Genomic DNA, 288358 nt, shown 5'->3' on the forward strand with positions numbered 1-288358 from the left:
CTCCTTCTCTACCTCCCGGGGAAGTTTCCCTTCTCCCCAGGGAAGAAGCGCGGCGAACAGGCGAGACCAAGCGGCTGGGAAACCTCCCTGCGGCCCCTCCCTCCACCGCTCTGCGAGGAATCCCGCCGGAGCGGCGAATTTGTAGGGCGCCAGGTCCCGCCCCGGCGGGATGAGGGGCCGCGAGGGAGGAGTCGCCGGCAAGGGCGGAGGGAGGAGTGCGGGCTTGGAGGGGGCGCGGCGGGGGCGCTGGGGTGCACCCTTCTCTGCCTTCCCTTTTTCTCCCTTATGTGGAGCCGGACGGGAGCCATGGGAGCTCAGGGTGATTCACCGAGATGGGGAGGTGGGGGTTCACCTCAGACGCAACTGCACTTTTATGATTCAGTTCTTCTCTTTTTTTTTTCCTTTTTTGCTTAATTTTTGTTGTCGGTTTGGGGGTTTTTGTGATCGCCCGCCCACTCGTCCTGTCCAGCTAGGGAGCTGAACTACCTGCTGCTAGCATCTTCATCAGATGGGGTTGGAAGAGGTAGAGACTCCGGTCTGCATGGGAACTCCACATTTGTAAGTAGAACATACCTTTTTTGTTTTGGGAAAAAAAAAAACACAACACTTTGCACTTGCTTTTAGTTGGGAGGTTTTATTTAATTTTCAAAAATTGGTTGGACTTAAGCATTGCCATTGCCTTTTGTGTGACTTACCAAAATTCTACCTAATGCATCTCCCCAGAAGAGATAAAAATGCTGAACTTGGCATAAGCATGTATAAATTTACCTCGGGTAATGCTCTCCTCAAGATAGGTAGTGGCTTAGTAGCTTCCATCCACCCTGCAGTAGGACTTTAAATCCTAAGTGTGTACTGTGGTTGTACAGTGTGTTGTCAGTTCTCAGTGTACATTTTGTAATGATTATACTCCTGCCTCATGGCTGCAATGGCTTCCACATTAAATATACCTTCTGTTACCACCTTATTCTAGCAAGGAGACACCCATGTCAGAAACTCTGGACTAGCAAAGAGAAGAGTAACATTCCTCAGAAGTTTGAAACATTTCCAGCTGTTCGGCATGTTTTGATTCAAGGAACGAAGAATCACTTTCAAGTGTCAGATTTCTCTCTGTTCATTCAGGTATTACTGGATCTGTAATTTGGTTTGTGCATAATGTAGCATGTATTTGATGTCAGCTAGAGCAGGTCTTCAGGCATATGTGTACTTCAGAGATGTCAAACTCCCTAAGGCCCAGCTGTGCATCACAGAGGGAAGGAATAAAAGGATTATATATGCCCACCAAATCCCTTTTAGATGCAGTGTCTTTACAAGTAAAAAATCAGAAATTTTCTCTAGAATTTATGGAAAATGCCACTGTGGAAGAGATGGAAACTTCAGCCTCCGGTGCTGTCAGTAGATGATGAAATGTGGACCAAAGGTGTGATGTGAACCAGTGCCGGTTTGATGACTGCTCTTGCACTCTCTCTTGAAAGGCTGGGACTTGTAAATCTGCAAGGAAAGTGATCTGTTCAGTTCTTGCTAATGACCTCTGCTTTCTCTCCAGTACTGGATGAGGTACAGTATCACCTGTTAAATCATCATCTCTGCAGCAGCAACTAAGCCCCACACAGCCATTTGCTCACTCCCCTGAGGTGGGATGGGGGAGAGAATGACAGGAGTAAGAGTGATAAAACTCATGGGTTGAGATAAAGACAGTTTAATAAGTAAAGCAAAAGCCACACATGCAAGTGAAGCAAAACAAGGAATTCAGGCAGGTGTTCAGCCATCCCCAGGACAGCAGGGCTCCATCACACGTACCAGTTACTTGGGAAGATGAACGTCATCACTTCAAATGTCTCTCCTTCCTTTTCCCCCCATCTTTATACGCTGAGCACAGCATCATATCATATGGAATATCTCTTTGGCCAGTTATCCAGCCTGTGTCTCCTCCCAGTTCCTTGTGTACCCACAGCCTGGTTGCTAGTGGCATTAGGGTGAAAAGCAGAAAAGGCCTTGCTTGACTCTGTAAGCGCTGCTTCAGCAATAATGAAAACATCCCTGTGTTATCAGCTCCGTTTATAGCACAAATTCAACACAGCCCCATACAAGTTACTATGAAGAAAATTAACTACCCCAGCCAAAACCAGCGCACTTCTCTATTCATATTTTCATGCCTTCTCAGATAAATTTTATCCTTTTGTAAGTGCTGGCTTTTAAAATAAATCCTCAGATGATTTATGCTCTCAAACAGCCACCCTCAAAAAAGATCCTAGGCAGGTGACGGGAAGAGCCAGTGTGATTTTGGGGACAGAGTGAGTAAGTTGCAGGACCAATTTCAGTAGCGCTTCAGGGTGAGAAGCATCTCTAGGATAGAATTACCCTTGCATTTGCTGTGTGTGCAAAACCCATATTGCCACTGAACAGCAGGATTTTTGTTTTTACATGTGGCCCATAAATTCTATGTAGGAAAATGTGACAAAAAATTTAAATGACTGTGGGCAACACAATTATACGGGAGATTGCTGTGGATTATGGTACAACAAGAGGGTCTTCCTGTGGGACAGACATCTGGGAGACGTGTCTTTCAAGCAGATGATTTTCAGCTTTGCTTGTTAGTTGTGTTGCCTGGATTCTTCTAAAATTCTATCAGTGAATTTTTAGAGAGGGGTAGTGCCTGTTCCTTTTCCTACTTACAACAGTTTTATACTGATCTTAAGACCATTGATTTAAGGAATTTACTCCTCATCTGCAGTAGAAAAGATGACAGCACTCTTAACTCTTCAGATCTGAGTTGTCTGCACATCTCTGGAGAGTCAGCCAATGTCAAGACCAATATTTCAGGCTTTTAAAGTCAAAACTGATATTGCTAATGCCCATTAAAACAAATATTATAATGCATTAATTATGAAGGTGGTTGCTTTTGAGATTATAGCAAGAATCATTAATAAGCCTCATGAGTGAGATCCTCCCTTTTAATTTATTTAAAAGCATGGAGTACTTTTATTTGCAAGTTGGGATGTTAGTAGTGTTATACTAGTTTCCCTTCCAACCCACACCTTTCTGCTCATAGTATGAAAAGTCATTCATTTGCTGTATAAGCAAGGCTGTGGGAGGATTAAAGTGTAAGCCTATCTTCTGTAAATTTAATGCAATTAAAGAGAAGGCTGGCATTTTCTTTAGTTCTTGCCTTTGGACAGGAACTTCTTCTAAGATCTAGACTCCTTGCTACTTTGACTTTGGCCAGAATTTGACTAGAAATTATGACACTTAACTATCCTGTGTGATAAGGAGGTAAGTGTGAAATGTTCTTAATTTGGAACACAAATGAAATTGAAGGTTGGAAGGATCCCCACTAGAGATGAAGAGGTCTGTCAAGTCTGGACTATTACTGTTTTTATTTTTGCTAAGACTTAATGTGAATAGTACTGAGGATCAGTTATCTTATGCAGCTTACTTTCCACATCATATTAAACTTTTAAAAATACCCTAAAGCTGTTATCTCTTTAATTCTAATTAAGATGTAAAATGAATCTTCAATCCTTCATTTGTTCATACCTAATTTTTTACAGTTTAATCAGTTAGAATTTGAGCTCTCTAAGCAGTGAATATGAGTACCAAATGTTCCTTGTTGTTAATAAATGACATGTTAGTCAATAAATAATAAACATGTAACTGCAAAATATGCCTAGGTCTTTGGTTTAATGGCTGGTTCCTTCTCCTAAACATACAAAATCTTAAGATCTTTGATCTGTACATGAGAAAATGCTTAAGCAATCAAAGCTCTAAATAGTGTCTAAATATTAAATCACAAGCGTATTATGTGTTATCAGGAAGTACAATCTAGTAAGCAAAATTCAGTCATAAAATACCTAAATCACTCCAATGTTTTCCATCAGGAAATGGGGTTAACAGTTAGGTTTTTCTGTAATATACTTCTAGAGCACACAAAATGGCATTGTATTCCTTGCTGTATTTTTCCCTTGAACTAAGTGAAATTATTATTAGAGAGGAATGATGCCACAAAGGCTGTTGTTTTAACTTGTGATGCTGTCACTGCCTCCCACTATCTGTCTCTTTGAAAATAAACCACCTTTCCTCTCCATCAGAGGTCTAGAAGCTGTGTCTTTCTTATCCTGTGTCCTTTTCTTATCCTATGCTGTACTGATAGGTTAGCTCCTGGCCAACTGCTAAGGTGTATAACAAGCAATTAGCTCTTTATTCTACGGTGCTCCTGCCTATCAGGAGCTCATGGTAAGTGTTATTAGAGCTACTTCACTGGGTGTCCTTGTAACACTGGTGTGGAAGTCATTTCTATATTGCCCTAAAAAATCTTGAAAGTGGCTAAGCTGCTGCAATGTCGAAACCACCGACTCTCAGGCTGATGAGTTAATTTCCTGATACTAATGGTACATGCCTTCTTTACTCAGCCAGATACTTTTCATGGCAGATAGCATCTTTGGTTTGCATGTGTACCCCACTGTGAGAAATCAGTGAGGTCCCATTCAGCAGAATTATGGTGCAAATGTTTGGTAACAGCAATGTAAGCCGAGAAACATGGGGCCAGGAAAATGTCAGAATCCTCTAAAATGATCCTGGCATGTGTCACTATCTTTATAATAGTTAAGCAGCATGGAATACTGTGTAATTTACCATTTACTGAATTGAGCTTTACCTTGAACACTTTCTGAAGCTAGTGAGAATACAGATAGAAATGGCTGCTTCCAATGATTTGTGGGGTGTCAACAATATTTACAATGCTGGTTTAACTTAATCTTTTCCTGCTTTCCTACAGTCTTAACTTTTTAAAAAAGAATAGACGCTCTGCTCTCCAAGTGTGTAAAAAATGTTTATGTATAAAAATAATCCTTTGAAACTGTGTTACTAGTTTCTGTAAATAGAAAGTCAAATTTTTATCTGCTCAGCATTGAGAATATGTAGGGCTTTTTGTATATAAGGAATTTTCTGGAATATCTGTTCTCTTGTGAACAAGTGAAGTATGAACCAAGAGTTTGAGTTTAGTAGGTTTTAATCTGTCTTGAAGTGGTTTAAGAAATCAGGCTTTCTTAAACATGTTCCAACTCTGTAATAAAAGTTTATTGTGACTTTATTTGAAATGTTTGTCTGAAGAAAGTGTTGTTATATTCTGAATAACTGTATATGTTGGATACATATGTATAATGTTGGTATCTGATAAAACCACACAGAAATCTTACCTAGAAATAGAACCATTATTTTTTATATCCACATGTAGGTGAAGAGACTCTGAATAATACACTGAATAAAGGAAAGAAAGTTAAATGCATATGTCATGGTTTAAGCCCAGCTGGCAACCCAGAAGACCATGCAGCCGTTCGCTCACTCCCTCCCCCTTTCTCCCTCTGCTCCTGGAGAGATGGGGAGGAGAATCAAAAGAATGTAACTCCCACAGGTTGAGATAAGAACAGTCCAGTAACTAAGGTATAACACAAACCACTACTGCTACCACCAATAATAATAATGATAAGGGAAGAGAATACAACCACTCACCACCCGCTGACCAATACCCAGCCCGACTGAGCAGTGATCTACCCCTTCTGGGTAACTGCCCCCAGTTCTACATCCTGGGCATGACGTCCTGTGGTATGGAATACCTCTTTGGCTAGTTTGAGTCAGGTGTCCTGTCTCTGCTTCCTCCCAGGTTCCCCTCCTCCCTGGCAGAGCATGAGACTCAGAAAGTCCTTGGTCAGACTAGACATTACTGAGCAGCAACTAAAAACATCGGTGTTATCAGTGCTGTTCCCAGGCTGAAAGTCAAAACCATAGCACTGCACCAGCTACTAAGAAGGGGAAAAAAGACTACTACTGCTGAACCCAGGACAGCATATGAACTAGAACTCGTTTAAGGCATAGGATGGTGAAGAAAACAATTCTTCCAGAAAGGTGTATCTTTTATTTTCATCATTGCAATCTAAGCTTTGGTCTATGTCTAGGAGACTTTCTTGAGTTTGCATCTTTAAATAGCAGCACCATCTTGAAAGGAAGATGGAGAGTAATATGTAGCTCTTATATCCATTATAGCAGAAGCCCTCAATAAATAAATAAAGTACTAGTGGAATTTTTATTATTTTTTTTTAATTAACAAATATATAGAAAATGTAATCTTTTCTCAGATTACTGAATTGTTTGCAGCAGGCACTTTTTCTTCCCTGCATTAAAGTTTCCTGATACTCCATCATGAATCAAAACACACAGGTCTTCTCTTCGGGCTGTTTCAAGACAGGTAAGTGGGATGCTGCGACCACAGGTAGTATCTTTCCTTCTTTGCATAAGGACTTGTCTTTTTTTTTTAAATGCTAACAGTAGTGCCAGCAAAAGAGAAGATGGCTTACAGAACTGCTGTCTTTTCATTGTGCATTTCTGGGAAGATAACAAAAAGCAATATTCTGTGTGATTTAAAATGCTAGTTTTGTAACAAGCTTCCCATGCAAGTGCTGTCATGAGCAGCAGTCATACTATCTCCATGTAAGATTCCACTGGGGACATTTGGAAATTGGAAGCAAGTGAAGCAGAACTATCTTTGAGAAAAGCATTGTTGCTCTTTTGAATGTAAATCTAAAAAAACTGGTAAAATAGAATTTCTTCATAATTTTGAATGATGCCACTGAAGTATTTTATATGTCACATTGTATTTATCTGTGGTCATTTCAGTTGTGAGGTCAGACTTCATGCCATTCCATACCATCTCAAATTCTTCTCACTATCATTGTGGGTAAAAAGGTATGGAGCACTAGGAAAAGTGAACAGATGAGTCCCATTTGAATAAATATATCCCTATTAAAATGCATCATTAAGGAAAATATCAATTATTCCTCCTGTTGCCTACTTATGCAGGAAAAAAAAAAAAAAGATCGTGTTATGTAATACAAGTAATTAATTACCTACAGGTGCTACCAATGAGGTTCCTAAATATTACTGTTTCTTGAAAAAGAAACTAGAACTGAACTACAGCTTCCTTCATCAAGAAAACATGAGGGTGTTAAAAGCCTCCTGAGACATGACCAGATATGCTAGCTTTGCTAAAGCAGGAATTTTACAAAGTGACAGGTACCTCAAAGAAGGTGCTCCTCTCCCATAGTCATTAGCATTTTATTCCACATAACACATGCGATTACTGTCTATCCTTGATTAAAGAGCTAGATCTTAATGCTTAAATTACAGGAAATATTTTAGAAAAATATTTATGTTCTGAGGAAAATAGCTAAAACATCTTCAGCAGAGAAAACTGTCACAAAATCATCTTTATAGATTCCCATTATGCTTAAAGATTGTTAGGATGGGTTTTAGGATTCCAAATAATAGTGGAGTGCTGGAACATATTCTAATGGGGAGAAGTATGTTTGTGCTAAATCTAGACTGATGTCATGAGGATCTCCCTGTCTGACATGATTATGCAAGTCTTCCAAATAATCGAGTCCTGCTGACAGTCTAGACAGGAGTTGTGTTTTATTCAAACAGTTTAAGATGGTGCACAAAATCCTAAGCATCAGGTCTTCATAAAATATACTGTAAAATGTAATTCAACAATTCCAAGCTTTATGAAAAAGAGATTGTGATTTGTTGTTCTGTTACTCTTTATGCCTCTTTCTGAAAGGCGAATGCTGTCTGTAACAAAGACTACCAAATGTGGCAATTAAAAAAAACTCATTGATGGCACCAGGAAATTTACATTTACTATGAGAATAGTTATGAAAACGGTATTTATGCCAACATTTTGAGTGTAATCCAACATTTTATTTCCAACACAATACAAATCTATAGTCTATGTTACCTGGTATTTCAAGGACTTAACCCCATATAAAAGATCAGTCCTTGTAGATTTTTGTCTCAATAGTCTTCTCGTTGACCAGTTTTAGCCACCGTGCTCCCTGTTTTTTAATTCCAGTGAAGATTTAAGAAGGGACTGCCAGTTTACTGACAAATTTTTGCCTTAGTTTACTGAGGCAAATTTTTGAAGAAGCTCTGGTTTTGGTTTTTACATTTGAGTGGTGCTAGCAGCTAGAGTATGGAGCCAGAGAGCAATGGTCTTTGATTAAAACTGAAGGAAGAGAGTAAAACTAAGAATAAATGCAGTAGAATGAAGTGAATGATCCCATTTCTGTTGAAATCAACAGCAATGTTCCCTTTACATTTAGTACCCCAAATATTTCTTTTACTGAAGTGTTGCATGAGCCTCCTGAAGGTGCAGAGTATTCAGCCACTATGCAGTAAAACATTTCAAGACATATTTAACTTTAAACATGAATAACGCAACTGAAAAAAATACCAAACCCTATTGCTGTTGGACAGTGTTCTCAGTGTCCTGCTAAACTGACTCAGTTTAAGCCTACAAAGCTATAAATATAATAAGAAACATGATAAGAGTCATGCTATAAAAAAGATTGGAGTCTTACTTTATATTAGAAATTTACTAGAATATGGGTGCTAGATAAAAACTACTATTTTGTAGTTTTCAGAGTTCAGTTTAGCTCAGCAGTAAGGTTCATGACATAATCTGCTTGTTCTCCTCAGAAGGTATTCTGAAACAGTGGAGAAATATCCTGAACCACGAGTTAAAGAAGACAGGATGACTTCATGCATTTTTCATTTGGATCTCTATGGGAGATACTGCCCCAAAGACAGATGCATGGTAACATGTTGTAATAACGTACTTTTTTTCCCAGCTCCTTAGAAAATGTTTTGGTTTTTTTTCTGGTATGGAATTTGTACTTGTAAATAGTGGATTTTTATTACATAGATACATGCATATATACATATATTTATATATTATAATTACTGGTTGGAAAACATGCATTATATTCAGGTTTCCCTCCTTTCAGAGAAATTTTGCAATGCTTAGGGATTTGAGTTTTCCCACTAGAATCAAGGAAAATATACTGGGAGGTGCAGTACCTTTAGAGGATTGTATACTAAAGCAAATCAATCTGAAAGATATGTCCTACCTCACAAAATTAAATGGAAAGACACCCGTGACATTTTTGGCCCATTTTAATGTGCATTCCACTGTCTTATCATTTTTGTAGTCATGAGTGAGAAGTCTGTAAACAATACTTTCATTTCTGAACACTGCAGATTCTCAGAATAGTTTATATCAGGAAAATATTTTAGATGAGACCGTGGAGGAAGCTACTATGCTAAAATGTAAAAAGAAAAATTAAGAGATAGGGCAGACCTCTATACAAACCTCTATACATCAAGGGATTTTCCTTATGTTTTTAAAGGTCGCTGTTCTGCTTAAAGAATTGTAAATGCCTGTTAGTGATGATCTAGATATGAACATGAAATCTGCTGCGTATTTCCAGTAAATTACTGGCATAAGATGCTTAAGAGGACAAGAAAAATAACAGTGGAGCCATTCATTAACGTCTAAAAATTTCTGTTATTAATAATTATGTAACAATCATATCAATCTACCACTCAGCATATTTTATCACAGCATTGCGTCAAATCTCATTTATGAATGGGATTCAGTTATAACTGAATAGTTAGTTATGAATATTTGATTTGCTTAAATGGTAATTAACATAGAAGCTTGATAAAGGGGAGCCTGTTATTCATTATTTCCATATGTCTCCCAGGATTTATTATATCAAAATCCTGAGTACAGCAGAATTACTTTCAGAGAAGTATTGCTAACTTGTGATAATGATGGAAAGGGATCGTGTCAAAATGTATTAACCTGATACTAGGAGAAGAATGCTTTAGAAGAACTTTCTTTTAAAGGTATTTGTAAACAATTTTCCAAACATTTAAGTTAAAGGAGATACTCTGTAACAAAATGCTCAGCAGGATGAGCTTGACTATCTTACCATATTGCTAATTGCTTCATCACATCTGCAGATGAGCACACAGCAGGCTGACTGGAGCCTCTGTTGATGAAGTTTGCCAAAATATCAATTTGTTCGTTGTGTTGAAATGAAGCACAAGGATCTTTGTCAGTTTCACTTTGATTGTTTTACTGTCTGTTCTGAAAATATCTTTTTTCTTCACAGCTTGACCAGAGCTGGATAACATCTTCCTCAGGAGAGCAGTTCTGTTATGGTTATTTATACCTAACTAGACAGTTTGTTATGTACCCATCTGCTCCAATTCTCATTGACTTCAGTGTGAATTTATGGCAGAGGAGGTACTGCTTAGTGCTTACTTTCATTTTACCTGTCAACAAAAGCCATCATGTTTATGCACAGGGTAATGACATTCTCTTTGTGGTATTTTTTCCATCTGAAAAAATCTACTGATGTTAACCTTGGTCTCCCAGTTACATTCCAGCACACATATTTAACCTTTTTTTTATTATTATTATTATTCCCTCTAAAATTTCCAGTTGTCACAGTACTCCTGTTTTTGCCAGAGCTGTTAAATGGCATGGCTGTACACTGCTGACTGAAACATGAGAGCCTCCTTTTTTCATTTAGTCATCAGCTATGTTTCAGCTCTACGGTTTACTTACCATGGGGTCTGAAGCATCTTACTATTCTCATAGAGTTTCTTCCATCGATGGAAGCTTAAATCCATATATTTAGGGAAAAAAAAATGCTTCTGAGTTGCAATAAATTTTAAAATCTATTCTGTTACTTTGTTGGTAAACAGTTTAATTCAACTAAAATCCCCTTATCTGTGATGTGATTCTTTAAAAGCACTTGACTACACTGAGACCAATGTCAGGCATGCTGACCAGGCATGTTTCATAGTGTTTCCTAATTCGGTCTCTTTCACTGTGAGGTTAGACTGTGGTCCTCTGGAGTCACAGACTGTCATGGATAGAATAACATGGCAGAGTATGATTTCTATGAGTATGCTTTATCTTCATTGCCAGGGCCTTTGTCTTCGTACCTTAAGACATGCAGTCTTGTGACATAAGAAGTGTTCAAGTATGCTGGCTTAGGACCATGTGGAGTAATGAACTTTCATTATAAAAATGTTGGACTTTGTTAGTCCAAGTTTTTCACATATAGTATTAATTAGAGGGGTTTGGGTTGAAATGAGCACTCTGGAATAAAAGACAATGAAAAGGCAATACTCGAAAATGCAAGTACCAAACATAAAAGCATTACAATAGCAGTGGCATCAGGTGCAGCAAATGTTTGTCCTCCGTTGTTCAGAGAAGCCATCTGTTGCACAATAGGAAAGAAGGGGTGTTAGAAATCTGCTGGTATAGGAAACATCCCAATTTTATGAAGTGCTTTGAAACTGCATCAAAGTAAAAATGACTATGTAAATATAGGCACTAATTTATTTAAGGGCAATGAGTCTCCCGTGTCATTCTAAGTGCACATTTTAGATAAGAAATGGCTGTGCAGCTGAGTCTGCAACACCTGTGCCAATCTGATTTGAACCTGCTCTTGGAACCAATGTTTCTGACAAAAAAAGGTTTGAAAAATAACAAAGCTATTCTTTACAGATGTCTTTTTCAGGCCTATGGTGTGTTGAAAAGGGATGTTAGAAGTACTAGCAAAGTAGCTACCTTTTGTCCTGTAATGATGCATATGAACTCTACAGATTTGTGAATTCTGGAAATAGGAAAGCCTTTTGCTCCCTGAAATGCCTGTACACCAATGCACGCAGCATGGGGAATAAACAGGAGGAGTTAGAAGTCTGTGTGCGGTCTAAAGGTTATGATTTGCTGGCAATTACAGAGACATGGTGGGACAGCTCACATGACTGGAATGTGGTTATGGATGGCTATGTCCTTTTTAGGAAAGATAGATCAGCAAAGCGAGGTTGCTCTTTATGTGAGAGAAAGACTAGAATGTATTGAGTTCTGTCCAGGGGCAGATGAGGACCAAGTGGAAAGTCTGTGGGTACGAATTAAGGGACAGGCTGGTATGGGTGATACAGTTGTGGGGGTCTATTATAGACCACCTGATCAGGATGAAGGAGTTGATGAGGCTTTCTACAGGCAACTGAAAGCAGCCTCACGACTACATGCCTTGGTCCTTATGGGGGATTTTAACTACCCCGATATTTGCTGGAAGAGTTACACAGCCAATCATTCACAGCCTAGGAGGTTCCTCCAGTGCATTGATGATAACTTCTTAATGCAAATGGTGGACAAACCAACTAGGCGAGGAGCGCTGCTGGATCTGGTACTCACCAACAAGGAGGGTCTGGTTGAAGTGGTGATGGTCAATGGCAACCTGGGCTGCAGTGACCATGAGATGGTGGAGTTTAGGATCCTGTGTGGGAGGAATAGAATACCTAGCAAGGCCACAATTCTGGATTTCCGAAGGGCCAACTTTGGCCTCTTCGATCAATTGCTAAGGAAAGTCTCATGGGAGAGGGTACTAGGTGGTAAAGGGGCTCAAGATAGTTGGTCAGCATTCAAGGACCACTTCTTCCAAGCTCAGAATCAGAGTGTCCCAATGGGTAGGAAGTCAAGTAGGGGAGCCAGGAGACCAGCATGGTTAAACAAGGAACTGCTGGGCAAACTCATGCAGAAAAAGAGAATCTATGGATTATGGAAGGAGGGGCTGGCCACTTGGGAGGAATATAGGACAGTTGTTAGAGGATGTAGGGAGGCAATTAGGACAGCTAAGGCCTCCTTGGAACTTAATCTGGCAAGTCGGGTCAAGGACAATAGAAAGGGCTTCTTCAAATACATAGCGGATAAAACTAACACAAGAGGCAATATAGGCCCACTGCTGAACGAGGTGGGTGGCCTGGAGACAGAGGACATAAAGAAGGCAGAGATGCTGAATGCCTTCTTTGCCTCTGTCTTTACTCCTGCAGACTCTTCCCAGCGGACCCAGATTCCTATAGCCCCGAAAGGAGTCAGGATAAAGGAGGAGTTTGCTTTGGTGGATGAGGATTGGGTTAGGGATCAGTTAAGCAATCTGGACATCTATAAATCGATGGGTCCGGATGGAATACACCCACGGGTGCTGAGGGAGCTGGCAGAGGTCGTTGCTGGGCCACTCTCCATCATCTTTGGTAAGTTTTGGGAAACAGGAGAGGTGCCTGAGGATTGGAGGATGGCAAATGTCACGCCAGTCTATAAGAAGGGCAAGAAGGAGGACCCGGGTAATTATAGACCGGTCAGCCTTACCTCCATCCCTGGAAAGGTGATGGAACAACTTATTCTTGACACCATCTCTAGACATATCAAGGATGAGGGGGTCATTAAGAGCAGCCAACATGGCTTTACCAAGGGGAAGTAATATTTGACCAACCTTATAGCCTTCTATGAGGAAGTAACTAGGTGGCTGGATGATGGTAGAGCGGTAGATGTGGTTTTTCTTGATTTCAGTAAGGCATTTGATACAGTCTCCCACAGCATCCCCATAGATAAGCTAAGGAAGTGTGGGCTTGATGATCAGGTAGTGAGGTGGATCAAGAACTGGTTGAAAGGAAGAAGGCAGAGAGTTGTGGTTAATGGGGCAGAATCTAGCTGGAGGTCTGTGACTAGTGGAGTCCCTCAGGGGTTGGTGCTGGGACTAGTGCTGTTTAATATTTTCATCAACGACCTGGATGAGGGAACTGAGTGTACCCACAGCAAGTTCGCTGATGACACTAAACTGGGAGGAGTGGCTGACACACCAGAGGGCTGTGTTGCCATTCAGTGAGACCTGGACAGGCTGGAGAGTTGGGCGGAGAGGAACTTGATGAAATTCAACAAGGGCAAGTGTAGAGTCTTGCATCTGGGGAAGAACAACCCCATGTACCAGTACAGCTTGGGGGCTGACCTGCTGGACAGTAGTGAAGGGGAAAGGGACCTGGGGGTCCTGGTGGATAGAAGGATGTCCATGAGCCAGCAATGTGCCCTTGGGGCCAAGAAGGCCAATGGCATCCTGGGGTGCATTAGAAAGGCTGTGGTTAGTAGGTCAAGAGAGGTTCTCCTCCCCCTCTACTCAGCCTTGGTGAGGCCGCATCTGGATTATTGTGTCCAGTTCTGGGCCCCACAGTTCAAGAAGGACAGGGAATTGCTTGAAAGACTCCAGCACAGAGCTACAAAGATGATTAAGGGAGTGGAACATCTCCCTTATGAGGAGAGGCTGAGGGAGCTGGGTCTCTTTAGCTTGGAGAAGAAGAGACTGAGGGGTGACCTCATCAATGTTTACAAATACGTAAAGGGTGAGTGTCAGGATGATGGAGCTAGGGTTTTTTCAGTGATGTCCAGTGATAGGACAAGGGACAATGGGTGTAAACTGGAGCACAGGGGGTTCCATGTGAACATCAGGAAAAATTTCTTTACTGTGAGAGTGACAGAGCACTGGAACACGTTGCCCAGGGGGGTTGTAGAGTCTCCTACATTGGAGATATTCAAGGCCTGCCTGGACAAGTTCCTGTGTGATGTACTCTAGGTTACCCTGCTCTTGCAGGAGGGTTGGACTAGATGATCTTTTGAGGTCCCTTCCAACCCTTGGGATTCTGTGATTCTGTATGAGACATTCTGAAAAACATTTGAAACACTGGACTTCTTGAAACAGCTCTGGTTTTTTTACCTGTGGAGAAATTTGAAGTCTTATCTCCATAACATGAAAATAATACAAGGTAAGCATGAATTTAAACTTCATTTGCTGTTTTACAGTCTCCACATAGATAAATTTATTTGGATTTAGGACCTCTATAGGATTCAGCTTAAGCCTCTTCTACGGGATAGATATTCTGCCTTCACTGTAGTGTGTCAACATGGATAGCTACTGCAAAACATATATTGATTGCAGTGTCCCTTTTCAGTGGTCCTCAGTGACAGGACCAGAACTGATGGTCACAATGCGAAATGCAAGAGGGTCCCTCTGAACATGGGGAAGCACCTTCTTACTGCAAGGGTCATTGGAGCACTAGCAGAGGTTGGCCAGGGAGGCTGTGGAGTCTCCATCCTTGGGCAAATGGCTCTATGTGTCCCTGCTTGAGCAGGGGGAGTTGAACCAGATGACCTCCGGATGTCCCTTACAACCTCAATCACTCTTTGATTTACTCATTGCAGGGGGATTTATCAGATGAGGAGAGGGTAGAATTATTTTTTGTCCACATTACAGAAAAAAGGCTGATGATTTTCTTAACTTACATACTAGTAAATGCTTTTTATCTCAAGTTAGCAAGCTGGAATTTATCCTTTGCAAAAGCTAAGGAAAAACACTGAAGGTAAGTTGAACCTAATGTGTTTCCAACAGGCTGGCATTACATATTTTCATATCAATTAAAGTTAATTGCAAGTGCTCAGCATAGATGCACCAAGTTCCCTAGGTGAACTTTATCAATATATAATGTATTTATAACAATACAGCTGCAGCCACCTTACTGATACACCCATTTGGCTTTCCACTGGTTTCTAAACTTAAATATTATATTTCTCTTATTTTCTAATATCTCTGTCCTCACTGTTGTCTCAGGTTCCTTTAAAACCTGTACACCACTTTCACTGTGTATATAAATTAAATGAAATTATTTTAAAATATTAATAAATAATAAATATTAGTAATAAGGGATAAATAAGAATAGATAATAAACAGTGAATAATGGTAATAAATAATACATAGTAATTACATTATAAATAAATAGTAAATAAAAATAAGTAAATAAATAATTATTGACAATTATTAAATACTGTCCAGCACTTTCCACAGCACTGATGATTTTACAGGAGCTTCAACAGGAAAATTCTACATTTCATTAAATATACTTTACCTTACAAAGGTTTAAGTACAGCTTCCAAACTCGATGGCTTTGCAAGTAACAATACAGAACCTAACACGTGATCAAGCACTTTCATTTATACAAAAATACCCCTTAACTTCAGAAACATTACTTGAATTGGAACGCGTTGCCAGGGCCATAGCCTTACGTTTGAAGTACATATCAAATATTAACATGTGTTTATACTGTTCAATGCCTCACTGATTTCCTACCCTGTCCACTCCCCTCTGAACAAACACCTGGTAGTTTTCTTGTGTGAATGTTTGAATTGATTAGTCTTTTTCCTAGTCTTTGGGACTTCTAAATTACAGATTGATTCAAATCAAGCTTTAAATAGTTTACCTATAACTGGATATCTCATAAAATCAAATCTCACTTCAAATACTCTTGTCCAGTGGACTGTTTTTCATTGGTCTCTAAATCATGGAAGTTTTTTAAACAACGATTTGTCTTTAACTTTTTGAGTTTGATTGCTTTCAAATTGAAGTCTCTTATATTTAATAGTAAAGCAAAATAATACATTTCCAGCTCTCAATACTTAGTAGCAAATTGTTGTTTTTCTGTTTTTTTGTATTATAAATTTAGGCAATTTTATGTAGGATTATTTTAAAAACCTTCATCTTATAGGCCAAGGAAAGAAGGCAAAGAAGGGAATAACTTAATATTGTCATTTATGGCTATTGTGCAGTGGTAATCAGTGATATATATTTCAACTAATAGGAAGATAAATGGGTAAAGGAGATAAGAAAGATAATAGCAGAAAAATAATTTTATCATTTCCTAACAGATGTTTACTGAAAGAAAAATACCTTCTTTTCTTCAAACAGATGACATTTTACAGAGCTACAGATTCAGAGCTTGAAAGCAGGTGTGTGTTTAATGTTTCTTAATCTAAATTGTTTATACAGTTTTAGAGCTATACCTTTTGGCAAGAGCCTTTTACAAGGTGGACGGCATGCAGCTATTCTGCTTTCACAACACAGGAATCATATTTCCATGTTTCTCCCTTCTACAAGGCAAAAAAACTCAGTGAGTTTCCTAATTAGTTGTCAGTGGACTCTGGGTTTCTGCTGAAGCACGCTTAGATTTGACACCTGGCATGATAGAGAGTGGGCCAAGTACACCACTAGCCTGGCCCTGATCCGTTACCCTTACTGGAAAGGAAGCATCAGTTCCTTAGCTAAAATACTGGCATCTCAGAATATTGACTTGTGAGATGCAGAAGGCAAGGTAGTATCTAAGTCCTGATGAACTGTTACTGAAAGGAGACTCAAAGAAGCAAGAGAACCTTTCATGCTAGTTTGGTAGCAGCAGCAACACTTTCATGCACTTCAGTCAGAGTATCATCAAGACTTGAAATTTTGACAGCTGATCTTCCAGTCCATGCTTAGGAAGAAAGGTTGATGATAGAATCAATTTTCCTCAAGAAAATGGATCTGAACAAATTAATCAATGTTTATATATCACACACCAGTTTATATAGTTTCTAAAAATAAATACACATATTTAGGTGTTATATTTTATCTTTGTTCTACTGGACTTCACTAATTATGGTTACTATTTAAGCTGTGTTATGCTTAATTTGAATTAAAGTCACTACAGTTTCTCTGAATACACTATTTTCTATCCCCTGAAATATATACAAGCTCTCTAAAAATACAAAATCCATTTCATTACAAACAGCAACATCTGCAACACACTACACATAATTTATGAGCTGTAGGTCCTCTGCTTGCCAAAAGTCTCAAAGCATACGTAAATCCTGATTGAATGAAACTGTAATTTCATCAGGGGATGATGCTGAGATCCTAAATCTCACATGCACAGCTCAAGCAGTTTGTGAACAGTAGTCAATCCCTGTGATTAAATTCCAAGACTGGAATTTAGCTCAGGACTGTGTTACTGTCACCCACCATCCTTGTTCCTTTCCGAGGTGAAAGAAAGGCACAAGAAGTAACTGTGAACGACACTGCAAAATTACCTTACAGAAACTGTTAAGAAAAAATGCTCATCTCGGCAGGGCAGGGATTAGCCCTAAAGACTGGAATATAAAGTAACCGATCTTGCAGTCATTAATGCAATTAATTACAGAGGAAATTAGAAAGTCAAATAAAAGGTTGCCTGTACAACTGGCTTCCCCATGTGCCAGCAGTGGCATTGCAAAAAAACCTCAAGTGTAACTGACTGACAGCAGCATGGCAGAACAGAGATTATTGGATAATGATGTTGATTCATACCAGCAAAGATCTTGCTTGCAAAATATTTTAGTAAGTCGTCATTATCCATTCTGAATTTATGATTGTTGATTGTAAGATATGTACAGAGGAGAGAAAGGCCAATCAGTGCATCTGAGTCTTTAAAGTTGAACGGACTGAATTATTTCAGTCCATTTACTGATGTATTTTCATATCCATTTTCCCTGCTGAGAAGGTTTTAACCTAGTTTTTCCTCTAAAGACAAGGAAAAAGAAACCAAAAAAAAACCCAAACTGTAATTTACAGTAAAACCATGAAATCAGAGAGGATCTTGCAATCAGATGAGATCCATTTTCAGTCTCATACCCAACAAGACAAGGTAATGTCAGTTGTAAGTTCTCAACATAGCTCAGAAAATGGTCAGGCATGGAGGTAAGCTTCCTTCTCTGCTCTCTTGGTTCTGTCTGGCACAATATCACACATATATGTGATTTATCTCAGATACAAAACATAGCCTTAAATTAATACAAGTTCTGAAAGAATCATGTATTACATTTTTTTTCACTATGTTATAAATATTAACTCACTTAGAGGCTGTTTTTTTCTCTGTTTCATGTCCAGCTTGGCCAAAAAATGCCTAAAACATTAATGGAATATGAAGTAGATTTTTTCAGAAAATTACTAACTGTGCTGCCACCTAGTGAGCCTGTGCTGTCTCTGATAATATTTTTGTTCATAAAGCGATTCAACTCCCATTTGGGGGGCAGAAGAAGCTTTATTTTAAGAACTGTTTCAATAAAATAAGAAAATAGAAATTTATAAAATTAATTACAATTTTCTTTAAAATTTGGTTTAAAATAACCAGATACAACTAATCCAAAATGCCAATGCGTTGAGCGTGGGCACTGTTGTTATTCATTAAAGATCCTTTTCTTGTAGGATCATTCCACAGAATTCCAAAAAATCTTAATCCTGAAGTCAAAGGCCACTCTCTAATGTTTAAAATGTCACCATTTTAGCAACCATCCTGGGTTTATTCCTACACAACTAAACTCAATGTGCTTGCCATTTACTTTATTTGAACTTCATTCTTCTGTAGCTGCAATACTTAATCCATATGTTTGCCAAACTTATTAATAGAAATTATCTGCTCAACAATTATACCAGCCTGTTTGCAAACACCTTTTTAAGGAAGAAAGACTGCTTGGATTCATCTAAGGAAATCACACATTCAGATGGTTTGGATGGGTTTTTTTTTGGCTGCTATGCATCTTACTGCAGGAAAATGCTGAGTAAAATGATTATTACTGGGAAACAACAGCAGCTGATCCACAGCAAAATCAATTCTTGCTAACAGTAATTAGCATTCCATAAGGAAATTCATGGCATAGCCACTTATTATCTAACATTTAGAGTCTTTCCCATGTAACTGAATGGGAATCTGTGCAATCTTAATGCCCTATTCAAAATCTAGAAATACATCCTGAAACTTCTCATCCTATACACTTATTCTCCTGCCCTGGGTTCAGCAGTAGCAGTCATTTTTCTCCTCCTTGGTAGCTGGTGCACTGCTGTGTTTTTGACTTTTGGCCTGGGAACAGAGCTGATAACACTGATGTTTTGGTCTGGTCAAGGACTTTTCTGAGCCTCATGCTCTACCAGGGAGGACGAGAAACTGGGAGGAAGCAGAGACAGGACACCTGACCCAAACTGACCAAAGAAGTATTCCATACCACAGCACGTCATGCCCAGGATGTAACTGAGAGTTACCCGGAAGGGCTAGAGGGACTGGACGGTTGGACGAGGTATCGATTGGTGCTTGGTTGGGCTGGGGGGGGTGAGTTATTGGTCGGCGGGTGGTGAGGTGCTGTACTCTCTTCCCTTGTTATTTCCTTTACCATTGTTATTATTGGTGGTAGCAGCAGTGATTTGTGTTATACCTTAGTTACTAAACTGTTCTTATCTCAACCCATGGGAGTTGCATTCTTTTCAGTTCTCCTCTCCATCCCTCCAGGAGTAGGGGGAGGGCAAGAAGGGGGGGAGTGAGTGAACGAGCTGTCTGGCTGGGTTTAAACCATGACATCTCCCTATTCTGTACCAAAATAAGCCTAGAAAAACAAAGACAGTTGATCAAGGACTGTATAATACACATTTGTTTCAAGGCCAATTTTCTTGTTGCCAACCTGCAGTTAGGGATGCGCCTTGTTTGCTCTTTGTTTTCATAAAACTGTGTTCCGCTTTGGCAAAGGGAAGTACTCTCTGGCCTCTGGTGCTGGAGCTGACATGTCCTGGAGAGTCTTACACCAGGCTGTTCCACAGCCTGCTAGTCCTACTGCCCTCAGATTGAAGATGGTCTAAATCCAGGTCATCCATTTCCTAGATGACTTACTGCACACTGTTTTTCACTTATAAAGGACAAACAGAAATGAATAAGGAATAGTCTGAGCAGGTCTAAAATGCTGGGAGGTTAATCCAAATTTGGATGTCATCAACTACCTCATAATCCTAATAGCGTTCAGATGTGTAGCTCCCCAGACCAAGTTTCATCAAAACATATATGAGCATGCACACAACGATGGCTCACAATAAAATCATTTCATATTGAAGATACATCTCTCATAAGTATTTTGAGGCTGATGTTAAGACGTCTACAGCACAGTCATGAACAGGGGAGCATGAGCCAGCATTAGATTTAAGTCGGAATACTGCATAAGATTGGAATTTACATGAAATATAGGTTGACAGAAGCTGCTTCAATACTTTTCAACCCCTGTGTTTTATTTCCTAAATATATTATCACCACACTAATTAAGTATGTCTGTATAGTTCAGGCTGCTCTAATGAAGCGCAGGGCATGGACAGACAATGCACTTTTAGCTCACAAAGCCTGAAGTGCATTTGATTTTACAGATCAGATGTAAAATGGAGTTCTTGAGAACTTATAGTCTTTAAAGGACTTTGCAATCCATTTTTATAAAAGTTGTTACTGATCATTATATCCTAAAATTTATCCTAACAAAGGTATCAACTGGTAAAGTTATTTTTCATCCTGTGTCTGTTAAAAAGTATCTATCTGTGGTATTAAAAAATATTGAAGAAACACTCCTGTGAACAAAGGCTGCACTTTTCTATTCAAGGTAGCTAAAAAAAAATGAATAGGAGAATGAGAAATTATCATGTAGTTAGTCAAACATTGGGAACCTTCAGTACATAATGTAAGCTGTTCTAGGCATACCACTTTCCAATAGGCAATTATCTGCTTTTATTTCTGGTAAATCAGTAGCAGAATGCAGCATGTAATCCTAAATGCAGAATTATATGACGTCCTGAGAACCAAAAGGCATGGTTTATAATAGTTCCATACAGTATGACATATATTTCCTGCTTTAGAGAGACTTTAGAACTATTTCTGTACTTAAAAAAAAAGCTATCAACTGCACAAATTAGCAGCAATAGCCAAGCAGAAAGCCTTAACTATGCCACATTAAATGATGTCTCAATTGACTATAACTTATTTCAGAATGCATCCGTAGTAATGTTATTTATTAACAGTAATGTCTTACACATATATTTCTCTTGAGATGCAGTTCTGCAGGTGCATAACTCCTAAGGATAGTGTGCACTTAGCCACATTATCACTGTTTCTTTCAGAAATATATATTGATGCATATACTGATCTTGCTTTAACAGTTAAGTCACATTACTGCATAAAGCTAGTGTCTTATTTAGTCTTCAAAAAATATCATTAAAAGCACCTCCAGAATCAAATTTGGCAGCAGAAGCAGGCGACTACTGGAGGTACTGCAAGTGTAAAGTCCTGGCCATGGCAAAGTTTCAGTGTGGATTTGATGCACGGTATAGTACAGCGATATGCTTGTCACCTGGAAGTGCCAGTCATATAATTACCTAATGATATAACTTTGGTGATACTTTGCAGATTCCTCTAAAGGAATGAAAAGGGAGAAAGGTCAATCACGTGAGAACACAAAGTTAGTCAGACCTCACAGAAACCTTTCTACGCTGAAAACACACAGAAGAGGCTGAAAGGCAGGTAAACTGAGGCAGAAGGAAAGCTACTCCCTCACTGGTAAAAGCATGTAATCTGAATCCAAACCATATTACCATTTCTGAATAGTCCTGTCAGGGTCCCTAAAAGCAATCTTTGTCTGGGATGCCTGGTAATGTAGGTTCAGTGCTACTGTTCTGAGTGAGAGGGAAAAGGTCTTTGGGCCATACAGCTCAGGGAAATATTATTCCAAGTTGTCTCCTGGTTATACTCAAGACAGGGAAAGGCACGGCAGAAATTTGTATTGACATAGCAGCTCAGATGTGGCATTATCTAAGTGAAATTTCTGGGTAGGAGGATCTGTGGTTAGCAAAACTTACATGAGTAAGAGGTATTCAGTGCCATATCAGATGGAGCCATGTAAGGTAGGAGAGCTTCTTTCGGAGGAAAAAATGGGGTAGTATTGCATGTGTTCCAGAAGGCTTTTAGACTATTCACACTTTCCACAAATCACATTTCTTCATTGCCTAGCCATGAACCTTTCTGTCCAGTCTCCTTGGATATTGCATACTGCCAGCACCATGGTCACAGAGCCTCTCTTCTCATTCTCAGCTTAAGAGTCCTCAGCCACTAAAAGACTAGCCAGTCTTTTAGTAGCTCACCAAATATTCCTCTTTTTACACTCTGCTGTTACGATTTGCAGGTGCTGGATAAGGGTCATGTTACCACCCCAAAGGAAGGGCAGTGAGGTGGGAGGGAGGAGCATCTAGCAGCCACATTTTTTATACTGCTGCAGGAGTCATTAATGAAGAACCAGGACAAATGCCTATTTTCAAAGGCCTAAAGGGAGCGCAGTGAGGAACACACTGACATCATCTACCAGCATTGTCCCACCTGACATCCTTTGGGTTTGAAAGGCCGGAGCTACCTATTCTGAAGTGAAAAACATAGACTTTCTGATGCTGGAGCTACAACAGAGTACTTTTATGCACAAAAGTTGCACTTTTTTACCCCCTGTAGACATGCAGAAAGTTTGTAGTGACATGAAAGGAGTTACAATTTTTGAAACTGTTAGAAGGTGCAGTGACCTGTGCCTGTCACCTTACCAGTGCCTTATTATTTGTGCCTGCTTAGGCATTCAATAAGCAGAACACCAGAACTGCCAAGTTTTGAGTGAGACACCACCACTCCCTACATGCACACAAAGCCATGCAGTTGTCCTGCTGAAACGCTGTGCTTTTGTGCTAAGAAACGTGAAAAGACTCACTGTACTATTCCACTGAGCTTTACAAATTTCTTTATAACTTTCTATGCAGTCTTAAAAGAGCACTGATTAAGTTTTGAGATAAATACAATTATTACCATAATTCAAAGTCTGCACTGTACATAGGGCAAGCAAGATCCAGCTTGCACACTGCATACATAAATGCATGCATGCATGAAGCATCCAGCTCCTCATAAGCAAGAATAAGTGTAACACAAGAAAGAAATTATTTCTGTCTGGAGACCAGGTTAGGTACAGAAAATCTTTTAATGCACAGGGAAGAACTTTTAGGTTACCCAGTATGGAGTCAGGATTTGGACTTGATGATCCCTGTGGGTTTCTTCTAATTCAGGACACTCTGTTATTCTATGATTCAAGTTTATTTTCTGAAGTAGCCATGAGGCTTTTACAAAGGGTTTCCTGTGGGGGTTTTGTTTCATTTCGATTTATGTTTTTACTTGAAATGAATGCAAACACACATTTGCTTTTAACATAAGTAATATTTGAGAGTAGACATTATATGTATATATTTTTATTCACATATAAAATTACTGGAAAAGGTTTGTGAAATGTTCGTTAAATATGCTGTCCTTGGGCTGAAGGTAAATCACAGTTTCTGATAAACTAGTCAGTCAAAGCTGTAAACACCCAGGAGCACTAAGAAGCCTGAGCTAGCTAGTAACAAATTGTTTTGACTACAGTTGATGTCTTAGTATGCATAAATAACTTAATAATAGCAACCCACTGAGATTATAGCAAAAACAGTTAATGCGTAACTTTGCATGGAATTAGAAAAATATCAGTCATAGGAAGGATAACTGACCAGGGTCCTGCATCAAAGCTTTAACAAGTTGACAGATGGCTTACTTAACATATTCTTTTACCAGTCTACTGGACCAGTTTCCATGTCTCCATGTATGTTAGGAATAAGTGTAACTAAATCTATTGCTTCACATATAGCTTGAACTATAGATACTGACACAGCTATTGAATTGATCTCCATTCTTTCAAGCAGCTGCTTGTATCCCTTTTACTGGAGGAGCATAACTTAAAATAAAGCTCTGTTCTGAGACTATTTAAAGCATCTGTATTTTTTAAAGTTTGATCTCTTTCTCTCTCCTTACCCAGTAATGCAGTCATCAGGGTACTAGATACAGTATATGCTACTGGAAGATTAGATTATTTTAGTGTGGCTCAAACTTTTCAAAAAACATAAGGGAGAAAATCTATTGCCAACCAAATATGATTATCAACTGCTATGATTTCACACCAAGGTGAATCAATCACCACCATTTCAAGGTGTCACATACTTAATTCCTGGACAAACTATTGTGGCATAAAATCCTTCGTTCTGAGACATGCAGGTTGCCTATACAAGTGAGCAAACCACGTGGGGTATCAAATGAGGGGGTCTGCATAGAATGCTGTCAGCAAACTAAAAGCAGCAGCTTCATAGTGCTCCTGGCCAAACTGGGTTAGCCTGACCACAATGTTCCCTCAAGCAGTTTATCTGTTCCTGGCCCCCAGGATTTTTTTGCTTGGAAGTCAGTCGAGCCCAGCAGTTTATTATTGCTGTCACTTGCAAAAGACATAAAGATGTCTTTCAGTCATACAATATCAGAACTGGAGAAAAAATAGCTAGCAATAATTCGCTGTCAATAAAAACAGAAATAAACCCGTTTTTATTTCCTGCTTATGTTGAATAAGGCTGGTAGCTCTGAAAGTGTTCTATGATGCTTTTTACTATGCTGAAATGCTATAAAGTTTGATCACTGTTTGGTCAAAACCAACGATACATGTGAGACGTGCTTGGCACAAAGGAGCACATTAATATTTTTGGCTATAAACTTTTAAACCCAGTTTTGTTCTGCTTTGTTCTTGTAGCTTTTGAATAGTTGGAGTTGTTCTGCTTGTTCCTGTTGTTTCCAGCCACAAGCATTTTGTTTGTACTATTTCAGCTCCTCTACTAGGGTCAAAATTCACACTCTCAGCCACCAAAATTTCCTTTGACTTCAATTCTTTTACTTTATCCTTCCAAAAAAGCCTACTGTAACAATATTACATACATTACATACACACACAAACACAGGCTGCAGGGAGGACTTTCCAGGATTTCTTTTCTGAAATTTCCTGTCTGTATAGAAATGAAGGTTGAGGTGGTTGTGAAATAGTTCTTAAACTAACCTATTTAATAGCCTGGTATTTTAAAGTAATGCAGAATTAGCTGTGGCTTGCTTTTATCATTCACTACCCTAGCAGTGACACGCATTATAGAAATACTGATGAAAAGCTGTTTATCTCTTTGGAGGAGTTTGGTGTAATTATTTAACATCAAAAGATCCTAACAGTCAAAACTGGGAATGCAGCTAATTATTTCCTCTCGGTAAAACAGGTTTTGCAGACAGCTTTGTAAAACAAAATTGATAATATACCTTGTACCTTTACAAGCATTTATAAAAATTATAGAATAAGTATGAGAAATAGTTATTCTATACTTTGACCCAGGGAATTACAGAGCAGTCAGTCTCACCCCTGTGCCTGGCAAAATTTTGGAGCAGATTCTCCTGGAAAGCATGCTAAGCACATGAAAATCAACAAGGTGCTTGGTGACAGCCAGCATGGCTTCACTAAGGGGAAATCCTGCCTGACCAATTTGGTGGAATTCTATGATGGGGCTACGGAACTGATGGACAGGGGTAGAGCAGTTGATGTCATCTACCTGGACTTGTGCAAAGCGTTCGACACTGTCCCACATGACATCCTTGTCTCTAAATTGGAGAGACATCAATTGATGGATGGACCACTCGGTGGATAAAGAACTGGCTGGATGGCCGCACGCAAAGAGTTGTGGTCAATGGCTCCATGTCCGGCTGGAGACCAGTAACGAGTGGTGTCCCTCAGGGATCGGTGTTGGGACCGGTCTTGTTCAACATCTTCGTTGCTGACATGGACAGTGGGATTGACTGTGCCCTCAGCAAGTTTGCCGATGACACCAAGCTGTGTGGTTCGGTTAATACCCTGGAGGGAAGGAATGCCATCCAGAGGGACCTTGACACACTTGTGAGGTGGGCTGATGTCAACCTTATGAGGTTTAACCATGACAAGTGCAAGGTCCTGCAGCTGGGTCGGGGCAATCCCAGGCACAGCTACAGGTTGGGCAGAGAAGAGATTCAGAGCACCCCTGCAGAGAAGGACTTGGGGGTGCTGGTCGAAGAGAAAATGAACATGAGCAGGCTTCAGTGTGTGCTGGCAGCCCAGAAAGCCAACCATATCCTGGGCTGCATCAAAAGGAGCGTGACCAGCAGGTCGAAGGAGGTGATCCTGCCCCTCTACTCTGCTCTTGTGAGACCTCACTTGGAGTATTGTACAGCTCTGGTGTCCTCAACATAGAAAGGACATGAAACTGTTGGAGCAAGTCCAGAGGAGGGCCACGAGGATGATCAGGGGCTGGAGCACCTCCTGTATGAAGACAGGCTGAGAAAGTTGAGGCTGTTCAGCCTGGAGAAGAGAAGGCTGCGTGGAGACCTCATAGCAGCCTTCCAGTATCTGAAGGGGGCCTATAGGGATGCTGGGGATGGACTCTTCATTAGGGACTGTAGTGATAGGACAAGTGGTAAAGGGTTAAAACTTAAACAGGGGAAGTTTAGTTTGGATGTAAGGAAGAAATTCTTTCTTGTTAGGGTGGTGAGTCAATGGAATGGGTTGCCCAGGGAGGTTGTGAATGCTCCATCCCTGGCAGTGTTCAAGGCCAGGTTGGACAAAGCCTTGGGTGGCATGGTTTAGTGTGAGGTGTCCCTGCCCATGGCAGGGGGGCTGTAACTAAATGATCTTAAGGTCCTTTCCAACCCAAACTATTCTGTGATTCTATGAAATGCCTTACTGTATGGTAGCATTTGAAACTTCATTAGGAGTCACTGTGCTACCCTTTGATTGCCTTAATTACATAAGAAACAACAGTCAGCACTGGTTATTTTTAGCCCTTTAAGGTATAGCTGAGTTTCAGATACCTCATAAACTTTAAAGATGCAAAGATACATTCAACCATCTAATCTTAACATCCTCATATGACTGGCAATTAAGAACATGGACAAACCTTAGCTGACACAGGACAAGGCAATATGAAGGGCAAAGCAATCCTGAAACTGTTAGGGTTTTTAAATTAAAAAAAAAAGAGAGAACACAAACAATTGCCAGGACCAGTTTTGAGGCTGCTTGTGCAGCTTTGCTTTCCCCACTATATCCCCTTCTCTGCACCAGGCAGGCAGACGAAAGTGCTGCTAAGCTCTCTCCCCAGGTTTACCCAGGACCCCGCAGCATGGACTGGAGGGATAACCACAGTGTCTGTAGGTCATACTGGATGAAATCAACCCTCCTCCATATTATGAAGAGATAAGTACACCCTTTTTTGCAGGCACGCAGAACCTGTCCTATGCTACACTCTAGACACAGCCTTGCACAGTGCTGGACTTGCCTGAGCTATGACAGGACATCTGAGCTCCAGCTATGACAGGACATCTGAGCTCCAGCACTACAGCAAAGACCTCATGCTGTGGCAGGAAGACTCAAGGGTTTGTGGGTTTTTTTAAAAATCCTAAACTCCCAACTGTACTTAGACAAGAAGATATGAAGAAAAAAAACACATCTGTCTGCACTTGTAAGGAACACAAGATTTGCAAGTGTAATGTGAGAAATTCCAAATACAGCAGTCTTAAATAATTCAAGTTGCCTAGTAATGCTGATTTCCCTGTTCACCCTTCATCTATTGCTAAACGTTACCTCATCTACATCAAAATGGTAGTGAAACCTGTCTGCCCATCAGAGTCAAACAAGTTAAACTAACAAAGAGTATTTGACTTTATACTAAAGTGGCCATGAATACATCCTCTTCTACTGACTGTTTGAGACCAGCGAATAATGAATGAGCTGTCAAGCAGCAGTAAGGTGCAGCCAAATCACTGACTTCCTAAGTGACTGTCCCATCCATTTCTGCTGCAAACATGTAAATGGAGCTCCATGGACCCACATCAAACCTAAAGACTGAATCTATTCTGCACTGAATTTGGGTCGATGAACACTCAGTTTCAGAAGACTGAGCCTGGGCTAACACCAGCAGCAGCATCACCTTCAGAAAAACAGAGAAACCACTGTACCAGCCACTAAAAAGGCTCACCCACTTGGTATCTGATGTTTCAGTCAGACTCATTGTGGAAAACAGCTGTAGTGATTTAAGGTATCATGCCTACTGTATCAGTGATTACCTACTGCATGGCTAACCTATGGAATACAGGAATACCCAAACAGCTCAGTTTTAACAGCTTTCCAGCCAAGAAACAATAAGCAGCTGGATGCAACACTTCACATCAGGGCAGCTCTTTCCAAAATGAGTGTTTGTAAACATTATTATTTAAATCAGGCACCAGTTCAACAGATATTTTAAGCCAACACAGTTGCCAAAACAAAGAAGTCTTAATCCATAAACCCATGGTAGCTCATGGCCACCTTTGTGCCACCAGCTCATTTTCATCAGCTCAAGTATTCATACAACTTTACAATGAACTGGATGAGGGACCAGATGTGACAGAAAACTCACAATCTTCTCAGTTTTCAGTGGTGCTGGTCCTCTGATGTGGCTTATATGCCAGAGAGCACTTGTGCTGGCAGGGAGTGTGGAGGCAGTGTGGGCAGGAAAGTGAAGAGGTGGAAGAGTGGAGAGGGACAGCTTCTTTCAGTGTACTCCCAGTGTTCATACGAGCTGAGCAACAGAGCATCCAGAAGGGAGTTGCCAGGCAAAAGGACTGTGTAGGGCTTTTTATTTAATCAAACAATGAGAAAAGGGAAGAAGATAATGTTATTCTTTTTTTTTTTAATAACTTGAATTAGCATGAAACATGTTAATCTCCAAAAATTTTTTTATTCTATACTAAGCACTGTTTTCACATCACAGTGACTCTCGTAAATGCCCTGTTTCAAGTATTCAGCTAGGCTGCATGTGGCAGCTGAATTAGTAACATCTTAGTTCCTGAATAGTAATATACCTAGTAACATATACATACCATATACAGTGAAACACAGGAGCAGCAAAAATCCCAAGCAGTTTACTTACTTACATACTTACATTAAATTAATATAGTATTTTTAATTAGATCTTGGGTGTTTGGGGAAATTATTATTCTGCCCCTTCATTCAAAAATTAATTTTAATAGATCTTTTTGCATTCTCATCACAAATGCTATAATTCTATTGTGTCCATAAATACTATCTTTATATTACTGCATCCATAAAATCTTACTAGTATATCTGTGTGTGACTGTATATATACTGGCTGTGTGACAGTAAGCTGTGCTATCTTTTGGACAGATCCCAAAGATGCAAATGAGAGAAAAATGACTGGAAATATCAATATGACAATGTTGTTATGGAAAGAAAAAAGTATTACAAAATAAAATATTCCTGGTATTTGTCAAAGAAAGACAAAATACAGAACATGGCAACATTGACTGTCTGTCACAGAAGCACCCCCGTACCATTTGCTGGGTAGAAATGTGCCTTCATTCCTGGTTTTATTAAAGCTAGACAATGTGACTTTGTGGTGTGTGTGTCAGGAAGATCTTGGCATACTTCTTATCCTTGACTGCTGAACTATGTATACCAAAATATGTTTTATTGTACTTGACCAGTGTACATAACTAAATACAAATAACTAGCAATGTGTGTAGCTGTTTAGGATACACATTTGCTTAAAATTATTAGCATTTTAGCAGTGAAATGATATTTTGACATTAGCACTCTAATGACACACATGCAGAAGAATTTCACACCTCTTTTGGTGTTCTACTACTTCAGTCTGACTGTCTGCAGTGCAAACAAGACCTACAGTCAGAAAATATTTATTTATACAACACATAGGTTTAGGAGCTACAGAATGAGCAAAACAAACCTAAATCAGTGAACCCATACATTTTCCCACTTATACTGTAACTACCTAAGATTGAATCACAAAGCTGATTTCTTTTAGCTAGTTTGGGAAACAAGTTTAACTTCATTAATTCACCATACAAGTATAACACAAACATTATATGGATGTTTTGAATGCACAATATCTACCTATCTTAAGCCTGGAGCAAGGTGTTTTCTTCCCCCTGAGATCCTCACTCTAGGCCTTTCTCCTGCAGAAGAAAAGGTCTATTAACTAAGCTTGTGAATTCTTTTACTTATGTCATTACTACAGTATCACAACATAACAGGAGTGCATAGGTGTTCAAACTTTACAGTTCCCTATCTCCATCACTCAGGTAGAGATTATTGATTTTCTTTCCACTGGTGGCTTGAACTAGCGTTCTTCTACCAGATGAAGAAGTCATGTAAACACTCCACATCTGGATATGACAAGGAGACAGTAACACAGAAGCATTGGGCAGAAATACCAGTTTTGTATTGTAATACAGTAAGAAATGGACTGTGTGTGTCCTAAACAGCAATGAATTAAATAAATGCAATCACTCTGTCCCTAATCCAAAACAGATGTGCAAACATCTATTTTGGATTAATACTGTTACTTAGGTCATCCTTTAGAACACCTTGTACATAAAGAGCTTGCACCAATGGATGCCAAATTAGTTAAGCTACTGCTTTTAGTGTATAAAATAGGTCTATGAGACAACCTGTTGTTTTTTTTTTTTACCATCTAGCTCAACAATACCCAGCTCACCTGGCTACATATGCCAACTCTATTCCTTAACACAAAAATGGATCTGTCATTATGAATTAATACTACAAAACCAAAAACATACATCATGTGTTAGAACTTAGTTATTCATCATTGCTTACATAGTCATATGATGGATAAGCTGGAGGAGGAGTACTGTCAGTGGTTAGTAACCATATAATTTAGGATTCCTCAATCATGCTGAAATAGAAATCCAAAAGTGGTAGGTGGCGGCTTGCACTGCTTACCAGTGGTGCTCCACTCTTTGACTCAGTGATTCCTAAAGGCTCTCAGTATTTCTTACCAAGGAGGTCCTGCCCAAGGGTGTCCTGCCCAGCTCTCTGGGGAAGGAAGGAAAGGCTAGTGCAGGAGGGACATACTGCGCCCCCAGCCTCCCCACCTCTGTCTAACTTCAGCATGAGCCAAACAAACCCCAGAGTTGTCTTTGCCTGAGCTAGGCAGACCTGGGACCTTTGCTTCAAACACATTCACTTGCTTTATTCTTTCAAAGTGCTGATGAGCTGTGAGCGTCCTACTAACTACTCATAAGGCGTAGCAAGCTCTAGTTTTCCTAGCAGTACAGTGAACACCTGAAAAGGGACCTCTGCACAGATTCTCATTGGCTGAACAAAACTGATAGTGGGCAGTCACCTGTCTTTACCCATGAGCGTAGTTTGCTCCATTTCAGGGTTTCCTCCTATGTCTCTTCCCAGTAACTGTCACTCTTCTACCCAGCAGATTCATCCAGCTGATCAAATGCCAGCAGAATTCAAAAGCCTTTGCTAAGATTCTTGTTTCTTTGCTGTCTTGTAAACAGTTCTTGATCTAGCTAGTAGCTCTCTTTGAGGTTGAGCTATCTCAGACATGTGGCAGAGGGTAGTGACGATATATTTCATAGAGACTAGTAAAGACCCTTCTCAGTGAGAGGTCAGATCCTGACTTTGGGCACGATTGAGTCGTTGCTTGGCAAAATCTTGTGTTGATGCAAGACTTGTTTTAAAGATGTGCACTTGTTTGTTGCGGTCCCTGTGAATCTGGAAAGACAGTGCAAGTACAGAGTTCTGAGGGACAAATCCTCAAAAATATTTTTTTCCTCTTTAAAATTTATTCCAGCTGCGCTGGTAGGTTGTTTCACTGTTCAAACGTGGCCAAAAAATTCTTACTTTGAGTGCAGGTTGTATTACAGACTAAAACCAATTAAAGCAAATGTACAAAATTTAGGTGATAAGTTTCGTAACACCTCCTAGGTAACGAAGGTGTAAGTGTTCTGTAGATCTGGGAAAACCATGTCAATGCCATATATCCATGTGATTCCACATAGGAGACCAAATTTATGTCATAGCTCAGCTATGCAGACTCACTTAGGGATATGTATCTCTTTCTAGATGTCACCCAGGCTAAAAAGGTTTCTGTATTCATCCCTTAGGAGCAACAGAGTGGCTTTGTCAAACATTAGCAGCTTTGAGGTGCCAACTGAAGCACTTACAAATTGCCACCAACCCTTTTTTATCAGAATAGGTTGGGTAAGCTGTTATTTTTGGCTAACCTTAACCATTTTTTGTAAGGTCATGAAGACTGACTACTAGTTCAGCTCTCTGAACTGATTAATGATTCTAAATCAAGAATGGAGCAAACAAATAATAGAAACTTACACCCATCCTTCTCAGTAATTAATGGATTAGCTCCACCACTATGAGTATTCCACATGTTATTCACCAGGAAAGCTTGAATGGGCTTCAAATGGGAATGAGAGTAATCCTGCAAGAAGCAGGGCCAGTATAATCCAAGAAAAATTATTTGAGGGAAAGGAGATGAGGATGTTTCCCAATTGTTTTTGGAAGTGGAATAGTTGCTACTTACAGTTTGGGTTTCTGGCCTAACTTTACAAGTCAGTGCTCCATTAAGACAGAAATCTTTGTTGTTATAATTGATACAGGGTTAACCAATGTACGGGGGGTTGTACAGGGGTGTTGTACAAGGGGGTTAGATGAATTTTCTTGCTTAAACAAAAGTATTGTCTGTACCTATCATGCCTACTAAGCAGAACAAAGGCACTAACCATTGGTAAGGAAAAGCAGACACCTGGTTCTATTGACAAGGAAAAGCAGAGGCCTGATTCTACTGATAAGCAGCTATTGATAAGGAAAAGCAGATGCCTGAAGGGGGAGATGCAGACGGTTGGTTTATGGCTGGGACACCGACCAAACCCGAAGGCCATACCTGAAGACTAAAAGGTGAAAAGTTCAAGAAGAGGAAGACTCATTTACTTCATCTTGAAGACCCCTACCCACAGGAGGAAGACTGTTACTTTGTCTTGAGACCCCTGCCCATGACCAGAGGGGGCACTGCACAGGCGCAAAGGACCTTCTAACTCATAATACGAAGCGGGGATAGGACATGACTATGTATAGGAGTATTGTGCAACCTTATGAATATATATAACTTTAGAGAATAAATGTAGAGGGGAACAACACTGAGGCACGCATGACTTTGAGGAATTATCCCCGCGTCTCAGCGCTGAATAAAAAGCATACCTACTTTACAACTTTAAAGAGTTGTGGAGTCAATCCGCACATCATAATGCACTGTAACAATGATCAGCCTGCACCTTGATGACTCTAGGGATATAGTTCCACCACCTATTTTCACTCAGTTGGCCAGGGAGTTGTTTAAAGGCACTGATCCATTCAAAACCCACCCTATCAAAATAATTATGTTTTCAGCTTAGCCTGCACTGCTGACTGCATGATCACAGAGATGGCTGCAAAGAAGAGAGCTGGATTGTGACTGCTGTGATTTAGGCTGCTGTGGAATCACACTACAGGGCTTAACTATCAAATATCTCGGCATCTCTCAGTGACAGGAGCTGGAGTCCCTTGCTAAACCAACTTTGAGACCTGGCCCTTTACAATACGCACCACACAGCTGTGATGTATCGATATGCACATATCACATTCCTCAGTCTTGTATTAAAATGTACTAAAATTAACCTTAATTCCAACCTCAGTGACATTGACATGGAGGCCTGTTAAAGGCTGTGGTATTTGTAACCTGTGATGGCATAGAGTCCCTCACATATCAACACATATACTAGATATAATAATTCACTTTTCTTGTCTAAAATGTTTTGATGTATAGGCTTATTCATTTAGAAGTGTCACTTCAAGTTGATGGTAGCTCATCATATCTTCTCATAAAACAGCTGCACAGTAAATTAGTGCATGCATAATATGCCTTTGACAGCACAGGTGTGCTGGTCAGGAACCTCATCTCTTGCTATTGTGTAGAAATCTGTAGCATAGACGGTCTTTAGCTTGATCTGATTAAAACCACCAAGATTTTCACATAATCATAGAATTAACCAGGCTGGAAAATCAACTACTGGATTTTACAGTAAAAACAAGTGTTATCTTGACTCATCATAGGGAAAATTAATTTTTATTAATTTCACTACTTAATTTCATAAACCACAGCTGGTTAAATCCTAATGATAAGCATTTACCTTAGGTGTTTGAAGAAATGGTTCACAATATTTACTATGGGCTGTAATAATGGGCTGTATTTATTAACAGACAGGGATCACTTATATGTAGAACTATTCTGAATTTTACTTTGAAGTTATGCTGTAAATACTGTGTCTTTAAAATGTTGCCATTGACTTTTAACATATTCGGACTTTTAAAAGTTAATTGAAGAATATAAATAATCATGTGTTTTACCACACCAAGCTCAGGGAACACTTCACCGGGTAGTCTTTTGTTGTTACTGTAATAAATAGAATCATTAATGAATACAAATCTCAGTATCCATGCTCAGTTTTTCTCGTTGCCTCCATAATGCTGATAGTAGTCTGATGTGCCCTTTTATTATCTCCTTTATCCATAGGATATGCAAGTAAGTGAAATAACTTTTGAGAAACATTTCAAAGTATTTGTGGGTACTGACCCTTAACTCAATGATGAGTTGTAAATTGGGACCACCCTGTTGAGAGCAAGATGTTAGGTAGTAAATTGGGACAACTTTGTTGAGAGTAAGATGGGCCGGTGTGACCTTGGGGTATGTATAAAACAAGAGTATCCTGTTAAGGTAAGAAAGGAATGAGGGAGACAGACTGGGTTCTTCAAGGAACAAATCAGAACAAACTAACCTAAAACACAGACACAATTGTTAAGTACTACACAAGAGTCTTTTCACATGCATAAGCACAGAGATCAGTCAGCAGAAGAGTATTGACGACCATCAGAGACCCCTCGAGACTACCACTCGGCAAGAAAAACGCATGAATAATTAAAATGCAAATATTACAATTAGTTCCAGGAAATCTAATGAATATGTAAGACATTTTCCGGAAAGGTTGTAAATATGCATAAGTTTGTTGGGTATGGATGCTGCTTGTAGACTCCAGGGGTGCTCACCTTCGCGAAATGATTCGCACGTGCACCCAGGGCTACAAAAAAGAATGCCTACTGTCTAAAACTCCAAATCGAGTCTTAGAGAGTTTCTTCTTGCAGGATGAAGCAGGACATTCTCCATCATTTCAATGTATCTTGCTACTTTCACGCTGCTTGGTTGATAAGGCAAGTATCTTTCTGCTTTGCATTTGGTTTTATCTTTAAAGTTTTGGGAGCCTTTTCCTTTCCTTTTTTTTTACCTTACTCTTTGCAAGGAAGTAAGAAGTGTGACAGGAAGGTGTGACTTTTAATTTACACCAGACTTCTCAACAAATAATGACTTTTCACACCCTGTTATTGCTGTTTAGCCTGGGGGAGGACTTGTATGGCTACTGTTGTCACATCAAATTAAATCCACTCATGTAATTCAGAAAGACATTCCTCTTAAGCTTAACCCTTCTAAAGTTGCTGAAGTCTAGTGGCACAAGAGCATAAGCTGAAGTGAATGTGTTTTGGGGGTCTCTCTTGCTGAAGGATGAAAACGAGGATGTTTTTATTCAAGAACGGTGCACGGGGCTTTTTCGGAGATTAGTTTTGGGTTTTCGTAGTGCAGTGAGCCAGATCTTGGTGAGGTTTGTGTGGATAAACCCTCATGTTAGAGCCCACTGCAGGCTCAGAGGTTGTGCATGGGTACATTTCAGGAAAAGAAAGGTTTGGCCAATGATGCCAGACACTCGTGTTTTCATCTGAAAAAAAAAAACAACAAACCCAAAAACAACAAACAAAAAACCAACAAACCCCAAAACCAAACAAGCCCTTGCCTGAATAAGTTCCTCTAATATTGTTTGCGGTAAATTGCAAGTATAGTCATAGAGCATTGGATGCTCCTTTATGTACTAGGGCTAAATCACCCTCAGAGAGAGTTTTCTACTGTCAAGGAGTTGGCAGAGTAGGACAAGCTTTGGCTTTGTAAATCATCTCCTGAGGTTGCAGCTCGTTTTGGTAGGCGATGTGCCCCCCTCACCTCTATTGAAGCAAACCCCTCGGGGAGGTTCACACGAGACGGGCTAAATAGACTTACCGGGTATAGGAATCGGGATCTAGGTCCCGTCTCTGCGCCCTCTTCCTTCTCGGGGCTCCCAGAGCATTTTCCTAAGAAGCGCTGGAGCCTCAAAGACAGGACTAACAGGAGGAGCTGCCCCCTCCCCTACATTTTCCAGGAGCTTTATTGCTCCTAATTGCTGGTAATTGAGGGATATGTATTTGCCTGAGTACCTGCTTGGTGGTACTGAAAGGGTTAAGGTGCTTGATTGACTCTAAACATATGTGTGATAGAATCTTATCTGATGGTGGGGTGGTTTGGTTTTTTTTTCTCTCCGTAAAATGTCAGCCGTTTCCTGAGGAGCGTGGTGGTGGTGAATTTCACACCTTTACTCTCCTCTGTGTGGAAACCTGGGTGTTAATGGTACTGGAGCAGGTCGTATTTTACAAGAAATGAGACTGTCTTTTAAAACAGAGGGAAAGCAAGGAAGGGAGAGGAGGTGAAGAAAAGGATCCAGGGAGACTGCCACTTGTAGCAGGCATTAGTTGGATTATTTTGTGCTGGTTTTATTCAGAGCATGTAAGTGTAACATTATTTGCTAAGTACATTTTTTTTCCGTATGAAATGTTGGAGCTTGGCATAAAAATAATCCTTTCTTTTCATTTCATAGTGAAATTTTGCATTGCAACACCTGAAGATGGAAAATTGGTCGGTTGATCAAGTCTGCACCTGGTTGAGACAAAGAAATTTAGGTGAACTAGTTCCTAAGTTTCGGGGTAAGAATTTTTGTTGTTTGTGTGGGGTTTGTTTAGTATTTCTTTCTGTGCCTTTAAATTGGTACTGCCTACTTTTTTTTTTTTTCGGGGGGGGGGGGGGGGGGGGCGGCATGTGTATGTATGTATTAGCTTCAGACTTACAGAAGTTAATTATGACTAACATAGATATGATAAATCAAAATAAGTGTGCAAACTCTCTGAGAAATCCTGGGGGATGAGATTAAGCCTGAATGTAAATAGGTACACCTCAAATCAAGCTGCCAGCTTAAAAAGGCCTATTTTATATCGTATTTATCTTTTGAGATAATGCAACTGTACTGTGTAAATGTTTTATGTCTGAGTATATAAGCGATCTACAAAAGAGTGCATGACTGTCTGTTATGTCAACAGGCTATTTTTTATGTGTTTTCTTCAAAGAAAATTTGCTTTTCTTCCTTAATCAAGTAACAGTCTGCTGTGGTCTAAGCAAGGCCTGATTTAAAGCATTAAAATAGCACTCTGTTTTTTGGCTTTTTGTCAGGGGAAAGCATCTGGCCAGTGATTGGGACTCCTGGTGCTGCTAGGAAAAGGACAGTATCTAAACCAGCTTTTTAACAATTGAAGACCATCAGGAGTAGAAAGCAGCCTTGCCTCTGACCTGTCATGATGTTTTTAGGCATATCGAAGTTACTGTAACTGTAAAGTTATTTTTCAGAAATTCTTTAATTCCCTTTGCAGAAGAAGAAGTAAGTGGAGCAGCTCTTCTGGCTCTTAATGATCGTATGGTGCAGCAGCTGGTGAAGAAGATTGGGCACCAGGCAGTGCTGATGGACATGATCAATAAATATCAGCAACAAAAAAGTGGTCTAAAATCCCTTACATATGATTCTGAAACAGCTTCTCAAAAATTTCCAGAAGTAATTAGTGGGTAAGTTCATATATGGCACAGAAAGTATCAGTTTGGGTATAGCTGTATTCTTTCTGTAACACTTTAAAACTCACATTTACTAGCTCTTCAGCTCTAATATGTAGCTGATTTTTGTACTTTGAATATCTCTAACAACATGTGAAATGCAAAAAAAGGTTGTCACTTTGTGGTTTTAAACAGGGCAGCAGCATTCCTGAACAACACCATTAATTAAAGCTGCTCTTCATTTCCAGTTCTAGGACCTAGTTTGCATTTGGATGAAGCATCGTCAAGCTTCAACTATAGCTAAAACTTTCTGTATTTGTGATATTAAGGTTGTGAAGCAGTTCTAAATATTTGCAAGTCTGGGGGTAAAATCGCGATTTAGCCAGAGATGGTATTTGTGTCACGGGTATTTAAACACAGTCTCTCCAAAAAAGCTCTGAATTTGCTCTAGGTGTAAGCATTTAATGATCCCACCGTGTGGAACTAGATAGATTTTTAGAAATAAAATTCCACAGAGATTGTCTTAACTGGGCATGTTCTGGCTTTTTTTTTTTTTTTTTTAATTTCTTTCTTGTCTGTGGTTTCTTTCGTGGGGGCAGAGGTTGGTGGTTTTGTGGTTGGGTTTTGAGGGGTTTTTTGGTTATGTGTTTTGGTGTGGGTTGGTTGGGGGTTTTGGGGTAGGTGGGTTGACTGGTTTCTCCCCTATCCCACCCCTTCATTCTGATCTATTGTAAATCTTGCAGGATTATTTTTTTTCTGATGTATTGGCTGAAGAGAGACATGCTGAGCTCTGAGTGCTCTCTTCTAAGCCAAAGAATTCTGACAGCAGAGAATGTCTTGTCATGGATGCAAAATGCCCTTTTTTGAGGGAAGGACTCTAGCTCTAAGCCTGTATTAGTACACAGTTGTAGCCAAGTAGGAATAGATCTGTAGAGCATTCTTTGTTGCATTTGGCTTGATCCTAAAGGAGTCCAGTTTGTGCATTCTGAGATGACTCTGTGGTGCAAACCAAAGCATGGTAAAGGATAACTGGGTTATTTCCAGGCAAATTGCACTCGTGAGCATAACTTAACTTGCTCACATGATACATCCTCTTGTCCTTATATTTACGAAACCCCTTGGGTAAATTGTCCTGCATCATTAGAGGGAAAGAGGGTACAGGAAGAATATGATGTTACCGCATGTATGATTTATCAGAGACCTGAAGTATGCAATCACAGCCAGTCTTGTTTCCCTGCTCCAGGGTCTTGCCTCACTTGATTTACAGGAAGCCTCCTCTTTGGAGGTAGAGCAAGTGTCTGTTGTGAAGACTGCTGTATGTGGGCCCTGTACTTCATGAGAAGGGTGGTAGATGCATAGTGATTTCAGCAGTGAGAGTCAGAAGAAAACCTGTCCTTCTGTTTAAGGCAGTGCGAATGCTGCTCTGAATATTTAGATTTTATTCTTGACTGTCAGAAAAATTTGACTAGACTGTATCTCAGATGTGACTGTTTCCTGTGTACTTCTCAGCTCCTCTAAATCAGGCCTTACTGTCTCACAAAGGGCGTAGAGCTGCAGCAGTGTGAAGGCACACCTTTTCTGTGAAGTTCTGCAGACTCCAAAAAATAAAATGCTGAAATTCTCAACTATTGGTGAATATAATAGAATATACCTTAAAATCTGTCTTACCTAGAGGTCTTGCCTGGAAAAGAAGTTGCTGGTATTCTTCTGTTTATTGGGAAGTAAAGTAAATAAGCTGCTGTTTCTGAAATATTTTCTGTGTCAGAGTCAAGAACAGTAGAATAAAACTCAAGCAAGTTTAAGAAATGCATTGAGTCATGTATTTTTGGATGAATAAAAAATCATGATATTCTATGCAGCTTGCAGTATAGAGTGATGCAAAAGCTCCTGTGGTAAACCCAGTATTTTTTTATAGGCTGTATCCTCATACGCAGATGGCTCTAACTCTCATTTCTTAACTCGGGAGTGCTTGTGTTTGTGATGTAGTTAGAAATTATTTTGTCTGGTACATCTTGTACAAACTCTCGTAAGAATAATTCATTTTGACCTAATTCAAGGACTCATGACTAGAAGAAAGTGTATGAGGCACTGTTTTAAAGTAGCTTTTATTTTTTTTCTTGGTATGCTGCTTTGACACAGAGGAACAGAATATACAACAAAACACAAAATTAATGGATCCACAATATATGAGATGTGAACTCACATTTCCTTTGTTGCCCAGTTATGTTAGGCTGAATTGCAGTCTTGGTCCCTGTCACATTTCTTACATGGATGCTATCTCCAGTACTTGTTGGTGCACCCCGGGCTAGTCACTTCTTTATCCTGCTGTCCTTAACATGTCTTCTAACTGCATGCGAATTGTGCTCACCTCACCTTTCTTCTAGAAACAGAAGTCATTGGCTGGCATGGAGTTTTGAGTATGGTAGGTGAACACTTTCTGTGTGGAAGTAGCAGACTTGTGAAAGGACACCAAATGTGACTTGCCTCTCCAGCAGTTTGGATTAGGGCATAGAAGAAACATCTGTCTTGTGTCTCTCTAGTAAGTGGAAGTGTTCTGGGTCATGCAATAGAAACTGTGTTTATGTGCATATGAGGAGCTTGCCCGTAGATGTTACCAGGTAATAGCAAGATCTTTTCCAATTCAAGATTGATTGTTTCTAAAACCAACATAGAGAACATACTGGATTTTTTTTTTTAACTAGAAAGCTGAAAAATATTGATTTGTGAAAAGCCTGTGGCTTCCAATAGTAATCTTTCATGTGTGAGAGCAGCTGAGGCTGGAACAGTTTATAAAGCATCTTTGAAGTTGGGAGGTTCTGAGGAGATGAGGTTCAGAAAGAAAGCTATATCATCCCCCCCTCCCCAGATGGCTGATGACAGCTATGAATTCTTGGCAGCATAACAATAGCCCCTATCTTAGCTCTGCCTTTCCCCCAGTGCAGGGTAAAAATGCTGATGTTTGCTTCTACCAACAAAAGGAGAAGAAATAGATGGAAAAATGAGGCTGACTTGAAGGTTTAATATGGACTTACTTAAACTCCGGAAGAAACAACACTTCAAAGTTCTAGTTGAATAGAAACTGCCTTATAATACCATGTAAATCACTCTTTCACCCCTCTCCTTGCATATTGTAATGTTTAGTTATTCCCAGAGATGCCAGGTTATGAAGATGGCAGTTATCCTGCAGCTCTGAGAAGGTTTATTTTCTTGGGTTTTGTATCAGTGTAGTGATTACTACACTACAGAATATTATTAACAATTTTCCTTTTAACTTCTCAGAGTCTGATAATTGAACTGAAAGGCTGATTAAGAGATATCTGCATCACATAAAATCATAACTGTTCAATAAGTATGTTAATTTCTCTCCTTTTCTATTTCTGCCACTAGTATTTTAGAAACCTAAAATATCTTCTTCTATAAGTTGCTCAAAATGTGGCAATGAAAATATTTATTTATTAAATAAATTAATAATAATTAATATTAAATATGTATTTATTTAAATAATTTATTTATTCATTCTTTCAGGGTTACTGACAGACAAATGTTAAATTCTTCTGGTCCTGTAGAGCAGAAAAAACATCTGTGCTCAACTGAAAGGGAAGAAGGACTAATTGATCACAGAGTGCTAAAGCAAAAGTGAGTCATTTATAATGCATTTACTAAATCTTTGTTACCTTTCAAAACCCACATAAGCACTTCTTTCTTTGTTAAGACTAAAGAGATAATTTTTCATAAAAATTATCCTAATTATTGGAGGAGAGTTTCAAGTATATCCAGGTATATTTAGAAAACAGCAGAAGCAGGAATTTATTAAGATCTTACTGAATTAAATAGTCTAATAGTATTTTTTCTGCCCCCCCCCCCCCCAGCCCTTGCTCACTGTCTCATATGTTACCTTATGCAGAGGGTAATTTATAGGTTTGTTTTTGTCTAGTTTTTAAAAAGCCTTTTTTGCAGATGTGTCTTCAACAGCAATCTGGTAAATTAATCATTACAGAGTGGAATATGGCTATAAAAATATTCACACTTGAGTCATCTTAAATATAGCACTTGGGAAGATAAGCAAGGCAATTGCACTTGTATGCTCATTTTCCTTGGGTATCAAAATGAGGCTCCCTAAAAACTGGAGGTGAGATGAAGTGCTGGGGGTGGTTTCTTTCCCCCCTTTTTTTTCCTACATGCTCTTTTCTCCTTTGAGATGGGCACTTAGTATTGGAAGAGCCCCATTCCTCTTTCAAGGCAATCGTTTTCTTGTTTGTGAAGCTTAGTTATTCCCCCATGTTCCCACCTTCTATAATTTCCACTCCTGCTATCATCATTTCCCCCCCCCCCCCCCCCGGTTTGACTGATATGTTCACTATACTGATATAAGGGAAGGTCTTCTTGCAAAAAAGAAGTCTATTTTTATAACTTTAAAAAAGTAACAAGGAGTTGGGGATAAGGCTGTCTGGGAACAGAGTAGAGAGCTTAGTGAATCATAGTTAATGGTTTTAAAATGAAGTCGTGCGACGAGCTTCAAAAGAACAAAACAAAAACCTCAAAACCTAAAGATCCTGCCAGCATTGTTATAAAAGAAGCAAACCCGAATCACTAAAACCGTTGGAATAAACCATTAATATGATCTTGTAATGATGGATTTCAGCCTGTGCTACTAAAGGATACTTATTTTTAATTAATGATGTGTAATTGGCTTTGTGCTGTATAAAGAGTTTTAAATGAGTTATATGAATCAGTGAAACCCAGAATAGAATGGCTTTAGGAAATGTTCTCAGCAAATGTTGTCAGTACAGAACTTTCAAAGGCCTATAATGGCCCCTTAAGGGAAAGGGACTGCAGAAGAGCAGTGCCATTTCACTTTGGGGTATGGAAGCAGAGGAGGAGGGAAGTCTGCTGCTGTAAATGAAGTGCCCCTTCTCGGTGAAGTAGTAGATGCCCTGAAAGTCAGTGGAGCTGTGATGATCTGTAGTCTTGGAGACCTGAGTAAATTTTATGAGGGCTTATCTTTAAAGGTCAGATGAGAAGCTGGCAAATGTCTTTCTCAGAAGCAGCTCTTTAACTGACTAAGACTGAGGATGGAATTGAAGAGCCCTTGCATCATTAACTGCTGAACTAGGTTCATCCCAAGCTAAATACTGGTTTTAGATGTGAATGCTGTTTTATCTATGTTTGTGACTTGACCCACACTGACAAACACAATTTTATAGAGTTTAGGTTTGATTTTTCGCACACACCTCCCCCCTCCTTCCTGCTTGCCTTTCCCTAAAGTACCCACTCACGGCATTTTCAACAACTAATGGAAAACGTAATGTTTTATATGCTTGAGGGGATTATGCCATGTATAAGCAGGTTGTGAAGGGCTGAAGAAGATGTTTTAGAAATTTGGTCATGGGAGCAGAAAAAGTTGCTTCGACTAGAATATAATGATAGATTCTTAGTCTGGAGTATAAAAGTAACCTTGCTGTCTGCTCTGCTAATATACTTTGAAAGCTAGGTTGGTTGGTTTGTTTTTTCACTCAAGTTCCAGTTTATGGATTTATGTGCGGTGGTGAAGAGTGATTTTTCACATCACATTAAGGGTGTCTATTTATTGCATTTTGATATAATGTTAATTGATATTTCTGTTAAATCAGATAATGGATTTCTTCCCTTACTTTAAATTTGTAATGTTTAAATGTCTGTGCTTTTGCTTCTTTCCCCTAGTCTCTCATCTTAACTTATGGGGAAAGGGAAAATGTAGTAATATGGGGAGGTGGTTGTACAAAGAAAACACTCTGGACTGTCATTCCAAGTAAGAAAGAGGGTAGGTACTTGGCCTCACTGTTGAGAAACAGATTTGGAAGAGCAGCTAAGAACAATGATGGCTCCCACTCTTCCTTAGTGAGTGTTTGTTCCCCCTGGCTATATGGCAGTAGAGCAGTTCATATAAGCTCTTCTAGAGTGAGTTCTGTCAGGGGTTAGTTTCATTCAGTAGGGATGGTTTAAATGTACAGTTCAAATGATCGATATCCAGACAGTGTTACATTAGTAGCTTCTGTTTTCTCATTCATTTCATCTATAAAAGAGCTTAGAAGTTGGGATGGGTTTTTGTTTGGGTTTTTTCCCCAGAAAGCACCCATGCAACTATAGCTTCAGTAAGTGTCACAGTTTTTGCTTGAAATGACTTCATGGGTGCTTTTCTAGATTATTAGCACTGTGAACTGGCTAAAAGTGTCTCTGTGTTTCCTGTGGAGGTAGTCCTAACAGCTGTGTTAAATACACTCTTTATTACTAAATATTACAAAAATCAAGGAAGATTGATAAAACACAAAAATAGAGTGCCAGTCGAAGCAGCAATTTTATAATTTCATTTCTTTTGCATTGAAATTGTGCATATGTGGAAGCAGATGAGGTTTGCAGGTTACTTCTGTGAGATAACTGCTAGCAATTACGGAAGTAAAAATAGTCTGTCTTTTTGTCAGTCTCCCAGGAAGATTAATCTTGAAGCAGTGCTTTTCTGTGAAGATAATAAAATAGCTACAGAGGATGATTCAATAAATATGCTTCCCCTATACCTGCTTTTCTGTATCAGAGCATCAGCAGTTTGATGTCTCCTGGCAGCCTGGTGTTTATCTTGTTGCTAAGACAGAGGCTGTCATTACTTGTAAATACCTGATAGTTCTGTGAAAAACTAACCTTTTATTGGTTGGTTTATGCATTCTGTCTGCCTTTCCTCAAGATGTTTATCAAATGACATCCCTAATGTATCCTCTTTTCACTGTTTCCAATATAACAGTCTGACTGTTTCCTTCAAGAGTGATGTCCTGATACAGCTTTATTTGTACATATATTCTGTCTGTAAAAATGTGTTCTGTAACTCTTGAGTGTTGTGTAACAGATTTACTGTTTGAATGCCTTGCAGTAATTTGCTCAGAGAAGGCTGATGTGCACAAGCAGGATAACAGGTGTTTTAGCCAGCCCTGACAGCCTTGAGTTTTTCTGTTTGCTGTGAGTTTGGGAGATATAGTCAGTGCCCAGCTAAACCTGGGCCTACTAAGTGTTCATATACCAATAAAGCCATTAGCAGCATTAACAGTATATTGGCGCTGATGTCTGCCTAAATTTGAGCTGATAGCAAGGATGATGAATTGGAAGATGTAGTTGAAAACAGACTTATGTCCAAGACAGCCATGTATGTATGCTTGCCAGCTGTTGTTCATCCATTTCCTCTATGCAGGTGGCTTTCCTGCTACAATGAAAAACCCACTGGTAGGGACTGGAGGTGGGCACAGCATGGAGCCACAGTGACAATGCCGTATGACTCCTTAGCTAGGGCAGTCTTGCTTCTAGTTTGGTCTAATTAAAGGCCACTGCAGAGACTACTGTGTAGGTGCATCTGAAGTGTGCTTTAAAAAGAAGAAAGGAAAAATAAATAAATAAAAAAGAGCAGCTAGCTTGAGAAATTGTCACTTGGTTCACTATTTCTGATGATTTTGTTTCCCTTACAGAAAAGAACAATTATTGCTTTTATATGTATGTATACAAAAAAAAAAAATAATCTCAGCTTCACCATGCCTTTGTACATATATATTTAACTGCAGAGTTTCCTAGCTTCTATATAGAAATTTTATTGCTGATCTAACAGAATTATTTCTAGTAGATGTGATGATTTTTATTCAATTAGTTCACATTGACATGAAAAGAAGCCAGAACCCCACCCCTATGTTTAGTCTTTGACAATGTTTGTTTTTTGTGGGGTGTTTCGCTTTTGGGTTTTTTTTCCACACCAGTCTTACAGATGACTTTCAGGAAATACTAATTGTATTGTGCTGTTTAGGTTTAGCAAAATCATTAAAACAAACAAACAAAAAGAAGTTATTTGGATGCAGTATAACGCATCTTACATGGGTGAATGCAAATAAACCCTGTTTCTTTAAAATAGCCTGATTTAGCTGGCAGTTCTGTCAATCAGATTCCCCAAGGAGTGTTTTATCTCCCCCTGTCTGTAACCTACAGCTGCTGCCCTTGCATGAGATGGAAGTGCAGAGCCTTCACTTATATGACGCAGCTCCTCAGAATGGAAACTGTCAAAAAATCTTGACTCCCTCTAGAAGAAGGTTGTGTCTGCATCTCTCCAACTGTGTTTTTTAAGCTGATTAATTTTGTCTGGAACTTTGTGCTTGTCCTGAATGTGACGGTTTCTATTGCAAGAGTACTGCAGGACAAACTGAAACGGGAGCTGCTCTGAGAAATAGGCAGCTATGGTGTGTCTCTTTGCTCCTGCATCCTAGCTTACCTGGAGCTAACACTGCTGCAGATAACTCCTTGTTCAGTCTAAAAGATACCTGGCCACACGTTTGGTGGGAACTGGAAAATTAAAAGACCTCATCAAGCACTAGTAGACTACTAGTCCCAAGCTCTAGGGAGTAACTGGGAAACTGTGCGTTTGTCCTGGAAAGTAGGGATGGCAATGAAGCACATGAAGAAAAAGGCGTAAGAAACTTTCAGACACTGATCTCAGAAGTGTGAATAGAAAAAGGGAACACTATTTTATCCCGCTATTAAGAGGGGGAAAAGAGGGGTTTTTTTTTGATATTTCATTGTCATAATCTTTTCCTTTTGATGAAATAACATTTACAGCCTTAAACATTGTCATAAAGTTGAAAACATATTATATATGAGTTGGGGAAATGGAACATTTTCTACAGCTGCAGACTTCTTTCCTTCACATCTGCAAGTTCCATGTTTTCTCTTCTGTTTTTTCTTGACTTTGTAGACATAGGCTTTTTTCTATCCGATAAATATTCAGACAGGAGTCTCTTGCTGCTGTGTGGTGTAGACACATGAAAGGTTAGGCCTTAACCTGCGAAGCCCATTGAGGCTTCACTCATGTGCTGAGTTTTATCTGGATGAACTGAACATGGGAACCTGCTGATGTCAGCAAAGTTCTGCTCAGCTGTGATGTCTTCTGATTAACTGGGGCCTGAGCTGATGTGAGTGTAGTAATGGGTGCTTTAGACTCATGAACTTCATAAAGCAGGTAATATAAAAGCTAGTTGCGCACAGCACGTGTATGCATGTGCTCAGTTAGCTTTTAAGTCACTTTTATTCCTAAATGAACTGAAAAGATACAGCAAACTGATCCTTCTTACCAGTATGCTCAAGTAGCTTAAAATTGACAAAGTCTAATTATGATCTTGTTTCTAGGACCCTACTACACTTTGCACTGCTATCGCTGTCTATACTGACACCAAGATTATTTTTACTGCCTTGTTACAGCTAGGACAGTCCTTGTTGCACAGGACAGTGAGCTTGGAGACCATGGTGATGTGTCCACTCACTGCTCTCCAGTGAAGTCTGAAACCTTGGGACTGGGGATGCCAGGGATTATACAATTCAAATAGGTAGGGACTTTGGGGGGTGGTTGTTTTGGGTTTTTTGGTGGTTTTTTTTTTTGTTGTTGTTGTTTTGGGTTTTTTGTTTGGTTGGTTTTTTTTTTTCCCAGCTGAGGGAGCCAAATGGCTCCTCTCAAAATGATGTTACTTTACACTTTTTTGTCTTGGTAAATATGTTGTGCATGAGCAATGTAATGGAGCCAGAGGAAGAAACAGTTGTGTGAAACAGTGATGTGACCTAGCACAGTAAGTAAAATGGTCATCTACAAAAGCTGAGGGGTCAACAGCTCTGTGACTAGTTGTGGCCTTGCTGAGGAGATGATTCTTAGCATGCAGTTCCATATTGCAGTTAAACATAAATCTTGCTTTGTTTGCTTTCTCTTGCCTCATGGGGAGACATTTTGGGAACCTAAACTGTAAGAAAACTAAACTGAGAGGAAAAATTAAGAGCTCTTTCACTTGTAGCTTCTTGAAGTAACTTGCCACAAGGTTAGAGGCTTCCCAGTACCAATAAGAAAAGGGTAGAGACATATGGCAGTGAGAGAGAGGGGGCTGACATTCGGCAGGAGCTAGCCATCAGATTTAGTTACAGCATCAAAAGTCTCCAGAACTGAGAGGTAAATAAAAAAAAAAAGTGGTAATTTGCATTTGGGGATTTGGATCTTATGTCTGTCTCAGGTCAGCTGAAAGACCAGGAAGGGTTGGTTAGAAACAGGCTATGTATGCTTGTACCTAAATCTCCAACTGTTGTAATCTGTTCTTCACAATCACAGAAGGTCTTGGCTATGTTCGTAAATCCCAGTGCATGTACAGTTTAACTGAACTCTTCTTTTAGTTAAACAAATTTGCATGCAAGCTTTTCTGGGGATGTAGTGTAGAGTGGTGTCTCTTTTCAAATAAACTTCTATTTCACTGTAAAATATTACTGCACATATTTAACATGCCTCCCAAGCAGCAATGATTCCAGCAAACCTAGAAAAATATTTAATCTCTTGCACTGTGGAGACTAAAGGAATTTTTGGATTTTATTTGGACAGAAATGAAGTCTTTTGTATTGGGTAAAGCTGAAGTGAAATGGAATTTGGAGCATATTTATTGTTCTGGTAAATGTGAAGGGTCTGGCAGAGGGGAGAGTTCACATGCTTCCCTGGCTGTTAGCTATCCCAACTGCAAGAAACCTTTATTTCTTCAAGTAACTGGGTATAGTTCAGTTTGCCTGAACTGAACCTGCTAAAATATGAACTGCCTTCTCAAAAAGGGGCAGCTTCACTGATGTTAGCAACAAAAGGAATTTCAGTGCTGCTCAGATACAAATTACCAAATACTTAAACTTCTGTTCATCTTTGAACTAAATGATATATCATGTTGAAGAGCATGTAGTAATTTGCAGCCTGTCTGCTACATCACTTTCATCGGTAAAGTTGGTGAAAATACAGGATTCAAACTTATAGGCTACATTGCTCCTCGATGCTACACTGAACATCTGCACTTTATTTGCATAGGAGGGATTTCCAAGTGACTTCAGAATCTGGGCTGGGTTATAATTTCCCATTTGTGTATTAGTTTATCACCAAATAAGGACATGAATGTGTCTGTGTGGATACGTTGTCACTCTTGCACAGCTTTTCCTTCTTTTGAGGCTGCAAAGTACTATTAGAAGTTCACTGCAGTTTGCATCTACTGTTAATCATCTGTGTCCCATACAATCTGGAGAGCTTGCAGAGACAGCAGCCCTGACTATTTTGTACCTGTTTTACATGGGGAAGTGGTAGTGCTGTGAGTACTGCTACTACTGTGAATGTAACTGTGAGGATTAGATGAGGTTTCTTTTGGGTTGACTTTTTTTTTTAACTGTCTGCACTGCATAGCAATTTGCCATAGTGCTGGGTTTGGTGCAGTTGTGTCACATCTGCAGAGCTTTTGCTAACCTGCAAGTTACATTAAAAGATGCCAAGTTGTTGTGGCAGCATAACCAGGTCAACGAGGTTGAAAGTCACAGTCTAATCCACTCAAGAAGATACTAAGGTTGTAACTGGCCCAAAATGAGTTGCCTCCCAGCTATATAGTAGTTTTTCAAACTTGTAAAAAAATCTATTGCAAATGCTCATTCATTGGTATTGCAGTTCATTTTGCCAGCTTAAAGATATTGGCTTCCACGGTTTTTGTTGCTTTTCTTGTTGGATGTTGGTTGTTGTTTGTTTTTAACATCCTTACCCGAAAGAGTCTGGATAGCAAAACCTTTCAGTGAAGGCCTTGCTAAAAAACTGTTCACAGCTCTTATTTATATACCTAGCTCTCACTTACAGGCTACAATAGAGGCCTTCATTTATTTATTTAAGGAATGAAAACTTATGTATGTTGACTGGGTGAAATTTAGCAGTGTTTCCCTCCATAACTTTCATAGACTCAAAATCTAGTATAGCTTGGAAGGGACACCAGAGCACACCTAGTCCAGCCACAAGTGTTTGTGTGGAAGGTTTCCCTTATATCCCCCAAGTGGGTAATTCTTAACTTGAGGCATATACCACACATATTTCAACAACTTTAGTACCTATCTTAATTTCCTTCATCATTAGCAGAGGGGAATATATAAGAGAGAACATCTGGTCTGATTTAGATGTCTTTGGTTGTTCTGCCATCCTTCAGTGGTGTTTGTTTCCTTAGTGAATAGAAAGGGACTACAAATGATTAATTTAGATAGACCATGTAAGCATCTACATTTTTCATCTGTAATGATACTATTTTATTTTTAAAATTCTTTAAAAAAATCGACTATTTTTTCCAAATTGCTTTCTGCGTTTTAATTAAACATAAAATGTAGTGATGCTACCTACGTAACAGGACTTTTTAGTTGTCTTTGGTACTTCTCATGTGAGATTTCTTTGTTGTCTGGACCATTATGACTGGAAAGCCGTTTAAGGCTGCCAGGACCATTCTATCTTGATTCAAGGTGGCTCTTGATTGACTTCCACCTCAATTTATCTTTATTTTTCCCTCTGTTCCTTCAGAATTAGGGTTTGGCAGGCTTTCTGGAGGTGGGAAGCGTTTGGGTAACCAGTGGTGATATCCTGCCTAAGGCTCACCCCAGCTGGGGTGCGACATCTGTAGACAGTGTTGATGGTGGTCTTGGGAGAGGAGCTGCAGGTACTTAAGGGTCTAGCCTGCTTTATTTCCAGCCATGTGCTGATGGTAATTGCTTTCATTCCTCCCTTGCTTTCCCCTTCGGGAGGACAGTCTTAGCTAATGACATGGATAATATTTTATTCAATTAAGCTATTCATCTTACTCTTGCTAGTAAGTTAGCAGAACTGGTAGAAAACTTATAAATGAGGACAGATAGATAAAGTAATTTGCAACAGTAGCAAGTCCCCAGTGGCTTCCTCTGCTCTGCCTTTTGCTTTCAGATAGTGGCAACCTTCTAGTATCTGCTGATTATAACATTTCACATTTGACATCTGGTTTTAATCCCATATTGATTGCAGCTTCTGTAGATATTCTTTATGTAGAAACCAAGAGAGGAAGATCTGAATTTCTATAGCAACAACTTTCCTTTGTGTTGAGTTTTTGCTTGTATTTTATTTGCCTGTCTGCATTCCCATAGGAGAAGGATGTGATCATGATGATATAATCTTTTTCCTTTACAGAAAGAATCTGAAATCATTTTTTACAAGATACAAGACGTTGCAGTGGACAAGTTCTTATGCTTTGCCAGACTTCCCTTATGATGTTAAGTGCATATTAGCAGAAAAAAAATGCCCTGATCACAGTATGAGAATAAGAATCATTGAATTTTTACAAGCAGACATGACAAAATACCTAGACGGATCACTGTGAGTAAACATTGTTAGATTTATTTGGGGGTATTACCTATTGGCTGCAGAAACAAATTTTTTCAAATGGATGTAAAACCATTCTTTTTAATAAGCTTGCTTAAATAGAGGAGACTAAGGGCCTGAAACTTGTTGAAGCCAACAGGAAGATTTCATGCAGAACTTAAGGCTATTCCCCTTGTTATTTGGAGGGGAATCAACAGTCTGAGAAATAGTCAATTTAATGTAGCTCAGTATAGACTCTAGACAGTGTCTGGTACTGTCTAGAATACCAACTATTCCTTTTACGTCTCTGTCTTGTTTGCACAGGTATCCAACCAGTCAGCAATATAACATAGTTGTCAATGCTCTGCTGCAGGCATATCCCTTCCTTGATGAAGATGGGAATGGCTTTGTAAGTATTGTAAAGAGTATTACATCTTGAAAAGTACAGGCTTTGTTTGGGTTTTTCTATTTATTTGTTTGGGGTTTTTTTCCACATAATCACAAGAAAATAACCTACATCAGAGGAAATCAATATTGAGTTCTTATGTACTGGCTCTATTCAGAGCTGTAAGCTTTACTTTAAGATGTTTGGCATATTACATTCTTCTTTCATGATTTTAATTAAAAATTAATCCAGGTATATCCATTCCTCAAGGCCACTGTGAGATCATGCAGACCTGTACATGAAACCCCTGGTTGCTTGTTGGGTACCATTTTTTTGCTGGATTGATTTTTCCAAAAAGATAAATTTAAGTAAATGCGACTTATTTTTGTTCATAAACAAAGAAGCTGAGTCTTTAGGAAATTGCATGAGGACTAATATGACTGAGGCTCTTGCAATTTACTATGATCGCTTGTGTGTTAGATATCTAGCTACAGTGTGTAGTAATACCAGAGGTTTAAGTATGTCTGGAATCTAGGCCTAATTTAAAAGAAAAATAATTATTTGAAAACACTGGTTGTGAGCTCAGTGGGGACAGAAAATAAAGCAGTGGAAGGAGATGACTTAAATTTGAACTACTTTTTTTCACTCTTGTTAACTCTGGTACATATCTGTGGTCTCAGAGGACAGTATTCACCTTTTGACTTCACGTCATTGCTTTGCCATGTGATTCTTTTATAGCATCTTGTAAAAGCTTGTGAGACTCAGTGGAGACTGTTAGCTTTAAATGTATATAAATATATCTCTTGTGTGCAGTTACTGCAGAAAGCCGAATAAATAATTTTGAAAATAAAACAAAAAAAAAAAGGGAGGATTAAGGGGTGGCTATTCTAGTTCTCCCCTGAGTACAGGCAGTGGAGGAGGGAAGGGACTAAAGAAAACAAGCACATCTTAGCGAGGAGGAAGGGAACAGAAGGATGAGAGCACAACAGTCCACCCTTATTTTTGATCAGGATGCCAGTCTGAATACACCAGTGGGGGTCCTTGGCCACGGTCCTGGGTCATGCTAAGGCTTCATCTGTCTCCCTTTGTGAAGGGGAGCTGCAATGACATTCGGGTCAGGTCCAAAGACCTTTTTACAGCCTTTAACTTTTAAAAAATATTTTTAAGCCAGGCTTTCAAAGGGCTTTATTTGCAGCAGGACCATAGAGGGGGTGAAACTACTTATAATTCCCTTGTTATAAGGGCTCACCATTTTCCAGATTGATCCCAGAGCTGGTGCTGGCAGGGACTTCCAAGTTGTTGTTCTTTATATTTTGATATTTCTCTCATGCTTACTAGAAAGCATATCTGGAAGGAACCACCGTAAGTAAGCAAGGAAGCTGGAATTAGCAATTCTCAATATTGCTAGTCTAATGCTTCTAAGTTGGCCCCTCTCTGTTGCCTTGGTTGAGGTACGAAAAAAGGTGTATGGTGTCTGTATACTTAAGTTTAGAGGAGGGGGTGAGAATGAATTGCTATTTTTATTTGCCATACTGTTAGACATTTTGTTCTTCCTTCATGATCATAAAGGCTATAAATACTTCTTTTTTCTTGATCAGAGATAGTTGTGTGTGACAAGAAAAATAGCTTAAAACAAACCCTACAACGTTTCCAGAGCTACTTACCATGAGGCTTGCAGTAAAACTGAATTCGTATGCTTTTAAGAAACAAATGAACAACAGCAGCCAAATTGGCTAACCACCATTTCTTCATCTTTTCTCAGAAAAGAGTTTTCAACAGCTGAAAAAAGCAAAGTTTTTGTAGGCTTTTCTTTCAAAATTGCCCCAGGCTTGCACGGGACTCTTAAGACCCACGGCTTTCTGGTCCTGATAACAGTATTGATTCACAGGTCTTGTAAGATGTAAAATATTGCTTATTGAGAGGTTTTGAGTGCCTTAAACTTGTTTATTTATAATAATTAGATATTATAACAATTTTTTAATAGTACATTGAAAGTATATAAGAAAAATAAAATAATAATAAAATATAATAATTGACCACCCTCAAGATACTATTTTATTTGTATTTATCCTTTTTACGTGGGTTACAACCAACCATTTGGAAAGAGTCACTGCCCTTATTTCATTTCATTTCAGACAACGTGTTGAAAATTGTGCGGTTTAAAGAATTTATGTTGCATGAGGAAGAAAAGAGAGGGCTCTCCCACCCACACAGCTTGCCAGTGGGCTTTGCGTAAGCAGCTCCCTTGAGCTTGGGGCTGCCAAGGGGTGCCGTGACACCGGTGAAGCCCAGGATGCCTGTGCTGACTGACATGCCTTATTTATGTAACTGCTGCACGCAAAAAGATTATTCACTCGTAAATTACTGCTTTTAATCTGCGTGTAATCCTTTCCCTCCTATGTCAGATAGACACAGACTAATCCTTCTGCTCCCTTACAAGCATTGTAAACCTTCCTGGGGAGCTTTGGGTGGGTTGTTTGGGGTTTTTTGAGTGTGTGTGTGTGTGTGTGTAATTCACAGAAAATAAAGGTATCAGCTAAAATATGATTACAAAGGCATCTCTTTTAGAAGACACGTTACCCACTAGTATAACCCCATAAACGTATGTGCTCACAGTCTCATTCATGACATAGGTATGTGAGAAGGGACTTGTCTAATCTTATGAGAATCCTAGTACAGAAATAGATTTAGTTAGAACTCTTATTTTATCTGAGGGTGAGAGGATGAAACAGATGAATGTTTTGAACTTTTAGGGATATTTAAAGCTCTGCATAGGTGTCAGCATATTCTGTCTTGTGGAAGAATAAGCAAAAATGTCTTCTAGCCAAACAAAAGTTTTCAAAGGAAAAAAACTATGTAAAACTCAACTAAGGGGACATTTATATTGTCAGCTGCTAATATATTCTGGGATGATCATGTTTTAAAATAATTTAACACCTGTTGAACACTTCAGAGAAGCATTAATCTAAGGTTTTTGTTTGCCTGCTTTTTAACAGCTTTAAAATAACAATTTTCTAAATAAAGGTTGCTAGGCATGTCATTTTGGGGTATTTACATCAAGATGCAAAGGCATAGGACAGAACTGTAAACATATTTAGGAATCTTAATGGTTCAGGCAGATAGCAAGCAGGATTTTCAAGGCGTGTTGTCACCTTACTGTTTTTGGAAACAGTGGCTCTTTTTCCTTGTATTCAGGATGGTGACTTCATGACTCCTGTTCTGGCAGAATCCAAAGTCTGGAATTTACGTACTAGAAATGCAGATGGATTTATTTCCAGTTCTTGTATGTTCAGGTGTGACTGGCAGTGAGAGGATACTTCTATAAGGGCTCATTGGTGGGTGGTAGAAAGCATCCCCCCAGGAAGGGCCCTGGTTGGCCCAGGTCTGCTCAAGAAGAGCCAAGTTAGATGCTACAGGAGTTTTGTCCTTGGAGCTTTTCCACTGTCATTTTTCACCATTAATAGAGGTCTTGCTTTTAGGATTGAGGGCCTGTAAGTCATCTAGTGCCCTAGGGAGGTGGGCACAGTGTGTTCAGCAGGAGAAAGACATGGTCATGCTGCCTTCACCACTGTCTGTTAAGAAACCCTCCTAACCATATCCTGTGGGTAAGAAAGGCAGGCATGTCAGACTCGCTGCAAAGAGACATTATTTCTTAGTCTTCTTTTACTAAATTCTGGTTTACACCTAAGTTAACCCTTGAAACAGTGTGACGTTTATTAGTAAAGGTCACGATATTGGCAAGAAGTTTGGGGTAATCCTTCTTCTCTTTAGTTTCAGTTATGTCAGTCTGTACAGGCTTGAGTGTAGTGTTAAGTGAGCATAGTATTGGAGCTGATTTTAGAAAATGAGGTAACAGATGTTTGAATATCTCTTGCCATGTCCTGTCATTTGAAGTCACTTCTCTGACTAATTTTTGTTCACTCTGACTGTTGAAAACCCCTCAGTGACTGGAATAAGCAGCTGCTTTTGAGGAACCGATGAAACATTTCCGATATTCACAATTGCGGTTTTGCATGCAGACATGTGTAACAGTCGTTGCTTTGTAATTTCTTCTCCGTGTGTTGGTAGTTAGCGCAGCTGGGCCCCACCACAGGATGCCTAGCCAGGGACTGCAGGTAAACAGGTGTCTGTCCATAAGGATGCACAAGGAAGTTGCTGTCCATCCAGTTTTCAGAAATGAATTTTCAGTACCCAAGTAAAAAAGGAAACGAGTGTGATTGATAGGAGCAGTGGGACCACATAAACTCCATCTTTAGCTGCCAGGGAGTGCTGAATGGCTCCATTAAACAGGGTCTGCATCTACTTGCAGTGCAGAACTGCTTTTAAATTGCAATTTATATGTCTTGAGGAGTCTCACAAACACTAGGACCTACTTAAATGATCCTTTTAATTCAGAAATTTTGAGTTCTGTTTAATAATACACTTGATCCAGTGCAACTGTAGGCTCTCTGCAAACAGGAGCATCCCCCTGTGTCTTTCCTGCTCCCTTGTGTTATATATAATAATTGTACAACTGCACAACCAGGCAGATGCTGTCAGAGGAGGAGAAAAAATAATCCACTCAAAAAAAACCCATTAGTTTTCTGTGGCATCAGTGAGCTGATCCGATTCACTGTGTAGTTTCATGACCTAATGTCATGAATGGAGCATCCCAAAGAAAGAGCTGAGAAAAAGAAAGCAAACTGCAGTTTCACGGACAGACCTGATTATATTAAATCTAGCCCTTAGGTTCAATTACCATTATCCTTAACCAACTAGGGTGGTGCCGGTAGCCTGTTTAGTTGCCATAGTCATATACCGCAGGTGCTTGTATTTCCTTCAGTCCTGAAGCCACAATATGCTGATGCCACCCTATAGAGTCTTTTTCCTCTTAGTGGCAAATGCTTTTTTATAAAGTAGAATTGGATAAACCACAGTAACCTGCTTTAGGAATGGGACAAATGTTAGAAAGATACTGGTAATGACATAATATTTTTTTCCCATGCAGTTGCTGTGGAAACGGGCCCTTAAGGATCGTTTCAAGTATGTGCGGAGACCCATTGAAGATGATGAGCAAGTCCTGAGGAACAAATGCAAATTTGGCCACAGGAGAGGACAGACCAGGAAATGTTCATTTGCTGAAAACAAACCTGACAATGTCCAGGTGCAGGTAGAGGTAAGGTTTTTAGTTTTGGTGCTTAACTGAGTTGTGTGTCTTCCAGCTCTTCTGCTTACAGTAAGGCCATGTGCCATTAAAGGGGAGAACAAAGTGATCTCATCATATTTAAACACATTTTGTAGGGAGTTTGTCCTATAGCCAGACCCTTGACAATTCTTTCCATTTCTGAAGAGCCAAGTATGAACAGTGGAGCTAACCCAGGATGGAATGCCTTGCAGAGTTGTTGTCATTTAGAGTTGTTTCCAATTGGACAGAAAATTCTGGGGCTTTTTAAATGCAGTACTACCAGTCTGCTTTAGGTTACACACACTCCAATTAGTGAAAAACAATAGAGGCCCATGTCTAAGAGCTGAAACCACTGTATAAAAAAGAATGCAAAGTGATATTTGAGCTGGTAGCAAGTGGCCATATACTACACATTGCACTGTTATATAAAAACTGTGTTGGTGTGTGATATACATAGGGATGCTTATATGTGCAGTTGCTGTATTTCCCCTTAGTTAGAGAATTTGGAGAATTATCACTGTCCAGTAAGTGCATGAAGCATTCGAACAAATCTGTACACTTTCATAAATACATTATGGTTCTAGTTATCCTTTACCAGTCCTCCCCACACTTCCTTGTGCTGCAGTTAAGATGTGGTAAAACTAAAGCAGTTGTAAGAATGGGATAAAGATGATAGGTAAGCAGATATTTGACTTTACTTGTCCACCTTGCTCTTTAAGCAGATACATGATATTTAGGGGAGCAAGAGTGGTTTACTGGATGCATTTCTCCATATGTTGCCCTTGTGTTTGAAAGCAATTGTAATTTTCTATCCAAAATGCACATATATGTTTGGGTTTGGTTTCTCATTGTATTTTTTGCGGGGGGTGGTGGGGTTTTTGGTGGTGGGTTGTTTTTCTTTTTCTTTAGGTTTTGTTGGGTTTTGCTGTGGGTTTGTTTTTTGGTTTTGTTTTGTTTTGTTTTTTTTGTGTGTGTTTTGTTTTGTATCTTTGTTTTGTTGTTTTTAAGCTTCAGTATTTTCTGTTTATCCCCTTTTGGTTAATGTGTGCAGGAATAAACACTTCCCTCTTTTTGCCTGCTTTAATTGAATGGCTTGCAGAATGTGTGAAGTAAGAAACCTTTAATTTGGGTGCAACACAATAAACAGCCTTGCATGCAGTAAAGGAGAAATGATAATTTCCTGAGTTTCTGTATGCATCAAGAGTTGACCATCCTTTATTCACTAATGCTCGGAAAGGGGTGGGTCTCTTTTGTCACATCGGGTAGTTGAGAAGAGCTTTGCAGTGATCTTGTAGGGACTATATGCTCAACTTCATTTTTCTATGGAGAGGGTGTAACTGCATTGCACTGTATCTGGAATCATCACTCTTTTTAACTGCACTGTCCAAGGCCACCACTGATCATTCCTTGTTTGCTTTAGAAGTTGAAGAAGAAAGTATGATCAATTTCTTCTAAAGTCTAGGCATTTTCTGCTAGTGTTGATGTTGTAATCAAGTAAGGGTTAAACTGGAAGGGGGCAAGAGGATACTGAGTACCCCTAATCATAGAATCATAGGACCATAGAACAGTTAGGGTTGGAAAGGACCTTAAGATCAAGTTCCAACCCGTCCCGCCATGGGCAGGGGCACCTCACACTAAACCATGTCGCCCAAGTCTTTGTCAACTCTTCCTTTCTCTCTTGTATCACGATTTTTCCTGTATCATGACTATAAATAAAAAAACAGTATAAATGCAAGAATTAACATTTATGAAAACCTATTAATGCTTAAGAATGAATCCCACAAAATTGGGGGAGTCATGACTTTCTTAGTTCCAAATGTGTTTCTACTTTGAAAGCAGGTGTGTCTGACTCTAAGGTCCTGAATTATGTCATTACAAATGCATACAGCTGAATAAGATGTCTGTTTAATATTTGTCTAAACAAATGCAGTGTTGGTGTTTTCATTCTGTATGTTCAGGGGCACACATAAAAGCACCTTTCTGCCACTCTTGGCACTAACTGCTTTGTGGTAAATTTAAACTGCTAAACAGAGTCTTAGCTTCAAAAAACAAATGCTTGGTCTAGAAGCACATACCACAGACAGAACCAAATGATTCTCAGATTATCATTAGACAGAATCCCTTGCCTTCATTCCTTTTCCAAGTCTGGAAGAGCAGATCAGCCTTCTGTGGACTAGAAGTCAATACATCAGGATTATTTATGATGAAAGTGTGGGAAATGAATTCCAGCTTAAGGAAACCTTTGGAGAATCATCAGTGAAGGATTCCTAACCCCTTTGTGTCATCACACTCTCTCTTAGCTAGCAGAGTAGAGCATTTAGGGCATTACAGGCTGAAGTCAACTGGCAAGCAGTGCAGATGAAAGAGCACATCTGTTCCCAACAGATGACCTACTTACCAGCCACACAGCTGACTTCTATATTGAGCTTTAGTTTCTGAACAGTCATAAGATGTAACTGTCAAATGTGTTTTGTGTCAGTATAATCTTGGATCGTTAATGTTATCAAACTGATAAAAAGATTATTTACTAGTAAGAAATGCCTCACTGGTATACCTGGCATTTGGTTTCATATAAAAAGAGTAGTAAAGTTCTTACCACTAATGAAATCCTTAACCATTCTTTCTATTTTATCATGCAAAAAAACAGTTGCTTGCCAAGACATGCTTCCTATGGTGTTCTGGGATATGCTCAGAGCCACAGATGATGTCTGCCCCTTGGCCTGACCAAGCCCCATTACCAGCCAGCAGGCATTCCTGCTCCAAACACAGCATGAGTGTTACTTTGCTTCCCATGTAGGGCATTTCTTCCACATGTAGCATCTGGCATTTTTCCCAGTTTCTTTAAAACATCTGCTGATGTGTTCCTTGTTACAGAGCATTATACTCAAGCAAGATTGAAGAGTATACTCATTTTAGAGTGCTAGCATCACAGCAAAGGTCTTGAGCACGTGCAGGGCTATAAAATAATGGTAAGCACATAAACCTGTGCTGGAGGTGTCTGTCACTGAAGGATGCTTTGCTTAAAATGATGCTCCCTAGTTGAGCCACCACTGGAAAAATTTGCACGTTAATATGACCCTCCCTGTCTGAGGGATATTTAGAACTTGAAAATAAGGAAAGCCTTCTTAATTAACGAACTTTCTGGCTATGAGGTGAGAATCCTTCTCATTCATTTTCCAGTCAGACAAATATCCTGGAGCTGCAGTAATCCAGGGCAGGGTGCTTTGTAATCTTAATGACATTCATCTGCAAATGGAAGGTACTTTCCACGAGAGGGGTGATCAAACCACAAAAATGAATAAGGCAAGCCAGTCTCCCCTCCACAGCCAGTGGGGTTACTTCAAAGTCAGCCATCCAGCGGCTTGTTCTGAATGACCTTATTCTCTTTTTTTTTAACATCGAAATGGCATCTTTATGAAATTACTGGGCTTTTGGTCCTTTAGGCTATGAGAGAAACCACTTCTTGACAGTTGTAACAGGAGGAGCCCTAGACTTGGGGGAGCCAAGAAAGCAGATAGCAAAGGAAGATAGCACACTTTTGCTGTGCACCTTTGGCCAGAGGATTATCAAAAGGCAAAAGGTGACGGAGAGGGAAGAGTGGTTAGAGCTGGTGATTGGCTTCCATATGATGAAAGCATGTGGTTCAAATGCTAGCTTGCTCATCACAAGGGTGGTGGTCAAAGAGCAAATTGTCCCTTTCAGAACTACAAGTTTTGTAATTTTGTTAGTCTCGAAAAGTGAAATACTAGTTGTCCCTTGGTAGAGGAAACAAGATTTCACCCATTTTGCTTACATTGTGTATTTGTTAGCTTACAAATCAGAAGGTAAATGTGATCAGATATAAACTGACTTACGTGGCCTTGAAAGTTTGCAGTTAGCATTAGCACGTAATCTAGCTCTGAGAGTCTGCCTGGCGCAAAAGGGTAAGTATATGTAGCTAAAGCACAGCCTGCTTTAATTAAACATCTGATTTGAGTACAAGACAGTATGGATCCTGCAGAAGGTTACATGGTCAATTTTGCATGAAAGCAGTCTGCGCATGTCGCTTCACCTCTCTGTGTCCAGTGTTTGGATATGAGAGGTGGCACAGTTGCAATGCCTTCTCAGTTCTCTGCTACCCTATGGGACTGAGATGGGTCCTGAGCAGTATCCAGCTTACTGCCTGCTTTTCAGATTCAGACTTGCTCCAGATCAATCTGCAGCATTTTGTTTGGTTTTAGGGTTTGGTTTTTTTTAGCAAATCATACCTGGTTCAAGCATTTATCCTGATCTAAAATGCTTCAGTGTTCAGAAAACTAAATGTCAATATGATGAACCTGAAAGTCACCATGCAAAAAAAGTCTGTCCCTTACAATAGCAGTAATAAAAGCTGTTCTGTACACTGTGTTTTTAAGATACCTTGTGTCTCTATGTATTCCAGACAAAACAGTAAAACACACTTTTCAGTATTCAAAAATCAAGATGCAAGATTTGCATTATTCTTACTTAACTACCTGTGAAAGCTGTTTCTCATCCTGAAGTAGTTAGAAAACCCAATTAATGGAAAAGATTATTCCGAACAAGAAAACAAGGGTCCCACTATAGTCTCAGTGGGAGTATTCAAGCATCATGTTCTTTGTTTAGGCAGATAGAAGACCCCGAAACTGCTACTGTCAGGTTTTCTTGCATAAGTACCTTTAACATTGATGCTAACTCTGATGCAGGTATAGACTCAGAAATCAAGGAGTGTTAGCAGCAGCAATAACAGAACTTGGCTTATACATTGGCATCTAGCAAGAAAAACCTGAAACGTTTTTTCAAATGAAATATATTTAGCTGCTGCTGAAAGCTGACAAGAGCAGTAATAACGACAGTCAATACAACAGCTGTACCACCACTGCTACCTATCAGCAACCCAGTCCCAAAGTATAGTGTAAAAGGAGCTCCCACTCAGTGCCAGCACCACTGAGCCTGTCTATGTGGCTCTGCTGTTGCATGAGATGGTTCTTGCTACCATCGCGTGGCTTCTGCCCTTTCCAGCAAGTAGATTAGTCTCCATCCAAAGGAATTTTGTCAAAGAAACAGTCCCAAAGCATCCCAGGTGAGGAACCTGAATCCATGGTTGGCGTGAAGAGACTAACAGCATGCAGTGCAGTGTCCTTATATCCATCCCTTTAACTCTGCTGGTCCTATCTGAATTCAGTCTCCCAAGCTGAGGAACCAGTAGGTTCTGCTGGTATTCTTCAAAAAAAGAGACCTTGATCTTTGTTGGTAGCAAAGGGTAGGCTACATTTACCATTCAGGAACTGCTGTAAACCCTCGTAAAGCAAAGACGTTCCTGCTGTCCTCACGAGAAGAGCTTCCATCACTGTGATTAGGCAATCATGTTACTGTGTTACTGACACTAATGACTTTAAGGATTTATGATGCTGGCTTTAAACAGTAACTGAAAGCTTAGACCTTGGAGATACACATCATTCGTAAGAATTGCTCCATTTCTCCCCACAAAGACATGTAGCAGTTTCACTTCCTTGGTTGCAGCACTGACTCATAAAAATGTCCCTCTATCTTGGGCTTTTTACAAGAGTATGATAATGTAATCTCATATCATATGTGAAAAATCAAGATCCGTCAAAAAGATATTAAGGAATTTGGCATTTATTTAAAAACCTGTCTCTGACCAAATGACTAATGAGCCTATTGCTTCTGGAAATGGGAGGCATGAGGGATTTGGAGGGCTTTTTTTTGAGTTTTTGGTGAAAAGAAATTATGTTTTTTGTATGTATGCATTCTTGTTTAATGTGAGCGTCTTAACACAACCTATTTGTATATGGTTCCAAGTAGAACTGGGAGTATCAATTGCGGGTCACTAGGGAAAGGCAGCTGGAGTGTGGGCAAAGAGCCCTACAACCCATGTGGCTTCTAGATCCAGTGTCTTTAGTCACAGATATCTGAGACGCCAAAAGATTTAGGGAGCTTGTGGGCGTGAGCACTCTGGGATGGGCTCCCTGTTGCTGTCACCTGTTGTGTGTGAATCCAACAGAAGGGCTAAGAGTCTTTCCAGGACCATCCCTCAGGCAAGGTCTAGCTTACACTGCCATGCAAGTACTGGATCCTCTGCTTACCTCATTTACTCCCTTTCTGCTTCCTTTTGACCTTTTTCTCTATTCTCTATTTCTCATGAGCGTGTGACATAAAGGCAGCATGTTTTTTAAAGGCATTGAGGTAAATACTCATTTGTTCCAGAAGGATATTTTTAAAATAAGTAGAACTTTTATGGTTTAAGAAGAAAGGAAATTCTTTACATTGAAAATGAGGTTAGCATGTTGCTAAATAAGATAAAAATCTATATACAAAAATAATTAGAGATCACCAGTTAACACTGGAGGTTGGTGACCTGAAGAATGAATGATTCCTCATTTAAAGCGGCTATTTTTTAAGTTGTGTCCTGCTTTGGCTTCTTTTCTTCAGACCTGGAGACAGGAGCTCCTGACTTTGGTCTAGATAGGCTTGCTTTTCTGACTACAGAAATAATTGAGCTAATAATTGAGCTTTAACCTTACTGTCAAAATTCTGATATATTGCTGTGCTCTAATTGGCTTTTTCACTTTGATGGTTAAAGTGAAGAGGATCTAGAGTCCTCCCTAAATTAGCGTGTGATAGGCTGATATAATGGTTCAGTAACCAGCTTTCCAAACCCAGATTCTTTGCAAAATGGCATCCCACTGAGATAACTTCTTTCCCCCAGAAGAAAGTCAACTTTTGGTTACCTTTCCATTTACCTTAAAAATTAACTTGTTCACAAATGAAAAACTAAAAGGAAAAAGTTAAAACATTTTAAGTGATTCCTGCATTTAGGTGTGGCTGAGTTAATATAATTTCACTGCACTTTACTAGAAAAAAAGGCAAATTTGCCAAATAGGAAGAAGGTCTGAATATAATGGGAATTGAGTCACAAAGCAAGTTACCAAACACATTCTGCTGCAAGCATATTATTTTGTAATTTTTCAATAAAAGCATAACTTTTTTTGATGTTAGAATCTAATAAATCCTGAGGTCAGAAATAGTTTGTGTAGAATTCAAGTGATGTCAAACTTTCTGCTCCATCAAAACCCTTCAGATTGTATTTCAATAAAACTATGCTTAGAAATAATGAAGAGCATAAATCAGAATGCTTTTGCCCTTTTCAGCTAGTTTGACTGAAAACGGCTACTCATCCATAAACATCTAAAGTCCCTGTTCTCCAATTCCACACTAAAGACAGCCACTGCCATTTGACTTGATGTACCAGTGAAGTCTTATTGCAGTGTTCTGTTCTTTACTGATAAACATGGATCACTTGCATTAAATCAGCTGGAATTAGAAATATGCAATGATGCAGTAAACCTATCTTCCCAATTATCAGCTGATCTATATTTGCATAGCAGTATGTTGTTTGTATTCCCCAGTAGGAATGAAACTGTCCAGGGACAAAATGAAGTGATTAGATATATAAGGCATGCTCTGTCACTGTATTAAAGCCATCATGTATAGTCAAGATCAGATCATAGCAACTTTGGTTGGTAATGCCAACCCTAGAATTGGGTTTTCACAGGCTCTTTCACTGCATGCAGCATTGTTTTACAACACCCCAAGTATTTTACATCATACTCATCATTGCCCATCCTCAAAGTACATTAACTTATTATGTTTCCTCTGCACTTTAATAAACAAGAAGTAATCTCTGAAACAGCAATACCTACTAAGGCCAGTAGAAAACTGTCATTAATTGATATCCAAACAATGCTACCAGGGATCTGGGACATTTCTGCAGTTCTATTACTTGCCTGAATTTTTAAGATACGTTTTATGGCTGGAAATATACACCCGTACACAGACTACTAGCTTAAACAAGCTATGTTAAAGAGCTTACACTTCAGAACTACCTTTCCTCAGCCTACAAATGGAGCTTAAAAAGGTGGAAAGGTTACAGATGGTCATTGCTCTAAGCAGGCTGAACACTGCAAGAAAACCAATTCTAATGCCGATTTCTACTTGTGTTACTCATATGTAATGGATGATTTACACAATGAAGTCTGGCCTTCCATCACATTATTTTTTTCCTAGTAGATAAGTTTGACAGCAATTCTTCCTTATACTACTGCTGTATTTCTATTGGTAGCTTGCCACTGATGCTTACAAAAATGTCAAATAGTCTCATTTAGATAATCAATAATATCACTAGCTAAACTAGCTCTCAAAGACAGAGCTGACTACATTGTGAGCTTGAGCTGTATTTGCCTTGACAAGGGGGATAGAAATTAGCTGGAGTAAAGGTCATAGCTTGTTCTCAGTGTTTGTTTCTAAGCAACCCAGTTGGTTTGTCTGTGGTTACAGCACACCAGATTGAGTTTGTTTTGCTTTCCTGCCTCTGTTAGTGAGGCGCTGAAGGTGATGGCCCCTCTGGAAATGAGCCACAGCAGGTGCCTGAAGAAGCTCCTGCTCTATGGGTAGGAGGCTTGGAAGCAGACCCAGAGCAGTAATAACAGCTCTTTGGAGTCAGAGACTTCAAACTAGCTTTTGCGTGGAGTAAAAAACACAACAGTAATTAAAAAAACCAACCATCTGTGTACATGTGTGAGAAAGCATGAGCATCTTGAGACTGACAGGAGTAAGCCAGCCCTTGGTTTTGTGCAGTGGTCATACTGAAGCAAGAGCCAGTCCATCCAACTTAGAGCAAGTTAGCAGTTGAAGGAACAGATGAACAGCCAACTTGGAGATGTGTGAATACTAGAATGGTATTCACAGTTGGTAGGGACCATATTGACCAAGAAAGCTACTGTCTTTACTGGCCAAATTGGCAAGAACTGTAATGCAGACCCAAGAGATGAACACATTGGGAAGGAATCAACAAAGTTCCAGTGAAAAGAAGTAATTCTTCATAAATTCATTCATTCTTTGAAGTATTCAACAACCCTGAGGACACAGGAAGTCCAACTGATAGAATTTACTTTAACTTCAGAGGAGTTTTCACCACCTGCCTTTCAAAGACTCTTAGAGGATATAATCTGAAGGATAAACAAAAAGGTAAGCAAGACGGGCCTTGCATGAATAAATTAGAACAAAGAAGGCTAGGCAGAAATAGCTGTTTTTTACAGCAGAAAAATTATTAATGCTTCGTTTAAGCAGTTTAATATGTTTCTAAATGGTGTGGGAAAAGGAGGATAGTTGGCTGACCACACTGGATGATGCTAAAGAGGGTAGTAACAACAAAAGACTGTCTGAAGAACTGCAGAACGACTCCATGCTACTGAGTGACAGGGCAAAAAAACAACAGATAAAATTTGAGTGTTAGATGAAAACTAAGGCATGAAGAGAAAACTCAGTCCTAACAACATTTACAGTGATGGGCTCTGAGCTTATTCTTACTATTCACAAATGATATTTTTATCTTATGCCAAAGAAAACTTGGCACAATGCTAAGTAGCAGTACAAAAATGTATATCGAATGCTCAGAATTATATAAGAAAGAAACAAAAGGGAGTATGTTATTCCACTGGATGCACCTGTGGTGTTTCAACATCTCAACTAGCTAAGGGCTGTAGTGAAATTACAGGATATGCAAAGATAGTAACAAGGATAATTGAAAGTTTGGACCGGGTTTTCTATGTGGAATGATTTGACAGCTTAGGACAGTCTCGGCTGGAAAAGAGGTGGCCAAGGACAGAATATAACATATCTATACTACAGTGGCAAGAAGATGGTGAATAGGTTTTGAATCCAGAATGATAATTAGAAGGCAGAAGCAGCAAGAGAAAAATAAAATATTTTCCAACAGTGCACAGTTAAACCACTGAATTTAATGCAGGATGTACCATTTTATGAGAGTTGGAAAAGTGACTGGGAAAAATAATGAAACAAAAAAAATCTACTGAAGGCTATTAAATATAAAGCCATAACCCTTGGGAGTCCACAGACTCCCGGTCAGTGGAGTCTTCACAGAACTCAGGGGAGATGCCACTACATACACAACCTTACTTTATATATCGTGGAGCAGACACTTCTGGAAACCATGCTAAAGCACAGGAAAAACAACAAGGTGGTTGGTGACAGCCAGCATGGCTTCACTAAGGGGAAATCCTGCCTGACCAATTTGGTGGCCTTCTATGATGGGGCTACAGAACTGATGGACAGGGGTAGAGCAGTTGATGTCATCTACCTGGACTTGTGTAAAGCGTTCAACACTGTCCCACAAGACATCCTTGTCTCTAAATTGGAGAGACATCAATTTGATAGGGGGAGCACTCAGCATAAAGAACTGGCTGGATGGCCGCACACAAAGGGTTGTGGTCAATGGCTCCATGTCCGGCTGGAGACCAGTAACGAGTGATGTCCCTCAGGGATCGGTGTTGGGACCGGTCTTGTTCAACATCTTCATCACTGACATGGACAGTGGGATTGAGTGTGCCCTCAGCAAGGTTGCCGATGACACCAAGCTGTGTGGTTCGGTTGATACGCTGGAGGGAAGGAATGCCATCCAGAGGGACCTTGACACACTTGTGAGGTGGGCTGATGCCAACCTCATGAAGTTTAACCATGCCAAGTTGTCCTGGGTTCAGCAGTAGCAGTCATGTTTTTTTTCCTTTGTGTTAACTGGTGCAGTGCTGTGTTTTGACTTCTAGCTTGAGAATAGTGTTGGTGAAGCCGATGTTGTCGGTTGTTGCTAAGTGATGTTTACCCTGACCAAGGACTCTGTGGGGCTCATGCTCTGCCAGGGAGGAGGGGAAGCTGTGAGGAGGCAGAGATGGGGCGCCTGACCCGGGCTAGCCGGGGAGGTATTCCATACCACAGCACGTCATGCCCGGGGTGGGGGGTAACTGGGAGTTACCCGGAAGGACAGGAGCTTCCGGGTGGAACTCGTTTTCTTGGCTGGTGGTATCGTATTCTCTTCCCTTGTTATTTTCCCTTATCATTGTTTTAGCTGATAGTAGCGGTGGTGATTTGTTGCTGGACTGTTCTTGTCTCAACCCGTGGGAGTTGCACTCTCTCGATCCTCCTCCCCGTTCCTCCGGGAGCGGGGAAGGGGAGAGCCCCGGTGCAGGGGGGGAGGAGACGGACACGGACCTTGATTGTTGTCAGCTCGGCACCACTCACTGGGAGTGAGTGAACAAGTTACCTGACTGGGTTTAAACCACGACACAAGTGCAAGGTCCTACACCTGGGTCTGAGCAATCCCAGGCACAGCTACAGGTTGGGCAGAGAAGAGATTCAGAGCAGCCCTGCAGAGAAGGACTTGGGGGTGTTGGTTGATGAGAAGATGAACATGAGCCGGCTTCAGTGTGCGCTTGCAGCCCAGAAAGCCAACCGTATCCTGGGCTGCATCAAAAGGAGCGTGACCAGCAGGTCGAAGGAGGTGATCCTGCCCCTCTACTCTGCTCTTGTGAGACCTCACCTGGAGTATTGTGTGCAGTTCTGGTGTCCTCAGCATAAAAAGGACATGGAACTGTTGGAACAAGTCCAGAGGAGGGCCACGAGGATGATCAGGGGGCTGGAGCACCTCCCGTATGAAGACAGGCTGAGAAAGTTGGGACTGTTCAGCCTGGAGAAGGGAAGGCTGTGTGGAGACCTCATAGCAGCCTTCCAGTATCTGAAGGGGCCTATAGGGATGCTGGGGAGGGACTCTTCATTAGGGACTGTAGTTACAGGACAAGGGGTAATGGGTTCAAACTTAAACAGGGAAAGTTCAGGTTAGATATAAGGAAGAAGTTCTTTACTGTGAGGGTGGTGAGGCACAGGATCAGGCTGCCCAAAGAAGTGGCAAATGCTCCATCGCTAGCAGTGTTCAAGGCCAGGCTGGACAGAGATGGGCAACCTGGTTTAGTGTGAGGCAGGGGGGCTGGAACTAGATGATCTTAAGGTCATTTCCAACCCTAACTGTTCTATGATTCTACAATTCTTTTTCCCAGCACTCAGACAGGTAGAGGAGGGTAGACTTAAATTGTCTGACCCATCACCTCTGTTCCTGTGCAGTGAGGAGGAGGGTAGGAATGCCTACTCAAGTTGGTCATGAACAAATATTACTCTTGTAATGCAATCCAGATTAAAGTCCTCTATTAGAAAGAGTGCAGACTGTGCTAATACAGCAGCCTAGCACAGGCCAAGGGAGTACCTGCGGGGTCACAGTAGGTACCTGTCTTGCATGTAAGGCTTATTTTCTTCTGTGACCCGTATGGTTATTGAAATCCACAGATATATACTGGGAGGGAGACAGGTATTTTAATTGTGTATGTTGTGCAACCATTCTTGGAATGCCATATGCACAATTTAAGAAAGGATGTTAATTAAACTGGAAAGTTTATTTGCACGTACAGAGCACCACGAAGCAGTTTTGGATGTTGTACGTTTTGTAGCTCTGTGTCTCAAATGTTCTGGGGAACAGGATGAAGTGTTTCATCTCCCACTGACATTGACCCACAGGCCACCAGTGACAGAGACAACAGCTGCATCAGTGATAATACATATGGGAAAAGCCAGGGTAAATGCAGCCTGGGAGCAGTAGCTGTACTAACAGTGTATCTGTACATCACCTCAGCTTGTGTCAACGAGCAAATTCACTGCATCCTTTGATAGAAACTTAACAGCTCCAGGCTACTGCCACTGATTTACTACTCCTTTGGATAGCCACTCCTGTTCTTATAAATTATTGGGTTTGGAATTAAAGCATGGACGATAATAGTAATTTTGAAGAACATTGTTAACAATCTTCAAGTACAAAATAACTTTCTCAATACACTAACAGTCAAACTGCTTGGTCATGTTTTCCATTAAGAGTTATCTGAGTTCAGCTGGTCTCCTTGGAGGTAAATACTTCAGTCGCATAAATGTGAAAGTTTGTTGTCCTGCTTTTAGGACCTGTGTGAGTAAGAAGAAAATACTATTTCTTCAATTAGACAAACCAGACACAGGCTTAGGAATTTCATTAATATCCTTAAATATGTAATTTAAGCTTGGGAGACTTGGCTGATATCTATAGTGTTATATGAAAACAGATCTTCATTTAACTATCAGAACATGAAGGCAAGTCCACAGAGCTGGTACTGAAATAATACCACAGGTACTTTCTGCTGAGGGTGTCTACACTATGACTACACTCAAATCACATAAGCTACATCAGATAAAAATTGTGATTTGTCACAATTCTGTCCTTCCTTTCTTAATAGGAAGAACCAGTTTATCTTGAAGACAGTGCAATGGATGTACACATTCAGTGGCTTAAGCAAGAATATCTGAAAACTCAGAGGAACTGGAAAGAAGTGGATAACAGAATGAATGTGACAATTGAAATGCGGAGAAAGATGATCGGTGATAAGGCACCCTTAAAAGACATTCTTAGACTATTTCCTTTCTTAAGATGCCCTTATCAGGTAATAGCTATTTTTAATAATGACGTTGCATTTCGTGTTATAGATGTGATACAACCATAGGTACATGTTTTACTGCGTGTTTCCAGTGAAGTATACAGCATTGTTCTCTTTAACCTAATTCACATTTTTGCTGTCAACACCACTTTGAAAGATTCACCAGTCCTGTGTTAAATATACCACACACAACACCAGTGCATTATTTGCAGTATTTTGGTGTTACTTGATGTATTTCTTCCTTGCTTTGAAAAGAAATTAAACCATCCCCTCTGATTTATAAACTTTTTTACTGAGCTAGTTTTATTGTGTCTTCAAAGTGGGCATGTTGTGCTGTTTTCAGATCCCAGGACTGCAATAACACCAAATATTTGTTTCTCTTTTAGCTCTTTAGGGAGTTCCAGCTTCTCACACACATGGACATTTATAAGAAAACAGTTGAGATTTTGGAGATTTATTCAGAAAACATATTATCTTTGTATGCGGTGAGGAACAATCCAATTAACGTTATGCTGCAAGAAAATCTGAAGCGTCACACAGAGCAAGACATTCTGAAATGTCAGTACAAATCTTCTATGCTCTGAATATCAGAGTTTTGTTGTAGCTAATGGTTCTTACTTATGTAACTAAACTAGCTCCAATTTTACTGCAAAAACATATTAAAAATGTCACATTTGCCTGAAAAAATACACAGTGATGAGGAAGCATTAAGAATAAAAGCTAATGAATTACTAGGAAAATTAAGTCAGGTATTGAATCTTCTAATTGAATGAAAGACTGCAGGATAAGTATAGCTAGATGAGCAGTTACGTATTTCTGGATCTGTAAAGGAGTGCTTATTATTTTCTAAAAATACACACAGAAAACAAATTTTCTGCTTTAGAAATAGTCTCATCAGAAGCGATCATTTCCTTTAGAAAGAGAGTTACTGTTTCTATGGGTGAACTCTTCATCCCGGTGAAAGAAAACTAGTAATTACCACTGTGTTTCAAGTGCCTCATGTCTGCAGACGTGTTGCGGGAATAAGTGCACAAACTGGTACCTCTGGTGAGCAGGTACCACAGCCACGCAAAGAGGTCCAGGAACTTCAAAGTGTTCAACTTCCTGGCTGTGAGGGAGTAAGCGCCCACTGCCGCTCAACTTCTTTCAGTCTGAGAAGTCTGAGGAGCACAGTTCTGCAAGGGCAAAACCTTTGAAGCAGTTACTCGAAATCGTTATTCTTCCCAAACTGCAGCTGCCAGTGCCTCTGCTTGAGCTTACCTCTGTGAGCTTACTTCTGTGAGAAGTGCTCCTCAGGCTGTCATTTTCTATCACACAGGCATAATGCCGGGATGTCAAATCAAAAGTGACACAGTACGAATACATGTGTTTCCTTTAGCAGTTTCACTCCTTTTATTACCAGGCCATTTCTTAAAGAAGCCAGCAGAGTAGGTTAAAATACTGGGGTTTTCTTTCTTTAAGCTTAAAGCCATGAGTACTCAGTAGCTCATGATAGATAAGAAAGTGTCAGCAGGCAGCCTAATCCAGAAAGCGTTTATGGACTTTCTACTCATACCTTTGGCCTTAGAAAGTTATGGATGTAAGTAATTTCCCCTTTTCTTATACAAAGTTTTAACTCAACATCTTAGTAAAGTCCCAAGGCCATTACTTTCCTGTTTTTCTATCACAAACAACTTGACCTGGCACCTAGGTAATAAATGCCTGACAAGACAGGTTCGGTGAAACACATGGCACCTGAAGCCTGACCTGCAAGAAAGATGTTAGAGTCAGTAACAGCTGAACCAGAGGGTAGCACATACCATGTCCCAGGAGGTCCTGCCGTGCCAGCTCATACCACAGCCTTCAAGGTGGAGTCCTCTGGCACCAGGACTCCCCAGAAATGCCTGATTTACTAGGGAGAGTGTGGGCACGGATGGGGGGTGCAGGAGGTCTACTCAGCTTGCAGACTCCAACAGAAGCAACCCAAAGGCCTACTTACTTATTGAGAGAGAAATTTAATTGTAATACTGAGTAGCAGTGCCATGAATTATTTGAATACCCTTTGCCAGCTGAGGTGCCCAAACCTTCACTGTGATACAAGCTACTCTTCAAAATGGACTGAACAGTTCCACTGCTGAGCTGTTAACTATTATGTAGGCTGCAATCTGCTTTTCCAGGGCCATACTGAGGTGCTAGAATGTTTGCATTTGTAATTTAGTAGAAATCCTTGCCTTTGACAGATATGAAAATGACTGCTGCATGTCTGCTCCTGCCAGATGTCTTTGGAGATGATTCCAGTCTGTTTGCTGCTGTGAATGAGGAGGTAGGAGACAGAGCATAGCAGGCTTGGTCTCTCTTCCTTGTATCAGCTGCCTGGGTGCATCACTTGGCCTTCTGGTTGCTCAGCTTAGTTCCTGGAAAAGGTTGACATTAGTCTGTCTTTCGGGTAGATGGCAAATATCCATAGAAATACTAGCTAAATTTAAAAGTTTCGTGTTAGTTAATTCTCTGACCTGTTCACCAAAGTGATGCTGTGGCATCATTTGAAATCTCCTTTTTTTTTAATTTAGGTAAAGGCAGTGACACCAGTATTGGAAGTAAAAAATCCTTTCCACGTGAATTCATGTGAGTTTGTGCTGTATGTAGAAAGAGAAGAGCTAGCCCAGCTCGATGACTGCACCATGGCCCTGGCAGCACTGGTGGCTGCATTTCATGTGTTCGATATCCCGTGCCCAAAGAGAATCCACAGGACACTGAACTTCCTGGAGTCCCTGGTCTTTGAAGTGAGGAGCCCAGCATCCCTGTTCACCCAGGTAAAGAGAGAACTGGAGGCACCCAACTATCCCAGTATCTGATGGTGTACACAACACCCCCCTCAGAAGCATTTGACAAATTGATTTCGTCAAAATAAATCCCTCTGTTGTGAAGACAAATCAGTGCCATTCTTTCCGGTGAAAATGTGTGTATAACAGTTACGTTTAATAATGCCTTTTTTTTTTTTTTAAGTTGTACTAGCTGCTTTTTACAACAATTTAAACCTAAGCATTTTCATTACTTTAAATAGAAATTCTAGAGCACTCTAGAGGCATTAGAGATAATAAAATTTTCTAGACTACTGCATGTGTCATGGATTATTTTTCCATACGGAGCATTTGACAAATTCAGATAATATTTTGACCCTCAGAATGTTAAAAACCACATTGTGAGCGAATGTGAGCACTTCACTGCTTCAGATGCTAATACAGTTAATGTTTTGAAGTGGCACAAATTAAAGATTTCCTTTTTACCACCATTTCATTATACTATCATCACTAAAAGCCTACTATAATAATTTTTGTATTTTAAAATGGTGGGCCTGATTTTTAGTTTGCAGGAAGATAAATTTCTAGTATTCTCCCCATGCATAACACCTTTTTATTTTTACATTACTCCTGAATTTGCTAAATAAGGTTTCTAAGATGAGTTCTCAAAGTAGCAAGAATGACTTATCTGGGATGCTGCCATGTGTGTTTGTAACCACAGCTTTGGTGCTGGGGAGAGAATGCCTCATTTTCCTGAATTTGTTCCCCAGAACAAATTGGCCTTCTCCACATGGCGACTATGTCTGCCCCCACAGAGCAGAGGCCCTCTCTTCTATTCTTCCACAGCCTCCTTTTCTCCCTAACACACTCCTCCTAACTCCTGCATGTCTGGAAATCCCAGGGGCTACTGCCTGACAGTGCATGGCTTTTGGACAAACACCTAGTGATGGACAGTAGCAACAGCCCAAACACAACTCATTGCATGGAATTAGAAATCAAAACGGATTTTTATTAAAACATTGCATTCTACCAGAGATCAATCTCCTACCCGTTCTAAAAACACCTGTGCGGGCAATGCAGTGTTTGTGGTCACCACCATTCTTTAAACACTCAAACACACAGCCTGGAAGACCACAGCTGTCTTGTTAAAGCTCAGCTGTGCAGCCGTGACTCCAATGCAGAGACTATGCTGGGAGATCCTCCAGGATAAGGGGAGCTCATTGCATCTGATGGCCAGGCTCTCTTACTGAAGTCTTAGTATTTTTCATGTGGCTCCATGGAATTAGGGGACAACTTTTACCTGTGTGACAGCTGGGCTACCTCCAACACAACATACAAACCAACAGCTGTTTTAAAAATTCAGTAGGTGTCCTGAGTGGTTTTAGTTTCTAAGTAAGTAAATTTGCTGGGTATAGTTTTTGTAAGAGAGGTGGTTACGCTCTGCTACTTCATCGCATTGGATACAAAAGTAAGGATTATGCATGTCCTCACTGTTGTGATAGCTGTATAAATAGGTTGGTCTCTGTACCATTTAAGTGAGGTTTATTCTAAATTTTGTGAACAGTACTAACTCAAACCCATTTCTTAAACCACAATACTTTGTAAGTAAATATATAAAAATTCAAGGAGCTGCTAACACCTCCAAATAATCTCTGTCAAGCAGCAAATCTCTTCACTGGTTCTCACTGCAGGCTACAGAGCTGGCTCACATGAGAGACACTGAGGGTGAAGGAAAATAAAACTATATGGAAAGACAGAAGAAAAGAAAACAGAAGAATGTGGCATTTGACTGATCTGCATGGGCAACTTCAGGTGCTGCCAGTGACTTTGTCCAGGTCCACAAACGGCCTGTTAGCCTTAGGAGTTAAGCGTTTAGGGGGAGGACAGACAGCAGTAGCCAAGTTCCTTTTTTAACTCATGGCCACATTGAGCTACAGTGAGGAATTACTTGGGTACAGCTGGGTTCATCTGAAAATCCTGGGCACACACACATATAACAGACAGCTCCAGTTCAGGTTTTATTTGTAATGTAGTACAATAAGAGTGCAATTTGAATGTACAAATATTGAACAAAATGTAAAAAACATTATGCAATGCTATGGAAGGAAATTAACAGAGCAATGCAACTTACTTCATACTGACCCTGTTTTACCTCCTATTATGGCAGGTACCAATCACTTACATGATCTGGAAAGGGCACAGAGTGTTCTTGAAATCTTAAGGAACTCCAGCCAAAGAACAGCCAGGCAAAATCTGTGGGAAGATGCAAAATTCTCCCAGCTCTGTGCAACGGAAATGCTGTTTGTTCTCAGCTCTAAAGGCTGAGCAACTGCCCACCACAGCACTAAGAGGGCTGCCAAAAATCCTGATCCAACTCTTCTCTTTCTTGCAAAAGTAGTATTCTGGAACAGTCTTCAGTATACACATAGCTAGGCTTTCTCCCATTTAAAGTGCATCTGGTTTACATCTTATATATACCAAGTGCAACAACTTTCCCTGACAAATCGTTACAATAATCCTCCAAGAAGGAAGGTTGCCTCACCTAAGTACTTGCTGACAGCATTTGCAGCCTGCTAATGACCCAGTAAAATGCATGCATTTTACACCTAGAATGTGCTGATGCACCATATGCGTTTAAGTATCCTTTTCCTCCACGCTTTATGTTTCCCCCTATGCCTTATTTGTTTATAATCAGACTTTCCAACTAGGAAGTAGTGGGTGAAATAGTTCTTCACCATTGGGAAAACAAACTTATGTTGAATATGAAGCCAGAGTAGCCATCCTACCTTTGGCACCCTGGTTTTCTCCACTGTTGTGGTTAACTACACTGGAGACTGGCACATGCATACATGAATGATTCTATCTTCTTTTTTGCTAATGTCCTTACCTCAATATACATGTATTTTCCTTGATGTGCTAAAGGACTGTAGTAAGTTTCCATGTGAAAGGCTGGGACTCTATTGTGCAGCATTAACAAAAAGTCTTCTATGAAGTCAAAGTTTATTTTTCAGTTGCAGCCTTCTCTATACTGATATTTTGGTAAAATACATTAAAGATGCTGGTGGAAAAACTCACATAACATTTTTGTAATCGTGCAAAAGTAAAAACATTCAGTTATCAAAAAAGTATTATAATTTCAACCTCAACAAGGTTTGTTTTGTTACAAGCAAACGGACATTTTTATAATCTGTAAAGTTATATGCTGTAGCATAAAGTGTCACATATGTAACATTGTGTTTCATTTTTAAATTATGGCACATAGGTATTAGCCATAACAGTCTCATCTGGCTACCTGTAGCCTAACTTTTGGCTATTCAGGTTTTATTTTATAGTATGAAGTAAAAGCTTCTGAAAAGCAAATGGGTACATGAAGTAAATTCAAGAATTCTTATAAAATATTAACATTCCCTTATATAATACAGCATAAATAATTCATGAAGGTTTTCTTGATGTCCAGAGAAACTTAGGGATCCTAACCATCATTGGAGAACTAGCGCCATCAGTTTGGTAAATAAGACTAGCTGACTCGGTTGTTAAACAGTACCTTCTCAAAAGCTTGAACAGTTCCCAGAAGGATTCAAATGTTTACTGGCTCCAGGAGAATATAAACAGTTCACCAGTGCTGAACATATGTTTCTTCCTTTCTGAGAGTCCTTAGTCGATAGTTCTAGCAAGTCTTTGTGCTTTGAATAAAACATGAACTCCAGTGGAGAAAGCTGACTCCGTACACATTTCCATTCTCTTCAAAGTTCATTGTGTGAGTTTTTCTCTGCAGCTTTGAACATCAGAATGGAATTAAAGATTTTTAGGGCTGGTCCCAGTTTAATGCTCATTATTTTGACTATGTCTGATTGGGTCATTAGCAGAAACGCTTCTCCATCAATTTGCTGGAAAAGAAAAAACACACAATGCTATCAATAGGTCTAACAGTGCAGCAGTATAGATGTTTCAGGAAACATGAAAATTCTTTAATTTCAGACAGCGTAAAGGAATGGCTAAATACAAACACTTTGAAATGCTTTCAGGATAGCTTTGATTTCAACCTTTTAGAGAGATCAGCTAGGCTAAAAGAACAGGATGATGATCATCTTTCTGCCTGAAAATAATTGTTTGGCTAAATTTTAGCTAACCTGTTCTTATTTTCATACTGACAGTATAAAGTAAGAGCTACTGACAAAATGGATAAATGAAATTATAAATTCAACTGTACGGCAGCATCCTAAGGCTTTTTAACATCTTAGCTGCTCCTTTTATGCAAGCCTTTGTAAGAGAGCTTCTGGATTTCACTCCCAGCTACAGAACTGGAACCCCCTTCAGGCCACCCCTTTCTGTTAATTAAATAGCAAAATAAAACAAATTTGGTCCCAGATGTAAACAAGGGCCAGGCTACGTATAACTGCTTCTTTGACACAAACACAGCTTGTCAAAACACTGAGTATTTTTATTTACAGCTTTGTAGCGTTACTATTTCAATAAATGTTGCAAGTGAATACTCTGTAAGCAAATTTCTCAGTCAGCAGGAGTGATAAATCTGAACATGAAGAGCCACAAGGCCCTCACATCCAAGGGCTTCAATGGGGCCAGCACATCTTGTGTCAACTTCAGGTCACTTCAGGTATCTATAGTAAGTTTTCAGTGTAACCTAAGCAGGATATCAACAGTGGTTATATCAGGAGCACTGCTTAGTCTTAGATACTAATCAGGAGCACTGCTCCTACTAATTTGAGATAAAACCAGTGTGTAACTAAGTTTCTGTAGGACTGAAAGACAAGCTTTCAGAATCAGGCATGATGCAAAGGGAAGCCTGCTAGGTACATCCCAGCACTGTAAGTCAAGGAGCACTGAAGTGAGAACAGCATCATGCAGTTACCACAGTTAGTTACTACTCATTTTGTGCACAAAGCCAGACTGGGTGGGCTCTGAACCAGAAGTGTGTGAATGTGGGAGTGCCCAGCTTTTTGCAGCAATTAATACAAGGAGGATAAGGCTTGATTTCCACAGCGAAGTTTGAACCAGCACCTTCTACCTATTGAAAGAACTACTGATGCCAGCTAGTCCACACCAGTTAGTCTCACTGGTAGAGGTTTAATCTACTACTCACAGACAAAGCACAAGAGGCTGAATCCTGAAGACGGGAAGTATTTTCTTACACCTCTGAGAATAAAAATGTTTAGGATTTATCCGTCTCTCTGGCACTTCCCACCATGTGACTTGATTAGCTATATGCCAGCTTTTATTGATCTTAAATTAATTGGTGAAACACCCTAAATGACACAGGGGACAATCTAGGCCTGCATACCTGCTGCAGCTGTAGAATGCCTAACATCAAAGCAAGTGCAAACAAAATGCCCAGAGATCACCTGTCAATCCTTTGATATGCGACTGTAAGAGTCATTCTGATTTACAGCACAGCCTGAAAATTTCTTGAAGGAGATTAGCAGGGCCATCTGTATGCATTTTCCTCAGGAGGTGCTGAGTACCAATTATTCTTCAGTTGAAAGGCTGGCTGACTTGGGATACTACAGTATCAGACTCTGCCCATTCAGGTGGTCTGGCTGGAATAAACACCTGAACTATTCACAACATAGAATCATAGAACAGTTAGGGCTGGAAAGGACCTTAAGATCATCTAGTTCCAACCCCCCTGCCACGGGCAGGGACAACTCACACTAAACCATACCACCCACGGCTTCTTCCAACCTGGCCTTGAACACCGACAGGGATGGAGCATTCACAACTTCCTTGGGCAACCCATTCCTGTGCCTCACCACCCTCACAGTAAAGAATTTCTTCTTTATTATTAACTTATTAACATCCTGCAGAACTAAAGTAACATAAAACTAGGTAAGTATCAGATAGGTCTCTTTCTGTTTTGAGAAAGTTTACCTTACTTCCTTCCCACTTCATGCAATCCAACCTAATCTTTCATCTATTTGCGTTTGACTTTAAACATGCAATTCATCCTACTACTTTATATCTGTTTTTAATGATGACATAAAATTAATCTTTTCACCAAGATCTGTACTCTGTGTCTTTTTGAAATAAAATTCACCCACCTCATCTTTGAACACCTTCCCATGTTCTTCACATCCCGGTAAACTCCGTATAAATTCAGAGACCTGCCATCAAAGTATACAATAAAAGATACAGTGAAACCGATGTTTTCTCAAAATAGTCTCCAAGGCTGACAATCATTAAAAGTTTTCAGCTGCTGTTTCACAGCCTCATGTTAGGTGCTCCACCTTCTTCTGTAAGTACATGGAGTCATGCAGCTGGTTGTTTAAGGACAGGATTCACAAAATCCACAAACTAGAAGAGCACATGCCACTTTTTTCCACAAGACATCTAAGAGTAGGATATGGCTGCTCCCTCAAAATTACTCATATTGTTCTATCCATGCAGATCCAGAACAATGGATCTTCTCTCAGTGAACCACTTCTGACAAAACGTTTGTTGCCTTCCTCTTTATTTTCCACTGCACAGAGATTAGTAAATCCTTTTTCAAACTTCACACTTATTTTTTCTCTGATTAGAGAAGGTCTGACTGTCCCAATGGAGAGAACTGCCTTAGTTACAGGTAATTCTGAAACTAAATCAGGGACTGGACCCTGTCTGTCCAAGCATTATTACATACTTGAACAGCAACAGAACTCTAAAATCTTGAAACCATGATTTTAAGATTTTAATGAGAGTCATGGCCTGACCATATCCATGCAGTTCCCCTCTGCCCTATATTCTCACCCTCCAAAACAGTGTGCCACATCAAAACTATGCACCAGGAATAGCTCCTTGGTCCATGCTGACACTTAAACTATATCTCCAGAATACCTGTGTGGGTACTAGATGTTTTTAGTGTAGACCTTGGGCACCTGATCTGCTGGGCCATACGTCGTTTAGCTTTTTCTCTTTTTTCTTTCTTTTCCTTTTCAACCCCAGTGAATGAATATATATATATATATATATACACACACACACACATATTTATCTCTGGCTATACAGAGATTAATAATTACTGATTCCAGGGCTGAATGGCAGCCACTGGGGATCTGTTGTATTAGGTCTGGCTGACTCTAATCCTCTGAAGTACTAATTCATTATTGCTAATCTAAACCTCTCAATCAACCAAGACTTCCCCAGGGCAGTAGTAGTGAGACAGAAGATACAGGCGAAACCTACCTCATCTGTACTCCACTTAGAAACTTTACTGGCTGGGATTCCAGCTACACTTGGAAGGAGTTTGCTCTGCTGTTCCCAGCGCAAAGGTAGCCCGGGGATTTGCAACTTGGAAGACACAATAACTGGTTGAGAAAGAAGCCTCTGTGTGCTGGGCTCTTCAACATCTTCAATAAGAGAAAGCAGCAACAAGCATTATATCACTCAGTGATGTGATCAGTTACAGTAAAAGCATGTTCATTTCTGTTGGTACATGTGGGCCTCCTTATACAGGCTGTGCAGTTTTGCTTACAGCAGAATTAGAGTAGCACCATGACTGTTCTTCCACTAGAATGACTGTGATTACATTGGCTCTATATAAACGTAACTACTCTTACATGGAAAAAGTCTCTTCCAACACAACACAATTCTATGCCAACACAACTGTTGGTATACCACACTATAGGTCAAATAATTTTAAATATTTTGATACATTAAATCACACCTACATTTAATAGCTGTACAGCAGTACAAGAACTAAGTTATTCCAGGGTTAAGCTTCTATAAATTCATCAAAAGCAGCACTGCACTGTTACAAAATTCCAAGTAAATCAGTTCTAGCCCACACAACATCTATGCCTCATCCACAATAACATGCTTTTCACTGCTCCTGAGAGAAAAGAAAAACAACACAAATGTCCGTAAATTCCCTGCTTCCACTTTAACTGTTTATTTGGAAAATAACATTTAACTCCTCCATGCTGCTCTGGGCTGGATTTTTTTTTACAAGGTCATTTCCCTTTTTATCTCACTTATCCATGGAAGGAATAAGCTCCCATCTCACTCGCCTCAAAGGTAATGTACTGGTGGGAGGGTGGCTTCAAACACATGCTGCTGTTGCTGTCTGGAGAGCAGCAGCAGTTGCAGATGTGTGTAGGAGGAAAGAGTGAAAAGGCATGTCTCCAATGATGTCAAACTGCGTAAGACATCTACAGTCATTTAGATCCATGGCAGATACAAAAGCAAGATGCCTGAATGTTTCCCAATTGCAAGTAAAATTGTGGAAAAACTGAAATTTATTTCTGAATGAAACAGCCAACAAAGAACCTATGCCTAATATTCTTTACTAACATGGCTTCATGCAATCACTCACAAATCCCTGCACTATTTTTGTTTGGATCGTTCATGTCTATTACAGCTCCATTCTATTTCCATTTTTGGGAAGTTTCTATAATTCACAGTTCTCCCTATCCTTACTGATCAAGTTTTCTTACATTTCTGTCCAACAAGTAGGGCACAAATTCCTATTACAGAGTTTTCCCAGCACAGTGGGACTGATCTAGAATATGTATCATGTGGCCAATATAGGATATGATTACATTCATTTGCGTTATTCTGCTCCTCCCGCTTAAATTTTTGTTACTTCCAGGATTTATCCTCATTACGTATGAAGGTTGATTATTCAGAAGTTGACCCTTAAGCCATTTAGTCAGTATTGTCAGCCAACTGATTAAACTTTTTTAGAAGACTCATTTTTTTTCCTAGCATCATACTCTTACCACTAATAATGTTCATTCCCTTCTGTGTGTTTTAGCTCCTTCCATGTATCAGGTTAAGCACAGGATTTGTGTCTGTAAAAAAAGCTAGTATGAAGCTATGATTTCAGTGGAGTTCTTCAGCTCCAAATAATTTTTCTTCAAAAAGGGTAGAGAGCAGTACACATTTTACAAAGTATCAACAGAGAATTGGTCAAGTAAGTACGGCAAAAGTAGTTTGAAGAATAATGCGACATGCAGAAAAAAAAAAAAGGGCAAAAAGCACAGGTACCAGCAGTCACAGTTCAAGAATGTCTGCACAACTGCAATTATTTTAGCTTGACCCTTCCACGACTATGGTAGCAAGAGCTCAATAATCCCCTTTCATCCTAAAGATTAAGTATTGTGGCACATTTAAACAAATAATGGCACAAAATTAAATGTATGAGAAGAGGTTAAAAGGATAACTTTGTTAAACAATAATGTACAAAAGTATTCTAGTTTTATAAATATAATTATGCAAGACTCTACACAGAAATGTATCCAGACCTTGTTGGTGAAACTTTAGCCAAATAGTCAATTTTGTCAAACTCAAAATGCTTCACAAAACCAGGCCAGTTTTCTTAGAATAAAGAAAAAATTGCAGACAATATGAAATGCTCCAAAGTATCTGATTTTAATTTTTCTTTATTGTGTTATATAACATAAAGTCAAGATCAAACCAGTATATTTCCATTCTGCTGAAACAAAATACTTCAAAAACCCCAAACTCTCTTTCCTTCATCTACTTTTGAGAGATTCCTCTTTCAATGCTTCATTTTCTCCAGAATTCTGAACTACATGTTTCAGAATACTGTAAAAACTCGGATTTTTTTACACCTTTTGCACAGCTCTTGTAATAGACAGTCTTTCATACTTCACATACTCTTCAAAGTGCCTCTTAGATCTATCTGAAAAGTACTCACAGACAAATGATGATTTAAGATAAAAAAGTATCAGAGTTAAATAATTAAAAATAAAATGCTACCCTAATTTCATCTTTATGCAAAGCTCTACTAGCCTTAAAGAATTTCCTAAGCTTTACAAGACTGAGCTCACTTAAAAGGTAAGAAATGCAGCCCTTTAAGAATCAGTGTTACTCAAATCTGCAGATTTTTCACAAAAGCCTTACAAATTTTATGTTGCACAACAAATTGCTGATGAAAACAATCTAATCATTTAAGGAATTAATTATGAAATTAACAAATTTAGCTTCTCGCTGAACTTGCATGAGTTAATAAAATTACTGCAGGAAAAACTGCACTGAAAAAACGCATTGACTCAGTCCAATAACTAGTCTGACATACAAAGTTTCACACATGCAAAGTAACTTAAGACTGTGATAATTGTTTAGACATGTATGACTGAGACGTTCTGGATTTGTGCTGTATTCTGTCTAAACAATGAGGATAGAAATGAATATGAACAGCTACCTCAATCTGTCCAACTGGATCACTGAACAGCCAAGACTTTGAACACAGCAGTCCACACAACCAGGCAGAATCACTGAACCAAAGAAAAGTCCATGTTGGAAGGGACCTTTGGAGACCATACAATGCAACCTTCTATTAAGAGCTGGGCATTAGGCTAAGTTACCCAGGGCCCTGCTGAGTAAAGTCCTAAATAGCTCCAGCAAGAGTGGCTCTCTCTTTTCACAGCAGCCTATTCCAATTGTTCTCATGTTGAGAAGTTTCTTCCTTAGATTCAGACAGAATTTTCCCTGATGAAACTTGTGTACATTTCCTTTTGTCCCACCACTGTGACTCCTAGAGGAGAGGGTACCTCCCATCTTCTCTATAACTACTTTTTAGTTACTGGAGGACTGTGACTAGATTCATCCAAGCCTTCCCTTCCCAAACTCCTTCAGCCTTTCTTCATATGTCAAGTCCTTCAACAACCTAATCATCCTGAGGGCCCTTCACTGGACTTTCTCCAGTGAAATAAAAATCTTAGCTATCCCTCTGTAACACATTAAAAAGAAAGGGCCCATTCTGCATATCGGCTGCTAGAAAGTATCAGACTGCACAACAGGCTGATGCTGGGTTGAGTAAGTCACCTTAATTTTGCATTATGCCTGTAATGTATAAATGCTTTAACTTTCAGTACACATCTGAAGCAGTAAGTGAACATTACACCTTTACAACTCATACTAGTTTAATTACCTATTTTTAAGTCAGTGGAAAGCTATTCTTGAAATTAAACTTTCTATATCAGTACTTATTTTGCACTTATCTTTACAAATGTGATAAAGTTTTTGGCAAAGCCTTTAATGATTACAAGATAAAGAAACATAGCATTAAAACTGTGGCTGTCAAGAAATTTTGGACACAAATAGTGAATGTGGAAAATAAGTTTCAATGCAGTTTTATAGAGACTTTCAAGAAATATCACACTTCTTTAGTTCTGAAAATTTTAATATGAAACAAAAGAAATACTGCCAATTTACCTTTAATTTCATTTGAAATGAGCAGCTTATTTTCTGTCTCCTCCTCTTCACATTCTTTGTTCTTTATGGAGTCCTTCATTTGTAGTACTCCACTGAGGAAAATATAATGTTCATTTTTTATTAATACATCATAAAAATCACTAAGCACGATGACATCTCTTGCTAATAATGCCATTTACAAAACAGGATTCCCACACAAAGAATGTTTTATCATCATAAAGTAAAAAAAAAAAAACAGAGAGGATCTAATTTCTGGTAAATGGCATGACTACTGACATGAAGTTTGCAGTGAAGGCTTGAGAACAGTATAGATTAAGATTATGTAAATCATAGCAACACAGAACTTCATAACTGAAACTGGAAAATATACAAATGAAGGCAGGGGATGTGTCCATAGCAGAAGATGAGAAGAGTGAAGAACACACATATAGATCCATCTCCTACAAAGCCTTACTGGCTATCTGGGCCATTTTCAGGAGATGCCTGAAACAACATTTACTCTTTTTCTCTGCCCAACCTTCGTCTCCACCCTACCCCAACTCCTGTACTATACTGACACTGTTGTGTAACTGCTAATGATACTGCTGACATTATCTGTATTCGTTACTGGTTTGGCATTACTTCTTACCCAGCTAAAACAATTGCTCTTACCCCTGGTGCCTGTTGCTGTTCCCTCAGCTTTGCCAACCTAAGCATTTCAACGAGGGAATGCCTTTCCCCTACTGAGAAAAATAAGGCAAGAGAGCTGGAAATAAGAGAATTTCTCAAAGGGGGTGTGGGTGTATTTGCATCTTAAAGTCAGTTCCTGGGAAGTTCCTCTTCAAACTCTGCCTTCAGAAGTTATTTCCAGCCTTGTTTCTTACAAAAATTAAGCTTACATGAACTTGCTGACATTATGTGTGTATTTCCTTCTGTTCTGAAGAACCTGATAACACTTTGGACAATTCTTACTAAACCATCACATATCCAAAGCTCTCAGAGATAGTAACTGCATAATGAACATTCTCTAAAACCAGGCACCAGACAAGAATGACGTTAAAGTGTAGACTGCAAGAAAGCCCACTACATGAGCCCCATGCTTTACCATCTACCAGAGAAGCGCTCAACAAAAACCCCTTCACACATGTCCCAAACACAGATAAAAAGCCAAACTAGAGCTAACACTTTGCTAGACATCAAGATTAGCAACCCTCAAAACACAAATCCACAGAAGAAACAGGCCTTTTTAATTCAATTGCTTACATCTATATTATTAAATACTATTTATACTATTAAATATAAGTAAATATTTGGGAATAAATCAGCAAGTTCACCAACATCAACAAAAATCTATTTAACACACTATTAATGGTGCAAACTGAACACAACAAATGGAAAAATACAGCCTTTGTAGTATGGTAGGATACAAATAATAAAGGTGTGACAAGCAACGCCAGTGGAATGCATACAGTGGCATGCCTTCTTGTGCTGCAAAGGACTTCTCCACCATCACTTCCTCAGAAGTAACACCTCATTTATTTACTCTGAAATTATTTCCCTAAACTCCACAGACACAGAAAACTTTTAAAGTAAGATGATACAAAGTAGTGCAATTAATTCCAAAGCCAAACAAAATGATTACTGTAATTCAACATAAAGAAGAGATATCACCAAAACCTGTGAGGAAACATGTATCCTCCAATTTTCTTTAGGACAATTTTCACAGCAACATATAACCAGAAATTTTATCTCACTAAATACAGGACAGTGTCATGAGCTGAAGGTTCTAGGGAAGGGGTTGGAAGATAAATGGTATTTTCTTTTAAGAGGTAGCACCATTTGATTATCAAGCCTAAGTGTTCACCTTCCTTTATTGTAAGCATTTCCACAGTGGAAATATTATAACAGTGAAATTCTTTTGCTACTCTGAAGCTAGCATAAAGATACTTTCAAATTAAAATTGAATATGCTGCAGGCATGTGATTTTTATCTTGAATTTTAATCTCAGGAACATGCCAGAGGGACAGACTGCAGTTTTTACACATGTATTTTTGTAAACCAAAACTTTCTGGTATAACTGCTTGTGAGTACAGATACCTCTGACTTGTTAAAAAAAAAAAAAAAGACAAGAGAGACAAGGAGTGAACTGGAACAGATTAGCTGAGTACCATTTAGATGTAACTCAAAAAAGTAAATCTCATGGTTGGGTTCATAAGTAGTTTGTTCCTCAAACAAGGACTTGTAAGAAATAAAAGATTACCTGGAATATGAAGGTATACACAACTGTAATGAAGTCAAACATAATTAAATCCACACTACAAGCTCAGCAGCTAAAGAGCACACAAGTTATCTATGTCTTCTATGATGCATGTGTACTTTGAATATACATCTAAAAAGATCCAGTTATCTATGTCTTCTATGATGCATGTGTACGTTGAATATACATCTAAAAAGATCCAGAGTATTGCAATAACTAGATGTTAAATATTTGTATATGTGAACTTTAGCAGTTCACATATACCTAATTTTGTGAACACTATTTTTCATGTCTTTTTCAAAGGAAGTTTATTCAACTGGAAGTCCTTTCTGACTATACTGGATACATAAGGAATGTGGAAAGCTAGATGATAAAATGCGTAGTCATCAGTGTATTCAAACAGTTCAAATAGTGACTGCAAAGCCTCTGGGGAGTTCAAAGTTGGCACAAGGTTGTTATTCTCTTAATGTAAACGACTCAATACAGTAAATGACTCAATACAGTGAACAGACAGCACAGATACTGCTTATTTTAGGTCTTCATAATGATACTACCCTCAAAAAAAATGAAACAGAAAAAGAATTGTTTTTCAATTAATTTTAAGAGATAGTCTGTGAAGTCAACTTTTATTTCTAAAAAAAGGTGAATTTACTACAACTGTTAATTTACTACAACCGGTTAAAGTGATGAACAACAACTGCTATTTAATACAGGTTTTCAAAACTGCACATGAAACTGTCTTTCCGCTGTTTAAATTCACTTGAATATGACAAGTGAATGCTGTTTATTTGACTTACGGAAATTATATCAACACTGCTTGATGTTCCTACTAGATCTTTTCCAATAGAATTTTCAATATGAACTCAAGTTTCTCAAGACACTACTACTGCTAAAAACTACAGTTCATATATTATGAATGCATGAAAACGTGGCCAACATAAATATGTAAGAAATGACACTTCTTGATCCAGTGTCTTCTATTTCTGCATAAAAAAAGCCAATAAAATAATACACTGATACTGTAACTAATTAAAAACATAGAGAATCCTAATGACTCACATATCCCCATGAAAACACTGAATTGCATCTTTCTAGTTTCAAAGATAGTCTTCTTATACCGTAAATATTATTTTTCAGTGAAAGCTTGGAAATTATCTCATGTCGTTTTCTGTCAAAAAGATACTCCAAATCCTGAGAGTTAAGGAATTACTTTTCATTTTTAAATATATGTACATATCTGTACATATACAATAACATTTCTAGAAAGGTAAGGAAGAAAAGGATCTCAATTTCCAATACTTTCTCTGTCTTGAAGTATTTTTTCTCTCCTCTCTGATATGCATTTCTTATTTCTTAAATACATTGTGACACTCCCTTCCCCCCTATTTCTAATATAAAGACAGCTGAAGAACATACATCTCCTTCCCCACGGCTTCCAAGAGTCCCATGGACAAATATCACTGTATTGTATTGCCTGGTAAGTTGCATTTTAAACTGACTGACTCAAAACAACCCATACTTTGAAAGGAACCAACAGTTACCCAGGTGCCTTCTTTTCTTTCACATCACATAGTAGGGACTTCTTGCAAGGAGATTTACTTTCTGCTTCTTCCTGCTTAGTTGTTTCTGGCATGGCTTTCCCAGATGATCGATTGTGAGCTGAAGATTTCAAACCTATGTGACCAGGGCTGGGGCATTTTCTATCACTGTTTAAAACAAATTAACAAAATGTTTAAAACTCCAGCAGTTGTTTTTCACCTTATTTTCTCTATGGGTAAAGTATCATTCATGTAATTGACATAAAAGAGTTTCGTTCATTTGTTTTAAGAAATACACAGAAGTTTTTCATCTGCCACCAACAGAAATCACAATACAGAACTTTCTTCTCCATGAAATCAAAGGTAATACATGTAGGCAATTCAACAGGAACAGAATTTGCCTAATGTCATTTCTGATAATAAGCTATCCACTTCAAATATTTGTAACACAACTCGAAAGTATCATTTTCGTCTATACATTCTCTCCCTTCCATGATATAGAAATGTGCAGCCACAACACATGTAGTCTCTTACTTGCGGCAATGAAAAAAATAGCACTTGACACAGTCCCTGCCACGCATAGCACTTCCCACTGTTACTGGCTTCACTGGGATGGTACCTGGGCTACCTGTCAGAGCACAATTAAGTCATTTCAGATTTCTACAACCCTACATTTGTAAGAACAATCAAACCAGGCAGCACTGTGACAGATGAATATTTTGGTTTTTAAAGCATGAAGCTGAACCTGTGTCCAAGAATGTAATTTAAATTACCATCTATTGAAAATATGTGGTCATTACAATAAGAACTGGAAATCTTCAGTATAAACATTCACATTTACATTAACGCAGCACTTTAAAAGAATGGAGAGACTCTCTTCTTTTCCTTTTCTTCTTAAATTCACTATGCATCCCCACAGTCCAAAATAAGCACAGGAGTCAGTGTCCGTAATTTCTGATAGAAAATGTTAATCTGAAAATCATTATCTTGATATCACATGCCTTTGTTTTTTTCCCAGTGTTCTTCCTAAAAGCTTCAGCTACAGAATTTAACACGGTTCTTGCAAAACTAACTCCCAGTAATTTGATTTCCCACTTCCACAATAATGACAAAATTTATAGTGGCTATTCTTCAAAGTGCAACATTAATTTACAGTCATGTCAATAAGTCCACCCCAGCAAGCAAAAGAAATTCAAATAATTTTCTTAAGTGAAACCAATTGGCAAACACTCCGTTTTAAATTCCAATCAACCACTTAGTAGTCCAGACAGTTATACTGAGGGTGAAACTGAATACTTGTTAAATCATACACAGTAAAATCAGTGCCAGTCTTTGACACCTTGGTGACCTTTTTGATAAGCACTGAGGAAATAAGCAGGCCTTTCTGAAACCATTTAGCCATTACAGAACCCAAATTACATTAAAGAACACTGAAATAAAGTACTGTGTTAGTCACAGACATCGCTTCAGTGGTAATTACTTGATTACAGGAGAAGTGGATCTTTCACTTGCTTCCACTTTTCTGTTTCTGGGGACAGGACTGGCTGCAGGCATCTCCCCGCTCAACCGATCAGGTAAGAGGCTTTCTTTGTTCAAGTTCATCTCTGAATACGGGCAGCTGACTGCACTAGAAGTTTAAGAAGAGAAACGCCTCCTTATTGTCAGTTCACTCAGTTCAAATGAAATAACATCAGAGACCAGTTTTCTATAAGCAGTTGCAATCAATTAATATAAAGAAGATGAGGGGGAAGAAAAGCAGTAAGTAGTCATACTTTAAAATGTTAATAAACCTCGACCTGAAAGTTTTTCACCTTTCCTTTCAACAGCAACTTATAAGTCAAACTGTATTAACTTGTATTACAGCATACAATCTGGAAAAGTGATGAATGTTTAGCCTGGTTTTTCATACCTTTAATAGCATTATATACATAAAATACAGGTTGCCTTTGACTATACCCACCTGTCTCCAAATAAAGTCATATTCCCATGGTTACTTTTGCTGTGAAGGAGGGTATTTCTATTCTGTATGTCCACAAAGCAGCTGTAGCACAAGGGCACAGCATGAGGAATGGTGCACATCCTCTTACTGCAGTGAATGCCCCATCTTTGCAAATGCCATTTTGTGATATTCCATCAAAAGACACTTATTTTCACAGTCTTTCCTATCATCCAGCACTCCCTATTTCACTGCACTCCAGCTAGGGAAAGAGAAAATTTGACACTGTGCATTGATGTAATGACTTGTAAATGTGGTGTACCTCCTAAAGTCAGAAAACCTGCATTTGCACAAAAGGTAGGAAAGGGGAGAACAGAAAAACAAAACACATGGGCTAAACTAGGATCTTTTCTTTAGAAGAATGGAGTGTTCAACTGATCAGTCGGGCTACCTACTCTCAATTCAAAGATAATAGCCTAAACTCTGAAAGGGGTATATGTGCCACAACAGTGAATAACAGCATGCTCAAATTTTCAGATCTCTGTTTAAGATACAGGAGAGGCTGTACTAAACATGATGCTCTGTTTAGTACCTGGCTCATGAGGTATGACAGGAGCTATAATGTAACATCATGCTTTCCTACTTACCTGTATTATTACAATGGTAAAACAAAAAAACAATCAAACAAAGAAAAAAAACAACAAAAGCATGTCCTAAGATATTGCTTATTTTCTACTTAAGAATGTAACTACTTGCCTTTCCACAAACAGCCATGTTTTATTTGTTTTACTGATTGTTACATGCATAATTTCCAAACAGAACTAATACAAACAAAGTCTACCTAGCCAGCCATATGCCCTGCCATCTCCAATTTACAAAAAACAAATAGAAAACCAACAGCTTTTATAATCATGTTTTATAAAGCACAGCATCTAAAAAAAAAAAAAAAGCCTATAAAAATATGTTGCACATTCTCAGTTTCCTTTACTGATGAAGCTTGGGATTCAGAGTATGAATCAACTCCTATCACAAGGTTGAACCAGTACTGGTGGTCTAATTTTGGTCTAACCACCATAAAAATGTTGGTGGAAATTTACATTTCTCTCACTACTAGCATAAAAGGAAAAAAATCCTTAAGGTTACTACAGGCGTTAGTCCCCAGCACCTCCTCTGAGATATAGGCACTGAAGAACCTTCATACTGAGACAAGGAGGCACAAAAGTACAAAATGAAATCAGTTCTAAGTGATGTTAAGTTTGATGGCTTTGTAATGGAAAATAACTGGGGTGCTTGGAGGTAGTTGACATAGTTTCAGGACCTCAGTACAAAAGGTGTGAGAAAAGCAGAATAGAATGACAGGACCTGGGGATGGGGAGTATCTGGGACTAGCAGATGCCCAGGGTGGGCACAGATAAACTAACTGATAAGTAAAAGGACAGGATGATTGCTATGCTTGGGGTGTTAATAAACACATTAAACTGGTGTAAGCATCTACTAGGGAGTATCCCGGACTAGCAGATGTCCGGGATGAGAGCAGTTAAACTAACTGATAAGTAGGAGGCCAGGATGATTGCTATGTCTGTAATGTTAATTAAGCTTGTTGGGAAAAGTAAACGACCCTTAAAGACCACCGCATTTTGTATGCATGCCGGAAACGTTTTGGAAAATGATGTAATATGCTCAGTGACCATATAAGAATGACCTGTATAGCAATTCGGGGACACACGTTAGGAGCTATCCCCGTGTCTCCCGGCGCCGAAATAAAGAATACCTGCTTGTCAACTTGAAACTCTGCTGGCAAGTTTGTTCCTGGAGTTTTCTCCGAATCAATACCAGGAGTTACATAGCCAAATAAGATATAGCTAAATGGGTAGCCGGACACCAAAGCACTGCACTTTACATTGAGTACTCTTTTGTTAATGAAATTGTTTTACAGACATGGAACAGAATATACAAATAGTAATAAAAAAAAAACAAACAAAACCCATCACCTCTGGGCATTACCTTTTACTTCTAATTTCTCTTAAGCAGCATTTGACATTTTATTTATATGCTTCTACTTGCATTTATTTTTCAGCCTACTGGTTTTGTCTTTCATAAGGCTAGACTCTGCCAGATGTCTTAAAAGAACAAAAAGAGCCCATTAACAGATATATGGGAAGAACACAGGAACAGCAGGAAAGAAGGGAAATTGTTTTATGTTTTCAATTCTTACTGCTGCATCTATCAAAATGATGTGTTTTTCCCTTTCAAATGAACTACAAGATGAAAGATACAGGCTTCTATTCAGAAAAAGGTTTTAAGGAGCAAAAGCTAGTGGCAAATTCTTGCTGTGTCAAACTCATAACACTGTGATGAAATACAGTTATCAGAAACTCAGGAATATATTGGTTAATCTCAGTTCTGCCACTGCTATGAGGCAAAACATGTAATCTTTTGGCTTCCTATGCTTACAGGGGTATTTTGAGGCTTAGTGTTTTTAAGCAGTTAGAGGGTTGTCTCAAAGAAACACTAAACACTACCACTGTGCTATTTAATTTCAGTTGCATAGCATTAAACAAGCCATGCACCACAATGAAATCTGACAATGCAATTTTGTCTCCATCAGGTCTTCTATTCACAAACACCACTAACATGTTTTAAATTAAAAAAAAAAAAAGCCTCAAAATTTAGTCCTTCATTAGTAGAACTTGCCTGCTTATACAGTTTTTCCTTTAGTGTTTTCTGGAAAAACAGAAACTGAATGACAATTTCAGTCAATAATAGTTATAATATTGCTTTGGAACACTATATTCTGATGAGGTTTTCCTTCTAATTAATCGTTTGAGTTGTTGTATGATCTATTTTTTTTTAAAAGAAAGAACCCTCATGGTTTCCACTGTTGGCTTTGTTTCAACAAAGCACAGCATGAATGAGCCTGTGTATGAGTTACATGGCTTTGGATCGATCAATAAATCCTCCTGAATCTCAATGCCTTCAGCCTTCAGTCCAGTTTAACTTGTCTACTACAAAGAATATAAGATGAATCTTGTTATTCCTACATAACGTAAGTATTTGATTTATACAGGACTGTAAGTTTAAGGACTTATCTCAAGGCTCAGGTTAATTAACACTGAATTAGGATTTTTAGCTCGTCTGTCAACTTAAACCTGCATTTCTGCTTATATTTTGCCTTAGCAAACTATCTGCAAAACAGCAGAAGTTCAGAAGGCAGTTTCCAAAATAATCATATGTCCTTGACTTGGCGGTACCAAGGTCTGCCAGAGGCACAGGGAGAATATCAAGCAGCAGAAACAGCAGCAGGTACTCAATTTGAAACCTCTGTTATACATCGACAAGGCTGTACATCCCCAGCACTGCTCCACAGCTTTGAAACCAGTCCAATACAATGATATCAATTATCATCTGAGCTGCTTCAGTAGGCTTCAGTAAACAAAACATCCACATTAATACCACCTGACCCCCCTGCACAGGAGAGTAATCAGCCACTTCAAAATGGTGAAGGATCAAGACTGCACAGCAATTAGCTGTCTGCAATACACTTTGCATCCTACTGAAATGGCATTAGAGTGTCTGGCAACACACGTCCATAACAGTTTTCTGACGAAAGGGAGCCACTGTTTCCAGAGTTCCACATAGGCTGGGTACAAACTGAGCATTAAAATAAGCTTTTGTTTTTATCAAATCATGATACCATTCGAAGAATTCTCAGGATCCCTTGTCTGGGTTTTTCCAGGCAACAGAGGTTTTATGTAATTATCCCTTTCCAGAACCTAAGCACTGAGGTAGCATACCACGTTTGTGGTCATTTTGCAACTGCTCTTCCATTACTCTCAAAATCTATCTCTAGGTAGGGTTACACACAGACCTTTTTTCACTAAATTTCAAGGCTTGTAGGATAAAATTGGGCTGCTGATGGATAGGCATGGACCTTAGCTTTCTACAGACATCTGGAAATGCTCCTATTTTCTAGTAGTATGCAAAGTTTCTGAAGCACAAGAGTCCAACTGAATTACTCAGCCTCAGGTACACATAACATCAAAAGGGAATACTAGCCAGGGTTCTCTCATAACCTGAAGAAGAACAGTGAGGTGGCGATTTCTTTGATAAAAGAATGTTAACATGAAAGTGTTTTTTTAATACAGATTTGTAGTCTTTATGACTGCTTGGAATATTTTGCAGCCTGTGTGAAGCCATGGACAGGTCTCCTGGTTTAGCTGTACTGGCTGGAAATGTTATCAACCCCAGGTCCGCATTACCATTCAGGTGCAGGTTTTTGCCAAGCACTGACAAGAGACGAGGTTGTATGGCAGTTGCAGGACAATTCACTCAGATTTGCTCAAACTGTCTTCCTTGAAGTGAGGTGAAACTCATACATTGGTTTAACTAATGAATTAGACTTTATCTAGAGCAGCGTATGTTGAAATGACCACATCCACTAGTAGTGGTAAGTGATTAGCAAGAAACCTCAAGCAAAAACGGTCCTGACAACATCTGGGGGATGTATTTTTTTTTTCCCTGTTGGATTTTTGTCAAGTGATCACTTCAGTTGACTTTATGAAAATATTTTTAACTAGTCTGGAAATAAGCAGTACAAATGTTTTCTTTCACAATTTACAACTTAATCAAAGCATTCTTTTTCAGATGAAAGCTGTTTCATTCAACAGTCTAAAGTTGACTCAAGAGTAGCTTGTAAGAGATTTCATTGTGGGCAAATGACTTTACATAAAAGATAAAATGAAATTTGAGACTGGCATCAAAATCAGACGAGTGATTTCAACAGTCACTGAATGAACAGATGTGACATCCTGCTGAGCTGAGGTTTCTCACATTTTTGCATTGTTCTTTTACAACACATCTGCCACCATGACACATTCAGTTCATCTCAACTTACACATAACACATGTCACATTTCTGGTAAAAATCTTCATTCATGGACAGCTTACCCAAAGCACTAAAGGGCTGTTTACAACTGACCACTTTGCATTACTGCTTGAACTTGAAAATTATCGCATACATTAAACATCAGAGAACATAAAATTCACAATGATAAACATGAGGATAATATGCATAATGCTACCAACCCACATATCAGTCTCAGTTTCAACTGTGCAGCATAAAACTCTAGATCAACTGGAGATAGATACCAAGTCCTTATTAATATAAATTTTTTTGAAAAAGTAAATGCTTTAACCCCTACATAATCACCAAGGCTTTCATCTGTTTCCTAAGTAGCAAGCTCTCAAAATTATTTCAGAACTACTTAACATTTTAAATTATCATCTTTTCTGACACACTGGCTTTTTTTTTTCTTTTTCTTTTTATTAAGTTTCAGCCTTGGACTAAGGATTGATATGCTCACCTGATTCTAAGTAACTGAGATAGTACACAGTAAGGAATTGGAATTTACTGCCTTACAGATCAGGTGTGTTAATAAATTAGATAAGACTTAGTCTACTGGAATATGAAACAAAATGGATTTCAGCTAAGCAGCCAGGAAATATTTTAGGCAAGTCATATTTTCAGTGGACTAAGAAATGAATGCAGTAGGTTACCATATGATAACTGAAGGATGGAAGTGTTCAAGGCCAAGTGGACAAGGCCTTGAGCAACCCGGTCTAACGGAAAGTGTCCCTGCACACGACAGGGGTTAAAACTAGATGATCTTTAAGGTCCCTTTCTACCCTAACCAGTCGATGATTCTGATTCAATGGTAATGTCTTAAGTACTAACTTGACTGTTTAAGGAGTTATCCTACTGATTGAGTGCAATAAACCTCCTCAAAAGGGAAGGTGGAAAAACTGCAAAAAATAAACCAAAGTAAAAAGAACATAGTCAGAAAAAGACAAAAGGAAAAGCATGAGAATAATCTAAAAGACAGCAATGCAGCATACTGTGTCATGACAATCCACCACAGTTCATGATGCAACAAGTTTTGTCGCTGGCGCTAACCTACACACATACCTTCCTGGAGATAAAGCTCATACTAGCATCAGGAGTTCTGCCTCCTAACAGCATAAGGACAATGCCTCTGCTGTAGACAGGAAAAACCTTTCTGCAAAAGATGCCTTTTTTACACTAAACATGCAATGACACTGAGTTTTGCTGGCAGGTACCTTTGTTAGGGATGAGTCAGGACTTCAACCAGTGCTGATACACCATCAAAACCTCATAGCATAATTCAAGTCCACAGGACATAATTCTCTCATCAAGAACATGAAGAGACTGCAGAGCTAATTCTTGGATCATGGCAGTTTAATAATATACTTAAAAACCATGAATAGACAAACTGCTGAAGAGCAATTCCCTAGCCATATATAAAAGCAGAAAGCACTAAGTGATGAGACATTGAAGAACTGTATGACTGTGTAATGCAAAAAAACTGAGAAAACTTCTGGAAGCCCTAATTTGCAAAAAGGTAATAGGATGACATTTCTGATAACTGATTCTCAACTTAACATGAGACTTAAACTGTACATCCCTTACTGAAATTCAGGATTCACCTCACACTGCAAATATTTTAAAAATAATAAAATTCTGACTCAGCAAATGTTTCCCATTTCTCTGACATTGTCTCTCTGTCCCTCACTCCATTCTCCTGTGCTACCTCTCTCTGTGTCAACTCTCCTCTAGGACAACTTAGGATATCCGCATTTCTGTATTATATTTTCAAAGGTTTGTAACAAAAGCATCCTTGGAAACATTATATGCAAACAGTAAATTGTTCAGCTTATCACTTGGGAGCACGTCAAACTGTATTTCCTTTCTAGCATCTTTCCAAGAGAACAAACAAATCCTTACATCGACCAACCAAGCAGAACAAAGACATCCAAGCTATATTAAAATTAGTGGCCTCATATTTTGAAAGAGTCAAGAGTTATTGCTTTATACATATCTGTTAATAACATTTTGCAATCTGAACAGCAAGCCGAGGAATCCTCATCAGAACAAAATAGAGACTAACTACAAATTGTGATAATGATGTTCAACAAATCTGATCTTGGCACACACTGGTGAAATGAAGTTACAGATTGCTAATGTTTATTTCAGCATGCTCCCCATGGCAACTGAAATCACTGTATCTTTAGGTTTACAATATTTCCTATTTTGTTCCAGCTTGTATCTGTTTTCTTGTGAACAAATAAAAAAAAATAAATGTGCAGACATCACTCAGTTGAAAGAATAAAATTACAGTTTCACAGCACATACCTATGATGGCCAATATGTCTTGCCCTTTTAATGTGTCCAACTCCTTTACATCCTGTTATGGGACACCCTCCATGCTCTAAAGCTTCCACCAATTCCAAGGGAGCTGCATGTCGGGGGAAATCACGTGAGAGATTAAAAAAAAGTATCTAAAAGTTATACAAATATGCAGGAATACCAGACTATCATAGTAAACATGATGAATAAGTAAGTAAACAATATCTAATTATAAAGTACTTTTAAAAAGCATTCTGCAAAAGCATGATGGACATTCAAACAACTTAATCCACTGCAGAAAATTTTTTTTTCTGTGTGAGTACATCTCTACAGGAGAGGAGGAACTATATGACTTCAAGTTTCTCTCCTATTAACTACACGTAGCTGCAACCTGGATGTTTTGCAAGAGCACTGACAAAGTTACCCTACTGTTCCCAAAGGCAGGGATCTGTTTGCAGTGGGTACTGACCTCCATTTTTAGTTCAAATTTTCCAGGGAACAAGACATGAAAACAAAAGCTGAAAATACTACTAAAAAGAAAAAGCCATCAGGAGATTTATTAATCTCATTATTACGTATCTGAATTTATGTGTTTATCTGATTTTCATCAACCTGAAATGATGCCTGAAGAAACTTTAAAGCGCACAGCTGTCAAAACAGGCTTTGACTTTCCAGCTAACATAGTATATAACCCATAGTTTCATAGCAAGTGAGACACAGACTTCAGTACATGAAACTGAGAACTCCTGCTGCAGATCTGCAAAGATGCACTGTCTCTCTAGTACTGGTTTTACTTGCAAATTCTATGAAATTGTATCTCCCCTTACAGTTACAATACTAAATAAAAAGGTCTATAAATTTTCCTAGATGAAAGATTCTTGCTCGCAGATGGATAATCAAAGACAGAGAATTAATATGTTAGGACAAAACTAGGACAGTCCAAAAGCATTTTTTAACAAATCTTCCAACTATGCTAATGTTACAACACTGTGACTACACTGAAGTCCAAAGAATTCTATAGGCTTTAAAATGGTGTAGTGCATGAGAGAACAGTGCCTCCTATGCTACCACCTAGAGGAGATGACATGTTTTATGTGATGGGCATCTGTATTTTGTTTCTTTTAATGTCTCCAGGAAAATGAAGACACCTAGGCTAAGAATCTTTTTTCTTTGCTATCTTAGGTAACAGAAATGTCACAACCTTATTCATCTCTTTTGCCATATGATAAGATTTTTATTTATGTGTCCACAGACCACCTCTCCCACTGGACTTTTCCTTCATTCAGTATGTAAGATGCACATCTCAGATTAAGAAGTAGATAGGCAGCATTCTATCTTCTCCTCATTATTCACTTCGTGCTTTGGCAGTCACATCACTCTATTCAAACTCTGCTTTGAAGGCAGAATGATTAACTTCCTAACATGCAATCATCACTGTACCACTGGAGTGCTCAGAAAACTCATGAATATACTCTGATCACGCTCTTGATAGGAAATATTTCTGCTTGACATTTTACAGATGCAGAATTGAGGTACTGAGACTTTCAGGTATCATGTTCACACAATCTGTGTGTGCCTTATCCCAGTTATTTTACATTTCATTTTTTCAGAGTACTTGGCATTGCTCAGCATTTCTTATTTTCCAAGTGCAGCTTTTTCTGATCTCGGTCACAGCTGTGAACACTCAGTAGTCTTGCATACCTCAGAGTCACAATATAAGCACTCAGTTAAAAATCATCCGCTACAAGTTTGACTAAGGTGATTTCACCACCATTATCCAGAAACACAGTGGCATAGACAGGTGCATACCACAAAAGTCCCTTCTCCCTGCAACCTTCAGTCTCACTTATAATAGACAGCACACTTCAACAAGTAAAGCAAAATTCCCAGAAAGGGCAAGCTGGTAAGTACAGTATTATTATTGACACCATGGTCCTGTTTAACTTATTTTCAATGTGGGCACCATTAACTCCTCTTTGCTCAGCTGCAGAAAAAGGAATTTAGCTGTTTTTAAGTATTTGCAACAGCATTTAAAAGGAGTGCCTTCTCAGTGAAGTCTGAACTATTCTGAGATAAAAGCACACTAACCTTCAAGAGGCTGTGGACAGAGGATTTTAAGAGTTAATCATCTCTACTGAGTGCCAGAGCAGTCTTATCAGTGGCTTCAAGAGATCTGTATCATTACTTCAGGTTTTGACCCTGGCTCTTATGCATACAGAGAAACACTGTATTTCCATTACAGTAAGGGTCAATAAAGCAATCTACTAAAAAGTGATTGATCACCGATGGTTGATTTTTGCACTAAATGTCACATTTACATTGTTTTGCATATCCTAGCTGCTCCTCTTTCTTGGATGGCACTGGCAGCGAAAAAGATAGCATAGTGCACATGCCTCTTAACATCATTGCATTATAATATGATTTCTCTTACTAAGCGGGGGCTGAAGAGGGTGTCCAGTTTTTGTACACCAGCCTGCAGGATGGATGTCAGGGCTATCTACATCAGTCCAATAATCATATATGCTATCCCAGCCATCAAAATGGACCTAAAATCAAAAGGAGAACAAGATTAGAAAAATTCTCTATAAAATCAGTTTCCCTAAGTAATTTCTAAAAATTACACGTCCATTAGAGAAGTCACTTAAAGAGAACTATCAAAGTTACACAGAAAATACATGTACATTGAATTATGCATACTCTATGAAAAGGCAAGAGGTGTCATTGACTGTTTACTAAGTCTTGAATCAGCAGTCTCAAAGCCCAGGAATAAAGCAGGACAAGTACAGCTATCCTGTTATTATTTCAGTTAAACGTGAGTTTCTGCCTCTTTTCTCTCTCAAAAACCCTGCAAAATCCAAACATTTTTTCAACTCCTGAACAGGACTTAAGAATAGCAGAACAGTAAACCCTAACACACACTAATGATTTACTACAATCAGACTATAAAGGGTAAGGACTTGAAACTGAAGAGAAAATGAAGTATGTGCCTTCCCATAAAACCACCAATACATGCTTTTTTTTCCAAGTGAAAACTAAATAACACCAAATTTTACTTGACCTTTGAACCAGTAACTAGCTCAGATCTCTCATGTGCACACGTATGGATGAACATACACACAGATACATACGAATAGAGCTTTATCAACATATGCTACAGTCAAATTACCACCCTAGAAGCTACAAATCCTGTAATTTTAATAAATAAAACTGAAGCATTTTTGGTGTTTGGTTGGGGTTTTTTTGTTGGTTTGTTTGTAGCTTTCTTTTTTTTTTTTTTCATTAACAACTAAAGTTTAGATAGAAAATGTGTAGGTATGAAGATACTAGTTCTGATGGCTCCCTACCACCAGGTAATTCAGATTCAAAATGAAATGTCAGGTGCATTTCCTGCTTGAAATACCAGGTATGCCTAATAAATCTTTACAAATCACGAACAAAAGTATCCTTCATATCCATCTAACTGGACATCCAGAATATTCTAGGCCTTTTAACAGTTAAGGGTTTCTGAGTGTAAACTGCTTTTGTACAATAAAAGAAAAAGAATTCAAATATACAACTTCTGTTAAACAGCCATTTCTTAAAAATACATTATCTGAGATTAATCCAATCTAAAGTCTATAATCAATATAAAATTCAGAATTGCAAAAGTCACTGACAAGGCACTAGAGATCAGGATTATTTTTTCGTATTTCACTTACATCTCTCTCCTACCTGGAAGTTTATAGAGACCGATTCAGTTAACCTAGGCCAAATATTTAATGGGCCTTAATAGAAATATCACAGCAGGCCTTCGACACTTGATGTTAAATCATATAATTTTTTGATAGAACAGACAACTGTCTTATATCAACTATTCCCAAAGCAATTTCCCAATATATTCAACTATGCTCTCTAACTACCTATGTCAGCAAATGTAACTAAAAGGACAATAAAACAATCCCTTCCAAAGGAATTATGCACATATAAATCAGTGAAAAGGATAAGCAAAACCTTATCAGGACACAGCAATGTGACTCATTTCTTCCTGTGCTTAGTTTTACAAGTATGGTATTTTGGTTTTAAAGAGTACCCATCAGTCTCTCAAGCAGGATATTACAGTAAGACAAAGAAACTTACTTTTATTCTATAGTCATCAGTATCTACAATGGTTGCTACTCTGATAAATACTGGATTTCTCTTGTCAACCACTTCAAGTTTCATGTTTTTCTGAAAGCCATGAGAAGGTTTCTAGGCAAGAAGAACAGTATTATGTGAAACAGAAAAAAACCTCAAAAATCTCACACAACTGTAAAGTATATAAAATCCATAGAAAACTTTCTGCCTTCATTTTCTGAACTCTGCCTTTCTCCTTGAACAAATCCAAACATAAAAGCACCATTCAAACCAGTGTTATTGAAGTAGAGAAATAAAGTAACTACTTTGAGATTCCAGGTTCTCCTGGAATGGGCTGGATTCAAGCCATGCAAAGAAGTGGGGATTTTTATTCTGAATCAGTTGGGGTTTTTCCTAAATTCTGTAAAATATTTTTTCTCAGAGATATTGGCCAACAGTTTCAAAGCAGTACTGAATTAATTATTACATACCAGCAGCCTGAAATGTCTATGAAACTGTCTACAGGAAACATACTCATGGTTTTTAATATGTGTTTTCACTTTGTGAATCAAACTTTCCTTTTCAGTCTCCTACTGAAAACATAACTAATACACGGTATGAGAGTAAATACTCAGAACAAACAGGACCAAATACCTCTTTCATAATACTATTTTGGCAAAAAAGTATCTTTGTTAGGAGTACTAAATTTTGTCTTTGCCACCTAGCTATGAAATCTAATAAAAAATTACTGCCATTTTAAAGGAACATATGAACAAGACAGTTATATTTTAGATTTCTAGGAAAATAGTATATCTGTCCCTCTAAGACTTCCTAGAACATTGGTGCTTTTTCCTCAGCAGCAGCTTAACTCTCTTTACTTCCATAATACAATATAAAACACTGTGACTGCCTCAGGGTGACTTCAATAAAACTCCAATACAATCAGCAATTTATTCCCATGAAACCTGATTTCTTACTGTTTAAAACAACTCATTAATATGCTTACCTTAATATTAGTATAGAAAGCAGGAAAGTTATTTTTTCCGGTTGTGAAACCAAAAGACAGAGCACAGCCAACCCCCCTTCAGTCATGCTCTTGTTCCCCTCCATCCTCAAAGCCAGATAGACTTGTCTAAGCTACCTTTTGGGATCTATACCATCTGCAGATGCTCTCTGCTCATATGCTTTCTGGAACAGTGCTGAGCCAGGCCAGCAAGCGTTCTCCTGGTTTAATGCTGTCAATGGCTGCATGCCTGTGGTATGTCCTGTTCAGCTCCCCAAAGCAGACACAGCCAGATGGATCTTGCTACCTGAAGGACCCTGTGGGTCACTAGTGGGGCATTCCCACTGCTGAACGCTGCAGGGTGGCTGGTCTCTCCCTGAACCCAGGGAGGGAGAAATTAAAACATGGATGCTCAAAGAGGAAAAGGAAACATTTGCTTTTAGCTTGATGTAGTCAAGGTCACAGCCCTTCACTGCTTTGCTTCTCAGATATAACCAAATACCTTCCTAATCCTTGCTCTGAGTATTCTTGCTGAGAATGCAAGATTGAGACATGTTATTAGCCAGATGCATTTTGAGGTGATAAACTGCAGGTCAGTAATAAACTCTAGTGATCTGCTGATCCCAGGAACTGCTATAAGGACTACATTTATTCTGCTTTTGTTAATACAGCTCTTAGCAAAGCATTATCCAGAATTAGCGACATTAATCTGTAAAGATGAGAAGGCAAACCAGCTTGAGTGAGCTGCGAGACAAGGGGCTGGCTCTTAACGGCAATTCTTTCTGCATTACTGACCAGTGCACTTTGCTCCCTGAAATCCTAGGAGCTCAAGAAAGATGAGTGTCACTGGAAGAAACTAGGAAGTACAAAGCTAAAAGAAAAGAATGTTGCCCACAGACACCATAGTTAAAATGGGGAGGTGCCTATGGATGCTGCCCATGTGCCCTAGTCACAAGCTCACAGATGAAAAAGTCCACTGAAGGGTATTAAATTCAAAAGCTCTCCTGGCTACAGCCAGAGACAGTGGACTAGACGGACAACTGGACTGATCTCCAACAATCAGTTTTACATTCTCTCTGCATTCATGGCATCATTTAAGATGTATGGATAGAAACACATATGTTCAAAGTATGTTATGATGAATCCATAGCTATCTCATTATTTCTAATAACTAGGCAGTAATTTCCCCATAGCAAATTATATTCATTAGTAATATTTTGTAGCATTTAATCCCATTTATAATGATTAAAATGAAGTGATAGTGATTTATAACAATTATTTGATTTCCAACAGTGAACAGCAAACTTGCATTAAAACAAACCAGCTATTATGCAACTGATTAACTGGTTACATTTGGAAACACAGGAACACCATATATATATTCTTTTACTTTTTTTTTATTTTAAACTAATTAATTATAAGCACTTAGGAACATGAAAAATATAGGTATTTTCTCACCACTTTAAAAGCCCTTGCAGGTGCAGGTAATGAACTGGTTTCTTCCAAATACTTCTCCCAAGAGAAATGCTTAGCATGTGGATAATCTGGCACAAAAGAAATATGAACAGAATTAAACACAGCAGTGCAAAAAGCAAAATTGATGGCTAATTTACAGAATGCAAACACTTTCATAATACTGTTCTGATTTATGCTTCGCATTTATAAAATAATTACAAGAAAGGGTATTCTAAATTGTCTCTGACACATTCACCATGTAGGTTAAAAACCCCAACAATCTTCTCATCCACAACATTGAGTAGCTAGCGGAAAAAAGTCACAATTGCTTTGGATATGAGAATATAAATAATGTGGACTGGAAAAATCTGTCCACTTAATTCATGAAATTTATTCAAGTATTATCAGCCTAATCCTGTCTTTTGTTAACAATGATTTATTGGTAACACAATCTAATGAGTAATAACTTTTTACCACAGTGGAACACACCTGACTATTTGTTACTCTTTTAGTGAATTTAAGTAAATTGAAAAAAAAAAAAAAAATAGCCTGGTCATTTACTGTAACAATTTACTGACATCATCAAATAAGATGTTGCCATTTTCCAAACACTTTACGCAAGAAACACAAAGACAGCTTTGCTCTTAAAGACAAGGCAGTGAGTGTCCTTCGCTTTTACTCTGCACTGGAAGCTTATCTTCCAAATTTAAATATCATGACTTATAATCCAGGGGACAACTAAACCAATTCTGACTTAGTATAGAAGGGATTTCACTGAATAATAGGCTGTAATTAACCTCCTGACAGATTGCTTACGACTTTTCAAGATCGCTGGCTATGAGAATTTCTGTCAAAGTTGGTTTTAATCAATTAAAATCTTCCAAGTTCTCAGACTACAAGTGGTAGTTTCTGCAATAGGACATTTAGATCATCCAGCTACACACAACAGCCCTGAAAAACAGCGCTAGCCTTGTAGTTCATACTAATGAATACACTGTCATTCTTCTGTATCGTCTTTCTCATTGTGTCTTCCTTCCAAAGAGCCCTTACAAGTTTGATTCCTTGATCACCTAAGACAATCTTATCATCATATGCATGTTATCTTGCATATTTAGTTCCCATGAAGATGTTTTTCTTATATAACAATCTCATACACAAGAAATTTGTTCTATCAGCATTTTCACAATGTGAGTCTTAAATAAGTGAATACATTCAGCTAAAAATACAACCTTGTTCAGATTCCAAGGGTTATCTTTAATGGATAGATGTCTCTACTAAAGCAGGACACATGTGCGTACTTATAACTTAATCCCTATTGTAATTCTAATTTCAATACATAGTGTCCTGTAAAAAAAATTTAAACTCCCCAAATACCAATATCTAATTACAGAAAGAAAAATTCAGGAGAGGTACAAAAAGCTTATTGCAAATTTTAATGCTGCTAGCTGACTATAACCTCCTTAAATCTTTCAGATGTATAGTAAGATACAAACCTGGCGGGGTGATGAGAGTTCTTTTATGCTCTTTACACCATCCAACAGGATGAATATGTGGGCTAGCTGCCTCACACCTGGAGAAAGGGAGAAAAAAGGGAATTGATAATGCAGTTCTTCAGATATCCTGTTATGCTTAGAAATCAAGACATACCAAAAAAGACTTAACAAAACCCAATTAACCTATTACACTTTCAACTTACACTTAAACTGCAAAAATAACCTGAAGAACACATTTAATACAGACTTGTTAACACTTAAGCAAGCATAAGGGGTTATTTTACTGGAAGATCAAAAAGCCAACTCCTTACTGGAAGATAAAAAGATCAACTCCTTTAATTCAGTGGTAGATCTTCACTGAGAAGCTATAACATTGGACATGAAAAAATCACATGTAGAGATTCATGGCAGAAGCCTGTTGGCTTGTTGCAAGAAGAGTAATTCCATAAAAAAAAAAAAACACATAAAAAAATAGGGTTTTGCAATGGCAGGACTGAAACTTTAAACCAAAAGCTTAGAGACCTTGATTCATGCTCCAAGTTGCACCTGGGACAGATTAGAAAATCATGCATAACTGCAATGCACTGCCAGTAAACGAGTAAAAATGCAAAAGCTTATTTTGAGTGCCTTGAATGAAGCTGTAAACATATTATAAGCCAGCAGCACATACGCAAAGTAGATCCGAGATACACTGTCACAAAAAAAAACAACAAAAAAAGGCATTTGAGTCCCCAGACTGCCTGAAAAAATATGGAACTGATCAGTGATCCAAGACAGCAAAGTGCTCTAAAAGAACTGATCAAATTCTCCTACTCAAGGGACCAACAATTTCCCGTAATTTCTGTCATCAAATTTTGCATGACTGCTGTTGTCTGTGGCATGCCACAAGAACCACAGAGGACTAACAGAGGCAGGGTGAGCTATACTTGACATGTGCTGGCATCTGTCTGAAGCAAGGAGAGATTGCTCTCACTTCTCTTATGGGTTCTGTTACATTGTGCTTAAATGAAACCAGCAGCAAGCACTGGCTATCAAGTTCCGTTAGCAATACAAAACAAAAAGACATACACTGCAAAAATATAATTGATATAAAAGCAGATGAGAGAAAAACTGTTTAAACATTCAGTATTATGAAATTATTATAAATAGAACTGTATAATTTTATTATACTGTATTATTTCATAGCATAATAAATTATGTGCAATATAATACATATTGTATAGAATATGTAATGCATCTACTATAAATATTATATTATTACTCAAGATTATTAGGGAAGGCAAAAAGTAAGACCGATCTACTGGAAAAGTAAAAAGCCATCACTCTGCTGTGAAACATGCACCATCTCTGCGCCTGCATTGATACTTAATGATTGTTTCTGAGTAGTCTGAACAACTAACAGTGTTTTTAAAGAAGCAGATAGTACTTATGTAGTTAGAGTGACTAAGGAACATCATACTGACGCAAAAAGCTAGCATTAGTCTACACAGCATTGCACTACACTGCAAACACATCGTTTACTTCTATTTAGCTAGAAACTTGCATCTCACCATGAAAATCCCCATGTACATCTGTCCTTATGGACTTCATTTCTCTTGGAGTCTGTCCCACCGTATTTCTTCTTTAGTTAGTTAAATTCAGTATTACAGTGCATTATCTCTCTCTTACACTACTTCCTAAGCCTAAGGGTGCTTCAGTAGCTGACATTAAATATTCTCAGCTATGTGCCCTCTCTCTTCCAGAGAATCCCATGAGCATTTCCGTCTCTCCAGGGGCCATGAGCCCAGTGCCACACTCACTCCAACGACCCACCAAGGCCAACAAACTGCTGTCTGAGTAAGCTGATGTAGCTAAGATCTTCATTCCCCAGGGATGATCAAGAAACCAAGCTTAAATAGCCAAGCAGCAGTTTAAATAGAAAGTCTCTCCCTCCTGCTGAATGCTGTTTTCCAAACACTTCTCAAATATATAATGAGAAAAGAAGAAAAAGCAGAGAGCATCAGAGCATCCATGCATAAAGATGCTTACTTCATATACAATAATCATTGCATAAAATACTGAAACCCTCATTCTGATCCAGTTTCTATTTAATCCCTTTCTGAAGTTAATGTGTCAGCCATTAGGCTGTAGAGTAATATGCATTCCCTTCCTTTCTCCTCAACAAGGCAAAATACTTGAACAGAGGGTCTGCTCTCTCTGATTGTTGTAACATAATCATTATCAGTATCTACCTAGAAAGTATTAGCATGATGGAAGTTCATATTAATTAAGTTGTTTTAATTAGCAGTGGTACTGTATATTTTTTAAAAAATACCATGTTGATAATCTGTAATACCTAAGAAGGTGCAATGAATTGTGCATTACAGAAAAGGAAGTCAAAAGCAAAACAGCAGGCGCACTAACATCTTAAGTCTGCAGATCTTGAACAGAAACATGTTTTAAGGACTGTAAAGGGAAACACAACACAAAAGACTAGACTGAATCCTGGGCTACTCCCACATTGCAGTTTTGAACCTCTGGTGCATAAAAGAAAACCAAAGGAAAACATCATATCTGGACTATACACAATAACACCAATAATTTCTAAAAAATCTGAAAAGCAATTTTACATAATGTCTAACATTCACCATGGAGTATGGGTATACCTCAATAACAGAAATGCAGGATGGGTGTCTCAGAAGCATTGACTCACACACAACAAGCACTCCTCTAGCCTTTTACCTGAAAAGAGTCAAGCACTAATGATGAAAAATATTGGCCAACCTACTATAATTATCTTGCAGCTTTATGTATGGAAGAGCTCTGCTAGTATTTCTTTCTAATGATGCTGAACAGATCAACTTCTAGCAGATAAAACCTACCTTTGACAGACTCTGTAATGGCTCAGACAGCAGCCAAGGATTCAACTCACTTCAAGAAAATGAACTTTTTGTCCTACTACAGTATATAAAGCTATAGAGTATGTAACTAGTATTTATAGTATCACAGCAATTACTCTCAAAATCACTGAAGTTGCCACTAATAAAAGCAAGCGAGAGGACTTCTGTGATAATTTTGCACGGTTAAAATTCAGCATCTGACTCCTAGAAATGCTTTGGCCCAAACAAATTAAAGAAAAGGTGAGTGCTTCACGCTCCCTTTGTCCTCCTCCTTTCACTTAACAGTAACTCTGAAGAGAAGCTAACAAGCAAGAGGGGCAGCATTTCTCTGTCCTATCCCGCTCAAGCTGGAGTTTTACATGGAAGAATTTTACATGGATAAGGTATCCTCTTACTTCCTGAAATGTTTCGGAGTAAAGTCCACCAATTATTTCAAAAGTCTCATGAGTTAAATTTGCGAACAAGACAGGACAAACCTTCTAAATGCATTTCTTCTGTTTTGCTTTTTCAAGCATAGTTTGAACATACATTTTTATAAAATTCGGAAAAGTAAATGCCACTGCACACACTTCTTGCCTTGAAGATTCAAGAAGCAAGTGACCAATGTATGTTGCAATGAAAGATGCACTCCTGGACGATGCTCTGACATTACAGCAATGGCAGTGAACATGGAACATGCAGTAACAAGTGCTACACATCACAGTACTGCAAAATAGCACTATAAAACATCCACAACATTCTGATTTGCTTTAAAAGAAAAACCCAGCCATTACAGCCTGTAAGAAACTCCTGTAACCATGGTGGCTTCAGGAAAAAAAAACAACATCCCTGTTCCAGCAAAACAAGGTCATACAGTCCATCTTTACCTACTGATTTCACACAGCCTTTTAGCTTCTAACAGTCCATTTAGCAATAAAAAGTAGAGATCGGTAGAAGTCATACACAGCTGAAAACAAAACTCTTATGTTTTAATGTGTGTTATTTCATGGATATATTATCTAGTTTGGAAGAACAATGGCCTACCGCAAGACATGTCAGCTGGAATGCTAAAGACCACTCTGACTTTTCACAATCAATTTGACACATCCCACAGCTTTTTTATCTCCTTTCTTCCAAAACAGAAGGCAGATCACCTGACTCACACGCTTCATAAAACACAATGATCCATGAATTATGAGGATGCATGCTAGACCAAAAAAAGATTACCACCACTAGCTGGAGCTGAAGAATTTTGTACCTCCAAACCAATCTACCCCTGGGCCTCAACAGAGCACCACCACCTTCTACCACACAGTGGAGACACACACATGCTCAACTAATCAACCAAGATTGTAATGTTCACAAAATTCATGCTGCTTGCTATCCACTCTTTTTGTAATGTCAGAACATCCAGAGAGAAAAACACATCTATTACCTATACTGGAAACTGAAAGCTAACTCAGGAAGCTGAAGTGGAGCCAAAAGCAGAAGAGTGTGCCAGCTGAACCCTTAAAAGAGCCACTCAGAGGGACAGAACAAGCCGCAGCTCCACTGAGTTACAGGCAGTTTAACTACATCTTAGAGAAGATATCAATGCAGGGAAGAGCTGCATGACATAAAAGCCCAGGAAGAAGTTCTGCAATAAGGAAAGCTGAGGGCAGCTGACAGCATGACCCCCCGGTACACGCACAACTCTGTATGAAAGGAACATATATGCAGTCCAACAACCCTTAAGTTACGGCACAAGAGCACATCCCAGTGGAAGACTTAGGTATGGAAGACAACTTAGCATTTTTTTATTGATTGCTTTCATCTGTCAATTTCTCCCCAAAATCTGTTTCATATATACAGTTCATTACATTCAGATCAAGAGAGATGGATAGTAATGCTCATTGCTAAAAAATGAATATTCAATTCTAGAAAAATATTTCCCCAAACAGGTCTCCACCTGAAGATCTGGACAGAAGTTTTATTTAGCAATCATCATTTTCTTTAAAATAAGCGGTATGTGTTATACTCATTTTCAGTTTTGACATAACATCTGATTTTCCCTTTTGGGGAAACAAACCTTCTGGTATTTTGCTTTTTACTTTATTAAATGCAGATATAACCTGCAATGAAAACGTTATCTATTAAAACCTGTTCATACACACATATATTTTACCCATAAATAACAGTATGCCCTCAAGAATGCTTATACAACTTCTTGATTGTGACATGTCAGTCATCTAACTGTATAAAGATTGAGTGCGCCCTCAGCAAGTTTGCCAATGACAGCAAGCTGTGTGGTTCGGTTGATATCCTGGAGGGAAGGAATGCCATCCAGAGGGACCTTGACACGCTTGTGAGGTGGGCTGATGCCAACCTCATGAAGTTTAACCATGCCAAGTGCAAGGTCCTACACCTGAGTCAGAGCAATCCCAGGCACAGCTACAGGCGGGGTGGAGAAGAGATTCAGAGCAGCCCTGCAGAGAAGGACTTGGGGGTGCTGGTCGAAGAGAAAATGAACATGAGCCGGCTTTAGTGTGCGCTTGCAGCCCAGAAAGCCAACCGTATCCTGGGCTGCATCAAAAGGAGAGTGACCTTTTGATGCAGGTCGAAGGAGGTGATCCTGCCCCTCTACTCTGCTCTTGTGAGACCTCACCTGGAGTATTGTGTGCAGTTCTGGTGTCCTCAACATAAAAACGACATGGAACTGTTGGAACAAGTCCAGAGAAGGGCCACGAGGATGATCAGGGGACTGGAGCACCTCCTGTATGAAGACAGGCTGAGGAAGTTGGGGCTGTTCAGCCTGGAGAAGAGAAGGCTGCGTGGAGACTTCATAGCAGCCTTCCAGTATCTGAAGGGGGCCTATAGGGACGTTAGGGAGGGACTCTTCATTAGGGACTGTAGTGACAGGACAAGGGGTAATGGGTTAAAACTTAAACAGGGGAAGTTTAGATTGGATATAAGGAAGAAATTCTTTCCTGTTAGGGTGGTGAGGCACTCTAATGGGTTGCTCAGGGAGGCTGTGAATGCTCCATCCCTGTCGGTGTTCAAGGCCAGGTTGGATGAAGCCTTGGGTGAGATGGTTTAGTGTGAGGTGTCCCTGCCCATGGCAGGGGGGTTGTAACTAGATGATCTTAAGGTCCTTTCCAACCCTAACTATTCTATGATTCTGATTCTATGATAAAACGAGTAAAACATAGAAACCATTCTGCAGCCCCATCTAGTGCATAACTGAGAATACTTCATCATTGACAAGTATAAAACTGGTATTATTTTAGGTCAGAACTTCCCAAAACATGGCCCATGAGATTATTCATCTAGAGGTGATACAGTAAGCCACATTAACATATTTTCCATTTAAAGTCTAATAAGACAGGAACATGGTGATTTGCATGAAATTTTAGACTTTAAGATCAGATAATAGTCCATTATCCATTTAAACAGTTAAAAGCATGCACTATTTCTCATGGATCTTCAAGACTGTTTTACCTTCTTTTTAACGAAATACAAGCACTCGAAAACCATTGTTCCTCTTAAATGAGAGAGTGGAACAAAGCTGACTACCTCAAAAAAGAAACAAGCTGAGCACGACTTTTTAGGACTTGGCTGCTAGCAAAGTAGCAAACGCTGGTGGAGAGTATAACTGGCCTCTTAGTCCCACACCAAAATCCAGCCTTGTTCCAAAACTCATACAGATTAGAAAATGGTTCAGAAAATCAAAAGCTGATTTCTCTTCACAACACATCTTAAAAATTTTTATGCAAGACAGACAGGAACAGAATGGTGAGTGAAGCACGAGACATCACGTTTTCTCACACTCCTGATAAGCTTATCCCAAAAGCTGACTAGCACCTTCCCTGCAGCGTAAGATCAGACCAAACCAAGGATGAGGGCAGCCAGAGCTCTCTGACCCAGCGAGTTTGGGCTGCACCACATCCAGCACAGGCATCTCTCCACCTCTCCTGGGGGCAAGCAGTGACAAGCCCAAAGATTCCCAAATGCTATTTCCAGACTCAGAGAACCGTAAGAAAAATTAGAAATTCCACTAAGAGGGAATGTCTTTGGCTCTCAAAAAAAGTATCGTTTCATCAAAAAAGATGGAACAGATGAAAAAGACCTGATAGCTTGTATCATGTAAGTAAAAAATCTCCTTCCTGAAGGAGTCTTAAATTTCACAATCTTGTTCACTTTTCTCCCTCTAAAAGCTACTGCCAAAGGACAATGTAATGGGATTTATAATGCCCAGAAAGTAATACCACCATGCATTAAAGTGTAGTAATGACTAATTCTAGACAGGGTACTTATTTTTAACCATTAATGTATTTTCCAGTACCCTGAGGAAAGTCAAGAAGAGTTATCTATCTTCAGGCTGAAAGCCTGACACCTAAAAAAAGCTTAGTTGATAACAATAATTTCTGCTGCTTGAAGTCCAGTAAAATCAGTCAACCGTCTTTCAGCTATCCAGAAAGAGGACAAAATATTTAACCTCAATGAAAAAATTCAATCTACTCAAACTAACTAAATCACAGAATGTATATGGAAAACAAAAGGTACTTGTTTGAAAATAACCGAATATGTAGACTACATCATTTCTCCTTCATTGTAATTCTGAAATTGAAACTTATATGCAGGCACAGGGAAACTGTGAGGCTTTGCTCTGAGTAATCCCAGAAGAACTTTTCATTTTTAGTTACAGACACCAGTTGGTATATGTGAAACTTATGCACCTAAGGTATTTTAAGGCCCCTACAAACCTGGCATCTAAAATTAAAAATGTGTGATACATTCAGGATGCATTTCCAGGCTTTCTTTTTGTTGGACATTCAACCATTATTTTCATTTGCCATTCAAAAGAACCCCATTTTATTTCCCTCTTCTATTCACTCCTGTTTTCAATCACAGCAACGCAAAGGTAGGTCATGCCACTCAGATTTTAATTTCAATGCACAGTATTTCCAGCAGCATTTTCTTGCTCCTTTGAGAAAGGTATTTTACAATTCCATCAAAAGAACAAATCTTCAGCTTGGCTTCAGTATAAATACAACTCCAGTAATGTCTCAAACACCTATACATTTTTCACTTCAATCTTCCCTCATCCTTCCAAAAGGTATTATTTCATGTGTTCTACAGACAAAATTCAGAAAACCCACTTCAGAATACTATGACTACAAAAACGTAAAGCCTGGTTATGTACTTAAAAAGTGCTTTCCCTTCTTCTGAGAGGATTGAAGGACAAAATTCCTGTTGACATGGGAATATTAACAAGCCTGAAATATAGTGTATATCTGCTATACAACAGCGCAATGTTTTAGAGATACCTATGGTACCATGGAACAAACTACAGGTTATATTGCATTATTGTTTCCCCTAAAAGCCTTGCCTAACTTTTGTCTTCATTGTTAACTACTGGCATAAACTGTTATTAGTGAACATTCAAATACCAGGAAATTCAGAATACCTTTTCCCAGTCCCCAGTTTCCTGCTGCTTTGTAGAGGAAATGTATGTTCTATGTTACTTCTTAATGGAAATAATCACTTATCTTTCTGGTCTCTGACTCAAATGACCAATTATCTTGATATTCAGTTCTTGACTTCAGAGAAATGCCTTTTCATCACTGCTTCAATAATTTAGCTCTCCTACAGCTTATTTGTCAAGTAGCTCATACAATTATTATTTCAAGAGATAGACTCACAAAGTTTTGAAGTTACATAACAGTTTCACGTCATTCTCATTGATGTAGTGCCTAAAGCAGTTACCAATTACAGATGAAGAAAACTTTCTTCATTTAATTGTATAGCCAAACCTGTAAAAATAAGTTGCCACTGCCAAACCCAAGACACAGACTTACAATACCCTACCTGTTCTGCAGTATCTTAATCTTTAAAGAATGTAAGTTATATTACTTTGCTCTAAATGATCTGTCAAAAGAAGAATCAAGTGCAAATATAAACTTGCACTGTGACAGCGAAAGCCTGAACTTCCTTCAGTATCTTTATGCTCACAGCATGTCCTGTTCCTTCCACTGACTTTTCTTTATAGATACACAAAGCCCTTCCACCATACAACATGCAGAAACATCATCTCTAACACAAATCAGGATAACTGGATCCCAGTTTTCACAGGAACGTAGAACACAAAAGAGAAACCAGATTTTGCAACTACAAAAGTCTACAGAATGCCTTCCTACTACAGATGCCATACAGAAGACAGTTACCTTTCAGTCTGAATAATGTCAGCAGATCAAGAAACTTAGGAAAAAAATGCAGCCTTTTTTTCAGTTTACAACAATATGTAAACCTAACTCCAAGTACGGTTAGTCACATTATCATGGTGTGTATTCTTCACTAAAGCTATCAATTTCAGATATACTAGCTAATTAAAAAAGATACTATGCAATTCATAAAAATTAATCCACAGCTCCAGATGTAACAGCACATGCAAATACTCATTTAGTCCAATCTTGGGTTTTTTTATGTGCGACCTGACATGGGAAATTTGATTCCTCTAGTTGGCCACGTACACTGGTGGCTATGATCCCACATCTAGCGAAGTTGGTATGGTAACTGTATCAACAGTCTGGAAAGTATCACAGAAAATAGTGCTTAAAGCTATCACATTTCTGATATGTCTCAGTAAGGTACAAAACAAAAACATCATACCAGTAGTCATAACTCTCATCCCAGTTGTCAAAATGAACCAGAAAACGATTGTCCACCATGTCTGTTACCGTAGCAACACAAATGAAAGTCGGGTTCTTCTTGTCTACGGCTTCCAGCTTCATCCCCACTCGAAATCCCGACGGAATCACTGTCTACATAGAGAAAGAGATTTAATTGAAAATAGATACTATAAATCCATAAATCACCCCCATGTCCACAATCAATATATTCATGTCACTTCTAAAGTTCACAATTAGCTGCCCCAACAGAGTTGCAGCAGCCTAATTAGCTGACGTGACAGATGCTTAAACACAGAGGCTCATGGTTTTTGAAATAAAAAAGCCCTAAACAATGCTGTTAAAATTAAATGTGTTGAGTTTAACTCTTAGATACTCTCTCTGGAAGACTGTGCTTGTTCCACAACATTCTGTTGCAAGACACAGTACTAACAACGTCTTAAATTTCATTTAATATACTATTTCTGCATGTGCCAGATCAGATTTTTAAACAGATTAGTAAAAACTTAATGGATCAGAACTGCAGAGGTGAATTGGAGGTTGTTATTGTATGTGTTGTAAACATTTTTATCTTAAATTTCAGGTTTCAAGTCTGCCACTACTAAAATGTGCTGCAAGTCTGTACCACACACATGAGCATACTAGCAATTTTCCATGCCATTAGTAACGAGTACTTACTGCATTCTGGTTTTCAAACAGTGATTTAGGAGCAGCTTGAGCTTTGCATGCCTTTAGGTATGAGGGCCAGCTGAATTCTTCTTCCTTATATCCTAAATGAGGATCATAAAAGAAGGGCAAAAAACGACAGGCGTGAAACAGAAGGTGCATGAAGGTGATTTGATCATAACTGAAGAAATTATTTTCCCCATCCAGTTCTGAACTGCTTCTTAAAATTTCAAAACAGAAAAGACTATGTAAAACTAACTATTTATTCTAATTTTATATGACTATGTTGGGGAAAGTTACTTTAAAACTACCTATTAATTCTGCCCCAATATAAACTCGATGAGTCTCTGAGGGAGAATCAATTTGGATTATTTGAAATTTTAGGAGGACACACTTTACAGGAACTTCTAGAGTTCAGAAGAAAGTTGACAAAGCTTTTCTATTTTTATTTGGTAAATAAAGATATTTTATTTACCAAAAATCTGGTATTACAAAAAGGAATCATATTCTTTAGGGTTGGCTGAGCTTCCTTACCAAAATGTCAAGCTTTCTTTAAACTAACTGAAACTAAACAAAACTGCGTCTTCTTGAGCTGAACATTACTAATTTCTTATAGTTGTCTAGGAGTTTCATTTGAACTGCTTAATTTTCATCTGGGAGGAAGACTAGTCATATAAACAAAACTCTAGGACAGAACTCAGGAGACTTCAGTTTGATTTTGATATCATGTTCAAAACAAGCCCCTTCTAGTTTCTTAAGGAAAAAATAAGATATTTGTAATATATTGAACTGCATAAAGTTCATTCAAGTTATACTGAACTGCATAAGGTAATTCACAAGGAACAGTTTGTATTTCTAATCTATAAAACAATCCTAAGAGTTGGAAGCAAACGGTCTTCCTCCTGTGTTCTCCTGTTAAATAATAGTTACAGAAACATCTACTTTAGTTCCTAAGTTACAACACAGTAAAACAAGACCAAAACCACAAGGAACTTCAGTGACTGACTGCTTTTTCTGAAATGTGTCAACCTCTTGATTATTTGAAGTGTTACTCAAACATGCCACAGACATATTTGTGGCATATTTGCTCTGTTTAACCTCCGGAGAACCTCATACTTTCCAAGGAACTGCAAGTAAAGAATCCTTCACCTTCTCTGCATCTGGCTTTCCCACTTATCATTTTAAATACTAGCCAATATACATTAACCTCTAAGTCCACACAACAGCACTTTTCTTTATACTTCAATTGCCTCGTCTTGATACACTATAGCTGTAGATCAACTGTAACCATTTTTAAAGGAATGTGGTATTGAGACTTTTAATTTTCCTTTGTAATTTTAGAGGATATTCAAATCTGACTCAAAGTTCACAGGCAACACCACAAAACTCTCACCTACTGCGTGTGTGATGAGATCAGGTACTCATACTGCGACAATGTCCATGGAAAAAAAAAATGGCTTCAGTAGACCATGAAACAGTTTCTGGACAAGGGGCTCTTTCTGTCACTAAGTGAGATAGGGAGATTTCTAGCTCTTAACCTCATCTCTCAAAAAGGGCCAAAGGTGAATTTGATTTAGTCACTGTAGAAACAGAACAGTCAATGCAATTTTTTACTTTGGGACCTTTGGTGACAGTTTTCAAGGCTCTTCCGCTCTCTGCTAACTGCAGAGCAGCTCCTCTAAAGTGGTTTCAGAAGACCATGCAGCCTCTGCTGCACCAAATTCTCCCTTTTGCATCCATGATTCTTGGCCAATTCAGGCAAAACCAGTATTATCACAGCAGAGCCCGTGATAATTCTAGGAACACACACACAGCCATTTCCTCTCTGCAGGTCTCACCCACATGAGACAGAAATGTGACCTGTGCACACAGAACAAACAGCATCTGAAACACCATCTTTTTTTCCTTCCCATAAAGCCCAGTTCAATTTTGCTGCTCCACTCCCTGTGCCTGCTGACAGCCCAGCAGCAGCCACCTGTTGCCTCTGCTGCCACAGAGGATGGCAGACATCCTGCTGCAAGGTACCAAGACTTACCCATCCTTTCCATTTTAATGATCAACAATAGAAATATCTATCAGAAAACATCTAGAATAATATTCTTCCATTCTCATATCCCTCTCACCACCCACAGTCCTTTCCCATGATAATAAAATAGCCTCAGAACACTCACCAGGGAAGACCAATTTATGCCTGTTTGGAAAGTTACCCAATTTCAACCCACTCAGAAAACAAGGAGTCAGTTAGTGAGCCCCCAAATGCCCCTGAGCATACACCCACCTTACAAACCACTCCTGTGAAGCAGGACACTGCTGTCCAAGCTTGCAGGAACGATTAACCAGGGCCACACTGCACAGAAATGCAATCAGGATTCTCTGCTCCTTTCTCAGGCCACTAGGTTCCAGACTGTTTGTGATTTATACCATGAAGGTCATAAATTTGAATTATATCTGGAAAATGAACGGCTACTAATGCAAATCTTTCAGTTCTTCTCTAAGTGGTATTTTATATAAGATATGGTGCCCTATGTCATAACAAGTATAGTTTTAGCGTCCATACGATTTGCACTGAGCACTAAAGAGAAATCATTAAAATGTTATACCACAGAGAAATCTAAGCAATCTGTCCAACCCAATAAAAACACACAAGAAGCCCCAACAACCTAAGATCAGCATGTTCTTCATCCCCTTGGAATAACAGAACTCCACAAATATCAGTAAAACTAGAAAAAGTATGTATAACTAGTGAACAGCTGTTTGCCCTCAGCCTCCTTCCAAAATATGACTCTTCAATACTGCTTGTTCTTTCATCCCACGTGCAAGATAAGCTTGCACTGGGCCAATTGAAGAAATCCCCTGAGTACAAAAGCAGGTTTTGCATTCAAACCATATCTCATCAATGATAAAACTGTTTACCACAGAGGTGAAGCAACAGCCAAACCATGCAAAGGGGACAGTATTTTGCAGGTCTTAGATAAAAATATCAACGAACAATCTTGCTATTCAGAGTCAAGAATATGACTTGGAGATAGTACATGGCTGTGCAGGATAACAACCAGATTCCTCACAATCACCTTCATATAACCCCCTAACTTGTCTTCCTTAACACCTCTGACAGGCTCCATGACTTTCCTAATTGAAAGACCCCAATCACTACTTCAGTATGCTGAAAAAAATAAACAGAAAAGAACAATCTTCCCACTAGATTAAAACTAGAAGAGAAACTAAAGAAACCTTTCATAAAAGTGACTCAGAGAAAGTCAGTAACTTTCCTACAGCAGCAGTAATTCATGGTTAACAAAAGATGAAGCTTTCTAAAACAGGCATTTAAGATGGAAAAGATTATATAGAACTTCCTAAGCATGCTATTAATAACGTCAGTACTCTACAACTGGGGACTACCCGTTTGCTACATATAGCTTACTACTTCAGTGGAGGCTAACCTTCTGAGAATTTCCAATTTATGCTCAAGAAACTGCTACTCCCACGCAGTTATGCAGAACTGTGCCTCAAGAAAAACTCCGGCATGGGGGTGGCAGCACTGAGCACTCCCTGCCCTGTAGCCAGAGCTGAGCTCACCGAGCGCTTATGAGCAGCACACACTCAGTCATATTTCTCCAAGGCTCAGCTGGAAAACGCCGTGTTCTGCCACAATGGCAGGCCCCATAACTCTACACTTCCAGTGGCTTTACCCTCGCTTTCCACACTTGAGTGCTTACATCCAGTTTTATAATCCTCCGTAACACATCCTCTTGACCCTGTACACTCATCATTTTGAAGCCCTTCTAAACCACATTATTCTACCTTCACTGTGTACATCAAAACACCACATTCATCTGCTTCTCACTCTCTTTAGGATTTGCTCCCTTCATCCCCACATATTCCCTTCCCTGTTTCAAAAGGGAGCCCATTCATCCCTTTTTCATGGTACAGTTCAGTGCAAATGCCCTCCATCTGCCAAAATTAATGTGTTAACATGAGTAAATGACATATTTCAACACCTGAGCACTGTTTACATAAGCTATGTACAAATTACACTTTCAGGCTTGTAGTCTTACCCTTTTTTCTCCATCCTTATCTGTTCATTCCTCTTTTCACCTCTATTTCAAGCTTACTCTTTTTGGAAAGAGCACAATCTTTATTAGTGTGTGCCAACACATGTACAATAATGACGATCGGTATCTAGTAATGCAAATGTCTTAAGACTTTCCACTAGAGGATTCTCAGATGCCTGTGAGATGTCAATTTAAGCATACATGTCACCAGAAAGCTGACATTCTACTTGCAATAAACCTTCATTTGGGGTCTAGGTTTACTGCTTAACTTTCTTTCGTAATGCCTTATGAGTGACTCTTACAGTTCATTTTCTTCTCTATGAATTTCCACCAAATACAAAAAGTAGGATTTCAAGCTTCAGATTTTAAACAAGACTTAAAGAGTTTAATTTGCCACATTCAAATACTCTGACTAAACTGAAAGATTTCTGCCAAAACCAAAAATTACAGTACTATGCAGACAGACTTAATCTCAGAACTATGAGAAACACACGCATTTCAATTAAACAATACCTTTCGGTGGATGAAGCTTGTGACCTGTTTTCTCACACCATCCAACAGGATGAATGTCTGAAGAATCAGCGTTCACCCAGAAATCATAACAATCTGGGTATCCATCAAAATGGAGCCGTATTCTGTAGCCACAAACCTAAAAGCAAGAATGTACAACATACAACGCTGTGTTTTAAAATGTTTGCCCTCCACACAACAGCTTCTGTTCAAGTATTATGTGTAACAATAGTGAGTTTTCAGTCAGCCTTTTACTTCTGCTAAAGCCAATACTGGATGAGTCAATTCATTTGATAAAAAAAAATAAAAACGCAAAGGTATTCTCAGTCCGAGTGCCTCCTCTTCTGGTAAAAAGAATTAACTAAAAGCTGGATGTTGCCATTACTGTCTAAAAACTTGAAAAACATTCAACCCAACATCAAAACAAAGCAGAAACCTGACAGAAAAACATGAATACATCCAATACAATCATGGACAAAGCACAGATAATGATGTTCTCAAGCTATCCCAATTAATATCCAAGGGAGCACTCAGCAATAGCTATGCTCAACAGGCTCTCCAGAGAAATAATGAGAACACTGAAGATGAGAAATGAGTGGAGGTATCACCCAGAACCTTACTGTTTCAAGAAGTAATGTTAACCACTGAGAGCAGGAGAAAAACAGGACAAAAATTCTCTGCACAAAAATTCTCCACATCTTCCTGAGTTATGAGAGTCACCAGTGAAAATCTCATGACATCAAAGTCATCCTGTTTTGTATTTCATTTATACTCTGACATAACTTTCAGTTTGCCATCTCAGAACTCTCTGGAATCCAGGTCACTCATCTACTGACATAACAGCTGCAAGAAAATGTAACAGACATCTGCAGAAATGGGATATGACTATGGGCCATGAAGAGATCCAGAAACGGGAACACAAAAGCCTAGGCTATTAGAATATGAACTGCAAAACTGCTGTTGCGTAGAATACAGTGACATAGTACCTATCTACTCCTGTTTTAATTCTAATTTTAATGTTTCCCTGTTTTAATTCACAAAACAAAACCAAAAAAGGATCCTCGGTTAAACTATTTAAAAACTAAAGTAAGGTATGTTTGACAGGCACTTAAAATGTAACTGAAAAACAGGTTCTCATTTATACTCCTAAAAGCAAAGAAGATAGCCCTGAGAAAAAATATTTCATAAAGTGTAGCAAAACCACAAACTGCATTTATATTGTATATATTGTATACTGTTTATATTGTATATTAACTTGTAGAAGTTGCCAATACAGGCAATTTTGGAGGCCATCAGCCTGGAAAGATGATCGCAACTGTAATACAAGAAAGTGCCTGGTATTTGCATCAGTGAATGCAGCAACTGTAAATACTATCAAACGTCTATAAAACTACTACATATCAGTTGTGAACTTATGTTTTTCCTGCTTATTTTGTCTTTTAAATATAGATCTAAACTACAAGATTACAGAAAAATCATACACCATCCAACTAGTGTAATGCTGTTTCTTCTGGCTGCTTACGTTAAATACATGTAGACAGTCACTGCTGTATGGCATTGGATAGTCTTTACATGCCTGTCAGATAAATTTAATACAGTGTTATTAAGTTAAAAAACATTTTCCCACATACAATTTCTGTCTGCTTGTGAGGGCTGAATGAGCTCTTTCAGCTACTGCTGGTTTGGTTCAGTCTCTCCTGTAATTGCACACCATGGTTGCTCGCAGCCTCTACTTACCTCAGCCACTGTGAGAACACAGTATATCGACTGGTGCTCAGGATCCACACCCTCCAGCTTCATCCCTACTTTAAATCCATTTTTGTTGTATGGGAAAGACTGATACTATAATGGAAAAGAACAGTTTCAATACTTCTGAAACTGTAAAAGAGAAGGAATATCTTTACAAGGAAAAGAACAATGATTCTTATTCATAAATCACTGTAAAGTAAGTTTGATATTTTTAAAAACACAGTGGAAAAGAGAGAATGATTGTTTAAAAACAACCTTGATACCAGAATGACTTAAAACTTGAGAGTATGTAAGAAAATTATAAAAAATTAGCAAAAAGGTTAATTAAGGGAAAGAAGATTACATGATTTACTCTCAACTTTTTTCACTAGTTGTCAATAAAACATTTTAACAATGTAATATTTAAACCTCATAGCAGCCTTCTAGTATCTGAATGGGGCCTATAGGGATGCTGGGGAGGGACTCTTCATTGGGGACTGTAGTGACAGGACAAGGGGTAACGGGTTAAAACTTAAACAGGGGAAGTTTAGATCGGATATAAGGAGGAAATTCTTTCCTGTGAGGTTGGTGAGGCACTGGAATAGGCTGCCCAGGGAGGTTGTGAATGCTCCATCCCTGGCAGTTTTCAAGACCAGGTTGGACAAAGCCTTGGGTAACATGGTTTAGTGTGAGGTGTCCCTGCCCATGGCAGGGGGAGTTGGAACTAGATGATCTTAAGGTCCTTTCCAACCCTAACTATTCTATGATTCTATGATTTTTCAGCCTGCTCAGTAACATTTTGACACCTTTCTGTCATCTTTCCCATTATAATAACAATGATGCTCTAGTTTGCCTTTCAATTTCTGCATCTCAGGATATGAAAAATGAGCTGTTTGGCAGAAATATGAGACTTGTTTGTATATAGGGATGGCCCCTTTGATGCCATTTTCCCCTTTATATGCCGAGTCCAGGTTAGCTAGTTTTTCAGGAATACATTTGCATCACAGGAACACGACTACCCTTGTAACCCATTACAACAAACCCAGAGGAATATCTTTCAAAGAAGATAAAGTGAAAACAAGGTTAAGCAGAACAGTTTTTTCAATTGGAAGGCATCACCATCCCATGTATCATGCTCCCTGCCCTCTGTTAAAGAAGGATATTAATGTTAAATTGGAGGGATTATCAGAAAAATAACTTAAACTGAAGAGAGAGTTTCTTTCCACAGGTTAACAAATTCACAGCTAGTTTTATGTCCCAAAAGGTTACAGGAAAATATGGGAGAAGCATCTTATGTGCCACTCCTTCCTTCTGTTCCTGTCTAAAAGCTATGCATGCTCCCTAGCCATCTGCAGTACCTCTGCAGTCAATGGAAACAGAATAGTACGAAGGGAGGTACTCAGAGAGGTCTCACCTACTCGGAAGGAAGCAAATCCTCTCTTTGGTAGCTTTGGCTGCAACTGCTATAACTGAATAATAAACCCAGAAGAAAAAAAAAGCAGTGCATGGCAGAAGAGCAGGAATACAGTCAAGAGGAACAGAAACGGAGAACCAGACTAGTTTAAATAAGCCTAAAGTGGCCAGCTAATAGATGTTTAACCACAGCTCTAAGTCCCTATCTAAAAATAGCTTAGATAGTTTTGTAGACCTCAGTTAAAGCATCAGAGTATCTGACTGCAGAACATGCATTTGAGAAGTTATTCCACCCAAACACCACCATACTTCATTATTATCAGTGAATGTTTAATGAAGTTACACTATGCATAATTCCAGACGCTTCCTCAAGAGGAAATGTGAAATGTGAAAGCACAGCATTTTTTTTTTATATTAATAAACTCAAATTTTTAAAGTTCACCTTGGTACACAGACTTGCAGTTAATGCCATCTGTATTGTAAATACTTCACAGATAAGAAAACTCTGGAAAACTAAAATCCTAGAAATACTGACACACTGCGGAACAATAGCAAAAAATGTAACCAACGTTTTGCAAAAGCAAGCACAAATAAAATGACAAAGGAAGGAAATGGTTAAGTCAAAAAGTTGTTTATCCTTGCATTATTATAATAAACATTACTGTACAAATACTACAAAAATCTACAAACAAAACACTAAAAATTAAGCCATTATCACACATGTATTTCCTAAAATTTAAGACATGAATTAATCACTATTCTTTTCATTATCAAATCTAAAACTTCTAAGGCAACACAATCTGTTTTTCTGTTACAGCAAAATAACAGGCAACTTTTAGAAGACTAGTAACTTTAACATTCTTCAAGAGATTTCAGTTTTGTGCATTACTCTCAGCACATCACCCAAGATAAAGCTATGGCAAACTTAGTAATCACACATTACCTTCACAAGAAACATTTAAAGACACTTTGTTAAGGAGAGATACAAGAACAAAATAAGAGTAAAGGTAATAAATGGCAGCCAGCAAATGAGGAGATGTCAAACTAAGGATCACAAATGCTTACGTATGGTGCGAGAACATACACAAACCCCAAAAGATTACACAAGGGGAGCTGGGGATTGAAATACCAAAATTCAGGGGTCGATAATTTTTTTACTGAAGCAGAAACAGCTTGTCAGTCACAGCCTAGAAATAACTCTAAGATTTAAGTACCAAGAAATGGCAAGGACTCCTACCCTGACCATTCCTAAATAAGGATATGAAAAAAGCACAATGAAAAATACTGCTTTCTAACTGGAAAAATAGAGAAAAAATAAGAATAATTCTCACAATCCAAATGGAAAACAATGATTCAAAATCAGTGGTGATGTTTGGGTTTCTTGTGTTGTTTTTGTTTGTTTGTTTTTTTTTGGGGGGGGGTGGGTTTCTTCTATTTTGCTTGGTTTTTTTTTAACTTTCCTTTTCCTGTGGCTTGTTTGTGCACCTGTAGAAAATTACTTGGACACTTCTGAGTGTTATTAAGAATTCTCTCTTCACTCCACACTTTAAATACTGCACACTACATAAAACCCTAGAGTTACCCAGGAGCTAACGAATTTAAAACAAAATATGAAATGATATGAACTGAATGAGAAAGGTACACTGTGGAGAAAAATAAAGGAAACAGTACATCATCTTGTAACTCCAGACTTTACTACTACAGTGCCCAGAAAGGCTGGTATATGCCTGTGTGCCATCAAGAGCATTTCATGGAACTTCAGAGAGGCAGAGCAAAGCTCTGTAAATCTGCCTTCCAGATAGAGGCACTACATATCCAGATTCTTTTTCTTGTTAAATTTTCAACCAGTAAATAGCACAGGGGTATATAACTAAGGATGGTAAGCTAAGTGTCCTTCTTGCACTACAAATCTATGGACTCTTTACACTGCTATCTCAGTTCTTTATTTTTGTATGTCAGTAATGTCTAATAGCACCAATTAAAGGTCAGCATCACATGCACATGTAAACTGAAAAGCTAATCTCTGCACAAAAGATTTAACAGTTGAAGCATAAAGCAAACTAAGAAATGGATACAAGAAACAGACTACAAGTTTGAACAGAACTATCAAAAAATAATACGGGATATAATAGCAGAAGTACAGCAGCTGAGACATGTTCACATGTTTTGCCAGGTTTTGCAAGACAGGAGAACAGAATGGAAGCTTTGAGAATTTGCGTACAGAATTCTCTTCCAAGCAAGAGAGGCAGCTCTAGAGAAAGCACTGAAATGACAAATGACAAAGACTACCACAGCAACCAAAGGACAAGCAAGAGATGATGATGTAACATCCAATCAGATGACAGACAAATGGGAACAAGCCAAACCAGTATCTAATGTAATAACGTATGTCAGCAGGAGCTGCAAAAAGACAGGTAATATAATCAAAGCAACAAGCCAAAAGATTACCTTTGTATCCCCTTTCTAAATATGTTTGAAGAGAATGATATGAAATTAAAAAATGACTATGTTATTAGATGCTTAGCTTCAGAGATTAGAAGGAAAGGCTAGAACTTGCAGATTTTGGAAAAGCATCTGCTTTCTGTAGTCTCAGTTGACAGCATTCATCTGCAACTACAGAATTCTCTGAAAAAGCAAAGAAAGGTAACTAATTTCACATGTTCCAACTATCTTGATAATTGCTGATGGATAGCATTATTTTAATCATGTAGGGTTTTCCCAAGGAATTTTAAAATCTCCAAGTTAGTTTTTTTTAATTATTTCCGAGAAATTTCATGATCTTAGGTAGCTGACTGACTTAAACTTTGAATGTCATACCTCTTTAAAAAGCTTAGTAGGTACTGCAATAGCTTTTTCTTCCTCCAGATAGGATGCCCAACACCATGCTTGCCTTCCTTTAGAGGATATAGCTGTAAAGAAGCACACAACAGCAAAGGAATGCTGTAACTGTTACTTCTGAAGAAAAACAAAAAAAAAACCTAAACAACACTTCAAAGTTTATAATATACCTATCTCAAATCTACATTTTATTAAATGCATTCATGGAGTTTCTCAGTACTTATTTCTAGGAAATAAGTATTTCTATGCAAACCAGGAACCTTCGTGTTCCAGGTGCTGCTAAACCTACAGAGCTACTTATTTCTTAGAAATACTTATTTCTTATTAGAAACACTAATTACTTATTTCTTATTAGAAATACTTATTTCTTATTTCTTATTAGAAATATTTATTTCTTAGAAAGAAGTAGCTCTGTAGGTTTAACAGCACCTGGAACACGAAGGTTCCTGGTTTGCATAGAAAGATTTCCGGCAACAGAAATTTGATTAGTAGTAAGAAAAAGGTCTTTCAGGTGACAAGAACAACTTACGAAGCCTTGCCCCCTGTCCTTTTTCCCTTATTGCTCATAAGAAGCATGAAGATATGAAATTTGCCAATGCGCCAAAAGACCAGTTAAACTCACAAAGTAGCTCAATATTTTACTTTTTTTTTTTTCCTGAGAATTTCTTTGCCAGGAAAGCATTTGTAAATGGATGGAACTTGTGACTTTTTTTTTTGGTTTTTTTTTGATCACAGTTGAAATACTTGATTCTTTAGCCCTATTCAGAATGCTTCTAACCTACTCCATCTTTGTAGTTTGATGGTTTTGGGTGGAGAGGCAATGATTTAACAGTAATTCCTCCAAGCCATCAAAACAGTCACCAGTGCTTTCTTCCCCCCATCATGTTATTACCACATGACAACAATCTCCAGTTTCAGGTTTGCTTGTATAGTATGAATACTCACATACACTTGCATGGAAATTGTAATATTGGTTACAGTCTACCTTAATATTGGCTACAGTCACATCAGCGAGTAACAGCTTTTAGGCCTTGAAAATAAGGAACTAAGTACACTAGCAAAAGCCAGGAACTTCAAAACTAGATGGTTTGTGAGACTAGCCATGTATGTATTTACTTTCATACACCTCTGCCTTGCTCTACTGATCTTTACCTAAGATGCTGCCTCTGCACATGCAGCTTAGCATTTCTGACCATAAGCTTATGCTGCCAGGAGGATTCCTCACAGTCAACATTATGATTTTGGATCGATCCTGACCATGGACTACTCAAAAGAGAAATAAGTCCCTTAAGTAACAGTCTGGCTAAGTACTTTTATAATTAAAACATGAACCATAACAATAACAATGTCAAACTCTCCTGAAGAAAGCTGATAATGTAACCAAAAGATAACAAAATTCAAAATGACAGTGATCGCTCAACACTATTAAAGCACATTCATCTTATTTTATCTGTGATTTACCCAGTTTTTATCTACACCATTTAAAAGATGTGTTGCTCAGCACAACACAGTTATGTGCTTGGTTCTGAATATAAATTGGTCTTTTACTCCAAATCTCTTGTGCTGAACTGACATTTTCCCAAATAAAAACAAACAGAAGAAATCTGTACAGATCATTGTCAGTGGACAGCAGTGATTTCCATAGAGCATCAGCTTTGTGCTTGCATCTCACAAGCTTCTTATCACACCTCAGCTCTAGAAACAACTGTAGAAATAATATTCTTATTTCAGGAGTAATTCTATCTCAGGGGGAGATCTTCCATAACTTTTATGTGCATCTTCAATCAGTATTTCATCTGCCTAGTGTGCAGAAGAGTTGTTTGGAGCTCTGTGATGATTAGTGGCCCAGCAACTTCTGGTAATGGCTCCCAGTCTACCATAAGAAACACTTTGCAGGGCAAGATGTAGGTTTGTGCTTGGTGTACCACTGAGGTATAATAGCTACTATTCTCTCATTCTTCCTAAAAGTATCTATCAGCTTGAAAAAACTGCACTCATTTAAAATATGTTTTATTATGCTGCCTGATGCAGTGTATGTCCCTTTGGACTGATTACAGCAATTATTCCTAAACAGTTCCACTAATGTGTCTCCTTCCAGCACATACGGTAGATACAAAATTGATCCCCAAGGAAACAAAAGTAAACTTTCACTTCTACTTTAATACATGTCTTTCAACATCTGGGAATTCAATGGGCCTGATTTCCTTTAATATTGACACTCTTTAGAAGGATGAAAAAAAACCCTAAAATGTGTATCAATTACACTTACACTCACTATATCCTCCTCCACGCTGCCAGAGGTATATAAACTGGTTCTTTGTAAAAGGTAATCAACCTCCAAGTGATGGGCTTTTTCCCTAGAATTCTCTCGGCTCTTGCAATTTTTCAGTCCTTAAAACTTAATTGCTATAAGTAACACTAATGCTCTCTTTTTACAGAACTGAACTGGAAAAAAAATGTATTCAATAGGGAATACAAATTCAGTCAAACAACGCTGGCAATTCACAATAAGAGATGGATACTACCTAAAGAATTGATAGCTGAGATTTTTATTTTGTAATCTAACTTACTTTGCTTCAAAACTGTTATTTCCCCTTTTCTTTTTCTCCTGGCTCTCTGTGAGACTCTCAAGATCCTTCCTTCAGGTTTGTCTTCCTAAATTAAAAAAAGAATATAGTAACATCATTAGTTCAGAAGTCTAGTACAGTAAAAGTGAAGACATCCAAGGTCTATGACTTCATTTAAATGGCTACTGACATAGCTCTCTGCTATTTCGAACCAACCTGCAGGGGCCCAATAAAAACAAAGCAAGCCATCAGTGACAAATCACAGCAAACACAATGAAAATGACAGAGGACTCTCAACTCCCAGCACTCAGCCAGCCAGCCTTGTCTAGACCAGGGACAGATCACAAAGCCTGCAGCAGGCCTTACTGCACCAGAGATAAATAGCAGTATCTTTGGTATGTTCATGCTGCCAAAATAATTTAAAAGAAAACCCCTTACAGCTTTAGTCTGTTCTTTTCAAATGTACAATTGCTTTACTAACTATAAAATGGCACTGATCCTTTTTATTTATTTCACTGCTTGTGTATTAACAGTTTTGTTAACTGCTGAATAGATGAAGAGAGTAAGTACCCATTTAGGAAGGCAGACACATGGAGGCAACAGAAGTATCCCCTGACTTTTGCCTAAGATACTGCTGTACAGACTGCTACAAATTCCCTTCCAACAACCCTACTGTCTTCAGCCTTTTGACAATTTGGCACTTCTAGAGCTCTCCTCTTCTCCCTCAAAACTGTGCTCCTCCCAGCAGTATCAGAGCTACTGGGAGGAAAACAAATATTGCAGGAAAACAAACATTATGGGAAGATACTGTGATAAGTTAATTCTAAAATGAAGAATAAATCCAAAAGGAAAAAACCAAAAGGTACCCCAGAAGACATTATACTAACATAAACCAGAATCAAATCTTTACCCACAATTTTCTAAGGCAAATTTCACTGAGAAAACCAAAACTATTCTCTTCTTAACTGCAATGTAGCTTTCTTTGTAAATAAATTATTGGTCTGTAATCATTTATTTATATGCAGAGTGACAAAGTGACAGGTGTTGGCAAATACGTACTCCTATTTTTCTATGCTGAACATATAACAAGTCTTAGGTTAGTATCATTTTTCCTTTAAATTCTTTTTGTTGTTTTCTTAAGAAAGGAAGGAAAAGAGTTCAAAACCAGCTCTTATCAGTTCATTGTCAATAATTACAATTTACAGATGAGGCATAACTAAATTGGTAAGTGAATCAACTAGTTATTGTGGTGCTGACAGAGTGATGCCCTCACTTCTCTTTGTAGACTGATGACATTACTGACATTGCAATATAAGGCAAAACTCCCATTGAAATACTTGCAGGAATGGGTTTATGACGCATACTAACAGTTTCATCAGGATTCTCTTTCTTCTCCCCATTATCCCTGGACTCTTCTCTGAGAGGCAACTTTGCTTTTCTTTTCCGAATGCCTTTGGAATCATCTTCCCCATTGCATTCCACACTGCGCTTTTCCTCCTTTGGTTCTCTATTACAAGAGTAACACAGTGACACAAAGCCAATATTATTTCACTTCTCATATTCATAAAACAAGTAAACAGCGAGTAAATGTGAAGGTCAAGTTGGTTCCAGAGTATTATACCAAATATATTTTTAGAAATGCTACCAGAAATTACATCTGTCAGATGAACTAATCTGAAAGACACATAATAGCAACTGGAAAAAGAAAGCTGTCAGGTTACACCGAACAAGTTCTGCATGTTTTAAACAGTGTGTCTTTTCCCATGTACCATAAAGTCTCAAGGAGAAGCAAACTGTGAAATGCTCAGGACTGCAGGGCAGCTTACAGACAGAAAAGCAAAGGTAATTGTTAAGACTGACAAATCCAATTGGAGAAATTTGGTATATGATGTACAAATTGCTAAACATGCAATCAGAACAGAAAACTTTTAAGCAATCAGTTTATTTTGAACACTTCAAAGCAATTTAGCAATTAGCTAAAAATGAAGGAAAATGCACAAAACAAATCATAGATGTTAAAAACTGCCATAATACAGTAATATATAATACAAAATGGACACACTAAGACAAGCCTTCTTTTATGACGAGATTAACAAGCTAAAAGGAATTGAGAAACTACAGTATGTCCATGTTTTCACTCACTGTCATCTATAACATAGCTCTTGCACTTAATTATAATTAAGTTACCACACCAACCATCTCATTACTGATTATCTTAATTCTCATGATTATGAAACAGGGTAGGAGTCTGACACTGATTCATGCATCCCATAGACTGTTTTACCGCTTACATCTGACAGTAGAACACAGCACACTGAGCAAAAAACACTGCCTTCAACATCACTGTTTGACAAAACCAAATACTGTTAAAGCATTTACATAAAAAACAGTGGAAGAACATTAGAAACCAAAGGAAATTCACCAAAATGTGCCTGCTTAATATCTCCCTTTGATTTCATGCTGCATTTATGTCAAATTCTTTGTTTCTATGCATTATAAAAGCACCTACTTGTTTTTTACTTGCTGGGCACATTTCTGGCTGCAAAACTTTCCTTCGGAAACAAATTCTTCTATGGTACCATAGTGGTAACAGTTTTCACAGAAAACAAGTCCATCCATTTTTGCAGTTTCCTTCAACCTTGCGGGGAACCCTGTCTTTTCTGAAAAGGCTGTACAACGAAAAAAAATAACTTCACTTAGGTAGAGGTGACACACTTCCAACCATTCTCAGCAGGTCTTGCCAAGCAAACAGGAAAACAGAAGTCACACCACTCCTAACGAATTAAGAACTGAGAGTTAGTGTCTGTATGAGATCCATATTCCTGACAAGCAAACTGGGTTTTCATATTGCAACACAAGAGAGAGGAATCCACCAATTTCATGCTTCTGCAATCAGTGAAACATTGACACTGCTTGATGTGACTGCTTGTGGAAGGAGTGAATTTTGTGACAGGCACTGCAGTGACTGTCCAGCCATCACTGCATGGAACCCATCATCTCACCCCCTGCTGACACACCTCATTTTTGACCTGTATAAAAGGTCATTTGGGAAGAAGATTTGGAGGGGAATTATCTTTCAATATGTGAACTTATTTCTGGAAGTAAATCACTGACTAAATCTACAGTCCCTCAGAGCAGTAGCTATTGCTCAACCTGCCTGACACCCACAAGAATTAAAAAAAATCACTGATTTGTAACAATATTTTTTTCAAATACAAAGTTACTCATCCTAAACTACAATTTCTCCACAAGAGGTGTGTAGACTGAGAATGCAGTTTCTTTCACTCAAAGGCAAGTATGAAGCGCTGTAAAATTCTCCAGCTTCCCTATCAGGTCATTGACTTTGCATTCCCCCAAAAGGCAAATTTCAAGTCATAAGTCTTTAATTTGCTTGAGCATCTCAAATGAACTCATCTGTGTAGACTATCTCCACTAGAAGAATGTATCATTTATTGCTTTATTTTCACTCCAGCATCATTAGCGGTTCAAAACAACTATTTCCTCACAATGGAAAATTTCAGCAATATTTTTACTTTTGGAGAGCATTAAATTCATCAAGAACAGTGTAAGGCAGGAGCAGGATGCTTACTTGGTGTATTTATGTGTCCATAAACATACTTTAATTCAGTATTAGCATTATTTGTTTGGGGTTTTTTAGGATTCCCAGACCAGAAGTGATAATAGTTGTGCACTTTACTGCAGTTAACTGTGACCTCTCAATCTAAGGAGAGAACCTGTTTTGTCCTGTTATCACACTGCTGCTACTCTCATCACAGATTTGAATCTTGAATAACTGTCACTGCCTTGGAGACAGACCTACAGAACAGAGTAGCTGTGGTCTGCAGCTGAAGACCTCACAGCTGAGGTCCAAACTACTTTCTCACTGGTGTAAATGTTTTGCCTATTCACAAAAGACAAGACTTAATGGTGGGAAAGTAGCAAAGGAAAACTATCACTGACTTTGCTTATCATGTTTATACTGATAATTATTAAATCAAAATTTTAAAGTCTGCTTTTCAAAGACCTTACAGAATGTGTATTTTAAAAGCAAATTGGTAAAATACAGTACCAACAAGGAAATAAACTAGGTAGTTGTAAGTAATCACAAAACCAGTTGTTATATTCTCTTTCTTACTACTTTTTCATTGCTGGAATCAGAGTATCAAGATTTTCAGAAGTTATGACCATGTAAAATCAGCTATCTTTGAATAAAAGAGGTGTTTCCTTAAATCAGAATTTTAAATCCAGGAAATACCTTATTTGGCAGACAGATACTACAACTATTAAAATTTTATTATTCAAGCTAAACATAAATGGTTACTACACACTAATTTTAATACTGTAAAAAAGCATAGTCAGCAGGAGCAAGGCAAGAGTGCAAACATACATTGACATCAGTGGTAGCAGCTGAGCAGCAGCCAGCATCATGTGAAGGAAGTTTACAGTGCACAGTATTTCAGTCACAAATAAACTGTAGGCAGTTAGTAAAGTCTGTGGGCAGACTGGTGAACTGGTTCAACAAAAATAACTTCTGAAAAATTCTCAGTAATTTAAAAGTAAGAAATTGACTATTTTGCAAATCTGAGAGAGGGGAAAAAACAATTCTAAACTTAGAAAAAGTTACTGTTAGAAAAAAATGTGACAGCAATTGAACTTCAGATGTTTAACAGTGGAATTACTTCCTTTAAACTTAAAATATACTTCTTTTCATACTTATTACCACCCCAAGAAACAAGCAAAATCAGAGATACCCTTTGCATTAGAGCAAATAAGGTTGGGCTTGTCCATTTGTTTGTTGGGTTTTTTTTTGCAGGGCAACCTTTCAAGAAAAACTGATATATTAAAATATAGTCTGGCACAGAAAATGTGTATCACCTCTTAACTGACCTTCTTGAGCAGTTGGAACCATCCAGGTAGTGGTAGCAGTTGCCTTTTTAACACTTTCCATCTCAGTTTCATCTGTAATCACTTCCAGGGCCCCAAATTCATTCACTCTAAACTGTAAGAAAAAACAAATGCCATAGAAAATAGTAAAAATTTACTAATACACTCTTTTGGCATCTTCTTCTATTCACCCAGATAATTTTTACAGAGTGTCCTCACCATATTACCTAATTTCTATGTGTATCTGCTTATCCCCAAGGAATTGGAAACAAGCCTTTCTTGTTTCTATCAAGCAAAATGCAAAATCATTTTGTTATCTAAAAATATTAATCTGCAATAAATAATGCTATAAATTGCCCCCACATGCATACACAATAATCCAAAAATCAGTAACAGAATTTCATGGGAAAATCTCCTAACTGTATGCTTTGCATTGCCAGCAAAACAACACACTCCACTGAGTACTTTTGTCGACGAAAAGGGAACTGAATGTCAAATACAAATGCTTCACAGAGTACAGAAATTTCATCATCATCTGAAAAGACAGTACTTCTCTGCTGTAAAGTGCGCGTAAATAAACATCTCAAGGCAGTTTATGAGCTGTTTAATTACATGCTGAACGTGGTATTACTGTCAGCCAGAAGCAAGGCTCAACAATACCCCACATGCTGCGCTGCTTACACAGGAGCACCAGGAGTTATAGCCATTCTGCTGCCAGCAGAAAACCATATTCCAAATGCTGTAATGATTACAGCACTACCAGATGAAAATAAACATCAGCTTTCCAGTCACTATGTTGTTTACAGGCCCAGCTGGTTACACATGTTGAACTCAAGGCAGCATTCTGCCCGATTGCCTGCTCTAAACATTGAAGGGGTTTGCCACAGAGGACAGGTCTCTAGAAGTGTGATGCTATCACTCTTCTCAAAGCTCCACAGCACCCATCTGTGAGAATATTCCTTAGGGGCAATAGTATGAAGCCCATTTCTATTTCTCTGGTCAGGCAACTTCACCTGGGGAAAATGAAAAGGGGAACAATTGCCTGGCATTATGCTGATCTTCTCTGTGCCTCTAGAGGCTGCAGGATGAATTGGACCCTGTTAACGTATAGTACTGAAAATAAGGCATTCTGACTGAAAGCAAAACTAAGCCCCATGTGTATATACCACAATAGCGTGCTTTCGTTAATACAGTCCTTCCAACTTCAGCATTTGCAAAGAACTGCTGGCTCCTAAGGAATGTGAACTGAGCTAAGGGAAGTGAGAGGAAGAAGAGGAGGACCTCACACAGTCATAAGACTTCTGCAGCCAAGATTTTTACTTCTGATGACAATGCTCAGAACAGGTATGCAAGTGTGGGTAAACTGTTGATACACCCATCTGGACTGAAAGTCCAGTTTAGCCTTGAACTGAAGGCAGCAACACCGTATGTTCATACTCCAGTTTGTGGAGAGACAATCATGCTGTTCCACCCAAAGAACAGCAGTTACCATTCAGAAGAGGATCTTTTTGTGTCTTACAGTTGACTTTCGTACCCAGCATAGTTCCTACTTTGGTTATGCTCATATTTGCTATTTGTTTACACTCATTTTTGTTATCGGTGCTTTGCTGCCTCTGGAATAAGTGGATGTCAGAAGGAAAACCTTCGTTGTTTCCAAAGGCTCTAACTCTGCAAGAGCTGGATAAGCAAATGGGCTGTGAGCACAGACTAAAACATGGCACTGCAGCCTACCAACTGACAGGACACAGGGAGATTACTAACTGGCTTCTGGAAACACTTGCCTGCACCTTCATACATAATCAGCCAGAACATGTGTGCACCAAAGGTATTTCTAAGCAGTCCAATTAATACCTATGATATTTCTGTATGATCTGATCGATGTTCAGCCCTGACACTAGACATATGTTCCTCCTTCACTGTGGTCCCCTGTGGTATGCAAGGATGTCACTCTGGCTACTGCAGTGACCTACCGGCCCTTCTCGCTTCAGATGACTGACTGACAGGCGTCAAACCTGATGAAAGGCTCATGACTGCAGGGAAGCCTGCTCCCAGCTACCCTTTCACTGGAGTGTGTTCATGGCAGCAAGAGCCAAACCATTAAGGAAGCAGCTCTTTAACAGCTGGGCTACCACACCAAGATGGGTGCAGCAATGGAGAATAACCAGTCAGCACTGCCTTAGCAAGCAGGAGAACATAACCACGCGGCAGCATGCTGCCTCATCTGACCTCTGTATCTCCTGCTTTTGCCCACAGCCTCAGTGTCAGAGGCCTCCAGCTCCTGTTTGGACACAGACTCGAAGGAGATATGCCTGCTTTCCTTCATTGCTTCCCTAATTAAAGCTTTAGCATTACTGTGCATGCTGAGCTCTCCATAGCTGAACAGAAAAATGCCTCAGACCTGGGGAATGGGACTCTGGCTTTAGCTGGTGAGGAAAAGCAATGAAAACCTTGTGACAGAGGTTAATTGCTTAAAACCAGGACAAATAGAGGTACAGAGCAGCATGCTGCACAAAGCTATCACATGGTAAGAGCTGCCAGAGCAATGTGCCAGCTAGTGTCTACTGTTGGAAATGTGACAAAAGGGAGCTACAGTAACGGTAGTTTATGTTTCTATGAAAAAAATTAGCGCTTTTGTAAGCCTCTTCTATTTAGAAAGTAAGGAAAAAAAAACCCCAAAATGTTTCTTCTATTTTTGGCGACCCAAGCCAAAACATATTAACAGCAGTGCTCCCATATATTTCCTTAGGTGTCTTGACAGTCTGGAAGTTTGCAGCAGGTGATACAGAGGAAAGAAAATAGTGACATTGAGCTTACTTCTGAGGATGGATCCATAGCTTTCTGAGAAGTAAAAATTTGGGTTTAAATCACAGAACTCCTTAAGTAAAAGTGTAAATTTGCACTGGATAAAGGGATTTTCTTTAAATCTGTCTTCATTAAGGCAAACAGTAAAATTTCCTTTGATGGAAACAAACTCAGGCCATTATCAAATACTTTTAAAATGATCTCACAAAAAAACCCTGATTTTTGTCACTTCAGTGTTTAAAAGACAGTAAATTATAAAGCTTATGGGGTATGAATTTAATCCACTTGACTTTTGTCAAATACTTGTTTGCAAATTTTAAGTAACCTCTTAAGAAGATAATTTTCTATGCCACCCAATTAAGCCAATGGTCTTTTAACACAAATATATCATAAACTGAGCTGGCAGGATGAATCCAACTGTGAGTTAAGTATACAACACAAACTTACTTAGCTGCCTTGTTTAAAAGTTTCCACAAGGACCAAAAGGGAATTAAACAGTAGTTTCCACCTAAACATCATTAGAGAGTCTTTCCACTCAAGAGCTGAGATACATTTTCACATTCTGAGGAAATGATGCCCTGATATACCAGGATTTCAGCTTATATGACAGTTAATTTCATCCCCAAGAACATTTTAATATTCATAGAACAAATATAGAACACACTGAGGGAAATGAAGGCTTAAATAAATAATAATCAAACATTATACTTTCTGAACAATTTCTTTCTACCCACATGGTAAGTTCTTCTACAGGGATCAAAATTGCTATGAATACAACCTTAGAAAAAACAATTAAAATCGTGTTAAAATTTACACAGGATAGGAACAAGTATCATAAGTCACTGAGATTAAGCCTTTGTTTACTGCAGGCAATAGTTCCACATAAAGTATTGCATAAATGTTTCAGTTGCAATGGAGGAACAGCCAGTTTTCTGTTACCAGTGCCTCTACTGAGTGTCCATTCCTGAATTTCTTTCTCAGAAAACCTTCTTCTAACTTTTTACATAGCTCTAGTACCCCAGCACTTACTATGGGTATATATTTGAAGCAAGGAATTATTACCCTGAAACTTAATTTTATTAGGCTGAGCACAAGCTCCTTCTGCTCTTCTTGTGGACTTCTGCCGTCCCTTTTCCTGTGGCTTTAGAACCTTTCCATTTCTAATGGAAATTCTTTGCCTCACCATGCAGGCTGGAAGGCACTCCATAGTTTTATGTAGAGGGAATTATATGTTAAAAGGGCTTTCAGTTCTCTTTCTCCACATTTCCAAAAATACGCTGTGCATTTGTCACTACGTGGGATAAAAATATATTTGCAAATAATGTGAAATGTCTATCATATTGCAGATTAATTCTTAGAAACTCAAACCTGTTGGGAAGAAATACATACAATCTAGTTTCAAATTGAGTCTCCGCTGCTGCATATCTCTGTTTGCTGTTACTTGTGCCCTTTTAACAGTATATAAGGCCTCATCAGTACCCACAGAGATCAAATCAGAATAAAGGCTGCTACTGTTTCATACAAGATGAAAATGCATTTTGGGAGAACAGGCAGTAAGGAAAAGGAATAAAAAAGAAGAACAATCAAAGTGCAAAGGACAAAAAGGAAGAGAAAAACCAACGCATCTTAATGCATTGCTTTAAAATAAATTAGATAAAACAGCCAACAGTACCATCTACTGGGCAAGTTAAGGACAAAGAGTGCATTGCAATGAAGACAATTGTTGCTGCATTCTGACAGTAACATTTAAGAACAAAACTCATCTTGACCCCCGCAACAGTTTGAGTGTGGACTAGCTCAGAAGGGCCCTGCAAAATTTGTATTACCCAAAACAAAAGTAAATTGAGTAAACACTTTTATGTCCACGAAGTAACTACACTTAAAGAAGCAGAGTTATATAACAGTCTGCCAAGAGGACCGATAACTAGGACTCCACAGTGATACAAGCCAAAGAACTACACTCAGATCTCTGGTTAGCAAGCAGTTACCATCACTCTTGATTTTAATCACCATACAGTGATTTCAGTAGGACTGCTCAGATAAATCAGAGCCTTTCAGGCACTTTACAGCTCCTCCTCTCTTTAAAGCAGAGGAATTGCCTATAGACATTGTATTGTCCAACCACATTCTGCTATAAGCCAAACTATTTTTTTTTTACATATTACTTAAGTTGAATAACTTAGTAAATGCCAGAACTTGTCCATTCAACCATTCTCATCTTCTGTGTATGTGTGATAAAGTCTTCAAAGGCTTCATTTACATGATCACATACTATTTTTTTCCAGAGAACCCCTGCCTCAGGCAGGGGCTGGATAGCATTGAGAAAATGAAGCAGCTGTTGGGTATTTCTGTGTTCTTTCTTCAAGCAGTAAGGCTAGTCTTTTTTACTCTACACAGTTTGAAAGTAGAATGACGATTTATTTTCTTTAAAAAAAAAACAAAACAAAACACTGAAATAACAAAGAGCATGTATCTAAAAAAGGATTTAGGAACTCTAGCAATTACTGTTACAATGCAGTGCAAAGTAATTCCTGGAACAAAATTTGTTCTCAGCCACTTACGAAAAAAAAAAGAAAAGTATCTCTTCCTAGCTCTTCACCCTTCTCAGTACTCTGCTCCCAGCTTATTTCAAAGCACGCAGCAAGCATGTGACCACTCATGCCTACCTGGTCACAAAATTTTGACTTTTTCAGGTATAAAGAAGGTTAGGGGGATGTGTCCCTGCACCTGACTATTCCTCTTCGCTAATGATGAGAAGGTATCCTGCAGCACACTCCTGCTCTGTAAGTATGGCTAAAAACAAACAACTTTAAGTAGGATCCCCGGCTATTTAGAGCTCCTTAAATCATAACTGGCAGAGATTAAAATCCACATCATGACCAAGGGGCAGGGCCAAACCTCCTCTCACTGGGTTGATGCTGAAAGAAACAATCTTTGATTAGTTTTAAGATGCTTCAGTTACACTGCAATAGGCTAATCCTGAAGTAACTGAGTAGAGAGAACAATTTGCATCCAAAAGAAAAGATTTCTTCCTATCTGGGCAGGCATAAGCAGGCAAGGATTATAATCATATTACAACCTTAAAAACAAACAAACAAACAAACAAACATTGTCTCATCACTTTTGAACTGAAAGCATAGGTACCATCAGGAAATATACACCGTTAGCAAGAGACTGATGTTTCCCTAGCAAATCGCTGATAGCTCAGCTGTCTTTGCAGTAATACTTGTCTACTTAGACACTCCTCAGGCTCCTTCAATCTCCGCCCTCCACCCCGAATGCTCAAGAATTATCTTAGTACTAGAGGGCTTCTCAATGATTTCTGTCCATTGCAAACTCAGTCTGCCTTATTATCTCCACTTGAGTGGGAAATTGCAGCGAAACAGACTTTCTTAAGGTGACATATATATCAGCGACAGAGCCAGAAGTCAAGGCCTGCCAAGATGACACTTACGGATCCAGAAATTGACCTACAAAGCAACCCTCTCTGAGTTAATTTGGGCAGAATATTTCAAAATACCAAACACTAATACCTCATGGGGAACCCAAGCAAGTTACAAATAAAAAATGAATGGCTACCTGCCAAAGTTTTGGTTTCAGAAAGTTGTTCAGCCCACACAGGAAAGCTGTAATAGAAGCAAGTGCAGCACTAAGCTTTCCTGTATGGGATTTACCTGCATTAATCATAAAATTATTCCTTTTCCTTCCTGAAATCCTCTGCCTAGTTATTTACACATCTAAAAGCATCCACAGCAAACGACACAGTACGTTTTGAAGTAAAATAGCAAGTGATCCCTTAACTGAAGACTCTACCATGACTACACATGAGGAAGCCCAACTAAAGATCCAAAGGTAAATCTAATTCTGGCATTTCTGGCTTTGAAGTTTTAGCAATTTTAATAGTGAAACTTCCTTTCTTTTATTTTTTAAAATAAGGCAAAATCATTTTATGACAGTACAAAGTTTTATCCAGAAACCTATGGCAATGAAATACCTTTGCACTAAAAAAGCACTATGCTTAGTTACTGCTTGAGAAACTACCGATATTTCTGACATATAATCCTGTGAGAAAAAAAAGTGTTTTCAAGATGTTAATTATCTCAAGCAAGCTTGAATGCAATTTCAGAATGGGCAGGTGGAAGAATGTATCTTACGCCCTTGAGTCGTTGCACGTATGCATCCAGAAACACTCTGAATCACCATTACCTTCTTTACAATGCAGCTGGAAATACCAAACACCAGCGATCATTATTCCACCATTCATGGTCCACTATCATAGTTAGTTTCCTATGGTATCAGCTGCCCAGCCTTATTTATTTCTTTAATTTGTTCATCATATTTTCTTTTTTCTTTTTTTTTTTTCTTCCCCTTCAAGCACAATTTGCAATCTGGAAATAATGACCAAAATTCTGTCCATGCAGTATATAATAGCTCACTTTCCAAACACAAGCACTAGAAAACTCATTACGAAGTATTTCATAAACTTCTGTCACTGCAGTAGGAAGTGACTGTAAATTATTACAGCTTTTCCAATTTAATGAGTACATTTAAATCTTGAAGTGATGGTGTTACTGTGTGCACTCAGCACAGAGATTTAAAAAAAAAAAAAAAAGAAAGAGAAAAGAGAAGTGTATTTCACATTTACATTCACACCATGCAGAGTAACTGGTAAGCACTGATGTTTTTCAGATGAGCATACATTACTTAGCCTGCCACATGAAGGCATTCTGTAATTTGTAAACTATTTTAAACTCTACTGGAATTCAAGTTTTCTGTTTATTTAAACATCTTCGAAGAACTAATATACAATCCCAAAATTTTTGTTCTCAGTCTTTGGTGCATCACCCTGTACAATTTTTAATTCTTCCTGTCCCTCCTGTAATTAGAAATTCTAGTGTTTTCCACAACCTGTCACACAGCATGCTCACAGCAGCATTCAAAAAGTATTAACTATTTTATGACTATTTGTGCTAAAGAGTTTCAACAAAATCTGTGCGAGAATGTATTTCTACAGCCTTCCCCAACAACAGATGACAAAAATCTAACCATTAACACTGCCTAAATTAACAGGAAAAGAACATTTCCAGCATTTTATCAATGTGGAAACAGATGTAGGCACAAGAGAATATAGAATGGCTGAGAATGGAGGTTTGGTATCTGACTTGATTCCCTTGCTTTGATGAGACTGGGAAGCGAGTGCCCCCTGGTGCAGAAACGTCTGGTAGGCATGAAACCGCCCATCGGACTTTGTAACAAAAAGTAACTCATTTTCTTGTTTCTGATTTAGTTGTTCTTCTGTATCATAAGAAAAGCTAAATTTAAGCAATAAGAAAACACTGAGAAAAGTTATTTATGTTTCAAGCATTTTACTTGCTTTAAAATAGTTTTTCATTCACAGATGAAATAATATTCAAAAAAATGAAGTGGTTCTTAAAAAGAATGGTTGCTCAGATAGACCTCCCTGTAACCTGACAAGGCTGGATAGTGATACAGCACACAAGAAAGACATTTCCTTAAAAGTGCATTATGTAAAAAGAAGCACGAAGCTACATCATGCAAGCAGTAAAGACAACCAAACGCCATATGACTTACATGACTAAAGATAAAAAGTTCAAGTAGGTAAATCCCAAAATGTCAATATTAAAAAGTAGCATTTCAAATTATTGGCGTACGTTTAACTTAAAGCATGCTCACAAAATGCAGTTTAAAAGACAGTTTTCCCCAACATTCTGTGAAGAGACTAAATATGAGAATGTAAGCAAAACATTGTCTGCAATGAATAGTTCAGCTATTGCTTATTATTATAAAAAAAAAAAACAAGCACTCTAATCTATCACCAAGCTGTAATCTTTGGATTTGTGCATCTTGGTAGTAGTGTTTTCACTGGATTTTTCAATTGCATTTCAATGTAAATACATGGCAATGGTTTAATATCTTTACTGGAATAAGTCTGTTATAATTTTTGAAAGGCACATGCAAGCTTACAAGAACTAACTGCTATATAAGGCCATTTTCTTTAGGTTCAGGACACAGTATTAAAATACTCTTGTTATCAGGACAGTTCAGGTAAATCATCTGCACTAACTCTTCTGAGAATTCCACAAAGAGCAGAAAATATCTTCCACGATCACATTCACAGTTTCAAGAGATTAGTCACCCTTTCAACCATCAGTATTTCGGAGCAGCCCTGAAAAATGAGTTGTTACAATTATCTCAAAAGCTTAAAAATCCTTACTATTCTAACAGCTCAAATTATTTTGCTATCTATATAAATGCCTAGTCTTTCACCGAGTCTTGGTGCTCCCTGGTCCAGTGATATCTTCAGGCTAATTCTCCATTGTTAGAAAATATTTTTCCTTCAGTCAGTGTAGGAATGACTCAATTTCAATTTCATCCAATAAGCCCTTGCTTTAGAAGACCAGAATGAGCTGTCTGGCCAATTCTCTGTATCTTTCATCATTCTGGATAGATTACCATTGCACCTCTGACTGTGTCTTCCCTAATGGCTGGATCAAACAATCTCTGTCCAAACATACATTTTATTTCCAAATAAAAATGAAAAACCGAAAAACACCACAAACACCTCCCCAGCCTCCAAAAAACCCAACAAAACAAACAACAGAAGAGCAATCTTAAAATTAATCTCATGCTTTTCCTTGAACAGGACATTAGTAAGAACCTTCTTACACAATTTCTTGACGTTACCCTAAGCTACATCTCCTGGTCTCTTCCCTCACTTTGTATGGAAGCTTTCCCATTCCCAACCTAACTAATGACCTAAACTTTGCTTTGGTTTTGTTTCTTTTGACACAGAGTAACCAGAGCTGAATAAAGCAGGCACCAGTGATTTATATGTGATTGTTGTATCTTCCCACATTGTTCTGCTTTGTAATCCTTTCAATATTTGCCCTTCACACAGCGTTGCTTATTAAAACAAAGAAATTTTAAAAAGCTGGACTTTCAAAAAAAAAAAAAAGGCCAGAATTGGTCAGGGATGTGGAGGCTGGTAATAGCCTTGGCAGCAGTGACCAGGAGATGGTGAAGTCTGAAATCCTGAGAGAAGTGAACAAAATGAATACTGAAGCAGCACTGGACCTCAGGAGAGGCATATTTTGGCTTTTTCAGAGATCTGCTTGGCAGGATCATACTGAAGACTGCTTTAAAGGGTAAAGAGGCCCAGGAAATCTGGATATCTCTCCAGGGAGTTCAAACCAGCAGAATGATGCATGCCAATGTGCACAAATTTAAGTGAAGACGAGTTAAGCTAATATAGATGAAGGCCAACAGGAATTAACTAGGGACTCCTGACTTAGTTCAAATAGAAAAGGAAGCAAGCAGCTGGTGAAATGGGAAATGTTATGCAGAGCAGGTATATAGTGATATTGCTGCAGTGTACAATGATGAAATTAGGAAACCCAAAGCTCAGCTGGAGAAGAAACTGGCAAGGGCAACAACAAAGGCCTCTGTATGTGTACAGGCAGCAAAGCAAATCACCAAATTGGAGGGAGTTGCTGAAGGGCAGGTTTGTGATTCAGAAAGCCTTCGACACACTGAAGAAATGCACTTCAAGATCTCATGAAGGCCTGCAAATGCACACGCAAGGTCCTGCACCTGGGATAGCACAGCTCTAGTACAGTGCACTAGTATAGCCTGCGGGGCAACTATCTGAAAACAGCTTTGCAGAAGACAACCTAAGTGTTGAACATGAATCAGCAATGTGCCCTGGCAGCAAAGGTGGCCACAAGCACCAAAGGCTACTAGCAAGAGGGTAGCCAGCAGGTCAAGGGAACTGATAATTCCCCTCTGTTTAACATTGATGGGACCATACCACTGTGTCCAGTATATGAGAGACACTGACATACTGGAGCAAGTCCAGCAGATGTCCACCAAAACAAGCAGGGGCTACAACAGATAACATGCAAGGAGAAGCTAAGTGAACTTGTTTGCTTGGTCCTAAGAACAGGAGAGATTTTACTGCTGTCTTCCAGTAGTTAATGGGAGGATCGAGAAAGGATGGAGCCAGGTTCTTCTCAGATGAGCACAGGAAATAGAATTCACAGAATTCAGAATTCACAGAGAATTCAAATAAAGTATATAAAAAAAAAAATAAAAATCACTATGAGGGTAGTCAAATGCTGGAACAGGTTGCCCAGACAGACTATGGTATCCCCAACGCTGCAGATAACCAAATCTGTACTGGACAAGGCCCTGAGGTCCTTATGGTGTCCTGAGGTCCTTTCCAAAGAAAATTATTCTGACAACACAGTAAATAGTATCAGATAAATAAAAAATATTTTGAAAACAAAGCTGTTATTTCTTAAAAAAATAAAACCAGAGTGAAAAATGTAACTGAAAGTACTATTCCAATGTAATTCAAATTTCTAAACTATATCAAAATCAGAAGCATTCACTTTATTCATTTTTCTAGGCACCCACATGACAAAAGCACAGGAAAAAAAAACAAACTATTTTTAGAAATGAAAAGAACTAAGAATATGAGATGTTGAGAGTCAATAACAGTATAAAGATTCTTAGTGATATGGTAATACAATGCTCTAAGTGGACTGAATTTTCACACTTTTGAGATTTCTTCTGGATTTTGTGCACTTGATTACTTCTGTCTATATAGTGAGGCAGCGCTAATTTATGCCTTCCTACGGGGATGACGGCTGTCTGTGCCAGCACCAGAAACTGAATCAAGAAACTCCAGAGCTAAAAGCTAACAGGCTACAGGCTCTTAACTCGAACTGCAGATCCATATTTTATTCATAACACCAGGTACCTACACACCAGCTTGTGAAATACATTCTTTCAGCATTCAACATTTTTATTTCACTTACTAAAAAAATTACGTATCTTACCTTTAGGTCACTTCCTGGCAAAGTACCTATGCCATCCTTCCAGTCCATAGCACTAAATACATCAAACTCTTGACCATTTCCACTAGAGGCAGATTCGTTCATGATGCATGTACTAAAAGAAAAAAAAAAAAATTAAAAAAATGAAGATTTTTATCTGAAAATGCTGTAAGTGTCTTAATTCTTGTAACACCGGACATTCTTCAAACGCACTTCATAGTCTGGTATCAAATGTTTCTGTCAGCATGTTGGCAATGTGAACAACTGATGACAGTGGTGATAATACACATTAATGCAATAAAAGGAGAAATCTTTGAAAACCTTAAAAAATAATACCTGTTTAACACACTGGGAGGCTATTAGTGAGGCTATATTGAAAAGAAATGAGAACTTTCAAACTGCAGCTAAATTGACAACTAAACATACCTCAAGTAAACCTAAAAAACCCATTTGTTCCTGGGAAAGCAAGACCCAAGTGCATGCCTAAAATAAATATATTAAGCACTGACTAATAGACCTGCATTCCCTTATTATTTGGTAACATGCTGCTGTGAATGCTTCACCCAAGTTCAATCTGAAATTTCAAAATTAATTTGAGATTGTCTTTCATTTTCACCATCTGACTCAGGAGACTCAAACATTCCTTGTACATACAGTTTCACTAGATCTTGATTTGCATTTATAAGATTTATTTACATGGAGAGAAGCACATATACACCAGAGAAAACTACTACTTTGCAAGAGTTTATTTTACTAGATCCCTCTGTTTCAGACCAGTGAAAGGAGAGAATATTTATCTTCAGAAATACTGGATTTGAACATCCTTTTCTGTAGGCAGAGTTTAAACCAAAAAATTTGTACAAACAGAAGTATATAACACTTGCCACTGACCCCTGGCATTGGCCCACCACTTGACAGCATCAGCTGCACTGGATTGTAAATGTTTCTAGCAGCCAGTTTTGACTACCATCAACTTCTTCCTTTCCACTTCCTACAAACCCAGCAATCTTTGACTCCGTGGCCTAGCACCTAATTTACTGTCTGTTCAATGTGAAATCTGACTCATTCATTTTCCTCCTGAAGAACTTCTGTGCTACACCTAGAAGCCGAAATAATCTGCAGAAAATTAGCTCCATCTTTGGTTTGTGAACTATTAGCAAAAACTCACCCCTCCATAAATTTACACTTTCTGAACCTTTTCACAAATGCTTTCTAAGCCTCATACTCTGTCTGTAGACTGCAAACTTTTGCTGCAAGTATTGGTATTTGAAATTCAAATAGGTAGAGAGCTTCCTCAGTGCTTGACCTTGTTTTCTAAAATCTAATTTCTAACTTAGGTCCCAGTCCCAAAATCTGTAAATATCTATTAATATGCCCTGGAAATCTGGAATTTCCAAAAAAAAAAAAAAAAAAAAAAGACTTAGTGATATTTGTTCACTCACAGATAACAGAAAAAGATGCAAACTAAGCAGAAGTAAACTCAGGTCATCTAGAAGCCTTCTACTGAAAGTCTGAGGGGAAAAATGCTTAGCTAGTTAACCCCGTTGCATGAAAATATAATCCAATTTACATTATTTTAATCAGAAAAATTGTACCAAACGCAGTAACACCACCACAACAGATACTGCTCTAGTTTTGGGTCTACAATGTGGACTCCCTTGTCTTTCTCCTAGGTTTCCTCTATATTCCCAGCAGAATTCTTTAAAACCCTGACCACCACCTTACTCCAGGAATACTTTGGTTACACTAGAGCTGCTACACAGTATCAACCAGGTAACAGGAGCTGGATCCCAGTCAGTAACCACTGCCTAGGGTGAAAGCTTCTACATTCCCCTTATCATACAACAGTAAGGGTTCATAGAAGGCTCTTCGAGAAAACTTTGTGTATTTTACATGACAAGCTTGAAGTTAGAACCACATGACTGTGTCTTCTCCATCTCCAATTTCAGTAATCCTCTGTGAGAAAGTACTGAAAACCATACCATTGATGAACAAAAATTTATTTTAAAATATGTCAATAAATCTGAACAAACTCAGTGCAAACTGAGAAATTCCCAAAACCAACAGACCTTATTTTTTAAAAGCACTTCCAGGCAAGATCTGCCACCCTACCTCAGGGCAGCTCCTGCAATACAGCTTGGGCGATCTCTAATCCAAGAGCATGATACATTGCAGAGCTCAAGCCCACCAAGCATCCAGGCTTCCACACAGCAGCAGACCAGCTCAAGAAGGCTTCCACAAAACTGAACTGCAGCACAATGGAAGAGGCGCAGGCCTTCTCTCAAGAACGCAAAACCCAAGCTGCTAAGGAGTAGCTGAAAAATTGCATCTATCCAGAAACTTGTGAAATTTTGAGGACATCAGTAAACTAGTGCTTATCACGGGTAACAAGCTCCCCATGATTACCCTGGCTAAGGAAACACAAAGCTGTGTTCTGTATTAACTAAAGTTTCTAGGTAATCTTAAATTATCACCCTATTTAGAAGACACTTCACTCAATCCTCCTGTAGTTTATTCGTTAGAGAAAACATGTTCCAATGGTTTCTGCAGAAAGCAGGACAGAAGATGGAAAGAGACCCAGGAGGCTGTGGGAAAATACTTCCCAGCAGTGGCTGCTGTCCCATGCAGCAAGGAGCAGCAGACAGGCACTCCATCAAATGCTGGTGTCTCTCAATAGTGCCAATCTTGTTATAGACACACTCTGCAACAGAAAAACACCTACAAAAAAAATGACACGGGGGAAAAAAAGAAAATATAGAGCCCAGCGTACTTAGGCAGGATGCGAACTGTGAAAGTAAAAAAAAAAAAAAATTAAATTGAAAAAAGTTCAGGGCATACTTCTCTCAAGAAAATATACAGATTTTAACTTATTTACACCTAACAAAGGCTCCTCAGGTAACAATCAGCAATAATAATCTATTCCAGTGTTTGATAAGGTACTCATTAGTGTTTCCCTTTTAAAATTAATTCAACATCAAAGACACAATCTGTACTTTCACACACTGCAGCCTTCAGAAGTGTTCTTGGTGGAGATGAAAAGGTCATAGGGCAACACAGATAGAAATTAATTTACCAAAAGGAGTAATATTTAACAAAATATGTTTCCAGCTTTGTTGAGTTTAAACAGATAAAAGATAGGACTATTTCCCTCTGCTAATGATAATGTGGAGTGAGATAGAGACCAATTAAATTGTTACAGCAATAAGATACTAAAAAAGGATGAAATCATCGCAATATATACACCTAAATCACAGAACAAAGAAAACTACCGAATGTCTTACCTACTCTTTTTTTTTTCTTTTCAAGCTCTGATGTAGTTCTTTGAACCAGTGTAACTCTTTCCATAATGATTTCATTTGCTATCATTTCTGTTGCTACACTTCCAGAAAAGCAGTAAAAATATTCAAATAACTAGATAAATAATAATAATAGGTTAACAAGGCAAAGCAACTACAGTAATGTTCCTATGCCTATCACTGAATGCCACCTAACGTGAAGGAAAGGACATAAAAGTAAGAACTTGGAGCAGTCATCTTCCAAAAGCATCTCCAAAATCTATTAGGGATGTAGCTGTATCTCAGTCTTCACAGCCATAAGCTGTAAGATTTATAGAGGAGCTTGCTGCATGTTAATATTTCAACATCAACTTTGGTTTAGACATATGTAATAAATGAATTAAAATAAGCAAGCATGTAAAATAAAATTAGACACATCTCTTAGAAATAACTTTATTTTTGCCAACTGGTTCAACAGTAAATGAGTCCCTCACAGAGGACATAACAGCACTAAAAATTAGATACTTTCATCTGTTGAAAGACTCTCCAAAGATGTAAAGCGAAGAAATAGGAGAGAATATGCCAATTAAGCTTACAAGTGGTTTTTGAAAAAGCTACAGGGTCACGTACTGAATACATAAAAAAGTAATAGGATACTTTTTTTTTTCAGTCAGTGCTTTAAAAACTACCCGATACCTAGCCAAATTTTGAAAATCTAAGGTGCTACCTGTGAAATGTCTGTATGATTTCTAACCAGTGGGGCCAACCCAATACCAGGTCACTGGGCAGCAAAGAGAGGAGGTTTCAGCAGCAAAGCCACCAGTCAGCACTGCCAGACTGGCATAACCGGTCTGCAATGGCATGTCTTTTCTTTTCATGCATCTCTGTGTACTTTTATTTTTACTTTAGAGGATTTCTACAGCCACCATGACAGGACAGCCTAGCAGATTTCCTCCATGCTGGTCCTTTCCCCAGACAACAGCTCTTGAGAGAAGAGGCAAAACTGTCTGTGGAGCCAGAGGAGGTCTTGGTAAGTGGCACCAAGGGTGAGGTCCAAGGAATAAACAGAGGTCCTTATGGAGCCGAGACATGGTCCCTCTTCCCCACAAGGCTCAGTGACACCACCACTGATGGATGTTCAGGAACAAAGGCAACAGGTGAGTTTTATATCCTAACATCACAGATGGTTATTTTGGGCACCTCCAAGGAGGAGGCTGCTTGGTACAGCACCCATGGGCAGAAAAGCCACATTTTCCCTAAACAATAAATCAGGAAAACAAAACAGATCACAAGGGACAACTTGGTGTACCAGATCTGCAAATATACTTACTCTATACTTCTAGACACCAAGGGACAAGTGGATGCTCAGCTTCAGCTTTACTTGACATGTAAGAATGTGAATACTTACCAGGGCTCACTTGTTACACCGCCGAAGCCACACAAAGCAGTAGCTGCCTCTACTTCAGAGAGACTTTGTATTAAGCTAGCTTCATGATGACAGCAAAACCAAAGCCAACTCACTGTAAACCCAGAGGGGAGAGCTCTGTTTTTCTTCTCACAATCCCCTCTTTGGCCTGGGTGCACGCAACACTTGTTTTTTTTAATCACCCTTCATCTTTTTGCACCTTATTCTTCACTGAAAGAAAAACAACCACAACAGGAACAGTGCAGGAAACAGTAAAAAGCTTTGAGGCTATTCACCACATTTTAATATTCGCTTTGCTTTATACCTGTTCAATGATTCAACTATTTTTTTGTTTCATTAAAAATGATATCTGTAGATGATACATTTCCTCACAAGTCTCCTTTTTTTTGTTGTTTAGGAACTACATTACCAGTTCTGCCATTTTTCTGGTCTGTACGCTAAAGAGCTGTTTGAGTAAATTTTACTAATTTGCCAGTTGCTTATGATGTTTATTACCAGTAAGTTAATTTAAAGGTACATAGCTTCTATACACACTCACAAAGGGACGACAGCTTAAAAATCTTTGCCATTCTTAACACTTGTTACAGAAAACAGACCAGATTTCCAGTTGATGAGGTCCCTTCAGCATTATTTCTTCTTCTTTATCTGTTGCTACTCTTCTGCCTGCTAGATTCTTCAGGGGTATTGTGTCTGTTTGTTCCTGCTTCCCAATACTTTAGCTTAAAACCTTTTTCCTCACAGGATGAATCTGGACATAGATGCATTCAAAATGCTGTGAAGCCCGAGTCTGCACTAGTGCTAAAGGAGATTCATGCTGTTCTCACCTGAGTCTTACCTTTGTCAGCAAGCTAATACAGGTATTGCTGTAGCATCGCTAGAAAGAAACGGGGTAACACAGTTACATGTAGCTTCATCTACCACCTCATTTTCAAATATCCACAGAACTGTACAGTAACAAGTTACCCAATATCAAAGCTATCCCATCATCTAATGAAACAAACCACTAACAACTTTCATCTTGTTCATAAAGAACCTGCACTTCACACCAAAAATTATTTCCTCTGCAATGCTTTCATGACTTTTATTTCTGTTATTGTCTGTGCAGGCCTCGGTGGAGGTTTAACCTACTCAGATAGCAACACCTGAGTACAACAACTCTGAAAAGTCTTGGTTTCTCTTAACTCCTTGAACCAAGCACAGAAAGTTACAGAAAATTTCTGCCTTTGTGTATCTGTGACCCCTTTCCTGTGCAGACACTTCCTTGAGATGAACTGTGATGCACCAGATCTTCTCACAGAATATCTATCACCTGACCTATTTCATATTGTTATTTTTTACACAAAGTTAATTCAATGTATGTCTGAAGGCTCCTTTTGTCTGACTCATGACCTGCTCTTCCTCTTCTGCCAGTTCTCAGCAGCTTCCATGAGCTCTGCTGTCCTTTTAACAATTAATTCACCTTTTTCTAGCTCCTAAATATACTCAACAGGCTACTGCATTTAGAGACCTTCCCTTCTCCCTCATAAAGAGTTCAATTCTCCCATTGCAATGAGCAGTCTTACCATTGGACCACTAATAAGCTACAACTATGCACACACACTATCAAACTTCTCAGGAAGCCCCATGCCAGGTAATGACTGGGTCCTCACACCCACCACTCGCAATCCATCATCCTTACCAGCAGTATTTAAAAACCCAGACAGTAAATGGAATAGCCCACAAAAAGTCAACAGCCTCTCTTCACAGAATAGGTGATGCCCAATAAAACTGAACAAGTCAGAGGAAAAGGACTCATCACATAATCATTTTCTTAAGTTGCTAGAACTTTTGAAAGCAGCAGTAGAAAAACTCATTAAGCTGAAGGTGAAACATACACCACAACAACACACAAAACCAGAGTTCACTTCAATTGTCCAACTGTCAACAAAAAACATCCAAGATGATTGGTTTGGGCACCTTCATTAGAGCACCAGTTTAGGAGAAGACCAACTGTATCACAGTCAAAACTGCTGAAGTCACACCAGGAAAAAATGAATACCCGCACCACCCGATTTAAGCAGAGTGCTTTACTGCGTTCAGCTGCCGGTTTCAGGGAGTTTCTCTCTGACAGATATTCATCACACAAACTTCTGTGAACCTGATAACTTCCTTGGTAAAACGCACCAGTTTCCTGAACAGCTTTGAAATTTGCATTGAGAAAACTGTGCCACAATCCTGAATGCAGACTATTTCCGAAAACAGCACAAGCTGAAGTTTTTGTATCCCGAGTTTTATTTATGCTCACCACCTGATTTTTAGCACCCACGACTAAGCACCCATTCATGAGTAGAAACAAACAGCAAAAACGGTCAGTCCAACGCCACTCAACCACACGAGGGAAATTAAGAAGGAAAACAGAAAAAAGTGAAAATGGAACTAGTGGTACCCTTCACTGTAAAGCTTACACACACACCCATGCTATTAATTAAGTACAGGTAATTTAACACCATGGAAAAGGCTGTGACCCTCGGCACCCGGGGAGGCTGCCGCATCTCCAGGGGCCTCCTTCCCCAGCCGCGCTACCCGCTGCCGCTCGCACCGCGCTCTCCACTGGGACAAGCGACACGACCACGGGGCGCGCCCCGCGCAGCTCCCCACGCAGGCCGTGGGCCGGGCCCACCCGCGGCGAGGCGGCTGGGAGCTGGCGGGCCCGGGTCGCGGCCGACCCGGAGCCTGCCCTGCCTCCCTCCCTCCCGCCTTCCTTCCCTCCCTCCCGGCGCGGCGCAGCACGGCAGCCGGAACGCGGCGGCGAGGCCCGGCGGGCGCGGCCGCCGCTCCCCGGCGCCGGCAGCCCGCGGCCTACCACCAGAGGTCCCTCCTTGGCCAGTTTTGCGGCGTGTTTTCGCTGCACTTGAAACTTTCTGGAGAAAACCCGGGCTCAGGTCCGCGTCTTCCCCAGGCTCGGACAGAACCTCCGAGACAAAAGCGCCCGCCCGGCCGAATCCTGCGCGGAGCGCTCGGGGAAAGCGGTTCTCAAGTTGTTCCGTTTCTCTCCTGAATTTGCCTTCCCACACACACCCCCACCGGGGGCAATTAAAGGCAGCGGAGGGGGAGTGCCCCTGCCCGGAGAGGGGGCGAGCGCCGTGCAAGGGGGTTGGAGAGGAACTGGGTGTTAAATGTTCCTGAGGAAGTTGCACAACGAGAGAGGGACTCTGCTTGTTTACCGGGTCCTTGGCTTTTTTAACTCCCAGCCCCCCCCGAGAACGGAATCCGGGAAAAGGAGGCTCTTTCCTAGGGGAAAGGAGAAAAAAATATATATTTGAAAATTGAAAAAATGTTACCTTCTCCTCCCTCCTCCCCTCCCCCAGCGCGGAGGAGGAGGAGGAGGAGGGGGGCGAGCTCTCTCTTTTTTCCTAGGAAACTGTTGGGGTTTGCTCCCCGGCCGCTCGGAGCCGATCCCCGCGCATCCCTCGGCGGCGAGGTCGCCCCTTCCCGAGGGCGGGGCGGGCACACACCGCCCCCAGAGGGCTCGCCCCCCGCCAGCCCCGCAGCCGCCAGCGCCCGGCCCCGTGCTACAACTTTTTCTCTCACGCTCTCGTGTGCGCCCGCTCCGACGGGTAAAGGGGGAAAAGCCATGGCGGTGGGCAGCGGGCTCCACTGCGGCCCCGGCGCGGCGCCCCCCCCCCTCGGGCGCTGCCGCCCCGGCGGCCTCTCCCGAACCCCGGCCCCGGCTCCGCCGGAGCGCCTTCCCGTCGTCCGCCTCCACCCCCCATCCCTCCAAAAATCGCTTTCCGCTTTCCCCCGGCCAACAAAACACCACCTCACACACGTTAGCGAGAACAAGTGTGCCCATATCCTGTTATGTGCACCGGCTGCGAGGACGGGGAGGGAGACACGCTTGTGCGCGGGGGCCGCTCCCCCAGCCCGGCCGCACTCCAGCCGAGAGCGCGCAACTTCACAGGAAAGCCGCGTCCTATTCCCTGCCCCCAGCCCTCCTCACCACCCCCCCAGCAAAATGCGCACTCACGTGTATGTGCACTCACATACACCGCCGGCACCCCGGGGCAGCCCCTGGAGCCCCCCAGGCCGGCCCGCGGAGCCGCCGGCGGTGACAGACGCCGGCCCCGCCGCCACCCGCAGCCCGGAGCGGGCAGGGGCCGCTCGCCGCCGCCTCGCGTGTCTGCCGCAGCGCAGCGAGCGCCGCGCACGCACCGCACAGAGGCAGGAACTGAGCACTCGAGCTAAAAGACTTTTTTTTTCGCCTCTTAAAAAAAAAAAAAATGCTAGAAGCTTTTTTTTTTTTTTTGGTATGTGTATGTGTGTGCAAACTTTCCCCAAAATGGCGGAAATTGGGAGATGATTATATTTTAAATATCTCTCGCACACAATCACACAAAGTGCAGGAGCGACGGAAAACACAAACTCCGCTGAGCGCTGAAGAGGCCTTCGCACACGGGAACCCACGGCACATTCAACCGGTATATCCCGGCAGCCGCCACCTCCCGCCGCTTCCGACCGAAAAACAACCCTGGGCTCCTTCACACCCCTCTCCGCTGAGCATTGCCCCCTCGCAGCCCGCACTTCTCCACCGTCCTTCAGTCTGTGTGAACAAAGAGCCGGGGCTGGAGAGGGGGGGCTCGAGTGGCAGCGAGCCCCCTCCCTCCTTCCTTCTTTCCATCCTCCCCTCCTTCGCTCCCAGTCCGGCGCTCACACGCACACCCGTGTCCGTGTCCGCGTCCCCCCTCCCCCCCCCCGCCACCCCGCCGCTGCACCCGCATCACATTGTTCCCAACAGCGCGGCGGTGCCCCGTAAGTGTCATTAAATGGAGCCAACTGACAAGCTCATTGGTGGGGCAAGTCTGCAAAATGTCTCTCCCCTTCCCTTCCCCCTCACTTCGGAACCCACTCCCCCCCCACTCCCCAAAAAGGCCCCCCCAACACATTTCCACAGCTCCCTCCCCCGCAGATAGATATATATGTACATACACATACGTGCGTGCGTGCCCGTGTGCGTATATAAATACACAGCGCATACATCTACCCATGTACACCCTTCGTGTGTTTGGGAAGAGAAAAAGAAATACCAGGCACCTCTCTCTTTCTTTTGTTCCTCTTTCACACTCGCACACTTATGATTTAGTGCGGTCCCCTGTGCCCCAGCCGCTCCCCAGCCACTTGCGAGTCACTTGCCCACTTTCCCCAGCATTAACTTCCATCCTCCCTGCCCGAGGTGGTGGGGGAGAAGCCCCCTCCCCTTCCCCAGATACGTTTCGTAAGGGAGGGAGAGGAGGTGCGCCTCTCCCTTTATCTCTCGCGCTCTCTCCCAACTTTCATCCTCACCGAGGGGGAAAATCAAACCCCATCGCCAGCCTTCGCCGCTGCCGCTCCCTGCCCGGCTGGCGGATTAGCTCGGAACCCGCCGCTCCTTACCCCCCCAAATTCTCTCTCTTTTCTCCGTCTCTCGAGTAGTTCTGACAAATATGGTCCAGGGCTGCGGGCACCAGTGAGCATGCGCCCGCCGAGCCGGGGCTGGGGAAAGGGGAAACGGCCGTCGCCGCGGCGGTTCTTCCTCCCTCGCCCGCGCTGCCGCTGCGCCCCAGCTCCGGCAGCCGCCACTGGCCACCGGCCACTTTCGACAACCGTCACCCTCTCCAAAACCCCGGCCGCCGCCAGCGGCTCCGGCGGAGGTGTATCATCTTCCCTGATTTACTGCCGACGCCGGAGGAATAATAAGGAGACTTGTGCAGCAGCCGCGCGCTATTTTGGGCGCCTTCAAAAATAATGCCTCGCACTTTTGGGGGAGAGGGACTGTGAGGTTGGGCATCGGCCGCCCCGCCAGGTGCTGCTGAGGCCGGGGGCTGGGCCCCGTCGTCTCCGTGAAACGGACCCGAGACAGCGGTGGGACAGTTCCTCCCCGGCGGCGGGAGCGGGGCGTTGAGGGGGGGGGGGGGCGCTGCTCTCCCCGCTTCCAGTGAGGGGTCACCGGGGCGGGTCCGAGGCCGAGTCGTCCACAGCCGGGCTCCTCGGGCGCCCCAGAAACGCGGGGTTCCTCAGCATGGTCCTTAGGATGGGCCTCTTCTCGTCTAAAACCTAGCCTGCTTGCACACTAAAAGTAGTTTCCGATGTGCCACCTGCCTGGATTCTCTCCATCGTTGCCCTGCATTCTCAAATAAAAATACCACCTAGAGCACTTATTTTCTGTCACTTGTTGCTCAGAAAACAGTAAAAACTAAAGGCCCTCCTTATTTCATGGGATTGGCCTGGGTGGACTTCTTTCACCTACAACGAGGTCAGTTATGCAAAAGAACACTAAACAAAATAGATCTACATGAGGCCTAGCTAGACTGGGGGGGGTTGGAGGGGAGGAAGAGAGAAGAGAGGATCACAACCAGGTGCTGATATATATATATACACTTTGAAAAATGTATGTCTATACATATATATATCATTTCAGGCAAAGTGTAAAACAACACAGAGCATAGCCTTAATTATACTAGTCCTAATGGGTTTTTTTAGACCACAGAATATCTCACTAAGGGTGACTACATCCTTAAGTCAAAAAATGTCAAAGTGAATTTTGAATTTTTAATGGTTTGGCTTATTATTATATATCTCTTTAAATAACTCTCAAATCTCGATATATGTTTTGTTAATCCCAGTCATGACCAGTGTCCAAGCTTTCTCTTGATTACTACAACAGAAATATTAATAAACACTAATAAATATCTAGGAATAAGTATCAGCATTAAATATCAATAGAAATAAATACATAGCCAAAATGCTCACCTACAAAGTCAGACTCACTAATAAAATGGTTTATACAAGACCAAATGCAATCTTTTTGCTACCGATGATATGTATTCCATTATAGTAGTATCCCATGATGGAGACAGCATTGCACTGGACACAGGCTAGAGGTGCTTCTTCTCTGACAGGACTTCTGAGTCTCAGCTTCTGTTCAGTAGAGCATTTACTTCAGAATGTGTATTAAAATATTTAAGAATCACACTTGGCAGCTCTCTTTGCTCCATGCTGAAACAATTCAGACATGACTTCAATTAGACTTTTACCATACTGTCTTGAGAGTTTCTATTTATTTAAATCAATTTTTCTTCACAACAGTAAAATGGGGCTCACCCATAAGTGTTTGCAGCATTGGTGCTTAGGCAAAATAAATGGGAGTTATTTTATGATGAGCATTTCTCACGCAGCTTCAGCTCAAATGGCATATCATATAGGCTGCAATTTTTGTCAATGAACATATGTTCATTAGAAACTAATTACAGAAAACAGTATTAACCTAATTGTAATGATTAGTGATAACATAGATTTAAACTCTTCTAAAACACAGATGCAAAATATAGTAAAGGATGAGAAAATTCCTACTTTCCACCAGTGTACTGTCAGCTGAGGAAATTCATGGGTTAGAAACAAAGAATAAACTGTAACTGAAGTCATTCAGTATTTTTCTGAAAATTATTTCCCAATGTTATTGAAATGGTTTTATGCAGATAGTTGCCAAATAACCAGATCATACTATTGTAGCCTTAAATTAGCTGGGCTCTGCAGAAGACTGTTAAGGAATTATACAATTTGGTACTATTTAAAAATCTTGAGGATGTTCAACCTGTACTAATTATTTCTCCAGATGACATTGAGGTTTTGGGGGGAGGCTGTGCCATACCCTGTTATGAAGAGACATTTCTAAGAATATAAATGATGAGTTATCTGCAGTTATTTTATTTATGCTTGAAAGACTTTGTCCCTTTTCCTTTGAAAATCTTCAAGGAAAACGTAGAACTTGTAAAACCCTGTTATAATTCATCTAACCTACTTGCAGAAGTCAGGAGTGACTTCCTTACAGGAAATGAAGACACAGGTGAAAAAATCTCCTTGAAGGATACACACTGGAAGTCAGAACTGAAACTAAGTACTTGAAGTTGGGCATAGTTTCATTATTGGATCAGTAGTTTCAAATGGATACCCATTTGATTAAAATAACCTAGGAAATTAATAAAGGTACTTCTGTTCTCTTCTTCTATCCTTGCCTTAATTATATTGTGGCAGCTTGTGATGTATAATAAGCCCATTATTTTGTCAATAAAATTTATCATGTAAAAATAGATTGAAAGTTATTAAAATATGCTCTTTAAACATTAATTCTGTTGCCATTTTATTTAATGCTAGACTTCCGTCTGTATTCCAAAGATGGAAAATTTTGAACACTTGTTTTCTATAAGTATGGCGTTTAATATGATTTTGGCAGTATGTTTAACGACAGATTTTGGCATAGCTAAACTTGATCTCTTAAGTATTCTCATAAGTGACTGAACAGGTATTTGTTCTATAGCCAGATACTGGTTATTTTTCTAAGAGCATGTGCATGAACATCCAGATACATGGCTTCCAAATCCCAATTACTTAGCACTAATTGTTTTCTGCGGTACAGATTATGATGCCTTAAAGATGGCCTTGTTTCTCAAACACAGCCTGGACATAACATTTTCTCACCCTTCTAGCAGCCTGTGCAGCAAATTGTGTGACCTTTCTCACCAGTGACAAGCACCAGTCTGCCACTTGATTCTTCCAGAAGCCAAACCAGGGGGACAAGAAAGAGGCCTTGAGGCAAAAAAAAAAAAGAAAAACGCATTGGCAAAAAAATGTTGTGTATGTTATGTTGGATATAAAACTCTAAGCCAAGAAAAAGGAAGTGCAAAAGCATTAAGAAACTGGGGATGAGAAGAGATGGTGTATGTGCCTGTATAGTAAGAAAGACAGGCAAATTGCAGTCTATGGTGATTCCAGTTACTCTCAATAGTGTTCTTTCCTCTCCAGGAAATTTGATGTTCCTGTAGATGTGAAGAAATAGTGACCGAGTCATTTTCAATAGAACTGTTTTTTGCCACTAAGCCCACAGTAATTATCAAAGTTGATTCAGATGCCATGCTAAACTGGAGAGCCAGTATTATTTCCTAGCTCTGAAATTTGAATATGTGCCCTGGCCACATCCCAGCTCCATACCAGAGTGAGACTTGTGTATGTAACAGTTTTTTTCCTGGGAAGGAAGCTTGAGCCTGAGTACTTGAAAGAAACTGCAGTGTTTTCCAGGAAGGTTTCAGCCCAGTATGCACCTGGATGCTCTCTAGGTGCAGCCTTGGAGAGTTTGTTTCTAGAGACTGGGAGTTTTGAGACATTGTGAAGTAGGTGTTTCAAAGATATCATCAAAGTTGCAAGACTACAAAGATTTCCAGAGGTGGTGTTCATCCTGAAGAAATTCACATAAATAACCAAAGTTACTGGATTGTCATTCAGTGTGAAGTGAATCCAGAGCCATATTGCCTATGAAAAGTCTGGGGAGAATTGGACTAGAATAATGAGGTGTAAAAGCAGAAGTCATTTGTGAGAGTGGGTCAAATGCAAATTAGGACTTCTATTGGGAATATTGATGAGGACTCTTGTGCCAGGAGAGGATTGAAATTGGAAGCTTGGACAGGCGGGTCAGGCATTAGGGAATGGCTTGGAGTACTGGCAAACTCTTGAATTAGTTGAGGGAAGCAGGAGACAGCACTGTTTCATGTGGTAGGAAGGAGGAGTACAAAGGTACAGCAGAGACTGTGCAGTCTGGAATGGATGGTAGGCCAAAAGAAATTGGCAAGAATAAAGGTCCTGTGGGAGGGTGAGGAGTACTAAGAGAGACTTACCACAGAGAGAAGGACAAATGGTGTGGAAAGAGGCAAAGAGAGTGTGAGGGGGCAAGGAAGGAAAGGGGGAGGAAGGGAGGGAATCTGCATCAGGAAAAGCTGGAACAGCAGGAGATTTGCATCTTTAAAAATGGAGTGTAATAGATGAAGTTCAAAGGGGTAGTAATGAGAAATATCTTGATTATGGGTGGGGGAGTGGCCAACCACTCCAGAGCTCTTTTTGACATAGACCTCTATTCCTGCATGCTCTTTTCTAAGGTGTGTGAGCACATTCTGCATATAAGAGCCATTATGATTTCCCTTAGCAAAAGGCTTCAGCTCCAACCATGCATAAGATTACAACGGCTTTGCAGCAGAGCATTACATTGGAAAGCCTGTTCAAGCTGGATACTCCAGACCTGTCATCCAAAAAGCTAGTAGTCACTCTGAGAGCTAAGGCTGTATTTTTAAATAAGCACAAAGAAGGCAGATTGGTGAGGCAGCATAGGAACAAATATCACTCTTGGGAACAGAAGCTGAAAGAGAAAGGGTTGCAGCCTGCACTCCTTTTGTGAAAAACAATTCTGTTGAAATGCAACAAATAAAGGGGTTATTTTAATAATTGTTGGTAGAATTTCTAGATCCATAACCGTTGCTGAAAATATCTGGAAGGGAATAAATAGTTCACCCTGTGGGTTTGATTGGACAGCAAAGCCTGGCAGCAAAGGGAAAGGAGGAGGAAGTCCCATCCAAGGCCCTTAAGACACAATGGCAGAGTTAGAACTTGCTCTAACTTGCTCTCCCTGGAGAGCAATAGAACAGTTTTTAGAGCAACATGTGTCAGACTTAGTGACTCGCAGTCACATGTGGACATTCTTCATAAAATATGAATTGATGAAGCAGTAGATGAACAGGAAGAATCCCAAATATTGCTTGTACTTGGCATAAGATCATGTAACTCAAAGTATGCATGTGGACTCTTCTTTCTTTATTTTCAGTCCTTTTTATCTAATAGTGTCCTTCAACAAGTAAATAAACCCCTTTGTTTTAAAAAGGCATTGATGATAAAAGACAGATTGCATATAACAGGCAATACACACTTGATGTATGTGGGATAACACACATGGTTACTCCAAGCAATCATATTTCTCCTTGAACTGGCTAATGCAAAAGTCTGACGACAATGGTTAAAGGCAGTAGAAAGAAAACAGAAATGCTCAAGGCTGTAGCAAACACTGAATACAGTTTTTTTGGACATTGATAAGAGTTTTTTTCTTATCTGAGAATTCAGAATTAGGGTTGCAGCAGAACAGGTATCCGCTAGGCCTATGAAATGCGATTGCAATTAAAGCAATAGAGAAAGCTTTTCCTATTTGCTGTCAGGCCCAACATCCCTTGCAGAATCAGAAGTGCATCCTTCATAACATTTTTCCAATGACGTCATGTCACATGGACATGCAGCAATAGCATTCCCTTCTTTGACAAGCAACAGAGAATATTAATGGGCCCTGGTTCTGAGACTGACAACAAATGGATTATTCAGAATCAGAGAAAATTATATTCTGTTGTTGCCAATCCTGAGTCATGAGGCTTTGTGGATCCAACTCTTACAGTTCCTGGGTTTGAATAGTGAGCATTGTGGCTATATACCTGCTATCATGGATTTATACATCTAAATATAAATAGTGGCTTCATAAGTAAAAGGGAGTTCTCATTTTGGACTTTTATGCTATGTGCTAAGGCCTCATGCTAAGAAATCTAGCTACCAAAATCTCATTTATTATTGAGAAAATAATGATGAGTGTGAGCTAATATTCTTAGAAAAATAATTGCTCACAATAATAACAGGTGGGAGTACCTGCTTGCTACAGATTGCAAGGCTCGACAAACATGTTTTAGTGGAGAACTCGGTCTTCTGGCTACCACAACAAAGCAGGCAGGATATTCTTTTTGCTTTGAGTACAGAACTGTATGTGTTAGTAGTCTGTGCAGGCTGATGCCTGTTCATGGAAGAATCTACTCATGTTGATTTACATTTACAGTTTCTCACAACATCATTTGATTCCAGTATCCAGTGATAACAGAGCTGATGAATACTCTTAAGCATCCAAGAGGAACTGAACTTCAGAAAGGATACTTTTGCTGAAACTAGTTCATTTTCACATGTTCCAAGGCAAACTTTATGTAACACTTTACATCGAGTCCTCCTAGCTTCTTACCCACCCAGGGAATTTTTTGCAAACCGAAAATCCTTTGTGGCTTAAGAAAGATGATGTGGCATGGGAACATGAGCCATATAATCATTATAGTACTGTGTTGGGAAGCATATCTACTCTATTTTACCTAGCTTGCAAATACTTAAACTGAAAAAATTCAGTTAAAACTGAAGGACTTTTAGATTTGCAGTGCACAAATAACTGCTTTTGAGTGTGTTGGCTGGTTCCCAAGGAACATTTCAATCTTGTTAGTATGCAAAAAAGCACAGAAGAACTTTGAGATAACTGGCTAAAAATCAATGATGGACTACTGTTTTGGCTCCAAAGAGAAAGTGTCTTCCTTTCTTACCACTCACCTGGGCAAACATGGATGTAACTAATAATTTCACAAATATTTAATAATTCTGAAAGCACCATGTATATTCTTTAATCACAAAGATAATCACAGTGATGATGATGTGCAAGGGTATTGTTACAAACCTCTTTTAGGGGCTATTCTTAATGACTAACTTCTGGCATCTCTCTTACATGCTGAGCTTGGAGCTAAGGCTTTCTGTAAAGTCAATGGTGTGAAGAACATTCCTTAGAGTAGGATTTAAACACATACTTTAAGAGTTTATTGCTTTTAATTACCTATACAGTGAATTCATATACATAGAATCATAGAATCACAGAATACCTAGGGTTGGAAAGAACCCTAGGATCATCCTGTTCCAACCCCCCTATATGCTTAACATTATAGACTATGTGAATATCTGAACTGCAGTTATCAGTCCAGAAACTTTAGTAAAAACTGTCTTCTGCATGATGATGATGGATGATCTCTTTCCATTCATAATATTTCTGACTTCACCTGTCTTGAATGACATAGCTCTGAGTATCAGTCCAATGAAAAAGAGATATTACCTAAATATATCTGAATGAGCAAGAGTATATACTATATGTACATTTATTTATATAAAAATACTTAATCTTTGACAAGTAACAGGGTTGCTCTTCTGTATGGAATGTAAGCCAAATTTCAGCTGGAAACAAATAATTGAGTTATATATGCACACATAAAAATAGACTGACCTAAATCAATAATAACAAAATCACATTATAATAAAATGGTATTTGTTGTATAATTTCCTGAAGACAGAAAACACCTATATAAATGGACTTAAATAAGGAAAGCCATGTAATATTTGGTCTATATTATGCACCCATGAAGCTCTGCAATAGGATGGATGGTTTACATGCATGTGAATCAACACATGAACAGTTTGTCTTCCTGGTACAATGCTGTTTGCAGGTAAGATAGGTATTTGATTCTGAGTATCACTATCTGCATTTGTACCAGAAAGTTGATGTAAGATGACATAGTCTGAGAAGAATAAGATGCATACAAAAAATATTAAGTAAAATTAAAATAATTTCATTTCTGGAATAGGCCACAGTACTGTACAGTTTTATTTACGTTACTCCAACTGATCCAAATAGGGCTCTGGTGAACACAGTTCTGCACACATCAGGGAATCTGCAGCTGCAGATTTGAATAGGATAGATTATATAAACTTACTGCACATGCTGCTTCTCCTGCTGTAATAGCTAATATGTCAAGACATGCTTATAGAAACAGACACATGCATATGTTCATCATAGACAAGGTAGGTGCTCAGCTGGAATTCAAACCAATGTGTATTTAAACCTACTGTCACCACTGCTCTCTTGCACAGTTTGCAATTTCACAAGCATAAATTCCAAATAATTTAAGTTGTAGTTCTCTTCAAAACTAAGAGCTGGATGTATAACATGGTAATTGTGAATATTTAATACTTCACAATACTCACAGCAATATCTGTTTTACCAAGGAATATCTGTTCATAAGCCAACAGACTGTGTACAATATGAACACCTTTCTTTAACTGTAGCTACCATTACTGGTGCTCCAACCCAACTTGCAAATCCTTAAAGGTTAGTTAACTCAGAATTAGTTTTCCTCACAGTAAGAGGATGATGTACTCCAAAGTAATGAATATATCCATATCAATTTCTATTTAAAATTCTCAATTTTATTGTCTATAACATTACTGTTTTAAAAAATGTTGTAGGAATTCATTCATAACAGAGACTTTTTCTCATTAGTATTCTAATAGGTGAAAAGTAAATGTTGGTAGAAGCTAAGCATGGAAAATTTCAGCCTAAAATATGTAAGTAATGAATGACTGAAAATAGGACATTAGAATGAAACAGTTTTCTAACCTTGTTGCACTTGCCTGGTCGTAGCTCTAATACAGAGTTTATAATATAAGGAGGAGTGTTTCTGCAGCATAGATCTGGTTGCTTAACCAGTAAAATACAAATCTAGTCATTCAAGTACAGCATAGAAAAGGCAAAAAACTCCTGGGTTGTTTGGTTTTCTTTTTTTCCACTGGTTAGTCTCTCTGCCTTAACATAGATGTAAAAATAGCCACCTGAGGCAAATTTAGGCTCCAGTTGCCACCTGAGCTTAGCTGAAAGATAGCTCAATTTTGGCGTACATTGGCTCAAACGTATTTCAGCTCACTCTGTCAATAAGAGCAAAAACTAGTTGTTCTCCATGACACAGAGCCCAGTTCTCTGAAAACTAATCAAGATTACAAGGTCATCTTGCTCTGGTTGTTGAAGAACCATCAAAATAATTTATTATTTTTTTTTAGCTTCTGTTCCAACATAGACCAAATTAAAGAAGAAATCTATAGCAGAAATTTGCAGTAGATCAAGATCAGTAGAATATACAGTAGATCAAGTCTGCATCATAACTGATGAACTCTCCAGTTGGCACATATGACCAGGTAGTTTCCATATCCCGGGAAATCATACAAATTTCTCAGGTGCTTAGTGGGTCAGATAGCAATGCTGATATTTTCAAATAAGAGCACCAATATAGACACGAGGGCACCAATCCTTCAAATAATGTAACTGCCTTATTCTGTATATATGTGTGTGAGATTGCAATAGCATGATCATTATGTATGTTTTTGAAATGAGGCAAAATAAAAAATTGGAGGATAAAATGTACTTCTAAAACCCACTCAGCGACTGGTCAACCAAAAGCCCACAGAAATCAACAGGCCATTAATTACTAGTGAGAGGTGGGCTCAAAAACTTTTAGACCATTTTGAAAATTTTGCCTGTGTCTGAAAGAATCTAACATTTTTGGAGCCAAAACCTCATGAGTTTAGTGGATCTTGTGTTTATACATTGGAACTTCAGAATGTGAAAATACCACTAACATTATGAATGTTAAGAAAAAAAAATAAAATAATTGCTGTGTTTTACATATACTTGGCATTAGGAAAGACTGATCTATGTGACCAAAAATAAGCCATGTAAATTAAAGCAGCTAAACAAAGTGACAGTGGTAATTATATCAAACTGCTAAGTGCAGCCCTCTCTACGAACTGCAGTGAGCATTACAGATTCCTCTGATCTTACATACATCTTTTCTATTGGACTCCATGGCTTTGTGAAGTCTTAACTTATAACTTTCTAAAGGGTGCTATGGCAGCCCAGGGAACTGAACTTCCAGTGACTTTGCACAACTGTGCAGCATGTGAGAACAGCTGAGGTTCACCTGAGTCTGGAATGCACAGCTGGGAGATTTCCCCAGCTCCAGCAACAGCTCCCATCCCCACTCATCCACCCCAGTCACTCCAATCCGATAACCGAAGAGTTCATGTAGACCTAGATGGCAAGTTTAAGACGTCCCTGTCATCCACATATAAAAGCCTCTGTGAGCCACAAACATTAGGGGAAATAAGTAACTCATTCAAAGATTTGAAGTTCTTTCTGACTTCTTAACCTGGCTTTTGACTGCAGTTCATCTGCTATGTAATGATTCCCAGCAAGCAGAGTCACAAAGAAAGCAGTTTTTGATAAACCGGTTGACAAGAATCACTGCTTCTTGACAAAATCAAACACCTCCCATGCCCCTCTGGCAATCCAAACTCATGCTGAGTTGACTGTGAGGATATAAAACACTTGGTCTTTTACCAGCAAGAAAAAAAGGAGTAAAGTCTTAACATCCCCAGATCCAAGGTACAGGAAGTCTTGGTGCTCTTGGATTCAGCAGAGCCTGAGCAGTGAGCTCTTCCTGGTGAGCCTCCCACCAGCTCTCCACTGCTACCACAGGAAGAGGTGTGTGTCAGAGTTATGAAGGATGTGGAATAATATCCACTGGATGTGGGAATCATTAGCTCCTTTAAAATCTGGATTATATTGTCCAGGTATCTTGATTTAAAAAAGTAAAAGTCATACCGAGTATTGACAAGTAGCTTAAAAATTAGCAGTTCTGATCTTCAAGGTGAAAAAATATTTCACTCTTTCAATATGACAATTTTTCATTCCTATGTATAAAAGCTGAAAAAAACCCCAACAAACCCAATCTAAATTTTGACCTCTCTGGAGCTGAGCATCTACTATGGAACCTGGAGCCTAGGTGAATTATGCACTCTAAATTAAAACAGATAGGAGTATGAACTTATCATTGTTGTGCATGTAAGTATTATGTATATAAGAATACATAACATAGTTTTCCTATATACTATATAGGCTGTAATTTTGCAGACTGTTGGAAAGGTGGGCCTTAGGCTTGAGTAGTTCTGTGTAGATAGTAATATGTATTTGGAAGAACATTTTGTATGCATACATTTTTGTTTGAATATTCTTCATCTTTATAAATGCAAAGCTTGAAGTTGCTTTGAGGTTTGGCACCTTGGAAATTATTCTATTGGAGACAATTAATACACAGTGCTTGTAATTGTATATATTTTGATTGTATCTGATAGCACAATCTGTGTGAAGTTGTCCCAACGTTTTAAGACACCTCTTTTAGTTACTTATACCTTTGCCAAATGGTCTTCAGACTGAAAAAAATCTTACCAGATGCTTTTCCTTATCCTGATCATTTTATTGTTCGTTTCTCAATTTATAGATAAAATAATGTAAGCCTTTATGAGAATGGGACTAGACAAAAAGTGCATTATGTTGCCCATGTTGAAAATGTACATTTTTACCTTTGAAGTTTTACTTAACTTCCAGAAGTAAAAATACTACATTGGACAGGAGTGGAGGGGCTTTATGCTAGGGAAATATTCCAGCTAAAAAAAATCTGAAAAATCTATCCACATTTTAAAAATTTCATATCAAAAGTGTTCAGCAAAGGCTTGCTACAGATTTAAACTAGAGACAAAACCTCTGAAGAGCCTGTCTGCTGTGGACATACTCAGGGCTGCACAGACAATTTTTCCTGTGATTACAGCCAAGCACCACAAAATGTGTGCCTCTCAGGGACCTTTCAGTTGACAGAGTGCAGAGGAGAAAAATGGTTTGAATGCAGTGTAGGCAAAAGTGGCATTTAGGAGTTAGAGGCTGTATACATGGAGAGAGAAGTGGAAGCAGCATGATGATCTAGGGTGGGACCATGAATTGCTATGTGTAGGTGCAGGAGATGGGGACTGGAAGCTTGTGTGGAAGTTAAGATTTAGAGGATGGCAACCAACCAAGGTAGAAAAAGGAAGAGAATGGAGGTCAGTTGAGCAAAGGGACCAGGACAAATACGTGAAGTGAGTTTGAGGAGGATTTCAGGCAATGGGATTGAAAATGAACACCAGGTAAATCAGGGATTGGGTAGTGCAAGAGGGCTAAATGGTAGTTTGGGAGATGGTTAGTGGTTAAGCTGAATTATTTGGGTAGGTAAGAAGATATGAATGCAAAAGGCATAAAGAGGACTGTGAGTAAGAGTCAAACAAAACATTAAAACAATGTTTTAAAGGTGCAAGGGAAAATTAAATGCAAGCTTTTAACACATAGGAAATGCCAACATTGATACTGTTTTTGAAACTTTAATTTGAACCCTTGGGCACAAGCATGATGATACACTATTATGGCATGATGATAGATTATTTCTTCTACAGAAAGCCAGCCTTACTCATGGAACCCCATTATAAGAAATCTCCTCTGGGTTTTCACAAGGTTATAAACTGAAGATTACAAAACTTCTGCTTCATTGACTCTGGCGTTTAGAAGGTGTGAAATGCATTAAGCGGTGGATTGCTAGAAGGAAAGCCACCTGCATGGAGATGCTGAAAATTAGGTTCCTTCTTTGCCGATGACAGTTCTTGTGATACTAAACAAGTAAATTTAACCTAATTTTCACAGATGGTCACTAATTACTCATTTTCAGCCAGCTACCCAGAGGTCTGAGGTCCAGTTTGAAGTGGTGTCAGCTAGTCATAGCTGAATTCTCCTGGAACAACACTTCAGATGTAAGGACTTGAAAAGTCAGGTCCTTGGCACCTTGGACACTGAATATTACAAAACAGTTTAAGTTCTTGCTTTCCCAGTCTATGACAGTTAATGTTTCTTACCTCAAACTGTTCCTCAGGCCCAGATGTCACTCCAAATAGAGAATTAGAGAGAATCATAGAATCATAGAATGGTTTGGCTTGGAAAGGACCTTAAGATCATCTAGTTCCAACCCCCCTGCCATGGGCAGGGACACCTCACACTAAACCATGTCACCCAAGGCTCTGTCCAGCCTGGCCTAAAACACCGCCAGGGATGGAGCATTTACCACTTCTTTGGGCAACTTGTTCCAGTGCCTCACCACCCTCACAGTAAAGAACTTCTTCCTTATATCTAACCTGAACTTCCCCTGTTCAAGTTTGAACCCATTAGTCCTTATTCTATCGCTACAGTCCCTGATGCAGAGTCCCCCTCTGGCATCATTGTAGGCCCCCTTCAGATACTGAAAGGCTGCTATGGGGTCTCCACGCAGCCTTCTCTTCTCCAGGCTGAACAGCCCCAACTTCCTCAGCCTGTCTTCATACAGGAGGTGCTCTAGTCCCCTTATCATCCTCATGGCAGTCCTCTGGACTTGCTCCAGCAGTTCCATGTCCTTATGCTGGGGACACACTGCATTTGGAAATGTAGTATTATTTGGTTATTACACAATTGATTTGAAATTAAATACCTCAATAAAAACCTTTTATTTAGGCAAAACTACATGGATTTGTTTATTTCATCCTACAGGGAGTTTGGCACTTTTTTGGTTAATGATTCATCTCATACAAGGGGTCAAATAGATTCTTGAATTAAATACGTAGGGAGAAAAAAACAATAGCTCCGGAATAAGAAAACCGTTGTACGTTGCATTTACTGAAATAAAACCTATATGGTTAAGCTTTTTAACTAAAATAGAACCTTAACTTTTGGATACAAACTAGAGTACAGTTTGGAGTTACAGTAAAATACCATGTAGACAAATTAATTTCAGTGGAACAATAGTCTGAAATGTTGCATTCATTTCATTTTCAAACTTAGGAAACCCAGACTGTGATTCTTTTATACCCAAGTAGGGTTCATTAAATGACAGCTAATGTAGGAAGATACAGAGCCAAAAACCTGGGATAGAAAAGGAACATTTTTTGTAGTAATGTGGGAGGGTGAAGCTCAAGAGTGTTTTATATCTTTTAGTGACTCAGGTATTACATACTGAGATAAGTGCCTAGCAGCAGAACAGCTTTGTATGTAACTTCTCAGGCTAGACTACTGAAAGCAAAGAGTTACACGAGGGAAAACGTGAGAATGCTTGGTTCAGCTGAAATCAGACTCAGGACAGTCATAATCCTGGAGTAGTGTTTACAGCTCATGATCAAATTATAAAAAAAAAACCAGAACTGGAGATAACACCAAATAATTCTGATGTGGTTTGGGTTTGTTGATTTGGTTTTGGGTTTGTTCCCCCCCCCCCCCCCCCCCGAGCATTAAATAGTGAAAACCTAAAGTAGAACCTGTCATTTGCTATGTATGTGCTAATTTTGCTATTCTTTTTTTCCTTTCCACCAGCCCATTTTCCTCCCTTCCTCCCTCCCTCCCTCCTCCCCCCTTTATTTTTTTTTAATTCCCATTTTGGACATATGCACTGTGGCACCTTGCATTAACAGCTCTAATATCACCTCCCCCTGAACCAAACTTTTGAACAACTTATAGTAGAGAAAATTGCTATTCTCCCACATTAACTGTTGACTGCTGGCAGAGGCACAAGAAGGTTCAGGCCTCCTGAAATGCACAGAGAAAGTCCATGGGAGAAACAAGCTAACTCCTCAGACCCTTTTCTGTTTCTCAACTCAACTTTTAAGATAACAGAGACAATCCTTTCCCTTCTAAAAAGGTCATTCAAAAATAAGGAATGTGTTTTTTTTTTTATTTTAAACGTGTATGAGGATGCATGCACACTTTCTTGAAAAAAATTCCTTTCTCATAGGAAAAGTTAACAATCCGTTACAGAAAAATGACTTCAGTCTTCCAGGCTGTGAGAATGAATGTTACTGCATTTGAATTACAGATCTAAAACATTGCAGGGGTTTTCTCTAATTTTCCTTTGAGCAAGGCACTGTCTTGTCTTGAAAACAAGTTAATGAAATTATAATCTAAACCACTATATACTTCATTTTTTTTTTTTTAAAACAGCCCCTTGAAACCATGAAAGAGATGATTTAGTGTAAGAACTAGATTCCCTTACCTTTTGTATGAAAGGAAAGACTGTGAAGGAGCTAAATTTTCAAGAGTAATTAATTTTGCAAGGAAAAAGTCATAACAGTATATGCAGGGTAGTGGTCCAGTGTTTTGGCTGAAAAGCTTGAAAATGTAGCTTTCGGCATTGCAGTAAGGTGGCCTTGCAAGTTTCAGTAGGTATGATCTTTTGTTTTCATAGCCTGCAGCCAGAAGGGGTCATTAGACCCCTTCAGTTCAGTAGACCCAGAACATCAGATCTGTTACTGTATTACATTCAATACAAGCAATTAAGCTAGATGAGTAAGGTTTCGATGCCCAGAAGAGTAAGAGATTTGTTAGCCACAGTCAGAAAACAGGATGCATAAGGTGACACGTATGCCCAAGGTCATGGCAAGAGCTGATGACCCAGTAGGTGATGTGATCTCAGAAGATGAACCACACTTCACGCTACAGAGGAAGAAAAAGTCCTCTCAAGTACTTGTCAGGTCTAATGTGAAGGTTATTCTTTTCCACCTCCAAATCTGGTAATGAGTGAAAATCTGAATATATGAGGAGAACGCAGGACTGCAAAAACAAAGATCCTCAGCACAGCCTTAAAGCAGGAATTCATTCTGCATGAGGTCCCATATCCAGGTGTGGTTGATCTCTGGTAGTTTGGAGGATAACTTACTCACATATTGCTAATTGTACATGAGGCAGAAAAATACCGTACTGGTTCTTGCTGGTGAGTAACGGCCCTATGTGAGAGATCCAATTCTAATGGTTGCTTTACTGCACAACTATAATTTCACAACATGCTGAGAGCACTGCCTACAATATCCCTGAGGCCTATGAAGGATGAAGATAAACATCACTTCACTAGATGCAGACTTGGTAAAACCAGAGGGAACTGCACACCCATCCAGTCAGTCCAATGGACCTACTACACTTTTTCTCAGGAACTGGATTAAAGCAAATCTTTTTAGAATGAATCTTGCTTGAGATTCTGACGTGTGTCCTAAACTCTCTGCATATATTTCAAATACTTTCAATTTGCCACACCAATAGAATTTAAATCAGATCCCCAATTTTATTTTTGATAGCATAGCACCAGTAAGCTAAACTAGTGTTAAAAATAAATTCCAAATCAAAATTTCAAGCCTATTTCCATAAGAAAATGGCAGTACAACTGCTGATCCTTTGCCTTTAAGAACTGTTAAATCTCTAACAAATTAAATAACAAAATAATGTCGATGAAAACTCTGGTTTCAAATGGAAACTAATCAAAGATAGCTATCAACATCAGTTAATGGCACAGAAAGGACATAATATTTAGGCATGCATTTTTTTATATATATACATCTGCTAATGTAAGAAAGTAGAATACAGCAAGCAAGTTTCTGGCTTACTCATGCTTTTAAAAGAGATCTCTGTTTCTGACTACTCGTATCAGACCAGTGCACAATAGAAAAGTATACTAACAGATATAAGGCCTCTGACAATTGTTTTTTAATGTAGGATCATAAAATATTTTCTTGCATAATGATAGTAACAGTAAAGTGGCACTGGTGTGAAACTAATAAAATCAAGATCTTGAGTAGGTTAATGTGTTTTCGGAAGTGACCGCAAATAGCACTTGTGAATGGAAATGTGCAGCATCTACTTCAAAAAGCCATCCATTATTGCAGTATTATGAAGGAAAAGGAAAGGATAATGTCATAAGAGGTCCTGGCGCTAGCTGAGGCTCTGTGTGAACTGATGGATACAGACATCTCTAAATCAGAGATTTGTGGCACATGATCAGGTGCTGTAAAATGTGACCATTTGCATGGGTCCTGTACAACTGGGCACACATAAAAAGGGATTCCGATTTTCAAGTCTCTTTTGTCTCTGTCGGTGTGTGCCACTCACTACCTTTTAAGTATCATGGAACGTACCTGGTACCTAAAACTGAATGATGGGCCTCAACTCTTGCATTTTGCCTGTGTGAAGTTAAAAGCTTTACTATAACAGACTTCATTTAGACAAGCAGACAGAAACAAATATGATATTTACTTACTGTAGGCGCTTTCAGTACCTAAGGTTAAAGAGCCATCTGTTTCTCTGGTATAATTCCACTGGTTTCAACGGAATCAGTGCAGGACAAATTTGATGCTATGCGTTCACCTGGTCACCTAGCACACAGCAGAGACGTTCCCTTTGTGTGGAAGCCTGCGTACACTTAGTTTGCCATCTAGTGGCAACTATTTTGAACACAGTAATTTTAAACGGTAGCTGTTATTTTAAACACCAAGGTGTATTAAATTATCAGTTTCATGAAGACGTCCATTATCAGTTAAAAAATATTTTAAAGCCTCAAAGGGTAACTGAATGTATACCCAGCATTGTACATTCAAACAGTAAAAAAATCCTGACCTAAGCTGACTAACATAAAACCATTTCCAATTGCACTTTCTGTACAGTGTGGCTGGATCTATATCACCTGTAGCATTTTATACGAAAGAAGGTGGAACAAAATGCTGATAATTAGACATCTTCTAAGTCACCCGTCTCACCCTCCTACCAGTCTCTCTGGGATTAAAAGAAATGCTGTTACTGAAAATTTTCACGTAGCCAAACTGTGGCCCTACCTGAGTAGTCTCAATGACTGGAATAGCAGCTGCTCATGTGGGAAAAGCAAAGACATGGCCAAGTCAGATTGTTTGTGTTAGGGTTATGAGTTACTAACAGAAAGACTAGTCACAGCTAACGACCACATGCCATACCTTCTACCCAAAGCAGCTACCAGAATCCGCTCAGGAAATGCAAAAAAGATGTACATTCTGGTGGTGGATGGCCTGGTAGTACTTAAGCATTTATGTATGTGGGTATATTTTCCTTACTTTTAATGATAATTTCACTATTCTTAAGAGTAGCCGGATGTTTATCTGCTTGTAATACTTAAATGATCTTTGTTACTACACTATTCATTGCCTTATTATTATTACCATATGTATTGTGACATGGGAAATGTATCTGACACAGGGAAATGCTGTTACCTTATTACACAGATAAACGTCTCATTGCTTCAAACTCAAAGTGGCAAAGACTTCTGCCTTCTGCAGAAGGAATTACATACATTTCATAAGAAGCTTAAAAAAACAAACCCAGTGTCAGAGTACAGTGTCCCTAGACCTGATTTTAAAATAGTAAAAAGGTATGAGTCCTGCATGTTTAAAATCTACTGGGACCCAATTCTATAATGACGGAGATGAAATACTTGACAGACAACTGATGTCAGTCTGTCTACAAGACATGCCAAATATGTAGCAGTAGATAACCTTGGTGAATGATGGGAACCAAAGGGTGATAAAAGGCCAGAAGTGAACACAGGTTCTCCAATTTTAGAGTATCCTGAATTGATGGGGAAATCCCCCAAACTCTGAAAACTCAAGCAATGTGATGTGAAAAATTTGATTTAGGAAAGATTTAGGCTGCTGAAATTCATATTAGGATGTCATATTAGCTATCATTCTGCAGAAAACCGTTTAATAATGAATCCTATTAAACTGGAGCTGTACTAAAAAGCTGTTGAAATACATTTTGGAGATGTCTTAAATACAATTTTTTGTCTGTTTTCTGACAAATATTAGCTGGATCTACTGTCAGAGAAGCAGTAAAATTGAGAATTTTTTAGATGAGACAATTTATCAGGTTTCTGAGCTTAATGGTATGTCTGCTTACACTGTAGTAGTCAAAAATATAAATATGCATAGATGTGTCACTGAGTTACTGAATGCATCTGTATTCGACCTCCTACTCAGTGATCACAGACAAATGCTCAATTCATTGAAAATATACTATAGCCCCAGTTGCCAACCTAGTTGTGATAAAGTGACTTGCATTCTGTTCTGGGCCATGAATCATGGTCACAGGAGTTAATTAAAGTTCTAATGGCAGGGTCACCAAGGTCAAGTGAATGAGTTTGTCTCTGTGTAATTAGGACAGAACAGAAGATAATGAAGTTCAACAGGTGTAACTGAGAGCAGAATATGTCTGCTGTATTCAAGTGCTTGGCTTGAAGATCCAAAATTGATTCTGGAGTGAAAAGTTGGGAAAAATACCTTTTTACTTGTCAATGGAAGATTTTTTTTTTCTCTAGAAACGACAGGTCTGAAAACAGACAATGTCCCAGTGCTCTTTACTCTCATTTTCAAACCCACTAAACTCAAGCATGTGAATAATGTGATTGTTTCAACAGCACACATTTTTATTTTCTAGGCAAATGCAGTGTATCTACGACTGCAGAAAAATAAAGATAAATGAGAAAATTTTGTAGATGGAAATTCACCCTGGATATGGTTTATTCTACGTCAGATCAATTTTAGAATTTCTGCATTTTCTTACATTAAAACAACAAGTTCCACATCAAGAAGGCACATAACTAAAGCCATGAATTTGTGGCATTTTTCAGTCTAATAAGAAAATACATACTTTATCCTGACGTCTCTATACAGACATCTCTTGCTCTCAAACTTGCCATTTTAAAAACAGTCATTTTCCTTAAATACCAATAAATACAGCAAAAGCGTTACCCCATGAGCAGGACAAAATGCATGCAGAAGAATTTACTGCATAATCCTAAGAACCCAGTGTAAAAGCACTGAGGCAGGTTTATTTAAACTCCATCTTCAGAGAGCAAAGGTAAATGTGCAAATATGTATGTGCCCCGACAGTCATTTCCCAGCAATTCCCAGCTTTGTATTAACACATTTATGATAGCCATTGGCAGTGCAAATTTCTTTCTGCTACCATTCCAGTGCTCGAATCAGCCTTTCAATCAGAAGGTACACTTCTGCAAATGAAAAAGGAGCGCAGTTTCCATGCCCAGTCCTGGTATCTCTCCTCAGAACACCAGAAAGAGATGGTTAACTAGTGCAATGTATTACTGAAGTGGGGACACCTGCCTGCAGTGAACAAAAATGAGGCTGTTAGGTCATTTCTTAGAGACTCTACAGTTACATCTACCCCAGTAAATTAAAACAGTGACTGGGAACATTCTTGGGCACAGAAATGGGATTGCACATTACATTAAGTGCTGCTGGAAAGGGTTCTAACCCATGCCGGTTAGCACAACTGGGGAGGCTGGCACAGACCTGGTTCATGCCTCCTGGGCAGCTTGTGATCAGCCACCCTGTCTGGTAGAGTACACACCAGTCACGTCATGCCATGTGGCACAGGAGCATTCATGGCACTTTTATGGTGTTAGGATACACATAGTGTTAAGCTTTAGCGTAATGTATAAAAACTATACTTGAATCAATTATAAAATAGATAATAATAAAATGTTCAACCATTCCAAAATCACCCACTATATTGTGTCAGCTAGGTTCTGGCTTTTTCAAATAGTGGAAAACAAGGCTTGGTAGCTGTTAGGTTATGTGATAACAGCCCATCTGTAGTCCCATGAAATAGTGCAGAGAGACAATGTTGGAGGAGGGTCCCAAATAATACCATGATGGACTGCTCCCACACCCATTGAGGAGAGCCATTGGTTCATCTCTTCAAGCCCAGAGGGGCATGGACTCACAGTGGCAGGCAGGAATCCAAATTAGAGCCTCCAGAGGAGCTGTCTTCGTCCAGTTTTTTACCAGGAGAGCCTCAGCACTGTTGCCCAGGTGTGAAACCCAATATGAGGCCCTGGATTACTTTTCAGGCCAAGAGGATTGAACACATGGGACACAGGAGAAGAGCGTTTTGGTGATTGCTGAGAATTTGTCACAGGATGTCAGGGGAGGAAACAAAGGCTGGAAAATGGGGGATTTAAGTGATTTGGAGAGATACAAATGTGGAAAAGTGCTTTTGCATGTGTGAGTCTGGACCAGTAACTAGAATAAGGCTGCAGCCTAAGGGGCTCATATATCCAGGTCTCAACAACAGGGCTGACTGGGATCCAAGGACCAGCTACTGGCAGACAGTGTCTGACCCAGATACTGGGGAGATCTACCTTGTATATATTCATAGATTATCTTCTCACTAAAGTGCTTCCAAACTTCTCAGCCAGGGAGGGGAGCAGGATGACGTCGCTGGTAGTGTCTGTGCTCATGTGAGTACTCTGTGTGCCTGTGATCTGTGTAACATACATATATGTGTGTGTGTGTATATATGCACATATGTGATGCATATGTATGCTCTCTGTGTGTGTGCTTACTGGGAATACATTTCAGTCACGCTACTGTTTGGACCTGGGGATATGGAGCTGCAGCAGCCTGGCCTCTCTCAGGCTGTTCAATCCAGCATGATATTTTCTCTAACAGTAGCACCAGTTCTACAGCTGTGGGTCAGGTTTTGTGGGCCTAAAGTGATTTTTCAGTGCTTCACTGTACTCATCAAGAATTCCCACTAACACTAGCGGAGATGCCAGAATATCTTCAAAATGTAGGCGGTGGTAATCAGCACATTAAGTTTCTCAGCAGAAAGGCCAAATATTGTTTTTTTTAAATACAAACAATTAAAATTGGTTCTTAGACATAGAGTTGGGCCAGGGTGGAAAGTTTACATTGCTGCAATTGCGTTATAGCTTCTCTCTGGATAAACAGAAGACTTTGTTTTCAGTTCTATCAATCCCACACCAGTCACAAACAATACAATTAATTTCCAGTTTGAATAAATAAAGCCTACCAAATTGGTTCCTTTGCCAATACTTTTAAGTTTTATATTGAACTTCTTCACAAAGCCAACAGCATCGGTTAACAAAACAAAAGATGTTGTTTATTATTTTGCTAAGCCAGCTCCTTAGATACAAGTAGCTCATCGGGGTTAATTATCTCTAAAAGAATCCAATTCATTTGCAGTAGGAAAATCAAAAAGAATGATACTTTTTTTTTTTTTAGTTGAATTCTTTCAATATTATAAACATTTTAGAGTTCATGGAAATTCAAGGATACAACTTTTCAGGAGCTTTAAGTCCCTAAAATTCACCTCTTATTTAATCAATTACATTGAAAGCTCTTTTACATTATATTATTAGGAATGAGGACATTGTTAAAGAAATCCAACAAAATTTGGAACTCACATTGCTATTAATAATAATAGAAGATTGATACATTCAAAGCATATCCCTGCTTCCACTTAATTCTCAGATTTCCTGTCCTTCAAAATTTATCCATCTGCAGCCAAGGTTAGAGAAGAAAAGAACCCAATTGCTTTAATCCTCATGGAGGTAGAGCATAGAACTCACATAATTCTAGCTCTTTCCATATGGGAGCCAAGCTGTCATATTGAGGCTGTATAATGCATATATGATCAACACCAAAGTGTAGGGGCTGTCTTTCATAGGATACAATTAAGCTATATTTGCTAGAGTTGTAATGCATTCAAGAACAGTCAAGTAACAGACAAGAAATGTAGTGCTTTTTACTTTTAAAGATGTGTTTCATAAAGTTCCTTTCACGGCATTGACAGTCTTCTAGTCACTGCAGTGAAAGAACAAAAATAGTGGCCACTTTATTTTTCCAAGCTCTTCCATCCTCGTACGCAATGTCAGTAGAGTTCCTCCCCATCAGCAGATGGAGACAGAGTACACAATTTTTGATGTCATCCTCCTTCAGTTAATGAAAAATGTCCCACCAGGCAACCCAGACAGCATCCCTTTGGTTGAACTTCGTATTTTCTAAAAGATTCCAGGGTAATGAATCGACATACCTTGGGTTTTAGTAATTTCCCTGATCTAAAATCTTTTTTTTTTTCACGTTTTGAATAACCTAAGAAATGTGATTCTGGGTCTAGCTCTACTTCTTAAGGCACAGTGCTGTAGCACAAACAATCAGCACAACAGCAACACAAACCACTTGTTAACTTCAATGCAGTATTGCTGCATGATACAGTTCTTGAAACCGTTCTTAATTTTTTCTGCAATGCTATTTGACAGCATCACAAATTGTTGACTTAAATGGGACCTAAAAAACCTACGTAATAAGCTTAGACAGCAAACTTAGCAGGAAGGTTTTATGAAAACTTTCTAACAGTTCATTATTACAAATTGACTTTTTGTTTTGGCCTAGGTAGCACATAGGAACTAGTTATTGCCTGGGTAGTATTAAAGGCCATTATCTGTTTCTTAAAAAGAGATACAGCCCTATAGAAGTATCCTTAATTTCACCTCCAAATTCTTTATTCTGCAACAACTTTGTCAGTCTCTTAAACCTTGTCCATTACATATCACTGCAAAGAAAGTACATGGGTACAGCCAAATGCAAAATAACAGTATTTATTAACTATTCTCAAATATGTGAGGGTACTATATTGATACCCTACCAAAGTACCTGTTTCCTAAATGTTTCCATAAGGCAAATCAGCATAAACTCCAGGGGATTAAAAGTAATGGAGTACTATTTTTCCTCATAGCTTTAATAAAAATCTGCAGCATAATGCTTCCAGAAAATAGTCAGTGTTTAAAAGTACATCCTTTTGAAAGCAAAAGAGATAATTTATTTTAACCTCTATTAAACCTTGTGTTCTGTTTCTCTCTACTGAATTTGAAGAAGAAATACAAAAAGTGATTATTCTATTATCTTGCCATTTTGCTAACAGCAACACATCTCTCCAGTTAACATTCATTATTGAGTGATGTATTCAGTATTTTGGGTCACAAACAGTTTCTTCTAATTGAACTTTTATTTGCGCCTGTTCACTGGATTCCAACAATACAGGTGTCTCCAATCTTGAAGCAAGGATGCGACAGAAATATTATCCTTTCTCTTACAGTATTTAGAGTTTTTAACTGTGTAATAAGAACAGAACCTCTTTGTCTCCCCAACAAAATCCGTGCCTATAACTTACATTACATTTTAGTCGAGCTTGGTGACTTCGGTTTTATCCGGAGTCTTTGCCTAGTTGAGTTGACTCTTTGTGAAGAAGTAAGCCAGTGAATGTAAACACCTGTTCTGTTTAGTAATGGTCTTAGATTAATGCAATCCATTACTTTTACAATTGTTTTGCTACTTAGAGCTACTGCAAAAAGTTTACGTGAATTAATTTTGGGTTATGGCTGTTTCCAGCTGATATTTTGTGTAGATAGGATGCTCTTTGAATGAAACCTCTTTTTCCTTTCAAATATTTGTTTTAATTATTAAAGCAGAATTTTCTTCATTAATTTGCTACTCATGACTATTGCAATTAAGCAAATTAATTTAGTTTTTTAATTTTGTTTCAGTCTATTCCTTTGACATCACTTCAGCCCTTAACATAGGATTTAAGCATTTTGCACAAGAAGTAATTTCTCTGGCAGTATTCACAGTCTGGAGCTATGGAATCCATGAGTGAAAACTCTTGTTTGCTGCGTGTAGACTATATTTTAAAGCAGATACTTTCATTTTGTATAAATAAAACCCCGAACTAAAGAAACTTGCACGTACTATGTTAGTGACAGCCAAAAAAAAAAGTTAATTCTTGGCTCATTTTCAGAAGTGTTCCCTTATATGACCTCCTTTTTCAAAATAACACAGCATACTGAAAAATAACACGCATGTAAAAAGTCAAATTTGGATCCATTAAAGAACTGCTCAGTAGAAGTTGGATCTGCTCTAAAGCACACTAAAATTCATTCTATTGAAGGAACAAAATAATGTTCAGGAAAAGAAGAGTCATAACATAAATCCATCATTTCTTAATCTACTTATAACTAGTTTAATGTGAATTATACTTGATGTAAGAAAGTGATGGTCAGAAGATGAATGTTATCAAAGAAAATTGTGAAGAATGTACCACTTTACATATTACATAATCAATAGAATTAGGACTTGTAAAACTAATTAAAAGTAGGAAGGTGTAATAACACCAAGGAATTTTGATCAAATGAGTGCTGAAAAAAGCAAATAGAAGGTAGAAAATAATGTTAATAATGTTGTTTCTAAATAGGTAAGGTATATTATAGATGTGCTTTGGCTAACTGTAGCTACAAAAGTATGAACGTTAAATGAGCTAGTAGGATTTTCTCTTTACTCTTCAGCAGCTTACATTTAGCTCACAGATGGCTTCTGTCTCAATTCAGTTTAATCCAATCTGCTTACCTCACTCTGTCCTATACTCACCTATATGAATGTTTTTTTGGGTGGAAAACAGCTGCTTCTTCCTGCTGATGTTGGCATACGGAATATAGCAACAGCACTTCCTTTCACTCATCATGTGTCCATGGCTCTCAAGGTCAAAACTGCTGAAACCAAGGTAAAGGGAATTGAGTTTGTTTAGTGTTGTATGTCACCAGATAGTATTTAGAGAATTAGACAGCTACTGTGGGGCTCGAAAAAGCTTTGCTTTCATTCCTACAGAGTGTTCTTCAATGTTTTCTTCCTAAAAAAAAAGCCAACCAACAAACTGCAAAATAAAGGACACTTTATACTATAGTGCTGGTAGTAAGTACTGCAAAATATATCTTATAAAAATATATCTTATTCTTCAAATAAATTATCTTATTCTTCAGAAATTATCTTATTCTTCAATATTCAATAAATTATCTTACTCTTCAAAATATGTGATGTAGTTCCATTTATGAGATACTGTTCTTGGAAGTGTCTAATAAAATCCTACATTTGATGACACCAGTGATTTCCTAAGATTTTTTCTTTAATATTGAATAAATGCCCCTGCATTAACTTGGTGGGGGTTTTTGGTGTTTTTTTTTTTGCTTTGAAATACCTGAATATTTAGAAAGAAAGAGTTTGAAAGTAAAAGTATTCTGAGTTTAAAAAATATATGTTTAAATTTCAGTGGAAAAGTGAAATAAAAAGAAAAATATTAAGTAGAATGTGATGCAACTGGAAGAATTTTCAAAGGGTTTTCATTTTCATGTTACATGCATTTCCTTAGTTTACTCAACTAAGCAAGGCATGCTATACCTAATACATGACTACATCCTTAGGACAGGGACTAAGAATATTCTGGCTACACAGAGAAAAATACTGGGCCTTTGACACAAGTGAAATTTGTTGCTGACTTCAAGGAATAGTAGGAATTCACCTACTATAATTAGAGGTCAACTGGTCATTGGCTCACAGCCATCCTTCAGCTCTGTGATTTTTACTGAAGTCCCGTCTAACTGCTTTTATTACAGTACGAATCTACATCTAGAACAGATTAGGCTTCAAGGAGGCAGTTGCTAGGGGAGGGGCAGTGGATAAAGGAGAATTACAGGAAATGTGCCTCTGCTCAGAGTAAGGGAATTAAAATTATCCCCACCAAAAATATGCCAACTTCAAATGCTTAGAGATACTTTCAGGTGGGTAGGAGGCAGCATGGCTGCCAAACGTGCATATCACATTGTAGTCAATGGACATTACAGCAACAATGGATTACACTGTGGAAAAGAAGTGATCAAATGGGTTATTTGGCCAATTTTAATTTAGAATAAGACGACAGTGAAAATGGGAAAGCTGTATTTAGCCCCCAGACTAACCTGGCTGAAGAGCTTAATTGTTCTCAGCTTTTGTTTGGCTTTATGTTGACATAGGAAAAGAAGCAAAGCTGTGCTAGACTTACTTATTGGCAAGTATCAATTTGTACAGGCATGGTGGATTTCTCTCCTATTGCATTAGAAACTAAAGCTTCTCACTCTGTCCTTGTAGGAGCTAGATGTACTATTCAATATTTAGCACTTTTCAATATTCAGCAATATAAAAAGAAATCTTTTGCTAAATTCACAGAACCCACACTTCTGTCAATGTCGGGTGGTTCTGTAAACATGTTATCCAAAACACTGCCATTCAAATAACTAAGGCCAGAAGCAAACATCAGAGTTGTTTAGGTGAAGCTTCATCCAGAGACCCATCTGGTTTTGCTTTGAAGCATTATTTTTTTCCAAAGACAGTTTGTTCCATTGCCTAATTGCCTTTACAATTAAAAATGTCCTTCACACATCTTTCGAATTTGTCTAGCTATAACTTGTAGCTGTTTACTTCTTGTGGCTTTTCTGATAGATTAAAGAGCCCTTAAGTACCTGGTATTTTCTGCCTGTGAGGGTACTTATCCATCATAATCAAATCAGCCCTCGGAGCTAAACAGATTGACCTCTTTAGGGCTGTAGTCCTAATGAAAAAAAAACAACCCTCAATGCCATTTCTGGCCATCAGCTCCCTTTAGTGGGTCTTCTCTGCACCTTCCTAATTTTTTAACTTGCTTTAAAAATTGCTGGCACCGAATTGGATGCCACTTTGTCTTCGCAGTGCTGTGTTTAGAGGTAATACTTCTTCCTTGTTTCTGTTCATCTTCTCCCACCTTAAAACCCAAAGCCTTAAGGGCTTTTGTGTCACAATATTGCAAGAGAAGCCCATAAAAACTACTTAGTATGAGCTAATGCTCATCTACAGGCTTTTTCAGGGTCACTGACTCCATGAATAAGGGCTCCTTTTACCAACATATAACAAACTGCGTTAAAATGGAAATTGCACTTTAGAGCTGGCTTGTGTTACATTTTTCACTGCCATCTCACCTGCCAACTGTGTTTTATTTAAAAATGGGGACTTGAAAAGATTTTATAACTTTTTTTTCCTTTATTAATATTCAGTCAGTTGCCAAGAACATTATCCAAATTTACCCTCAAAATCTACAGCAATGATAAGGACACCCAATAACCAATTTAGATAAAAATTCTTGAATAAAAAAGCAAATATATAAAAAAAGCAAGTCTTTTTCAAACTTTTCTAAATGATTGTTTAAACTTCATAGTACCTTATATTTTGGGGATTTGGTTTCATTCCTTTATTATTAGTTGTCCTCCAAATAATTCCTCTTCCGTTTTAGTTATGAATATGCAATTATTGTTTCCCATATCTTGGTCCCTGAAACCAACCTATACACATGTTATGTCTTCTACCTTTTTTCAGAATTGAGTCCTATTCCTTTATTAGTTGTTACCTATTTTTTCTAACATTTATTCCCATTGCAAATATGGTGTCACATTCAAAGAGGTAAAGACTGGCATCTTTTGCATTGATATAATGCTTCACTATATGCATAGTCCATAGTCCATAGTCTCTGCTTGCCATTCTGATACATTGAGAAATTGCATTGGGGCCCTGATATTTTGCTGCCTCAGTTATGCAGACTCACTTTTCCTGGCTTTACTTCTAAATGAATATCTGTACTTAGAAAATGTCATCATCTTATTCTTTATTTTTCCATTTTAAATTTATTTTTGATCAACACAGACAAGAAGTTCTGTAAAACAACAAAACTTCTGAACTCCTATGCTGTCAGTTTAATTCCATTGATCTCAGGGGAAATTCAGCGCGAGATCTTGCAGGGAACAAAAACGTGCAGTCTTAGGGCCCACATTTAGATGTCAAATTATATTTACTTAATAATGGAATCAGTATATGTTGTATATTGTAATTATGTTGCCCTTAGATCATTATTGCATAATGGATGTTTGGAGGTCTATGGAGGTCTTACCAGATGAGTCGGGTAAACACACATTGTTAGTTTCAAATATTTGGTAGCCAAACTGGAGAAAGTACAACAAAAGTCTTAACTCATTATGTGTGCCGTACCTGGGCTAATAATTTATACCATACCCTACTCTTAAAACAGAAACTTGAATGCTTTAATATCAAAAAGCAAAATGTAGCTATACATCCTCTCAAATAAACATCTGGAGTGTCACTGATACATCACAGAAAACCAGAAATTAAAGTGTTCCACATTCGCAAGACTGTGATTATTACCAAAACATATTATCCTTCAAAACATAGTTTTACATTATCCCTGTATGAATTAACACAAGTCCTAGGGTCTGCATAATTCAGGAAGCCAGCTTAGATGATTGGAGATGTGTGAACCATGCTTCACTTGAAAGGATCTCAAGTCATTTTATGAACTTTATCAGGTGAAGGCTTACAGGTTTCTCTCTGGCTTCATTCCTTCTGACACTTCAGTTTAGAAATGAAGACACTGAAATTGAATGAAAAAAATAATGTTAGCAAGGTATCATAGCAAATATATATCCTTTATATAATTATCTATACAGCGTTTCTCTTTCATTACAGACACGGTATTGGATCATAAGACAGTGATTTCTTTATGAAACTTACATTTTTATGGGTATTTTTTCAATTTGAAGTTGGAATTTATTTAGACTAAAGTCACAAATGATTAAACTTTGAAAAATATTTAACAGGAATCACTCATTACTGATGTAAGTTGTGTACACCCTTACCTTTGGAAGTAAGCACTAGGGTGACATTTTCTAGATGATGGGAAACTTAACAGTTACTGCTTTACAATTTTCTGCATTAATGTGCATACAGTTTCATCATACTTGCAAGGATGGCATTTCTTTTAAGTTAAAACTAGGTTTATTTAAACGTCTGGATGAACTTAAACTCTCAAGATCTCCTCTGTAATAATTGTCAAGAAATGTCCTCATTTTATGAACATTTATAAATTCAGTAAGTAGTTGGTACACAATAATCATAGAATTATAGAATAATTTTGGCTGTAAAAGACCTTTAAGATCATTGAGTCCAACCGCCAACATAGCACTGCCAAGTCCATCACTAAACCATGGCCCTAAGCACCACATCTACACATCTGTTATATGCCTCCAGGGATGGTGACTCCTCCACTTCCCTGGGCTTTGCACTCTCTCATTTCAGAAGAGGCCCCAGATATTTAATGGGAAAGGGCTTACTTTCTCACTCAAAGAGCAGAAAAAAATCAAGATGCCAAGAAATAGGAAAAGGATGTCTTTTGTCCTATAATACATGATAAAAACAAAGAGCTGTGCATTATAGCCACACTGAAATGCACCAAAGAGCTTTAGTAACATGTCTATAATCAGCAATAGCAAAAAAAATGTGTCTATTTTATTTTCTGTTTTTCCCCCTATGTTATGATTGATAGAAATCTGGAATTATTTTCTGACAATCACATATTTGGTGTGAACATGACATTAGGTTTTACTGTCTTTCTCTTTTGTAGGTTGTTCTGGTTAACCTGTTGATATGCATGGTAGTTTTCTACACTGTGTACTATGTGGTCCTATCTCTGTGCTTCGCAGTATTCAAGTAAGATTTCCATGTCTTTAGTCTGATATGCTCGCATACTGCAACTCGATATGATGGGGAGAGCTATGACTGTTCAAAGGAAGCTTCTGGACTGGAGACATCCAGTCCCAGATACTCTGTGAACGCATTTTTCAAATTTAGTTAAATTGTACCTGGACCTTCTTTCAAATTCACAAATTGGCAAACAGACTCAAAACTAATATAAAATGTTGGTTCTAATATACTTCCTTACACTTGCACTATGTAAATAACTGAATGTAAGAGAAAAGATGACATGAAAAAAGGAAAAGTAAGATTTTACAGTCGATAAAAAGACAAATTATATTCTCTTGGGAAGTTATTGATTAGCATGTAAAGTGACAAACATTGTAAATAAAAGTGGGCAAAGGCAAGACCACAACACAGAATGGGACCTAGAGAGCTTGTAAAAGCCCAGAGTTTTCCATTTGAAATCATATTTAAAAGCACTTGTATGTCATGTAATCACTAAGGCATTACTGATAATCTCTGGCTGAATTTATTCATTCTGTTTCCACAGGATTAAAATGTTGGATGGTTTGGCACCTTTTGATTTTAAGACAAATCCCTCATGGATTAACCCCTATTATTTAGGTATTTGAAGTTTGTTTCTCTTTTTTTTTTTTCCCCTCAATCAAGAAAATAGATTGCATGTGGATGTAAACTTGTCTTTGTTATGGACAGTATTTTAAATTATTTGTTTAGTAATACTAATGATTTCTGTATTTCAACTACAGTGCATTTAAATGCTTATTTATCTTGCCAGCAGTTCTTATTTCTGCGTTGTTAGTTGTCATAGAATCATAGGATAGTTAGGGTTGGAAAGGACCTTAAGATCATCTAGTTCCAACCCCCCTGCCATGGGCAGGGACACCTCACACTAAACCATGTAACCCAAAACTCCATCCAAACTGGCCTTGAACACTGCCAGGGATGGAGCATTCACAACCTCGCTGGGCAACCCATTCCAGTGCCTCACCACCCTTACGGGAAAGAATTTCTTCCTTATATCCAATGAAACCTCCCCTGTTTAAGTTTTAACCCATTTCCCCCTTGTCCTGTCGATACAGTCCCTAATGAAGAGTCCCTCTCCAGCATCCCTATAGGCCCCCTTCAGATACTGGAAAGCTGCTATGAGGTCTCCACGCAGCCTTCTCTTCTCCAGGCTGAACAGCCCCAACTTCCTCAGCCTATCTTCATACGGGAGATGCTCCAGTCCCCTGATCATCCTCGTGGCCCTTCTCTGGACTTGTTCCAACAGTTCCATGCCCTTTTTATGTTGAGGACACCAGAACTGCACACAATACTCCAAGTGAGGTCTCACAAGAGCAGAGTAGAGGGGCAGGATCACCTCCTTCGACCTGCTGGTCATGCTTATTCAAGTGATTGTCAAGACTTTTCCTTGAGTGGCTCTTCTGATCTTGCATCATATGAAGAAAACTGCTGCTTTGCCAGGATGTTTCATTTTCATTGCAGAACAGTTACCTTTCTCTGTAAAGTTTCTTCACAGAGTTGTAAATTTGCTTTTCATACTGCAGCAAATTTCTTATAAATTACTAGATCCATATCTGGGATACACTCAAAGAATGGAAATTTTGCTTTGGTAATGCCTAATACAGTGGGCATTAAAATTTCAGGTTTTATTATAGCTCAAACCCTAAGCATAAATTTATATACCCTAATAAAAATCTATGCATTTTTGTCTGAAGTTCTCAACCTTAAATTTTACCAGATTTTTAATCTCTTTTACAAAAGCAAATCACATCATCTGTCAGTAAAGTAAGTAAAGCTCAAATGCAAATTGGTTAGTTCATCACGTTAAAAGGAGTAATACAAATTCATGGATATTTGTACAGTTTCAATACTGATTTCAGTGGAAAAAAGACCATTTCAGTTGCAGCAGTGGAAAAGAAAATTAAATCATATTCAATTAGAATGACTTTTAAGGGCCCTAATGTAATTACTGTATTTCAATATTTTTTTTTTCCCAAAAGAATTTTATCAGCTAGTTTGATGCAGCATTTTTTTATGCCAAAGACAGCAACTATTTCATGCAAGTGGTTAGTATTCCACCCTCCCTTCTGTCCACCCAATGAAATAACATGGAATAGCAAAACATAACAGGACCAGTTTAAAGTCTGTGGGCACAGAGACAGAGCAAAGGTCTCTGAATGGTGTCGCAAATGAAAATTAGCTTACTCAAGATTCTCGCTTGTGCCTGTTAAAAACAAAATTATGTCCTTAAAAGATAACCTCAAAATAAGAATGAAGTCAGCTGAGAACTGAGGTGTCATTACTGGCCCAGTCTTGTAAAAAGTTTAAACAGCATCTCTCTACACTATGCATACTTTCTAAATTATGAAATTGTTGGCATAATTTAAAGTGATACTGTCATCATGATATGAAATAAACTAAAAATACTAAAATACATTGTTAAACATTAAATTTTTTGCAGCATTACTACCCACTTTCCTTTTTACTTTTTTTGTTATTTTTTTCATGTTTTTAAACTGTTGGGTGATAGATACCTTAATACAGTAGGAACTAATTGAAAAAAATAAAATTCTGTAGAGAAATTCTATAAAGAATTCTATAAAATTCTAAAAAATCTATAAAGAAAATAATAAAATTGAAAGTGCAAAATGCTGCCAAATGTATAAATTAAATACAGAGTTGAAAGATAACGATTTACTTTACTCAACTACAGTAATCTTAGGTATTATATTACTGCAACAGTGAAAAAAAATCTATTAAAAATACAACTTTCATATGCATGTATACTGAAAAAGAATGAAATGCATTTACATGGAAAATCATGTGAATTACAAATGCACCATTATGGCCTGTTGTATGGGAACTCATTCAGCCAGAAGAGAAATCACACGTTTTTCCGTTTAATCCCCTGCTAACCAGGTACCCACCCAGCATAAAGTCAAACTTTCCCCTGAAAATTATCGGGTTTTATCCTGTTACATGTAATAGCAAGTAAAACAAGCTAAGCATCACTTCATCGCTGTGTTGAAGAATACAGTTCATCAAAAGCCATGTGAGGTTCCTCACCATTCCCAGTGTCACTGCCCCATGCCTTCCAGACTGTTCTCCTGCCTTCAGGGGAGGCGCAGCTTGTCCTGCCACTGCTTTTGCAGAGCTGTGCCCACATCAGGGGAGGTGTTTGATGCAGGCTGGGGGCATCACATGGCTTGGCACACTCCAGAGGTAAAACCAGGGGACAGAAATGCACTGTTTTGTCACTGAGAGAAGGAATTTTCTTGATCAGATAACTTTAATGGTCTCTTTTGACAACATAATGTAGTTGTTACCACTTTTCTGGTAATCCTCATTTATGGTTTAACACAACACAGAGCTAGCTGCTGAACGTCAGGCACAGTGATAGCATGGTACCTATGACAGCACTGAGAAAAGCCAGGCTCCAGGTTGTACATACCATGAAATTAATACAGATGGGTGGCCTCTACTCACCTTGTAGGCTCTCTGCTCTATCTCCTCTTGCATATCTTAATTGTTATAATTGTTTTGATATATATCTGTATATATTCTGGTATATGTTCTAAATGATGCTATTAAGTCAACCGGAAGAAAGCTATGAAGTTTCATACCAAACAATCTATTAACCACACAAATCTGGTTTGGATGAGAAAAATTTTATCCAAGTCATTGTCAGCTAAATCTATTTGGCACCATAATTCAAAGAGTGTGGAGAGTTCATAAGTGAAATTTCCATGCTATTTCTCCTCTAGGCTATAGATACTGGTCATAATCCTGTTAATCCTTTTGTTTTTACATGAAGTATACAACATCTGAAAGTCTATAGGCAAATCAAGATACAACTCATGAAGATGTCTGTGGCAAAATTAGTAATGAACTTTATAATGGAGACATTAGTATAATATCTGATCTTGTAAAAAAAAATTAATAACCATCTCAGACATTTTAACTTCCTATAGCTATCATTTCGACTATAAGAAAAAGCATCCCAAAACTGTGTTTGCTGTAAATATCCTATTTTCATTTACAGTTCTTGTAATATCATTGGAAATAACTTTCTTCATTTGTGGTCTGCTGTTTGCCCTGGTTGTGGAAGAATGGGTTTGGGATTATGCCGTAACAGTTACTATTATTCATATCATCATAACTTCAGCTGGTAAGTAGGTTTACTGCTAAATATATGCCTAGTATCACAAATTGAAGAACCAATCAACTATGATTCATTTACTGGATTACTGGACTAACTTAATTTTTCCTTAATGCTAAATAAATATATACCCGTAATTTCCATCCATTTGACTCATTCATATATTTAAATCCTGCCATTTAAAACTCAGTTCTGGTTTTGCTGCAGAATTTTAAAATACTAGTTTCTTATAAGAAATTCAGAGTTTTAGTTCATAATCTAGCAGTTCATATCAAATACAGAATTTCAGCTTCTGGGAGGTGTGTTTTTCTGTAACTCAAAAAACTAATAGCTGCCCATGTCCTGACACTTTAAGAACTACTCATTAACACTTCAGCTCTAGTTTAGAGTAAAAATGAGGCTTGCTTCAGCAAAGCTGATTCAAAGTTATAAATTAGATAATTTGAAATTAATCTGATTGAGGAAAATTAAGCATTTTGCCATTGAAGCCTCTTTTTTTGCCCTGAAACTCTTTCCCTCAAAGGAAAGAAAAGGGAAAGAATTGGCTGCTATAAATGAGACTCATCATCACTTTTTGCCAGCATCTGGTAACCTGCTCCCTCTTCTCATGCTGTTTAGCAGAGTGCTGCTATAGCTGATTAGGAAATATGTTTTAACACCATCCTTGCCAGAGCCCGTTTGGGGATCCTTTTCTCCTGTAACAATGAGCTCAGTGTATCTATTCTAGAATTTAGACATAGGAAAAAATATTACTCACAAATTAGGACTACTATCCCTACTTCCTACTATCCCTACCCCCTACTATCTAATAACTCATCTTCCATTTTCCAGTGCTTTATCCATTTGCCTTTGAGCATTTTGCACAGACAGAGATTCCCCAGTTCCCACAACTGGAGACCAACAGAAACTTCATCTTAAGAAATTAAGCATAATTTCTCATCTACTGATTTTTTTTTTTCCTGGAATTTAAACTACTGTTGCTCCTTATGAATAACTTCAGTATTTAAATCAAAGAATTACAAAAACTACAACAAAAGCCGCTTTATATATAATTCATGCAGGAAGGTATGGTCTATAACTATATTAGATAACGCATCTTGATGTCCGAACAACCCCAGGTTTGTTATTGTTTCTTTCAGATGGCCAACCAAATCTCTGATGGCCAGCTTAGCTGCCAGTATATGCAATATGCCCCCCAGCATACTTTACTAGCTCTACACTCCTGTCAGCTTTTTTCTGGGGGGGAGGGAGGGCAATGCTGTGTCATGCAGCTGATCATGCAGTGGAAATGTGGGTCAGCCTGCACGAGGCAAGGGCAGCGCCTGGCACAGGAGAGAGCATACCGTGCAACAGTGCTAACTTGTAGTGTGCAGCCCTAACCTGTCTGCCATGCACTGCATCACCCATTTAACTGAAAATGTCAGGCAGCTTAATTTATTTGGATTGAAGCAGTATGTAGGCACTCTACCAGGGGATCGATATCTCTGTTGTGCTAAATTGTGTACACGCAATTAATAAAAAAAGCATTTCTTCCACAGAGTCGAAGAGCTCTCTTTAGCACACACTAGGTTTAAGACTTGACTTCCATGGGATCATTCACCAGGATAAGCTTAATGGCATGCCCCACTATCTGAATGATCAGGACCTAAATATGGATTTTCAATTTCAATAAATGTGAAGTATACAATTTATGAAACGTAACTAAGAGGACCTTTGATAACATAATATAATACTTGCATGTCCCCATCTTTATTGTTTAACAATTTACATTTCTCCTTTTCTTCTCTTTGCAGTTATGTCTGAATTCCCCCTCATGTTACACTGGTGGTTGGCATTAGGTATAATTACATTATTTAAAGTTTAAATTGGTAGACTCTGCCTAGAAAACTAATATTTGAATTATGAATTGTTTCTATTAAATGTCTGTTGTCTCACTAATTTGAGAATTAATATAGCATTTCTTTAATTTAAAGAATAGATATATACTTTCATTCACACTTCTTTTAATGACACATGCAAGTAACGGTGGGCTAACATGTGCCTTACCTTTACCAGAGTAAAAATACTCTGTTTTAAGACCAGAATGTACTCAGTTTCTGTTAATCTAGCTAATGAACAGCAGATACACTCATGTTCTTGAAATAAATCATGATTAAGTCCTGACTAATCAAACTATCTCACTTAATTCAGGTGTTAGAAAGGCAGCTGTCCAAACAAGTCTTCTTTCATACCCCTGATAATCAATGAAAAGAAACAGGAACCTTCAGAGGCAATTTTTATAAATACTATGCACAGGTACTTATGACAGCTGAGATAAATCCCAGTCATCACATTTTCTTACTGTGAATAGCAAACCTATATTTCCGAACATCTAATTTTCTGCAAAATTAAAAGCATAGCTTTGAACTAGAAAATATTATCTTGAAAAATAGTTAAAGTAAAAGGGCTAGCTTCTGGCCTTGCTTTATATGATGGATAACAAGGATCAACAGCTGCAGTAAATTCCTAAATGATGGGGACAGGCAAATAAATTCTCTGTCCTGTAACTGTTTTTTCAACAGCAGCTGCTGGGGCTGATATCTTTGTAGGTGCTTAAAGCCTTGGGCAAAATGTTTAACTAGGCAGGCCATTTTTAAGAAAACTGAAGATAAAGAGAATGACTTTTTAAGGTTTTAACATTTGTATTCCACTATAAAATTTAATGTAAAACAGTCATATATTTTCTTTCAGGATCTGGAGTAATTTCAATGATTTGTGGAGGACAGATTTTGGCATACTGCTTATTCAAAGACAACTTCATTTACCCGATTCTAGATGATTTTTGAAAAGGAAAATTAGAACTTGTCTTTTTATTTACATGAATTCTATGGTCTCATTAACAACATAATTAAAATTAAGTTAGCAACTGTCTAATCATTAAAGCGAATATTTAGCTTACCAGATCTCTTGTATCTTGTTTTCAATGTCAATGTCATCAGTCTTAGCTGTTGCATGTAATCACTTTTAGCTTTTGTATGTGCAACTTCCATTAAACAAATTATTAGATATGCTGTCTCTTTTTTAAAATACAACAAACCATAAGGAGGATAGGAGCAATGAGACAACTCTCTTGCAAAATTTCATAAGAAAAAGGGAAAAACAGACTTGAATGTTTTCAGGGTGCTTGGTATCTATTGTATTCTGTGCAATGTTAACTCTAGTTTAGGCTGGAGTCTGACCTCGTATAAGCACTGCAAAACTGTAAAGTCTCCTTATCTAGCATAAATCACTGGAGTTTTAAAGCAGTCTTTACTTACAAACCCCTGGCAAAGAAGAATCTGTGAACAGCACAGAGCTCCCCATCTCTTCCCATCTTAAAGCTTTCACCTAGAAGCTAGTCAAGAAAACAGCAGGCACACAAGATGTACAATCTCCAATGTTTGGTTGACCCCCTTGCTTCCAGGGATGCTACAGATAAATGTTTTCTACAATAGCTTCAGGCTGTTCTCTTGCTAATGATCTATTTATGGCCCGGCTCTGCTGGAATGAGGAAAGGCAAACGCTTCTGACAGCCACTTTTTTACATGCTCCTTTCTCTCTCACCCAGCTGCAAGTGGTCAATGCCGAAGTGTATTTATGGGTAGTGGAATTAAAACCAACGAACAAGCCACAGTAGTGGCTTCAAGTAATTCTTTATCTCTTTAACCATAATAAAGTTGTAACAGGAAAATTGCTTGAAGGCAACTTCATCTTAAATACGATACCAGTGATTGGATTTCAACTGCAGTTTGTTCAGAAGAGCAAGAGTGGATTTTTGTTTGCACAGGAGTGCTAAATGTGCGTTTGCCTTAATCTTACTCAACAGATAATGCTTCTGAAGAATCTGTCCCCTGCTGATCTAATCAAACATCTTAAAATTTATTGCAAGCTTTAAAATTTTCAGTGAAGGTTCAATACTGAAAGCACATATTCAGTAAGAAGCATGTTTCAGAAGACTCCCAAAAGAATGAGTTTGTATCTCATGAATGGTAGATATGTAAGTCATTTTAGAGACAACCCAGATATGTAAATACATAGCATTAAGTAGAGGTAGACTTTACTTAATGAAGTCAGCTGAGATAATTCTGGAGAGTGAATTAACTGACCTGCACTTATGAACCATGGACTGTTTTTAGTTTGACCGACTTGTATCTCCAGAAACGTTAGTGTACAAATAACCATCTGGTATTACATGTTTGAAAAACGCTTGCACATTTCTTCTAGATTTGTTTCAGTTCAGAACTATAAAAATGGATGGAAAGGAAGTACTTGTTCTCACACTACTTGTTCTCACACTGTTTTTGTGTGTAGGTAGTGTGCCATGTGGCAGAACATGAGTGGATTAGGTATAAACTTAATCCATGGGTGGAATAAGTTTCTATTTTTAACCTGATGGGATTTTCCTCAATGCATGTCAGGCCAGCTGGAGCTTGTTGTAGGTCTGTTGCCCAGTCTTGACTTTTTTGACTTTTGTTTTCTATTTAAAACTTAAATCACCAAAAGGGATACCTTCAGGCTAATATGAAGAGTGCTTTAGTCCCAGGATACCTCCAAAGCACATACAACAAGGCCAGTGCTAGAAAAGCAATCACATCAAGAACTCTATCAAGGACTAAAAGCCTCACTCCAGCTATCAAAGAGACATCATCTCTGTGCATTACTTTCAGATACAGAATTGTGAGAAAATTTCAGCATTATTTTTTTCATCTTCTCCATCACTGTTATGTTGACCATCAATAATAAATATTACACAAAATATTTAGTGTAGAAAGAGCTCATGATATACAAATAAATATTCATCACGTAAGCAACATAAGCTGTATCTGTGTAGGCATTACCTGGTTAGAAGACTTCAGAGATAATACCTAATAGTGTGTGATTTCTATCTGATACACCAAATCAGTACTTTTGAATACGACAAACCTGGCTGTTTCTGGAACAATAATAAAGTGACCCACTTGAGCAATTTGCATGTGACTGATAACAGTCAACACACAGGTGGGAAAGAAGAGCTGCTGAAGAAAATGAAGGTCACTCTATGTTTCACAACAGACCTGCCAAAGACATAAAGAAAAGACCACTACAGAAATCAGAAGGGAAACAGAGAAAACAGCATCAGGGACATGTGTTTCTAAAAAAAAGGCACAGTGAAAGCAAGAAATGGACAAGATTAGTGAAAGTAATAAAAATCTGCAGACTGAACTTGGAGCTCTGGAGTCTCATGACGTGCGACTTCTATGCCACTTGTATACCACAATTTGTATTTCTGGTGATGTATACATGACTCTAGGAAAGGTGTCTCCACATCCATAGTTGTAATTGTAATCTGAGATGCTATGCCTGCAGCTTCTGCCCCAGAAGTTATAGAATTCTCTGCTTTCTGACTCAGCTAGACAAAGGAATATTATTTAATTTAGCTAGTGTGGGCTTGGTGTTAAGATATTTAACCCCTTGTGATACAGTCTAGTAGTCATGAGTTTGCACAGGTATCAGTGGGGGCTTAAAGAGCCTAGAACACATTACAAGCAGATGGAAGCTTTGTTCACTTCCAGGCAGTTTGTAGAGAAGAAGGCTAGAAGTTGCAAATATTAGATATAAAAATCAACAGACCAGTACACAAATGGCACACCTTAATAATACCATACTTGAAGTAATTTAAACATTTTTTTTTCAGAGGCAAGAAACTCCTTTTCATCCTATCCAACCACCTACTAAGACAGATTACAGTTCTCAATTCAGCCCTCTCTAAAATACTCTGCATTCATTCTTGCTCCAAATGAAGTGTCTTGCTTGTAACAAAATGCAAATGAAATACAGTTTGTTGGAGACTCTAAGCATATTCTAGGCTAATAGCACTGCCTTCAGTGTAATGTCAAAGAGTAAGCCAATTAGAATAGTTGTTCTGGGACCAGAAGATTCTCTCAAATGTGTAAAACCAACCAAATACCAAACTATGGAGTACAGACAACACAATGATTTTTAGTTGGCATTTTGTGTAAAAATATTGTTTCAATACTTCTAATTTCCTAGTGAAGTCAAGAGCTGGTTATTCAACTAAGACTGTAATTTTTTCCATGTCTGTAAATTACTTGAGCAACATTTCCATCTTTTTTGTACTTAAGTTTCAAAAAGCAAGCAAACCAAAACCCTACAGTACTCATTATTTCTGCATTTCTAAAAGTACCAGTAATTGCAGAAAACACAGTATGAATACTAGATCACCAGCAATGGGTAGATGAGTCACCTGACTGCAGTCTCCTACTGCAGATATTCATGCACAAGATTCCTGTGGCCCACAGTCTCTTGACTAGAAATACCCATCATGACCAAGTAAGCTTTCTTAAACTGAAAAAAGATGTGCAAGCCGTACACATTCGTCACTTCATCATCTGGTGTATATGTTGTCATACCGTAAAGCTATGTCATTGTTAATCTCCACAGTTATTTAAATCTTTATTTAAATATTTTGCGTCTTCCAAATGTGACTCAGAATGTTTATTTCTTCACTTAAGATCCTGTGTAATGATCCATCTGCTCAGTAATGGCTAATGCTCTAATCTGTCCTTTTTATGAGCTAATCACAGCCCCAGACGGCATGCACTCCCTCATCAGATGACGGAGAGGATAAAAGTCTTAGGAATGGTTATAAAATGTGATGGTGTAATTAATACCTTTATTATTGGCTTTAAACCTCTTAGTGTGAGGCTATGATCTGAAGATGCAGACTAGTGTCCCAACCTCTCCTCTGCTCAGGGAGAATGATACCCATCCCCTTCAGAGTCCCTCTTTAGATGCACTAGGATAATTACTGTAGGGCAGGCACAGGCTGTGATGGACTTACATCCTACGCCATCCATTCTCCAGCACAGGGGACCAAACAAATACCTTGCAGTCTCTCCCAGTTCATAGAGTCAGACTTCTTCTGCCAACAGGGGTGAAAGAAGGGAAAGATGTGCTTGAATGTTCACCCTGACATGTAGTTGTAGCATGGCATTGGCTTTGACAGGGGATTTGGAAAGCAACAATGGGATACCAAGTATGGACAACAAACATTTAGGGAAAGGCCTTGGCCCCAAACTTTTAAGGTTGCCTACCCCTAGAAAACAGCTGCAATCAAATATAAGGATGATGGCTCAAACTAGAGCCTGTAAGAAATACAGGCTTTCAGTACCTTGTTGTCATTGTCCTAAATCAAAGATAGTCACAGCCTGGCCACTGATGTTCCATATTTTGCAATGAAAATAAATCCTTGTATAAGATTGTTTGTTCTGGATTTGCAAAATGAGTTGTAAACAAAGGGTCCAATCTGCTTCCAACAGCAAAGATCATGTTATCTCTACTGGAACAATACTCTATCAAAAGACCACTTGTTTGTACCCAGACCCTCTCTCAGAGCAAACTTGTCAACAGATTTTCAGCATCAAAAAGATGAGTGTTTAAATAAAGCACAGGTAATGACAAAATGCTTTAACACATTAAGCAATTCCAATACAATTCCAAATTCCACAATTCCTTAGCAGTCTTCAGAACCTTTTCACTGAAGTTACATCTACAACAGTACCAGTCAAAATATACTGAAAACATGCTTTGATTAACTTCATAAACCTTGATGAAGGTCCACACAAAGAGGTACCATTAAAAATTACCAAAAAAAACTCTATGTGTTTGATATTTCATATGGTATTAACTGAAAAAATATTTGTAGATATTAGCCAAATTACAAGAGCAAATTCAATGGCAATTCATATTTACATTAATTTGGATTTAGTATTTAAAATTAATCTGAATTCTAAGGAATTGTTTCAACACTACTTCACTGGAAAATTACAGTGAATCCTGTGAAAGTAGGCAGTATTCCTTAGTACAAGTCCAGGAGAGAGAAGGGCAGGCAGTGAGTGTCAAAGGTGGAAGGAAGAGAGTGTTTCAAGAATGTAGCTGCTTCAATATTGTTCATTTCAGTCCCATGAGATCTCCACTGTTCAGGTTACTCTTCAGGGTACCAACAAGAGAACAAGAGGGCTGCAGTGACACTGGATACATTCAGACCTAAAGCAGTAAACTCTCCAGATCAAACTGATCAGTCAGTTTTTTGGTGAGCCATGTTTTCCAGCAGCTTTTCAAGCATGCAACCCTTTAGAAACAAATTTTATTTTCTGAACATTTGCCATTGAAACATTTGAGGAAAAATGGAAGTTGTAATTGAAAAGCAGCTACTGTTTTCCATTGTCAGGAAATGAAACATCATCTCTTCAGGTTTTGAGCAAATAAAATTGGTTCTGATGAAAAATGAAGTTGCATTAAACAGAAATTTTCTCTCAAAAATCTGCTTGGACAAGAAGGTGTTTTTACTGTTTTGTTTTTTTTTTCCTTTTACCGAAATGATAATGTTTCATACCTTATTTGTTGTATGTATTTTTAGAATGTGTTATGTATCACTAGGTAACATTTGCAGACTTCTCCAGTTGCCGAGGTAACTACGTTATTTTAATGATCAGCAGAGAGGATCATTATGTAAAACATTATGTTAATTTCAAAAGCAGAAAATTGATGTCTTGCTGTTACCTTGAAGCTGAGCATTTTTTCTCCTCCCCCCCCCAAGAGCCTTTTCCCATGGACATTAACAGTATGGCTAAGTGCTTGAGTATCCTTTTTTTTTTTTCACACGGATTTCAGGTTGTGTTTGAAGGCAAATAAGGCAAAAATGACACCTGACAACCAACTAATAGCAGATGAACAAATTTCGAATTTCACCATAGTTTACACAGAAATAGGATAGGAAAAACTGTTCCATATATTCTTAACTAATATACATGGAAAGTTGGTGAGATTTTAAGGAAGGCATATATTTTATGTAATTTCATTATTTTTTAACTTTGAAATATATTATTGCTTTGTTAAGGAAAGCAAATTATAAAGCACATGTAATTATTGCTTATGATTAAGTATGTGCAAGTACTGTTTGTGATACAGACCAACTGATGAAGAGATTAAACTCCCACTTTTATTACATTATATATCTACTAGATTACTAGGTTACTATAGCAGTACAAATGCTGGGCATTTATGACTTCATTGCAATCATAAATGCTCTTTCTGAGGCTGCAGTAAGAACCTTGCTGATGTGAGAAGTCACAGGGTGTGTTTCTGTTCTCAAACCTGCTTTCTCCATAAAAAAAAAGAGAAAAAAACCTGCACATTTCAAAATTATCAAAACCAAGTCTCACACAAATTCAAGAGCTCACAATCACAATTGCTGCTATAGCTCACCAGCCTCACAAACACAAACTGTCTCAGGCAACCAAAGGCAACTCAGCTTTGCCCCCAGAATCTTTTGCCTCTTTTCAGGAGTTCTGCCTGCAGATTGTGTTAAATTATGAACGCTTCATTCTCTAGGTGGAACTGGTTGCTTTTATGTGTTAGAACATGATATGTTCAAGACATCTGAGAGCTCCTATATTCTCCTGACACTTCATCGTAATCACCTGATCTATTTTAGAGCCAGTGAACTCTTCTGACAATACTCAAAGTGCATTTTGATGGAGACTATATTTATACGAACTGTACCTCTTCACTCCATGGAGCTTATTTGAATCCTTTCCTCTGAAGGCAAAGCTTTGACTTCAAAAGGTGGTAGCTCTTTCTCAAATTCTTTACCTATAATTACACTTATTACACTAGTCTTCTTCTATTTCAACCTAACTACCCCAACACGCTCTTCTGACATGCTGAGCTTTGCCAATTTATATACATCTCAATGAGGACCACAAGCTGAAAATATAAGGATGTGAAAAAACAATTGTATTAAACCAGCTAGATACTGTTAAAAGAACATACAATGATACAGCTGGGAATAAGCCTTTTATTAACTAATAAGATTAGATATTAGTTTCCCCCTTCCAACAGTTTATGCTTCACTTGTCTACTCTGTGCAGCCAAATACATTAGCCTGAAAAGCTTGGCTTTCATCCTTAGCATGGTGAAATAGTGGGCTAAATTTTCAGCCCTTGGAATGAGTTAAACCTCTTTGATGGGTATCTTTCTGCTAGAAAATGCCAATTACACAAAATCTAAAAGTTTCAAGGAAAAATACTCTTTTTGTACACATTTGTTGACAGAATAAGATCAGAATACATACGTTATCCTGTTGACTACTGAAATACACCAGATGATGATGTAAAAAAGTTAGTAAAACAATAGAATAAAGCAAAGCAATACTGAAACAGAGCTGAACTTCAAACATTTTGGTAGGTTCTTTTAGAAATTGTAAAACGGACTTTCAGAAATGTTTTTCCTTCGTGGAAAGTTTAAATTCTTGCAAGGGAAAAAAGAAAAAACTCTGAATATATCAGATCAATTTTTAGTTTAGTAAAATGATTCATATGGTTTCGGGAACAAGCATTTGAATTATAAGTGTTGTTAGATCACAACTACATCAGTTCTTAAATCTTTTCGCAAACAAATTTGTTATATGAATAATTACAAGAATAGAATTAGCAAGTAAAGATTAGTTAAGGAATGCTAGTAAGAAATAGTGACTTTTAAGAAGAACTATGTAAAGGGCTATCATTAAACACACAAAAAAGAAGCCAGCTGTGTTAAAACTGCTAGAAGTGTAACATTCTGCCTCTGCTCCACCGATGGAGGTGAGCTATAACTGGTGGAGAGCAGTACAGTGTTAAGAACAAGGTAGCAAGTGAAAGGCACCTACTTTGGAGCTCTGACAGAAATACATGAAGTATAGAAATAATTTAGGGAGCATAAAATAATAATGTTAATGAAAACAAGTATGAGGATATGGGGCATAAAACCATATGTAAAATGGGACAAAAACAATCAAATTGTGGTATTTATCCACTACAAAAAAAAAAAAACCCACCAAAAAACCCACAAACAAACAAAACACCCCCCCCCCCCCCCCAACTATTAGGTATCTGCATCACCTCTGTACTTTTACAGAACCTCTGTATTCTTATTCATCAGCAAATACTTAACACACTTTTCTCACAAGTCTGATACTGTCAAGAACATGCAGACAGCAGGGATTGGAGACTACAGCAAATCACACACTGAGTTGAAATTCTTCCTGTCTATGGGCTTTTCCAATCAGTTCTTCTTACAAAAACTGAAATACAATTTACAGTAGCTAGCTCACTTCAAGAGGGTACAGTGACTGAATAGTAACCTGCAGGTACTTCCAATTTATATCAAATGTTTAAGTTATATCTTTGTAGCACTACTTATTTCTAAGCTATCCACAGTCCCCAAATACTTCCTGGCAAACTGGAAACATTTTATGGGCTGTGAATTCCCTTTGTTTCTAGGTTTCAGGAATTTGAATGTTATCAACACAATGAAATGCTTCATTAGAGTAAGTAATCAAGTCAAATATTCTGAGTCAGAAAATACAGGATACATTTTTGTTTTGTTTCCTCATTCAGGTTAGTGTGTGCATTATGATCATCTCTGAGTTACAGAGTACACAGTACTTTTTCAAGAGCCTTGCCTGGTTCAGTGTCCATGGTAGATACACAAGGGGAGAAAAAGGCTGAAGGGACAGCCTCAATTTGGAGTGTACCAGAAACTAATTAATAATCATATGTTTGAAACCTGGAGTTATTGTTCTGATCATCTGCTCTGTGATCATCTAAGCTGATCTTCCACAGTAACAAAGACCACAGAATTGTCTCCAGAACTCCAAACAGGTATAGAGATTATTTATATGTGCTTATATAAGGAAGTCAGCCATTGTAGAGCTAAAATTTCAAAAGAACCAAGATCCAGTAGCGCTTTGTAGTTATCGTTTCAGTGTTTCAGTATCCTTATGGTAACACAAAAGGTGTTCCATTGTTCCAAGCCAGAATTTGTCTAGCTTCTGCTTCCGTCATTTGGCTCTTCTTATGTCTTTGGTAGATTAAAGAGCTCTCTGCTGTGACAAATCCTCCTGCGTAAGCGCCTACATGCCATAACAAAATCTCTTCTTCCCCGGTCTCCTACTGAGCCGAACGGTGTGAAGATGCCCGCTCCGTACAGGCAGGTTGTGCATACTTGCAGCCATTCTCTTGCTCCTCGTTGAGCTCTCCCTCACTGAGTAGCCTTTTGAACGAGCACACTGGCACCGCGCGGCTCTTAGCCGTGACACACACTGGGATGGGCCCGTATTCCTACTCCCGTCGGCGTTTACCCCCTGCACTCCCAGCCCCGGCCGTCCCTCACGGCGCAAGCTGACCGGGCAGCCGGCCCACAGTCCCCGTACTCGGGCGCCAACAAGGCCCTGGGCGCACGGGAGCCTGGCGTCCGTGTCCAGCTCTTAGGGGAGCCGGGCTTCCACCTCAGAAGCAAGGGCAAACCCTGACAGCCTCCCGGGCTTCTGCCTAGTCCGGAGACGCGGTGTGGCCTGTGGGCGCCTTCGGGCACCGCCGTCAGAGCCTGCCCCTCCGGGAGGCCACAGGGCACAGCCCCATCGTCCCGCTGCCTGGAGGGCCAAGGTAGCCCCTCCGCAGGCCGGGGCTGAGTGGAGCGGAGAGAAACGGGCGGGCGGGGGCTGCCCCGACGGCTTCAGGCGGAGCGGGGCTCGGCCACCGGGCAGGAAACCCCACTCTCTTCCCCTTGCGGAAATGCGGCTGGAACACCCCGTGGTGATGCGGTGACTCTGCCCCGCTGCCCAACTCGGCAGCTGAGCGTTGTCCCCATGGGGCGGGCACAGGGCGGGGCCGAGGTCGGGCGGCCCCGCTGGAGGGCAGCGTTTCCGCCCTCTGCCCAGGCGGGCTTCTGCGTGGCAGCGGTGGCCGGGGAGGGCAGGTAAGCGGCCGAGAGGTGAAGCCTCTGCCGCCCCGAGGGGACTGAGGACTGTGAAGCAGCCGGAAAGAGCCGCCGAGGGAGGAGACGCGTGTCGCATCGCCTTTCTGGTGTGGTCAACGGCTCCCCGGAGGTCAACGGCGGGGAAGGTGACCTGGGAAGATGGTGACTGTAGTGACGAAGCTGGTGCACTACCTGCACCTGAGGTAAGGGCGGGCGAGCGCGGGCACCGCCCTGCTCCTCCCGGCGGCCGCCGCCCAGCGCCCCTCCCGCTGGGCGCTGCCGCAGGGCCCACCTCAAGAACCGTGACATGGAAGGGGCAGGGAGGGAAAGGTGTGGGACTGCGGTGCGGGAATGAGCGACTGTCGAGGGGGGCTGGAGCGGTGGGTGGGAGCGGGTCTGCTCCCGCAGCCGGTACGTGACCCGGCCGGGCTATTCTATGTGCGCTCGCTCCCGGCGCTTCAGCCGTTCTGCGCTGGGCTCCTGCAAGCGCCGCGGGACGGCAAGGCGCTTCGTGGGATTACAGTAGCATGGACTAGACAAATAGTGTATTTTTAAGTCTTTATGAGACTTCTGGCAAGATACAGTACTAAGCTATTTTCTCCTTGTATCATCTGTTCTAATTAGAATTTAGCAGATAAATACAAATGTTTGCTTTGAGTGGAAAGAAAGCAAAGAAATGTGCAGTCCTGGTGATGTTCCACTATGTATTTTGTTGAATCAGAGTTTTTCTCACTTATTGTTCATCAAAAAACTTGACTGAAAATGTACAGAAAATTTATCAAGAAACAGCATACCCTGAGCCAGAAATTAAATTTGCGAAAGCAGTGATGTTTTTATGCAACACTTTCACATAAGGTATGCCAGCTCTAGGAACTGATTTCATCAGCTAAACTTTTGCAAGGTAGCCATAGGAATAAGTGGAAAAAGAGTACTCATATGTACTGTAACTTTTTATTGGTATGATTTACAGCTTGATATCTGCAGTCTGTAGATATCTTTTAATGATTATTAAAAAATAGTATGAATTGGCATGCATTACATGAGAGGAGCATGTAATGTCACCAGGTTTTAACCTGTTTTTTCCCAATTGGATGTTTTAACTGCTAAAATGGTTTAACCTATTCTACAAGCCTAACCAAAATCACAGCTCTAATTGTATAAATTTCTGTGGGTTTATGCTGCCATTTTTTTTTGCTGAGCAAATACAGAGGGAAGTCAAGAAGGAACAGTCTCCATCAATGCCTCACGCCTGTGTCTCTCCTCTTGTCCTCCTCCAAACAGTGGTTATTTGTTTAGCAGCATCTTACTGCTGATTTTGAACCAGAGCTTCATGGCTCTATTTGCTTAATAAATGTAAGAAAGAAAAAAAAAAGAAAAAGAACTATTCCTCAAAGGTTTTATAAAAAGGAATTAGGAAATGGTGAATAATGCAGACAGATGGCAGACTGCAGCTAAGCAGTGATGTTCTTAAACCATCAGCAGCCCGATCACTGTCAAGTGTTTTGTAGGTATCATGAGACAAGATGCAAAGAGGCTAACAAGTTTACTGAACTGAAAGGAAACTCAGGCTGGATGAGCGTATCTGAAAATTTAACAAAGGCATGGTCAGTGGCCTGGCTGAAAGCAGAATTTGATTATTTTACAGTTGAGTGAAGGAAGTTGATAAAATTAGGGAAGATGTTAAAAAGTCCAGCAATTCATTTTTATTGGAGAAGTAGAGCTATTGGCTATGTGGCAGCAGAGGGACTCGGTAAATGCAACAGACGAAGAAATGAGTAAGTCCTGAGTGAACATGATTTAGGATGTTTCCATTTGTCAAAGCTAAATAAGAGAATAGATACTTCACTGAGTACTGGTGGAAGGGTACATAGTGGCAGCATCTGACAGGACATAAATTAGCAAGAAGTGTTCCCTGGAACTGGTACACATCAGTCAGAGCATGTAGAGCACATCGTGGAAGGGCGCTCGGTCATGTTTAGTGAATCTGCAAGCTTAAAGTGCAGCTTGATTTTGGCAAAATCACAAAATACTGTTGTCCATCCATGTCACGAAATCATGACAGATAGGTGATGGATGTTTCAATCTGCGCCAGTCAGGCATGAACAGCTACTATTAGGCATTACTATATGCTTATTTTGTGCCTCCAGTAGCAAGTAACCAGCAATATAACAAGGAAAACAATAGAGAGTACATAAATGTGAAATTGCCTGATATATTCTTGAAATATATTTATTTCTGATTAAATCATTTTAGTAGGCTTCTGGCTAGCCATGCAATAATATTTTTTATTATAAGTGAGAGTGAAAGTAGTTAAAAAACAATTAACAGCAAGGAAACTGAAAAATAAGCTGTTCGACTGAGCTAAAAATAGGTGGCTGGTATGGTGGGAAAAATGCTTATCATCAGTATTGTCCCTTTTTGTCCCCCAAGTGCAGCATATGCAGAAATGCTAAGGGTCAACTGTCGTTTTTGTATTCTGTGTAAGTTCTGGTCCATGAATTGGATTTTAAGGTTCTGCCACAGTTAAGTGAATAAATATTATGCTAATATGCCATAAGAAAAATATATTTGAACTTGAAAAACTGTACTTAATAAGTTCATAAGAGTACAGTTTGTGACAAGATTAGACTATGTCAGTAAAATAGTACACTGGGCAGCCCAAACAATTACTATAATCAGACCCTTAGAGAATCATAATTATGCCCTTAATTCAGTACTTCCTGAGAAACAGATAATTAATTTGAATTACTGTAAGACTTGCACAGTTAGCAGAAATGTGGACATCATAGGAATCTGTCCTACCTTTGAATCAGACACCTTGCAAAACGCAGGATTTCAAAGTTACAGGAATAATATTACAACCTTGGACACTATATAGCTATTCTAAAAAATGCCTTTTCTGAAAATGAGAAGTAAATACATTGAAATACAGGACTCACAATTGCTAGAAGAAATCATGTAGCAGTACATGGTCTTACATTTACCTTGACTAATTAGCCCTTATGAGGATGGTTCTGTACCCATTTAAGTCCCATTCAGCTTGGTTATAAACTTGTGATTAGTTTCAGTCAGACAAAAGTAGGCTCACTGAATGGGAATGGATCAGGCAGGAAAATAATTGTAAAAGTACAAAATTGCATTCTCAGCAAGATGAGATGTTTCCCTATAAAGGTACGTTATGTAATTATCTCTACATAAACAAAGATTGCTCATCAAGTGAAAGCAGAGCAGCATACCAAAAAAAAATGATTAAATGAGCAGTGATCTTTAAGAACAACAGACAAAGGAGACAGCAGCAGATAGAGCAGCTCCCAAAGACAATACCAGGCAACACAAGCAAACTGAAGACAAAGATGTAGACTTATGAATGTAAGGCATTCGCGGGGAGAGGGAACATTCAGTGTTATGAAGGAGATTCTCACAGTAAATTGTATTGTAAAAATTCAATCTGAAGCACGGCTGTGGTAATTCTTCATTTTAGGAAATGAAAATGATTGTTATGCAGGTGGAAAAGAGCTGTCCCTGGCATTAAGTGCTTTCTTGGAATTTCAGTATTTGTTATGTTATTTCATGGCTTCTTATGCTCTTGCACTAGCATACATATGGTCGACATGGTCTTTGATTCTTACCAACTCCTCCTCTTCCCTCAAAGCCAAAGGTATACTTGTACATAATTTTCTTTCACTTGCAAAATTATAGATTAAAACAATTAACACTATGGTACATGTAGACCTGATGTGATGTTCTGCACTTCTGCAGTTCCTGAGTTCATTTTCTCTTAAAAGCTTAATATCTTGTGTAGCTACTGTCTGTTACTTCTTCTACCCTAGTATGCAAACATAGCACAGGAGAATGCCAGGTTGGAAGGGACTTCCTAGTTCACTGCGTGCTATATTGTGGCTTATAAGAAAGCTACCATCTCTAATCCATTTCATAAACATACTATGCTTTTTTAAATACTAGGCAGCTTGTCCTTGCAGGCGGTGCTGGAACCTTGCTCTTTTGGATATGTAGAAATGGATTTCTAATTTTGAACCTACAGTTGCCAGTGGAAAGATTCTACACATTTCTTCGGTATCAGCATTGTCCATTAACTGAAATGGATTTTCTCACCCAAGGTATCCATGTTTAGGAGTACTTGCAAACAGCAATTTTACTTTTGATTCTTAGTTGTACATGCTGAATGGATTCTGATCTTTCCCATGTGATTGTCTTTCTTTCTTGTTTATGAATGATCAGAAGTGACACTATAATTTTAAGTAATGTCTGATCAATGTTTGTGATGATACTAAAACTGCTATCTAGCCTAATAGATCTAGATACACATGGAATTTTATATGCCTTTTTTATTGCTGTATTACACTGTCTCTGGTGGTTGCCTTGTGACCAGTTACTATCTGTCATTTCAAACTGCTATGTCCCTGGCTTATAGTACGAAATTTCGTTATTAAGTCTATTAAATACATGCACTTGTGTCTCATTTTTATTTCCCCAGTCCTTTTATTTATCCATTTTCCCTGTATAATATCCTAGACTTTCTCTAAATTGATATCCTTAATTTCATCCTGTCAGTAAATCTAACTTTTTTTTTCTCTCTTTGCTGAAGTTATTGTAGTGGTTTAAACCTAGCCGGTTACTCAGCACCATGCAGCCCCTGGCTCACACTCCGTGCCCATGTCCCTTCACCAGGCGACTGGGGAAGGGAATTGGAAGAATGTAAAACCCACAGGTCGAGATAAGAACAGTTTAATAACTGAAGTATACTACTACTACTAATAATAATAATAATGATAAGGGAAATAACAAGGGGAGAGAATATAAAACTAAAAGAGAAAAGGAAAAAAAACAAACCAATAAGCCCAAGTGATACATAATACAATTGCTCACCACCCGCCGACTGATACCCAGCATGACCTGAGCAGTGATCAGTCCCTTCTGGATAACTCCCCCCAATTTATATATTGGGCATGACATGCTGTGGTATGGAATACCCCTTTGGCTAGTTTGGGTCAGGTGTCCTGTCCCTGCTTCCTCCTGGCTTCTTGTGTCCCTCCTCACAGGCAGAGGGTAAAAAAAAGTCCTTGATGAGGGTAAGTGCTACTGAGCAACAACTAAAACATCGGTGTGTTGTCAGCACTGTTCTCAGTCTAAAGCCAAAACACAGCACTGCTTATGCTGGGTCAGGTAATTTCAGCAGGTACTAGGAAGAAAATGAACTCTATCGCAGCTGAAACCGGGACAGTTGTGAATGGAAGTATTAATAAGATCATCAATGAGAAGGAACCTTAAGAAATTTTATAGGAAGACTCTCTTTCCCCCAATTAATCAATGTTTTTTTTTGCTGCAATGCATTGCAGTTTCTCTTCAGCTAAACTTTTTCCTCAGTTTATAAACTGACACCGTTACCAACCTCCTGTTTGTGTAACTATGTATATAGTTATGTTCCTTATGTGATACTGTATCAAATGTAATACTGAAGGCCATCTAGGTTAGATCTACTGCAACCTCCATCTTTTATACAAGAAGTTATTTTATTACCAACATCTGTATTCAGCTTGGTTAAGCCAATTTGTATTTTATCTTGGGTTTCCATTTACCTGCATGCCTCAAAATATTCTTTCCTTTGAAGTTCTTAAAAAGACTTCTGAAAAAGACTATCAATCTCAGAGTAACAGATGTAAAGTTGCCAGTTTTTCTGGTTTTCTGAATCATATTTGTTATGTTGACATTCTCTGGTAACCCCTTGAGCTGTTACACGTTTTTTAATTGCAATTGAATTCATAGGTGAATTGTTTCAATATTTGGTGCAGGAAATTATCTATTCTGCCTGGCTTGATTTTACCAAGCTTTGAAAACTTTGCTTCTATCTTGGATGTGATTTTCAGAAGATGTCTGGATTTTGCTGTCATTCTCCTTACAGGAGACTGAGTCAGAAAGTTTTGGGGTGGCTATACCAACATTATCTCAACTCCGTTTTCACTGTGCAGCAACTTCACCGCAATTTCATTTCTCTTTTACTCCATACTGCCAAAGAATAGTGTACATTTATTTTAATTTGTATTGCTAGGTCTTAGGACCTGTCAACTGCCAGGACTCAGCTTAACTTTTGGCAATTCTCATTTTAGCCCTACTCTTTCTGACCTCTAAAACAGAGCTTTCTTGTCATACTCTGCTGCCCCCCTTCTGCTCCATCCTTTCTTGTGGGTTTTTTGCTCAAACCTTAGAAAGTGTTTAGATAAATCCATTTACTTTTTCAACTAAAGAGGCTGCACACTTGTCAGTTATCTCTGTGGAGCTGCCAGATCTTCTTCTACAGTAGATACCGAACATCCAAGAAGCCCATAGTAAGGCAGTATAACGGAGAACTCAAGTCTTAGACTTGGGGGTCGTCTATGGGTAAGCCTGAACTCTTATTTTTGTTTAAAAGTGACATAGGATGAAAAAAAGGCATGTAGTCTTTAAAATGCTGTTAGTAATGACATCATAGTATTTAAAGAAGTCAATTCCTCTAGCAGAAGTGAGAGCACAGTCCCTCCCCCTCTTCACAGGTGTAAGTTAACCCCTATAGTCCATTCTGTAGGATCAGATTCCTAGAACTATGGGGGGAGTTTGGCACAGGAATTATGAAGGACAGAGAAATTAACATGCAAATGTGTGTGTGAGAGAGACTCAAATATGAAGTTAAAGAAAAGAAAGTATGTGTTCACTATTAAATCAAGCAGAAAACAATATTTTCACTAAATGGTACAACTGACAGAGGAACTGCAAAATCAGAACTCTGATTCCGCCATCTATTTTGCCATGTAACATTTGTAGGAGTGTTTTTACAGACCTGGATTATCAGAAAACTACCACTTACTAATGCATTTATAGAAATTATTGACATTTTTTGAAATAAACCTATGAAATTCCTGTGTACAATTTATTATGATGGCCCTAACATGAAGAAACCTCAAGCAACTATGGAAAGTTGTGCTAAGTGGGCTCATTTTGTCCAGTTAAAATTTGCAATAAGAGACAGTCTTATGATGTAGGAAAGTGCAGGAGTGGTTCGGTTTGTGCTTTGCAATTGTCACATTGAACTAGTTAAATGGCTGGAATGATCACTCACCTGAAAGCGAATGGCACGTGTTGAGAATTGGGATCCTCCTTTGAATATTACGCTTATTCAAATAAGCAAGGAAAGATGATGCTCAGCCATCATGAGTGTAGTACTTCAATACTTTAGTAATACTTCTGTATTACTTTTGTTTGGACAGAAAAATGAACAAAGATTGTAAGTACAAGTATTATTCAGAGGAAAGACGGCTAGACCACTTCTAAATAAGAATTATAAACCAAATTAATGCTGCTACAGTAGTATATCATATGTCTTCTTTGTCTTGGACGTGGTGGATCCATTTTTATGCTGAATGCTGTTATGTGATACACATTTAATAGCAGCTAAGGGATAATAGAATTTCAGTAGTCTTTAATGTTTCTGATTGCTTTGAATAAGAAATTAACTGTCTAAAGAGAAAGCAATATGCCTTATTTTGTACAATGTGAGCCTCATCATCTCCCCTGCAAGGAAAGGACTCTCTGAGCCTCTCACTCATAGAAGGGCCATTGACTCCCCTGGGTGGTGGCATCCATTGCAGTCTGTGTTGCTCAGATGTGTAGATGAACATGCAGAAAGACAATTGCAGTTGTGATAACATCTGACAACTAGGAGAGAAATGTTCTTTAGAACAAGTTTTGTTTGTCTCAGATGATTAAATGGAGGTGAGCTGTAGGACCTTTGCTCCTACTCTGTTCTGGCATGGGATCACTACAGCGAAAGGTGGGTGTGGGAGGAGAACTGGTCTCCCTTGTATTTTTCCTGTCAGTTTTAATTCTGTGAAAACAATTGCGGTCCTCTCTGCTCTTCACAGTTGAGAAGCATATGGTCCTACATTTGGTGGCCAGCACTAGCAACAGATTAACATCATGGATAAATGCTACGTTTTGCTATTATGACAGCAAATGCAATTAGACTTGGATATAATGAGACAAAAGATTCCTTAGCCAGAGAAAAGCACATGTTCTCTGTGAATTAGAGGCCTGGTATTGATTTGTAATTATATGTATGAGACCGAGTGCTTTATATATCCAATAATCTTTAAAGATTAATATCTGCCTCTAGACAAACTTAAGAAGGAAACTTAATTTGGATAAAAACTTGCTTTGGATAGTTAATACAATTAAGCCATCAATTTCTAATAAAATTTAAGGATTGGGCTGTGTGATAACCCTTTGAACTGTCTGCAGCAGCAGATTTGTAGTTAGCTTTTGTTCCCCAGAAAGCCACAGTCACACTCAGCTTTCTGGTAAGTGATATACCCAGATCATCAATAAAAACTGATCGAAACAAAATTGAAATAATTTAAAAAATGACTGCTATCATAATGGTAGCTGTAAACCCCATCAAAATATAGGTGATAATAATAAAAGTACATTAAACATATATAATTTTAAATGCAACAGTCATATGCAGTAAGTAGACTTTTTAAGATTAATTTCAAAATAAGAATTCTGAATGCATACGTGTGTACATACACTTGCTACAAGTGGGATCAGCAAAGACCTTCAGTGTTACGAAATATACAGGGATGCTGGAGAGGTTCTCCTCATTAGAGACTGCAGTGATAGGACAAGGGGTAATGGGTTAAAACTTAAACAGGGGAAGTTTAGTTTGGATATAAGAAGGAAATTCTTTCCTGTTAGGGTGGTGAGGCACTGGAATAGGTTGCCCAGGAAGGTTGTGAATGCTCCATCCCTGGCAGTGTTCAAGACCAGGTTGGACGAGGCCTTGGGTGATATGATTTAGCATAAGGTGTCCCTGCCCATGGCAGGGGGGTTGGAACTAGATGATCTTAAGGTCCTTTCCAACCCTAACTAGTCTATGGTTCTATGAAATAAGACTGATGTGAAATGAGGGTGGAACACAAATGTCAGTTTCAAGTGTCTTCTCAGTCTTTCAGGACTCCATTGCTGCTTCTAAGCAACAGCAGTTTGCATGCAGTGAACTCCCTGGTATACACTGGCTGCCCCTGCACACTGTGTCCTTAGCAATTTCCTTTGAACTCTCTCTCTCAACAGAGTGTAAAGTCTAGCTCAATTTGATGAAGAAGAAATCACAATGACCTGTATATGATAGAATTTAAGTGCAGGACAGGGTGTTGTGTTTTCTTTCAGGATGTCTTTAGAGCTAAGACAGAAATACCATTTTAGTGTTTCGGGCTTCATGTTGCTATCCATTTAATGGTTTACATCAGATTTATAAGTTCTTCATGACATTCTATGCTAAAGGAAACATTAATTCATCAATTACACTGCTAACAACAGCGTATAGTTTTCTTAGGCAAGTCAGAAGTTCAGGCTAGTGTCAGAGATTAGCTACATTAGTCATTCTGATGAAAAGAAAAGTGTCTATTAATGTTCATGCACTAGGATTAATATGACTCAAATGCTGTAAATCTTCCTGTTTGACTGTTGGCATCATGCTGCCATCTGGCAACAGCTGTTTCCTCCTTAAACTAATGAGAAAAATTGTGGTAGAAGATTGTTGCTTGCACCATTACAAGCTCAGTCATTCCAATTTATGTCTTAGTAAATGCACATACTTATCACAATAAAAACCTCTTAAATATATACACGTATTACATATAGTATAGTCCTGCTTACTTTTGGCAGCTGCTTTAGTAAGTACCCAGAGAACCAATGAACATTGTTCTGTATCCACGTTTTATTTTTAGTTCTGTCATTGGGAGCATGCTGTGTGGGTCAGCAGGATCCAGAACTTGTACCAAGGTTAAAAACAGGTATCTGGGGCGCATCAAAATGTGAACTAACATTGCATGTCTTGATACTTTGTAACTGCCACTCTTAGAAGAAGGCTAAGCATGAAGTTTGGACTGTCTTCTGAAGCCACTGAAGCTGAAGGATCATGCCTTGGAACTCAACATCAGGCTGACATCTCTGTATTTCCTGCCAGCTGCTACTTTCAGGACACAAAATTGCATTTGCCTCAGGTATTCCCTGAGCTTCAAATTGCAGAGGTACTTAGGTGAAGCTTGGAGTTCCAGAACTAATCCATGAGAACCTGATTTACACACTGTTGAATCATGGTCTCATCATAGGTGCTGGTTTAACTGACAGCTACCAGTATGTTCACATATATTGAATACATTTGTTATTGGAGGTCAAATAAAGGCTTGCTAAGTGAGAAAGTATTCCTTGAAAGCAGAAGACCAAACATTTGTATTTTTATTGTTTTTTTTAAAATCCTTTCTAGTTGGTCTGCACTGTTACTTGTAAAGTGGGAGAATTTGGGGTAAAGATCCTGTCCTTTATGGATGTTTTCTGAGTTCAGCTTGGGAACACCATGAAATACACATAGATGGAGTGGAGGAATAACAAGGGTCACACTGAAAGTCAGGCAAATAATTCTGTACCTTTCAAGAGTAGAAACTCAGAACTGAAAGTACTAAAGTACTTGAGTATAATTTCAGGTGAAGCCCTTTGAACTGAAAATAGGGATGTCTACAAGAAAAATGAAAGCTATGGAAGGCACCTGGTTTGCACCCACTAGTTACCCAGCCCTGTGTGTGTGTGCTACAGGTCATGCTAAGGATAACAGCCACTCCAATACACAGGAAAGGACAAAAGGATTATGTGAATGTCAGTTTGGGAGTTGTTATGCAATTGTTATACATTCTTAATTATTGACAGCAGAAATACTCAAAGACAGCTTTAATGTCTAGCAGCAGAACTCCCAGCTTCTGCTGGGGGGTGAATGGGCTCACGGTCAAGGTCTCCAAAATCCATCTACAGAAGCCCAGTAACTGTTGAGGGAAGCAAAACCAAAACTGCTCACTGTTTTGCAAAACATAAGATATTCCTAATAGCAGGACAGAAAGGACAAATGTTGCTACTTGGCTGTCTTCTCTCCCTAGCAGTTATGCATTATGAGAAACAGATTTCCTTACTTCATATTTGAGGATGATGGTTCCACAGGCTGTAACACACCATAGACTGGCTGCACAGAGACTGAACTTCTTATTCACTGTTAGAATCATGCTGTGAAGTTTGTGCAACCACTAATTTGTAATTCAGGGTATCTTTGGACATAATCTTGTATTAGCTAAGATTGTTAGCTTAGTAAATCACTGGATTCTGTAGTCCCCTTCCATATTTGCTGCTTCCAATAATGAGACTTTGCATGCAAATATGAATAGTTGTGGCAAAATAAAAATATTGCAAGCCCTGATAGAATTAAACATTGCGGGCATTTTTATGTCACTGAAGAATGTATGAATAGTGATCAAATGCTTAGGGATGAAATGGACTGAAACAAAATATGGAATACTCTGCTTATATTATACAGCCTCAAATATGACACCAAAACCAAATGATCAGTGGGACAGTCTGCGGGCATCAGCAGTATGAACTGGACTATGAGCTCTGGGGATGCATGTGAATATAATTTTTCAAAGGGCATAGGAGCTGATAATACACTGACATTTTATTTTTTATTTTTATTTTACTTTTTGCTATCACAAAATGTCTTTGACAGTTGTAATTCATCAACTCAAAATATCACTCAGAAATTTGGAGTGATGCAGAGGATGTCCTTCTCTTTGTCCATTGACATTTTTGATATTTACACTTCCGATTAGGGCATAAACACAACACTTTCACCTGACTAAAATGCACCATTAAAATTTAAATACATGTTTATTTTGCCAATGCATAATTCGCTGAATTGAGATAACACTGAACATCTACTATGAGCTAAAATCTTGGCTTGTAATTTAGAAAGGGGCCTGTGTTCTGCAGATAAGTACACTGCCACCGTTATTCTGTGTTTAAAATGTTTCAGCTACAGCGGTTAGAATTGAAAATTGCTTCAATTCTACAAAGCAGAAGCAGGCCAAACTGTATCACAAGATCCAGGTTTAGGACTGTGTTATTTGTGTCCATGGCATGTTAAATGTGATCCAGATTTCCTCAAATGGTGATTCTTTTAAATGTAATAAAAAGTTTTATCCTCAGAAAGTTCAAGAAATTAAATCATAAAATTAAAAGGCTGTGTAACTTTTCTTTAAGAATAATTCTTTAAAATAATTTAATAGTTTTTTGCTATTGCTCTACACTGAATCGTAATTTGTATTTTTTTGTCATTCATATGCATTTTTACACTACTTTCATGGTTGCAAGGAACAAGAAATATTTTAGATTATTACCTATTTGAACATAAAAGTAGCTGAATGGGACTGGACCAAAAGTCTATCTATCTGGTATCCTACCTGCTTTTAAAAGAAACCCACATAAGAGGTTTAAAGCAGGGCCAATATTCCCAGTGCTTTTGCCAGCTTACAGCCATATGCTGCTAGGCAATTCCTGAGCCAGATGTTCTTCTAATGTGTTTAGTTCATGGATTTCTTTTCCGCAAACATGTCTGGTCTTGCCAAAAACCTGTATAAGCTTTTAGCTTCCCCAGCATCCTGTGGCAAGCAATTCCACTGTGTAATGATACATTTTGTGAAATGCTACCACTCTCTGTTTCAAACCAGTTTTTTCCTTGTAATTATAGTTATTTCCCCTTAGTTCTGGAAGCGACAGTGAACAATCTGTTGATAAAATGCTTCTTTTTTCCCCTTCAGAGCTTGCATCTTACTAATTTAGGCCCCAGTCTTCACCTGTAGACCACCTTCTTTTCCCCCTTTGGGGTTCGGGTGGTTTTTTGGTGGGTTTTTTATTATTATTTTTTTATCATTTTTTATTGATCCTATAATTACAGTAGCTGGCAGTAAAATCTCTAAGTTACTAGTATGAGCAAGGTATGCACAACTAAGCCTTGAACTAGAAACAGTATTTAAATGGATTAAATCAGAATATTGTTTAAACATAAACACAGCTGCCACTGTGTTTTGTTTGGATGTTGGGGGCAATCAGCCTCTTAACAGAAAACCTGATCTGGCTGTACGGTTTACACCAATACTTATTTTATTATTAACGTGCATTATTTACTTCAGTAAGAGTATGTTAGGCCAAAGGGTTTGCCATGTAACTTGGGTTACATACACCAAGTATAAATGACATTGGTACATTTGTAAGTATATTCCCAGAATTCTGTATTTTGCTATATGCTTATAATTTTAGAATGGTACACGATCATCTGTTCCAACACTTCTGTACTTTCAGTTCCTAAATGTGAATAATACAAACTACAATATACATCCTGGGTCCTTATGCTTTGAAATTTGGCTCCTTATAAAGGATGAAGTGATGAAGCTTTATTTGAAAAATGTTGAGCTTGCTTTTCTTCAAAGGATTTCCCTGAAGTCAAAAGAATGAGAAATAAGTTTGTCTAAAATAGTTATAGTACCCTGAATTGAATAGTTAAAACTAAGGAACTCTACTGCCTAAAGCAGGGTATTTGGAGACTTGGAGGCTGCCATTTGTGGTGGTGGGATATGGCAATGTCCTAAGTTTCTACCTTTTCACTGCTTGTTGGCAGCTAAAAGATTATGTACTTGCTTATGGGGAAAAACAATATTCCAGGTTTGTCCATGTACTTCAGGCAGCACTTAAGATATTTAAAACTCTTATGGTTGTATATTGTAATATACATTTCTTCATAACATTACAGCACACATTATACTTTGTGCTGATTTGTGGTAAAAATGCCTTCCTGTGATTACTGAAAGAAAATGCAATTTGCATAGATAATGTTGTAGAACCTGATGCTTCCACAAATAGATAATTCTCAAACTGGAGCTAGGAAAAAAAGAAATACCTTCAGCTTGAAATCTGCTCCTATGAGCCTCTGTTCTTACTGTAATCTTTTATAGCAGTTTTGTCTTAATTTTTGGTGATGTCCCAAAGAAACTGAAGGGAAGAAATTAACAAGCTAAGAAAAGGAAAAAGATTAATTTTGGTAGGCATGCAGCTTTTTCTCCTTAACCATTTATTCATGGCCAGGAGCCCCAGAGTCATCATGCAGACGTGTGTTCTCTGCTGCTGCTTTGGTAAAACTAAAACTGATAGACAGATGAAGGTTCAGTGGCTGAAGATTAATTTTGTGATTTTTGTGTGTGTTCTGTGGGCTTCTGCACTCTTGAAAACCAGCCTACGTCCATGAGAAATGTGGGCTTCTTTTATAAACAATATCTATGCTTGTAAAAGCCCTAGAGAAGCTGCACTTTATGCTGCTACAGCCACCAACATTCCAGAACAGGTACTAATTGTTACACGTACTCGTATATTGATAATATTTACCTACACTGGGGTCTTTTTCTTTACCCATCCTAGAAGAGTCCAGCTGGCAAAATTAACACGTAAAGGCTCTAGTGAGAAAGGTCCTTTTCCATAATTCTTCTGATTTTTTGGGGAAAGTGCTCTAAAATCAGGTATTGTTGACAAGTGCCCAGACTGAACTGTGTCTTTCTGAACCTGAAGGGGAGAGGGAGCTGACACCTCATAATCCTATCATTTCAGTGGAAGCATGGGATGGGGAGCCAAGAACAGCATGGAAATTCTGGCAGAGTTTCACCTTGCTGTTCCCTTCTCCCACCTATTTTTTTTTTTTTTTTTACCCCCAAAACCAGGTGGTGTAAGTTTTTTGCAATATTGCTGTTTCATAAAAGACCTGTGTAGTACAAAGAATACTGTTGAAATAAATCAGATAGTGATCTAAGCAAAAAATGCAAACAGGATGCAGAATAAGAAAATATTTGGTTGTGCTATAGCTATCCACAATAAACAAACAAACAAAACCAAAACACAAGGAAAAAGCAATTTAAATATTACAAATGTTTTATGAATCAAAATCCCAGAAAGCAAACAATTCCCTCATAAATGTATTTGTTTATTTCTCAGCAGACAATTTAGAAGCCCAAACAGACTGGTGGACCTTCCAGCCCCAGCTGCACTAGGCCAGCAGAAAAGCAAGGGGGTTGAAGTCCTGGTTGGAGCCACCCTGGTGCCTGTCTCTCCTTCAGGGACAAGCATAAAGGAGCCCAAGCGTTGTTGCTGATGTTGAGTTCACAGGACAGGAACTCAGGGCTAGTCCCAGGAAAATCAGTAGAGGCTTAGTTTCTGACTCCAGTGGGGTCAACGTTTTGCTTTGTGTGCTCTGGCTATAGAAAAGCTGTTGTATTCTAGTCATGTCATTTATAGTCCCATTTTCTAAAGCTTTTTGAGTCTTTGATTAAATAAGGCTACCTTTTCCACAAGCATTGGTGACCCCAACTGTGGAAATCTGGTAATTTCTTGTCCTAAAATGTGGGCATTTACCATCTAATTTATCAATTTGCCTTTTATCTATTTGGGAATATTTATCATCTCTGTCTCCAAAAGAACAGAACATAACACAATCTATGATAAGGTCAATTAGGCAATTAAAATATTTTTTTTATTTTTTTTTATTGACCAGAGACAAGTGCTGGTCATTGTGTGTCTGCATGTACAGGAAACAAGGGAGAAAACCATTTGGGCAACATTTGAAGCTTGCTAGTTTGTGGCAGGTTGTGCTGGTTTTGCCATGTTTCTGACTTGACTGTCAGCATGTAGCTTGTCCTCTTAAATCCAGATTATATGTGATAGCACAGAGATGCAAAACACAACATAATTTTCTTATGACTACTACTTGATCACCTCTAACCAGCTAAGCTAACAGAAATGTGATTTTATGCTATTTGTTAATATCAGTGTTATAATTCTAGAAAAATTGTAGACTCCCCTGGAGTGGAGGTACATGTGTGTATTTTAAGCTTTTGTACACCCTCCAGCAGGTTATGGAAGCTCCTACAGATGATAATCCCCACATGTACTTCTGTAAGATATTCTAAAACAAAGCTAAACTAAATAGGTGCTAAATGCCCTCAAGAGCAGCAGAGCTCATGGTTTCAGAAGTATGTTTTTTGTAATATTTTCTATCAAGTTTCATCGTCATGCATGCTCACATGCAAGATGAGTCTCTTCTCCATGAGAATTTGTGAAATACCTTAAACTACTCAAAGTCCTTCTTATATTTAATTTTAAAGGTGATAGAAAATTAGTTTGGAAAAATTAGGTAAAACCAAAAGTTTATGCAGGCTACTTCCTATACAGGTATTGTTAAAATGCATGGTTACTGATAGAGATTATACTCTGGCAGGAAACAATGTACCCCTTCAGAAATGTTATCTTTCATTAACGCTATAATATCTTTCATTAATGCTATAATATCTCTCATATATACAAGTTCAGAGTATGTAAAGTAATAGAATGCTTTCTTTTATGGTCAAGGAAGGATAGAAAAAAGAAGCTGACGATTCCTTCATATTTTAGATAATTTGTCCCATTGCAAGAGATGGATGGACTCATGTGAATTCTGAGATGTAAATACTAGTGACCAGTTTATACTGCCTTCTGGCAATTTGGTTTTGAATTTAGTAAAAATACATGAAAACGTATAAGGGGGGGGGGGGGGGGGGGGGCTGGTTCCTGTGAATTGCTTTCTGTCCCTGAGGAAAATGCATGCTTCCACTGATGGAAGTTAGTAGTACCATTTCCATTCATTTTCAGGTGCCAAGATGTAACCCTCCCCTGATCTGAGAGCACTAGCCAAGGGCTGCAGATGGCTTCTCATCAAAGACCACAACCCTCCGATGCAGCCCCATGTCATAACTGCTCACTTGAAGCCGTGCTTCCGTGTGGCAGCCATATGGCTCCAGCCATTCCCTGGGTGCTCTTCCCTCCTGGTGGGCATGTGTGTGCATCCTCCTCTGCAAAGCCACCCCACTTCCTGGCCTGTTTTGTGCTGTGCACTCTAGTTCTGACTTTCTTCGTAACTATATTAATTTCTCCCAGTGAAGCTACCATTGCATTTCATAGATGGAAATTTCAGGAGACTTGATCATAGATGCCTTCATAATATTTATGTTATGTATATGTTTGTTTACATTTATTTATGTACATTTACATTGCTTTTCCCAATACGCATGCTAAATTAAAAAATACTTCAGCTTCTCTCTTTTTTTTTGGTTTTGTTTCTGGACATATGGTGAATAGCATTGTACATAGCATTGAGTTACAAAATAATAAGATACTATATTAAATCAATGTAAATCTAACCACTATAGCATAAATATCCTTTTTTGGGATGAATATCTTCCAAGTGAACTGCAAACATCATGTTTTTCCTGCAGAAACTGCACAGATGATACCCTCATGTAAGCAAACTTTCAAGTTTAGCCTTCTGTAACACCAGCTATTGTTTCTAAAATGCACAGCAGTGCTAATATATTCTTGCCTTGTATTTCAGCAGCTTTGTCTGAACTTTGCTGTGCAAACCTGTCTATCACAATTTCTCTGCAGTCAGAGATGAGCAAATTATCTGCAACAAGTGATTTGTTAAATTTAGTCATCTGTGACTGTCACAAATGTACCCTTTGAGGACTGAGGTCTTAGAGGCTACAAATCTGATGACTGCTTTAAAATTATTTGTAACTAATGTGTACGGCTACGCATCAATCTAGAATTACTCATGAACTAAGTACCTAGCAATACAGTACAGCTATACTAGTGCTTTGAATTTTTATTATTCTCGTTGTATGACTGGCATCTTTTTGGCTTTCTCACTGGCTGCTTTCAGTCATAAAGAAACAAATTAAACCACATGTATTTCTTGTACAAGTTTTTACACAAGCATTCATATTAATTTTCCTTGTAGTTTTTAATGATATTTCTTAAACTATAGTCAAGATTTCACATGTGGTAAAAGTATGGTGCCCCTCTTTTGGATTTTAGTTGAATTTCTGGAAAATGAATTTCTGAGTTGATATGAACCATTTTTTTTTTTAATTAATGTTGAATTCAGAAGATTGTTTCAATTCTAAACAGAAAAAATAATACTGACAGCTTGAAATACTCTGTAATAAGGGTGGCTGAATTTGATTGCTTTGTGTAAAATGTGAGAGAAGGAAACATATTTCTAAGATTGTTTGGGATGAAAGACAATGATGCAAAATAAGTATTTCTGTTAGTAAGAAAGAGCTAAGAATATTTTGCTTTGTTTAACTTGAAGTTTTACTGGATAATCTTCAGTTTCAAAGCCCTTGAAGAGAAGTGGTTTCTTTCTTGTAGCCCATGACTCATGCAATTGTTCCTTCCTTTGTTCTGAAGCATTTCTTCTCAGCTCAGAGCAGCATTTCTGGATAGCTCTGGCTTGCTCAGTTTAGGATTGTGTCACAATTTTCATGAGCTTTTCTGACTGACTGAACTCAAAAGAAACTCTTCTCCTTCATGGCTGCTCTACATTTTGCTTCACCAGATGTTTCAGTGGCGCAAATTCAGCTGTGATCAAATCTGCAGGCAACAGCAAAATTAGAAGGGTAATGAAGAGAAGAGCTCCCACTCCATGTGCAGACTGACTTAGTAAACATGTGTAAGACAGAGCAAGGTTTCAACTTCCTAGCCAGATGTAGACTGAAAAAACTATCCCAGCCCCTACTCAAACATGATCTAAAGGGGGGGGGGGGGGGAGTAGCTGACACAGATTGTGATCCTGAGTGATGAATACAGTCTGCCTTTTAAAGCAGCAAATCATACATTTATTTTCAGGTATGTTCTCATTTGCTATCACCATCTCCATCTCAATGAAACTTCAGCTGGTCAGTTCATCCGTTCAGTTATACCCCAAATGTTGAATATAGCGGTCTACTTCCTGACTTCAAGGGGAAGAGGTGCAGTTGTGAGCTACAGGAATCTTCTCTGCTCCTGCTTTTCCAGTGGGTTTGGTGTTGGTTGAGATGTCCAAAAGGCAAACCAGGATTTCTGGCACTTACATAACAGCACCCTCACAACAACAAATTGAATGCCCCTAGTGCTCTGTAAGAAATTTCAAAATGACCTTCCTAAATGTGCCTTGATATGCAAACTGCTCAGCAAATCTGCTCAAAGTGTGTCATACACACATATGCTCAGTCAGTCACAGAAGATCTATAAGCTGTGAAAAAAACCTAATGCTTTCCACAGTACCATGTTTGTGTCAGGAGAGTGTGATGTTGTACAAGGTCCCGGTTACTCTACAGTTCAGGGCCCTCATAATTAAGGAAGATCAATTCAAACTGGAACAGATGCAGAGTTGACAAGGATGGTCAGAAGGATATAAGATATCTCCCTGAAAGAAAACCAAAAATACATAGCAAGTTTAACCCAGAAAACCTCTTCTCGAAGAGTTATACAGCTGCTTTGTAAAATGGATTGAACAGGAACATGAGATACTATGCTCCAGAGTTTTTCTTTTATCTTTATTTCATTTTCATATGCTAGTCGAGTATATCTACCTATTCAATGAATGCATTTGGTGTGCATCACATCTAGGTGACACCTTGGGAGAACAAAGAAGTATCGAGACCATTATATTCGGAAAATACATTGTCTTTTCCTAATTAGCAGCATCTTTGAAGTCATGGTTTATAAAACCAAAAGTATCAAAACTAGCTCAAGAGAAAAGGGGCATTCAGTCACCAGTGAAAATCCCTTGGTCCCCAGCAGTGATGCTGGCTTTCCAAAAGTAGCATAAAACATCAGTTGTTATCTTAAGTTTTTGCCAAAAATCCTATACCTCATATGGAGGTACTGCAAAGTGTACTAGACTTCTTACATGTTCTCTGTGCTTGTGGATACAGAAATCCATGTTGCTTTTCCCCTATTAAATCATGCACCAAAAGAAAGTAAACATAGTGGTGTAGTGGCAAGAAATGTGCTCTGTTTTTTGGGTACCTTTCAATGTAATTGACCATGTGGTGAATAATCCTCATAAATAGCTAGGTATTTACTAGCCCTGTTATATGGATACGGAAAGGGAAGCTAGAATTGATATGGGGGTTTGTGCTAGGTCACACTACAAATAAATGTGGATAAATCACCACTACTGAAACTGATATACCTCTGGGTAAAATTCAGCAGCTATCTGATCACAAGTGAAAACATAAAGCAGATGAGATGAGAACTTCAGCCCTCAACCCCCCCCATGATTAATATAAGGTAAGCAGATGGGCTGTAATGAACAAGCACTGAATTTCTCCAGGGACTGCATTCAAGAAAAATCAAATTTGATAAACTAGAATAAATTCATGTGCTCATTAGACTTTGTATGGATTATCTCAAAATCATCATCCATAGCTAGTTTCTCCTTTTTCAGTCATCGAATTAAGAATTACCAAAGCAGCCACCAGAGTGTGCCAGATGCATTTTAGAGCAACTTGCAAGAAAAGAGAGGAATGTAAGAAGTGTCCCTCCCTCTTATTCTCTTCTTGCTATGGGAAAAAAAATCAGATGTTTAAATATGTATGTGGAGGGCAGTGAAGAAAAGGGTGAAAACTTTCAGAAAGCTGGGAGGGTGTCAGTCCTTTTACCTGTAGTGATGTCCTTGCAGTTGCTTCTGTGCCAATTCTGTCTTGCTTGCTAGACTTCCTCACATATCAAACTGCCTCCTGATAGTATTGGACATATTTTCCCATTAAAAAAATCCTGTGAAAATTTGAATATAGGATACACATTGGCTTGCAGGATCAGACCATAAGAAACTTTCGCAATATGCTGGATAGCAAATATGTCACTGGCTTTCTGTTTACATGTGCGTAACTTCATCCCCATCTTTGATGTTCACGGATATGCAAGCTGATCTAAAACACTTCCTACATACACCAGTACTGAACATGTCAGAATACTAACTACTCCATATTGTGTATGCCATCATAGAATCATTTAGAAAATGGAATCATTCGAAAAGATCCTAAAGATCATTGAGTCCAAACGTTATTAACCCAGCACTGCTAAGTCCACCACTAAGCCAAGTCCGTAAGTGCCGCATCTACACATATTTTAAATACCTTCAGGGTTGGTGACTCAACCACTTCCCTGGACAGCCTCTTCCAGTACTTGACAACTATTTTTGTAAAGAAATTTTTCCTAATGCCAGTCTTAACCTCCCCTGGCACAATTTGAGGCCATTTCCTCTTGTCCTATTGCTTGTTACTTGGGAGAAGACATGGACACCCACCTTGCTACAACCTCCTTTCAGATAGTTGTAGAAAGTGATAAGGTCTCCCCTCAAACAGAATGTTGAATCTTTATATTTTGAAGGGCAACATAAAAGCATCAAAGGTGGAGCTTATCTGACAGATGCGGATATCTGCATGTGACCTACTCAACTGTCATGTATGTTGAATGTAGGTCACATGAGTAGAACACAGTCAACCATTCTAGTCAGTGGAAATAAATGGGCAGTTCTAGATTGTGATCCATTTTTATGCCCTGAAGTGGAAGTCTAACATAGGGCAGAGGATTTTACCCTCTAAAAGTGATTTTTTTTTCACAGACTTTCAGTGTTGGATAAAATCATTTGCATGGGCGCAGACATCAAGAAATAAGTAACAGAAATCATATCCTGAGTATGTAACTTGTATTATTCTATTTTATATTATTCCTAGCATTGGTTACTAGCAGCTGCAGGACACTATCCATGTATGTGTTTTTTTATGTAGTGGAGTGCAGCAATACACGAAGTGTGACACTTAATAAGGGTTAGATTTCATCTTGTGATATACAAACAACTTTCCATTTTATGTCTTTTCTGGTTGCAAGGTGGAATCCTGGAAACACAATTTCGACAATGGACGTGCTACCATTTTATTTGAATGTGAATTAGGTGAGTGAACTGATGAGACATTTTCCAATTCATATGAAGCCAGTCTGAACAAATTTTACAGTACGTAATGCTAGAGAAAGGACAAAACTCTCCTATGTTAAAAAAGATACTTCAGAAGTCCTGAAGTACAGTTGTACTTTTACTGCAGCACTGGCACTGGTTCCAGGGGGATCTCTGGATCTCAGCAGGAATAAATGCATCTACTGCCATTGAAGTCAGGCTGTGAATATGAATTTGTAAGCTGACCTGTTACTACTTCCTCAAGCCAGTGCTTCTCTGTGGATTGCATTTTTACCTGCTGATAATTGACACATCATCAGGAGCATGGAATGTGAGAAATCACCCATCACCTATATAAAATATCCAGTCATGTATTTATACAAAGTATGAAAATCAGTGTGACATATTTTTTATTTGGGAAAACTTTAAAAAAAAAAAATAATTGCTCTGCAGTGAAGAGTAAAAGCATATGTTGAACACATGCATATTCAAACCCTGTAAAGCTGCAATGAAGGATGGTACTGCTAAGAAGTTCTCCATTTAGCAATTTCTTTGTAAAGACAACTCTAAGCATGAGAACTGTGCGTGAACTGCTTGGCTCCAGCAACTGATTATATTGAGTGTAAAGGAACTGCATGACATCTTCATTTAAATATTTAAACTCTTTGAAAAAGTTGGATTCTGTGGCAAGATAGTCTGATTTTCTGACTGTGGGGAATGCTGCACAAGAAGCTGCGCCTGCAGACCTGAATGAGAGCACGAACAACCTGACCCTCATCAGCTGCAAACCATGGGAGTCAAGAGGAACTGAAGTTAAAACACCAAGATAATCTCCAAGAACTGTAGATATTGAAACAAAGAATTTACTGAAGACAAAGACATAATGTTGTACCTGGGACTTTCCCAGGAGCTAATGAAAGTCTCCAATGTGGACTGAGGTGACAAAAGAATGTGTGTTCAAGGAAAATGGAAAGTAATAAAGTAGCAGAAAGTGGTAACAGAAAAATGTGCTTGTACATCTGGGTACAAATAAATTGTTCAAGCAAAGGCGCGTGGACAATAATGTGATTGGTTGAAAAGGCGCATGATCAGTAATGTCATTGGCTGGGAAAAGCGTATGATGTTGCAAAAAGTACCAAAAAGAAACTAACCAATACTAACAATTACTAATGGCTAGACAAAGGACTATAAAAGCCTGTAAGCTCTCTCAATAAAGGATTTTGGTTGCATCACAGCTGGAGTCCATGCCTCCATTGCCACATCTGACTTTTGATCTCTTTTCTCAACGATAACTCCTTTGTCACATAAACCTATTTGCTTCGAATGGTGCATTCTTATCTAGTTGATTACGAACAACCTTACTTTCCAAATAAGCATGTCCATACCTTGTTAAGAACATGAGTGTTAACCGCAAACTCAGCAATTACTGACTATAAATTGGTTTAGGCAGAAGATACATCAGTGAAAGACAGCAGTGATATTCATGTCAGTTCCCAGCAATAATACATCTGTATTATTGTTTAATCAGAATTGTTTATCTGGCCTCACTCTAAATTTGGAATAATTTCATCAAAGAAAACTATGCTGGTGTTATGCTGTTGTAACAGGACAGAGTTTGATCCTCCTAAATTGTCAAACATAACAAAGAAAAAAGTGTGTCTCATGTTAAGCTCCTAAATCCACATCCACATTTGAAGTGCATTATACTAAGGACAGATTTAAGACAGGAATCACTACCTCTGGTGGTTTTATCAGCAATTTAATCACTACTCTCATTTATTAATATAATTTACTTCCTTCTAGCTTGTTTTCCCAGCCTCCTTGTGATGTACTTACAAAAGCCTTCTCACACCCCAGTTGCCTGCTACAAAATTTCTGGGTTTTCCTATTCCTAATCTTCCTCTCCATGAACAAGGCAGGTTCTTCCCCTTCTCCATTTGCAGTAAAATTTTCTTTGAGCAGTCCCTGGTGACACTGCACTGGCTACATCTTGTTTCTGCATTCTTCTTTTTACAGCAGCAGTGCAGCACGTTATTGTGTGGCTTAATTATGATGTGTTTCGAGATGCTTATCAAAGAGAAAGCAGTTCATATTTTTATTCTTAGAGCACCTAATATATATTTAGTTTGGGCAAAGGGCTTTGGAAAGCTCTCATTAAAACACAGAATGCTTTATACGTTTTTACTTTTCTTTTTGTTATTTTTAGCTATTCTTTAAAGGCAGTTTTATAAGAAAGTGCGGTGTTTGACATGCAGCCAATTAGCTGAAGTTTTAGAAATGGCCAGGTCCTAAAGACCCTGGTATTTACATGTTTAGTTTTCTTGGTTTAGTTTGAAACGAAAAGGTTGGGTCCTTCAGAAATGAATTTTGCATTCTGCCTAGTCTGTTTGACAATTAACCACAATTGGTGAATTGGCACTAGCTAATAGATATAAATAACATATATTAATGGGATGTTTCTCATCTCATGCTTAACATAGAATCACAGAATCATAGGGTCGGAAGGGACCTTAAAACTCATCTAGTTTCAACCTCACCTGCACAGGCAGGGACACCTTCCACTAGACCAGGTTGCTCCAAACCCCATCCAACCTGGCCTTGAACACTGCCAGGGATGGGGCAGCCACAGCTTCTCTGAGCAACCTGTGCCAGGGCCTCACCACCCTCATAGGGAAGAATTTCTTCCTAATAGCTAATCTACATTTATTCTCTTTCCGTTTAAAGCCATTACTCCCTCTGTTTTTATTGTAGACCCCCTTTATAGGTACTAAAAGGCTACTATGTACTTCCAAAGTGAGCATTGAAAACAGACGAGTCTTGTTCATGTATTTATGTGAGAAGTTAGGCCAATTTTTGCCTTTGAACACAGCCTGATTTGCAGAGAGAGTGCTGTACCTTTGCAGGGAAATCTTTGCATGGTTCTAAATTTTGCAGTGGTTTTGTGTCCTTGGTTGTGCATGTGTGCCTGTGAGTGGGTACACGCAGGTAATTTATCCCTTTGTATTGCTCTTGGCGCATACTGCTAGTCAAGTTGCTGTAGCCATGTTACTAAGCAGGACTGTAGCTGTGCCTTCTCTTTTACCCACTCCCTTTGGAGACAGAATATCTGGGGAGGTGGGGCAGCACCAGCCTCTTTTCTATGTACTGTAAATCTTAAAAAAAGAAGTCCACATAGTCCAAGATAGACCTGTTCTTTTTTCTTAATTTATATGCAAAGCTTATCTTATATTTAAAAGTCAACTTTTAAATAGATTTTCTTTAAAAAAATACCAATTAATGTGAAAGTTTTGATTAAAAACAATACAAAAAAATGTTTTAGCCAAAATGCCATGGCCAGCTGCCTACAGATAAACCATCTTACAGAAGCCAAGGAAGAAGCAGGGTTTATTAACTACCCCTAGTTCTTTATATGAACTTCAAACTAAGGCACCAGTTGAACTTTAGTGGTGTAAGAAGTGAAAAGGTTCCTCTGTAAAGGTTAGTCTATTGAATGACAGCCAAGTTTTCCTGTGCTTGTAATGGCACTCTTCTCAAAATTCCATGGTGACATTACCCTTTTTAAAGAAATCGAGGATGTCCTGTTTGGCACTCTTGAGGAAGCCACCCTTTTAAGAAGAAACCCACTGGATGAATTTATCTGATTAAGTCAATGACAGACAGTTATGTCTGGGTATAACCTGTGAACTCTGCAAAGCCACCAGCTGTAGGCATCAAGGACTCTGAAAAATGTGTGGTCCATCTGCACCTGCACACAGCTTTTCAATTCAGGTGTACAGGTTTAAATAAGTGAAGGCTCGGAATCTGCATGCTCCACAGCACCTCACATAGCACGGTACTGAACTTTTCACATGCAAGCAAAGCAGTAGCATGATTTCTTTACAAATTATTTTAAAAGGAAAAATGAAATGCAGTGGAAGCTATCTGTGCTCATATTGAAGTAGATCCATTCACTTCTGGCACAAAGAGGTTATAATTCAGACAAATCACACACTTCTGTGAATGCAGCCAAATATAGTGTATATACACTGAATAGTGTATATACATAATTTTTGTCTGCATTCACAGAAGTGTGTGATGTATATACACTGAATAGTGTATATACATTTACAAGTTATGTTATACTTGCTGTGGAAAAAAAACCCCACAGGATTGAATGCTGTGTTACAGATCCTTGCCTACCAATTCAAAACTAATGCCAAGGCAGTAACTCCTATCTCACCAGTTTGTGTGGAGGCAGAGGCTGACCCTGCCAAAAAAGCCAACAGAACGCTGCTCAGCTCCAGCTGCCGCTGGTTGGTAAAGCCTGACCTTGGAGCTAATGGTAGCTGGTTTAAGGCCCAGCAGCTCTGAAGCAGCCCAGTGCCCTGGTGTCCCGGCCTGATGCTATCACCTGCTGTAATTTTTATAACAATAGCTTGTAATTATAAACCCAAACAAATAAATAATGGTGTATGTTAGGTTAAGCCAAGCCCTGAATATGTTGTGATTCAGTGAAATGGACAGTCACTCAACTGTCACCTCTAAGGGAGCAGCAATTCCCGTGTGGCACGCAGCTGCTGCACTCCAGGCAGTTCAGGACTGAAACTGCGGCAGCTTTTCTTTAATTCACCGATTCCTTTGCAAGACGTTTAAACTAAACTCCAGCCTGGCCGAAGAACACTGGTTTTTAACACCGTATGGTGTATAGGAGCCTATAGAATGCGAACGGTGCCCCCCGTCCTTTGTGGCTCCGTCCGCTGCAGCGCAGGGCAGGGAGCCCTCTCCCGGAAGCCGCTGGGTCTCGCCGGAGTCGTCCGCGGGTCGCTTGGATGTCCTCCCCGGGAGGAGGGGCCTGACCCAGCCTGGCGGAGCGCGGCAGCGGGCCGCCGGAAGCACTGCTGGCGGGAGGCTGGGCCAGGCAGGGCCGGGCCGGTCAGGGTCGGACCGGGCTGTCCCGCTCGGCATCGGCGTCCCTACAGGGGATGTGGCGGTGTTCGCCATGAGCTGGCGGTCCGGCTCCCGCGGTGTGGTCCTCACCGCCTACCACCCCAGCGGCGGCGACGGCGGCGGCGACCGCCCCGGCGGGTGAGTGCGGGCGGCAGGTGCGCTCGGTGCCGCGGTCCGTGCCGCAGGGGAGGAGCGGAGCCGGCTCAGCGGCAGGGAGAAGGTGCTTTCTCCAGCCCCGGGGGCTGGTAGGGTTTCTCCGTTTCTGCACGGTGTGCCGCGTCCGCCCACACTGTTTTCCCTTTGTTTTTTTTCACCCCTTTCTCCAGTAACCGTCGCACGCCGTGGAAACCGCGGGCGTTTTGCTGGGCTGCGGAGAGTCTCTAAACAGCAGACGCCGGCGGTTGTCAAGGTGTGTGTAGCTGGAAACAGGCCCATGGCTGCCCGGGTGCGTTGTAGGTGTGAAACCCGAGCTGTTTCTGGTCGGTGGAGCGTGCAGGGTTAGCAGGGTGCAGCGATGGGTGCTGCCCCGCGGCTCCGGGAGAAGCTGGACCCCAGAGGCTCTGGGGTCAGGTTGATTGCAGGAGGCAGTGCAGTTTCCTATAATCTCTTTGCATTTTACTGCTTTTTTTTTCTTTGCGTTATTAGTCTTTTTTTTTTTTTTTAATGTGGTAAGTGGAAGGAAGGTGGAGGTAAGGACCCTTCTTAAAGCATTTGTCATTGCGCTGAAAAGGTGAAATTAATGATAGGCAAAGAAGCCAACTTTGCCTGTATGAAGGCTGGGGACCTCCCTCGTGCCTTGCAGTGCGTGTTTATTACAGGCAGAAGCACCACTGGCTTTATCCTACAATGACCAGCCTACTGTGACGGGAAGGAGAGTTTTGGCTTTATGGCACATTTGGTCTTGCCTCATCCTCGCTGAAACTGTCAACAAAGGTCCCATTGATAATTATTAATGCTCAGAAGCCAGCTGAAACTGGAAAGGTATTGAAACTGGCACACTGTTTCCATGTTTCTGTAGGAAGGGTGTGTGTGATCAAAGAGATTATAGTCTGATTAGAAGATAAAGGGAAGTACAGTGTGTCACACTGGACAAAGGTAACTGATGCACCATGGTATGTCACACCAGGAGTCCAGGGCAAAAGCAAGAAATGAACTGAGAAATACAGCCTGTCCCATGCTTGAACCACAAAGCCGTGCCTCTGTTTTTATTGAGGTACTTCCTTCTCCATAACTAATGTTGCTTATCAACCCTGCTCTGTTAAGTCCTGATTATCAGCTACATATGTAAGGGATCTAGCTGTTTACTGTTGAATGCAAAATATATGCATTTTTGCAAGGAAACAAAATCCATCACTTTTTCTGTTATTGTTTATGGAGTATTTACCTCTCATACCTCTCCTCAAACTCTCTATGGAAGGAGATAAAAACCTTGCTTTTTTATCCCTGCTCCTTGGGATGAATTCTGAATCAGGATCTGTGTATCTGTAGACTGTTCTGATCAGTTCTGCCCTTTGAATGCAGGGCTGCCTGGATACATGGCTCTAAGCTGCAGTTACTCTTAGACTCCAGAGGCCCTGGATGCATGAGCACAGTCCTAGTGGCCCCTTTGTGTCCTAGAAACTTGCCTCACACACTGTTAGGATAGTGATCTCATCGGGTTCCTGCTCCTCTGCAGCTGCTTCTGGGGAAGACTCCTGGGTAAACTTGAGACATTGTCATGCTAGTAATGGTGATCCTTCAAGAAATGTTCTGATGTGGGATTAAGGGACTGTGAGGAGAAATAAATGTGCAAAGCAGCCTTGTTTCCTGAATTGTAGCAAATAATTGTGTAGAACAGGGGATTCCCACAGTTACTTTCCCTGAGTTCCACCACTGGCAGTGTTAAGCTTTCCAGACCATGCCCATTTGCCATTTAGCTCATGAAACTAAGACCCAAAAGGACACCTCCCTGCCTTTCTGCTGTGTCACTCTAAATTCAGACCTAAGCCCTATCTCTCCCATTTTCATTAATGAGGATCCTGTCAACTCCATGGTCCTGATTCATTTGCTCCTTCCTGCCCTGGATCCCTAGTGTTCTCCCACTTCAGAAGTGAGAGAAGTTAGGAATGTCATTTTCGTGGGAGGAGGGAGGGAGGGAAATGACCAGTTGTTATTTTGCCTGTTTAAAACAAGCAAACAAAACTTTTCTGAAACTGTAACATTTCTGTGGGATTATTTTTTCCATTTTTCTAACTTCTTCTTTATCAACATTCCCAACATGTGCAGAGCTGTGTGATAATTGTATCAATAGGGAGAAATAAGTTCCTCCGTTATGCTCTTGACATTGTGTATCAGTTCTGTGCTCCAGATGCTGCATTTTATTACTGGTGTGAAACTGAGCCTTTTATTTTTCCTTTTAGAAAATAACAAACTAAGAGCAACTCTCAGTATCTAGGTTAGCATCCCTCTGCTAAATTGAAAACTGTGTAATTTTAATGGGGATCAGAATATTAGGAAGCCAGTATAATCCACTGCCAGCTGCAATAAAGCAGCCCTTTTGTGAAAGATTAGTAAAGAAACTATGTCAATTTTTTTTTCATAGGCATTCAAAATAGTGCATGTTAGAGATGCTTTGTCTTTGGAGGGTTAGGGAAACAGGGCACTGTACATCCTGGAAAAAAATAACAGGGCACTGTACATCCTTGGCTGTGCTCCAAACCAAGTGGCATCCTATGGAAGGGCTGTACTTCCTAACCATTCATTTTTTCCTTCAGGCATATGAGAAGTCTTACTTCATAAGACTTAGAGTTCTTCTGATTGTTGAGTGACTTTTCTATTCTTTTTTGGTCCTTTAAAGGCACAATGAGCCTGTGAAATACTTCCTTTAGGAAAGGCTTACCTTACCATTGGTTCACTAAGGTACAATCTAGAATGGCCTTGGTGTGATTACTTCCAAGTTTGACAATATAAGAATATTTCCTTGGCAGTGGCAATGCAAAGAATAGCATCAGAGCTGTTATCTTGGCCATATTTTACATTTTATGTATTTTACATATTTATCTTGACCATATTTTACTTTAAAGTAATGCTTAAAAGAATATCTTTGTATAGTGTTGATAATGACTGCGGGTGACTGCTGTGGTATACCTAAGCATTTATCTAAGAACTTCCTTAGAGATATCAAAGGCAGATTACTTAGTGTCATATTCAGTTTTAACAGCTCTCTTTTCCATGTTACTTCAATTTTCTCACATCCCAGTTTTAACCCATTAGATCTACTAATGCATTGTTAGCTGTCCTGATACTTGCATTTTAGTGTCGTCTCCTTTTCTTTACTACACCCATGTACAAGATTTTAAGTTTTCTTTTTTTCTTTTTTTTTCCCATTTGCTGTTACATGCACTGTGGAAAGTAACAGGGAATCAGACAGGTTGCATTCCAAGACCTGGTTTGAATGACTGCTTGTAAGCTGTTCACCCTCTTGCACTTAAGTGTAGACTTCCAGTGCCATGTAGGATCCTTGTTGGGAAATTTTACCCCATCTGCTGTGGCAGAAAGGACTGCCAGGTCCTATGTCATGTTTGCCAGTTATATGTAGGTGTTTCAGATAACAACAGTCTTCTCATGTGGCTGTGTGGGCTGACCCTCAAGCAATCAGATGCCATCCAGAGAGTCCTCTACAGGACTATTTCTGTTCTGTAGAGTGAGTGAATGTGTATATCTATGTATATATCTGTATCCGTATGTATATGAATATGCATATATATGTAAAAAAGCTTTTAAAATGTGATTCTAAGGCTAAGACCAAGTTTGTAGTATTCAATGGATGTGGAATGGGATATAGCAAAACTACACGTGAATGCATACAGAATGTATGCAGATCTAACTGCATGTATATATACCAGTGCATGAGGCAAATAAGCTTCAGAGCTTTTTCAGGAACCAAGCCTCAAATGCAAACTGAGTAATAGACAATTTTAAATGTGGTGGCCACTGGAGATTTGACTTTGCTTTTCTCTCCATCCCTTTGACCTGTCTGGGATGCTGCCACTGCACCAGGTTGTGTGTCCCACCCTCCCTGTTCCCAATGAGTCACTGTGTTTGCTTACCAGCAGCCAGCACTTTTGCTGCCCACATTATGTGCACTTCTTTAACTTAGATCGGAAGACCAGTTTGAGTTTTGAAGCTTCGCAAGCCAGTGCTTGTTTAACATTATATGGTTCTGAGTGGCTTATGAATCTTCCTATTGCTAATGACTTGTTAAGAAGGACTCCAGCATTTCATAGAGTGTAGGACACAGCTTTTCCTCCTCAGAGGTCATGCAGTTATATGTATCCTCCCTATTCACCCTATTTAAAGCTTGTGTTTGGTTTGTTGGTACTCGCTTGCAAAACGAGAATGATAAGTTGAGTTTCCCTGAGATGGACCTAACCTCCAGACCAGTTCTGGAAAGTGCTGTGACCCTCACCTACTGTAAGGGAGAAGATTGCCACCACCTCAGGTCTCCCCTTTCGAGTGACATCCGCTAGCCAAGGCATGCAGTCCCTGAGGTTCACCATCCTGCTTTGTTACTGAATCCACATGGCTTTGGGAGGTGCCAGCTTGGATCTGTGTGGCAGTGAGACTGGGGGTCTTGGGTTTTGTTGTAGAGTAACGCCCTTTTTTGTGGGTTATTGTTTAAATCTACATAAAGAAAAAAAAATTTTATAAGTTTTTGTAAAAATGGGCTTTACTAACTTCAAAGTGGTAGCATCTATGTTTACTGTGGGATAGGTGACAAGTGAGAGGGGCATAAAATACTTGGTGTTTTCTACAGGCAGCTGCAATCTAAATCACTCACTCTCTGTTTGATCTCCCTGAGAAACAAAACACATGATAGATGTCTTACGAGCTTTAAAAAATGACAAAGACTTCTGCTATGAATTGCCCAAAATACAAGTTTTTCAAACATTGACTGTAACAGACAAATCACACATACAAGAGGAGTTTATTCTTTCCTAACCAGAATAATCTGCCTTCTTCACTCTTCAAGTATTTGCTTAGTTTAATTTGAAGATTTAATAGTTTGCATCTTAAGCCAGGAAGAAATCTAGTAGTAAAGCATGAATTCATGCCCTTTTTTCAAGGGCAGTTTACATCTCCATTCTCTCAGAGAGAAAAGCTCTCATTCCTTTCCCTCTCTTATCCCACCAGTGACTCGGTCTTGGAACTGAAATCCAGTATGAAGGACTAAAGTACTGTGAGGGATACATGTAAGGTTCAGTGTACAAGCACCGGAGTCACAAGCTGATTAGTCACCACTGACTCAAGTTGGTGCAGCCTTTTGCAATTTCATTTGCAATCTGCTAGCACAGCACAGGTTTCAAGTTCTCCATATAATTACAGCATTTGTTGTTCCTAGTCCCTGTAACCTGTCTTTTGTGATGCCAGTGTGGATGGCTCAGTACCTTGCATGTGTTGCTTTGCTTCTGCATAGCAAAGGTGTGTCACACTATGGTTGACTTTATGAAAGCTTAGCAGTCTTTTTATCTGCGAAGTTTACATGTCCTACATGAGCACAAGCTTTACCTAAATGCATTAGAAAAATCTTTCCTGCCTTGCATTTGTCTGCTAGAGTGTTTATTGTCTGATACCTACCAACATTTCCTGAGCTGACAGGCAACAGTGCTGCTTTATTTAGAATTGCTTTTGCATCTTTTGTACTTAATGCATGTGCAAATATGTGGTATACTGCATATTAATGTGTTAATGCACATTAACACATAATAAGTTAGTAACTTAATGTGTTGCTTAGTAACTGGTGTATTAGTCCTAGTAAGTTGATCTATTGACAGCAAGACATGGTATCCCAACATTTCCTGCTTCCTTGATTCCAGATTCCTGCTTCATAGGGTTCCCTCTTTCCCCAGTTTGCACCTTATTTATTATTTGAATTTATTTTGCTCCTGTCTTTGGTTCTAGCTGTGTCTTTCTAATCGATTAAAAAGCCCTCCTAGTGCCTGTTACCTATTGTCAAGGTGCCGCTCCATTTTATCTTGGTAGACAGAACAAATCATTCTCTTTGAGTCCCTCTGTTTCTTCAGTCTGAAAATCCTTTTTTGTGATACTTCAGCATTTTCAGCATTCTGATTTACACTTGCCCTGCTACTTTGCTTCTCTTTCAACCCCCAGCCTGAATAAGATGCAGTATTTCAGTGCCAGTCTTGTAAGTGTAACCTACACAGGTAAATTCACTTTGTTGGTGCTAATTACCACCTCAGCCAATTGTTCATACTGCAGTCATGCCACCTTGTTGTTGTTATTATAAGTATCCTGGTGGAACTCCTGAGTTGCTTGTACTTTCTGAGCCGTAGATCTGCTCAAGCTCTTCTTTTTGAGTGCAGTCTTCATTGTGATGACGTGGTCACTGTTTCTTGCACTTAAACATCCATTTAGCATCTGTCAGTATGATGAAACAACATCATTTCAACCAGCTTATTCTGCGTTGTGGGTGTAAATTTGATTGAATGCCTTTCGCTGTCGGTGAAAACAGTCTATTTGGTTCTACTTTGTGTCAGGTCCTTAAACAGATTTAAAACAAGAATACCTGTGCTGAATCAGTGGAGCTACATAGCAAAAAAAGAGGAAAACCAGGGCCCTCTGTATGTAGGCTTGCTTTTTTATTTTAATGACAGATGAGGAATGAGATGTCATGCTTGTCTAGCTATAAGGAATGTGAAAGATAAAGGCCTTTTGAACATTTTAATTACAGGCTTTCCCTTTTTTGCTTGAGTGTGTACAAATCTAGATAATACAGAGCAACATACAATGTGTTACTAGATGTGCTGTTATAAGCAACTAGACTTTTATGCAAAACTGGAATGTAACTGAACTTCCAATGAGCAAAGCGCTAGAGGACCTGTCTGACTCTGAACTCCAGCGTACGCTCCAAGAGTGGCATCAATTGAATATTTTTTAATAGTTTCTCTAGGTTCTTTTTCTTTGAAGAGCAGAATGTTTGAACTTGTTTTCAAATAAGACGAATGGAATTTTCAGTCTGCTGGTACTGGCACTCGATTAAAAAGTGTTGTAATCTATTGTTATTGCCAGTATTTTACTCTTGTTTTGTAACTGTTACTAGTGAGGCTGAAGTTGAAAGCTGTAAGGTTTTAAAAGGATACTCATACGTGTTTTGGTAACATTTGCAACACTAGCAACTTTCTCTATTGTTAGTGCTCTTTACTAGAGTTACTGAGTTCACAATTTCAATCGGACTACTACAGCTGAACAGAGGCCGTAATTACAGTAAGTGATATAGCAAGGTTCCTGCTGTGTGTGGTATTGCAGATTCTTGTTACGTGTGTGTCACTGATTGACACTCCAGCCTCCTCAGTAAATCAGTTTAGCCAGGGGAAGAAAAATTCCCCATTTGTAAGTTTTGAGTGCTTCCATTGTGCCAATGGCCTGTTTGTGAGGAGCACTGGTTTTGCAATGAACCTGCCTCTGCCTTGGTAGTGTGATCTCTAAATAAGCATGTTCAGGCAGGGAATTTAGATATTTAGATAACCAAATAAATAGGAGAAATAAGTAGAGGGTTTGGTTTTTAGTATTTGGGTGTATAAGAAACAATTTAGCTCTGAAGTGCAATTCTAGCCATCATTTTCTGAGTTATATTTTTGGAGGCACCCCAAACAGTGTATGGGATGAGAACTCAAGCAATTTACCCCTCTGCACTCCTGAAAAAGCTGAAGCTATGAGCTTAGTATTTGGTCATTGTCTTGTACCAGCTCTCTTGTATTACAGCAGAATAAAAAGTGTGCACAAAACCAGTTGCTTACTGGTTACCTTCCCATGAGGATACGCTGCTCGATATTCTCCCTTGTTCTGTGACTCTGTTCTCTGCCCTTCCTGCTACAGCATCCCAATCCTGTTAGCCTAGAAATGCTTTCATAAGAAAGCCAGAGATTTTATATGTCATCTTTCTACAATATCTTTCTTTCCTAGGGAGGCTTCTTAGGCCAAAAGGTGACAATAAAAATGTGTTAGGCCTTTGCAGGGCCCCCTGCAAAAGGGTTTGGGGTGAAGTATTTGAAGAGGAGCAATTGTGCGTGTTCTTAGCATGCTTAGAAATATGGTTGAGGGTACACCACACATGAGAAAGGAAGAAAGTAAAAATAATGTTATCTCCAGCAAATAAATAAATACCTTATCATGCATACTTGGTACCAAACTGGAGCACAACAGTTGGCATGTTTTGCTTGATTTAGCATCAGTAGAAATCTTCAATTTACCACTCCTCTAACTACCTCTTCTTCCTGTCCAGGAGTCCATAAATCACCCAGACAGCTTTTACTGTAGCTTAAGGAAGTCAGATATTTTTATTTCACTTCCCTACTTGAAAACCAGGAAAATACTTAAGAGGATGTGTGAGAATTGTTCAGTCAATGTAAAGTACATCTTTCAATTGTTATTATTTTTAGTCAGTTGACTGGTTTTAGCTGATTTCTTTGTAATTACCAGAGTAGTAGTTGGTGGGACTCCAGGCCACTAATGAAATACTGTTTCTAGCAGAAATTCTCTGCCTTTAATAAAATAGAACAGTAAGGTCCATGAGTACACTATATCCAGAAGTAACAGGGAGCTTTGCGCCTTGTTTAAGAGAGTGCAAGGTTAGATTTTAGCTGTACAAATAAAGCAGAAAGCTCTTGTAGGCTTGCAGTGGTCCAAGGAGTCATATAATAATTGTGATTATAGCTGTAGCTACAAGTCTGTGATCCCAGATATGAAGCAAGATTCTTGGAGAGGTAACTAGAAGCCTCAGGTACTGAATATCAAGGAAGCCCTGGTAGGTGCTGTCATACGCAGAGCTGTAACTCACTGGCCAGTCACAGCAGCGGACCACAGGAGAGCCAGCGGAAGATGCTTACTCTGTCAACAATTGCTAAGAGGATGATAGAACTAACAACTCCATAGTGTAGCTTCTGGAGCTTCACAAAGGCCTGATTGCCTTTGTCACAACCAGATAAAGGAACATTAGTAATGGTGTTATTGTTGTGGGAATAGTCGAGCCCATTGTCATAACCCATTCAGGGGGTAGGCTTTCATGTTCTACTAAACTCATTCTGGTGGCTTGGTTGTCATCTTCTCCTGAGAAGCCTGTATTTCAGGTGGACTTGAGGAATATATTCTTGATCTGTTGAAAGTATTATCTCAGGAAAGAGATGCCACAGTATTTCATTAAAGTTTTTCTTTCATCTCAGAGTGCCTCCAAAGGCTTGCCCTGATCCAGCAGTGACTGTACATCAGGTAAAGGTCATAGCTGTTCTAGGCTGAGGTAAGTGGAGGCTAAAAAGAGTGGGGAACACTGAAAGTAGAGTTTGCTTCCATCTCTCACCTAAACCTTCCTAATATTTTTCTTGCCCTGGCACTGGCTTTTACGAGCTGATTGAAGTAGGTTGATCTGGATCCGTAGCCTAGCTCAGCAAGTGACTTAGTGATGGTGCTGGCACAAGGGAAGTGATGGAAACCCACAGGAAAGAAGGATTTGACAGAACCCTCTGGGAGCAGCCTGCATCTGTGCTAGCATAATGAGGCTGCTATTTGACAAGATAACTCATTTTTATGAGTCCTTGGACTGTCTATGGCCATATCCTGTGAGAGGCTCGTCTGATATAATTGAACTCCATTGGTTCAGATTACATATGTAATGGCTTAACTTTGCCCTGACAAGTTGTCAGTCAGTTCAGGTACAGTTTATCCTTTAGTAGCTACGCTGAAGCTTACCTAAGCTTCATCTCTGGCTCATTTAGTCCTGGCTCATACCATTCAGTGGTTTAGTCATGTGCATGGCCTCTAACCTGCAAAAGGCAGGCTGGAATGTGAGAACAGATCGTTGGAATCAAGGTGCATTGTGCAGCAGAGAACACCTGCACTGCTTTTACAGAGCTGTGGATAACCTGCCTGCCCTTCATCATCTGCATGTGACATCCTGCAGCCTGCCTCACCAGAAGAAACAAAAGCTGAGCTTGAATTCCCACACACTGTAATGAGGTAAATTAAAGTGCAGTTTCTAAATTATGGTTAGTTGTCAGTTGATAAGCTCTTGAAAGCTTACTGATTTGTGCCTAGCTTAAACACACCTTTCTTTGCTCTGAACTTTGCACCAGGGAGATTGCTTTCATTTTGTAGTGCCCAAGGTAATAAGTGCATCAAAACAGTATCGGGAGTAAGTATAGTCAGAGTAGCTCATACGATTTCATATAGGAAACACAACCTAACTTTTAATCACAGTAATGTTTCCTGTTTTGAGGATAAAAAATGACTAAAACATTAAATATGTAAGACATTACACAAATATAAGTAACTGAAAATACTATGTACTAATTAAAATGTCGATGGATCTGACCACTGACCAAAATTCTGCCTGCCTTCTTCTTCAGAGAAGAGTACTTACAGTGTGACACTTGTTCTCCTTTGAGTTCTCCTAAGAAAAAGACTTTATTTGTTTGAATTTCTTACTGTGGATGGTACATACAAGAGCAAACTAAAATGTGATCTCTTTTTTTCTCGTAGTAAGTAGGAGTTGCTTATGAAAGTTTATGGGAAACTTTATGAGCTTCATGCTGTGGAAGGTGGTATTTGGCACTTTGTACTTCAAATCAGGAAATAGCTTACAAAGATGCATGGTATTAAAATCTGTGTGATGTGTCACAGTGTTTTGGGTTTTGGGCCTTGCCTGAGCATTTGAAGTGATTGTTTAAGCAAGTTTTGTCATCCTGTATTAGGGTGTGTAAGGGAGACATTTGCTTACGTGTTTTTGCTCACTGTCTATTTGCTGAATGGCTTAATATAGATTTCACTAAACACAGACCTCAGTATAGGTTGTTGTAATTTCTCTTAATTTTCAATATATGTATATATTTAATCTCTGACATTCAAATAAGGTGTAAATTCAGGGTTTGTTGTATGCTTTTGAAGGTGGGTGCTAAGTGGGTCCAGTTAGTAGAGTTAGCAGCTAGCAGTTAAACTGGGTTGAAAAATGCATCTGGATCCAGACTCTTTGTTGGTATGTCTGCACAGGGTCATGCTAGTGAGAAGCAAGGCAAGGGATGGGACAGGATAGGATGGGATGGAGTGAGATGCCAAAGCACTCAGCATAAGCAACCTTATATGACAGTCTTTTCAAACTCTTCAAGTTGTGTATTGTTAATCTAAGCTTGTGTGTAAAATTTTGTAGGAGGCTGAAGCCAGGGTCTTGGCTATCTCTTAGCAAGGTGTTCTCTCCCATGTGCATGCCGGGATTTCTCCTGGGAAACAGATTACTGGGCTGTGCTGAGTGGTAGCTGTCCTGGGGCACATGTCCACTGCAGTGTGCTCAGGCCATAGCCCAGCATCAGCGCGACCCTGTCAGATAGCTGTGTAGCTGTATTCATGGGGGTTTGAGCCTAGGCTGAGAAACCTTTCCTTCAACCTGACTTGGTCTTCTGTTTCTTCTTTTCCCCTGTGTGTGATATGGTGTTGATACCTATGTAGACTGGTGCAATGCATGTGACACCATCCCACACAGCATCCTTGTCTCTAAGCTGGAGCGGCATGGATTTGATGGATGGACCAGTTGGTGGATAGGGAATTGACTGGATGGTCACACTCAAAGATCTGTGGTCAGTGTCTTCATGTCCAAATGGAGACCAGTGATGAGTGACATACCTCAGGGGTCAATACTGGGGCTGGAGCTGTTCCACATCGTTGTTGGTGATGTGAACAGTGAACCCCTATTTTTTTCTTACCTTCCAAGTCTTCTCAGATGGATGTTTTTGTATAAAAATGTAATTCAACTTTGATCCAAAGGAGCTTCGATTGGGTAAAGGATATTTCTTCAAGAAGGTTGTCTTGCATAAGTCACCAGTAGGAGATACTGTTCTTATTAAATAGAAGAACCAAGGTCATATCTGCATACGCTGACTTGGTTGGTTTTGTTTGATTTGATTTTTTTTTTTTCCCCTTCCTCTTCATTTTATTTTCAGCATTCCTCATAGGTAAGGCTGTAGATAATTTTAGTGCCTGTACATGCAAACATTTTTTACATGGGTGTATTAATAAATGCCTTTGTTTTTACAATGTATACTGAGTTGTGTAATTTTGTGTACAACTGTAAATGTAATTCAGTCTGCTGGCTAGGAACACTTGAATTTTTCAGCTAGCAGTGTTGCTCTAGGCAACAATTTTTGATACAAAACCCCTTTTATTGCCCTACTATAAATTTCTTTGTGCAATTCTTTTTTCCTTTAATTAAGGCTAGAAGTTGTTCTCTCTATGAATTTCTTTCCTTCTATTCTGTAATACATATATTATGTAATTATATGTGGTTGTACAGTGATCTTTGCTTTCTATGGAGTGATGTTTTCATCCCATCTGAGCACACATGTAATTTTATAGGTATCCATATTAACCTCTTCCTTAGGATTGGTCTTATCTTCCTTTCATTTTGTTTTATTCAACTTGCAAATAAGCACTGTGAAGAAAAAGCTTTCTGTTACAGTATGCAACATCATTTGTTAGTAACTACCTCTGAAGTGATGGGGGACTCTTACACTCAGAATAGTGTAGGACTGCTGAAAAACCTGTTAAAATTAAGAGTTTTCTGGTATCTGTCTGATGTCCCACAATTTATGCGATCTTTGCAAAAAAACACCCATTTGTAAGAATACTTGGGAAGCTGGAAATCTAGAAAGGAAAAGTCACTGGACAATTTCTCATTTTACACACCATTGTTCCAATAATTATAAAGGTCATTCACCTGTCACTTTCATGTGAAACTTCAACGGTGACTTATTCAAGTAAGTTATTCCATTACACCACCACACTGTTGACATGAAAAAATAATCTCAGTTTCTATTTAACTTGACATTATCTTACTTTTGTAAGACTTTGGAATTGCTGAACATGTTTTGCATTTTTATTTTATTTTATTATGTTAGATGCTTTATTATTTTAGATGCATTCCCCATTTTTGAACCAGTATATTCTTTATATCATTACTGAACTATTTTCTGTCTGGTTTTAAGTACATTTACTCAAACTTTACCAGTTTTCAGAAGAATTTTGCTATTAAATTAAAACTAAAATTATCTGAGTAAAAATGTTAGTATGAAGTTGTATTTTTTGCTCTAAGGTAGAAAATTAAAGCGGTTCAGGGAGACATATCCTAAAAGCGTAAGATGCTTTTGTAAGTAGGAGCAACACTTTTGCAGCTTATAGTAAGCAGTGAGGAACTTGAAGTATTTAAAGCTTTGATTTTTATTGTTAATTGTTAATTTGGTTCTGTACCTTGTTCTGAGGTAGCCAGAGATGATCCTTTGTCCCATTTCAAGCTGCTGCTGTCACGAGAAGCCATTGCTAGTACTTGAATAGAGGAAATTACTTAAAACAACTCTTTAAGCGCCATGTCATCTTCAAGGGAAGGACATTATTGTTCTGTAAGCTGCCTTGTGGCTGGCCTCACTAGCTCTGCAGGTGTAGAGTATGTGTTTCCCAAGCCTTGATCCTGATCCAGACTACATTGTATTCCCTCACTGAAAGTTTTCCACCAGGATGGACTGTCAAACAGTTGCTTGGCAATTTTACCTTGGGAAGTCTGCTGTCACCTTGATGATCTTCAGGTTCAGTGAGTCTTTGTACCACCCAGTCTGCTCCCAACTGGTTGTCATCTGAGAAGGGTGGGGGAGTACTACTGCAGCCAGAGGTCATGGGACAGTCAGCTGTGCCACTGCTAAGAGGACATCCATTTCCATTTAGTTCCTTAAGGAGGAAGCTTGTGACCATACAAGCAGAAGAGGGTGTTGCTTTGTCTTTTTCAGTTATCAAGGATCCCTCGTGCTACAGGTTTTTCTTCTCAGAAGCACCTGCTTTGCATGGCTGTCACCAAGTTGCTGCTGCTGTGCAAGTGGGAGTTTGCCTGCTCATTACCTGTCTGAATGAGCTCTCCACAATGCTGAGGAAATTGTTAAAGTGAGGGAGATGTGAGCAAGATCTCTTGCATGTTGCTTCTGCTAGATACACCGAGGTCTGCCTGTCCAGATTATCTGGCATGATAGTTTGATAGAAAGGCAAGGTGGCTGGCATGTCCAGCTGTGGCAGGCTCATGTGTGTTAACCTCTAGACAGATGTGACACTGTACACTCTGGTTCCCTTAAAGGATGCCTAGCATCCTTTTCTAATGACCTCTAGGATTAAATGGGATTAAGGAAAAAACAACAAGGGCCATTCCAAGTCCTTTGTACAGTCCTGGAAATTCAAGTCTTCTGCCGTGTCAAGTTGAATGAGTAATGCAAGGGAAAAACCAGTGGCATTGTTATGGTTGGATTTTTTTGTTTTTTTTGTTTTTTTTTTTGTCGGAGGTGGCTTAACTACTCAGAGGGTGATTGTGTTACTTTGGATGTCTGCTGGTGACCCAGTGGAAGAAAGCCTAGCTGTTGGTTGGGGCTGCAATGCTGAGGTGATGTTGATGCCTTTTCTGTTGTTGTAGACCCATCACTGTTTCTGAAGAAGGAATTATTCTCTGCTGTGGCCGCAGAGAGTGGTGATGCACACTGAGCCAGTGGGGTGCTTCAGTTATGCATCTTGTTGGCTCTGCTCAGTGTTATCACACAGTCTTCTAAGAGTTCTGGTAGCTGGAGTTTTCCCATGTAGTCTCTCCTAGTAAAGAGAGAGAGCTTTCACCTTCCTTGGGATCGGACTTTGTGTACAATAGGCCTGACTGCTTATGCTGTCTTTGGATGGGTGTCCTCGGTTCAGCAGTAGCAGTCATTTTTCTTCTTGGTAGCTGGTGCAGTGCTGTGTTTTGACTTCCAGCCTGGGAACAGTACTGGTGAAGTCGATGTTTTCGGTTGTTGCTAAGTGATGTTTACCCTACCAAGGACTTTGTGAGTCTCATGCTCTGCCAGGGAGGAGGGGAATCTGTATCACCAGCACTGTTCCCAGGCTGGAAGTCAAAACACAGCACTGCACCAGCTACCAAGAAGGAGAAAAATGACTGCTACTGCTGAACCCAGGACAATGGGTCTACCTGTAAGATGGGGAGATCCCAGGGTCTGGCACATGGTTGGGGTGTGGCTTTAGACTGCTCCAAGAAGGTGCTCAAAGGGCAATGCTTGTCTCTTGAGTTACTGTAAAGGGTGGGGTGACCTTGAGGTGTCCCCCTTGGGGGCGTCCCTCTGGGGCGCTTGAGGTTGCACTGGTGTGAATCCTGTGTGAACAGAGGAGGAATTGGAGCTGAATAGTGTTACTGTGGCACTCTTGGGGAAGAGGCAGCTTCAGTGTATGACCTCTTTGTGTAAAACAGTAGTGTATATGATTGGTAATAAAAAGTCATATGCACGCATATATATATATATATATATATATATATATATATATATACAGAGAGAGAGAGAGAGAGAGAGAAAATATCATTCTAACTGATTTACTTCCAAGGGAAGTATCAGGAAACAGCGAAAAAGGGCAAATGAGGTCAGTTGCCTAGAGGACACATAGTCAGTGAAAATATCTGTAAATTCCTCATTGCATCTTCCTGACTTTCAAAGAGGAAGGAGACCTGAGCACCTCCGCTTAAAACACCCGACAAGGGTAGCAGAAGCTGTAAAGCATATACACTGGTTTTGAGTTTTTGAGAATTGATAAAACAGTATAGTTTAGTTATACAGGCATTTGTCTTTCTTTGAAAGTCTCCTTTTCATCTTCATGTTAAAACATGTTGCAAATTTTCTATTACAGACTTTCTTCTCTCCTTGCTATTGCTCTGTTCACTTACATTGTAGGTTTTAAACCCTTTTGATGTCGACAATTCTATGATTCCATTTCTGTGTCAATCTGTCAGCACGAGTATAGTCTTTGTAAATGAAAGGCTTTGTCCAGGTATGTTATTTTGGTGGGGGAATTATTCTTTATGATCTGAAAGAGAATTGGCTACTGAATTAAATATTTCTTGTATTGAAAGAAACTTTTAAGATTGCAAATGTGCATTTTTAATGCAGAAAATATTAAGAAGGCTTTTACTTTAACACCTCTGATAGGAAGGGGCTGAAATGTGTCACTTTGCCTGAGCTCAAAGGATGTGTTTGTAAACTGACTCAGGTCCAGAGATGTTCAGTCCCTTCACTGCCTCCCCAGCACTGTTGGTGTGTGCCAATTCCCTAATTTTTAGGGTGCATTAGGGGGTGATTCAGACCTGGAAAGCCAGCAGGGTTTTGCCCCGAGTCTCAAGGTGACATGTAGGTTGGGGACGGGACAGAGTGGTTGGACAGTGCAGTTTGGGAGCTGTAAGTGAAGGAATTGCAAGATTCCCTGCAGCTTCTGCTCTGTTTGCCTCACACTTTTTTCCCTGTTGTCTAGAAATGTCTCTGCTCTGTGCACCCAGGCCAGGCCCATTCAGGCTCTTTCCTTCCTCCCTTCCCTTTCCCCCACATTGCAGGCATGGGTCACTGTCATGATGTTTTCAAGTTAATTAAAATGGAGTTTTCATATGTGACTTAATATTGCATGCAGTAAATGTGTTTTTTTTTTTCCCCTGTGTACATATGATACTGTATAAAAACATATGGTATTCATTTGTAGAAGATGCATCTCATAATGGGAAGTACAGATGTTTAGCATAGGGAGCTTGGGCCTGTAACTAAAAATCACAGATAGTAATACTCAAGATTCCATAACATTGCTCTTGTTCTTCTGTACACAGTGTGTGTACATATGGCAAATGAAAAAAGAGTTTTTATTTATAGAAGCATCTGCATATGGATTGTGCCTTATTTCAGTTTTAATGGTTATATGTGAAGCATTGTATTTCATTTTCCTTGATTATTATTCGGGTCTGTAATCATAGCTACTTAGTATTACAAGTAAGTGCTATTTTTACTCTGTTTACACAAAGGAATACATCTAAAGTTGAGTTAGGGATTTAACCTCTATATATATGGGGAAAGTTAGAAGAGTATAATATCATTTTTACGTGCATTTTTTGCTGCAGTTAACCCTCAACTGAAGTGTTCCGTTTGGGAATGCTGGGTGAGAGTTACATCTAATATTAGGGATGCAGTCATTTTAAAAAGACAAATTGATGTTGCTTTATATAGCTGATTGATATCTTCCAAAACAGAATGATACCTTTTTAGAACAATAAACATGGAGAACGTTATCAGCTGAAAAAACAGAGGTGGCACCTCTATGTTCATTTAGAAACTGATATCTCATGTTCTTACAATGCTGGTAAAGAAAGGTGTGTTGGTTAGGAAGGAAAAAAAAATTTTGCTAAATAATTTCTATTAAGAATTATGATCTAAATAATTTATAAATCTAAAAAATGACACTTTGGGGGTTTTCTGTTTTTTTTTTTTTTTTGTATTTAATATGCAAATCCCAGGTTCTTGCAGTCCCTGCCTATATCCTCTTTTTGATGAATGTAATTTAAACTAAAGTTGGTAAGAGCACTTTTGGTTTTCTGTTTCCGTAATTCTGGAAACAATTTTTTTTTTCTCCTTTTACTAGCAGCACATTTTCTTTTCAGCTGCAGAGCAAGCAGTGACTCTCAGCCTTCCTTTTCTGACAAGTCTTGAATGCTTCCTCTTGCCACCTTGAAATATGATGCTAGTCTTCTATGACTGTGTTAAGTTTTGATGATCTCCCTGACCATTTACCCACATGCCAAAGAGATGGCTTACACCAAAAAAGGTTCAGATCTAAGAGTGCAGAACAAAAAAAATGTAATGCTGTTAGCTGAAATGAGAAAGAAGGATTATGTGTAAAATCATGATCAACTAAACAAGATACATACAGGATAGGCTTTTCAGCGTTTCTTTTTCATTTTGAACAGTTGTTCTTATAAAATGACTGGTATCTAATTTGCATGTTTTGTTTACTTTTCCTTATTTTCCAGTGTTAGTTTCTTTTCTTGTGTTCCCCCTATTGTTTGGTTTGTGATATGTTTGTATTTGTCTGTCTTTTCTCCCAGAACAAACCCAAACCTCGTCTAAATCCTTACTGTTGAAGTTTTGGTTTTGTATTCAAGCCCTGATGCTCAGAACTTGTGGACAGGTAGCAGGTAGCACAATAGCGAGCACTATGGTAGTCTCGCTTCCAAACTTGCACATGTGCGGATGTATACTCAGATTGGTAGCTCTACATCTGTATACTTAATTTGGAAGCAAAAGGACATACGTATGCATATAAGCGTCAGTAAATCTTTCCAGAGAGCTGCCAATGTTCAGGAAACAGAGGTGGTAGTGAAGGGGGAGAGGGAAGGTGAGAATCTGTAGTCCCAAGCTGCTTCCTTCTTGCTTGGTTGTCTACTGACCATGGCTTTAATAGTTGCCTTTGAAGATAAAAAGTAAGAATTGTGACTGGCTGCTCTTTTCAATCTCTTTTCTTTTGCTGAGACGACAGTGGACTTTTCTGCTGCCCTTTGTGCAGTGGGTCTGTGGGGAAGGGATAGGAAGGAAACTGCTGGCTCGGGGCAGACCCGCACTGTCCTCTGCCTCTGCCATGGCATACTCTGCTTGGCTCCTACTAGAGGAGCTCCTCAAAGCAGGTTCGCCTCATGTGTGGAGACATGTGGCATTGTTATGTTAGCTGCTCTGAGAGCAGGTGAAATCCCAGCAGCTGCTTTTGAAGCTGGTTTCAGATGCCTCCTTCCTCATGCTGAGCCTGAACTAAACCCAGATGGTCCATCCCTTGCAGTGTACTTGAGGCCTTCCTGTCCCCTATCCACTTGCCTTTAAGGATGCTCCTTAAAAGCTCCTTCTCTGACGTTTTGTTTCTGAACAGACCTGTATCCCTCAGTGATCTTGAGTGCTGGCCTGCCTTGTGCGTGCTGCTCTCATCAGCCCTTCCTGCTTCCTCCTCGCTGTCTCTCATCCAGCTTCTGTGAGAGCACCTTTATCTACTTTGTCTTAGTGGGTTTTTTGTTGGTGGTTTGTTCGGACAATGAAAAGTTTGTTTATAAAATATCTTCAGACCCCTGAATAGATTTCCTTACCTGCTGTTAGGGAATGCTCATATGAATTAAATTATGATTTATTCCGAATGTAAGGATGATACTGTAATAAATTGACTGTGCATGTCTGCCAGTTTCATTCAGGCATAAACAGAATAACTGAATTGTGCTATAGGCCATGCATTTGCAAGTAGCAGGGTTATAGGCCTATCTAATAGGTCCTTCAGCATGGTAAGAGCTAATGCTTTTAGAGAGCTAATTGCTTTTAAAGGCACACAAGTGACTCCAGTATCATTTCGTGGCTGTAACTGTACTTTACTACTAGATGGTCCTGGTATTTGCTAGGATAGCTCAAACTGGGCTTTGTTGCTATACTTTTTTTTTTTTTTCCCCACTGTGATAAGAAAAATAAATTATTTAAATCTTTCCTTTCTGTGCCTCTCAATAATGGAATTACAAATACTGTATCTGTTTCACTTCCTGGTTTATTCTCTTTGATATTTGTGGAGCCTGAAGTAATCTTACACAGACTTTATTCTCTTCTTTGTGAGAAGATTAGTTCCAGTGTTTCTCTTAGAAGATTACAGGAAAATTGTACTTTTGAAATGTGCATGATGTGTTCGGATATTTTCCCAAGAAGCAGCATGAGAGTTGTTACAGACAACATATTTTGCATACTTTTTTTTTTTTATATTGATATGAATTGTAAAGAATGAAAAGAATCAAAACAGCGGAGGAAAACGTCTGTGTCCATATGAAGCCAGGTGATGTAGAAGACATTTGGAAGGAATGAGAAAGGTAGATGAACTGACCAAGGGTCAGAGCCAAAAATGTGACAAAGGAGATTTGAGTGAGGCCATTCCTTTCCTCATTTTCCTACCTGTGGTCAGTTAAACTAGAGCTTTAAACACAATTAGGGTCATATGTAAGGGAAATATACTGAATGTTGAGTTTGGAGACTGACTTCTATTTTAATTCAGCGGGTCTTGAGGCTCTGTAAACACTTCCAGCTCTTTCAAAAGTCAGCATGAGTTGCAAGGCTACTTCTGATGTGGTGCCACTTGTGGGATTGTACCTATACAGGTCACACAGGTTCCCTTGTCCCCTTTTTTCCCCTCTAGTGGATTTTGCGCTCCCAGGAATAGCTGTTTCTCTTTCTAAAATGTATGCTTTTCAGCCAGAATGTCTGGGTATGGGAAAAAGAAAATGTGTTTTCAAAGCCTTTGGGAGTTTTCATTCAAGTGGTATGAGAATTAAAATGTCAGAATGGCAGGACTTGAGACAATTTAGTCTACTTCATTTTGTCAATGCAGAAGTAAAACCAAAGCTGAGTTATTCTGATACTACCTCTCAGTTTATCCAATTGTGATAATTTTATTGCAAATCTGATAATAGAAAAATCTAATGTTCTAGTTAAAGCTCCAAATCTGAGTCTGTGACTCTCACCTTTCACTAAAGTAAGTAAGCAGGGTTCTGTGTTTTATGGTTGAAGAATAAAACTGAAAGCATGCGCTGAATTGAACAGCATTGGAACGCAGCAGTCCCTGCAAAAACAAGGAAACACGACTGATGCAGTCATTTTGTGGAAGACAGACTTCATGGCTGCAGCTGTCAATCCAGAATTCTTTCTTGTTTTGTGTGGAGTAGAACAAGATCACATTTATTCTAAACCGACCTGGGATGGCATATCAAATACCTGTTTTTTTGCAGATGTTCAAAAGTATGTATGTTATAGTTCTAACACCTTTTTTGATAATAAAACATCTCACATTGTCAGTCATACACAGAGGCCAATGATCTTCACCATCATTTTAGATAGGGTGTGTATGTGTATCAGTTTACGATAATTATAATTTATCTGTTTGGAAGTAGAGTTTAAATGGCTGAAGGAAATGTCAAGGAATACTTAAACTTCTTAGAAGTGCTGCATGTATTTCAGACAGATTAAGTTTTGGCATCGTGTCTGGAATCTCCCCTTTCTGGTGCAGTGGATTCGAATATTAAGTGTAATAGTCTATGTCATTGCCAGTTTCCTTCCTGTTTTCTTCAGTAACAGCTTGGGGTAATAGAGGATGTGGCTGGAAGCAGTACAGTGTGTGTATATACTTTTTAGAATTACAGTCTGGCAGCCTTAACTTTGGCCTGTTTTGCATTTATTATTTATGGAGGGGTTTAAAATGCCAGTTTATGGGGTTTTCTGGGGTTCTGTTTTGTGGCTTTTGTTTGTTTGTTTTGTTGTCTTTTGCATTTTATTTATTTTTATTTTTATTTTTTTCTTCTTGTGACTCTGCAGAGCAGTTCTGAGCAGGTATTAACAGCAGCTGATGGTTATTACAAAAAAATCCTGAGACCTGATTCTCTTTACTCAGCCTTTTTTATGCTCATTTAGAAAATGAGTACTGTTCCATACCTTCTTTGCAGTCACTTTGTCTTTGGAAGGAGAACAGACCTTTGCCTTAGTTCAAACTTCTCTGGCTTTCTTCAGAGCTTAAGGGGGATTTGTGCAAGTTTGATTGCAATTGACATTCAGAATGTCCCATAAGGTCACAGAGCAGCCAAAATAAAACACTTTTAACTTGGGAGAGGAGGAATGCTAAGTGTCAGTTCACCAGAAATACTGGAAATTATGTTGATTTGTTGCTGTTATCTTTGCATGTCCTGTATGACTCTGTTGGACAGACTGAGTTGCAGGAAAGTTTGCAGTCATGGAAAAAGTAAATGATAGAAAAGGTAGAAAGGAAAGGATGCAATTGTTGCGACAGATGACAAGATTTAGGAGCTAGAATGAAAAGCAGAAGTGCAAGCCCAGGCTAAGGTTCCTCTAATGCCTTCTAAAAGTTATGAAGCACTTTTAAAGGGTTAAGAAATATTTTTGCATTGTTCTGGACACTGTACAGACTTGGGTCTTGGTTGGTACTGCTCAAGGATTGTATGCTGTTTGTGAAACCTAGAGATGCTGGCTTTTGCTTGACGGGAGATTTTAGCTGTCAGTGAAATTGAATCATTTTAGTATGTTAAGCCATATAAAAAGATGAAGACATTTACTGTTAAAAAAATATTTAACTTCATTTAGGTAATGACAGTACTATGTGGTTTTATGCAAAATTCAGTTATTTTAGGACAATCTGCTTTGATGGCACATAGATTACAATTTGATCTTTTAAACAGAAGGTTTTGAAAGGTGCTTAAAGCTACACTGCAAAATACTGGAGATTGTGCGAAGGGGTGGTGTGACAGAGATAAGTTTCTTAAAAGTTAGGTTGAAACCACTAAAATAAGTGATTTAGTAATAAAAATTCTTGATGTAACACATCCTTGGAATCAAGGCCTTGCGTTATCTTCACATCTGATTTTTGGAATGCAGTTTGGAATGCTTAGAAACTGTGAAAGATCAGGATGCCCTTCTGGTAGGTGCCATGGCTATAGGAAGGTCTATTGGTCACTTCCCAGGCCAGTGTCCCAGCCAAGAAAAGGAGCTCAAGACAGGCAGCTGCTGCAACCATTAGATTAGAGCTTGCTTGGTTAATTCGGTTAAGAAGTCTTTGCACCTTGCAGTGCTGCTTGGCTTCTTACAAGCAGGGGAGGGATGGGGGGAACTTTGGGTTTAGGAGCTTTATTTATTCCCACGCTTCTGTAGCTAAGCCTTCCAAGAAGTGGCAGGAGATCACATTGTTTCCCTCTCCTTATCTTTTTAGTTGTTTAGATTTGAAAGGATATGGGAAGTTCTGTATTATATTTAAGATCACAGCATCTCATGGATGTAATTACTCAGTAAATAATTTTCAAAACGGACCACTGTACCCATAGGTATTTTTTTGTTGTTTAAATCTAGTTAGCCTTTGTACTAACACTAAACTTAAAATCACTTAGTCAAATTACTGCTTAACTTTGTAACTCCTGTGTCAACAAGATAATTCTGGTTTGAGTGTGCCACTCTATTTATAGCCACAGCGCTGGAGTCTATCACAAACCCACAACAGCAGACCTTCCTTTTATCTGCCTTGCAGTTTGCTATGGGTCAGATCTTGATCTTTAACCCTCAGTGCTCCAGGTGCCCAAGAGCTCAGTATTAGCGCCAGTGTTGTTTAATATCTTCATTGATGATCTGGATGAGGGGATTAAGTACACCCTCAGTAAACTTGCAGACAACATTAAGTTGGCTGGGAGTGTGGATGTCCTGGAGGGTAGGAAGGCTCTGCAGAGGGATCAGTGGGCTGTGGCCAGTTGTATGAGGCTCAGCAAAGAAAAGTCCCAGGCTTGGGGATGAGTGGCTGGAAAGCTGCTCAGCAGAAAAGGACCTGGGGGTGCTGACTGACAGCTGCTGAACATGAGCCAGCTTGTGCCCAGGCAGCCAAGAATGCCAACGGCATCCTGGCCTGTGTCAGAAATAGTGTGGCCAGCAGGACTAGGGAAGTGATTGTTCTCCCTGTACTTGGCACTGGTGAGGCTGCATCTCGAGTCCTGTGTTCAAAGCCCCTTGGCTTTAGGAGTGATGACTCCCTTTGTACAGGCATTTCAGAAGCTGCTGCTTTAATGGAGCTGTAGTCAAATATGCTTTTGTCATCTACTTCACTCTGTGTGAAGTAAATGTGCCTTCAGTTTGGGAGCTGTTTAAAGACAGTGTTTAAGACTCCCATAGGCTTTGTTAGGCAGCTATTTAACCCCAAAGAGTTGAATCCTAACTGAGGTTAAACCCATTAATCAGATGGCCTCTTCCCTTGTCCCACTTTTTAGATTTGTGACAATTTTTATTCAGGTCTGAATTTTGAATTCCAGAATTTGGCAAAATCGGGTGGAAAAAGGGCCCTGTACAGAAATTCCTAAGTTGCAGGCAGAGCAGTTTCTACTCCTCCCTTTCACTTGGACTTCATACATTGTTGCTTTTTTTTTTTTTTTTTTTTTTCAGGAAGAAGGTAACATATTATAGAGACTGGTATCTTTTTGCTTCATGTTCATATAGTATTGAGTAGTTGGACTTTGTCCTTTCCTGGAGTCAGCGAGCTCTACTGTAATAATCCTTTTAAAGGAACTCCAGTTCTCTTTTAGCATTGTTAAACTATTGTTTGGTTCAGCAGTGTACTTATATTCCCTCATTTTGTAATCAACATAGTTGCATTTAGTATTTCTGCTTTTCGGTATATTTACACGTTTAGTGTTTGCCTACCCTTATATATACATGATATAAGGCTACCATACAATCACGATGTTTAAGTAGCGATGTAGAAAGGTCGTGTTCAGATCCAAAATTAGAGGCTAGCACTATAGAAATGACAGGGATTATATTTTTCTCATCACTCACTGTTTTAAAATGCAACATAGTCCTTAGTTCTTGAGCAAGAAAAGTGAAAGGACAAAATTAGCTTTCTGTGAACTGGATTTATCTGAAATGCCAGTGAAAGTCCATTTTACTAACTGATTAATCTCTAGCTGCTGTAGTTTACACATGACAAGTATCAGCTGTGAGCTGCTAAAAAGGCACTGGAGCGGACAGGGAGATACAGAAAGAAAATAAGGAAGAAAGACAACTGCAGTAGTATAGATTATAGTAGTTAAAGTGTATATAATAGCATATATATATATAGTGTATACTATAGTATAAAGTGACTGTTAATGAAATCAAAGTCAGGCTGACAGAACCTGAAAAAAAACCCCACATTTTTATTATGGTGTAAAACAGTGATTAATGTGAAGAGTCATATTTTCCTACAGTCTAAGAAAGGATACAGTTGGTCCTTTCTCAGGGAAAATAAAAGAGGCTGAAGAAAATATTTGCACACAGTTCTTCCCCCTTAAGTACTTGCCACAATGTGATGTTCATCAGTGCTTAATGAAATAACCCAAATCTGATTTCTTTCCTTGTAAATGTAATGAACGGTGTTCATTACCGGAATAGTTTTTAGTGGCTCCCCTCTGGAAGGGCTGCGAGTGCTTTGTCTCGCATCCCTGATGTTTCTAATAAATGCGTCTCCAGTGGGTGGGACAAGAAGATTGACTCTGGTAAAAGACTGCAGTAACTATACTGAAGAAAAGGTTTTATACCTGGAGGCTCAGTTTTGTACTGAGATAAACACGTAAATATCTCATTGGCTGGAAAGGGCATGTGTCTGAGTATCAGAGGTCAGAACTGACTGTGTAATTTGGAAATTAAAGTATTGTACTGCTCCCTGTAAAGCTATTTGCAGAATAACCTATTTACTAATGATTGGAAATGGATGTTAATAAGATTTGAATAGAGTTTGTGAGTGTTGTTAGTGAAGACCTTAATGGAAATATGAGGTTTTTTTTTTTTTTGGGGGGGGGGGGGGGGGGGGAGTGGAGGGAGGAATTGCTGGAGAGTAAACTTGCCATTTAGTAATTGGAAATGAAAAATGGGTAGTGTTTGGAAATTAAGAGATTATGTTTTAGTGGTAGTTTACATTTTCTGGGGAAAGAAGAAGAGAGATCTCCTTGAAGATACTTCTGAAAAGCAGCTGCATTTTTCACATTTTAAATACAAAAATGAACATCTAAAAACTTAAGAATATTCTTCAGAAGTAATTCTTGTCTGCAACTGCAGTAATGTCTTTTTTTGTAATAAATTCTACTTATTTCCAACTAATAGATTTTTGGAAAGGAGTCTTCTACAAAATTTTAAAGCTTGCAACATGGGGCATTTGAAATACTTTTATAAGGTTTTTTTTATGAGCCTTTCTATGAATGTGGAATCAGTTATTTTTAAAAATATACCTTGCTTCCACAATCCTTGCAATATTACTACTGAGATTTATTCCTTTTCCCCTTGTTCTTTCTTTTTTTCTTGGCCTTAACTTGTTCCCACCTGTGCATTTTCATTGTGTGATATGCAGTAGTGCTTACTAAGCATATGTTTGGAGAAGGATTGAATTTAGTGGAAGGTCACAGCAGAAATCCCATGTTCTTCATCTTGTCAACAGATACCCGAAAATGAAAATCCTACTTGGCAATCTCTTTCTCCTTATGCTGTGATTTTTTAAAAATTATTTTTCTTCTCTCATTTACACCAACTGTCCTCATTATCTTCAGTCTTTCTTGTCTGTGCCTCTGTGCACAGGGATTCACAGGAGGAATAGCGATATAAGGATGCCTGTAGCAACTACTGTGCAGATTAAGCACAAAGTACTGCTACACTGGTGTCTTCCTCTGGTAGGATATGCAAAGCAAGAAACACTGAACCAAATGAACTGAAAGTAAAATCTGACCTCTTTTAGCTGAAGTTTTAGCAATTGTTCTCTCCCAGCCCAAGCCTCTCTCTGTCCTAGTGCAGATAAATGTGAATTCTGGATGTGGACAAATGCGTATGGCTTTGAAAGAGTTTGCAGTCCAAACAGAAACTGGGGATGGGGGATTGATCGAGTCAGATGAGGGAAGACAAATAATCAGTGAATGGAGTGGGAGTGGTGTGGCAGAGCCCAGGCGCTGCTGATGCTGGGGCTGCCAGCTGGGAATGGCCTAAAGCAATATGGACTCTTTTGAAGGAGTGATTCAGAGCAGAGCAGTGAGTTTTTTGTGTGAATATTTCTTGGAATGTTCTCCTGGTCATTTGTGCCTTTCTCTCTGTGAGGGCTTTCATGACAAGACGTGGCAGTACAGTCAGCTCAAAGTTGGGAGTTGCTGTATTGGTTCATTAATGAGAGATGGAAAGGTCAGGCTAGGAAAAGCCTTATGTTTGGTCAAGTAGAGCAGGCCTGTGGCAGCGTATCCCACCTTAGCCTGCCAGAGCCTGCCAAAATGCATGCTTTTAACATATTCAGTCTGTTAGTTTTATCTTTTGCATTGTGCACTGTGGCAGTTAAATTTCAGCTGCAGGTTGTTCCAAAGGTGAAAGGCCACCAAAGAGCTGCTGAGCAGCTCTACAGGGTTAAACCAAGGAACGATAAGCTGAAATCGGACCTCACTCAGGCTGAAATTCAAGTGTACAGAGCCTGTGAGAGGGATCCAGTCTGCTCAGAGCACCTTTAGCTGCAAGAGTACGGAAGCCTGGGCACAGGCTGGGAAGCCTGACCTGCTTCAGTCACACTTGGCACCTATGTGGGCTGCTGGGGACGCTTCTGATGTGGCTCCAGTAGTGTGTTTCTGCAGTGGTTGGTGTGATTCACAAGCGGCACAGGTCACTTGTGGGACACACCTGTCAGGAGGAGTTTAAGAACTGAGATAGCCCCATGGAGAAATTGTGTTTATTGGGTAACATGCACTACTAACAAGATGTTGTTATTGCCATTAATACAGAAGCTAAACATTCCTTTACATATTTTTATTTTCTTGGGCTTTCTAGTAAGGACAGGTTAAGGAGTGATGTAGGGGTGCATATCAGCTTGGTAATTCATTGTTATTTATTAACTTGTACCTGGAGCTGAAAGGCAGGGCAGGTGGAAACTCATAGTCCTTCCATAAGGCTCTTTACTTTTAAAGGCAAAGTCCATATAGTTAGTATTTCTTATCAGAGAATCAGGCACATATGCTGTGAAAGGATTTGTGACTTGGCCACAAGGGGCTTATCTTCGGAGAGAAAGGTATGGCTTTTTTACTTAGGGGCAGCTAACAAGCATCAGTTTTCCGAAGGTAAAATGTAAGGACGAGGTGCTTTTGTTTTAATTCTAGATAAACTTGCAAAGTCAGCCAAATGGGAAGGTAGGTCTTACTTTGCTGCATTTACATTGTGATAAATCCACAGTGCTTGATCTTTGTTATGCTTTTCTTTTGGAATAAGTGATATTTATTACTTAACCCCAAACCATGCCTTCTTTTTTAGAATATGGAGACAAATTCAGACATAAAAGGCATCTGAAGAAGTTTCTGAAATGTTAAGAACTTACTATTTTTTCATACAAATTTTTGATATACTGCCATAATAATAGAATAACCTAGTTTAGAAAGGACCACTGGAGATCATCTTGTCTGATCTGTCCCCACCCAAAGTAGGGCCAGCTCTGAACCTAGATCAGGTTGCTACTCATGTAATCCACTGATACTCTGAATCAGTTTGTGGCTTTTGATTTGATATATTTGACTGTTAGGCTGACCTGCAACTTCAATGATATCATTACAACCTTTGCTGTTAAAGAAGAATTCTTTGTTAGGTCAGTGGTATTTTTATTGTTTTTTCTTTTTCAGTGATTTAATGAGGTCAAGATGAGACCTAGAGGTTGTTTCAGCTTGTTGGGTTCTTTTATTCTAGTTGCAGCTGTACTTAAAATGAAAGATCCTGTTTGAAAGCCTTAGCAACATAATGTGAACCAAAAACTGGTAGGATCAAACTAGAAAAATGATAAGCTTTCAGTCAAAGAGAAAGTAAGATAGAAACAAATAGTGGCCTTTATCAAACATTTGGACTCACCAGTTTACTTCACAAACTGTAACTTCAGTAATTCTACTTTGTCCTTTCTCAGCTATAATTAACGTCATAGACACTAAACATAAAAAATAAAAGCAGAATAGCAAAGGAAAAAAGTAAGGATACTGTCAAGCTATAAGTATTTATGCAGGAAAAAGGGCACTTTGAAAAATTCTTTATGATGCTGGGTTATGCTAGGAAGATACATACCATGAAGTTTATGGAACTGACTGTTGTGAGTTGAATTAGAAGTCTGGTGTAACTAGGATTACTAGAACTTGGGTTCATGATTTCCTGTTTAATACAGACCCCTGTGCTGTTCCAAACTGGGAGATATGTATAACAGGAATAGAAAATACATTCCAGATTTTAAAAGTAATTTCTAGTATCTTGGTTTGTTTGTTGACAGTATTGTGCTTTGACACAATCACTAACTGCCGTCACAGATATATTAATATATCCTGTATCTTAAAATGCTAATCAGGAATTGCTCTTTGGTTTATGCTTATAGCCGTCGATCTGGCCAGTATACAATGAACCATGACCATTCCAAGACCCCTGATGGAGCATCATTTGACCGCTCAGGATCCCAGGACTCCTTGGATGAATTGTCTATGGATGACTACTGGAAAGAACTTGAAAACATCCATGAAACCAGAGGAAATAATCATGAAGAACGAGTAGCACTTGTAGTGAAAGAGCCAGATGGTAATTAAATCAATTCTTGTGAATGATCATCAGTTTGCTGATTTTAGGGATTTTTCTTTAAGTCTTATTTCAAGTGATGGCACCCACCAAACACACTTTAATCAAAAAGGAGGTCACTCTGCTACTCTGCTGAGCTTCCACTTTGAAAATTCTGTTGTCTCTAATGCGTATCACCAGAAACAGCCAGTGGCCTGCAAGAGAATGTTATCAGATATAAATAGAAAGCTGTTTTTCCTTTAAATGGTATTTGCAGAACGTCAGAAAGGCACCTGTGCTTGCAAATCACAACAATTGAAGCTTTATTTATAGTTTACTGTTATACTAACTTAACCCTTTCATTCTTTGTGTGCGTTGTTCGTTATTGTAGCTATTGTGGACAGAAACCTCACGCTTTAGAAGACAAGCCAATGATTAACCGGTTTTAAGTTTAGTGAGTAACTTTCTACGCTTGTAACTACTGTAACTGTTCAGTTGTATTATTTTTGTTTCTCAGAAGCATCAATTATGGGCCACTCCTGAGGGAATGATCTTCAAAGAAATTGGGCAATTTCTTTGTTTTTCTTGTCCTATCAGGAAAAAAGAGGAGTAACATCCTTAATTCCACCCTTCTCTCAAAGATTATTTTTTAGCAGTGTAGTATCTGCCTCTTTTCTATTCTTACAAGAGGCCCACGGTCTCTTAATTAATTACAAAATTAAAATGGTGAGTTTTGCATTTTAGCATGACCTCTACATAAGCAAGAAGAATGTGCTTCACTAGGTTTCAAAGGGATTTGCACTTCTGCCTCTGTAAGCGTTTTGAAGCATCACTGCTATTTACAAGTGCTCTGAAGGGGGTAGCAGCCTGGCCTCTGGAGAAAGTAGCAAAGCTCTGAGCCCATGTACCCAGGAAGCAGGACATCTGACAAGAGCAGTGAGGCTTTCTCGCGCAAAGCAATGTTCATTGTTCTGCAGCGCATGAGCTCCCAGCTCACTGATGCTGCTATGCTTTCAGGCTCTGCACTCCAAACCCCACCATTTCCTTTTTTATTTATATATAGCCTTTTTACCCCTAGTTACCACTCTAGCTTGAGCTGCTGATTCTGGTATGAAGCTTAAGTGAGTCAGCACAGTTCAGTTGATCAGCTTGAGTGGATGTTGCTCTGCCCTGCATCTTGCCTAATGTGCAGCACCTCTCGGGGGAACGAGTACTCCTTGGGAGTTGTGTGACACTGCATGTGGATGATGGGCCTGCCTAGGTGGGGGCTTGCTTGAGATACAGCCATGCAAACACAAGGCAGGGGAGAGATGAGAAACATCTTGCTTACATCTGCTTGGGAGAATGAGTGTAGCCCTTCTTTCCAGCCCTAATAACAAAACCTGAGAGAGTTTTGTGAGAGGCTCAGGATTTGGCTGCACAGCCACAGTAAAATTAATACTTAAAGCATTGTGTCTATTTTTTGAATGCTGTTGATACTCAGGGACCCACTTGCATGTGCACTGGGCACTGTGGGAAACTGCAGTCAATAATGAAGTTGACGTGTCAGTTTTGGAGTACTTTTAGATACCTAAAAAATGGAAATGTTGCTTGAACATTGGAAGAGAGGGTTGTTGGCATTCAGCTCAAGCTTGGCTGCTACAGACAGACATTATTGCCTTAAAGTATCCTTACAGATACTGATTTCAGAAGCAGAAGTTTTGCCATCAGTGATGGTATTTAATAGCTTTCTCCTCTTTCATGTGCAGTGATCTGTCAGTAAAGGATACCTTATCAGCTATAAAACTAAAGCAACAATTGTTTTGTGGGCTGTCAGTAGGCTGGAGACCATGTCATAAGAACTGATTAAAAAATAGCATTAAGGTGACTCCTGTAGTCTGGTTTGGTCCTTCATTAAAGTGAGCTAGTGAAGGCTTGTAGGATTAATGAGAAAAGTGGGCAGAACTCTGTCAGTAAGGGAGCTAAGAGATTGAGCACTGGACTAAAAATCAACGAAGCAGCAATGATCAGAGGCTTTCAGGCTTCCCCATGCACATTTATATCTAGATACATTTATAAAATGGTATATGATTTAATAAAAGTGCTGTAGATTATTATAAAGATTGTCCCATAGCAGTCTGTATTGGATTAAGTGTTTTAAAAGCTTTGATATCATGTTAACCCTTTTGAAGCTCTTTAGAAACAATAGGCTTTTTCCATGGCATGAGAGTCATGATAATTCTTAATTGTGGATCCTGTAGTACTTGCCCTGTGAACTGCATTGACTTTATCATGTCATTAACATACAGTGTACTAACAATACTCAAAACCCAATGTTTATGCCTTTTTCTCTTGGCTTTGCTCAGAGGGAGAACTGGAAGAAGAATGGCTGAAGGAAGCAGGTCTTTCAAATCTGTTTGGTGAGAGCTCTGGTGACCCCCTGGAAAGCATGGTGTTTCTGTCCACGCTGACCCGAACCCAGAGGGCAGCGGTAGAAAAGCGAGTAGAAACTGTCACACAAACCATGAGGAAAAAAAACAAACATCACCAGATTCCTGATGTCAGAGATATCTTCAGGCTCCAGAATGACTCAAAGGGAAAAGTAGGTTCCTGATCATCATTTTGTTTGATGCTGGCAGAAAGAAGGGAGGGACATGTATGGGTGCGGGGAGAGGAGGGGGATGCCCAGGCACAAAAGGTTTATTTCCAGAAGATTTCTGTCTGACTTTTTCCTGATTTCCAAGTGAATTTTTTTACTAGTTTATGGGAACAGCTTTGGTTCAAACTTGACATTACATTAAGTGCTCTTAGTATGTTGAAAGAATTACGTATGTTGGCCTTGAATAAATTAAAGGTGATGAATAAAACAACCACTCTGTGGTAAAATTATTATGAATTCATTTTAATGCAGAAGCAAAACTCCTGACAACAATCACCCAGAAAGCTACCAAAAGCTCACTTTCATCTTTGGGTGGTAGTGCCGCACAGCCCTCCTTATGGGTCTGCTGGAAAGGAGCCAGTACTTCTTACTGGTGTTCTTGTTTCTTTTCCCTTTTTTTTTTTTTCTCCAAAGATAAAAACAAAAAGGGACGTCAGCCTGACCTCCTCTATTTTGGGTAGGTCTTCTGTGCCTGTCAGCTGGGGACTTAGACCCCATGCTAACTCCCAGGGTCTGTCTGTGCCATTAAAGTTTATGTTGGAAGTTGCTTTGACAGGTCTTGAGAAGGTCTGTCTGTGTCATTAAAGTTTACGTTGGAATTTGCTTTGACAGGTCTTGAGAAGGGTCCTGGTTTCCTTGCGTGGGGTATTGAATGGAAGAGCTCCTCTCCCATACACAGGAAAGGGGAAGGAAGGGAAATTGAGCCTAAGATTAGAACTCCTCTTCTGTGGAGAAGTGGTGTGTCCTGTCTGCTCTTCCCAAAGCAGTGAGATCTTCAGCTGTAGGAAGACCCTGACCAGATAGAAGTGCATAGCTAGCTTACCTGACCTCAGCCCCATCCCTCGTTCCTGCTGCTGCTGTTCAGTGCAGTGGCAGCAATGGGAAATTTTGAGGAGGTTTAACTTTCTCCTTTCCCTGAAAGCTTCCTCTCCTTAAGCAACTCCTTTCAAATTCAATAGAGGTGAAATGTAGTGGGGGTAGTTTGGAAGCTCAAATGTATGTTCTGGAGGCACAACTTTCCTTTTACTGTTCTGCTTTGCATGTGGTTACAGAAGGGATATTAACTGCATAAAAGCTTTCTGGGATCTGATTTGGAATTAACTACACCTAAAAATTACAAGATCTAATAGCAAAGCAATTTAAGTAAAATATTACATAGTTTAAAGCAGTATAATTTCCCTTTCAAGTATGTTGTTTCAGTAAAGCACAAGAAATACTCATGTTACTGCATTTACACACTGTAATGTTTGAAAATCATGTCACAGAGTTCAGTAGACTTACGTCTCTTAAACTGTTTTGATATTGATAACATCAGCGAGAAGTAGTGCAAACAGACAAATGCTTGTAATTATTTAAGATGTATAAACCAGTTAGAATATTTATTAGATATAGAAATAACTGGGGGGGAGGTGGGAGCCTTCTAAACCTGTCTTCTTGACTGAAAGTGTAGGCCCTCAAACTGCATTCTTCTGTCCAAAGCATGATAATTATTCAGAAAGCATTGCTTGTGGTTATTCATCTAATCTCTGACAGAAATCCTGTAGTGAAGTAGCTTCTACAACCTCCCTAGGTAACTTTTGTCAGTGCTTTGTTACTGTCCCATCATTAGAAAGCTCTTTATGCAACAAAAGAGGACTGAAGCCATCTGCAGTTGTATGAAGTCATTCCAGTTTAATAATAGCCTCTGAAAATCATGTAACCTCCTTCACCTGGAGGAAAGCAGGAGGAAAGGTAAAACAATAGTGTTGATGTTTTCCATCAATGCAACAATTGTGTTGATGTTTCTCCTAAATTTCCTGCCATATTCCCAGAGAGAAGCTCAACTTTTGGTACCTTGGCAGCTTTCCATTCTTCTGCTCTGTGAAGCAGTAATATTTTTTTGGGTAGTCATGCTATCTTCTTCCACCTCTTGATTTTCTTGATTAAAAACCAAATAATAAGTATACAGGTTTGTGTTGGTAGGAGAAATCTTTAAAACTTGATTTATTTTTTTTTCTTACTAAGTATGGTGTTTTAAAGTGCTTGAGTAAAATACAGTCAAAAATCCAGGATGCTGAACAGTCATTGTTGACTTGAGTTGTCAAGAAGATAATAAAAATAATATGTGGGTAAAAACGTATATGGGTATATGTGTACCCATTTGTATATGGGTATAGATTTTATGCATGTTGTGAAATATTTTTTTCTGTAGTAGGTGTCATCCAGTTCATAGAATGTGCAAAAATCTTGAGACTAGGTAGCACAACTGTGGAAAGAAGAAGATGGTTCAAAACCTTTCCTGTTCTGTTTGTTTCTTTGAAGTGCCTTGGTTTTGCTGTTGGGAAGCTAAGCTGTAAGCACAGATACTAACATCAGGCCACCCTGCAAAAGGGGTGGGGTTGTCTTGTGGGGGAGGCAACAATGTAAGATTTTGCAAGAGGAAGGGATTTGGACAGTCAGTCAAAAATGTCTCCTCTAGATTCCTTTTCCATATCTTCCCAGCGCAAGCTGTGGCTTCAGCTCAAAGAGTACATTTTCTTATATGCAGCTCTGGAAAATTAACTATTATGCCCATTTAACCTTTTAGGAAGAGGGGGATTGGGCTTTTTTAATTACCATGGTTTCAGATCCCCTTAGAATTTGGCAAAGGGTTTTCTACTGAAACACACAGGTGTGCCTCTGTATACACCTGAATTGCAGGAGTATGTGTTTGAATCCTGTGCAGAGTTCAAATGAGTTTCTACAACCATGCATTTGGTTTTTGTAGGCATGCATATTTATTGTACCTTTCTTAGGTGTGTGATGGAAATGAACCCTCAACCATGAGAACAAGTGAAACCAAAAATGAAATGCAAGATGGAACAGAAGGTAATGCCAACAACTCTTTTTTTTTTTTTGTGGGTTTTTTCTTTTTGTGTTTTTTTTTTTGTTTGTTTGTTTATGTTTATGTGGTTTTCCCCTTCCTTTTGGGCTGTCCAATTTTCAAGTAACTTTTCAGCAGAAGAAAATGAAATTCTTATGAGAAACCTGTTCTGGCCTGCATTGTAGTGTAAAAGTTTTAAGTGTGGCTGTAGAAAGTGTCCTTTGAGACATTTGGGAAATCTTCTTTGTTAGCAGTGATCATCTTATAATTGAGTCATCTGGGAGAAGTCTCCTTTCACAGCTTATGCTTAGGTCTTTCCTGATCCTTAATTTATCCCTTCTGGTTTATCTCTGCTGTACAGTACAGGAAATAAACAGCATACGTAAGCTGTTCAAAGACAAATGGACTGTAAACGTCCAAAAAAAAAACAACAACCCAACCCCGAACGGAGAACTGGCTATATATCTTTAGCTCAAAATGAAAGGAAAACAGGGATGGAAGAAAAACATTGTTTGCCTTTTTTAAGGAAAATTGAAATGAAATAGCATTCATGTGTGTAGGATGGGGTTGTGCTCCAGCAGCATGTGATTACACAAAAGGGTTGCAGTGCCCATGTAAGACCTTCTCACTGTCAGGTAGATCAGAGCATCACAGAAGTCCTTCTGATACAAGAGTTTCTTTTTTTAAAATTCTGCATTGTTTGTATGTTGGTTTTTTTTTGTTTTTTTTTTTTTTTTTTATTTGATTGGGTTTTTTGCTTGTTTAGGGTTTTTTGTGTGGTTTTGGGGGTTGTTTTTTTTTAATTCTTCCAGGGGACTGGATAGCACATAGGTATTACACTGAAGCTTATAGTAACTTAAATAGGCAAGCAGGCAGATCAGGTTCCCCTCTGCAAGCTACTTACCTGTAATTAAGCCATTGAATAAAATTCTGCTCCACTTCTAGAATACTGACCAGTAGTATTCTGGAAAAATTGTTACTTTAGGATTAAATTTAGAAAACAGCACCAGACAATACCAGATGTGCATGGTAGTTGAAGTGAAGAGATGAATATAAACCAGCTCAGAATATTACCAGGTCTGTGTTTCCAGAAGTGCTGTTAATCCTTTCCTCTCAGCAAACCTCACTCCAGTAAGAAGAACAAAAAAACTGGGAGGCCTGCCAGACTGCTGGTTCAGCACAAGGGAAGGAAGAGATGCCTGGTGCTTGTGTCAATAAACTGCACTGTAGGATTCAGAGCTGGAAAATTACCAAACAATTATTACAGAGTTTTTATCACATCTGGTTCTTTTTTCCAGTGGCCCTGATGAATCTTTTAGAAATGGGAAGTTGTGAAAGGCAAATCCCATATGTTAGCTCTGCTCAGCATGGATTGCAGTGTGGATGGCAAATGCAGCCTGCTTACATCCTGGTACAGTTCTGCTCTTGTCAACATGCTAAAGTGGGCTCTGCTCCCGCAGAAGGAAAAAATCACTTCAATTTGCAGTCAGACCATGGAAATTTGGTTGTATGAAAAGCGCCGCACCTGTTTCAGTGCTGTACTGTGATCTTTCCTCCAGAATGATGGGCATATTAGAGTTATACAAACAGTGAATGAATTTAAGGAAAAAAGTAAACAATGCCTGATATTGCAGAGATACTAAATATTTATGAAATCCAAATACATTATTTTGAAATGGAAACCCTCTTTGGCAGAGAAATAGTACTGGTTTTACCTGAAAAATGTTTCAGACATTACAAAAAAAAATCCAAAGCTTAAACTGAGATGTCTTAAAGCAGTTAGAGTGAATTACTCTGGCCCTTCTCCAAAGGTGATGGCTCTGTTCCTGATTTGGTATTTGAATGCTTCATTCTCAACTGCTTTCGTCAGACTTGGGATGATAATGGTTTGCCCTTAGAGTGTACATGGGTTGTGTGAACCTGTTCTCACAGCTCCTTTCTTGCTAATCTGAGACACCTTTTTTCTTGCTTAAATGATGTAAGCAAATGCAAGGAATAATATGAAACCATTATATTTTTATTCTTTTTCTGCTTGATCCTGCTCAAGCAAAATAGTTTGAGTTCCTAAGATTTTTTTTTGTTTATTTGTTTGTTGGTAGATGCATATTTGAGGTTTTGTGGAAGGACCCTCACTTACTGGCTTTAATTGCTTACTGGTTTCATATAGGTACAGAACGTGTCTACAGGAAATGAAAAGAAAATTCAGAATCATGTATTAAGCTGTCAAAAGACATTATCTTCTTAACAATCCATAACACTCACTAAACTCCTGCAAAACTAGCAATACGTTCAACAGCTACCAAACAGTAATTCCCTTTTGATGCCTGTGAAAAGGAGTAAATAACTGTGTTGGTTAAGGTATCCCAAGAAATAAGTAGGAAAGAATAGGCAGATGAAAAGCTAAGTACTCATTAACTTAAATAGAGAAACAGCAAAAGTCAATTTTCTGTGGGACTGCAGTTGTCCTGAACACACAGGGTTAGGTACAAGGGAAGAATGTTAGATAAAACTTCTGTATGGAAGCAATCTCAAAGCATAGTGATCTGGCAAATGAATGAAAGAATTGTGTGTACTATATGTAACATAAGGGGAAAGAACCTTCTTGGTAGGAAAAAGAAGACCAAAATGTGCTCATTTTCATATAATTAAAGAGTTTGTTTCTGCTTTTCATTTTACATGATAAATGAGGAATCTGTGGCCGGAGTGATAGGGTGTTAGTGAAAAGTTTACAAAGTTTTTTATTTTCTATTTAAAATTATCCATGAATTAACATTTTAGAGAAATGCTTTGTTAGTAAAAAAAAGATAAGATAAATTAGCTGTTCTACTTTTCCAATATAAATTAAGATCTATCAGCACAGCTCCATTGGGGTATACTCTAGATTCTCTAGCAAAACTAGGAAATAGCAAGGTTTACGCTTCCGATATGTCTATGTCTTATTAAAAAGAAACCCAAAATGTAACCCCTACCCCACTCCTGAAGAATTTCCATCATTTTATGTGATCTTTAAAAAGCACTGTGAACCAAAGAAGGGGTACAGGACTAACTAATGCAAAATGTGTTTTCCACATCCTTATGGACAATGTTTATGTTTTTCTTTATCACACTTGTGTTTCTTTCATGAAATACTGCATTGTAGCAGGTTGGCAGAATACCAAAGCTGCTTCCTTTTACAGCTGCTTCCTTGTTAATGAATGCACAATGATAGGACCAAGGCTGTATACAACCACACAGAAACTCCACACAACAGCAGCATTTCCAGACCTTGAAAAACACAGCATTACCAAGATATCTGCTATACACAGCACCTTCTTAGGACCAGAGGACTGAAACAGGAGCTACTGCTTTTTTTGTTTGTTAACATCAGATCCCTCCTGGGCTGATAGGAAGCATGTAGGTCTCGTACAGGCTATATTAGCATGACAAAAGACTTGGGGAGACTGGAACTGTTTTCCTTTAGTTTTGGATTCGTTAAACAATTTATGTGATATATACAAATATACACACAGGGAGGCCAAAGATCGAAGCCAGGGATGAATGTGACCTTGGATATGTTTGGTTACTGAGGTCTCATATATCTCTCTGCCAAGAGGAGCAGCTCTAGTTTCAGGATCAGCTTAATCTTTAGTGTATGCCTCAGATGTCTTTCAGGGTCTATGGAAAGTGAGCAGAAGCCATTCTGGAAAGAACAAGTGGTGAATATCACACACAATAGGCAAAATTTGGACATGTTTTATTCTACTTCTCATAGCGTTGCTTGGTTGCAAGTAGAGTCAAAGTATTGACTCAAATCCACCTTCCCTTGAAGTGTCTCAGCGCTAAATCAATTACATTGACATGGGTGTGGTTGGGTAAAGCATTACGTCCTACTGGAGAGTGGCAGTGGTGGCTGCAGCCACTTGCCTATCAGGTCCCCTGAGTTTGGTTCCAGTAGACTGAGGTTATTTTTGGGGCTCACTCTAAAGAATATCAGAGCCTAGTCTTAGTTTTGTCTCTTTCAAGTAGACATAGGTATGATTCCGAAAAAAATTCAGGCTGGTGTCATTTTGTTTTTTAAACTTGGTGCTTCATTTGTTGTTTGGGTTGTGTGCTTGCAGCTCAGCTCTTTTTCAGGCCTCTGAAAATATCAGTGTAGAGCAGCACTTCACTGAGGCCTTCTCTCTTACATCAGCCTGTCTGTAGCCTTTCCCCTTTGACCTTTCATGGTCAAATGTTGCTGTACCTGTAACTGTTTTCTAGGAATTTTTCTCTGGCTTGAGGTAGCATAGTTATTGCAGGCCATACAAACATTTCCCACAGTGGTGTAAAGAAATTAATTATGTTACACAATACTCCTATACCAAAGAATATGCACTGCTCATGGTTTCCGTCCTCAGCTCATGTCCATTTCCATCCCATGTTTTCCTGCACTTCTGTATGCTAGCTTTGACCAGGCTTTTGTCTCCTGTGGGTAAGAGTCAGTGACAGAATCATGGTCCCACTGAAATGAGCAGGATTGAATTGTTTGTTTGCCCTGCTTTTAAGGAAGTCTGAGTTTCATTACATATACTTGCAAGATATTTGTAATGTCTTGTACAAGAAACCTAGTCCTGGGTGTATCCTTTAAGGAGTACCATATCACAGGAGAGATGGAGGAGAGATCAGAACCTTTCTGTGACTAAATTGGCTTTGATGCTTTGTATTCAATAGTGTTATTTACATTGTAATTTTATCCTTGCTTCTTTCATGATATATTTTAACTTCCGACTGAAGAGCAGTGGTTGATGTACTATGAAATTGGGCTTTTCTAAAAGCAGAACTGCCTCTCCTTTTTTTTTTTTTCCTGTGGTGTTTTTTGTTTTGTTTTGTTTTTTGTTTTTTTTGGTTGGTTGGTTTAACAAAAAAAAGTTCTAGATTTGTCTAGTCTTCTATTCCTTTAAGGACCAAAGAACAAAGAAAGAGAAGTAGGGTCTTCTTTATGTACTCAGTCTTTCCCTGTATCATGGAAACATGTCCAAACAGTTTTGAAGAGTCTAGACTCTTCAGACTGAGGTGAGGACAGAAATGTTGGGACAAAGACATGATCTCCATGTTACTCTCAGATATTAGTGCTTTGGATAATAGACGAAACATTCTGTTTTGCTTTTGAAATTTTACCAACAGAAATAATTGCTGGTTTGGTTGCAGGATATTACAGTCTTAGAGGCTGGAAAGCATTTGATGGCAAGAAGCTCCTGATGCCAGAGCTGTTTGGCTCTGGCAGATTCTGGGAGTCTGCTATTGGAGGTGGATTGCTTTATCTTTCCGTAACATGGGAGAGAACCCCATGACTCAGCAGAATTAGTCAAGAAAAACTACAAAAGATGGATCTTTATAAGAAGCTGAATTTTTTACATACATAAAAATATGCAGAAATTAGTGAATTTGCAACCAGAAAGTCCATCCCTTGCACAGGATTAACTTCTACTTGGTTTTAAACTTACTGTCATTCACTGAGTGTTCCTCAATTGTACTGCTGTTGATTAGTAGGTTTTTTTCACTCTGTTTTCAGGTCCAAAGTTCAGTCTTGGAACTGATGAACAGAAGAGCTCGCTTGAAGACATGCCGTCTTCAGACACTGATATCAATCTGGAGATATCTTTTTCAGAACAGGCAGCTAATTTCAAAGACAGCTCAGTAGGCAAAATGTGCAAGGGTGGAGGGCGTGACACTCTTCTCCCAGTAAGTGTTTCCTGTTTATTGCTCTCATTCTTTGTTTTTGCTAGTGGTGCTGTTTGCTTGATATTTATCTGGTGGTGGGTAAATTAGACTTAGAAGAATGTTGTCGGATCCAGCTTCATGGGGGATAGACCTTCTCAAGAAAACTTATTTTTGGGAATGGTATTCTCAATAACATGGAAGTAACTACTTTTATGCCTATTTATGTCATTGTCTGAATGGCAAAATGCACTCTATGTGTAAGCAATAATGCACTGGTAATATTAAGGTGGAATAGTGGCTTGGTAGTTGTACACAAACTGTGTTCTTATATCATTTGTTTACAACTATTTTTCCTGTTTTATGAGGTAAGATGCCTTACCTCTGTAATAAAAAGCGGTGTTGTCATTTAAAAAGGTTGGTGGATGCATGTAGAAACCTTGTACAGTTATCCAGTGCAGATAGGTGAGGGGTGAGAATGAAGAACAGAAAGGTCTGTAGAGGTCTAGAGTCAAATGGCAGGGAATTAAGGATTAGTTTGTGCTCAGTTTTTCTTTCCAACCATGAATTAAAAAAGGCTCATTCTGAATGAATCCAAATAGAAAACAAAATCCTCCCAGGCATTTTATTGTTGATCCTCAGACATCTCTCTGAGGATCTCTCTCTATCTGACAGTTCATGAACTTGCAGTTATGTATGACCTGTAAACTAATGACTGGCATGAAAAACATCTCTATTTTCTTTCCCCTAACAGTGTATGCAAACATGTCTGAGTAAATATACTGTCTGAAGTAATAATGTTTCACAGTTCTTCAACCACTTAATCTAGATAAGGACATGTGCAGTTCTTCAAATAGCAATTATCCTGTGTATCCTAGTTTAAACATTATAAACCAGACACTAAGGGTGTTTGAGTCATGTTTCTCTTAATGCAGGCTGTAACAAGAAATGATAGCTATACTTTAACTTCTGTATATATGCATATATATGCATAATCCATTGTATAAAACATATATTAGCTAGACTTTTAGCTAGGCTTATGAAGGATTGCTCAAACCCATGGCCATGGGATTTCTTCAGTGATGGAAGTTGTTGCAAAATGATAGGGAAAGCAAGGGAGTAACCTGTTTAAATCTACAATTTGTATTTGTTGCACCTTTGTCATTGGCAGCTATTTTTAAATATATGTGTTTGTGCAAGTCAATGAAACCTCAAGGCGGGAAACTGACTGTGTATCTACTATATTTATGTTTATTTTTCAGTATGTGCTCTTGTAGTCATGTACCATAACCACACATTCATCCTTGCTGTCACTGGTTTGTACAGGATAAGAAGATAATACTGGAGTATAATATATCTTTTCAAATGGAAGAAAGTCTTGTCAGCCTTCCTGCTTTGAGTCATGCGAACCACTAATGTCAGGCGCAGCAAGAGTCTTGCTTAGAAGCCTGCTGACGGAGTTAAAAAGCTCTATGAGCTAGGAAGTTGCTTTTGCTCACCCTTTCAGCCGAGTTCTTTATACTGGTCTCTGCAGCATCTGAGCATTTAGTGTAGTAGAAATGAATCATAATTAAGAATCCTCCTTCCCTAAGAAGGGAACCCCTTTATTATTAAAGGCAGCCAAATATGTTATTTTGTGTGCATAACTGCAGAAGGATTTCTACCCCAATTGTATGTGTATAGAATTGTTCACTGATAGCCATTTCCACCACTGTAGATTGCAAAAGGGCAGAAGGTGATGATATGGGGGTGAAGGTGGTTGATTACACGCAGAACAAAGCCAGACTCTTCGAGGTTCACAGTTGAAGGCCAAAAGTCAGTGAACCCAAATGACCACAGGGGAAATTCTGTTTTGCAAATTAAAAGAAGTCCCTATGAGAGCATTAAGCATCGGAATGGGTGCCCAGAGAGGTTACTGGGACTTCAAAATTCAGCTGGACAATGCAACAGGCAACCTAATCAGACTTTGAATTTAGCCTTGCATTTAGCAGGTAGTTGAATTAGATGACTTCCAGAAGTCACTAGGAACCGAAATCCTCCTATGATTTTAAGATCATCTGCTTTTCAACCTGTTTGGGGGAGTCTCCTGTGATTTTAATTTAAGCAGGATTTATGATGATAGGTGTGCCCTGAAGGAAGCTAAGTAATTTGCTATGACTTGGATTATTCACTTTGCTGCAAATCTCTGCTTTTAGAATTTCAGGGTGCCGAAGGACAAAACAGGGACCACAAAGATTGGTGACCTGGCCCCTCAGGACATGAAGAAAGTCTATTCTTTAGCACTGATTGAATTAACTGCTCTCTATGACATACTTGGGACAGAATTCAAGCAGCAAAAAGCTGTAAAAATCAAAACCAAAGGTGAGTCAGTGTTTCATATTCTGAACCAAATGGGTCTGTTTTAATCCAATAAACAAATGCATCCATTTCTTTATGATTTTCCAGCAGAAAATGTATATTAATATATAAATAGTAACAGGTCCTGAGGAGCATTCAATTATATGCCTTAACTCAAGGCATACTTCAAGCAAGTTCATGGTCACTCCAGCTATGGGGCTCTGCTCTTTGTCTTTGCTTTTCTTGCCCTTGGCTTGAATGCTGGGAGCCTTTGCCATCTGCTTTCCTCTTCTGTGTGGTACAAACTTTCCTGTGTCACATAGGCCTTGCCCATTCACTATTTACTCAAGCCATAATGCAGTTTTTATGCTGAATGGCATCACGTTAAGTGGAAGATTTGGGCTGTTGCAGAGGATGTCAAGACAGCTGCAATGTGTCCTTTTGCTCTGTAAGCTATTGGAGCATATATATGTATAATCACAGTGCTTTTTTCAAGAAGGTTTTCAGTGCTTTGTTTGTTTTCTGTATTTCTGGTTTCTGCTAAATGCTTTACAAGAACTTGAAATATGTTACCAGTTAATCACAAGGCAGCTTTGGCCAAAACCCTGTTGTTGAGGTTCAGTGAATGTGACAGAGCAATAGCTCACTTTAAATAATTAAAAGCAACAGAGAGGGTTGAGAGATATACAGCAATGAACAGCAGATTCTTCAGAATATGCTGTTTGCTCTGCTGTAGTAGTGCTTGTGCTTTCACCAATATACTTTCTTCTCCTGTATTTTGGGATTTAGTTTTGATTCTTCTTACCAAATTTATTGTTAATTGAATTTCACTCATAGCATTATTATCTGAATGACAGGCAGTCATGAAAAACATTGATGAAAAGCCTTTTTTAAAGTTAAAAATTATGGGCTAGGCTCAGTTTGGTTTTCCAACTTCATCTCAGTAGAAACTTTTATTATTGACAAGATCTTCAAGATGATAAAACTATGGGATATAGATATCAACTGTATGAGTCTCTACATATTTTATAGGTAGACTTTTTATGCTGATAGAGATACAAGAATTCCCTGGTTTGGCACTGAAGCTGTTTCTTTGACATATATCACATTCCCTGAAGGGCTGACACCTTTTTAGCAATTACAGCTGTTCTGTGCTCAATATTGGCATGGCAACATACCAAGCAGGAGTTTTTAGCTGTATGTAGTATTATATGCTGTTTCAGAAAAATTGCACATACAGCAATTGTCAGTAGTTCTGACAGAGAAGCTCTATGTCAGCAAACTTTGGGTTAGTTGTTATCAATACAGTTTTTTCTTAATGATCATCCACTTTTATTCAGCTGGGCCATAAATGCATGGGAGTCCCATTTACTTGAAGACTAAGGCTAGTTTTGCATTAGGGCTAGGTTAACTGAGACTGGATTCCTTTTTTTTTAACTGGCATTGTCTTAGCACTATTGTAAAGGATATTTTTAAACCAAAATACTGTACTTTTGCTTCTATTAAAGAAAGAAAATTCAAAAGCAAAACACCTTTTGGTGAGATGGTGATCTTGCTATTCTGCAGGTATTGTATAATGCAAAAGCACAGGGTTTGTCAAGCTCTTCTTTCAAAACTCTCATAGAGAGAAGCATTCATAGTAGCTGTCTGTTATAATTACATCTGTCTCATTTCAGTAGCCAAATTTTTTGATGTTTTACTCATGCCATTTGCATCTTAACTATAATAACTTGCATTGAATGATGAAGATCTTCACTGTAGGGTCATCATCACATCCATTCTGCATATAAGAACCATGCAGGTGGTTCATTTATGCAGTTTGCTTCACTGTGCTGCAGAATATGTGGATAACAATTTGAAGTCAAAACAGAAGACTCCTGATTTATGTTTGAAGGAAGAGATGAATGAATCCTTTTAACCAGAAAGCTTTGTATGTTAACTTCATTGACGAAGACATTCAAACACTTTGAACAGAAGGCCAATAGCTCTGAATGTATTGAATAGATCTGTTGCTTCAAAAATGTGGGTTTATGCCATTACCACATGTACTGGAACAGATGTGGATAATATCTCTGTTTCTTTTGCATTATTCTTCAGAGTGTGGCTTGTTTGGTGTCCCACTGTCAGTTTTACTGGAACAGGATCAGAAGAAGGTACCAGGAACCAAGATCCCACTGATTTTTCAAAAGGTGAATAGGCATGAACAAGTCAACTTGTTACATGCTGCAAATGACAAATTACATTTTGTCCTGGATTTATTTGCTGCTTGTAGCACAGTTTTCAGTATATGACTAATCAATCAAAGTTATTGTAACTTTTATTTGCAGCTTTACTTATTAATTCAGTAAATGCAATACTTTGCTTTGTACCAGACATATTTTGAGTTAAAGGAATAAAATTTGTTTTTTGTTACAACTGGTCTCCATGATTTAGGCAAGTTTACTAAGCCTGTGAAACTTGACAATCTGTGTAAGAACCTACTGCAGCCAAATTCCATTTCGTAAAGGTGGTGTAACTTCCATCATGAGTTGGACTGTCCTTTATTTTTTTTTCAGAACAAATACTTGAAATTCCATAGAAGTTCTCAGTCCCTGTCCCACAGGCTGATCCTACCTTTCTAGGAAGTGAGCTGGGCCACAGGGCAGGTGGCTAGGAGTTGAGAATCTGCCTGGATAACTGCCTGTGTTGGTGGCAGCGGCCCTCTTCAAGTTGCTTTAGTACACAGGGGGATGCTTTGGCCTGTATGATGCCATGGTAATGGGGAAAGGAATGGGAAGGATGATGGAGACTGTGAATTTACTGCCCATACATAGCAAATCTCACTGCATGAGAAGGGAGAGAACACACTGTGTGGACCTGGCGTAACACTGATGGAAACTCAGTGCTATGTCATCACCATTTCAGTAGGCTTGTGGACCTGCTTGTGAAGTTATTTTTTGAGAAACAGAAAATTCAAAGCAGTTTTGCATCACTCTCTTAAAACTATTGCTGTGTCATTCATGCCAGAAATTACTTCCTCAGGATCCTAAAAATATATTTCTGGGAAAGATGCTATCTAGAAAAAAAGAAATCAGATGACAAAAAGTGATTGATCACTGTGCTATCCTACTCACATTGTAAGCATAGTTCTTCAGGAAGAAAATTCTACATAAACGTTTCTAGCTTAGAGATGCGTTTTGTTTTGCAAGGTGCAGACATCACTTGGAATACAGTTTTTCTTTAAATGAGAATATGAAAATAAAGTTTTCCATTTCTTCTGCCTATTCTCTACAGCGTGTACTTTCCAAGAATAGGAGATTTATATAAATTGGAAGAAGGAACATTTTTGTGCATGCTGCTTTTTAAATGTACTTTGGTTATCACTGAAATGAAACAAGCCAAGGTAATAGGAAGGTTGCTTAATTAAAAAAAAAAAATCTTTTCATGAAAAATACACCTAGTTTTTATTTCATTGAGGAATTGCAGTTAAAAATAACAACCTAATTTTAGTCTGGGGGTTTTCCGACTGGAAAATCTCAGGGTAACACCAATCCATGTGTCTCCACCAGAAGTTTCTGCTGATAATAATTCAGGTCTCTCGCCTGCTAATGAAGCCATGCAAAACAGCCCTGATAGAGATGAAGGGGGGATTTCCTGTAGGCAGGAGGCTGTTGGTGGCCAGTGGCCACCTCTTAACTGCCTGCCAAGGGAGCACTTGTGAGTGTGTGAGAAGGAGTTGTGGCCACCAGTGCTGCCATCAGACCTAAGGTCCTTTCCAACCCTGACTATTATATGATTCTGTGGTGGCAAATCTCATAACATGCCCACAGTGACTTCGTGTGTGATGCATAAAACTGGCAGCTGCTGCTCTGGTGTAAGCCAGCTACAGTGAGAGTTGGATGCAGCCAGTTAGTGCCTTTTATCTATTTATTTACTTATTAACCAAGGAAAATATACCACGGTGACACCTTTAATGCTGTTTTATAACTTTGTGGTTTTTGTTTTGTTATTTTTTTTTATGTCTGAATGTCTTTATAGCATTTATCAGTTACATAAATATTGTAGTTGGTAAACCCCCTTTAATTTCTGTTACTGGAGAAAACACAACTATGTTGCATAATTCTTCTTACTCAGGAGCTGTCACAGGTAGGTATGAAACAAAGGCACTGCCCTAGCTAAACACTTGGAGAACCATTTGTGCTAAAATGATGTAATCAGCTTGTGATGTTTACAAATGTAATTTGAATATTCTTTGATCCATCCTTCAGTGAATACTTCTAGGTGTATCTTTTAGAGACACAGAATTGGTAATACATGTTTTAAGTACTTCTATAGAATTTCTACTAATTTATCTAAGCCATGAGTAGGACTGCAGACTGTTGGGTTTGTTAGGAGAATGCCAATATTTGCAAAACTGAGGCTTTTTCTAAGCCTGAAAATATTTACTCTGTTAAAGTTGTGAAGAAGAGTATATGTGAGGAAGTTAGTATCACTAACTTTATCTTAATTATTTTGATTCTGAGATATTTCAACAAGAGTACTAGTTAGGATTTAGTTTTGATACCACAGTAATTTTGGAAAAAAAAACAAAACAAAACACCCTGCTTCAGTCTTTGGAAGAGACTTTAAGGAGGCCTAAAAATACAGTTTTCTCTTTTAATAAAATAGACAAACTCTTTTAACAGTGTTCATAAAACAGGTAAGAGCCGTATTAAAGATTTTGTTGTGCAACATCTGTAATCCATATGTGTGTTTGTCCGCTTGTTACATGTGTCTGCACAGATGCATGTGTACACATATGCACACCCACAGATACATGCATAAAAGCTCCAATATATCAGAACTATCTACCAGTAATTTTTAATTGGCATCTTCATTCATGTAATTTGGTTTGTGTTTGGCAGTTGATTGCCCAGATAGAAGAGGCAACTCTGGAAACAGAAGGACTTCTTAGAATACCAGGAGTTGCAACAAGAATAAAGGTAAGACATTGCACAGATTCTTAACATCTCCCGAAACTTACCTGTGTTCGCTGGTTTAATTTTGTCATACAGATCTATTTTAACATTGGGTTGTTATGAAAATCTTGAAAAACAGAAAGCAAAATCTCTTTACAAAGAAAATTGTGTTATATTAGCCAGAAAGCTGATGGTTTCATCCAGTGTAGCTCTGGGGACAAGACTAGAGCTCAACTTTGAAGGTGAGTCAAGGCAATGTTTCAAATTCAGTTGTGCCAAAATCCCATTAATTCTCGGCTTGAGCTTTCCAGCCTTTTGCTTTTTCCCTGATCAAGCTTAATCATCTGAACAGTTAATGCAGTCTTTTTACGCCAGGAGGAAGCTTTTTTCCTGGCATTTGAGCCTATTTTAATAGGTAGACTTAACCTATGTTACAGGGCAAGGCAGCCAGCATGTACTAAGAACCTCTCACATTTATTTTTATGAACAGCAATATCACAACTCACTAAGCGCAATCTTGTTAGGCACATCCGTGCACACCACCACTTTGCAGAGTGCCAATTACATGCAGTCTTCCCCAGTATTTGCCTTAATTCAGGAAACTAAATACACGGCATGATTCACGCCAAGAGTCAATGTGTTAAAAAGATGGTCTGAGCTGGCCTTAAATTCTAAACGGAAAAGACCATTTAAGTAGATTCAGCTGTCCAGAGATGTCTGCCAGTCTCTGTCATGTAGAACTTGGTCCAGCAGCTGGTTCATTGGAAACAACTGAACAGAAGGGAATATTATGGAAATTGGCTTTGTTTACCAGTAACTACGAGATTTATTTTTTTTTTACAATTTTCCTCCGTTCTTTATTTTCCACTTTTCATCAGTTCTGCAAACTGGAATGATTTCAGAGGGATTTTGTTTATTTGCTTATTCTTTGATTTTTATCAGTGATTTCCAAGGCAGGGGATCATTTGCTATTTGATTTTCATTATTTTTTTACCTCTTTATTTGCAGATGCTTCTTTGAATTAAGCAATTGTTTTGTTAGCAAAGATGTTAAGTTCCCTAACTTATTCAAATAGAAAATTTTATAGAAAAGCAAAGAATTTAACATACTAAAGGATTAATGCTTTTTCTTAATTTTCTTAATTTTTTCTCCTATAGAATAATGAAATGTTTTCCTCATTTCCTCATTAGTTTTATAGAAAGGCACAGATAATCTCAAGGAAAATATTTTGCTGTCTTATTCTATAGATTTTAGAGTTATTACTAAAATAAAGCATTGCATATACCCCTTAATTAAGTACCTTTACTTTAAAATCTAAGCATTGGTGCATTAGGATGCATAGTTGACATTTCTGCCCTTGCCTCTCAGATATAACAATTAATTTTATCTAGATATCTAATACTGCATTTGCCACAGTGATTTGGTCTGAATGTGGACAGTGCCTCTGTCCTCCTTTTCTGCCTTGAAGAGCTGAGACAAGTGAGGGACTTGTGAGAGGTGTCTCAGGGCCATTGGCCCTGTACTCAGGCCACTTCCTACTCTGCTAGACTGGGAGTGGATGTAAGGCTGGTACTGATGCTTAATGAGAGTCTAAGGGGGACTCAGTCTTTGCAGTGTGTTCCCATTTATACGGCTCTGCAGCCCAGTAATAGTCCTGCTGTGGGAGCAGGGCAGGTACAGGGTAATGTCTACTATAAACAGTATCACGCCCTTTGCCAACCTCAGAGTTACGAGGTATCACTGAGACTTTGCATGCTGTTTATTCTGTTGCATAACCTCATGTTACGCAGTACAGTCCCCTTCTGCAAAGGGCACGTTTGACATCCACTGCTAGGCAAAGCTGTATGTGCCAAGTGGCATGAAGTGATTCCCTGTAGATGGCCAAACATCCGGCTATCCAGTCACAGAATTTTTCCCTGTGTTTTCCCAATGGCCATATTTGTATATGAAAATAGCCATGCATGCATTACAGCAAGACCATTTGATAGCAGTTTCAGAATTGCTATCTGTATCAGCCACATCTCAATATTTTGGGGGAAGGGAAGTCATAACCTTTATGTGCGTGGGTGTGATATCTGGTTCTTAGAATATATTCCATTTGGCCTTGAGGCAGCACCAAGGGATTTCTTCCTGTAGGATTTGCCAATCTGCTGCCTGTTACTAAGTGTTTGCTTGCAGTGCTTCCAATCCCAAATTTATCTTTTTGTAGCAAAAGATCAGCGGCAGCTGGAGTTAAGTGATATTTCAGATGTTCCTTTTTCCCCTCTTTCGAAGTGTGGAAAGTATTGCTGTGTGTATAATGCATGACTTCCAGCAGCCAAGTGTTATTGGTGCTCTCTGTACTGCCTTTCAGAATCTATGCCAAGAACTGGAAGCAAAATTTTATGAAGGGACTTTCAACTGGGAAAATGTAAAGCAGCATGATGCAGCAAGTCTTTTAAAACTCTTCATCCGTGAACTGCCTCAGCCACTCCTCACTGTAGAATATCTCAAAGCTTTCCAAGATGTACAGAGTGAGTAGTGTCCTTTCTGTCTCAGCTGAGAAGAATTGCAGTGCAGTGAATTGCCTCTTTGCCATAGCAGTATTTTTGCTAATAATAAGTGAAACAGAAACAAAAATTGAATAACAACAATATGGCTTCTGAGAAAAGACTGAGCTTATTGTTGCTAATGTACAAATAACATTTTTCATGTAATATCAAGGTTAATATTTTACATATAAAATGAAAGCACGCAGCCACTTTCTGATGTTTCTGACAGTCTTTAGGAGGTACAGATGGATTATAAAGAAATAGTGTATTGTGGCATCAGGTTATAAACAATATTTGCCTCAAAAGCAAACAGCAAAGGTACAGTAGTTCTGTAGAAAATCTAAAAAATGGTAATTTATACTGTTTAGAGTATTTCATCCACTTATACCAGGAGAAGTTAGAGCAGAATAGTCAGAACTGCTGATCATCCCTGGTCCCTTGAGATCAGCAAGTGCCTGTGAAAATGTCCTCCTTGCCAACTTGTCACCAAGGCAGCAAACATATCAGCTGTAACTGAAAGTGGGCAGCTTTGTGATAATGAATCAGGAGTGAGAACCCACAAACATAAACTCCCCAGTCAACACAGGAGCACAAGTTTCAGAAAAATCTGTTCCCCTTGTTTGCAGGCAGAGCAATGGCTCTTTTCTAATGGACACTTTCAGGGTATTCCCATGGGTGGGCAGATAGATGAATATTCTTAAAAATGGGGGGGCTGCGTCAGTCTCTGGATTGTGAGCTGCCTTTCAGGCCACTAAGTGTGTGGGAGCTGGTGCTTAAGCCTGCTCCATCGTATTGTTGATTTTGCAGTACTGAAAAGGAAGTTAAAGCTAGCCGAAGTGCTTTCAAATGATGCTGGCAGCAAACAACTCCTCAAGGTTGTTCCACTTCCATGATACTGATTGGAGCCAGGAGGGTTTCTTGCCTCTCGAGCTTTCTGAAGGCTTATGTGGTTTTACTTACTCAGAAAATACTCAGGTGCCAGGATCCAAAACACTTTCTACATTGAGCTAAAGGATTTAATGCAAACCAAATACAGCACTTTATAGCCTCCCATTGTATAAATTGTCTGCCCGTCTTGGTGGTTACATGTAATAAGATCAGGTGGTAGAGAAAAAGGGCCATCTTTCTGACATTAATCAGTGTTTTTCATGATATTCCAGTAGTGTGGTTAGAATTTAATACTTAAACAACAAAATTTAAACAATTTTATTTAAGTAATTCAAACAACTAAAATTCAACTGTTATTTAGGTGAACAGACAGAAAACCTTGATTTATGTAACAGCTTTTAATTGTTTTGCAATTCCATTTTTGCTTACCTTCCTAGGGAAAGGTTGGCTCTCACTGCTTTTTGAGCATTGTGATCTGGTGTTTTGGAACTAAATTTAAGCCTTATTTTTAATGTATGTCTTTCTAGGGCAGATATAAGCACTCTGTTATCACTACTTGCATGTTTTAAATGGCAATGTAATTTGTTGGTTATTTATTCAGATCCTTAATTTTTATTATTGTAGAAAGTAATCAGCAAGATGGTTGGTTTGGTGGGCGTTTTTTTTTTTTAATCGATGAACTTTTTTTTTGGTGGTATCTCCCAAACTGATTTGGATGAAATGCATTTGAAAAAGCAGTTCAGTTAGAATTCCAGCAGGATGCACAGGAACAGCCCTGCTGAATTTTGAAATAGTGTGGTAAGACTATGTCAAGTGCAAGTACTTCTATCTTCACTTGTTTTATGTGTGGCATGATTCATTAGGAATCTGCTTGAGACTTGCCAGAGCGTGTCCTCTAAAGCATGACAGGAGGAAGTTTTCACAAGTGACAAACGTGAGAAAGCTGGGACTTTCTGCTGATCAGCACTGAGAGAATGTAGGAGCTTTTCTAGGAAGTGGAGGAATGTAGCGATGTGCCCATCCTGTATCTTGGGTGAATGGCATACCACTGCGCAACTGGGTAAAAGGCGGAACCAACATCACTTTAATTATAGCTCGCTACATTTGGTACAGCACTCACTGCTCTAGATATGTGTTAAGCTTGTCTGTTCTTGGCTTTATCCCCACTGGTTTGCCATTGCAGCTGCTTGCTGCTTATGTTGCTGGAGACCTGCCTTACTTACCAAGACGTGGTATTCGTTCTGTGTGGGTGACTTGGGAGACCATGCAACTGTTAAGCGGATCAGAGAAACTGTGAAAGCAGTTTTGAATATACTCTTTCATATGTTAGGGCACAGGCTCAGAAAGGGAGGAACTGTTAGCTGACTCTTTCTTCTCATAAGATTGCAAAACAAAGAATCACAAGGCATCTAGAAAATATTGCCAGAAGTCTGCTGAGTCATACAGCAACTGAATCCTTAAAGAACATTTGGAAATGAATATCAGAAAACAAGGATCTGCCAGTCTGTTGTCACACTGTGACAATTAGCCGTTTGTATGCATTCAGCATTTTGCAAGAGGTTCCCCTTAGAAATCATGCTTCTTGAAGAGGACAGCTGACACTTTAAAATAGTGAGGTTCATGTGCTTCACTTGCAGAACTTCCAACGAAGAAACAGCAACTGCAAGCTCTGAATCTTTTGGTTCTCCTTCTACCTGAAGCAAACAGAGACACTCTGAAGGTTAGATTTGCTAATACTATTTTTCTGCACAAATATTTTGTCTGTTTCTGTGAATCCACTGAGTGCTGTTGTCTCTTCACATTCTTTTTTTCCAGTTTTCCAGTTCAAAGTCAATGCTGAAACTAGTGACCCCCTCAGGACCCTAATTCCTCCCTAATGACTTTTCAGAATGTGGCTTGAAATTCTTCCAGGAGATTGCAATAATAATCTCCCTAATCTCCCAATGAGCAACCTTTTTCTCTTACAAGTTCTGTTCCTTTTTTTTTTTCAGCAGCAGTCATTATTTCCACTGCAAAAATAAAAACAATGTTAGAATACTGTGGATGAGAGTTTGCTGTTATGAAATGGGTTTAGCTCTTAATTCTTATTCCCTGCTTTTCTGTGTTGGTTGTTTCTCTTCTTAATAAGCTAGAAATTTACACCTCCTGTTGGTATTTGCAGCACATTACACGGAGTCTTCCAATTTGGGCTTGTCCTTTTGCAGCAAAGCTATTCATCTTTTTTAGAACATGCTTACTACTGAAATCGCTACAATCAAAAATGAATTTGCAGAATTTGTGTAGGATGCAGAACAACATCTATTACAAGCAAAAAATCCTATTAAGACTTATTTTTCAAACACAACTTTGATGTATTTACTGTGTGGAAGCAGTCAGGACAGCTCCTAAATTGAGTTACAAATATCAGGAGCTGAATTAATTGAAGACTGTCAGTTTCTAACTGGCTACCTGTCATTCACAATGCAGTGGTTTATTCATGAATTGCCTACCTTACAGAACTAGCTACTCCATGCTTCCATAATCATGACAACTGGCAGTACTGTGTTCACTTTCAACTGAAGAAAAGCCAACAGTAATGTTTTCACAAGCATCTGTGGGATGCTACTTATGCACCTACATAACAGAGATATTGAAAAAAAATCTTACTGTGCAGGGCTTTGAAGTCATTTGTGTGTTTCTGAAAATGTTATCCGCAAAAATAACAAGAATGATGTACTTTGTTACTTAAAGGAAATAAAACTTGCATTACAGTCCTCTGAACAAACATATCCGCACTTCCTATTATTGACTGCTTCTAATGTGTTTTTACAAGGAATGAAGAGTTTTTTCCAAAAGTATGTAACATCATGTTTCACTTGTAACTTTTTCATGTGCAGAGTTGAGCTGTAAGTTCTGTTGTTCTTTCAGGTACTGCTTGAATTCCTCCAAAGGGTAATTGATCATCGAGAGAAAAATAAAATGACGTTAAAGAATGTTGCGATGGTGATGGCCCCAAACCTTTTCACGTTTCATGGGTTTAGCTCAAAGACTATTGAACAAAGCGAGTTTGTTATGGCAGCCGGAACAGCAAATGTCATGCGCTTTATGATTCAATATCAAAAACTTCTCTGGACAGTAAGTTTATTAGTAATGGGTGGGGGTCAGGGAAATAATACATTTTACAAACAAAGCATCTGAACAAAGAAGTAATGTGAACTTATTTCCATGATTTAGAGACATATCAGTCCCATCCAGCTGAGTTCTTGCTTATAGGTAGCTTTTCTGGAGTGGAACAGAATCATTACATCTTATGGTCGAGTTAAGCTCTGATGTTCTGAGTTTTAATATTGTATGTACCGTATGTGAACTCAAAAATAAGTCCTTGGGGGATCTTTGTATTTGGCCTATCAGTATACATTGTTATGAGGAATTTATTCTTTTCTGCTTAGAGTTATTAACAGGAAACAGTGTTTAGTCCATTTCCCTTTTGGGCCAAACTTCGTATTACATAAAACATGTTTTGATAAATCATGAAGTTGTGTCATGGTCTCAAACAAAGCTCTAGCTTAGATAGATTGGAGAAGTTCAGGCTTTGTTGCCCATCAACAACTTTAAACAATTTTGACCTTTGCTGCATGTGAGGAAAAATTATTATCACCATTGTATGGACGAAGTGTTTAGGGAATTTCTTTGGCTGAGGAAGGTAAAAACAATGCATGATTGCACCTCTCTTCCCCTGAGAGCGTACTGCATGGAATATAGCACCACAAATAGAGTGGGTTTTAAATTGTTTCACAGCTTTATATTACCTGAATCTTTAATTATGACTGGAAAGAAATACTATTTTTTTTCAAGTTCTACCTGACTGTCAGTTTACAAAATTTGGATACATTAGTTACTTAAGGCACTTACATAGATATTCATACTTAACTATCTATGTACATCTAGATACCTAAGTTTATTGTTAACCAAGTGAGAAAACAAAACACTGAAAGCCAGAAGAAGGAGAAAAAGGACAAAGCTATGAAGAAGCTTCTGAAAAAGATGGCATATGACCGGGAAAAGCATGAGAAACAGGAAAAGACCCCTAATGATGTAAGGAAACATACATTTCAAATACTTTATTAGTAAGACTATAATTTCTAGTGAAAAAGTGAACATAGCAGAGGGGATATCTACATTTATTTAACTGAAAATTTCAATAGATGGCAGGTTAATATGGGTTTCATAGTTTATTGGTTACCAGTGTGACACATTTAGAGGGTTGGGCTGTTTGCTTGATTTCCCAGATTTTTCAAAATATTTCTAATCTGAAAAATTATATCCCACAGGTTGTGTATTGATTTGGGTGTTTGAAACTAAAGTACATTAGGTCTGTATGTGTAGAGGGAGGAAGTGCTGTGACAACACTCAGTATTACTGTACCCACGTTTAGATGCATTTCAGCCCAGTGAAAGTCACAGCAGACCATGTGCTTACTTAAAAATAAATATCTAGATTTCATTATTTGATATTTAATAGTGTTTGGAAACAAAGCTAGCATTTAATCCTTTGTCTTCCTACAGGAGTTCCAAAATCACTGAACCTTCCGCCTCACTGAATCTTTCAACTATTCTTTGTAAAGTGGAGCATGCTAGAACATGCAAACCTACCCACCCAAGAAACCACAGAAAAATTAAAAAATATAAAAAACTTGATAAACTGTTTCTTTTGCAACTATTGTCCAAGTGTCAACTCCCAGCTTACCCCTGAGTACATACGCTACAGTTCAGTATAGTATATACTCAGGTATATATGCCCCACTAGGTAACTGACCCACTGATGGGTTCTGCCAGACCCATCAGTGATGTCAAGGCATGCCTTTCAGCATAACACTCTCACACATTTTTTTATGATGAAAAACCCCATAAATCCTGTGGCATGAGTGTTAATTTTTCCCATACTTTAGAAATATTTTAATGGAACTGTTCCTACTGACATAAAACGTATCAAAAATATATCTTGTGTACTTTCAAATTGTTTATTATTTACGATTTCGATGAACTTAGGATTTACAATTTTTTTTGGCTCTCATTACCCTATTCAGTATGGAATCTTGATTATAATGCATTTGAAATACATGATTCCAAAGCTATTTTAATACATGAACAGGTAACACCAAACATGCGCGTCCTAGTAACCTAATGAATACTTATCAGATTTAGCTGGTATTGAAAATACCTTGTGGGCTTGAAGTCAAGAGTGAATATTCTGATGAATTAGAGACATCTTGTGGTAGCTTGTAAAAATGCGTTGATCTGTATGGTCTGCGTTTTTCTTACCAAGTATGTGTATGGCAAACTGTTACAAAAAAAGGATTCTTATATTCTAATAAAGACTTTTTTAGAGCTATTAAGTGAAAAACAGAATATGGCAAATGAATAGGCTGTAATGTCCCTCAAATCTTTCTGGTTTGATTTTGCAAGCATGCCTTTTTTATTTTTTGAATGTGCAGATAGCTGGATCCTTTGGACAGCTGCATCCAGTATCTGTTGGAGACTTGTATTTCAGTGTTCCTACCTCATTTTGTGTGCAATATTTGACACATCTCTTAATGTCCAAAATTAATTAATTTCTCAGGCATCACTTTGCCTTAGTTTCATACCTATTTATATGAAGGAGTCTGTACACAGAATGAGGACTTACAATTTAAAAAATAAAGCTAATTAAACACTGACATTTGTTTTACACTAATAATTATTTGAATATAATTCAGCTGAGTTACGATGAGATGAGGCTTAATGCTGCCATCCGCTGTTCGACATAGAAATAACAGGAAATAAGCTGAAATGGGCAACTGCTGTTGAATATCCGGTTTTTGGATTTATTTTTTATAGTTCAGTTCCTTTGGTCTTTTAGAGTAAAATATGCCTGTTTGATCCACTAGGGAGCTAGGGCTGAAGTCTCATGTAATACATTCTTACTCAAATGTAAATGTAAAGTTACTATTCAGTGATTTTCTTTAATCTGTGGGGGTTTTCTTCAAAATTAAATGCTACAATTTTTATTTGAAGCATTCAGTAATTTGGGTGCCAGAGAGTATATTACTCTTAAAATCATATTAACAAATGGCTTCATTGTGAATGACAACTTTGTAAATTTTTCCAAGTCAGAAATTGTTTCATTCTTTAAGGAATTTTTTATTATTATTATTATTTTCCAAATTTTCAATTTATATTATCTTAATTTGAAATTGAGATGGTTTTCCTGTGGAGTTTCTGCATTTCACTATTAGACGGCAAGTGAGGTACCCAAACTTATGATGAATCCCCACTCCAATGAAAACTGTTTGAAACTTCTGAGAACTAATTATCATGTCTGCAACTGAATAAAAAAAAAATGAATGAAAGTTGCTGTTTTCTACCACATGCTGTGGCATTCCATGAGTTTAAACATAGGTGGACAGAGCTTGAGTCACTTCCATGCTCTCTAGAAATACCCCAGTATCTGTATTGTTAATGCAGTCAGCTCGTGAGGATAAAATTTCATTTTATCTCTGATGAGGCCTCTCTATCAATCACATTTCCCTGTTTAAGATAGAAGTTAAATAGCATTTACAGCAGGCTTTGGCCAAGATCTCTGAACAAGAGAGTGCTTAATGTTAGAGGGCTTATGAGGGTTAATTGTTTTTCAGGATACCTATGTGTACCTATGGCCTCAAGACAGTGTCAGGGATTAAGTCATTATGTTGCTTTGGGGGTGCATAATGCTCTAGCCAGGCAAAGAAAGGTGCCCTCAGGACTGGAAATTTAACTACTAGCATTCAGCAGATATATACCATCTGTCATTGTATTCCTCTGTATATTGCTAGTGTTCCAATACAAGGAGCAGTCATGTTAGCAGCACAACACAATGCTACTGGGCTTATCTAACACAGGTTAGAATAACCGTTGTATCCTGTAGTCATTCTGTTTGCATAACCTGTTTGAATTTTCAGCAAGAGTCAGTAACATTATACTGTGAATTTGTTATGTACTGCAGTGCCAGATTATTTACTAAAAAAATTGCTGTATGCTAAGTAATTTCTCTTTATATAGGTCTTTGTCCCAGACTCAGTGCAACACTTTGTAGTTCAAAGTGAACAGCTGTATCGCATTTCTTTCAGACTTTGTCTCCCATGTAGCAAGATCCTTTTGAATCCCTGTTTTGTTTTCCATACTGCTTGTGCCCCACAACAGCGTTCTACATTTAATAAGTATATATTATATTCTGTCCTCTGAGCTGTTAGTGAAAATACTGCATAGTCACTTCATTCCTCTTTTAATCTAGCCAGATGAATATTTGTGTCATGCAAAATGAAACAGGAGAATCTGAAAGAAACCTACCCCAGATTCTATAGCCAAGCAGCTGCATTGGGGTTTTTTGTGCTTAATTTAGATTCAAGTCGCTTTGAAAGAAGATGACTGCCCCACAGGCGATGCTGTGACTGCTACAGACTAAATGCTGTAGACCAGTGTATTTTCTGTGAAATAAGGATGTATCTCTCTTCAGGTTTTTAAAGTGTGCAAGTACCTAAGTCAGCCAGAGGTTTTGGTGTTGTAAACCTGAGACAGCCTGTGACGCAGGAGAGGGGACTCACAGATTAAATAGTATAGGTGACCCGTCCTTCAGCATGTTGTCAGTTACCTTATAGGTACTTGGCTTATATGTTGTGACGTGGTATTTTGGGTATTTTGAATTGTGCTGTGGAGAGAACAGGTCCTTCTGGACTCTGCCCTTAGATGTTTTATAGCCATGTTTTCTTTCCTACCAACTTGCATAGTGAATGGGCTAGGTGATGCTCAGTATCTGTTCTGTCTATAGTTCAGCACTGTGAACATATAGAGTTCTTCTGAGCATGAGTTCTTCTGTAAATGCAGGTGGTGAAAGTGGCAAAATGCATTCATTAGCTGAGCTAATAATGATACTGTCTGAATATACAAAGTAATTATTCTTTTTCGTCTGTGACCATAATGTTACAGTTCTGTGGACATTTCTTGTTTTTTCTCTCATCTACTCAAAGCAGGCAGGTTTTTACATAATTTATCACATGCATGTGTATAAGAAAAAAAGAAACTCAACAAGCCTGTTACCCAGCTGAAGGCTGGAAAAACTCTGTTAAAATATTTGAGACAAAACGGTACAGAATTGTATACAAAAATGAAAACCAGTTTAAATTTACCATGCTGAATTTGATGAGAGACCAGTTAGGAATATTTGTAAATAACCATTTCATCCTTAAAAGTTCCCTTTCCTTTTGCAGGATCCCTGCAGCTTGGAAAGAGGTAGAAGATTTTTAAGCAGGAGTTAGCTTCCTAGCAGACAGCTACAGCCACTGTTTCTATAGCTGGAGGTCTTAAAGAACAGATTTGAGAAAAGCAGGGAAAAACGTAGGAAGTTGCTTTTTGAACTTGCTCCATTGCAATCTTACAAATTTTGATTCCTTAATTACTACAAAGAACATTCTCAGTTTGATGAAGGGGGGCTATAGGGATGCTGGGGAGGGACTCTTCATTAGGAACTGTAGTGACAGGACAAGGGGTAACGGGTTCAAACTTAAACAGGGGAAGTTTAGATTGGATATAAGGAAGAAAGTCTTTACTGTTGGGGTGGTGAGGCACTGGAATGGGTTGCCCAAGGAAGTTGTGAATGCTTCATCCCTGGGGGTGTTCAAGGCCAGGTTGGACGAAGCCTTGGTTAGCATGGTTTAGTGTGAGGTGTCCCTGCCCATGGCAGGGGGGGTGGAACTTGATGATCTTAAGGTCCTTTCCAACCCTAACTATTCTATGATTCTTAATGCTTTAGACATAAATAGTTATAATACGTAGTATTTTTAAATCAATATATAGTAAGACTGGATATAGAAGAATTGTTTAGTTAAAATTACTTACCACAGCTCATCACTTGTATAGTAATGAGCCTTTAGCCTTTTCAGGAAGCTGTGCTTCTGATTCTGCTCACATTTATACTTGTTCTATATTCGTTT

The 288358-nt window shown here is 38.9% G+C and overlaps 4 protein-coding genes across 19 annotated transcripts in view; 3 read left to right on the top strand and 1 right to left on the bottom strand.

Moving 5' to 3' along the window:
• Positions 1 to 36602: 36602 nt before the first annotated feature.
• Positions 36603 to 72963, top strand: SAMD3 (sterile alpha motif domain containing 3). Of its 3 annotated transcripts, XM_057408727.1 has the most exons (11): positions 36603 to 36833; positions 36925 to 37030; positions 37748 to 37937; positions 41448 to 41558; positions 50938 to 51123; positions 51433 to 51517; positions 56481 to 56648; positions 69836 to 70039; positions 70420 to 70591; positions 72253 to 72335; positions 72583 to 72963. In XM_057408727.1, exons 2-11 carry the CDS (start codon positions 36952 to 36954, stop codon positions 72865 to 72867), a joined length of 1563 nt encoding a protein of 520 aa, XP_057264710.1. In that variant the 5' UTR covers positions 36603 to 36833; positions 36925 to 36951; the 3' UTR covers positions 72868 to 72963. The 3 variants fall into 3 exon arrangements, with proteins under 3 accessions (XP_057264710.1, XP_057264725.1, XP_057264720.1); XM_057408742.1 differs by lacking the exon at positions 72253 to 72335 and having other exon boundaries at positions 72583 to 72770; XM_057408737.1 differs by lacking the exons at positions 70420 to 70591; positions 72253 to 72335.
• A 1848-nt stretch (positions 72964 to 74811) lies between these two features.
• Positions 74812 to 155345, bottom strand: L3MBTL3 (L3MBTL histone methyl-lysine binding protein 3). 8 transcript variants are annotated; one of them, XM_057408791.1, is made up of 22 exons: positions 154893 to 155345; positions 144786 to 144897; positions 133126 to 133237; positions 130748 to 130907; positions 129607 to 129745; positions 128242 to 128326; positions 125651 to 125742; positions 121430 to 121534; positions 119696 to 119831; positions 115143 to 115234; positions 114448 to 114599; positions 104942 to 105018; positions 103452 to 103537; positions 101015 to 101125; positions 99330 to 99444; positions 96905 to 97007; positions 89240 to 89386; positions 87763 to 87927; positions 83986 to 84077; positions 79990 to 80153; positions 78870 to 78932; positions 74812 to 76700 (listed from the first exon to the last, which is right to left on the bottom strand). In XM_057408791.1, the coding sequence occupies exons 2-22, from the start codon at positions 144885 to 144887 to the stop codon at positions 76557 to 76559; spliced, it is 2442 nt and encodes an 813-aa protein (XP_057264774.1). In that variant the 5' UTR covers positions 144888 to 144897; positions 154893 to 155345; the 3' UTR covers positions 74812 to 76556. The 8 variants fall into 8 exon arrangements, with proteins under 8 accessions (XP_057264774.1, XP_057264766.1, XP_057264801.1 ...); XM_057408783.1 differs by having other exon boundaries at positions 154803 to 154926; XM_057408818.1 differs by lacking the exon at positions 154893 to 155345 and adding an exon at positions 153490 to 153642.
• Positions 155346 to 180048: 24703 nt separating this feature from the next.
• Positions 180049 to 191971, top strand: TMEM244 (transmembrane protein 244). The gene is made up of 6 exons (XM_057405442.1): positions 180049 to 180081; positions 184831 to 184916; positions 185455 to 185528; positions 188971 to 189096; positions 190881 to 190925; positions 191818 to 191971. Exons 1-6 carry the CDS (start codon positions 180049 to 180051, stop codon positions 191910 to 191912), a joined length of 459 nt encoding a protein of 152 aa, XP_057261425.1. The 3' UTR covers positions 191913 to 191971.
• Positions 191972 to 202009: 10038 nt separating this feature from the next.
• Positions 202010 to 288358, top strand: part of ARHGAP18 (Rho GTPase activating protein 18) — a 94416-nt gene continuing 8067 nt past the window's right edge. For 3 of the 7 annotated variants that reach the window (XM_057408834.1, XM_057408844.1, XM_057408862.1), the window contains exons 1-12: positions 228574 to 228691; positions 257354 to 257550; positions 259872 to 260107; positions 262939 to 263011; positions 268537 to 268706; positions 270878 to 271043; positions 273117 to 273208; positions 275903 to 275980; positions 278310 to 278469; positions 281013 to 281095; positions 282283 to 282489; positions 283303 to 283449. In XM_057408834.1, coding sequence (XP_057264817.1) covers positions 228606 to 228691; positions 257354 to 257550; positions 259872 to 260107; positions 262939 to 263011; positions 268537 to 268706; positions 270878 to 271043; positions 273117 to 273208; positions 275903 to 275980; positions 278310 to 278469; positions 281013 to 281095; positions 282283 to 282489; positions 283303 to 283449 — 1695 coding nt within the window. In that variant the 5' untranslated portion in view covers positions 228574 to 228605. Of the gene's footprint in view, positions 202107 to 228573; positions 228692 to 255884; positions 256022 to 257353; positions 257551 to 257917; positions 257981 to 259871; positions 260108 to 262938; positions 263012 to 268536; positions 268707 to 270877; positions 271044 to 273116; positions 273209 to 275902; positions 275981 to 278309; positions 278470 to 281012; positions 281096 to 282282; positions 282490 to 283302; positions 283450 to 288358 lie in introns of those variants that run through there. The other 4 variants (XM_057408853.1, XM_057408872.1, XM_057408890.1 and 1 more) reach the window with 4 other exon arrangements.

This window comes from Pezoporus wallicus, unplaced genomic scaffold (assembly GCF_028554395.1).
Source record: "Pezoporus wallicus isolate ANWC-B61680 ecotype Strahan unplaced genomic scaffold, APGP_CSIRO_Pwel_v1 contig_3817, whole genome shotgun sequence".
NCBI lineage: Eukaryota > Metazoa > Chordata > Aves > Psittaciformes > Psittacidae > Pezoporus > Pezoporus wallicus.

Coding starts and splice junctions, on each gene's coding strand:
- TMEM244 (XM_057405442.1), top strand. CDS start 180,049: ATGGCTCTCAAGGTCAAAACTGCTGAAACCAAG. Junction 180,082..184,830: donor TCAAAACTGCTGAAACCAAG/GTAAAGGGAATT, acceptor TCTCTTTTGTAG/GTTGTTCTGGTTAACCTGTT. Junction 189,097..190,880: donor TATCATCATAACTTCAGCTG/GTAAGTAGGTTT, acceptor TTCTCTTTGCAG/TTATGTCTGAATTCCCCCTC.
- SAMD3 (XM_057408727.1), top strand. CDS start 36,952: ATGGAAAATTGGTCGGTTGATCAAGTCTGCACCTGGTTGAGACAAAGA. Junction 37,031..37,747: donor ACTAGTTCCTAAGTTTCGGG/GTAAGAATTTTT, acceptor TTCCCTTTGCAG/AAGAAGAAGTAAGTGGAGCA. Junction 37,938..41,447: donor TTTCCAGAAGTAATTAGTGG/GTAAGTTCATAT, acceptor TCATTCTTTCAG/GGTTACTGACAGACAAATGT.
- L3MBTL3 (XM_057408775.1), bottom strand. CDS start 150,052: ATGGCAAAGATTTTTAAGCTGTCGTCCCTTTGTGA. Junction 128,327..129,606: donor AAGAGAATCCTGATGAAACT/GTTAGTATGCGT, acceptor TTTTTAATTTAG/GAAGACAAACCTGAAGGAAG. Junction 125,743..128,241: donor AATAACAGTTTTGAAGCAAA/GTAAGTTAGATT, acceptor GCTTCTTTACAG/CTATATCCTCTAAAGGAAGG.